This window comes from Anastrepha ludens, chromosome 2 (genome assembly GCF_028408465.1).
Source record: "Anastrepha ludens isolate Willacy chromosome 2, idAnaLude1.1, whole genome shotgun sequence".
NCBI classification, from domain to species: Eukaryota; Metazoa; Arthropoda; class Insecta; order Diptera; family Tephritidae; genus Anastrepha; species Anastrepha ludens.
This window is the reverse complement of record NC_071498.1, coordinates 113,106,378-113,394,735: the sequence shown is the minus strand read 5'-3', so window position 1 is coordinate 113,394,735 and position 288,358 is coordinate 113,106,378. Positions and strand designations below refer to the sequence as shown.

Genomic DNA, 288,358 nt, shown 5'->3' with positions numbered 1-288,358 from the left:
TTCAGTTAGCATCGCTCTATACCGATGATCATTCACGTTAACGGGGCCTCCTTCCACATTTCCACATTTATTTGAATCATACCCAGCTAATTAATTTCAAATTATTGAAACTCCAAACTAAAACTAGACTCGGAAAAAGTAACGCAACAGAGTAAACTTATTTCAATACTAGTTAAAACAAAGTGCGCCAAGTTCAACTACAGGGAAGATTTTGCTCACTGTATTCATCGATTACAATGTCTTGGGCTATCGTGAGTTCTGATCAGAATGGCGAACGATGGAACAACCAATTATAGATATTGCTCACGATAATGCGCTAGTGCACATGTCGTAGTTTTTAGTCAAAAAAAGAAAAAATCAACACCGTTATCATGTCTTAGCCACGGTATTCACCGGACTTGATCGGGCTAGACCTGACTCTGTAACTACTTTTGTTTCGAAGCCGTAAATGCCCATGAAATTATGAAAATTTTTCAACAATTGAGGAGATAAATACCGTATCACTGGAATAGTTCAAGGCCATACCAAAAAGTGCAAATCGCACTTCCGAGGATAAGAAAAAGTGCGGAAATAAGTATAGTAATGTTTATCTGAGAGGGTTTACTCTCAAGGGCATGAAATACATATTGATGAATATAATATATTATTTACGTAAAATAAAAGTCGCCTTGGTTTGCACAAAGAGTATTTTCAAGTGTAAGTATCAAATGAAGGCAGAGATTTTCCATTAGATCTCAAACTACTCAGTTTGTCCACGTCAAATGGAAATCAGTGAATTCCATCTTACACTATTTGGTGATTGAGATCAAAAGAGGCATCGAGTCGACGGATATTGCGTTGTGCGCTTTCTAAAGCAATGCATGAAGGCGTATTTGGAATTCGTATCTAGCCATATAGGCCGTGCTGACTTGCAGAAGAATAGTCGCACGTGCTTGAGAAATTAAAGACAGATGGACAAGACTTTCTAAGGAAAAGATTTGTAATTTGGGTACATTGAATGGGGGAAAAGTTGTACATAAAAATCTCTCTAAAACTTGCTTGTCCTTTGAAATATTCACATTTCTAAACAACTGGGAAATACTGGGTATGGGAATAAGTTTCCGCCATCGTAAAAGTGGTGTCGCTGCTGATACTATTTTTGTGTTCGCTCTAGTAATATACTGGTGATTTGAAGGCGTACATGTGAGGTCTCGATCGTAGTAGTTATGATTCATTTGAATCGTAAATATCCTTTTTTATCTGACGTCAAAAATATCTACGTTCTTCCCGAAAAAACCGCATTTGCGGGCAGTCACGCGTCATTATTGCCTTTTAAAGTCTTAAAGAAGAGTGCTGCTGAAACTTGTCGTAACCACTTGTAAGGAGTGGTTTCGATGCTTCCAAAGTGGCAACTTCGCCGTGAGTGATAAAGATCGTGAAGGGGCATCGAAAAAATTCGAAGATACTCAACTGCAACAATTATTGGATGAAGACGCATGTCGTCGATGATATGTCTAAAGCGTTGGATGTTGACAGATCAACCGTCGGTAAACGTTTACACGCGATGGGAATAGTCCATAAAGCAGGTAACTGGTTGCAACATCAATTGAACGATAGGGATATCGAGAGACATTTGGTGACATGTGAGATGCTTCTTGAACGGCAGAAAAGAAAAGGTTTTCTGCATCGTATCATAACGGGCGATGAAAAATTGATATTGTAGCCTTTTTGTCTGAATAAAAAACGTGTGTTTATGCTTACAGATGAGAAAAGAGAATGAACGAATTTATTATACGCATGTACATATGAGTATTAGAATAAGATGATGCAATGAACACAGCAATGAACACAGCACACAATCAGCTATTTGTGTGCCTAACAGATATATTATGATAACTTTGAGCGTCGAAAATGTTTGAGCCTTCCAGGTGAACCAGGTCCATCGACTGCGAAAAGAAAATTCATGCTTCAAAGGTTATGTTGTGCATCTGGTGGGATCAGAATGGTGTCATCTGTTATGACCTTCCTAAACCATTTGAAACCATCACTGGCGTTACCGGCTGGAGGTAATGCGTATGAATTGAGCTCTCAAAGAAAAGCGGCCGGAATGGGACAGTTGACATGACAAACTGATTTTGGTGTATGACAATGTCAGGCTACACGTTGCTAAATCGGTCAGGAATAATTCGAGGGATTGAATTGACCATCCGCCGTATTCCCCAGATATTGCACCTTCGGATTACTATCTGTTTCGATCAATGCAGTCAGCCCCTGTTGGAGAGCGGTTCACTTCTACCGAGTGCATCGCAAACTGGCTCAATGAATGGATCAAGTCAAAAGTACTCGAACTTTTCGTCAGAGGAATCCGTATGCTGCCTAAAAGATGGAGTAAAGTTGTAGCTTCCATTGGTACATACTTCATATAATATCACGTATTATTTAATTGTTTCAATAGTTCGGAGCTTTGGCTAAGACAGGACGGAAACTTATTCCCATACCCAGTATTTATTTGGTTGGTGGTTTGCCTACCAAAGAGCGACCGCTATTAGAAACACCTTATTCTATCGTTTTGCTGTTTCAGACACGGAGATTTGACCCTGTGTACTTCCGAATGCTAGTTAAGCACTCATCCATTCAGCTACAACGGCCGCCAGTTTTCAAATGAAAGGATTATATTGCATGCGTAACAAATGAAATATGGAAGGCTAAATTGAAAAAGAGTGGAATTTCATAATTTTTCCGTATTTCATTCGCTGTGAGCCTCCTCAAACTCTTTTTTGACTGACCTATAACTTTTTACTCATATTTGTGTTTTTAGTCTACTCACATATTTACAGAGGGTGAGACATAGAATTTGAACACTTTTCAAAGTACGGGTCACCCTAGAGCGCATGTGGATGTATGTGCGTGTATCGATTCCACTCTTCGTTAAAACTTGTTTGATCAGTTCGAGTTGTTGTTTTCCTTGCAGTAAGTAGCACTTCCTGCAACCAAAGAAATTCTGTATGTGTAATCAAGTATTTTTCTGAATCAATTTCCGTCAACAACAATAAAACAAAAACAACTTATAACATGTAATCAGAACTTTCCGACTTACGTACCCTCGGCATCGGCATCGTCGCCAGTGCGTGAGTGATTTTGCACGAAATTGCAATACTTGTCTATACAAATACTATTGCTTGTTGGTCGTCGCAAGAAAACAAAAGCAACAACAAGTACTGAGTTATTTATTTACTTTAGTTTATTGCTTGTTACCCACTGATGTTGACATTTTGGATTAATGAAACGCAAGCTCGAAGCTGAAGTCTTTGCTGGAAGGAGTTGGTTCATTGCTTTTGATCATAATCAATGAGGATACGTTGCAAGAGGGAGAAGTATTTCTATTAAATTGAACGTCTTACGTGGCGACATCATATATTTTTAAAGCGGAAACAGCTTGGAATAAAACTTCGTTCCCTTTATTGACTGCTCGGCCAAAAAGCAGAGCTTTTGGTGGATAATGAGCTGTTGCTCATATATAAAGCTATATTGAAACCAATATGGACATATACAGTGAAAATCTGGGGCTCAGCTTCAAAATCAAATCCTGACATCATCCAGAAGTTTCAGTCAAAAATGCTGCGCATGTGTGTCAACGCGTTATGGTTTGTCTGCAACGCTGCAATTCATTGTACTCCGGGAGTGCTTTCGGTACATAAAGAAATTGGCAACATCAGCATGAGTATAATAACCGGCTTGCTAACCAGTCATATCTTTGGGCATCAAACCTGTCACACCAAACGTAGGGCCCTACGCAGATTTAAAATTTGTAGACTTACTGATCTGCCACAAAGATTTAAGTAATGGGTTATGTCGAGAGTTCTAACACATGTTATTTTTTCAAAATATTAATTAAATTTATAAGTAATACTGAATGTTATGTATGAAAGATAGTATTCCATAAATAGAGTTTAAAAAAGTGCGTGTAGCGTAGTACACATAACAGAAGTGAAAGTTTCAAGGCAGACAAAGAAAAAGGGAGACACCCGAGAGAGAATGAGATAGAGAGAGAGAGATAGAGAGAGAAAGAGTGAGAAAGAATATATATCTAAATAAATTCACAACATTTGCAGAGAATACAAATAGACAAAAATTTACAAAAAACGGAGAAGGGTCGACCGGTGTAGGTATACGCCAGATACAAGCCGTGGCAACGTAGCTGTGTCTCGGTCATTGGATGATCGGAACACGCGCGGAAGAGTTAGGTTTGCCATTTAACCCCCACTACAGAAGCTATGTGACAGAAGGACTACAGAGAAGGAGACAGTTTTGCACTTTCTCTGTAAATGTCAGAGTTTGGCAGCTAGACGCTGTACCGCATTTTACAGTAGTTTCTCTCTCCGCAAACTAATATCTTTTGCGAAGCTGATGGCAACTCGAAATCTCTTCTCCAACGAGTGGCACAAAGGCCAGATTCCAAGAGTGTATCCGACGTAAAGATCAATATTTAGAGGAAATAATTTTTAAGAAATTAAATTCGGTCTTGTATTCTTTGTTAAAGTTATTGAAATGAACTTTTATCACTGGAAGTTTTTAATTCATAATTCTGCTACCGGACACCCTGCAGCATAAGGTTTTGCTTAGATCATTAAGCAAAGATCATTTTTCTTTCTCTAGCACAATATTGCAGACATATCACTATTAACTTTAAAACATCGTCGACAAAGCCATTGGGATGAGAAAAGGGCCGCCCGCTGTTGTTGCTTTAAAGGGCGGAGAAACATTTTATGCTTTGACTTCATCAATTTCCACCCATGTATTTGTATTAAAAAAAAAATTGTTTGGTGTTGTGTAGTATTATAGCATTGTAGTATTGATATTAAGTTTTACCCATCTATGACACATTTTCGCTAATTTAGCTAAATATAATTCTAACATTTAATCTACTTTTTGGTTAAATTTAAAATACCAGGTTAGCTCAAGTGTTAAAAATTATTATAATTTTTGCTTTTTGCTTCGTAGCTTTCTATATGTAGAATTTTATTTCATTATTTTTCAACTTGGCAATTTTAATTATCCAACTTTTATTTCTAACGGTGCTTAGAAAATTAATTGCGATCTTTACGATCAGCAGCAAAACACCGCCGTTGCTGCGTAACCACGTGCACTGACCTTCAACGGTTGCTGCATACGCACACACATACACCCATGTATGGCTATGTGTTTGGACTTCTGAATACCGCTGCTGTTCGGTCACTTACTAGCAAGCAACTGCCCATTTCTAGCGTTACGGTGGGAAAGTTGGGAGCACTTTATAAGCAAAATAAAAAAATGGAAACTAAAAAGCACAAGCAGAAATGGCAATCCGAAAAAAAAACTTGTCTGCAAAATAAACAGAATCGTACATTTGATAAGCGTTTGATCTCGTACGCAGCTCGTTTTGTTTTTGTTAAGTTTCCTTCCACTGGTACCTGCGCTCTTCTATTTCCGTTATAGCGGTGATTCACACCGAACTTAGCTAATTAATGCTTTCCTCTCGACTTGCAAATGCCCATTTTTCACAAATAAAGCAAAGAAGATTTCAACACAAAAAAGCAAAACACAGCAACCCAATTCAGCATAGTATCTATCATACATTCTAAAGAAAAAGTGCACTGAAACCGTTGGAAACCAAAGTTCAGGGAATTCAATAACACAAGTGCTCATACATACATACATAGGTGTATATGTATTTATAACAATACAGTTAAATTCTCGTAAATACTTTCAATTTGCACCGATGCTATCGCTAAACAAATTATTAACCAAAAAACCAAAGTGATGCGAGGCGATGAGGAATTGGAAAGCTTGAAACAGTTCGCCGCATACAAAATGTGGATAGATTAATGGGCATTTACTCGTATGTATGCACATTAAGGCAGGTTGGTTTGTATGGATAAAAAAGATTATGTGGAAGTAACCGTAAAGATTATAACAATTAAACATATCGTTTTGAGTAAAAGTAAAAAAAAACACCTGTAGGTAAGAAAGTGATCTCAACCCGCTGAACTTCTGAGCGGAATGTTCAAATTTTTTTCGAAAATTTTTTTAGTGATTAAAGTTTTATCTGGATTCGATGCCCAATGTGGACATGAAGCAACGAACGTTAGAAAAATTATTACTTCTAACAGCGACTCGAGTATCTTTCCGCCTGGAAAAGGCGCTTTATATAAACCATCTGCGATTCATAGGCTGTGTAAAACTATAGTTCTCACAGGATAAGATTAATCGTTCAGCAAAAGCTCTACAATAAATATATATAAAGTGCGATTTTTTGAAGATAAAAAAAAGACAAAAAGGTAAAGATAAAGATAAAGATAAAGATAAAGATAAAGGTAAAGATAAAGATAAAGATAAAGATAAAGATAAAGATAAAGATAAAGATAAAGATAAAGATAAAGATAAAGAAAAAGATAAAGATACAGATAAAAATAAAGATAAAGATAAAGACAAAGACACGATCTATACGCTTTCTAGCGGCTTAAAAAATTTTTAAATCGGGGCAGTTGTTTTCAAACGATGCTGCTTCGAACACATTTTTTGCGTTTATATACAGGGTTACCGAAAACATCATTCTAAAACAATACTTTTTATGCCGTTTGTCCAAGACTTAACCGTTTTCGAGGTATTTGATTTTAAAAATTATTTATAAAAATAATTTTTTTGCTTGCGCGTCCACTTTTTTTAATTTTAGTTCAAGCGTCCGATTTATTTCGTTTTTTTTTCTGTTTTTGTTTAAAGTGTTGCACATCAACTGCGCAACAACATCGCATATGCAGCCTAACGAAAAAAGGGCGATTAAGACGTATTCTTACAACGGACCCATTTCGTGGTCTAAGTGGCATCCCTGTCTCTATGTGCGATTCGGCTGGCAAGCCTAACCTAAACTAAGGCGTACTCTAAATATTCCACTACAAAAGTACAATCGGTTAGCACTCGAGTTGCCAGATACATACATACACACTTTTAAATTGATTTCAAAATCGAACCTATTACTAAGTTTCTTTTTTGTTTTCAAGGAATGGTGTTTAGAATGCGAAAACCCGTTTAGCTTTGCTAGACCAAGTATTTTTTAGCGTAAACAAAGATGTTTAGCTTTCAAAGATTGATACATTTAGAAAGTTGTACTGAAGCCAAAAAAAAAACCTTTAAAACAATATTTTCTCTTTACCCAGTTCATTATTTATACATACATTTTTATATTATTTATTATATTATTATTTATATATCCATTTTTATTGTATTATATATTATTTATTATATAAATTTTGTAACGATCCTTCTAGCTTCGGATATTTTGTCTTATTAAAAGCTCCTTAGTTTTAATTTATAAGCTTTGGAAGTAAAACGGTCGACCCAACTTAATGTATAAAAGAACATTTTCTTCTAGAACTACTTGCTAAATTTTTGCACAGATTCTTTGTGCCGCCGCAGTGAAAAAATCGATAATCATGAAATCGGCAAGCAAATTGCATTAAATTGAATTAGGTAACTCAAGCATAAAGAAACAAAGGCAGGTATACGAGGGTGCTGGAACTTTTGAGGAAATGGTTTCGGATATTCATTCCAAAATAAAAAAATAGAAGTCCTTATGTTCTGCTTTGAAAAAACTTTCAAATATTTTGTTTGATTTCTACGGAAGTTTAAATACGTGAAAGATGGGACTTTTTTAGGGAAAATTTTTCAAAGCAGTTTATAAAAAAAGGAAGGAGTTTATAAAAAAAGACTTAATGCTTCGAATAACTTCATCTGCATGGAATGCAAATGTAAAATATTATTGTGAATATAGACTTAAAATTTAAGTTAATCGTTGTGCGTCCGGCTGACTTGAAGTGGTGTCTAAATTTCTAAATAGATGTAGTCAGACGTTTCTCCCTTATAAATTGTATAAGCATGCCCTTTTGAAGGTTTGTGGCATATTTAAGTAATTAGAAATTGATAGTTTGTATTTTCTATAAGTGCTCAACCTATGCAGAAGTCTTTGCGATCCTGCAGGGTTGCAAACCGCTTAGGGAACTTGGGGGCGAACGAGATATTAACATTTTCTCTGATATTTAAGTCCCGATCACGGCTCTGACGTCGCCATGGTGCAGATCCACACTGGTGAGCTCGTGCTATGAGGAGATCAAATCTCCTTATATTTCTCTAATCTCAGTTTCAGCACAAAGGAACATGAGCTTGCCAGAAAGAGGCCAACTGAATTGGTCTCAGAGACCTTCAACCTGGTCATTGGCACCCCCTCACTGTCGTTAAGGAAGAATTGCACAACTTATTCCTCAGGAAAGCGCAGAAATATGGAGCTCCATTTCTCCACGTGTTGTTTCAGAAACTCTTTGACCCCAGTACAATAGACGGAGGACTCAAATGTTCTGGGGACTCCACGCCATTTAATTTCCTAACTTGTAGCTGTATGACGATCGACACATATGGGGAAAAGCCAAGTTTACCATTTAACCTCCATTCTCTCCTTTTGTAAATGTTCTGGTTTGACTAGACGATTAAGGTCTCTGGGTGCTCATTTCTTCCACAGTCTGTGACAGTACGCCAATCTAAATCTCATAAATATTCGCCATTACATCAACAGCTCTGACTGGCTGTAGATATATACCCATTAGAGGTCTCAAAATGGTACCAAAATAACGCCTTAATGCTGCTTGGGGAGTGACAGAGATCTGCAATTAATTCGCCTACCTACCTAAAAACCTAGCGTGACCATTTTCTTGTTGGCCAAAAGGAGGAGAATTTTTTATTGAAATCGCTTGCCCCAAAATAAATAATGAAACAAATTTAATTTCGTAACCAATATTTCACTTAAAATAAATTCTTAATATCAAATTTTATGAAACCTGAATCGAGTTTTCTTTGTCAGAAGTAATCGATGTCGAAGGGTCAGTGCGATGCAGTTTGGTTCAATAAATCTGGATTTTCTTAAAAATAGTCTTGGAACTTTAAGCAGGTTTGCTCCAAAGTAGATTAAGGATTAGAGGTAGTAGAATTAACAAAAACGTGGATTTTTTCTGCATTTTCTTAAAGTATAATATCTTAAAAAATTGTGTGAAAATTTGAAGTGAGTCCGACAAATTCTTTTCGAGTTAACAACAATTAACAAAGGGCGCTCGGGCGCACGGGCGCACGGGCGCTCCGGAGCAGATAGCAAAATTTTAATGCATTTTTTTCAAAACTATGTTTTTTGAACTGGTGATCACTGTAACTTAAAAACCGCTTGGTAGATTTCGATACTACTTTGAAAAACATAAAAGGATTTTTTTTATTTTTAAAATTTCGATTTTTTTTTAAATAATTAATTGTCAGTTTTTTCTCGAAAATCTAAAAAATGTTTCCTGCCTCCGCCATATTGTTAGTTCTGAAAAAAAAGCTTCGTTCAGGCACAAGATTATCTATTAATAAAACTAATTTCTCTTGTCCGATTGATTTTAGATGGATCTCCAAGGACTTGTGATGATCACCGCAAAAGGGCTTCTGGAGAAACGGGCTCCACACAAACAGCGATAATTTTTACAATTTTTAATTTTTTTGTTTTTTTGAAATTTTGCTAAAGTCAAAGTCTTAATTTCTACTTTTGTACATTTTTTATAGAAAACCAGAATTTTTCGGGCCTCTGCCTACCTCCAACACCTTAAATGCCGAAAAGAGTCCTTCGTCTGACGGGGATGTCCCTGGTATAGCAAAAGCACATTCAATGAGAACCGCGAATTCTGTGAAATGTATGCCATTTTTCAAACGATATTTGCAGCACTGAACCTAGCGTTCGTCAGATGACTTCTCTTCTCTGCTCCAATATTCTTTCTATTTCGGATGTTCAAAGGGGGTTAGAATGGACACATTGGGGGAAATTTCTCCTACGATGGGGCAAATGTCGCGGTAATCTAACTCCTTAAGAAAAATAAAAACTCTGAAATTTTTGAAGTTCCGAAAAATATGTCCAAATATTGTAGTCGGGTAAGTGAGATTACCAGGAATATTCCTAATTATGCGAAAATCAAGAAGGCAACCTTATGATTTGTTGAAATGGCTCAGAGTGGGCCATTAGCGATGAAAAATATATATGAAATAAATTGTAACAAGATTTCAGATTCACTTATCTTTGTAGTCACTACAAATAATAACCAAATGTAATTGATCATTCAGAGTCTTAGATTTTCAGATTTTTTCTCTACTCTTACATCTACCTTCTGTTCATGATTTAAATTTTTTGGAAAATAGTTGCTTCCGTGATATACATATGCCCACATAGTTAGCTCTTATTCGAAATGATTGCTCAGAGTATCAACCCCCTTATTACGGATTTCTGATTCCGCCAGTGTACTCGCCTCCATTTACACACATGCACAGACAATTACAGAAAAGGAGTATTGCCAGTTGCCGGCAATTTTGTTCACATCGTATTGCTGCCAATTGCCTATAAATGCCTGCATGCCGGCATAGCCAATGAGCCATTGAATAGGAACCATTGCTGATAATCGCTAATTATTATGTTTTTCTTTTACATGAATAGAAACATGCTTTGCAACTAACAGGGCATACACTCAGCGGTAGGATCAAAGAAGTTTGGGGTGCTTATTATATTTACTACTTTTTCTTCCTTTGAAGATATTCATTTTGAGTGATCCTAGTAATACATTTCAATTAAAGAGCTCGTTTAATTAAATTTTACATTTAGAACAAAGGCAGGAGCTAATAGCTTTTATCGCGTTAAATTTAATAATAAAAATATTGGAATATTCCCACTTAATATGTTGCCATTAATGGTCGGAGCACTTTTGAAGTATTCGTTATGAAAAATGCTCACTTCTACATGAAATCAATAAACATTTGGACCCAAAGTTAATTGAAATTTAATGTTGTTCATATTTTATCCGATAAGTTAGCTTTTGATCAGAATCGATGCATGAGGATAGTCTAGGGGTTTTAAGTTAATATTGTCACTTGTGAACCGAATGAACGTAAATATATGCGAATTCAGCAGTCTCGAATTGTGAGATGCGAATCGTCAGTGAATTTGCCATGACAAAAGAGTGTCGAAAATGATTTTTTTTGTATTGCCACTGGCGAAAAAACTACACTTGCTTAGCATTACTGACAAAATTTGGCGACTGCTTATTCTGTTCCCAATAAAAAAATAGAAAGGACATCAGTACACTGAATCTTACGTACATAAAAATGTATTTATATTTAAAATGTATTTAATAATTCCTAAAGCAATAGCAAAAGAAATTCGAAAAATTGCTAGATATATATTAATAGAAAAATGTACGAGCTAAAAATGCAGAAACTGAAATTGTTCTAAATAAAAGAAGAAAGGAAAAAGGAAGAAAATTTAGAAAAAAAGATGACCCAAAGAAAAAATGGAGATGAGGCAAAAGAAGCTGAACCTCAAATACAAAATATAGATTTAGAATTAAGAACCACAGCTAATGAAAATGAACTCAAAAGTAGCTGAAAATGTGAAGTAATTTTAAGTTGAATATTTAATGAAGTGAATGAATTTAATTTGTGATTTTTATTTACTTTTTATGAACCTAGACAAATTTTTAATTTCACCTGTCTATAATGTAGAATTCAAATGTTATCAATGAAATAAACAAACACAAGGAAATAAGGAAAATGATTTTGAAATTATTCAATAATTCATCCTACAACAAAGCAGCAGCTGTTTGTCTTCTAGGGGCGGTAGCAGCATAAATCGTAATACGAGTTCCATCAACGCTGCCAATAATGTTTTGTATTCCTGATCTAGAGAAATATTTATTCCTTGCTTGTTGCTTCTCTTGTTTGGTCACTTTCCAAAATGGGTAGTATCTTCTTTAAAATAAGCGGAACTGTGCATTCGAATTCATCCCCCACAGCTCGTTGGTAACTACCATGAGCAAATAATCTTAGCACACAACACAATTTTAGCATTGACGTTTTGGATGATGACTGGTGGCAATGAAATTTATTCTTAATTTTCTCCAGCACAAATATAGAAGCGTTCTGACTTAGCCGAACGTACGTTATGAATCTACAAAACACTCCCGGCTTCATATTAAAATTATCCCCGAAATAAAGATGCGCGCTATTAAACACTTATGCAAGGTGAAGTCCAAAATAAATAAGACTGAGCTAAAACAGAAACGACAGGAGCTTTGTTCTGATAACTTCGGGTTTATTTATTCAAAGGGAGCTACCCGTTGCCCTCGATACACTGTTTTGCGCGATCGAAAAAAAGCTTTTCGAAAGAGTGTTTCAGGGGATTGATCGGAATCCGGATGCCGGTACAAGCCTTTTGGATGGCCTCTACGGACGCAAACTGTTTTCCTTTCATGGCCAAATGCAATTTTCCGAATAGGTAGAAGTCACAGGGAGCCATATCAGGCGAAAACGGTGAGTGATTGATGGTTAAAATGCGATTTCTAGACAAAAAATCAGTCACAGGAGTGAATCGATGAGATGGTGCATTATCATGCAATAAGCGCCAGTTTCCTCCTTCGCGGTATTCAGGGCGAATTCGACGAATGCGTGCAGCAAACGCTTCAAAACGCCAAGATGGAAAATTGCATTGACGGTTTGACCCGTTGGCATGAACTCTTTGTGGTCAAATTCTCTCGGCTTTTCTTGCCTCTTTAATGAGGTCTTTCGAATGTTGAAATCTGAAAAATTGTTGGTCCTCAGATAACTTTTGTGGAATGAAACGAGCACAGACTTTTCGTATGCCCAAATGATCAGTTAGAATGCGATAAATCGATGTTTTGGAAATATTTAACTTCGATTCCATGAATTTCAACGATGATTTCGGTTCATTTTTGATAAATTTACGAAAATATCCAGTTGAGTTTTCGGTGATTACTGATTTCGCGCCACTCATTGTCATATGACATAAACACAACCATCTTTGAAACGTGTAAACCACTCATGAACTCTGGCACGAGATAGACAATCATCGCCATAAACTTTTTCATAAATTCAAACGTTTCGGTAAACGTTTTACCGATTTTGATATTAGCTCTTTGTTCGAAACTTATTTTTGTACACAAACATACTGACTCTTTAGACGCAATAACTTCGCGTCCACTGAATCGAATCTCGCCAAGCTTTCACTGGAAGTCTAGGAAGCTAAGGATGTAACGCATTAACTCATTAAAAAGATGACGGCATCAAAAACATTTTTTGTGTTTCAAGTATACAAATTTTTAAGCATAAATAACACGCCAAAAAAGTATGAACTAATTTATTTGCTTCAAATGGCAACGACATAAACCCGGCGAATTTGAGGTGTATTTGCCAAACCGTTCATACAGACACTACTTATGCTCGATCGCACGAGTGAATAAGGAACTTTGTGTGTATGTGTGAACTTTCTTTATATAACGGTTATTTCTAATAGTCAAGCGGAATCGAAATATGCCTATATCAATAGGTACCAAGATGTTCAGTCTATTTGTACGTCACTGAAATATGTAGTGCACTAACTTTTAACGATTCGACATTTGTTATTTTTGTCTACAGTATTTGTCATTTGCACTAAACAGCTATCTAAACGGATATTTATTCAAACCGATAGAGAGTTGCACCTCTGTCTAGTTAAATATCCAAATAGGCGAGTAGCGCAAATAAGAAGAACAAAAAGACATACTAGCCCAGTTGTTAAACGCAATTTTGACTGTTTTTCCAAATATATTTACACAAAGTAAGTAAAATAAAATAACTGTTTATTTGAAATTAATGTTCGCTTAATACTTTTTGTGTATTGTTTTAGGATGACATCCACAGCTGTTAAACGAAACCGCGCCAAACATTTCTTTTGCTTCTTGCCACTCCACTTGGGTCATAGGAAATATAACCTTTACGCAAACATGGAACTATTGATTGCATTTGAATGCTACGGCTAACAGCTTACTTGCTCATGGATATTCACATTGCTCCACTACAGGTCGTTGATAACAAAATCGCAAAATTTAGAAATAAATAAGTTACAAGATATTAACCTGGTTTTCAGTCCTAATCGCTGTTATTCTGGAAGCTCTAAGCTAACTGACGAGTTGAGAAGTTAGGTTCTTAGCCGAGTCAGGAGTAACCTGGAATAGTTTTTGGAGTTCCCCTGTAGTCTAATTGAAAGGATTGTCCACATCTCAGGGCAAACGTTGATTTACTGTTCGTGGACTAACTGCCTCCTCTCCACGCGATATATCATAATCCAAATAATTAGAAACCTCTTGTTAATGTAATTTCAACGTTTTAATTAAAATCACTAATTCTTATTTTATCGTTTAATTTAACCACACCAAAATTGTTGGAGTTAAATTTGCGATAATGGACTTATTAACCAGAACAAATGATTTTGTCTTATTGATTTTTGTTATGAAACGGGTTACCGAATAGCAAAATCGTTAAAATTGTGGATATGGAAACATAGCAATGCGAATATCGTTAAAATATGTTAGTGAATTCCACTACTGAGATGACTGAACGAAGATTGGAGCATATTTCCTTTTATTCTTTTTATATGGACACTCTTTTGGGGAGTTCGGTAAGAACTTTCTACTCCGACGGCGCCTAAACTGAAAATGGTACTAGAGCGGAATGGTACTTGGAAATTAGCTTCAAAATGCTTTACTCTTTGATGTTAAAGTAGCAGATTGGCCAAGTAGCGAAAGGTGGCGAGTACTTAAAATCCGGCTCTATAGTGACAGCCAAGATGCTTTAAATGTTTTAGAAAATTCTGGCACCTTTTTGAAAATAATCCGTGAATGTAAGTTGAGGCTAAACTCTGTTGTAAGTTGAAATGAGCTTGGACTTATGTGGGTGTTAGTACACTATGATGTTCTAGGCAACGAAATGGCTAATAAATTGGCGGTCCGCAGTTTTTTCGAGCGTTCAATGTAACCGAACTCGCTTTTAGAGCCAAGCACCCGCCTACATCAAGGCTTTCGTTAATACACCTCATGAGAACAACTGGTGCAGTACTGACATCTACAAAACAATTAAATGTATTTTAAAAATGTCAGGGTGGCCGAAAAATTCCTTCTCAAAACTGAGATGGAGTGATTTATGATATTCGATAGGGCTAGTTATGGGACACAATCCATGGCGACGACCCGTGGTCATCATAGAAATCGTCTGTGATCCACCGTGCGTCTCCTGTTTAGAGAATGAAAATTGTCCAGAGTATTTTTTCTGCCGCTGACTGGCTCTCGACGGACATATGGTATATAACATATAGGTTCCTTTAACTTCTATTCGGAGTATTGGGCGGACTTAAATGGTTAATTTTTGAGTCGAATGTATTGAGAATGGACTGGATTGTCTTTACCTCGGCAAACTGCTACGATTCATAAAGAAATTCGGGAAGTCTGCAGGAAAATAATGGAATTCCGACACCTCTTGCCTCTCCCTGTCCTTTAAATCCGCTCTCTAGGCCTTGGGCACAATGAGCAATATTGCCTGAGTGCTTGGAAAATTTCGGGTCATCCAAAATTCTATTCCCAGCTGATGAAGGCCGATGTTGCAAGTGAACAAAATAGACACTAACCACGACACCTTCTGCCTACTGGTATTTTATAAAAATGCAAAATGTACGATATTTCATTAGTACCACGAATTACGAGTAGAAAGATGGCATGGCACCATCAAATTTGAGTAAATAGGTATGTACGACAATCATATTTCACACCTGTGAACTTGACAGCTGCAGTTTACAACCAGCAAGAAAATGGAGCGTTTAAAGGTCAAAATAAAGATTTCCATCACCCAAAATAATTCTTGTTTTTTATTTATGTACAATAGTAAAAAAAAGTGGTTCAAAAACCAAATTGGATGATTAATTTTGCGCTACCTTGTAGGTATATCTATGAAAATTTGTATACAAACATATTGAGATATGACAGAAATCATTACTAGAGGAATGATTGAGTGCTTGAGTGTGACTTATGTGTCACTAACCTAAAGCTTATGAGTTCAAATCACCTTTCTCAGGCGTAAAATATCAAAAATTATAGAAAGAAGTCTTTTTCCAAATCTATGCGAGTATTCCTGCCTATAAAGAGAAAAAAATTAATAAATTAAGTATTAAAAAAAAAATTAAATAAAGAAAATATTTATGAAAACAGTAATTTTATTTGTTATTTTATTGTACATCCGGCCTGAGCTCGAAAAATAAAAATAAGGGTTTGAAAATTTGTTTGCGCAACTTAGTGGAAAAAAGTAAAAACCAAAAAAAAGTCGAATTAGAATTAGCCTAGCCATTTTTTATTCTGTATTTTTTATTTGTCCTCTTACAATTAGTTCCCTAAATCCATTCATGTTGACTGATCTTCTGTTGATTAAGAGCAAATTTAATGTGCGAATTTTGCGGTCAAGCGGCAAAATAAATTCATCAGCTCCTCGGCTCTTATCAGCGTCGCTGTTGAATTTCGGAAGCCGCGACTTTATTATGCGCGGCTACACCGCAAATTAGGTAATCGGCCAGCAGCAAAGAAAGGTTCAAATCTGTAAGTGAATAACTTCACATGCCCAAACACACACATTTAATTCAAGCGCCTGCGCGTAACCATTAGAATGCCGAGAGGAGTTCCTGCGGGCATTCAGCACGCAAACATACACACACACGCTAGTGAATAACACATCAAATGGTTATCACATCATCATAATATGCTGTACGTGCCACAGCGGTCAACTGACGGATTGTTATTAACAACTAAGTACCTAAGTGATGAAGTATGTGCTTGTGTATGTGCACACATACATATGTATGTGAGCACGACGCTTTGTCCTCATTTTCGTGTCATATAATTTTCGTGTAACGTGATTAGGGGTACTCGCTAGACACAAAAAATAAAAAAAGCAAACAAACAAACCATAGAATCCAAAAACAAAAAGTGCAAATTTGCGAAATTGGAAAAGCGAGAATTCTAAATAAATATGTATAAAAATAGAAAGATAAAAGTGTCAAAAATCAACCGGGAGGTGTAAATTTTGAGCATCACTGTGCCTTGGCACAGCAGCGTAAATTACTTGGTGTCGCCAACAAATAAGCGGCCTGCTCATGCATATATTTTCAATTTTTTGTGTTTTTTTTTTTTATTGGTCTTACTTGCCGGGTGTAAACAATAAAGCTTCACTGCGCGACGAGGCGTATAAATTGCGTGGGAATTTTACGCAAAATCAAAGCAACATATTTTTTTATTAATGTTAATATGAAAAGTAAAAAAAAAACAACAACCAAAAATCGCTTAACAGCCGTAAAACACCTAGCTATTGTTTAATGTATATTTGGTTGTTGTTGTTGCCAATTTTATGGTTTGTTGCCTCTCCGAATCTAATTATGTATTGCATACTTTGAAACAGTCTGCATGTATGCTGTATGTACAGTTGTTATAAAAAAATAGCACCAACAATTTTTGTGTGAAATTCATTGTAGCTTGGCCAGCTAACGGCTATCTACGGCCGGAATTTGCATAAAAATATGAAATATGAAAAATGAAGTATTTATAAATAATTTGAGCGAGCCTTTCTAGAGCCAAGAACTTTACGTGAGAAAAGTTTATGAAAAACCAATTTCTTTCTTTAAAGCGAACGTTGAATCAATTTTTCAGTGACGCTCTAGTATTCCCATTATAAGTAAATACTGCAGTTTGCTATAAGTATACTACTGTCCTCAACTAATGAAGGGCTGGCTTTCCATTGCTACCACGAAAAATTTGCTTATAAAGTCTAAGTGCGTGGACTGAACTTAAAAATTATAACACACAAATGTAGTCACTATATCAGCCTTTTGATTTATAGTACCTTTTATTATTTACCTTTAAAAATTAATAGCAATATTTAACATTAAAAATGCTTCGTTTTGTATAAGATTGAAAAAATGCCCTATTACAGACGCTTATTTACCTAAATACAACTTTCTGTGTGAAAAGTAACAATATTCACTTATAAATACTCTTTATTAATTCAAGATTTGATTTAAATCTACTTTTAATCAATAACTACGGATTTTATTAAAATTCGATTATTATTATTATCCTTGGTCCGCTTTTATTCAGTCTTTTTGTCAAAGATGTTTTTAACGTTTGTCAGTATCTGAATGTCCATGCGTATGCTGATGATATACAATTGTACTTGTCCAGTCGTATTAGTCTCGTTGAAGATTTATGTTTTAAAATAAACAGTGATTTGTCTGCTATTTCTGTATGGGCTAATGAAAACTCTTTATGTCTGAACGCGTCAAAGTCATATGTCTTACCTATATGTAATAGTGTTGTGCATGTTGACAATATCCCTAAATTGTGGATAGGTACAAGTTCCCTTACTTTTATGGATAAGGTAAACAATTTGGGGTTTATTCTCAACACAAAACTTACTTGTGCTGACCATATAAATTGGGTTGTGGGGAACATTTATGCTACATTGCATAAGCTGAGAGTCTCTTCAACATTCATGCCAGAGAAAACGAGGCGCAAATTAGTTCTTCAGCTAATTATGCCTCTCATTACGTACTCTGAGGTGGTATACAGCAAACTCGACTCCACATCTTGCCATAAACTTAATGTGGCATTTAATAACGCCCCGCGGTATGTATATGGGATTGGCAGATATGACCATATCTCTGCATGGCGATCAAGGTTATTGGGCTGTTGCCTTAAAAGTTATTTGTCTGCTAGAAACTGCATATTTTTGTGCAAACTTACATTATTCAAGTCTCCTCCCTATCTGACAGAAAAGTTGATGCCAGTAAGGTCTCGCAGACACAACAAATTACACAGGCCGACAAAATTTAACCAACATTCAGACCCAGAAACCAGACTATATATTTCCGAAGGTTTATGATGCGCTAAATCCAAATCTGGCCTCAGAATTGCTCTATCAGCTCTGGTTTTCGAGATATCCTAACCTAAAAGTGCAAAAAACACCATTTTTGCCCATATTTGAGGTTATGGAGCCTTGCAGATGTTTTCTTTCACCAAAATTAAAGGATGGCATCTTTAAATACAATCCTTCTTTTTTCAAATGGCGTTTTGTTTGCTCAAATATCATTTTTTTCGCAGAGATATCGCATTTTGAAATTTTCATGTTTCGAAATTTTCCTACACCTGAAAATCGATTAAGATAACATAGACATGATATATTCGATTACTAATTTTCTTGAATTGAGTCTTATTTTTCTTAAAATTTTGTCTCACACCATAAGTGTGCTGACTCACCACATCCCTACACTATCTAACCTTTGGGTACCGAGTCACACACAGCCCTAACCCCTAGAAACCACCCCTATCATACCGCGAGCAGGCTAACCCACATAACCGCAAGCAGGCTTTCCCACAAACTCCAAATTTACATACTATTAATCCATATATTTCAGGCCCTCAAACCCAAGAAAATTAGTAAGCGACTATATCATGTCTATGTTATCTTAATCGATTTTCAGGTGTAGGAAAATTTCGAAACATGAAAATTTCAAAATGCGATATCTCTGCGAAAAAAAAAATGATATTTGAGCAAACAAAACGCCATTTGAAAAAAGAAGGATTGTATTTAAAGATGCCATCCTTTAATTTTGGTGAAAGAAAACATCTGCAAGGCTACATAACCTCAAATATGGGCAAAAATGGTGTTTTTTGCACTTTTAGGTTAGGATATCTCGAAAACCAGAGCTGATAGAGCAATTCTGAGGCCAGATTTGGATTCAGCGCATCATAAACCTTCGGAAATATATAGTCTGGTTTCTGGGTCTGAATGTTGGTTAAATTTTGTCGGCCTAGTTCCATTAAACACGAAAGATACGATTATCGTAAAAACTCAAACTAATAAATTAATTTTAGTTATCAATCCGAATTTTGCATGGACAGAGAAGCAGATATTAGTTTAAATTATTTCGGATACTTTTCCTTGTAGACTAGTGTTATTCGTTCCAAAATGTGGAACTCATTACACGACACTGTGAAGGCTGTACTTAATATATTTAACTTCAGGGCACACGTCTATAATTACTTTAAAAGTGTTTGATTGCATTAAATTAGGGCATTAAATTACTCTGTACATTCTCTAAAATCCTTCTTTTCTTTTCCTATTGCTTCTTTTCTTCTTATTATTGTAGTTAAGTTAAATATATTGGATTGACTCGTAAATGAACTGGTGTAAAATTTAGATAAAGAAACTTGTACATATATACATACAAACAAAAAAAGTTTTTTTATAAAATAAAACGTTTATAAAAATAATAAATTTTTCGCCAGAGGCACTTATAAATTTTACGATCAAACAACATTTTCATAAATAGTATGAATTATAAAACCTAAGTTAAATAACAATAGCTTTATATATTTCTCTTCAATGATATTTCAGTACAAGCTGCAAATACGGTCGTAAAAAACCTAATTTTGAAGCTTTTCCTGGGGGTTCTATAGAGACTATAATGGTGTGACCTTGTTCTTTCTATTGCGCGTGGTATGCGGTACCACGACCCCTCTCCCTCCTCCCATCATCCAAATATGTCGTGGTAGTAATGGAAAGTTTGGCCTTATGAAAACAATGAGATTTGCATGCATGGACTCGCCCCCTAAACTTATCCTCAGTGCTTCTACTGACAGACAAAGAGGACATAAATTATATAAACAAAATGCTGCGTTATAATGCTGTGAAAGAAGAACTATTTCTAAGTAAAAAACGTTCTCTCTATCCTCTCCGACTTGCCTTCGTATTTTTCATTAATTGTGAATTAAGTGACAAAAACGTGCTATTTTCCACCTCTTTACTTTATTTACGCATTTTAAAAATCTTATAAAAAAAAAACAATTACAAAATGAACACAAGAAAGTTTCAGAGAAAAATATTTGGGTCAACTAGTATTTAATAAAGCTCGCTGGGTCAAATATAAAGAACCAAAGCCGTATACTATGACAGCTAAATACACTTTGTTTGTATTTAGATAAAGGGTAATTTTTTAAGTGCTATAGGAAAGATTTTCAAAAAAACACTCGTAAAATTCAGAAAAAGGCATGCAATTTTTATAACAGTCCATATAATTTAATGTTTGAAGATTATTTCATGCAAATGTTGACCGCGACTGCGCTTCAAATGGTCCATCCGAATTTTGGCAAATTCTTTCCAATGCTTCGGCTGGTATCCCACATATAAATGCTTTAATGTTGTCTTCCAATGCGTTAATTGAAGCAGGCTTGTCTGAATAGACATGAGCTTTAACATAACCCCACAAAAAATAATCTAAAGGCGTTATATCGCACGATCTGGGTGGCCAATTGACAAGTCCCGAACGTGAAATAAAATGTTCACCGAACTCGCCTCTCAACAAGTCCATTGCGTGCTGTGTGGCATGTGGCACCGTCTTGCTGAAATCACATATCATGTAAGTCAAGCTCTTGCATTTTGAGCAAAAAAGAAGTTGGATATCATTTCACGATAGCGCTCACGATTCACAGTTACGTTACGTACGATTCGCAGCATCTTTGAAGAAGTACGATACCTCCAGCCTTTACGCACCAAACTGTGACCGTTTCGGGATACATTGGTAACTCTTGCAATTCTTCTGGCTGATCTTCACTCCAAAATTCCATTCACCAAAAGTTCTGCGTTACGATAGGTCGTTCGGCTATAATTCTTGCACCAGCTGTATTTTGAAAGGCTTCACACCTAAATCCTTTCACAAAATTTTCCATGTTGCTCAGTAACAGAGGCCCAATTGCTGCGAACGGCGACGAATCGATAATTGATGGTCATCATTAACAGCGATAAAGCTGCGATATTTTCTTCAGTTCGCACTCTACGTAAGCGAGTTGGTGGTTTGATGTCCAACAATGTAAATTTGGTTCTAAATTTAGTCACAATAGCTCGAATAGCCGCTTCAGTGGGTCGATTAAACTAACTAAGAAGCGCGCGATAAGCTTTCTTAACAGAACACGCATTTTTATAATAAAATTCAATGATTTGCAAACGTTGTTCGTTTGTTAAACGATTCATGGTTAAGTTATGGACCAAACTAAAGATTTTTGATAGTGAAACAAAACACGAAACGTGCGTCAGCTGTTTAAACCAACTGTTTAAAAAGATAATAGCTAAAAAATCACCCGTTATAAGCAATTTTGATATAACTAACGACAATTTAAAAACTCCCAAGACAATAATTGCTCCCTAAATGCGTTTGTTGCTTTGCCTCTTTTCCCGGTACACTTCTATTATTTTGACTACTACTGTACATGTGTATATGTATTGCCTAAATGCTGTGTGTGCGTTAATAATTTTTGCGTAATTATCACTTTTTGGCGTGCTTTAACACCTTTGCTGGTGTTAATAAATCAAAATTTTTAAAATGACAATAGTTGCTCGTGGCTGCTACAGATGGCGGGGTTGGTGACAAAAATCGCATGATTAAATATTTACTCTCGTTTTACATTTATATTACATGTACATACACAAAATGTGATATGTAAATATTTATCACTAACTTTAAATGCACTTTATTATTTATTTATATTTGTTTTAAGTTGCGTTATGCAGGCCACAAACGAAAAACAAATCCAAACAATCGGTTGAAACTCATTTCGCCACATACGGGTGGATTCGTTGGCAATCTAAGTTTCAGTTTTCTGCTCGTTGCTGAGTGAACCTGGAAGCGGAGAGGTGTTTTTCAGGTATGGTATTTATTTGTGCATGAAAAGAAGGCGGAAAAGAGGTGGAAAAAGGCGATTAATTGGCGTGCAGGACTGGTTTAAAGGCGAGATGCGTTTTCGCATGTAAATTTATTGAGAGAATTCGAATTAACAGCTACTGTAGACTATATAAATTTTCTAAGGATGGACGCAGAAAGGTATATGGAATTACTTATCCTTGTAAGTCCATTGTACAACGAAGAGATACTGGAATGAGAAAAGCAATAACACCGAATGAGAGGCTATCTGCAACTTTAAGATTTTTGGCTTTAAAGTTTTGAGAGTCTTAAGTTTCTGACACATTTAGCACCTCAAGGTCTAGAATATATTATTATAAAAACATGCGAAGTAATAATTTCAACATTACAAGATTTTATTAAGGTAAGTAAGTAAGAATGCCGCTACCGGCCGTTGTAGCCGAAACTCGGAGTATGTTGATTCGAATCTTCGTGAAACACCAAAACTAAGAAAACGTTTTTTCTAATAGCGTTCGCCCTCGGCAAAGCTCCGAGCTACAATTTTGTAGGTCCCTTCATTTGTGGAACAACATCAAGACGCACACTACGAATAGGAGGGCGAGCCCGGCCAAACATCCAAAAAGGGTGTACGCGCCAATTATATATAAATATATATACATTATATATAGGGTATGAAATGAAAGAAAGAAATATCCATGGGAAGACAATTAAGATGCTGATGCTTGCAAATATTTAAATATTTTCTTTTTCTTCTTGTTTTCGCTCCAGAAAAGTTCTTACTCTGTATATGTGCAGAAGAATTGTAGATCTTTTTTATTGGTTGAATATGTAATTGACTGATTTTTTCAGTAATGACTATAGTTATGATTCAAGGTAACAGAAAAATATATAGAACCAGATGATGTGAACAATAGTGAACACTAAAGTCTAAAATCGCAACGAGAACCTCAAATCGTTTGCCGGCAGCACTTGGGACGAACACAAAAAAATTGGCACAATTACGTTCTGGAAAGTGTAGTAGTTTAAACTCTGCCTATCCAGAATTGCCCCGACATACTAAACATAGTCCGGCATGCGACTCACCCTGAACGACAGCTTTTCACATGCCCCATCAAATCCACTCATTTAAGACACCTCTCCCTCTGGCCCCAACCTGTCGAAACAGCAAGTTTCCTGGGCCTACCGTTAGATGAGCTAGACGAAGACGGCCTGTGCTTTGCACTACACTGATAGGACACAGTTAACTGCTACAACAACAACAACACCAAATATAGTGAACAATAATCAATTGGCGCGGTGCAAAAGAGTCTACTAATGGTTAGTAATGATGGTTTTATTAGTTCAGACGAATGTGGAAATACGACTGACTAGGACAAATATTTCTCATATGTTTCTTTAGAAAAGAAAATAATAAATTTAAAAAGGCCTTTCAACAACACTTTCACGAAGACTACTTTGTATTTATAATCAAATGCATATTCCTATGGTGGAAAAGTACAATAATTTATAACACATATTATTATTTTAGAGTTTTTTTTATTTAACTTCTATTCTGCTTGTGAAGTAATTAAATTATCAACTTACAAAGCATTTACATACATATACACATTTTCAGCTCACACACCTTCTGCAGTCACTTGATGGGAGCATTGAATAGAACAATGGAGATAAATTTGGAAGCGGCATCATTAAACTACAAATTGTATACATTTAATTTTAGTGTCACTATAGAAGCAGAAATCTTCAAAGTACTTGTACGCAGCGCCAAAATATTAACCATCTAGAAACAATTCACGAATTGCACTTCAACTTCAAATTTTATGGAAATTACAAACAGTTCATGGAACGACTGTCCCATAGCAAATTAACTGAAGACATGAAAATAGCCAAACAGCAAAAAAACGTAAGAATGTAAAAAACGATTAACACTTTTTTTATTTTTAATGCAAATTGGATATTTTCATTTCATATTTTTTCATTTATGTTCACTAACTATATTACAAAAGTAGAAAATTGGCGCTAAAAAAGCAGAATCGTCGGCGAGAGAAGAACTTAATTTGTACAAATCGTCAAGTTTATTGTAAACAAAGACATTAAACGATCGAAACCAAATATGAATAAAAATAATCTAAATGCTTAAAAATATTTAAAAGCTGAAGACGCGTGTTGCAAAAAACATCCATTAAAAGTTTAATCAATCAATGAGTTTTGAAAAACTTAAGTGATTTGTCATAGTGCCGCGGTATTTAATTGCTTTTCCGCTCTTTGTTTATTTTATATTTAAATACTTGAAGTTTAGTACTTACTTTGCTCTTACACGTTTAAATATGTTCATTCGCGTATGTTTTGGTTGCTGTTGTTGTACTCTTGACGGATTGCTTTCAAGTCCAGAAGAACGTTTATTTGATACTAAAAGCGCAACATCGCGTGCAGGAAAAAGCTGCATTTACCATTAGCATACCATATTATTGCCGCACGATGCACCAGAGTCACATGAAGATACCCAGTAGGAAAAATATGAACTAGCGAAACTACTATCCGCCTTAGTACGGAAGTACCGTTACTTGGAAGTACAAGTAAAAGTAGAAATAGAAGCAGCAGCAGAATTAGAAGTAGAGTAGAAATAGAATTAAAAGTTGAATTACTTTAAGAAGTTAAGGTAAAAAGAGAAGTAGAAGTAAAAAAAAGGTATAAATAGAAGTTGAAAGAAAGGTAAATGTAAAAGTATCGACAAAATTTACTGTAAATGTAGTAATAGTAGTAATGGTTTTTTGTAATAGTGGTGGCGGCCACAGTAGCCGAATGTGTATACGAGTGAATACCAGTAGGCATGGCGTAGATCGGGTGCTAGTGAACTGGATTTGATTGCCACTTGGTGCTGTACGAATTGACCATCGGCAAACCCTACCAAAACTTATATTGTCCTCTTTACCGGAAGGAGGGATTTTGATGAACTCGTTCTGCCTAATACCTGCCAAATATTTTGGAATGATCCTCAATAGTAAACTCCTTTGGAAGTCGCACGTTGACACCAGTGAACCAAACAAAGACAACTAAATTACTGACAGACTTCAGACAACGCAAAGGTGTCTTTGGGAAAATGTGGGGTCTCTAGGAGAAAGATCCTATGAATCTACACAACTATGATAAGACAGATTATCACCTATGTATCAATGGTCGGGATGAGTAGACTCTCTCTCGTGTGAGTCTCCTTATCGAGACTACAACGCACTGTGACCCCCACTGATGTTTTCATCGAAGGAGAGACCGTGAAGGCCATCTGCTGGCTGACACACAATGGGAATTGGTACGGCCTCTGTCCGGCATTGGATAAGAGAAAAGTCATGGACTTTGATTCAATATAATCTACATGCCCCTTGACTCAATGCCATCAGGAGTCGTATTTGAAAAGAGATACAGTGTGATGCTGTGACTCTGAATATGTGCCCGGCAAACACTGGTTTCGTACTTTCGCGGATGGCTGCAGGATATAGCGTGTCTACGTGGACAAAACTACACTTTGCTCTTGGAATCTGTATTTCAAGCGGGGGTGTACGAGTATGCTCTTCAAGAAGCGATGAACTTTCTTGTGGAAAACAGACGGAGAGGTAGACCTCCTACCTTCATGAGCTTAAAACGCCCTCCAACCACTTCAAGGGTGTTTGAGTCCAATATATCCTAGCTGAACTATATAGCCAGACATAATATCCTGATGCTAATGTGGACCCCGGAACAAGTTGGCATTACGAGTAACGAGACCTCTGACTATTTATCCAGAACGGGGACTGGGGCCAACTTCTGCCAGGCCTTCGCTCGAATCAGGCTTGAGGTCTTTGACACTGATTTGTTAAGAAGCCACATAGAAACGTTGGCTCTTTGGAACCACAAGATCTACTCAGATTCGGAGGTCGGGTAGATTTAAAAGATACTGCACCTCTGTGGAGTTAATGTTCTTTAAGTGCTGTACTTCCCAGACTGACCAAAACACAAAACAAAAAACAAAAAAAGAATAACATTCCGAGTGGCTGGTGTTTAGTGCCCGCTATAGATATGAAACATCAAGAATACGCAAGTTTTTTTTCTAATAGCGGCAGCCTCCCGACAGGCAACGGCAAATCTCCAAGTGTATTTCTGCCTTGAAAAAGCATCTCATAAAATCCATCTACGATTCGGAGGTAGAAGATAACTCAATAATTTTATTCATTTATCCATCTATTGTAGCATAAGAAAATCACCAGTATAGCCACCGCTAATGTCGCTTCTTTGGTATCAGAACAACGACTGATTTTAAGAGCCTAAGAATACGTATGTTGCGCATGGTGAAAATATTTTATAGGTGTACTACGTAGCAGACCGTTATTCGGCTCTGAGCGAATTGGAGATGTGTTGATGTCACTTCATTTTTGAAACACGTCCCAAGTTACGTGGAATCCAAAGTTCTCTTAAAAAATTGTTTTTACCATATCTAACGAGCAAACCTGGCAATCTAACATTCTTGTGTGTTGAGTGTACTGCTCGCAGGAGTAAGCTTTGCAGATCTCAGATGATAGGTTATAGGGACTACTTTTTGTCATGAGTATCAAATGAAAATTGTGTTAGGAGTTCAATGAAACTGAGCAGAAAAATATATGGAAACTTTTGACATGAGGCTGTATATGTAAGCATATTTGGAAGATTGGGCATCTTTAAGTTCTCTTGTACCTTAAGATAAGTTTTTATCTACATAGCTGCAATGTGCCTTGGAGAATTGTGTGCAAGAGGCACCAGAGAAATAGGTTTTTTAATAAGTTGTATACTTAAACTTTTTCATATAACTGTTCATGAACAAGTAAGCTGTCAGTATAAACAGTTTTACAAGTACAAATCTGCAAATACCTGCCTTAATATTGGCATTCAACATATACTTACTAAACGTACATCCGTACATACAAATGTACTCGGAGATGGTCGCCTTTAGAACTACTAAAATAGACAAAAACTATGCTGCGTAAATTCCTTTTGTTTATAATATTTCTATTCCATTCCATTGACCATCAATTTCCATGCGCGAATTCTTTGCCTGGTGAACACGCGTTTGCGACGAAACCAAACACGGGCGTCCCCTTTATGGTAAGTCATTTTTCAAACACCGTGAAATGTTGTAAAATTTGCATATTTTTTGTAAATTCATATCTACAATAGGCATCTGTGTTTATTTAAATGCAGACTTTTATCTGCGAATATTTAAGAGCATCACAACTGAGTTGGAAATAAAAATTCATATTCGCAGAGTGGGCAAAACCAACACGCAGGTACAAGAATTAATATTGTACAACAATGGGGAATTGTGAATTTGGATAAAAATTGCAGTAACAAATATTGATTCGCTATTCTCTGCGAATTTTTTCTAACAACATCAGTTTGGGAGTCTTTGATGTTGTTAAAGAAATGAAATCTAAGCATGAAAAAAAGAGATACAAATCAAAACTTTCTCATAAACAACAACTGCTTTTGCAGCTGCGAAAGTGATCCACAAAATTTGGCTCACAATATAAATATCAATATAGAGAAAAATATAGTAAATATCGGGGAAAATAGTAAACAATTACTATAATTATTTTTTAATTAAATTCATACCTCTGCTTTAAACTCAAATACTACACAATTTTCAAATGTGTTTCTTAGAAGCTTCTACAAATTAGATTGCATTCAGCCGCATGTAAACTGGCAGAAAAGTGTAAAGTAAATAATCGTAAGTTTATTGGCTGAACTAGACGGTGCCGCAAACACAGCCTTTAATCTTAACTCAGCTGAATCAATGAAAATTGAGCCTCTCGAATCGACGTCATCATGTGAAGCCGCTGCGGACATTTGAAGCTTTTTAAATAAAAAGATAATTTCGGCAATAGCTCACACAGTGATCACAAGGATCAGGCACTACTGGAAACCCTTTTACCACTCTTACTATAGGCTGTTCTTTAAGAACTTGAGAGTTTAAAATGCTAAAACAAATCAGAAATATTCATGGAATCATTTTTTTACTATAATTTGCTAGATAATTGCATGGTATTTTTTTTTTTCATATTATATCCGCTGCGCCCATGAGTTATATTAATCATTCGATCAGTCCAATTTTTCATTACTATTTGTAATATGGCCAGATGGCGGCTTGAGAATTGTAATAAATCTAATTGTTAAGCCCGCTATATGGCAACTTGCGCCTTCTTGTTAGAGCCAACTGTCGTCGATGTTTAGCTGATCGATGGCGCTTGCCATTCACCGTAACGAATGGCTAGAAATAAGGACCGACTGCTCCATGAACTTGAAGATTTATTTTTTTCAATGTAAATTTCCATGATTTGGAAACATTGTTCTGGAGTTAAGCCATACTGAACAAAAATGTCAGCACAGTTTGCCATTCTCAGCTGTAAAACCATAGCTATCGATATCGATAGTTCTCATGCTGCCTCAAAATAAGCCGATACTACTACTAATGCTGCACAAGGAAAAATATTTATTTCAAATCGCTATAGAAGCGCGGAGAATTTTAAAATGTTAAAAAAAACTAAATTGAAAAACAAAAACTATCAAAATTTTTCAAAAAAAAAATATGTAGTAATATATAGAAAAATTAATTCTCCCAAATTATAATTGTGGCTTAGCTTGCTTCCAGGTTGGTTTTCACTCTCTGTAAGAGTGCAAATAGTCCCACTTAGGTCTGTAGGCCCATTGTAATTACACTCGTTTGGCCTCACCTCTAATTCCTAAAGTAGAGAAACCTCTTCATCTCTTTAATAAATGATAAAATGCTGTGGATGGCTGCAGTATCCAAGTCTACTAAGCATCCAAAGAAGTAGGAGGTATTACAGCGATGTCACGTCCTGCAAGAACTGAACAGTGACAGGTGACAGAGAAAGTACCCAACACTCTCCATCTTCCCCTTGTTTCTGCAGTCGCACCAGAAGATAATGGAAAGAAATCCTCTGTACGCTTCCCACATGTTTCCATTATACAGTACCCGGTAATGATACCAACCACTGTATTTTTGGAAGGGCAATCTAGATTTTTCCGACTCAAAGTTCTGTGTTAATTTCTTCTAGACCAGGCCTGCCTAGTTACCTCATAAGAGAGTTCTGTGATCCCTCACTTGAAAAAATGTAGTCTCGACTTAGTCTCGGGCTTAAATTATCTGACGCGGTATGCATCGGATAGAGAAGGACTACGTCGAAATTCGAAATAAAAGTATTTAAACATTATTTCCACCTTTATGTGGATATTTACGTTTTGGATATAGCATTTTTCATTCTAGTATCAAAAAATGTATGTTCTTCTGTTTGATTTCTTTAATGATTGTAAAAATATATTTATTTAATGTAACATCGGCTTAGGTTAAATACAGAAGGTGCACTGTGTCAAAACCTCCTCGTAGCATAGTAACCTTACAGTCACTCACTGAGATTGGCGGATATCAGTGAGGTGCAACGCTATCATACAGACGCCCGCCCTCGACTGCAAAAAATGCTGTTGGATATGTTATATCCCGAATTGACAGACCGAGATGTTTAGTGCCCATTCCACCCAGTCCTGTACCCATATTAGTCTGACATCTCCAGGCTAACGTCGCCAATATGGGTAATCCTGATAATATGCCTAAGTAAACCGATGGTACAAAAATGTCAGCACAGCCTTTCATTAGATATACGCAAGCCCAACCACAAATAGTCGGGTTTTAGATGTTAGCATTTTGTGAAAGCAGTGCCAATGCGGGCTTAGTTTGCACAGTGAGCTGTTTTCTAATGGATTTACAACAGGTTGTCCACTTTGCACTAATATTGCTTCCAGATGGACTAGTATGGTGCTCGTGTGGATATACTCAAATTCATTGCGTGGTATATGAACTATGTATGTATGTAAACACTATGTATGTATGTACATACGATTGCACCCATGTGTGCATGTACGCAACTACGGCGAGCCAATTTCATTCGATTGCTCTCTTTATCCAGCCCCAATTAGCGACCCGCTCCAAATCACGCACTGCGTGTGAACTGCAGAATAATGAAATAAGCATGAAAGTAGAGAGGGAAAAACCAGGTATTGAAAAAATAAAAAACAAAAAAAAAACAATAACAAGAAAAAGAAAAAGACTAAAGACAGAAGACAGGAGAACAAATACAAAAGTGGCTACAAGAAGGCCAATTTTCATTTCAATTTTGTTTTGTAAATTGCAAATTTCTTACTTGGTAAATTTCCATTAATTGGAGTTTTGATGTTTAAATTATTCTAGTTTTAATTTATTTTCTTATTTCATGTAAATATTGCTTGTTAAGTCCCGAAATTTCAGGAAGCGGGGCAGTACCAGATATCAGTTTTAGTTTTATATGTAGTGACTGTGCATGACCTTAGTGATTTTAGGAGCGAAATAAATAAAAATACAAAAATTTGCATTTTGTATGTATATAAAAGACATACATTTTTTGATTACAAATAATGTGAAAAAAAACTGCTTCACTTCTCTTGCTTGTGAATTTAGAGTTATTATCAGTATAAATTTTCTATTTCTCAAAATTTTATGGATCGGTCGAATAGAACCTTCGATTCGATAGTTTGGAAGGAATGAAGAGAACTTACAAAAAATCAAACTCAATGTTTCCAACTTAATTCCGTTTGCTCCCTCTTTCGTTAATAAGTAATTTTATTTATTTGTATGAAATGTAAGAAAAGTTGTTTTCTAATAGCGGTCGCGCCTCGGCAGGCAATGGTAAGCCTCCGAGTGTATTTCTGCCATGAAAAAGCTTCTCATAAAAAATATCTGCTATTCAGAGTCGGCTTGAAACGGTAGGTCCCTCCATGCTGTGGAACAACATCAAGATGCACACCACAAAGAAGAGGAGGAGCTCGGCCAAACACCCAAAATGGGGGTCGCGCCAATTATTTATATAGCTATGTGGTATGTCATTACTTTATATTTAGGGGGCTATCGGCCTGACTTGAAATTAAAATTTTAAAAGTCGTGCCAAGAACTACTGAGAGATTTAGTAATGGTCCGCAATAGCTGCCGAGGAGGATATTTTGGTGGTTTGGCGAGAATCGGCTTACAGCAGATGTTTGTTTCTTTTGTGCATCATCATCATCTCCTTTTGGCACATGGAACGTGGGACCCACACAGCTGCATGTGGGATCTCGATCGCGTGTGTGTTTTTCCACTTCCTTATCCCAAGTTTACTGATGCCCTCTAATAGCTCGTGGGCACATCTTCTTCTCTGCCTTTGTCTTGCTCTAGTGTTCAACGCTCTGGCTTCTACAATTTTCTTCTGCTCCCTCCATTTTCTTATATGACCCAGCCATCTTAACCGAGTGCTCAGCTGGTCTAGCTCTCTCATTCTATACGCCACTCGCCGTGATCTTGGATTGCTCAAAAAAAATTTTTGAGTACTATTCGTTCAAAGCTTTGCAGTTTTGTTTCATCTTCTTCAATCAATGTTCGCGATTCAGCTCCATAGCATAATACTGGTCAAATGATGGTTTTGTACAGAACCAATTTACATTATCTGTTTAGTAGTTTCCATTTCAAGAGAAGATCGTTAATGACGCTTACGATCTGTCAGCTGCTTGAATTCTTTCATGGACGGTGAAGACTATAGGTCTTCATGCGGCGACATGAGGTTGCATCGTTCGGCAATAGACGATAGAGTAGACATCCGGTAACATATTTTTAATCGGTGTTGTGCAAAATCCCCGAAGGCTTCTCCGAATCGCGGTATGATAGGTTGCATTCAAAATAGCCAGTGTACTTTTGGCTCACTGTGAATTACTGACAAAGTTAAAGGTTTTGTTATATTTATGATAACTTTAGGATATATTTTATATATTCTGGTTGAACTTTTAATAACATAAAATACTGTTATTTGTATTTAAGTTTATTCTTCGCATTATTATTTTTGTAACACCTAACTCGGAACACCTGTTTGGCTGGCATAAGTCTTTTTATACCAGGTCTGCATAGTTTCCAGCATTGGCGAAGCTACAGAAAAAAATCATAATAAATTACAATTTTGACACAGCGGGAAAAATGTATTATTTATTCAATACAAAGCTGGAGGCTTTGGGCCCAAATAGGGCTTATTGAATGGATTTGAAGGTCTCTAAGGATAGTCACAATTGGTTAAGTGATCGCTCTACACTGTTAGTGTTTGTATCGAAAGAATATCTTCCAGATCGCTTATCCATTTGATCCATAATTTTTTTGGCTTATCGCTCAAATGTATTTCTTCGTAAACCTTGAGAGTTTAAATATTTTTCGAAAAAATGCGGTCTAAGCTTTGACTACCGTCGTTGCATATGTTTTAGTCGCTAAATCACGCTCTTAAGACCATTGATAGTCAGTTTGTCATTTATTGCATACTGCCCCTTTTTTAGCAAAAGAACTTTGCAAAGTCTAATATAAAATATCTCTACCAAATATATACATATGTATGTGCGCTAATAACTATCCATAGAATGCGCCGATTCACTCAATTTTTTTGCATTTTAAGGCTAGTCTAGGCCTAGAAGGTTTTGTAACATAAATTGGATAAATTTACAAAAGTGGTGTGTTTTATAAGCAAAAGTGTGTTAAAAAATTTTGAAAACTATTTTAAATTTTATTCAACAAATCTCTTTTGTTAAATGTTTACAAAACTAGAACTAAACGCCGGGTCAAAAATTTTAATTAAAATAATATTGTGAAAAAACGGTACAAAATATTTTATTTGAAGTATTGGCCATCGCTAGCTACAACTTTCGCCCATCTTTCGGGCAATTTCCGGATGCCGTTTCTCCAAAATTCTGGCCGCTGCTTGGCTATCCATGACTCAACCCATATTTTGGTAGCCTCGTACGAGGAGAACCGCTGGTCCGCCAAATCGAGACTCATATGCCGGAACAAATGATAATCGGAGGGAGCTATGTCTGGACTATACGGCGGGTGGAGTAACACTTCCCAGCCAAGCGTTCCAAGGTATTTTTTGACAGGTTGAGCAACATGCGGCCGAGCGTTGTCATGTTGCAAAATAACCTTGTCGTGCCTTTTTACCGTTTCCGGCCGTTTTTCTTTCAACGCCCGGCTTAAACGCATCAATTGCAGTCGGTAACGATCCCCCGTGATTGTTTCGCCCGGTTGGAGCAGCTCAAAATATACGACGCCGACCTGATCCCACCAAATGCAAAGCATGATTTTCTTGCCGTGAATATTCTGCTTGACCGTCGACGTTGATACGTGGCCGGGCAAATCCCATGATTTTTTGCGTTTTGGCTTATCGTAGTGGATCCATTTTTCGTCGCCAGTCACCACCCGATGCAAAAAACCCTTCCGATTTTGTCGCTCGATCAGCAATTCGCACGTAAAAAATCGCCGTTCGACGTCGCGCAGCTTCAACTCGTACGGGACCCAATGTCCTTGCTTTTGGATCATTCCCATCGCTTTCAGACGCTTGCAAACGGTTGATTTATCAACGCCCAATGATTCAGCAAGCTCTTCTTGGGTTAGGCACGAATCCTCGTTTACCAATTCCCCCAATTCCGCGTCCTCGAACTTTTTGGGCTGGCCAAGACGCTCCTTGTCTTCGGTGTGAAAATCACCACTTTTGAATCGTCGATACCAGTACTCACATGTTGAAATCGACGGAGTATGGTCTGGGTAGGCCTCCTGCATCAATTCACGGGCTTGGGCTGTATTTTTTTCAAATTGAAGCAGAAAAGCAAAGCTTCCCGCAAATTGCGTTTCGACGGGACGAAAGTTGACATACTCGGAGCACGAAAGCACTGCGTTGTTTATACTTCAGCGAAATGACAGATACTGATAAACAAAGCCTAGGGATGAGGCTTTGTCATGAATATATATTCAGTATTGCCAACGCGATAAAGTGATAAATAGCGCCATCTGTGTGTCACCTTTAAAACTAATTCAACCTCCCAATATAAAATCGTCTAAGCGTTACAATGGCAATTAATAGGCGTTTTCTGATTGTAGGCGATACTAATTTTGCGCAGAACTCGTTTTCGCAAATCGATTTGCTATACAATTTTGTAATACTTACTATCAATCTGCGTTAAGCACAATTTATTAACTTTTTCTATTGCTTTAAAAATTCTGAAAATAAAAAAAGGATTTGTCAAAAAAATTGCTGTTTGTTTACACTAAGCGGAATTGGCGGGAATAAGCAGCAAATACAAATATGATAATGTATGCTTTCTCGCGTCTACAACTGTTCCTTATCACTATTTTACATAAACAGGGTGATTCAGTAAGATTTTAGATTATCGGTTATATATAAAACACATCCAAATTTATCGAAATGATTTTTGTTTTATTTCTTTATCATGATTTTTAGTCTATGGAATTTATGTATGAAAAACAGTATTCGTAAAATTACCTCCACGACCTTTCTGGGAGTTCTGGGTATAGTTCGAACTGTATATTATTTATAGCCCGATTGATATCGTTTTCAAAAGATGTTTAATTATCGCGGTGTAGGTTTTAGCCTAACACTCAAATTCCTGTTTAGAGAAGGAACGGAACCTGTTCTGCTTCTCTGGTCTTGACTCATGCAGCCATTGACATTATTTACCCGATCACCACACAAGTTACTTAGGTTTCCAGGGTGTACCACGTGGAGGTAGGAAAGTCTATGCAATACTAAGAGCAGGCGACATCGTAGCTTGCGCGTTCACTACTCCGTTAACCCCCTAGAGAGGCTAAGGTAAGGCAATGATGTTGACCGTTATATATATATAATTGGCGCGTACACCATTTTTGCGTGTTTGGCCGAGCTCCTTCTCCTATTAGTGGCGGCGTGCATATTGATGTTGTTCCCCAAATGGAGGGACCTACAGTTTCAAGCTGATTCTGAACGGTAGATATTTTTTATGAGGAGCTTTTTCATGGCAGAAATACTCTCGGAGGTTTGCCATTGCCTGCCGAGGGGCGATCGCTATTAGAAAAAACTTTTCCTGCATTTTGGTCTTTCACCGAGATTCGAACCAAAGTGCTCTCTCTGAAATCTGAATGGTAGTCACGCACCAACCCATTCGGCTACGGCGGCCGCCGATGTTGACCGTTACGGACGGTAAAATCATAATGATGATTATGATAGCGTAGCTCAGCTCTGAAAACATCTCTGGCGTACTTTTCACCTAGCCTCAGAAGAAGAAAAGCAATGGTGTCAAATCGCTACATATCCGACGACCATTTGGCCTCGTTCTTTCTTGAAATCATGCGCAATAGAGCATTGCTTCATGCGATGTGTGGCAAGTGCCACCACCCTATTGAAACCACATGCTATCCAAGTCCATCTCATTTAATTAAGACCATAAAAAGTTTGTTATCCTATCACGATCTCTTTCACCGTTCACTGTAACGAGCAGTACTTCTGTCGAAAGAGTAAGTTTCACGCAGCCGTCAGTTTTGCTACTTATAAGTCCCACCTTGTATCAGCTATTGTTGCATGCCTTCACTTACATAGGAGTATATTGAAAGCGATTCCTATGAATCGTCTGCATAATTTACATTCCAGCCACGTTTTGAACGACACACCATTGCACAAATGGGCATAGCCAACTTATGCACAACGCTGTCTTTATTGTTATTTTTTTACGATATAAGTATTTATTTATTACTTTTTTACATTAACAAAAACTAGAAAAAAAAAACATGAAAATTGTGGTATGAGAAATTGGCTTACCGATCAATTTTGCTAACTCGTTGCATGCAACGCTGCAAAGTAAGAGACGCTGCTCCAATAATCGGCTAAGTGGAGTAGGTAATAAAAAGGATCTACAATTACCAAAACACACATGCGCGCATCTCATACACACACACACATATGTATATCAATAGATCGACGAGCGATTTGTGCACCAAGCATTACCATCCGTCATACACTTGCCCGCCTACGTCCCTTGACCATCACACTGTGCCAACTACGCCACCGCTGCTGCTGTTGATTCGTGGGTGGTCCATGAGAAATAGCCGCTTCAACTATTCGGAGCCCCATTGCGTTTTATGAGGCAATACAATCATTATCGACACTGAGTTATTCGAATTTTATATAGTAATTTTCGTTTTATGGAGTATTTAATGAAATTTTTGCATTTTATTTATAGCACAAGTAAATAGGTAGGCAAGTATTGTTATTGCACTGCATACGCGTGCGCAGCACCCCAACCAACAGCAGCAACCATAGCAATTGCCCGCCAACACCAACTTTACTCACCGACATCACACTTACAGCGGCCGCATTACTTCAATGGACTTCGAGTTAAAAGGCATGCCACTAATGAATAACATTACTTAGGGATAAACCACATATCCACACAATGTTTTTGTGCGCCTTCTTGTGACACCATCTCATTCAAGTGCGAAACGGTCGGTTGTCACCAGCGTAAAGGCAGTGACAGACAGTTCGTGGAATGCCGCCGTATGTCGCCTTCCCAGGGGCCGGGGCTGTGGCTATTGTCTATTGGCGATTGGTTGTCGTTTGTTGTGTGTTTTTTTGTGCTTGTGGTGGCGGCGGTAACTGGTGACTTGATTCTGCAGAAACTTCCTATTTGCAATGTGCCGCAATGGACTCTTCGATTGGCAGGCGGCCAAAAGTCCATTGGGCATGCGGTTTGCAGTTAGACTAGCAGTGCCCATTCTATACTAGTAGCCCCTGGCCACTGGGCCGTGTGAGCAAAATGCGAAAACTTTATTGATGAGAAGTGTGGATGCACAGTGGTGCCTTAAGCAGAGGGAGCCACACAAATTGCTGTGAGATTAGTGAGGTGTCACAACATTGTTCTGTTTTTTTGTAGTTTTTGTGCAAATTACATTACACACTTAGAAATATAAATTTTGTCAGCGTATTTCTTTTAAATCAATGTCAACATCCCCAGCAACCGCAATACTAGTTTATCTTCTCTTATTTGGACCAAGAAGCTCAGCAAAAGCGTCTGGAGATTAATAGGAAACCATCTTGGCGTCTGCGTAAGTTTTGTAAGTCCAGTAGTTGTGATTACTTGATTTATGGTAATAGCAACTACATTTAAATGATTAAAAACTTAAAAAGCAGAGTTTTTTTTCGACACTCAAAACACAAACTTCATATGAGGGCTGTGTTTATGTATATATAATTGGCTTTTACATCCTTTATTGGGTGTCTGGCTCCTCCTCCAATTTGTGGCGTGCATTTTGATGTTGTTCCACAAATGGAGGAGCCTACAATTTTAAGTCGGCTCCGAATGACAGATATTTTTTATAAGAAGGTTTTTCATGACAGAAATACCCTCGGAGATTCACCATTGCCTGCCAAGGGGCGACCACCATTAAAAAGATTTTTTTCTATTATCTTAGTGTTTCATGTACGGAGACTCAAGCCTACGCACTTCCGAATGGTAGGCATTTAGTTACTATTCTATATTCTCTGGTTTGGACCAAGAAGCGACGCAAACGTGTCTGGAAAGGAATATGAAAACTGACACCACTCCAGTTTTGTAAATTAAATTTCCGTTTACTTGGTTTATGACAATAAGAGCTACATTTTAATTCAAATTTGCATACAAATTTTAAAAGCAGAGTTTTTTTCCTATTCATGCTTTGTACGAGGGTTGCTATTTATATTTCTTTTCTTGGTAATTAATACGGTGTTGTTAGGTGATATCTAACTTTATTTCTCCACTGGAAATTTTGACATATTTTACCGTAAACGCAGTCAGAGCGTTTTTATGTGTTAGCCATATCAGTGGCTTTAAAAATTCATCTCGGCAAAAAAATGTAATTAGGTAAATCGTTAAAATTTTCGTGCGATTATTTGTAAAAAATTTCGGCGCGCGCTAACAAGACAAGAATGCAGCGATGAACTAAAATCTTTACACGGCGAGCAAGCAGCATCCTCGAGCATTGCTAAAAACTGGGACAATACATTTTCTAGTGGTCGTTGTTCGCTCACCGACGAGTTTCCTGAAGATCGTACAAAATCGGTTTTTGGACCAGAAAATTATTTATATAAAAATTAATAAGCAAGATCGTGAAATTATGCCATCCTTGGGCATTAGTGTGACTATCATCAATACGATTTTGCGTGATCCTGTTATGGAAAATAGCTGTTTTCGCGTTGGATTCCACACAATTTAGAAAGCGCGTACGAAAAGCGACTACACAAAGACCTTTGAAAATTAATTCAAACGAATGCAAAAATTCATTACTGCGGATCTTTGCGGAGACTATTTTGAAAAACAATTAAATAATTTTTAGCCACCAAAGCTCATTTTTGCATTGTTAGCCCACAAATATAAATAGAAGCCCTCGACTGTCTGAAGATGCAGTTAACTTCAGTTTTCAGTATATAATATTCGAACGAGTAACAAACTAAAAATAAGAAATAAGGCTATTAAATATTTTTGATCAGATCTGTAATTTGTCATAAATAAAGCTCTTATATGAAATGAAAGAAGATTGCCTTCGTCGTTATAAACGCATGCACGAGCGTAGTTGTAGACCGTCGACATCGAAAACTGATGATAAAATCAGTAAAGCGAAAGAAAACTTGATCAATAATCGCAAATTAACCGTCAGAGATTTGACAGAGACTTTAGAATTGGTTATAGATCCGTGCAGGATATTGTAGTCAATGATGTGGGCTTGCGCTGGGTTCCTGCAAAGTTGGTCGTTGGTCCTAAATGACCTGAATTTCAGGCAAAAAAGTGACTGCGTTCATATCGCCAAAGAAATGATTTCCTAGGCTGAATATGATCCATCATTCATCAAATGCGTGAGACGAAACATGGATTTATGAATACGGCAAGCAATCCAGACATCAGACGTGTAAGTGGCTTCTTGTGATTTTCTTCTGTTTGATCGAGTCAAAAAACCACTACGAGAAATCACTTCGGCGTTTTAACAGCCCAAAGCAATAATAGGGAAATCGAAGACTGCTTCGATTGCTTTACCGAAAATGGAGCTCCAAAAATATTTCGAGAGCATAAGTGGGTTGCAGTTGATGGGGAGTTATTTGAAGGCGAGGCATTTTAGAGGAATAAACTTGTATTTTGAATTTGCTGCAAATATTCCGCGAACCTTTTGAGCAAGTTGGTATAATGCTCGGAAATCAGTTGATTTCAAAATATTAACAAAAACGTAGTCTATCATTTAACGTTTCATGCCCATAGCGAACATAAAAGCCGGGAGTCCCAACGCCAACCAGAAATTACTGGGAAATATTTGTTAGTAACAAAAAAATGAGAGGCAAACCTTACTTGCTCGCATGGCTTAGTAAATGTATATGTATTAGTATAAATATAAGCTCTACAATTTCGGGGAAAAAAACATTGACCAATTTTTAATTTTTTTTATAAGGGAGAATGGGGAGTTGTGAGACGGGTTTTGTTTTTGGACCCGTATTACTCAAAATCTTAATATTCTGCATATGTCAACGATGGAATCTTTAGTCAATGAATACTGGAAGCTATTTGTATGGCCTATTTAACAAAACTACAATTTTCCTTAAAATTAAAATTGTATATAATCATATAAAATATAATACAAAATACAAAAATGTGGGGAGTTGTGAGACGCCATGGTTTAAATCAATAAAAATGACTTATTTTAGTTGTTAGTTCTTTATTAAGATGAAAAATAAAAAAGAAAAGATAATTGTTATAAAAAAGTGTATAAAAAAGGCAATGCCATCAATCTGATGATTCGCAGTGAGAACATGTATAATAACCAGTTCGTAAATTGGCACACTTTAGGTGCACAGCTCGATCGCATACATTGCAATGAATGGAGTTTTTTCTCCTTAACTTTAAAAGCGGAAAAACAATAAAAACTCAAATTTAACCAAAAATTTCATGATATATGTACAAACAATGCATGAATATTGCGAGGTACTTATGAAATATGCGTTAAAACGTCGAAAAAAACGGTGTCTCACAACTCCCCACATTTGTTGTCTTACAACTCCCCAAATCGTTTTTTTTATAAATGGCCGCGTAGTCATAAACACATTGAACGTTCATGCCCAAGTGAATGTGTAAATTCAAAGCTAATAGAACAATTAATAATTTGTATATATTAACATTTGCAATTTGCTTCAACAACTGATCGAATGTATCGCGAAACAAATGATGAAAAAAACTTACCGAGAAATTCCAAAACACAGTAACTGGAGAGACGCGTCGAATGCGTGTAAATATGACCAATGCTAGTTGAAAAGTGAGATCGCATCGAGAACACTTGTTGACACTTAAAATCGAATGTAAACAAATGAATAATGCCGAATGGTAACAATGTCTCACAACTCCCTATGTCTCACAACTCCCCATTCTCCCCTATTATATTATTTCGAAGCTTTAAAAATTATATTTTAATTTTTGAATAATATTAAAACCCTTTCCACATAAATGCCCCTATGGCTTTACTACCAAAATCATTTAATGAAAAGTGTAACAAATAAATATTAAAAAGTAACCACAGTGCTAAGTCAAGAACAGGGGAGTGCTGGAAAACACTGGAAAATTCATTAATATGCACAAAGTGTGAAAATGTCTGGGCATATTAAAGGGTGTAATAAAATCAGTTGTGAGTTCGATTTATACAAAAATTATGGCACGTGACCACGCATAATAATTACGCCAGTGATTATTTTATCAAAAACAAAAGTTGGACTTTGATGGAAAATAAAAAGTATAATAAAAATTAGGAGGCTTAAGTGGGAATAATTTAGTTGAACTTGAGGCAATGCATGAACTTTAGGCAAGTTGCTGTAAAATTAAAATTAAACAAAATGAAATGAAGCTATATGCGGAAATTACATGAAATAAAAAGTAATGAGTTGAAGTAAAACGAAACAGCGCACATGTGCTTACATATGTAGTTGTGCACTAAAAAAATTATGATATCTTAGATGCCTATTTGCACAGATTTTCAGTATTTTTTTGCGTTTACTCGGCAGACACAAATGCAGTTTCGGCAACAATTAGAAAGGAAGGTATCGGCAGTGACAGGGAGATGTGCCGAAGCGCGAATAAACTACGTTTCTGTAAGAGGCCCTTTCCCTTAGTCATTAGTCGGGAAAAATCATAAACCGTATTAAACGATCAGAATGCCAAGGAGTTGCTCAGCAGTAATCACATCATCCCGTAGATGTGTTAAACGTTTGTATCAATCATTTATTGAAAAAGATAACTTCACAACACCTAAAAAATCAGACCGTCATTCGCTAAGTCAATATTGCCAAAATGAGAAGACAAGAAACTGACTGATGAGTTGGCAAACAGCAGTTCTTTGGAATGTCCAATTGGACCCTAGCCAATTTTAGGACTAAGTATAGCGAGAAACATTTTTCTAATGGCGGTTGCCCCTCGGCAGGCAACCTTCGATTGTATTTCTGCCATGAAAAAGCTCCTCATAAAAATATCTGTCGTTCGGAGTCGGCTCAAAATTTTAGGTCCCTCCATTTGTGGAACAACATCAACACGCGCAGCACAAATAGGAGGAGGAGCTCGGCCAAACATTCAAAAAGGGTGTACGCGCCAATTATATATATGTATATAGATATAGCGAGAATAGGCGAGTACATCAAACGACTCAGTAATAAGTCTCATGAGAACCCTTCGTGCAGTACTGACACCCGCAAAACAAAAAGTGTTTAAGTGATAAAATTTCTTCTCAGTCAGAGGAAAAGTGAGCTACGAAATTATGGGATACATTTCATAGGCATCATAGACGCTCCACTGCGTACATCTTGTTCGGAGAATGATGAAAGTGCAGAACATTTTCTCTGCCGCTGACCGGCTTTCATAAGATTTAGATGGCACATTTTTTGGTCGGATATATTGAGTAGGGGCGAGCTAGATTTTTTTTCCGTCGATAAACCGCTAAGATTTATAAGCAATCTGGGGAGTAATGAATCCCCACCACATCTTCGCCTCACTATCCCTTTAAATCCCATTTCTAAGCCAAAAGTGCAATGGACAATACGGCCTGAGTGCTTGGAAAAATTTCCGGGCATCCATAACTCCATTGCATTCCATTATTATCTATTATCTATTTTCTATGTATCACCTGTTATCTTCTATCTATTATCTATTAACAGTTATCACTGCGCTTTTTTTGCACTTCTATTTATAAATAGAAGAATCTATCTTTCCAAACATTGAATTTGAAAAATAAAATATTAATATCCAAAGATCGGTCAGTAAATTGCTTTTGCTTTATTAAAGAGTAAATATAAATTTAGCTATAAAAAGACTTTCGTTTTCATTTTGATCTTTCGCCCTTGCATTTTAGTCTAAAACAACTACTTTTCGTATTGCTCTAGTTGGTGGGTAGACGCCGTCGGCATCTTACTTTTTTTGCTAAAAATCCTCGCTTTTAATATATTTCATTATATTTAGTAAACATTTTATACATCTTTCGAATATCCTATTTTCTCAAGAGTCATTTTATTTTTGTTTACAATTGCTGCCTCCCGTCTCTGTCCCGCTACGGGTTAACGACATTACTACAACAATAAATAAGGATAAGAATAAATAAAAATGTACAAAAATAACGAAACAAGACAAGGAAGGAAGGTAGTCCTTTCATATGTGCACCGATACCCACACCTACACTCAGCAGCCTTCAAATACGTACCTTTTCGAAGTGGACGAAACGAGGAAAGAAGGCTAAGATTTTGGTAATTAAATTTCCCCGCACACAAGCCAACTGACTGCAATACAATTAAACAATAGTAAATCGCCAGACTAATTCGCACAAAGCCCCAAAAACTAAGCCACTACCACTAACTCATTGGCAACAACCACAACAACCTTAGAACAGCAGTAACAGTAACTAAACCAGCGTCCGGTCGCAACACAAATACTGTGATACGCAACAATAACAATAACAAAAAATTAAGTAATAAAATATATGAACATATCTACAAATTTAGTTGCCCTAAGTATAATAATAACAACAATAAAGTAACTATGTTGCAACATAAGTCGAATTGTAGCAAGTCGCCGCTCAACAGTGTGGCATAATTGTTCGTGTGCATATTAGAGTGGGCCGAAAAAAAAATTTTTTTAGGATCGAATTCTAATAGTGCGGAAAAGTTGTACTGTTAGACTAATAAAGTGTGTGCCTAATTTCAGCCCAATCGAACAATATCTTCTGTCGCCAGCAAGGCCTCAAATATTGAAATTTCAGTTGATATTCTGAAATTTTTTTTTTTTCAGGATATTTTTTTTTCTTTATGCATACATTCTGGAACACATTTCATACCAAAAATAATGACTATAAACTAATTAGACATAATTTTATCCAAGATTAAGCACCTGTACACTATAAAATAATAATAAAGCGTTATTGATTTGCAGCTTTTTGTCTACTTTTTATTGCGAAAATACGAGTACATAAATATTTTTGTAGCCCAGAACCCACCACGTGGAGGTTGCTGCACCTTGGGTTCGTATTTTTTTTTCTTTCGTTTTTTATTTCTAAATTTTATTTATTTTTTTTTTTTGTAATTTGTATTTATTTTGTAATTTTTAATATTTTTTATTTTATTTATTTTTTTTTTTAACTGGTTTTGTTCTTTTTTTCATATTTTTGTAATATTGTAAAAAAATTATAAAATAAAAGGTATTTCAAGAAAACACTGCGGTTTTTAAACTTAAAGCAATAATTCATTTCATGCTTTCCCAAGTTGTTTCCTTTTGTCCTCATTTTGTAATATTGATAAAAAATTATAAAATAAAAAGTATGTCAAGAAACTCTGCATTTTTTAAACGTGAAGCAATAGTTCATTTCATATTTATCAAATCAGAGGGAGTATTGTACTTTGTTATCAAACTGAGGCATAGTTAAAGTACACCGAATGAATCCATCCCGAGCGTCACTTCCGCATACTTGAAGCCATGATTCAGTAACGAGTTTCACCATTCGCTCCACCACAAGTATGTGGCATGGATATTTAGAGAACGCCCAATTCTCATACGGTAAAATTTGTTTCCCCTTTTGACCTGAATATACGTGTCGTCTTTTCGACCATCACAGTCGGGCAGCATTCGCCTTACAGTCTTCAGCACGTTTTTTCAAAGCAGGACTTCTATGTACAGAATACAAACCCTTTATAATTTCTCTGTACGTTTTATGATACTCATTTATCATGCATTTATACATATTATGTGAAAGTGAAACTGTGGGAATAGAAGCCTTGTTATAAATACAAATGATATTCTTGGCAACTTGTCCGGCTATGATCGAAAAGGCCGGCTCTCTGTTTCCTCCTGACTCTACTCCCAGTTCCTGGCTTTACAAAAAAAAACATCTGATTACATCTTCATAACTTGGTAGTCGATGATCTGGCAAATCTTTAGGACTTCCAAACAATGGGCAATTAAACGTTTGTCTTAGGGAAAATTTGGTTAATGCCATTGTCGTCATATAAACTTTTAATAAAAGATTATAATTAAATGTTTTTATATGAAACAATATTTTTCGAATAAAGTGAAAGAAACAATAGACAAAGTAATTGCTGTAACTTCCATTTAACTCGCAGTTCAAGGACGAGCTACTGAGAGCTCCATAAACGTATTGCTTGATTGATCAAACAAACAGAGTGGAGTGTAGTGAATTAAATTGTTTCGGTGGCCCTTCTCATATTAAATTTGTATTTCACATATACCGGTATGATAACAAATAGTAATTTTTAAAAATTTAAAATTGTTCAGAATTGTGGGCTGAAATTGGCACACACTTTATTAGTCTAACAGTGCAACTTTTCCGCCATATTGGAATTCGATCCTAAAAACAACAATTTTTTTCGGCACACTCTAATGCATATACGTCTATGTATGAGTGTATATATTGGCATATGTATCCGTGTTTGTACTTACGTATTTAAGTGTGAAGCAAATGTGAACAAAGATTGCTGTTGCGGGTCGCTCAGGAGCAATGACTTGATGTTGGTGGCCGAAAACTGTTGTTATGTTGGGGTGTAGTAGCCAGTTGCTGATTTGTGAATTTTCGCTGATTCTTATGCTTTGTTAGCGAGGGATGCTGTAAATTGAAGATTTTTTTTCGTATTGCGATACAAACCTTTATGTACTCGAATGTTGTGGAATCTTATAAGGAATATTTAAAAGCAATAAATTTGTTCATTGGTATTAAAGTGTGCGCTCCGAATCTTATGTTTGCTCATTTATTGTAAAATTTAGTAACAAAGAATACTTAAAGACCATAAGGTGTTTCGTTTATTTATTAATTCACGTTTATGGGAACTGGACGTATATTATCGGGAATTTTTTTAAGAGCTTGAGAACTCAAAATGTTAATACAAAACCGAAATATTGTTGGAACGTATTTTATTAAAATCTGGTAGATAATTCCATAGAATTTTTTTTCGAATATGATATCCGCGGCCACGAGTCAAATGGTCCATTCGATCAGTCCAATTGTTGACTAATTTGTCCAAAAAATCTCACCGCATGGCAACAATGCTAGCGTGGAAACCGCACGTAAAATAAATGAAGTGCTCTATAAACTTCGCGAACAGATTTATTTATTCATTTCGTGTTTTTTTTTTTTTTAAGTAAATTCCCACAATTGAAAGTGTTGTTCTGGCATTAACCGTTTCAGCATGACTTCCCAAAGCTTGCTAAATAAATAGAAATAAAATATCAACACAATTTGTCGTTTTCAGCTGTCAAACTACAGTTATCGTTATCGATATTTCTCATGTAGCTAAAAAAGCACACGATTTTTTGTTAAAAAAAGTATCTAGTCATCAGTACCAGAATTCCAGAATCATAATTTCTTCTAATACATATAAAACCAGCGCTAAAGTACTATGGTAAGAACCGAAGAAGCTCAAGGCCCCAAGACATAGATTGTAAACTTCTACTTTCCTGTCTAAAAGGAAATTCAGCTATCGCCACGCATAGAATAATCCATTCCGACAACACTGGGTATGTGAAACAGCGCAACGTAGAAAAAGTGCATTATACAAGGTGGCACAATATTAATCAACCTATCGGAAAATTCATAATTTTTGAAAATCACTTCGTACGTCAATTATATTGGATACTTGTGAACTTGACAGCTGCAGTATATAAACATACAAGCAAAGGAGCGCCTAACGGAGCGCTTCAAAAGATCAAAATGAAGATTTCCATCACTCAAAATCATTTTTTTTTTTCATTTTGTAAAAAAGTTATTCAAAAACAAAATTGGATGATTAGTTTCTCGGCACCTTGTATTAAATATAAAAATAAAAATGTCAAAATTGCATTAAAAGTATTCTGTTAATTTTTAAATCTTCATTTTAACTAATATTCTTAATCTAATATCTTATTGTTGAGTCTTAAAGGCTGTAATAATTATATAAAAATAAAAAAATTAAAAATCGTATGCCCAAGGTCGTCAAAGAATTTTGTATATGCACCTTGCTATTAAATTGCACACTTGAATTTTTTTAAAGGGCCAACATTTTAAGTAAAAAGCTAAAAATAACTAACCATACATTTTTGGGAAAAGCTACCAAATTGATAATATTCGGCTGGATGTACACCCAGTTGGCATCGATGTACACCCATGGTAGCTTAAGGATTATGCTATGCTAAAGCGCGGTGCACAATACCTAAATTGTAACGGTCACAAAGTTTGACATATCGATTACAGTACCTGGCCATTGAATTATGACCGATGGCATTTTTTCTGAAAACTTCAAATATCAGGTAAAATTTTCATTCTAATTTGGGGGTTTCCAAATAAAAAAAGGTATTAAGGGGTTTTTAACCTGTTCTTAGATGTTTTTAAGAATTTCCGGTCAACTGGCCTGCGACGATTAGAAAAGGATCAGTTTTTTTGCTTATAAGTGAAAAGTTAAGTGTGCAAGTGCCAGTGCGAATTAATTCGATCTTGTGTGAGGAGCATAAAAAAACTAATTGAGATCGTCTGAAAAGTGAAAGAATTCACTATTCAAGAATATTCATATATCTAAAATATAACAACAGTAAGTACAAAATATACATATCTTTTGAATTTGTCACGTGGATTACCCTTTTTTCAATTTAACCATTTTTTGTTAGAAAAGAGCCTGAGCTATGCAGGCAGGTTGGAATATCCAAGGCGACTGTGGTAAATGTTGCCAAAAAGTTGAAAAATACCAACAACGTTTTAGCGGTAACTTCAAACAATCGCCAAAATTTTGGCCGAGAACGCATCACCGACGACGCTTATTCGAAAATGGACTTATTTGCAGACGACCTGCAAAAAAGCCAAAACTGACACCCTGTATGCGAAATCGGCGGAAACTTTGGGCCCAACTTCACAGGGGCTTAGACGCGGAGTATTGGAAAAAAGTAAGTTTAAAAAAGCATGTTTTTCCTTTCTCAAATAGCAGTAGTAAGAAGATGTGAATATTCGCACTTTTTTGTGATTGTGTTTTTCTTCTTCGGCGATGAATGCCGATTGGAAGCGGTCACAAAAACAGCAAATTTTGTTCGCAGAAGAGCCGGATAACGATATTTTGAAGATTGTGTGCTTCCAAGGGTCAATTATAAATCAAACAAATATTTTTAAGGCAAAAATGTCAAGAAGCTTTTCATAAAAACAAATATGTAAATTTTTTTTAAATGCTTTAAGCCCGTTTTTTTATTCGCTGTCAAAGCCATAAATATGTAATTTTTATCATCGGTCATAATTCAATAGGTACCAGGTACTCTATATGAGTGACCGAAAGATATGTGCATTGAAAGATTTATGAATCGTTTCATGATCTGTCCATCCTACTCACTGTTTAGGTTATGTCGTCCAATTATATCGTACCAATTCGTCGACAGATGGTTATGCATTGCAGATATAAGATACATTTATTTTTAATTGAATTGATTTTTTGTTGAAGAGGAAATATGAAATACACTGAAGAGCAAAACTGTAACAAAATGTAATACTTTCTATTTCAACACATTTTTTTTAGACATGTTTTAACAAATCAAATATTTTTTTTGCATAACTTTATTGGCATGTATGTACTCTCTCTCTCAAACCGGTTTGGTGTCAATGCAACAACAACAACACTAATAGCAAGCAATAATGCAAATAAAGACAAATGTTACAGTTTTGCACTCAACCCATTTTTTATTTTTTACAATAAATAAAATAAATATTGATAAGATGTCCAATATCCTTTGAATTTTTTCAGCTCGTGGATACGATTGGGCATACTTCGTGTATACCTCAAGACAAAGTCAGTCGGAATAGCATCCCATACATCGCGTGTTCGCTCCCACAGCTCATTAACTCCACTGGGCGGACTTGAATATTCGGCAAGCTTCGATTTTACATGACTCCATAAATTTTCGATTGGGTTCATGTCCGGTGATTGTGGAGGCCACTTCAAGTTACGAAATTTTTGGCGTTGCATCCAATTTCGTACAACATGTGCGGTGTGCTTAGGGTCATTGCCTTGCTGAAAAATTACTTTTTCAGCAGCAAGACCCATACTTTCCACTACACCCGGCAGATTTTGTTGCAATATGGCCAGGTATTCCTCTTTCCGCATTATACCGTCTATTCGTACTAAAGGACCCACACCATTTTTGGAAATGCAGCCCCACACCATAATGGAGCCACCACCATGTTTTACTGTCTGCTTGATGTGATGTGGCTGGACTGCATTTGGGTCTTTAACCCAATACCAGGCCCGACCATCTGACTGAAATCGATTGATTTTGGTTTCATCAGACCAAATAACCTGCAATCGTTTTGAAATTTTATGAAAAAAGGTCTTTTATAATCCATTTATAAAGACGTACCTGATCCCAATCTTCAACTGTCCAGCTTTGGTGAGCCGCAACAAAATCCCGCCTCAACCGCACATGTCTTTTTGTCAGCATTGGCTTGGTTTTCTTCTCCGCTGCCTTTAGCCCCAGTTTTGACAGGCTGCGCCTGGCTGTCCACTAACTGGCATCAATATCCAGCATCTTTAGTGCTTCTTTGGGAGTGACCGCCTTGCTGCTTGTTACCAAATTTGCCAGATGGCGGGCATCGCGGTCGCTTATCTTCCTTGGCCGGCCTCCTTTGTTACTGGGAACAGCGTCTGGTACATTTTTCCGCAGCCTTTGCACAACCATGTGGCTCACTTCGAATTTTTTAGCTATTTTTCTTATAGACTCGCCCTTCTTCAGCAAATCAATTATTTGGCGTTGTACTTCCCGATTTAACATTTTGTCTTATTCACGGTCACGTTTATAATAATTAAAAATCCACCAAATATATAATTACGAGAAAAATAACGGAAAATTTGAAAATTAAGAGTGAGTGCAAAACTGTAACATTTGTCTTTATTTGCATTATTGCTTGCTATTAGTGTTGTTGTTGTTGCATTGACACCAAACCGGTTTGAGAGAGAGAGTACATACATGCCAATAAAGTTATGCAAAAAAAATATTTGATTTGTTAAAACATGTCTACAAAAAATGTGTTGAAATAGAAAGTATTACATTTTGTTACAGTTTTGCTCTTCAGTGTATATACCATATTAGTTTCAGGTCCCGAGTTATGACGTATGACAACCTACTAACACTATCAATTTCAGAACCTGTTAATGTCGAGATTAAACGCCGGTAATGGCGTAGGATTGGACACACTTTGCAAAAGAGAAATAATGACATTACTAAAATTGCAATCGAGTGGAGTCCCTAAGGTTCACGAAGGAGAGGACGACCCAGAAATACATGGTTGAGAACGGTAGATGCTGAATGTTAACAAATTGACAGCTGGCCTTATATTCGAAAAATTGCACAAAATGGTGATGGATGGAATGCGTTAGTCTGCAAAATATGTTCGGACTAGGAGCGACACTAAATTGTAACGTTACATTAATTTTTCTTGATTTATTGTCACCTAGATCTGCAGCAGATAAAATTATGAGAAACTTTCGTACACAGCCCCAAAGTTGAATCCTATAGTGATATCTGATAGTTGCTGGCTCTTCTGCTTTGTCTATGGAGAGGATGCCGCCCAGAACAACTTGAAACTTAGGTTCAAAAGAAAGATCCACTGATGACTTCATACTATAATTTCGATTCTTTTGCATCCCTCTTAAAACTATCCATTGAGTCTCATTAGTCCCATTGCCCTGTCCCTGTTGCTCTTTTTCACATTTTGCTTTGCATTTGACTGTCATATTTTACTCATTTTTTCTTTCTTGTTAATTTTCATTGCTTTTAAAAGTAGTGCGGCAAACTTTTATGCTACATTTTTCACAAAACAAAAAAATTAACATAAAACAGACTTCACCGGAACAACCAATATTAGATTTAAGATATGTAAAATAACCTTGTTCATTAAGGCTTAAGTCGTCATACGCCACCTGGTATAGATTGAGCAGAAGAGGAAATACCTAATACCGCAGTCTGAGTTTCACAGTACATTTGCATAGGAAATGAAAAATCGTTTTTTTTCATAGTTAGTTCTTATAGTTTCTGCAGTGTGTTCGGAAGGTATGCTTGACCTTTTGGCAGGTCTTCCCCATAGAGGTACAATGACAGTTGGCAAATCATATTCAATCGTATCAGTCACAATCAAGCATATTCAGAAAGTAATAGGGTTTCTTTGACAGATCACGCGTGACTACTGTCAAACTTACCACATAATTTTTTTCAGTATTCATTGACATTTCATCATGGAAGGACTTTCGCCTCCCCAACGCTTACAAATCTTGCAATTGTACTACGAAAATCGACGCTCTATGAAAAGTGTTCATCGCGCGCTAAGACCAACTTAAGGTGTACATAACTGTTGAGCGATGAGGCCCATTTTTCGACTTAGCGGCTACGTTAATAAGTAAAATTCTCGTATTTGGGCTGAAGAGCAAACTAAGGCCATTTAAGAATATTCCTTACATTCATTGATAACAACCGTTTGGTGCGGCCAATGGGCTGGAGGAGTCATCGGCCTATATTCCTTCAAAGACGAAGCGCCAGTGATCGCGCTATCATAAACGACTTTTTGATGATCTCCACAACATTTGGTTCCAACAAGACGGCTTTACTTTCCATGCAGCCCGTGAAAGAATGGACTTACTGCGTCGTCGTTTCGTTGAGCAATTTAGCTCTCGTCTCGGGCTAGTGGATTTACTAAAGTTAATCATGAGAACCAAAGTCCTCCAGGGATCATTCAAAATGGATGTATACGAATGACCGAATTACAGCGCAGTTGCGGACAACATTTCAAAGGGATTTTCTTAAAAATATAAATGCCATGAATGGTTCTACACAAAAATAATAAAGGATGGCCAATTAATTTGAATTTTCGTTATTTTATTTCAATTTAGAATCCGATACCTCTAAATTGATCGTCGTTTATAAGAAGATCAGTTTACAGGTGGTATAAGAAATGCCGGCTCGTTCCTTTCGGAAGAAAATGTTCCTGATCATAGCTAGCTAGTAAGTTCATCTCCCATGCAATTTCCGCCTGTGTTCTATAACCTGTAACCGAAGAAGGGCGAAGTCTGTTCACTTCAGTATCCACATGCAGAGAACGGCTACTGTGCAGAGAAAGTTTTTATTGAAAGTGCAAGAGTCTAGAGCTAGCAAGTTATCTATCGTGAAAGCTGTACATATCTCCTACTAGTAGTTATTTTTCCAGCAATTAGAGATTTTATAATCGCTGAAATTTCCATTTAGAAGGCACTGCAGCGATCTGATGATGGAATGAGAGACTTAAACGTAGGTTTCGCGAAAATACGCCGCCTCCTTTTATGTCATCTAGGCAGTTTTGCGTCTTCCATAATTTGCTACACTATCATACGGAGTGTGGTAATGCACTCTTTTTTCGATCATAATTTGATATCAGTAGGGCCACGATATAATTCTTTTAAATAATTTTCGGCTATTAGGCGTGAGACATTCCACTTCCAACAACTTGAACACTTACGAAGGTGGGGTTGTTAACGGTATATTTTTTCTCCAGCATCTTCAATTGCCATCCAAGTAGTCGCGACTACAGCAGTCATATTTGCCGCAATAACGAACCAGACGTTTCCGTACCCCAACAACTGATATCAAATTCGAAGAAGAGTCAAAAGGCGGAGGCGAAATCCAACCGTAGCACAACAACCAGCGAAGCGAGCAAACTTTTTTGGGGGTTGGAAACTTGAGTGCTTGCCATTGAGGCTGTCGCCCGGTGCATGACAGCCTGAACAGAATGTTCGACATTATTGAATGCGACAAGAATCAAGCAAAAATATCGCAACAACAATACGAATAATAATGCAATAAAAATGAGAGTAAGAAAACACCAGCAAATAACTGAATTTCTTTCCGGTTTCAATGACACGGTTGCTAGTTAATATTAATGTGTGTGTATACATATACATACATACATATATACAAGTATATATATATATATATGTATGTGTGTGAAGGTGAGCGAGGGTGGGCTAGAATTGTACAAGCAACTATAGCAAGTACAATGAAGAAGTCTAGTGCCGCCATGGCCATTGAACGATAGCAAATTTTGGACTAAATTGAGTATGCAAGAAGTTGTGTGTGGGTGTGTGCGTGTGTTTGAAGAGACTTGTGTGTGCGTGACAGCAAGAGAAATACCAACTTATTTGTATCCAAAGAACTATGCTCCAAATTGAATTACTATTATTTCTTTGATTGTTAAGAAATTGTGTGTCTTTAGCAAAGAACAAGTTGATAACTACAAAAACAATAACAGCTTATTGTTTTATTGAATTTCATCAATTGTTCGCAGACATATTTCCCCAAAAGTTAGCAAACTCAGAAGCGCACTAAACTTATTATTAATCTGCTCTTTTCCCTATGAATGCACTCACATAGTGCAATACTGGTGTTTTAAGCTGGTAGTGCGGTCCTTTGCAGCATTACATACAAATGCGCTTAACAACGCTAATTGCACAGCGGTCATGGTCGCCAGAGCAACTGGTGTGCAACATGCGAATGTATGTATGTGTATATGTAAGTGTATCGTTGAATTTGTATGGGGATATGGTATGTGTAGCAAAATTATTAGCGAGCAACCGAACATTGATTTTTAAAGCCAAACCGAACCGAAACGAACTTTGGCCAATTTCAGTTGAAGCGAAATCGAAACAGTACTGAAACCGAACCGAACATTATAAAGTGCCCGAGTAATTAAAAAGTAATGAGTTTTTAAGAATCCACTATTTTTTTGATAAAACAGCAAAAAGTTACTTAAGCCTCAACAAAATTAGTTTCGGCTTAAAACACTTAAGGAGACCCGGTGGTCAAGAAGTAAAAAAAAAAAGGATATTTTGTTTTTTCGATATTTCGAAAGTATAGTATATAGTATCCTATATATTATATATTGTGAAATGTTCATGCGGGGATTCCGAATATTATAGCTTCTACAGCCCATTGACTAAGAAGAGAGCGGTTCGCGTGCTCCTGTGTCTCAAACTTTAAACTCATTTATCTAGAAACGACTTTTTTCGGTCTGGTGTTGCCCATAAAAACAAAAATCGAGTCATCTGAAAGTTTAATATGTTGTTCACAATATCAATGGCTGTCGCCGGTACTAGAATCATATCATTATTTAATTCTTATTTTTCTTTTTTCATTTTAAAAAAACTGAAAAAACCCAATTTTTAAAGTGTCAAATTCATAACCCATTTGGTTAATCATTCTAGTAGCGGAACATAGCTGCAGTCATACTGATTAATATTTTTTTTAAATTTTTGTATTTCAGATAAATACAAGAGCCAAAATGTACAACACCGTTCAGTTCCAATTTTTCAACGTTATTTTTTATTATTATTTATTTATTAAATTTAAATTATTAAAAAAAAAAAAAAAATCATATTTGTATGTGCAGGAAGTTAAATAAAAAGCCTAAAAAATTTAAATATTGTTTATCATTTTTTTTATTGTAAAAAAACTCCAGAAAATACCCTTAATTTTCGAGCTCAATACCACCTTAATCATGTTTGTAAAAATTACAAAAAAAAAAAAATTTGTATATGTGTAAATGTAGCAAATAATTAACAAGAGGCCGCAAAAAACTAACCAGCCAATCTTTTTTCGGACTAACTTTTCTACTAAATGATACAAAATTACTTTTAATGACAGAAATCTTTATTTTGACCTCCGCGCGCTCCATCAAGTGTCAAATATGATTGACGTGCAACCTCATTTGCAAAAATTTTAAATCATAGCTTTGGGCCACCTATATGGTAATGTAAAAACAATAGCTTATTCATATTTTTTGCTTACTAGGAGCATCATCCACCAGTATAGAGCCTACTTGCAGCACTGAACAATTGCTCACTAGCTACACCCGATGGAGGGGCACATGCTATTATATTTCGAAATTAAAAGTTAAAGGAAAAATGTAAAAATTTGTAATCACTACCTCTTTTATCGATTTTATATCACTTTCTGCCATGAAAAAGCTCTTCATGAAAATCCATCCGCCATTCGGAGGCGACTTAAAAACGGAAGGTCACTCCATTTGTGGAAAAACATCAAAAAACGTACCACAAATAAGAGGAAGAGATCGGTCAAATATCCAAAAATTTACCCAAAGAGCGTGAGCGCCAAATATATATTAAAAAATGCTTCAAAAATTCAAAGTTGATAAAATTTTTGAACAAACAATTTTTTTTAGAAATATTCGGCCAAACTCGCCTCTTTTTTTAGACGAAGTCGAACTGAAATTTTGTGACCGAACATAGCCAAAACGGAAGCCGAAATTCGGTTGTTCTCTAAAAATTATAACGCTTATATACATATGTGTACATGTGTAAGTACCCTGCAGGGAAAGCATTAGTTGTGCACTAAAACATAGCTAGTTCACTTTTCAGGTCAACAAATTCATGTTCTGTCTTTTTTCTATGTTAGCAAGTTGGTAATTTTTGTACGGCGATATCCTAGGAAATGTCATTTGTCGAGCCATGCATCATCAAAATACCAGTTAATACCCAATACCAGGTAAAAAATTAATTCTATTAATTTAAAATATAACAAAAAAAAAAACATCCACCCCATTTCAATGTTTTGAAATAATTCATTTCATATTAAAAGCAAACACAAAATATGTTTTCTATTGTATTAAAATAATATAAAACTTCTTTCCGTACAGCAATTGGTTAAGAGTTAATAATTAGTTCAAACTTACATTTTAAATAAAACTAAAACAAATTAAATAAATACTTAAAAAAAAAACTATTAAAAAATAAAATTAAAGATACTAATTTTATTTTTTACATATTTAAGATTTTTTTTAAGACATTCATAAATACAAATGAGCTGTCAGCATCTGCTAGTTTGCGCAACATCGACCTTCTTCAAGTGTTTTTGGTCGACCGCAACCTCTGCTCCCTTGCGGGTTCCAGACCAGTGCCATTCTCGTGATGCTATCTGCTGGTTTTCTCAACGTATGCCCTATCCATCGCCACTTTCTGCGTTTGATTTGCCTAAGAATGGGTTCCGGATGGATATCCGGTTGTGTATTTTTCTTCCATGGCCCTTTTTTTGAATTTTTTGTATTTTTTTATTTTTTATGAAATTAAAATGTTTTTCTTATTAATTGCATTTCCGGTTCATCGACGCTGGTGAAGTTTATTATAAATTCTGAAGTAAAGTACATTACTAAAGTACATATTTACATTTATTTTGGTATTATATAAAAGTTTATTATCCAAGAAAATTGCGGAGAAATTTTGATTTTCTTTGGGGCTGTTATTTCCGTGGGCTTTGTATATGTTGTATTCCACATAAGTGCTAAACAAACTTTTATGATTTCTGCTTATAGAATGCTGACGCAGACTTCTTCTTGAAAAATTTTTTAAAGATAAACTAAATATCATACTTTCCCTCATCTGTATTTTTTCTTTTTGTGATCGAAGGTAATACACACCAGCATAGTACAGTTTCTGGCACTACGCTTTTATTCATGTTAATGAAATTTCTGTAGAGTCCATAGAAAAATTAGATTTAATCGACCTTACACAAGATCTTGTCGAACCAAGTTTTTGTGATTATTTTTAAGTTTTCCCGTGGCGACATATTTAATAATAATTATTTCTTTTGATGTTTTAAAGCTTAAACTGAGCTCATGTAACCTTATTATAAATCAGTATCTCTAATCTTACTGGCTTGTGATGCGAGACTACATTTAAAGTGAATAAATTTTATGGAAATATGAATTAATTGCTGCCTTTATTTAATAGAGTTGAGTATAGAGGTTCCCAATTAAATTTAATCATCAGTATCAATTTAAATATACTCCTCAAGTCATTGCGATGCATCGGTGTCTCCATAGGCGAGTCTTAAATTTTCAAATCAATAGCAAAAAAAACAACTAATTTGCACACAAATTAATCATTTTTTCTACTGGCACTATTCCAGTCAATGATGTATAGTATGATTTCTTTTATTGTATTAAATACCGATATCTGAACTAGAATATTTCCTAATTACATATAGTTTGTATTTTCCTATAGGGTATGTTCAACACCAGTTTTCGGCCCCTACATCTGTGTGGCATAAGAATCGTGCCATCTGACCAGCGTGTCTGCGCCGCTGATTTGACTTTCCATTCCGTACCTGAAACAGGTGTGCGCTCCGATGGTGACCTGAAATAAAAATAAAACGAACGCACGTATTTGTCAGATATGGATTGCTGCGGCGATACGTCATTTCTCAGCTGGCATGGAGTCAACATTGACATTTCGTATCCTTTTGCTGTGATTTCGCACGACAGGATATGCCAAAATGATGTATGCATAAAATTGTATATCAGCAGAAAATAATCCAACCCACTACCTTGCATGGATTCCAACTGGATGACTGACATTTGTACCATAGATTAATGAAATGAAGTTTCTTCAAAGTAAATTAACTACACAGCCACACGTAAATTGGAATATACTGTTAAGAAGAGGTGTTTCTGAAGAGGCATTTGCTGAAATTTAAGTTGTAATCGCTTAAAATGGTTATATCAAGTCTTCCAATTAAATTTAATTAGAGTACACAATTTTAGCCCAGCTCAGTTTTATAGCAGTACAGCTAATATACTATCTGCATAAACAAGATCACGCAATATTAGCCTTATTCCATACAAAGTTTTGCCAAGGTTGGCCCTATATAGGCTTCTTCGATGATAGCTATAACTTAAGGTTTCCGAATCTGGCATTACAATTGGCTTCTGAGGCCCTGAACTGAAGTAGAATTAAGAACAGCCCATTTAACTTAACTTAACCAAATCTAGAACTTCTTAAAATTGTTCCTTGATTTACCATACGAACGAATGCAGCACGTAAACATGCCTAGTAATTGTACTCTCTAGGTTAAGCAGAGCTACTCCTTTGTAGATGCTTAGTTGTTGCTGTAAGTAGCTTTCGTTTCATCAACCATCTATCGAGTAAAACAAAAGCTATCCCTTGAACTCATCGTCGTATATGACTGGGCAGCACTGCAATATTTTCTTTTTGAAAAATGTACAATGATTCCATTGGTTTTCCAAGCATAGCGCTTGCAGGTTTGCAAAATGGATTGATATCATCATAGGGTGTCCCAAATACAAGTGCTCTGCTTCACACCACATGTCGTATATACAAACTTTAATGTATTTCCATTGCTTACCACTTGAGAGTATACGAAACGCAATAAAAAAAATATTCCACTCATACTAGGAAGAATTGCCTTAAGCATGTCGCTTGTGAGCTAGCCGACTAAAAACAAAGCCACTTGAACATAGCTGGGCTTTTCAATGTGAGAAAATTTCGTACTCGTTTTTAGAAGATACACCTTTTTTCATATTATGGAACAAAAAGTAATCAGTAGCAGGAATCTGGTCTGCTATAGGGGGAGTGAAGTCCCAATCTCGTATAGCGGCCTTCGAAACACGCGTAAACCGGAAGATTGTCGCAATGAAACAAGACACCGGTAGTTAGTTTTTCTCGTCTTTTTATTTACTTTACATATGAGGTGCTTTTTTCATGGCATATTTCTTTCATGGCAGAAACACACTAGAAGGTTTGCCAATACCTGCCGATGGTCGACCGCATTTGAAATAATTTTTTCTATCAATTGGTGTTGCGAGCAAACCTGCGCCCTTCTGTATGATAGTCATGCATTACTACGGGGGCTACTTTTCTTAAATTATGAAAAGTGGTAGTGCAGGATTCTCTATTTACGGTTTCATACCTTTTTGTGTACTCAATCAATAAACATATTTTCAAACTACAAAATACTTTAGCCATGATTTTTCCGGCGCAATTTTTACCTACTTCATACACTCTTGCTTATTTTCAGGGCCATAGTGATGCGCATACCTTCTGCTCAAATATGAACGAGACTGATTTAATAAAATACAAACGGTTAATTATTGTTCAATTTTTATTTTATCTCCTTCAAAGGAATCACCATTGGAGGCGATACACATATGCCAACGTTTTTTCCAATCATCATAGCATTTCTGGAAGACCGATTTCGGTATGGATTTCAGTTCCTTCTTCGAATTCTCTTTTATGACTTCAATTGTCTCAAAATGTTTTCCATGGAGCGGCAACTTGAGCTTGGGAAACAGGAAGAAGTCACATGGAGCCATATCAGGCGAATACGGTGCTTGCGGAACGATATTAACATTATTTTTGTTCAAATAATCGCGAACAAGACGTGATGTGTGAGCTGGTGCATTATCGTGATGCAAGAACCATGACTTGTTGTCCCACAATTCCTTCCTTTTAAGACGAATGTTCTCGCGCAAACGCTTTAAAACGTCTAAATAATATTCAGCGTTACCCGATTTTGCGATTTGTGCAATTTTCAAGCACAATTTCCTTTACTTTTCCGATGTTTTCGTCGTTTACTGATGTTGCTGGACGACGTTCATGAGGCAAGTTTTCAACCGATGTACGGCCCTCTTTGAACGATTTGTACCACTGGAAAACACGTGCACGCGATAGAGCAGAGTCCCCATAGGTTGTCTGCAACATTTTTCATCTTAAGCGAAAATAATCATTGAGTTTCCCACAGAGCGCAAAAAACTCTACACCACTCCACTCGCACAGTAGAAAGTGGCGGTGTGAAATTGAACTTTGAAATTGTAAAAAAGCGAGCCAAGAAGCAAAGAGAGATTGGAAACTTTTAAAAAACTTGTAAGGTATACTCACAGAGAAAATGATCAAGACTTTCCGATTCCTCTAAGCAAGACAGGCAAATCAGGTCCTCAATGATTCCAGTGGTGGTCAAATGCAGACCCCATGGGTTGTGTCCTGTTATAATACCGACCATCAACCGAACGTCTTTTCTATCAAGTTTTAGAAGAAAGTTCGACAGTTTTCTCTTCGGAATAGTCACAAAATACTTTGCTGTTCTACACCGTTCCAGACTGGAACATCGCTCTTTATATAAATTGCATATATAATCGCTGATCCAATGCATTATTGGCTCTGGTCCCTGTGGGGTAACCGCTGATCCGCATTTGGCCAATTCATCGGCAATTTTATTTCCTTTAGTGTCGGTTTGTTTCGTTTATTTAGCGAGATTATAAGTATTTTCATTGTAAGTATCTCATCGATTTTTGCTTAACTCAATTGGGGGAGGTTTTAAAGTCTAACCATATTCGTAAGTATTCACAATGTAAGTGTCAATAAGTTCAACGAGTACAAATACAAAAGTTCCAACATAACTTGCCTGTCCTAAGCGATAAACTATCGCGATTTATATTTAATATACCTAGCAGTCGTTTTTATTGCAATCCAAGTGATCCCAACTTTTTGGTAGACTCGTTAAAAGCATCTATAAATATTCAATTAAAATTTTGTTAGCGGACAAGAAGACATGTGAATGCAGATACCTAACTTGTAATATAATGACGACCTTTTCGAATAAATGTTATATCCAGTTTACACTTGAATGCACACACAGCTCCACAAATGAGAAACTGTAATAAATTCCAGGCTAACCTACACCACTAACGCAGCAGGTCAGAGAAACGTCTGCCCGGAACACAAAAGTACGTTCAACAAGACAAGTAACTGCCACAAAAATCGACACTACAGCAAAACACTGTTGCCACTACTAAGCGAGCGCACTCACAAAAATTGTGCGCGCCAAGAGAGGAGAAGGGCGGTTATGGCGTTAATGTAACAAGCGCTCTGAATGTCAAACCGAATTTTCGCGAAATTTTTTGTTGATATTCCGCATTTTTGTTTTTTTTTTATTTCTTTTTTGCTCGCTGCTTTACTTATTTACTTTACTGATATGTTATTTTGTTGTTGCTGTTAGCTGAGTTGTCAATTCGTCTATTTGAAGCTGTTGCTCCTGCCAAAAATTGCGAAAACGGCCAAGAGCAGGGTCAGAGCAGCCGGCCTACCGAGCGACCGAGCGACGGACCGACCAACCAACCAGTCTCCGCCATTCGAATTGGCAGACAGCTGGGACAACCGAAACCAACAAGAAAAGCACCGTAAAAGCCGGCAAATATGTAACATAAAAATGCTTAATGGGAATACAAGGTGGCATTACAACAACAAAAGCAAAATGAACACACAGTATGCATTTAGTGACAACAAAGACCACAGAAAGTGGTGCAACCGCCACACTCTACAAGTACTCAAATGTTCGAGGCGGGCATGCGCATTGCCGTGAACGAACGATGTCGGTGCTACCACTGGATGCTGCAGCATGCAGACAGGCCGGCCGGCCGGTCGACCGGCATAATGCAGCCAAGGATGCCAAAAAGGATGTAGCAGTTCATTAGTGAAACGTGCGCCGAAAGCGACGGACAGCAACGACGACCACGACGACAAGGTAACAAGGCCAGCGTGGAAACACCGTGCGGGCGAAACGTAGGCAAATGGGCGAGTGTTGTTAGATGTGCGACATTGGCAGTAGTGGCGACCTTTGCGCAGTTAGACATGTGTGCGTGTGTGTGATTGTGATTACGATATGCTGTCAACAGAGGCGTTGGGTGAATAAACAAACGGCGTTGCTTTTTGTTTTAACTACATACCTACATACAATAGTGTTACTAGCGAGTACTTCAAAAAACAAAAACAAAAAAAAGGAAATTAAAAACAAAATATGTGCATATGTAAATAAAGCCAGAGTAAGGATTGTATTTTTAGAGATTTTATTTCCTTTCATTTTTTTTTTATATTTTTTACTGCCTTTGATTAGCAAATGTTTCGCATACGACGCGGCGCGGAAATTGCTAATAAAAATGGATGTGTATGCGAGTGTGTTTGTGTGTGCGCGCGAAAACGGTAGCGCGAATTCTGTTAAATGTAATTAATTATATTAATTAAATTGAATAAAACTACAAAAACAACAAACGCTTCGCAAGTTGGTAGCATTTCGCAATCGAAATAGATATGACCAATATACAGTCACAGGAGCAACGAAGCAGCAGCCAAAAAGCGTCGGTGGTTGTAGAGTTCTTTACAAGAAGCTTAAAGAGTTCTTTGCAAGAAGCTGTCCTACCTTTGAATACATACATACATATGTGTGTGCCTAGGGCCCAGTGACGGCTGCTATGTTCTTATGGATAGAAGAAAATTGCAAACAATTAGCAGAGTGTTGTTTGCCTTAATTATGCGGAGAGGTCAAAATCCAGCAACCAACAAAACGACCAAAAGACCAAACGACCAACCAACCATTCATCCAGAAAATATCAGAGTAAATCTGCACAACAACAAGAACATCTGAGAGCATTAAATACAAAATACAAGCAACACAAAAACAAAAACAAAAAAGTTGACTAACTCTTAAGACCAACGCTTTGTTAGGCCAATTGAAACCGGTTTCGTGCATATCGAATTAAAGATTCATATGGGCTTTTATGTACATACATGCATACGTATGCACACATGTTTGGCTTCTTGGTATTTATTGTACTCGCACTCGCACTCGCATTCGCACTCGTACCGGCCAATTGTAAGTTATCGTGGCAGCGCTTTTGGCGAAAAAGTGCGTACGACTGGCAAGTTGATTTTGGAAGAGAATGATTTTTGTCTTATTTCTTGCTGTGCATGTACGAGTATATGTTTTCGCATGTACATACATATAGAAGTGCGTTTGTTTGTCGGCTTCAGCCAACAAGTGCGTGCGTTCACTTGCTTTACTCTCAATTTTCTCAATTATTGACCAAAAAGTGCGTACTTATGGATTGAATATCTGCAAATAATTCAAGCATGTGGGGATCAAAGTTAGTTACTTACACCAGATATTTTTTCTATAGCCTATTTTTAATGTGCTAATATTTAGCGTGCACTTATTTCATGTAATTTGAAATCATATTTTATTACCTGCTTTTTATTCTTGGAAAATACTCATTTTATGAAAATATGTAGGTATGTTTGCATGTTCCTAAATAAGCAAACGTCGATTAGGCTTTTAATTCCCAGTTTTAAATATCAGGTTCGATTATACTGAAATTCAGACGAAACCCGATGTTCTCTGAGATTACAAAGGATATAAGATGTGGTGATATTTGTAATTGTGCAGACTTGAAAATTGTTGACGATTTTTTTTATTATTTATTACATGTAATTTGAAATCATTTTTAATTATTTTCTATTGTTGGAAAATACTCATTATACACAAATAAGTCGTTAAATTAACAAACGTTCATTAGGTTTTAATTGACTATGGCTTGGATTGTAGTGAAATGTAATCATTATTTCGGATTATAAAGGAGTTAAGAAAGAAAACAAAAATTAAAAAAATAGAAGTCCAATAAAAGGAGTGGAGTGGCTAATTGATGAAAAAATTTTTACATTTTTGTTTAGAGATAATTATAAGTAGCAGATGTGGATGAGCCTGAAAAAGAAGAAGAGTATCTAATAATGAATATCTGCGGACTTTTGATAAAACAACTTATCAGATTTTACGGGGTTTTGCTTTGAGGTCAATAAATTCTGATTAGTTATAGACAAATTTGGTATTTTATTAACCTTTTACTAAGGGGCCGCCGTAGTCGAATGGGTTGGTGCGTGACTACCATTCGGAATTCAAAGAGAGAACGTTGGTTCGAATCTCGGTGAAACACCAAAATTAAGAAAAACATTTTCCTAATAGCGGTCGCCCCTCGGCAGGCAATGGCAAGCCTCCGAGTGTATTTCTGCCATGAAAAAGCTCCTCATAAAAAATATTTGCCGTTGGGAGTCGGCTTGAAACTGTAGGTCCCTCCATTTGAGGAACAACATCAAGACGCACTCCACAAATAGGAGGAGGAGCTCGGCCAAACACCCAAACAGGGTGTACGCGCCAATTCTATATATATATATATATATATATATATATATAAGGGGTTAGGAGTAGTCAGAGGCCTGAAAACATGATGATTTTCTATATTTTTTTTTTTGCTAGTCAATTGTTTTATTTTACAAAAATAAAAACATAGCATTAATACATCATGTTTCGACTTGACTTTAGCGAAATTTCAAAAAAAACATTGGTAATGTTAAAAGTTATCGCTGTGTGAGTGGGGAGCCCGGTTCGCCATAAGTCCCTTGCGGTGATCATCACAAGTCCTTGGAGATTCATCTAAAATCAATCGGACATGAAAAATTAGTTTTATTAATAGATAATCTTTTGCTTGATCGAAGCTCTTTTTTTTGTTTTCAAATTTAAGAATAGGACGGCCTTAGGAAATATTTTTCAGATTTTCGAGAAAAAAAATCAAGTAATTGTTTAAAAAAATCGAAATTTTTGCAAAAAAAAAAAAATTCTTCGATCAGGCACGAATTTTTTATGTTTTTCAAAAGTTATACTACTTTTTTAATTTTTTATTTTATTGAAATCTACCAAGCGGTTTTTAAGTTACAGTGATCACCAGTTCAAAAAACATATTTTTGAGAAAAACGCATTTAAAGTTTTGTTAACGATTTTTGTAGAGTTATACGAATTATTTAATTGCCTACACTGCGTCGTCTATTCCTGGGCCATATAATAGTTCTTCAGCCGTCATAGCAGCTTCCAAAATATCGATTTGCTGTTGCCTACGTAGCATTCTATATTACTTTCTCGAGTGTTATCGTTAACGCGCTTATCTGTCCCTTTCATACGCGCAGCATCCATTTTTTTAGCGTACAAACGCTCCGGGGCGCCCGAGCAGCCTTTGTTAATTGTTGAATAACTCAAAAGTATTTGTCGGATTCACTTCAAATTTTTACACAATATTTATAAATTAAAGGGTGGTTAAGTTTCAAGGGCTGGTGTTGATTTTGAATAAAGTAAAATTGTTTAAAGAAATTATTGTAATTTCTCCTTACTATGATAATATTGGTATGGCTCAATTACGTATGGAACAAAATATCGGCCAAATAGCCGCCGCGGCCTCGACGGGACACCTCCATCCGATGGTCCAAATTTTCGATGACGCTGAGGCATAATTGAGGTTCTATGCCGTTAATGTGCCGAATTATCTCATCCTTTAGCTCTGTAATTGTTGCTGGCTTATCGACGTACACCATTTCTTTCAAATATCCCCAAAGAAAGAAGTCCAACGGTGTCAAATCACTTGCTCTTGACGAGGCCGCAACGTGAGATTATTCGGCCATCAAATTTTTCGCGCAAAAGAGCCATTGTTTCGTTAGCTGTGTGACAAGTGGCACCGTCCTATTGAAACCACATATCGTCCACATCCATATCTTCCAATTCGGGTCATAAAAAGTTGGTTATCATCTCACAATAGCGAACACTATTCACAGTAACGGCATGACCCGCCTCATTTTGAAAAAAATACGGGCCAATGATACCGCCGGCCCATAAACCGCACCAAACAGTCACTCTTTGTGGGTGCATTGGTTTTTCGGCAATCACTTTTGGATTATCATTCGCCCAAATGCGACAATTCTGCTTATTGACGAAACCACTGAGGTGAAAATGTGCCTCATCACTGAAATCACGAAGACTCGCGATATGCATTTTGATTTGAACGCCCGTTTTCATAATAAGCCTGAGTAACTTTAACGCGTTGCTCGATTACGTGTCTTTCCATGGTTCAAATTGAGTTAATCTGAAATTGAAAAATGTAAAATAAAATGCAGAAAAAAACTTGATGTTTAGGTGTGGTTCACATTCAATATCGGCCCTTGAAATTTAACCATGAAATTTGACCACCCTTTATTATACTTTCAGAAAATGCACAAAAAAAATCCAATTTTTCGAACATTCAGACTAATCCCCTTCAGATGGTTACTTAAACGGTTACTTAAACTCCTATTAATGGTTACTTCTCAAAAAAATACATCTTTTCGCCGCTTTTGTTTTTAACAGTTCTTGATGGCGTCTCAAAACTCACAAATGCAGAAGTTCCAGAAGGACTGCAATGGAGACTGAGCCAAAAACTTAGTGACGTAGTCGCTGACGACATCTGCTTTATGACTCATGCATTAAGTGACGCCCGTGTAAAACTTCGCCAACTATTGTAGAAAGGAATGTACGTCTTAAAATAAGCTTCATAGAAACTAAGCTTATAAGAATACAAACAACGAACACAACTTCTCTTGAAGTTACTAACAACGAAAACGCCATCGCTATCGAAGATGTGGATGAATTCTGTTACCTCGGCAGCCAAATCATACAGCTTCTATTTCTAAAGCACGAACTGCATTCCATAAGCTTAGCAGACTGTGGCGATCTCGCACCCTGTCACAAGAATAAAATTTAAAATCTTCAATACCAGTGTAAAACCAGTTCTTCTTTATATGTTCTGAGGCCCGGTTTGTGTCTGACCACATAAATTGACGCCTTCAAACGTTTATCAACAAATGCCTCAGAATTATATTCCAGATCTTTTGGCAGAGAATAATCACCAATTAATAATATTAATAATTAATAATTAATTTCGAAATAAAAAGAAAATCGAATTGTATTGCGCATACCCCCCGTAGAGAGACAATAGTTTTGCCAAAGTAGCTTTTCAATGGAATTGAATTGGTTAAATATTTTGAGAATAGCAAGCAATTTAATACCTGACAGATAAAAGTGCTAAGCCAACTTACGTTGTTTTATCAAAAGTACCTAGGTATAATTGCATGTATGAGTTTTTAAGCAATTAATACTTCTCAAGTTCATATTGTATTTACATAATTCTTAAAATGATGAATGAAACCATTGAACAATTTATAATTTTCAAGTTGTTCTCAAGCCCTTGTGAAATTTATAACCCTCAAATGCCGATTTGTTATTTACGTCACTCTTAAAAGGATTTCAAACTTCTCAGAAATTTATAATTTTTTAATTATTCTCTAAATTGATCTCAAACAGATAAAAAACTCATAATTTTCAAGTTTATACCTTGCAAAATTCTGAAACTGATCGCAAACCCTTCAAAAATTTTTAATTTTCAAGTTGATCTCAAGCCTTTTAAACATTTACAATTCTCAAGTTGATATTTCAAATTGACTTCAAGCCATTGAGAAATTTATATTCCGCAAAGGTCGAGTTGTTATTTGCGCCATTCTTAGATAGATTTCAAACTTTTCAGAAATTTTTCATTTTCAAGTTCATATTTTACATTAATCTACATTTAATCTTAAACAGCTGAGAAATGTTTGCAAAATACTTAAATTGATTTCAAACGTTTGACAAAATTTATAATTTCCGAGTTGATCTCAAGCCTTTAAAAGCTTAGAATTCTCAAGTTGATATTTCAAGTAGACCTCAAGCCATTGAGGAATTTACAATTTTCAATTGATTTTTACGCTCATTCTCAAATGTATTGAAACAATTTATTCTTAAATTGATCTCAAAACTTTGAGAATATTTTTTTATTCTGAGTTGGTATTTAGTTTCATTCTTAAAAGAAATTTGCACAATTGTTCGCAAGTCATTGAAAAATTTAAAATTCCCAAGTTCATATTCTGTATAATGTTTTAATTGATTTCAAACCGTTGCGAAATTTATAATTCTCCAGTTCATATTTTTTTAAGTTGATCTCAAGCCTTTGAGAAATTTATAATTATCAAGTTGATTTTTAGCCCTGCTCTCAAATGTATTGAACCAATTTATTCTCAGCTTGATACCAGCCTTTGAGAATTTCTTTTATTTTCAAGCTGATATTTAGCATTATTCTCAAAAAGATTCGAACAATTTACCTCACTTCATTAAGAAATTTATGTATCTTAAGTTCATATTTCGTACAATTCTCAAACTGATCTCGAACTCTTGAAAAATTTATAATTCTCAAGTTAACATTACAAGTTCACCTCAAATCATTGGGAAATTTACAATTCACAAGTGGTTTTTTAGCCTCATTCCAATGAATTGAACCAATTGAGAAAATTTTTATTTATCACCTTTGAGAAATTTATAATTCTGAATCTGGTATTTGGCATTATTCTCAAATTGCAGGCAATTTATTCGAAATTTGACCCCACGCCTTTGAGAAATTTGTATTGAATTCTGAAGTTAACATTTGGTGTAATTCTCAAATTGCACACAATTTATTCTAAGTTTACCGTAAAACTGTTGAGAAATTTATAATTTTCAAGTTCATAATAAGCTTAATTTTCTAATCGATTTCAAAAAAATCTATTCTTAAATTGATTTCGAGCTCATATTTTACATATGTAGTTCTTATATTGATAGCTCTCAAAATGTACTCGGACCCTGTATAATTCTTATTTGTATTATTCTTAAATTTCTCATGTTGATATTTCCAGTTTATTTCAAGTCTTTGAGAAATTTTTTTCTATCCAATATCGATTTCCAATTCATACACTACGGTTCAAGTTGGGGTCAAGTTGATAAAAATCATCTAAAAATTTAACTTTTGCGTGCTAAGTGCAGTAGCTTCATCCACTACGTCCCACTAGCTCTCGCCGCACAAATAGGAGCTACATAATTTGGTACCGGCATTTCAAACGATTTCCTATTGTATTTACGCAAAAGATTTCAGAATAAATTCCTTTTCTAATTATAATTTTATTAATTTATTAATTTAATTAAAATTGAATAGTTCGGTTGCAGCGCTAGCTACGAGGGCTATTGGCTGTCTTTTTCTGTAAAATTCGCAAAATATGACAATTTTTCCTGCGGTTTTTCCTTAGCACGCAATGTTAGTCTCAGAAGACTCTTCATCACAGTTGTAAGCGTAAGAATTACACAATTCCATTTAATTTAAATGAATAATGAGTAATACTCCAGATATCAATGAATAGGAATGCGTACATGCAATATATGCGCGCCTTCACGTGCATTCTAATGGGGAAGAAAACTATTTGCCCAAACCGCACTTTGTTTAAAGGGCCACACAAGTGCCAATAGCAGAATGCAAGCGGCTACATCGACGACACCTGTTCAACGGCGTCGCACAGTAGGTAATGTAAATAGCACACAGCCAGAGTCACACATACATATGCAAGTAAGTGTTTGTAGAAACGTAATTGCAAAAATTTAGCTGAAGCTGTGGTTAAGAATGACTGAAAATGCTAACCATGACTGCGATACGACTTAGTGCATGTAAGTCGACTAAATCAGAAAAATATGTTAAAAATCGCAAAGCTACAAAACCACAAAGAACCAATAACTTTAGGAGTGAGTTGGTTTTGTTCACGTTCTTGTTGTTATCTTAGTAGTGTTGGGTAGCGAGTATCAGCACACATGCATACATTCATACTCAACATGGGTACATACTACATACTTACTTACATGTATAGATGATGTTGGATGGACGCTGATGGTATTGGCTTACACGAGATCTGTGCAAAAATCGCGCGATGGTGTGCACAAGTAGACATACGGACAGACATTACTACATAAGCTCTCTTCTTACTGGGCTCTTCACACATACAGACACACTCGTGCATATGTATGTATGTACATATGTATGCTCATATGTGCGTTTACTTTTAATATCTTTTTATTTTTGCAGACTTACGTGTGTGTGTGCGTGTGTTTGTTTGTGTTCGCATGTAACTGGCAGCAGGCAAAGTAGTGGAAGAAGCAGCTTAGATTTAAGCCATGTCTTCTTCAAGTGTCTACTTTTCCTCGTCGTCTGGCTCGTTAAGTCTTCTTCGGTTGGTGGTTCTGCGTTCTTCGATGTTCTTTCGGTCCTTTGCTGCCTTGGTTGGCTTAGTGTTTTTGTCGCAGCTGCCTCGTGCGGCTTGTGATCAGTTTGGCTTGAAGGCTGCTGCGTCTTCGTCTGCGGTAGTTTCTTCTACTTTTACATGCTACTTCGCCTTCGTGTACTACACCTTTTTTAGATTTTCTTTTCCTTTTTTTTTGCATTTAGTATTAAGCAGCTTCTCGTCTACCACTCTTAGCAAAAAAAGGATATTTTAGTTCTTTTTCTCTATTCTTAGCATCTGCGGCTTTTGTGTTGTCTGCACGACCGCCACCAACATGACCAACAACACCACCATCGCCGCCGCCAGCTAACGAAACAACAATTACATTGCTTACCATCAACATATTCAACGCCAACGTCAGAGTCAGAGCCACAGCCAGAGACATCGTCTTTGTCGTGTCGTCCGTGACCACGAACTTGAAAATGAGCCACAGCCAAAGTGAGACCACAGACAAGTCGAGCCAAGCCAAGCTCCGAATAGCACCACCGACCAGCACTACACACACATACATGTGCATACACACAAGCTTCGAGCGCGCATCAACCAAAGCGCGAGTTGTGTAGAAGAAATGTTGCAACAGCAATGTTGCTTGCTGCTGCTGCTTAGTGTTGCTCTTCGACTGTTACCCATTCGTACTCGCCAAAGTCGTCGACCGTCGTCCGTCGCCTAGCCGGCTCATTTCGTTTTGGGTTGCTCATGACCATCAAACACTTTTTAAGACTGTGGCGGTGGCGAAAGCGAAGCGGGCTTCTAAATCAAGCACTGGACAAGCACAGCAGCCCGCTCGTACGAAGCTATTGGTATGAGTTGAGCCGAAGTATGCCGGCTGGCGTTTGTAGGTTTTTACGCTCACACGCTTTTTTGCTCTCTCGCGCGGTGACTGCGACTGCAGCAGCGATGTCGACGCGCGGGCGCCGTCGCTGCCGCTGGTAGCGTCGACTTTGGTTCTTGGACATGGTCAAAGCCAAGAGCAGCTGCAAAGCTTTTATGGTGTGATGTTGCTGCTAGTTGCTTGTTGTTGCAATGCTGTTTGATTTTTATTTATAGTAACGAATATATTGCTTTCGCGGAGAAGTATGCAATTTTTTTCTTTAATATTTACTTGTTTTTTTCTTGGGTATTATCATTATTTCCAATTTACTACATCGCGTTTTTATTTGCTTTAGCGACGACGCGCTCAACTTTGCAGCCAAACAAAGAAATTAACAACATAGCGCCGCGTGGATGCACGCACTCATCTCAAATTTATGCATACGCACACACATCAACACACTCACACTCACCACCACCTAACACCCAATTGCATTTGTGCTTCCTCGATTCTCTGCCCAAACTTGCTGCGCGTACATCAACAGCAAAAGTAGCAGCAGTAGCAACGTTCTGACTGCGCAGCTCAAACGTTCAAACTCGCGTCTCTCTATTTGTTGCGGCTTGATTTGTAACTCATTTGGTTTGACGCGCATTTGAGGCGGTTCGAACACGCGCGTGATTCGCACATTTGTTGTTGGTGCGTTTGTTGGCTGCTAGCTAGCAGCTGCTGTCGCTGATTTCTTCCTAGCAAAATTTATCATCGTCATCGCCATCATCCGCGTTCAATGTCTGAAAACAGTGTTTTATAGCGCGTGTGCCCATCTTCGCTGCTGCTGACTGCGCCGTTCGTAACGTTAGCCATCTCTGACGCGTTGTCTCAACCAACAACGTTAACGCTGGCGTGTTCGACGTTTGGTTTTTGTGGAATTGGTATATGGTTGTCGCTTTTCTACAAGCCGCCGCGCTACGGAGGCTATATAAATAAGCGTAGAGACGCAGAGACTTCGAGTCTCTTTGAATTAAATGAAGCGGTGGTGTCAACAACATCCAACAGCCCACAGCGCTGGTCGTCGCAACTAGTAACTAGCAATTTTTTTCAGTTTTTGCCAATTTAAAATTTTATGATTTCTACCAATCGAAGAAGAAATTGAACAAAAACGCAGCCAATTAAGAAACTAACCCACGAAAAAAGCCAATAGACGAGAATTTGGCAGAAATTTTTCTTAATTGAAAAATATATTTTACAAAAAATCAAAAGAAACAAGTGACTGCGAAAGTGTAAATGTTTTTTGGGCAATTCAGTTTTTTGAAATTTCAATAAAAAATATGCTCATAAAAATTACTTGCATATATCGTTAAAAGTTAAAACGGTATAAAAGTAACGGCCTAGGCGTGGAGAAATAACTGCAGCCGCTTTCCATATACGATGAACATTTCTGAAAAGAAATCCGCAAGTGTCGTGTGAAAAAGTGCTACCCAGTGTTTTCGCAAAACTGTCAAAGGACTACCCCAGCAGCCGCCACTGGAAATGGATTAACTGTTAAACTGAGCGCGAAGTTCAATATCGAACAGAGAATAACTAACTACCACCACCACCACAGAAAGCTGTGGTGCAATAACTCAAGTGAAAAATTAACAGTGTTTTTAATTTTACGCATAACGCGCTTTTGGCCTGAAAAGTGAATTTCAAAAATTTGCATTTACAAAAGGAAAAAATAAAGTAAACTAACAAACTTTGGAAAAAATTAAGTTGTGTGCAATTTTTTATGAAAAAGCACACAAGCAAATCGACTACGAGAAAATCCGCATACGCAAGTGAAAAAGGTGAGTTTTATCCAGTTTCGTTTTCGAAAGAACCCAAGTACTTATAGCCAGAAATAGCACTGCGGGAGTTGTACAGAAACATAAAATATGAAGTGAAGCGCCAGATTTTTATTTGTAATTTAAGTGAATATTCGTACCAAATTTTTTTTCAGAAATAAGGAATTTTTCAGAAAAATATTAAAACATCCAATTTCGGCTGCGTTTTTTTTTAATTAATAGCTAAAACTTTGTATTCAAAGAAAAAATTAAAAAAACCAAAAAAAAAAAATTCCTTAATTTTTAATTATTAGCGTAAAACTTTGAATTCACTTAAATTTATTTCTTAGAAAAAATTATACAAAAATTAAAACTAAAATTTATAATAAAACAAAACTAAAATAATTAAAATAAAAATGCTTTTCAATTAACTATTATGTACTATTATCACTCATATTTATCAAAAAAAAAAGCAAAAATCGAAACTAAAGTTTTTAGTACAAAAAAAATTAAATAATTTAAATAAAAGCTTTCAATTAAAAATTATTATATTATTTAGAAGTCATATTTTAAAAGTCTAAAATGTTTCAAAATGAATCTACATCATATCTAGATCTTTCCGCGTTCTAAAAAAAAAATTATATTCTATAATTAAAAAAAAATTATAATAAGACATTCGTGTTGTTCAAATTTCAATAAATTTGATTAGAATTTCTGTTGTTTAAATAAAAGGTTTAAAAAAACAGCCACAGTGAATCAATTCCAACTTAATTTAAAGAAGTCCAAATTATCTTATTTTTTCAAATTTCGGTCGCATATAATTTATTTTTTTAAATTTGGTATTGCTGAATTTTTTTTTTTTAATTAGACTTCAAATGTGTATAAAAAAATTCTCTGAACTTAAAATCTGCATTGGTATGAACCGTTAGTGATTGTTTCAGGAAACATTTAATTTAAGAGAAATATTAAAAAATTTAAGGGCACAATTAAAAAAAAAGTTCAATTATTTTCACACTTTTTTCTTATTTCGTTTGAATACATAAATTATAAAATGTCAAACGGTTCTTAAAGGATTTGAAAAATTCATTTCCGAATTTCGTCCAAATATCTGCGTCATTATTCGTAGGCATTAATTTAAATTTATTTCTAAATAAAATTTACTTTTACTACAAAAAATGTATTTTTAAATAGATTTAAATGCTTTGCTTGCCAATTGTAATGAATCAAAAAGAAGGTAAAAATTAATTGAGACACTTAAAAGCTTTTGATACTTTTTTCCAAAACTTTAAATTACTATATATTTTTTTTAATTTTCAGTTCAATTTATTTATAGAAAAAAATTTAAGAAAAAAAAATGATTTTTGTGAATCATCATCAACGTAAAACTTTTTATGCATTTAATTTTTTTTCGTACAAAAATTAAAAATAAATTTTCTAGTAAAGAAACATAGTTAAAATAATTTGCAATTAAATAATATTAAAATATGCTTTCCTAATTAAAATTTTTTAAATATTCTGATTTAAAAATAGTACAAAAAAATCGGATTTAAGGTTAATAAACCCTATTTTTAGTGCTACTAAACAGTGAGAAAAATCAATGCTCTTTTGAGGTTTGACATTATTATTTATTTTCCAACTTTTATTTTAAAAATATTTAATAATAAAAGTATGAAAACTTTTTTTTACAACAAAATATCACAATTAAAGAAATGGATTTGCTATTGTGAGCATCAATTAAAACATTAATTTTAAAATTAATTCGATTTACTTAAAACGATATATTTTTCTGTTTATTTTATTTTATTTTTTAAATTAATTTTTTCAATTTATTAATAATTGATTGATTTTTCTTAAAATAGTTATTAATAGGACTATGAATAAGTTCGTGCGGTTTTTTTTCGAAATTTGAAACTTTATTGACGTAAAATGGTTACAAATTTAATATTCAAAATATTGTCCATCGCTTACTACTACTTTTTCCCATCTTTCTGGCAATTCACGGATTCCCTTTGTGAAAAATTCGGTCGGTTTTGCCGCAATCCACGAATCGATCCATTTTTTGACTTCATCGTAATTACGGAAGTGCTGGTCAGCCAGGCCATGTTGCATCGATCGGAAGAGATAGTAATCGGATGGCGCAAGGTCTGGACTATACGGCGGGTGGGGTAGGACATCCCATTTGAGCGTTTCTAAGTATGTTTTGACCACTTGTGCAACATGTGGCCGAGCATTGTCATGTTGCAAAATAACTTTGTCGTGTCTATCGGCGTATTGCGGCCGTTTTTCTCGCAGTGCTCGGCTCAAACGCATCAATTGTCGTCGGTAGACATCCCCCGTAATCGTTTCATTCGGTTTCAGTAACTCATAATACACAACACCCAGCTGGTCCCACCAGATACACAGCATAACCTTCAGGCCATGAATATTCTGCGCCGACGTCGATGTTGAAGCATGGCCAGGGTATCCATACGTTGCCCGACGTTTTGGATTGTCGTAATGGACCCACTTTTCATCGCCAGTCACAATTCGATGCAAAAAACCCTTTCTTTTGTGCCGTTGAAGCAGTTGTTCGCATGCCATAAAACGGCGTTCAACGTCTCTTGGCTTCAATTCATACGGCACCCAATGGCCTACCTTTCGGATCATTCCCATGGCTTTTAAACGTTTGGAAATGGTTGAATGATCAACTCCCAAAGTTTTTGCAACCTCTTCTTGCGTTTGAGCCGGATCTTGATCGAGCAATTCCTCCAATTCGGTATCCATGAACTTTGGCGGCGCACCCTCGCGTTCTTCGTCTTCCAAGCCAAAATCACCACTTTTAAAGCGTGCAAACCACTTCTGGCACGTTCGCTCAGATAGAGCATGCTCACCATAAACTTCCACCAAGATACGATGACTTTCGGCTGCTTTTTTCTTCATATTAAAATAATGAAGAAGAATTCCCCGCAAAAACACATTATTTGGCACGAAATTCGACATTTTCAAGTGTGGTAAAAATATTGTTGTTTACGCTTCAAATAAAAAACTTATACTGACGTTTGTGCCTTACGACAGTAGCTCTCCAATGAATGTTTGGAAATGTGGATCGATGGAATAATAATCAAGTTACGCCATCTGTTGTAAAACCGCACGAACTTATAAATAGACCTATTACTATACATAGGAAAAAATATTATTTATTTTCTAGTATATATTTTAATGTTTTTAAGTATATATTTTTTCTTATCTATTTTTTGTTTACATTTTTAATGTTATTTTTCTTTTCTTCTTATTTATTTTTTGGTTTATGGTTTGAATTTTTTTATTTTGCTTCTACTTCTTGCAAAGAAATATTATTTGTAGAATTTTGCTTTACAAGTTTTAGGAGACATGGAAATTATTTTTACTTTGAAAAATATTACAATTTAAACAAAAAATCATTCAATATTACAGGGATTGTTTTTAATATTTCTAAATTAACGCGTGAGATTTCTTGAAGCAGTTATTCAACCTAGAAATCAATTTTTGCATTATTTTTGAACTACTTATTTGTTGGTTTTTCATACTTATTTTGTTAAAAATTAATTTGTGGAAAATATCAAGCCCCCAGCACAAACAGGAGGTAGCTCGGATAAACTCCCAAAAGGGTATAAATGCAAAAAGAAATTGGTTTGTTATTTGTTTTTTTTTTAATTACGATTTGCGCGGTCTCAGTTTGGCTATTTTAATGTTGTTTACTTAGTGTATATTAGTGATGTATACAAGTTTAGCTTATTATACAACAAATATTATATAAATAGTTTTTTTTATTATATAAAATTTTGTAAAATTTCACTAAAATGTCAAGCTTTTTAATCACATTTTTTAGAATGATTTATGGCATGCAGTTTAATAGCAATAAATAAAATGTTATTAATTTGCTAGTTGCAGTTAGCTCCAAAATACTGTTAATTTTTTGTTTTTAGTTGCTAAGCTATTTCTTCCACAGAAAAAAAGTCTATGATTTAAGAAAATTTATTTTTTTAATTTTTTGCAATGAAAGAGGCCCATCGGCATAATAGGAAACTGTTATAAAGTATATTGCTTCCATCCTTTTTATTTAAAGCACAAAATATTTTCTTTTTAGAAACATTTTTAAACAGTTTTAACACATTCTCAGGCCTACCTGTTCATATTTTTATTTATTTATTTTTCTTAATTAATTTCGATTTTTTTAATTCATTTCTAGTTATTCATATTTTATATTTATTTTGTTTCTATTTAGTATTTCCATTATATTGTTTTATTAAATTAATTTCTATTTTTGATATTTGTATTTATATTTTTTTTAATATTTATACTGAATTGTTCTAATGAATGTCTACCTTTTTATTCTCCTTATTAAAAATTGTATATTGATTAATTTTGTTTTTTTTAAATATTTGTAATTATTTTAAAGTTTTTATATTTTTGTTTAATTTTTCTAAATAATTTCTTTTCTTTTAAGATTTTTATATAATTTTTTTAATTCATATCTATGTTTTGAATATTTTTATTTAATTTTTTGTTTAATTTCAATATTTATTATTTTTGCTTAATTTTTTGAATTAATTTAATTCTTCTAAATATTTTTTTAATAAATTTCTATATTTAATTAATTTCTGTTTTTAAATATAATATTTAAATGTATTTTTTTTATTAATTTCTAATTTTTCATATTTGAATTGGTTTTTTTAATTAATTTCTATTTTTAAAGTTTTTACTTAATTTTTTAACAAAATTTCTATTTTTTAATATTGATTTTTATTTTTGTTTTTTAATTTATTTATTTTTTAATATATTTATTTTATTTTTGTAATTAATTTCTATTTTTTTTATGTTTATTTAAGTCTTTTATATTAATTAATTGTATTTTTTAAATACAAAATATTTGATTAATTTTTTTAACAAACTTCTTTTTTTAATATTTTTATTTAATTTTTTTAGTTAATTTATGTTTTCAGTATATTTACTTAATTTTTTCAATTTTTTATTTTTTTTATACAATATTTTTAATTGTCTTGTTTGCTTCTTTTGGTTTTACTTGAAGAACTTTAGAAAATCTGAAAAGAAAAATAAAGGTCAAGTTTAAGCAATCTGTATACATTTTTTTTTTAATCAAGTTAGGTTAAAGGTCACTTCTTGTAAGCAATCCCCTTGTGAGTACTCACTTCTATTACCTAGAATTAAATTACAAGCAGCAAGTACTTAGTTCCAGCAAAATGTGTATACCAATAATTTAATGTTTTCCTCGCGATCTTCGCACAGATCACAGAAAGCAATGATTAAAAAATTTCACAGAATAGCCTTACTTTGGTTGGTGCATCACTTTGTGCGTCAGTGGTAGTGGCAAAACCACAAAAAGCAAAAGAAACCACATACACACACAACATTTTTCATAATAAAACGAAATCAACAGAAGCAATAAATTTGTAATGGTAAAACAAAAAACAAGAAACAAGGTACTTTTGTACCTTCTCGTGCAAAATAAATAAATATTTCGTAATTTCCCAGCGACACCACAAAATTATTTCATTCATTCATAAAAATACTGCGGCAGTCAGTCGCAACCAGCGTGCACACAATACACCCCCATCTATAACTTCCACTTGCATACTCAATCACATACACAAACACACTTTTGTATTGTGACTAAGTAAAGCAGTCGTTACATTTGTATAAAGTACAACTTAGCAGCAATTCATTCAGCCGGACGAACAAGGCGCTGCGCAGCCAGAACCGCAGACGCAGCCAGAGCGGCAGCAGCACTTTACGATTTACTCGAACGTAAATAAAATATGCACACGAGTGTACTCTGAAATTGGCGTTTAAGTAAAATGTTGAACAAAATGCCTATAAAAATATTTTGAAAAAAAAAATAAAAAATAAAAATAAAAAGAATATGAAAATGTTAAGCATTGAAACCGTTAGCGGCTGTGATGGATCCGGCTAAATGTGATGCCTGTAGGGAAATTAGCTTGTTAAGTTTATGGTATTTCCGTGGGCTACATTAGTGCAGTAAATTTTTGGAGGGCCATTTTTACAAGACCAAGTTACAAATTTGTTTACTTAAAATTTGCTGTTCATTCGTAAGTAAAATTTTTGATTCACATAATGACTGGAATTTTTGTGTTACTTTTTAGGCTTGACTACTTTTATAATGTTCAAGAATTTGTTGGGTTTTGACTAATTTCACACTTGGCTATAAAGTAAAGTAGTTCGGGTTACTTTGGCAAATGCAAAAAGAAAAAAAGTAAATTTTTTAAACGAACCATCACATTCAAAAAAATATTTCTTATTTTATTTCATTTATTGCCTTCATGTTTTAATAATTTGCCAGTGAGTAGTTAAAAAGTAATTAATAAACTTTGTACAAGTTTTATAAAAATTCGAAAAAATTTAAAATTTATTTTAATCAGAATAAAAAAAAAAAATCGGATATGCAGTTTTATAGCCCATTAAACTTTATGATAGCGAAGGGCGAGTTTTAATTGGCTCAAAATTCTTGTTGATTTTTGATAATTTTTCTCTCCGATGGTATTTTTTCAAACAAAATAAAGGAAAAAAATGTTTTTTATAAAAAAAAACTATAAAAAAAAGTTTATAAAAAACATTAAATATTTTTATAAAATTAAAATTTATATATTTATTTTATAAAATTTAATGTTTTTTATAAATTTTTTTTTTCAATTTTTTATAAATTTTTTTTCAGGCTTTAAAACAGATAGAGCTTCAAAATAGTTGACTTCACTTCCTCAGCATCAGTCAACTTTTTTTTCTGGAAACCCTTCTTCAATTTTAAAAATAAATAATAAACTGCACTTTAAGGGATTTCAAAATTACGCTGGTGTAGACATTCCATGACAATACGACAGTTGTAAACTGGCACCATTTCACGCAAAGTACGCTCAGCAGGAGTTCATTTCAAGACATCTCTAAGTCTTTCTAAATGTATAACCTGGCATTCTATCGTATTATTGACGTATTTCCCCTTATAACTAAATACATATTTTGAAGTACTCCTTTCAATCCGATTGCAATACTTGAAGTTTGCAGGCAGGCAGGCAACTTTACAGTGCGACTATTGATTACTGTGTCAGTTCAATATCATAATGTGGAACCCAAGTTTTGTCTCTAACAAAAATCCAGTTCGTAAGCTCATTGTCGCTTTGAATTTATGGATTAAAACAACCACCTTGAAGGGGTGCAAGTATTCTCGGCGTCAATCTTGTATTGATTTTAGACATTCCAAAATCATTATGGAGAATATTCAAAATTGGCGATGCTTCAAACATTGTTGTGATTTATTTATTTTTCCAAGGAGACGTTTTTCGACTTTATCCACAATAGCTGAGTTCGTCGGCTCAAAAAGCCGCCCAGAGTGCTCAGCTTCTTCAATGGGCTCTTTATTATCACTTTTATTTTATTTCTTATGCCACTTATAAATCGTTAATTTTCTAGATGACCTCTCCTTGGTGATGCTGTCTGTCAGTATTATATTTATATTTATTATCTCAAAGGCAATTCTCAAAGTGAAAGGGTATACCTATAAAAGGAATTTTTCTTGTTACAGAGTAACTGGAGCTATACTTTATTGAGTTTATTGCAAATACCCGATTATTAATCCAATTTACTGTGCGACCTCTAGCCATTCTGCCACGAACTGCAGAAAACAATTTCAAAATACAAATTTGATGGTGCGCGCTGGGGCGGGAATTATGGCTAACAAAACCTTGTTAATGTGCACCAAATTTACACCGAACAAATTTTGTTGGGACTCTCGAAAAACTAGCAGAATTGTGGCGGTACGTAGGTAGGCAACTGATTTGGGAAGCAGCATTAATTATAGCTCACTGTTGGTGTTACTATTGACTGGGTGAATTGACTAGGGTAGTGGGTGAGTGAGCCATTGAGCTGGGTAATAAATACTTGGCGCAAAGGCTGGTGGTGGCGATGGAAGAGTAAATATTTGTTTCCTTTTTCGCGCGCAAGCTGAACGGATTGCGTGAATAGCGATGAGCGAGCGCGCATTCCTTCACCAACAGCTCATTCCTTCAATTCTTCCGCTCCTTCCAAGGAGCGCATTGTTGCCATTGTCCTGTTTAAAGGATACCGCATACGCGGCTGTTAGGGTTGGTTGGCTTTTGCTTGTGGCCGTTGCCACTGTCACGGCCATGGCCACGACCAGCTTGAATGAGTACAGCTGTGACCTGACTGCCCTTACACTACTGGAAGCAAAATATTGCTTCTGCTTCTGCTTCACCTTCTTCATGATTTTCTTTTTATTTTTATTCCACAGCTTACCTTCCCTTTTTTCCTTTTTGCACTTGCCCACTAGTACTAGCACCAGCACTCGCATAGCTTCTCATAGCTTTTTCGTGGCTGTTGCGGCACTTGTGTGCACTTGCCGCGCCGCGCTTCGAGTTCATGGCCGCATTCGCATTCGCATTCACATTCGCCATATAACCACCATGTGGCACGATGAATGTTGCAATAGCGCACCAACATTTGTATGCTACACGTGTTGTTATTATTGTTATTGCAGCCGGCTGCCTCCCTGTTTTGGTACTTAATTTATGAATAGCATTTCTCTTTGGCGCTGCTCTTTGAAACTCAATTGTGTGTGTGTGAGTGCCAAGTATTTGTAAGTGTGTTTCTGTTAATTAGAATTTATGGGTGAAGGTTGCTTCTGGCTATGCGCTTATGGTGCATGTTGTAGAAGCTGCCGCGTGAAAATTTACCTTCCAGCTTTCTTGCAATGGCAAAAATTTAATTTTGCATATTTATTGCAGAAATTTTCGAAAGTTGCCAACTGCAAATTACAACACACCTCATTGCAGCCTATAAATTTGTGTAAAATGTTTGCGCTGCACACACACAAGCTCAAGTGCTTATCGTAAATATACATGTGCATTGTGCACAGGCTCAGCATCCGTCATATGTGGCAAGCACTTAGGCAAACTGCTAAAATCGCTTTCAACATTTTGCATTAGAAATTGAAAATAAACCAAAAAAGGCCATCAAAAATCAACTAAATATTCCCAACGGTAACTTGTGCATGCTATTCTTTGCACTTTTTTCATCTTCTCATATTTTTGCCACTGCCAACATTTCGCCATCTCGTGTCGGCGATGCCGTTCATTTACACAAAAGTCAACTCTTTCATATTTTATGACATTTTCATTTTACTGCCACATGCGCCACATATCAAACATACACGAACTCCCATACACACGCACGATTCATAGCCGGTAAAGTCGATGCTCGATGCTGCCAAGTCGAGCCATCCGCTCAGACAGCTTACTGTTGCCCTTTCACTTGTCCATTTGCCATGCAGCCTCACACAAACGGCTGTTTGTCTATTCTACGGCAAAGTTTACAGAACCTCGTCGAGTCTGGGAAAATAAGCTTTGTAAAAAGTGAGAAAAAAATTGCAAAGGAAAGAAGCAGAGAAAAAACAACAGCACACAACAACTAACTTTAGCATGTGATCATACGAGCCTAAGATTTATTTATAGTTTCAAAAATGTCATATTTTTTGGCGCAATCCAAAAAATAGTAAAAATAAGGAGTAGCTTATTCGGCACGGCTTGTGCAAATATTTATATGCATACGAATTCATGTATGTAAAAGAGCTTATGTAAATGGCCAGTAAGTCAACAAAAGCCACTGTCTCAGTTGAAGGCATAAAACGTGTGAGGCCAGTGGGAATCTGCCGCAGCAGATACAGTTAATGAAAAGACAAACCAAACAAAATAGTGCTAATGCTCTGGAAAATACAGACCACGAAAAAGTTATAGCATCTAAATATTTCGTTTTTTTTTTTCTTTTTTGAAGTTCTCATAGTGCAGCTGCGATCAAGGCTCTGATGACGCTAAGATCAAGATCCAGAATAGTCAAATTTTGTAAGGAGGAGATTAAATCGCTTGGGTGTGCAAGTAACATTTATTTGATCTGGGTTCGAGGGCATAGGAACATTTTCCCTCCCGCGGAAATGCTAGGGTTACCATTTACTGCTCATTGCAGAAGCTGTGGGGATCTTTCAGAGAAAGAGATGTTGATCACTTTCCCTGTAAATTTCCGGTATCGGAAGCTAGACGATTACGAGCATTGTTTGTTCTCTTAAATCCTAAACTATTCATACATATATAAGAAGTTTTCAAAGTGCCCACTTTGTAAAACTAAAATTTATTTCACACTGTGAAAATTTCTTAACGTCCATCTAAATGCAGCCCACTTACATACAACCACATCAATAACTTTACACAAATCCACACAAACTAGCAGAATGTGTAGTTTCAGTTATACTCGTACATCAGTCTGATGCTATTCGCCTGTAAGTATAAAGTCACAAAGGACCTATAACGCGCACACATACACACACCTGAGGTTATAGAAAAAAGTTCGAATGCAAACGGCTGAGAATAAAAATCGAATAACGATGTGGTGGGTGTGCTAGCAGGACCGCCAATCAAATTCAAACAAGCACTCAATGAAAGAAGGGGAGTTAGTGGCTTAGACAAATGCGAGAGGACAGCAGAGGAGAAATGGCGCGGATAGGAAATACTACGGGCAGCAGCAGCAGCAGGTGTTTGAGTTTATTCAGCGCACATTCTGCAGAAATTATTTGCGCTCAAAGGCATTTGTGTGTTGTTGGCAAGCAAAAACAAAATCAAAATCGAAATGCTGCCAACTCGCATATTCATCATAGCCATGACTAGCCATTGGCATATAAGTTTGTATGCATGTATTGGTATTTGCTATTCTCGTGTGAGCCGGTGAAGTTGGCGGCAAATATGTGATTTATGTATGTGCGGCAATCACAAATACAATCAAAGACGTAAACTCACACACCCGTACAATTGGATTCACATACGTGCATGGTTTTGCTTGTAGTAATATTTTTTATTGTTATAAGTTTGTTGCTTTGTTGTCTGTGCATTTTTGCGAGATTTATTGATGGACAAACCGAAAGTGCCAGGATACTCGCACAACAACAACAACAATAAAAAATACAATAATGTCGAATGCTGCAGGCTAAATTAAAACAAAAAACTATTTTACCGCAACTTGGCAAAATTGAATGGCACAGCTGTTCCACAAGCGGTAAACTATGCAGAAATTCAAATAGTCTAGCAAAAACCGAAAACTGAGTGATAAAAAATTCCAAAAACGCTTGTATCCCAAAAAAGGTAGCCAACTTTGCTGAACACATACAGCCATTCCTAGTAGTTACAGGTGCGTGTGTATGTATATATGCAGTAGAGCGTAAAACAATTTTTATATATAGTTAGTGAAGTAGATTACAGAAGTTACTAGCATCTTTTTTGGTGTTTTTTTTTCTGTTTTGTGAAGAAGCCCTGCTGCCACAACTTGTCATGATAATGCACATTTTAAGCGAATGCGCTGTCACGCTGACACTCTCTAGCAATGTCAATGTCTGCCTAGAAAATCAAGTTTGACGGATGTTGATTGAGTGGTAGTGCAGAGAGTAAGGATTCGTTTGCTGGAGTGGGTGCTGTGTGGTATGAGAGGTGGAGTACAGCATAAATTTGGTACAGCATAAAGTAATAAAAAATTTAATTAAATACAATAAATAAAATGAAATATAATAAAATTAAATTAAAAAAGAATAAAATAAAAAAAATAAAATAAAATAAAATAAAATAAAATGAAATAAAATAAATTAAAACAAAATAAAATAAAATATATATAATTGGCGCGTACACCCTTTTTGGGTGTTTGGCAGAGCTCCTCCACAAATAGGAGGGACCTACAGTTTCAAGCCGACTCCGAACGGCAGATATTTTTGTGAGGAGCTTTTTCATGGCAGAAATACACTCGGAGGTTTGCCATTGCCTGCCGAGGGGCGACCGCTAATGGTTTTCCTAATTTTGGTGTTTCACCGAGATTCGAACCTACGAATGGTAGTCACGCACCAACCCATTCGGCAACGGCGGCCGCCGTAAAGGAAAATAAAATAAATTAAAGTAGTAAAAATGTAATTAACAAAATGAAATTAAATACTGTAGGAAAGTAATATTAAAATATCAGAATATAAAAGAATATTGTTTCAAATAGCAAAATTTAAATAAAATATAAAAATAATTTAAAAAATAAATAACTAATGAAACTTAAAAAGTACAAAAATAATGGAAAATAAAAACAAAACAGCATTTAAATAAAATAAAGTAAGGTACTACATATAAAATGATAAATAAAGTTATATAATATAATTTTTTATAATAATATTAAAATAAAAGTGAAAAAAAATTTTGATTTAAAAAGTAACAATACAAAAGAAAATAATGTGAAATAAAAAAAAACTATGTGAAATGAAATAAAATAAATAATAAAAAAAGCAGATTGCCTAGCCGCTAATGCTTTTTAATTCATTGTGATTGTAATTCATTACTTTTCCAATTTTTAAATAAAAAAACAAAAAAAACAAAAATTTTAAATAAATAAAAATAAAAATAAAATGAAACTACAATAAAATAAAATGAAATAAATTATTATAAAATAAAATAAAAAAATTTATAAATGTAAAATATAAAAACATTTAAGAAAATAACTTAAAATAAAATAAATTAAAATAAAATTCAATCAAAAATAAGAATGTAATAGAAAAAAAAAAAATATTAAAAAAAATATCATTTAAATATATTAAAATAAAATAAGGTACTGAAAATGCAATAAAACAAATTAAAATAAAGTAGTATAAGAAAATAAGAAAATAATATCAAAAAAAACTTAAAAAAATTCCAAAATCAGTATATAATAATAAAAAAAAAATAATGTGAATTAAAATCAAGTTATATAAAATTAAAAACATAAAACGGAATAAAATAAAATAATAATATTTTAGTTTGGGGGAAAAGAAATGCATTATTTTTCCGTAAAACGTTAGCGCAAATTGTTTAAAAGTGGTTTGTGGTCGATCTTTAGCTCCTGCGCGATGCTACGACTACTAACATGCAAGTCAACTTCGATTATTTCTGTGATTTTATCGACATTTTCTTTAGCATCAAAAGGCCTGAACGGAATCGACGAAACGAAAATTACACATAATTAACTGTGACGGTATCGGCACCATTAAGACCATTCACAATTTCTGCGACTTGGCTTGCATTTTCGTCTTTATCAAAACCAGCAAATGTAAAATGTACCGAATTGTCTCTTTGTTGACTTCCATTCTTAATACACTTGAACTCATAACTGAGTGGAGCAAACAAAAAACAGCAAAATAATTTGTTTAGTGTGAAATATCACTTTAGCAACGAGCACAAACTTTGTTAATTTAAATTGTTTGATCAATACTTTACGAGGTATAGATCACTACAGCCATCTACTGAGAGAAAACTGGATTTCTTTTTCCCCAAACTAATGTAAAATTAAAAAAATTAAATATTTAAAATTTTTTTTTTCTTAAAGTAAAATGAATGACATTTAAATGGTAGAAAATATTGTAGAATAAATTACTCTAAAATGTAATAAATAAAATACAATAAACTAAAGATAAAATATAACGAAATAAAACCAAATAAAATATCTGTGACCTTTCAATCCTATCATTCCTTCTTAGTTGATGAATAAGTCACAAAAAAAAAAAATGCTAATAAGATGGCCAAGAGTCAACACTCTACAGCTCTGAGCTGACCCGAAAATGTATGCTTTTCGATTAAATTCTTTAACAATCACTGAATTGAAAAAGTTGTATCTATAACTAATTCCGAAATAAATATTTGGATTAAAAAGAAATTTATTTTTATGATAAAAAAACTCGAAACGAGTACAAACCAACTGAAAGTGCGGCTACTGTTTCTCGTTATCTCTGCATCTTTAAATTAGTGCAGTTAAAATAAAAGATAAAAAATTTTAGCATTGCGTATATAAAGCGGCTCGTTTTAGTGGTGTAAAGTTGGCGCGTAGCCACAGATGTGCATGTATGTGTGCACGTGGGTAGAACTTTTACAAGCACTGCATTGCCTATAACTGTTTTACAACTTTTTTCTCAATTGTCAAATTTCTGTATCTATTTCCGACTGCCACTCTATTACTTTCACTTCTATACCTACACACATACATGCATACACTTATATATTATAGTTAACTATGGTACATTACCACGTTCATACGTCTACATACAAATGTGCGTTGGTGAGATCTTGTTTGTGTGTATTTGGGAAGTACATCATAACAAAGTATGAAAGAAAAACATTAAGTAAACCTAAAAAAAAGTGTAATACAGACCACAAACGAGGCGCGGCAGGAAAACTCTTTCCCCCAAACTTATGAGCTATAGTCCTTTCTCGAAGTTGTGTGCCGCAGATTTGGGCAGCACAATGCAATATACTATACATTTCTGTCTAGTCGCTGTCTGCTCCAGAGAATATATTGGCGGATGAGCATAAAGCCACAACCATATACAAAAGCATACATACGCACATAAAGATAGCGTACTAAAGAAAAAAGGCAAATGCACACACAAACATCTGATCTTCCGCCCAAAGTTTCCCAAAAAATTTTTTTGGCAAGCAAAGCGCACTACTGGCGTTCAACACAAATGTACACTGTAAGTGTGTGTATATAATATTTATATATGATTGTGTGTGTGTGCATAAGTCACTTCCTTTAGTCTTGAATCAGACAGGACATGCACAGCCATTTGAATGCCGTAGGCGAAATGCGTACAGCTCGCCCTCGCCGCCATTGCCATCGCATTGCAGTACAACTAAGTAAATAGAAAAAAAAAACAAAACAAATTCCAACCTTAGCTGGCCCATTCTGGTCTATCAGTTTATGTACTCATTTTCAACATATGCATGTATATGTTTAGTCTGTATGTGTAAATAGACGCACAAATTATTTTAGTCTTTAGTCTGTGCGGGGTATTTTTGGCAAAGTTTCCGGTTTTCCTTTATTTGTGCTGGTTTTTTCACTTTTGCTAAAAACTCAGTGAGGTCTGCGCGTAAAAGTGAAAAGTCAATGACGGCAAGTTGTATGAACTTGTCTTCCAGAATGAATTGTTCGAACGTCGAAAGCTGAATGTTGGTGTGTAGAAATTGAGAGGAGAAAATTTTCGGTGCTTGTTGATTGAGGAGAATGAGGTAACTTTGATGTATAGGAATAAATATTATTTGCTAGTATGTGATGATGCCGCATACATACTTATGTATATGAGTGGGTAAATATAACTCCGGACTTTGCAATTAAATTGTAAAACGGATGAATTGTCTTAATAAGGAAAAGTGGGTGGAGAATTTAATATTTTGCTAGATTGTTTTTATTTCTGTATTTTTTTTTGGAGATTTTAGAAGATTTTAATAAACTTCAATTAGAAAATTAATGAAAATTTTAATTGTGTAATTGAAATTTTAATATGGCATTTTTGAAAAATAACAATTGACCGGTGATTAAGCACCGAATGCAATCTAAAATTGCTTCCAAAACAAAAGCAAATAAGCATCTATATTAGTTTTTGGAATTAGTTTTTCGTTTTGTTTTAAGCAACATTTTCATATTTCCTGGAAACTACAACTTTTGTTTATCTTCCAAGAGCTTAACTAGTTGCCCAAAATTTTAATTTAGTTTTCTAATTTTTAATAAAATATTTATTTGTTCAAACATTTTAGGAATCACATTAGGGTAGTTCACAATTAAGTGCATATAGTCTGGGCGCATATAACATACGCAAATTAACACATCAACACAACAACAAAATTTACATAAGTATTTGCACTGAATGCAATAAATACAAATTTCAGGAAATGTGTTTTTGTTTTTTTTTCAGCCAAATAAATTTTATGCAAAATTTAAAAAAGATTCTTGCATATAATAATGTTGAAATACTAGTAAAATAATTAAGTCTTACTTAGTACTACTGATATAAATAAATACATTAATTGAAATAAATAAAATAAAAAGTTAAAAGAAAAATTTTTTTCTTCGACTTTTTTGTTTGGCTTCCCAACTATTTAAAACTTACAATGTATAATTTGAGCTCACCCGGCTTAGGTTAAGTGTGCGCGTGGTGAAAAATTCAGTTCACAGCGAGCTTCGAGCAAACTGCAATAAATTGAAAACTCGAGTTATACTCGTACCCGAATGGTAATAATTTGGCGCAAATTCATTCAGGAATGAATATTAGTTAGTAACAAAATGTTTTAGTATTTTCACACACTTAGAAAAAAAAACACTTCAAATTTTAGAAAAACTTTCAAATATTTTATAAATTTCAAAACTTTCAAAAATTTTCAAAAACTTCAAAATTTTCACTAATTTTCAAAAACTTTCAAAAACTTACAAAACTATAAAAGATTTAAATTCAAAAACTTTCAAAAATTTCAGATGTTGCCTAAAATTTCAAAAATTACCAAAATTACCAAAAAAAATTGTATATTAGTTTAATTTTTTTTCAACGCATGAAATAAATGATTTAGTTTTGAAGGGAAGGAACTTTGTATACTCTCAAGTAATTCTCCAAATCTTAGCCATATTTCAAAATTTTCAAACTGCTCACTAATTTTCGAACATATTCAAAAATTTTTAAAAATTTTCAAAAAAATTTTAAAATTTTAATTTCAAAAATTTTTAAAGTTATCAAAATTTTCAAAAAGTTTCCAAAATTACCAAAAAAAATTGCATATTTTAGATTTTTTTAACTCATTTCATTTCATTTCATTTATTGCCCAATATCATTTTAACATAGGAGCTTACAAAGTTATGATAAAATTAGATTGTTAGCATTATCCCAACATACATTTGTATTTATCTAGGAGTTTAAAACTTATTTTTCTTTTGATATAAACAATAGGTTATGATTATTATTTTGTATGTCTTTGGCAAGATTTTTTTAACTCATGAAACAAATGATTTAGTTTTCGGGAAGGAACTTTGTATACTTTCAAGTAATTCTCAAAACCTTAGCCACATTTCAGTTTTTTTAATTTTTGTATTATTATTTCATGAGCACAAGACGAGATTAACATTAAAAGAACAAATTAAGTTATTGCCTTTATTTATTTGCCGATATTTTCACCTCAATTAGAAGTCATCTTTAATTTTTATCATTTTTTTATTTTCGAAGCCTCTCCTGAACTTATTTAAAAGCAACTGCAAAACTCTATTAAAATTAGAGCTAACCACAATCAGTTTATTAAACTTAAAACTGCAGCATCTATTTTTTCCAATCTCTATTCGTTTCCTTTGAAGCATCAAGCATTTATTTACATTCAGTAATTTCAATGAAATAAAAAACAAAAATTGCACAATCACTACAGCAAAGCAAAACAGCTGCACATGAAATGTTACTCATACGCCGGAGTCTTCGAGTCTTCATGCAATTACTCAGCTCATTTGAACCAACATGCACAACTGCTGTTTTGCACACACTTTTCTATGAAAAACATGTGACAAAGTAAGCTTTCTTAAAAGTGTGTACGCGTGACATTGTAAATATGCGATATTGTAGATAAATATGATTCTCAAAAATAAGCGCATAGAAAAACACTTCAAAAGCGCATAGCAAAATGTTTCAGTTACTTTGCTGAATCAATCTGCAGCCGTGTAAAAAGAATTGTCCACCTTTTCTTCCCACTGAAAAGGTAATTCTCCATTTTCGTATTGCAATTCATTTAATCTGTTGACTAGTTTGGAAAAATAATCAAAAATATTATTTGCAAGGTAAGCGAGGCTGCGCCCACAGTTTGCTTTGAGGACATTGAAATTTCAAGTACGTGCATGCGCACACGAAAAGATTCATCGTTGACTTTTTTATTGGCAAATATTTTGTGTGAGTGTCATAGGTATGAACTTATTTCTTTTATCAACTTGGCCATCGCTGTTATTATTCGGGCGCTGATTGTACGCTTTGCTAAGCAGCTTATTGTGCAATGGGCGTGCAATTTCTGACTTTATTATTTGTCTGGTTTTGTTGTCTATTGACAAGGTTGCATTTTTAACATTTCATTGCTGGTCAGGTGAGTTGCTGCCTACTTGACGCGCACTGGCTGCACAGTCATTTCCTTGACATTATTCTTTTTTGTTTGATCGTTTAACTGTTACTGCGCTCCGCTTTCCCAGTTGGGCTTTTTGTGCGATTGTTTTTTAGTGAAAATTATTTACATCGGCATATTCCTTCGGAAAATTAATTATTAAAATTTTACTAACTGCTTTTAGAGTAATTTCTTTAAAGAAACTGAGTTTCGGATGTTTCGCCTTTTTAAACGCCTGTCAGTTTTAGATGATTTTCTCTACATTTTGTTCTGCTGTGGTGAGGTGAGGTATTCTAGGCTAACATCCTATTGCTCCTGAATAAAATTTGTTACTATGCGCCGTGAAATCAGCCGGCGCCCAAACAACTAAAAAAAAAATAAGTAAATAATTGGCGCGTACACTTCTGTTAGGTGTTTGGCCGAGTTCCTTCCCCGCTTGTAAATGATTTTCATTGTATGTGGCTACTTGTAATTGCAACCAAAAGCGCAAGCAGTCATTTCCAAATGTTCTTATCATTACTTGTAACTATGATACATGAAAAATTATATGTAAACGCTTTGGAATTTATTAATTACTTGTAATTACTTTTGAAATCTATCGGTAATCATTACTCGATTTTATGATTTCGTCTTTGTAGTCAGAATCCTTAAATATTTTATATATCATTTCAACATTTTAGTATGCAAAGTGTTAACATTACTAGCCTACGTTAGTCAAGCTTTCAAACGCAGAATATTCTTTTAGTACAGCAACTGACACCTGCTTGAATAAGGTCGTTGGCACGCTTTGTTATTGGAAACTAATTATTATTATATTTTTTTACTTATTTAAAGTAATTATTACCTTTTTTATTCTCGTTAAAATCAGCATTCTAGTTAACGCATGTAAACGTGTGTATGTGTGCATGCTTTCAAGCGCATTTGAAAAGCGCTTAAGCATAATTATGCTAATTCATTATAATTTTCGTGCAGCTGCATATTTTCTTATTTTTATTTTTTTAAGTGTAAGTATTGTATAAGTAAATACAGCTACTCCTTACAATTTCGACCATTTCTTTGCTGTCTTTTCTTCAACAGCCACTTCAAATGGTTAACAAGCTGCTTTGTTCCAAAAACTTTAAGTAAAAAGGGAGGGCTGTGGATGCTAACTTCTCTGATGATGAAAGAGGAGAAAAAAATGTGTTTAGCATTCCTAGCTTTTTGTTTTTGTGTAGACTGAAAATGAAGGAGAAAAAATTTGTTTAGCATTCCTAGCTTTTTGTTTTTATGTAGACTGAAGATGAAGGAGAAAAAATGGGTTTAGCATTCCTAGCTTTTTGTTTTTGTACACTCTGAAGCAACGCAAAGAACTCTGCTGAAAGTTTCCAACTTTTAAATACTGTTGTTGTTTTTGGCGTTCAAAACATCTTTCCCTCTTCTCCCATTTGTGCCATTTAATTTCGCCGCACCTTTCCGTTTCATTTCTTCTGCCAACAACGTGTAATTATGCCATATTTTAATATATACAGATACTCAATAATTTACTCCAACTTCAACCTAATTAGTAGCTATTGGGTTATTTTTAAAAGCTGACGCTACTTTAACCTCGAAATGTTTTACTTACTTTATTACACAGTTATTTTTCAAAATTTATTGAGACCTTTCAAACATTCTTTTTCTATTCTTTATCTCTGGCTATTCATTGACAGCTAGCTGCTTAAGTTTATTGCATAATTATTACTTGTAGGTTATGTTAATTTGTTGTTTTTTTTATTTTTATTTTTTTGCTATCTTGAAATCTGCCATTGTTGGTGTATCAAAATTATTTCAAGACGATTCATTGGCATAAAAATTGCTCAACACCTGTGTCCGACACAATGGGGTGGTTTGCGTTTTTTTGCTCCTCTTCATTTTATATGTAAAACAACAACAAAATCTCCCGCTGTTGTTGTTAGAACAAACTTGTACAATATGGCTAATGATCGCTTAATTTTGTGATAAATTAAAAATTTAAATCCAAGTGTTTTTTTCCTTATTTACACTGTTGTTTTATTACTTTACTTAAATGTTCATACATATGTATTTTTACTAAAAATAGCTAGGACGTTATATTCAAAAATTACGTAGCTATTTCTTCCGACTGTTGTTGTTACTTCATCGGCATTTAAGAGGATATGGGAGAAACTGGAAATGTAAATTGTAAGAAAGGAATTTAAATTAAAATTTAATTCAAATTAATATATTTAAGGAAATACAGAAATAACTTAAAAAAAATGTATATATATAAGAAAATGTTTTGTTGTGATCAAGTGATCAATACGTATGTACATATGTATGTGTGCAAGCATTTGTGTCGAACACATTTTCGGAGTATTTTTAAATATTACCTGGAAGCTATTGTCGCAAATATTTTCAAAATAAATACTGTTCACAAGAACACTGAAGAAAAAATAATATTTACTTCACCTTCAAAGTTTGCCTAATGCCTCAATGGGAAAATGACTACGTCGGACACGGAACATAATATATATGTACATATATTATATAGTTTCCTAGGGTTCTGCAAGGGCAATGGAACATAACCTGCGTTAAAAAACGATGCCACTAGAAATAACTGATAAGTTTTTACCCATTATTTGCTTCTTTTTAAATTTTAATAATTTTTTATACAAATATGATTCATTATACTACAAAAACCATATAAAGCTAAGTTGCAAACTTTATGAAATTTCGAAGTTTTCATACAAATTTCACACACGAACTCCTCCGATTTGTGGTGTGCGTCGTGGTTTTGTTCCATAGATAGAGATCTACAGTTTTATGCTGCATAACAAACAAACTAAGTATTTATATGTTTCGTTCCCCTACATGTTTTCTATGGACTTTGCTTTTGCAATTACTCTCATTGTTGCGTTGGTATACACGTTACGTGAGCGAATGAACGGTCTACCAATGACGGTGAAGGAGCGAAACAACAATTGTTTTGTTTACACTCTTTTGCTTTGTAAAGATAGTGATTTTGTTTTTGGTCTAGCACAATATGAGTCCATTTGACCGTGGGGTTTATGTTTTTGGACCAATCGGGAAATCAAAACCAAAAACAAATATTTCTTTGTTTTTGTACTAAGCCAAATGGCGTTAAATATATATGTATGACCTTAGAATTGGTGATAAATTTTGACATTTTCTTTGCTTCTTATTTAATTTCACTAATTTTTTTATAAATTCAACAAACGATCATAAAAATTTGGATTTTTTTAATTAGAATTTTCAGAAAAATTATTGTAGTTAAATAAATGCAGTAAAATATAATAAATGTAGTTTCATAGTCAATTGAAAATTGGTATAACGAAGTGCAAGTTTTAAGTGCATATCCTCTATATAGCGAATGCTCGACATATTTTTATAAAAAAGAAAGCACCCAACATTGTCAGCAAAAGGAATTTCTTAAAAATCAAACCGATTCTCTTGCCACTTGAAACTTGCACTTTATTGTACCAAAATTTAAAGAGCAACTAAATTGCATCCTCGGAAATTTTTTTTAGAAATTCGGATTAAAAATTGTTAAATGTTGGTGGAAATATATCGCATCGTCAATAAATTGGCGCAAAGTTTGAAACTTGGATGGAACAGCAAATCAAATCTTGCGAATAAGCCTCTGCGCTTTAGTTGTTAACAACAAACGTACAAAACACATATTTCCAACTTTCCAGCCAAATACAAAGAATTTCTGGCATTTCTTTGCTTAAAAAAAACTTTTTTGCATATCACTACGAATTTCGTTCCGCTAGCAAACTCTACACCAAATTTCCAGCCTCTCATTTATTGCCTTTTCTTATCTTCGCTTCGAAACATTTCACATTTCTCAACGCTATACTGGAAAAATTCGCTGTCAATTGACTTCAAGTGATTTTTCGAGGGATTGCCAATTTTTTTTATACAATTTTGCAAAACTATTTTTCCCCGAGAGACCGAGAGATTTTGAAATATGCAGCAACGAATTTTGTAGCAATTTATAAAAAAATGCATATTTTCAAGTGGCTTAATTGAAATATTTTCACACAAAATAAAAAGAAACAGAAGTTGAAAAAACAAACAACGAAGCTGGTATACATTTTTCTATCAATAACTAATCTCAGCAAATGCACGCAAAAACAAAAAACATAAACACAAAACAAAACACTTGAAATAGTGAATATTTGGCCTGCCTAATTTGTTGCTGAGCTCATTTAGCGCCGGAATTTGTATGCGTATTTCAAAAATTGTGAATTGGCTTTTGAAATATTTTTGCGATAACTAGCGTTCAAATGCGCAAAGCAAAAACAACTAACCACGCTAACGAGTTTTATTTGTAAAGCGCAAAACGTAGCTGTATTTGAATCAATAAATAGAAAATGAGAAGGCAAATATGCATATAAATAAATATAAACAAAAAATTATACAAGCAAATTTACATTTGAAAATTCATATTTTAAGAAAACTCACATTTGAAACGTGAGATTTCATGCGGAAGCATCAAAGAACGCACTTAAGCAACTATTGATGATCGGCCTCATGACCTTAAAGTAATGAACTCAGGAGCCAGCGTAATCAATAAAAATGCATACATACATACATACATGCGATTATGTGCATATGCGAGCGTACTAGCGATTTCTTAACTTTATTAGTGATAAAACAGATAATAATTTTTTTTATCGAATTATGGACAGCCGTACACGCTTGTACACGAGCAATTAGAAACTTTGTCAGAAATTTTAAACATGAAAAATTAAAAATCTGTACTCACAAGTTTTCAACGCGGTGAGCTTATTAATTCAATCAACAGCAGCTTGGTTGCTAATTTTATGGCATAACTATTGACAGCCAATTGTTTGTTGAATTCCGAAGTGTTTAAGTGCAGATTATACCCGCGGCGCCTGACGATTGATCGCGCCAGATGAATCCTCAATATTCAAATAGCCCCCTCAGCGATGTTTATGGTCGTGCGTGCTTTTATCGCCATGGTACAGCTAGTTTGTTTTGCGCTTTATATGGCAATGGTAATAGCCGTTTGTCGAGGGCCTAACACAAGTCAGATCGTTGATCAGCATCACATTAAGCTATAAAGTGCTGTCGTGATGGAGATCTAAAGGTTTTTACATAAATATTACTTTTATATTTGTATAGTAAATGCCTACTCATAATTTGTACAGAATAAAAAACCAGAAAACATTATACGTACTTGTCTGTTGAGTCATGTTCGTGTGTTTCGGTGTTGATTGCTGATCTGTCAGTGCTGCTTATGGATATTTAAAGAAATCGAAATACTGAAATGCTTAGTGTCAAAAATTCTTTGTTCCAATTCTTACTTGACGCTTCTACTTCTGCAATTGCTGCACACGATGTATATATATATACATACATACATACGTACATACGTAAATTTACATACACACATACATATCGCGCGTTTGCTAGAACATCAAAATAGTGTAAAAAAATGACAACATCGAGGAAACCGGCATAAATAACTTAATTTTACTATTATAAAAATATAAAATACTGATGCATTTTCTAGTAATGAAATGCTTTTACAGATTTTACACAGAATTTCATGTTTGATTGGTTGGTAGTGATGCTTTTTGAGTGACACATCCAAGACTCAATTAGCACAAAAGGTGCCAGTTTGCTACACCACTAGAAGCACCAAAGCCGTTATTTAGTCAAACCATCTTGATTTGACAATAAATCTGCCTTTGCCATCTATTTTTTTTTTCTACAATTTCTACCAAATCGTTCATTGAGAATTTCCTCAGCATTCTATGTCATATAGCGCCCAGACTTGGGCACTCACACACATAAAGAAATACTGTCTCCCTAGAATCTTTTTGATTGCAGCTTCTATATCTGTGGTTATACGGCCACCCCATCTTCCTAGCATGGTCTCCGATAGGCCAATGGTCGTTTATTCTTAACGTAATTCTGGAGTTGTCTGTTCTTGACTTTCTTAACAACTCGTCAGTTATGGAGTTGTTGTAATATGGCCACGTTTCCTGCGCTATTTTGTAGGTATCGTTGTTGGTCCATCTGTCAATAGACTACTTCTGGAATTGCAAAACGATCTTCGCTTTTGTAGACGCTTCGAGGGCAGCCCACTACTACCATTTCGGATACTCTAGAGGAAGCTCCCTGTCTTGCCAGCTCATTAGCTTTCTCATGTCCTTCCATGTTCCTATGGTCAGGTACCCAGATGAGAGTGATGTCTGTCGTGCATGCAGACATTTCATACTTCTTTGCATTTGTCTGACAATTTTTGAATTGCTTGTTGACGACTTTTTGGCTAAGATGACTGCTTGGCTATACGAAAAAAACGTGCTGCTGATAGTTGTTGTGGATGATTTCTGATTTTCTGCAAGCTTCCTTGATCCCGGGAATCTCTGCTTGAAAGATACTCATTTCTGTGTACTTAATTAAAAAAGAAAATCTCTCTGATGATGACACTCTTCAAGCAAAATAAATATATTTGTTTGTTTAAAACTTCTAATATTGCCTTTATTGTCTATTATTATACTAACCAGTGGCCTCGGCTTCACATGTATATAAAGTGGGGGACCGAATCTATTTTTCATTTATAAAGCACTTAACAATAATAAATTTTCGAAAGAGGACAAAGGGGAACACAAACAACTTCTATTTTGGTTGAAACGTCCCTTGTTTTTCTAAATATTTAAAAATTCGGTCCTACTAATGGTTTCTTCATCTACCGAAGTATATGTAACTTCAACTCCGTTTATTTATTTATTTATTTTCTTCAAAATTATGTGGTATCTTATAGCTGAATGCTCTTTATGGTCTTAGACTTATATTAGATCACAGTCATAATCACTCCTCTTTTCGATAGTGGTATTCGTCTTTCGTCTAATGGAACTTGAGAAAGTCGACTGGATTAACAGCGGACTCATTTTTCGAAGTGTAAGTAACTTCACCTGCTTTTACTGTTTGTCAGAATTATGTGGTTTATTATAGCTTAAAGCTCATTTATAGATAAATATATGTGGGTCGATCGTTTAATATCGTATATTGCCATGAGTCACGAATTCCTCTTTTCATTAATGGTGCTTGTCTAATAAAACTTCAAAATGAAAATGCACCTACGGTGTAAAGAAATTCCAATACTTTTAGAATTAAGAGATAAGTGGAAAGCCAGATTTCTCAGTCATAATTTGCATAATACTCACATTCTAATACTTGATATTAAAAATAAAAATTAAAAAAAAAAATAAAAAAAAAATAAAAAAAAAAAAAAATAAAAAAAAAAATACTATGCCTGTGATGCGCGCAAGGTTTTTTTGCGCAATTATGTATGCATGCACAAACAAATGTAAGTGCTAACAGCAATGTTAGTTGTTGTATGTAAATATTCACATTGCAAAATAATTGCCTGTATTGTTTCTCCATAATCTGCACTCATTAGTAGTTTAACATAAAAATCAGCATTAACATTAATGCTAATCCATTTATTATGTGCACATACACAACTCCTATTGGGTGCTGTATTCCGTATGCATGAACAGCAGTAGAGAGTTCTCATGTGTGATTTGCGGATGAGTAGCGCTGTTGTGAGAGTGTGTATGTTAGATTACAAATGATTTTCAAAGTCATAGAATAACGTTTTAAAAAATGTTAAAAAAAGGTATGCCAAAATTTCGAAAAAAATAAAAAAATTATTTGCAAAATATATATTTCTATGGATCACACAATAATGAGAATTAAATATGCACATAAATATTGAATATAAAATATAAAATAACGTAAGAAAATATAAAATATGAATTAAGTAAATAACAAATATTTTTGCCCATAATTAATTAAAATTTCATACTCTTCTCTTTTCAGGTAAACGTCATTATTTTCTCTTTATTAAAAATATCTGTACTGCAGCCAGTGCTTCCCAGATAAAAGGCGGTGAGAAATTTTAACCCGCGATCGAAGGTACAAAATATTAAAATTGAATACAAAATGGTTTAATTGTATGCTCTAAATTAAGGACTCTTTATAAATTTATTGCAGATGCGGTTTTCAAAGTCAATTAAAAGAAAATACTTTACATAGCGTAGGCATACTTCTGCTACAACAACTTCAGTCTCGTATAAATTAAATATTTGACTTTTTTAGAAAGAAGCTGTTAGTGATATACGTAGTCCATTTTTGTATGATTATATAGTAGCTCGGTTCGTTTCAGGTTTTACATGAAACGTCTAAAGGTAGAAAAGATATTGCTAAGAACGGTTACAGTTCGGGAGGTAATGGCAATCACCCTCGCGAACTTCTGCCTTTAAAAGCTTCTTATAAAACCCTATAATTGATTTGAAAATAGTAGCTAAAAACAAAAACTAATTTCGAAAGAGAAAATGATAAAATAATAAAAAAAGATAAAAGAACGAAAAACTTTGATAACATAAAAATTGTGGGTAAAATCCAAGCCTGCATATAGATTTTTATTTAATTTGAAATGTATTCCTGATTAATTTGAAAAATCGACTCTCTTTATATTTTCTCAAAACAAACATAAACAAATTTCGATATTCCAGTAATTTCGCTAATATAAGAAAACATTAAAGATTTTTTTTATTTGTACAAAAGTGCGATATTTGAAAATATAAAAAATGTCTTTTCTCTGTTATTATTGGTGGTAAGATTTTCTGATGTAAAAAACAAACCGAAAGCAAACGCGATAAAGGGGAAGCAATTCTTGGAAAACAATTATTGTAGAAATTAATAAAAAATAGCTCACTCAGTTTCATATATTAGAAACATTAAAAAAAAATATATATATATGATACTTTTTTCTTATATTAGAAAGTATGTAATACTTCTATTCATAATAGTAAAGATTTTTTGTTTTGTTGATAAATTTCAATAAACGTGTTTTGTAAAAAAACAGAAAACCAAAATAAATATTTCGTACCTCTCATTTAACTCAAAATGTTCAAAAAATTTAAATAAATATGCATGCCTTTTTAACTAGAAAGGGAACTCTAACAATCCGCATTCAAATATTCTATACGTATTTGTTTTTTTATTCTTTACTCGGCTTTTTACTTTGTCCAAAAATTTGTCTGTGAACGGACAAAAAATGCTTGAAACCGAAATTCGACCCGTGCAGCCATAGTCAGCTACAGTGGCCGCCAAAAGTTACATAGAGATAAACAAGCCTTTGAAGCACAATTGCCAACATTAGAGGCAGCACAGCCCTCTAATGTAGCCCCATGTACTAAAAACCAAGCTAGGCTTAACCTTGCAACGCAAATGTCACAATTTTGTGGACAACTTTTTTTTCCTCTCCCTGCGCTAATAAAGTAAAACTTCAAAATCTTACCCTCAATTTAGTACTGATATTTTAAAACTCAAACGCTGCAAGTTTTAAATGCCACATATTCTTGGCGTAGCCAATTTAATTTCACTACATTTTCATGAATATATTGTGATTTATTTGACAAGCTGACATATTTCATTGCGGGTACCCGCACTACGAAATAAATTTAACGCGGTATAGTCTAAAAAATGAGAACCGCCCTAAGCCTTAAGGGGTATAATAAAAAAACCATTTAACACCATATAACAATCGTAAATTAGTTTAATATGCTTGAATTGCAAATAAAATTTAAAGCATATTTCAAAGAACGCCCACAGAAGTCGCTGACTTTTATAGCCCTATAAGTGGCGTCAATTTTATGACGCCGCTTGACGGCGGCTTTGCAAATATCTATGTAGTAATGGTAAGAAGACAATAAAATAAAAAAATACTATATTCACTGTCTCAAGACGTAAGTATAGCGCAAGAAGCGTACGCTTTTAAACTGCAACGCTCCATTCAGACATTCGCGTTGAGCGCGCACGCCGCAACGCTAGCAATCCAAAAATCCGGTGCAGTGTGTCAATACAAAATTCTACATAAAATTCATGCATATACATATATATATATACATATAGTCTATTCAAATGTGGTGACACACAATCGCAGTGCAGTTACCTGTCTGGCGCCGCAGCGCGCAGCTTAGATGCAACAAAAAACAAAAAGCAACAGAAATGCTTTGTAGTACGCAGCAAATAGCCAGCGCACTGAACTCTTGTCTGCCGCAAATCTCAATTTCTAAAGCAATGCAAATGTGCATGTGTGTATTACACTCGAGTTTTGCCACATGGATTCAGCAATAATATCACGGAAGCTTTACGGCCCAGCGCCGCATAGAATAGTTCTTGGCCTCATTGGCCATCTATGGCTCGATTAGAGCGCGCTGCTTAGCACATAAAATCAGATAGTGGCTTTGTATACTTTCATTACACCGATTGTCACATAAATCACAACTAGAAAAAGCGCATATTTTTATTCTTTTTTTCTACCAACTTCAGCGTTTAGCTTTGACTCTGCAATCGAGCAAGCGAACGAACGCGCTTTGACACTTTCTTCCGCTGCGCCACTGAGCGACTTTTTTTTTTGCTGTACAGTAAATTCTTCCCCGTTGTTGTTATATTTGCATTGTGTTTTGTAAAGAATAACCGCCAATGGATCTGCACGATGGTACTTTATCAATATGTTGTTACTTTTGTGGTAAGCTCAGATGGGCAAATAGGGAAAATGGGAAGCGCGCATAGCACGTCTGTCGCGTGACCAATGCGCTGAACGCGTTTCAAAGTGGTCTCTCAGCAGCTTCTTTACTGTGTTTTTTGTTGTTGTTTTTGCTTCTTTCATTCAGCGCAGTAGCTAATCACAAGTCGTCAGACAATTGAGTTCTACCTATGTTTGTGCATTAAATATAAGAACAAAGACAAAAAAGCAGAGCAGTGTTTATATTTTTAAAGCGTATCAAGCAAGTTGAAAGACTTTAGTCGGCTGCCGCGTTGCGCTGTACCGCACCGCGTACACAACATACAACATCCACATTTGGGTTGGAGAAATTGCTTTTCTGCAAACAAGTGAAAATTGTGCTATTGTGCTGATTCTAGTCCGCTACTCCGATCGCGGCACCTCCTCTGCCGCCTCCGCCACCTGTAAATGGCAAGTTGACATTTCTATTGGCGCAATTGTGTATGTACTTATATATTTTATATGATCTACACTCTTAACGAATGTGCCAATTTAACGATTTTATTGTGCCAACACATCGATTTTAGCGCTCACAACCTAGCAGACATTGCGGCGGCATTGCGACGCTCTAAGTGCGCTGCGCTTTCATTATCTTCCTTTCCGTTGCGCCGTTTGACATCATTTAGCGTTGGCGTTATTTTTGCAGCTGTTGTTGGTGTTATTGTAGGCCGCATTTATTTAGCGCACATAAATGAAAAGTAAAACGATATTTATCCGATTTAGCGAGAGTGAATGGATTTTGTAAAAAGCGGTAATAAATTTTGATTTCAAATCAGTAAGAAGTACAAAAAAAATTGTTTGCTGAACAAGCGAAAGTTTTGCTAATCGAATTCTATAAGGCGTTGTTTACTTCCTACAGAGAATTACAGCATACTTGAGGAGACAGCGAATTCGTCACCAACACCCAGATATCGAGAGTTGTGTTCGGGGAATTTCTTTCTTAATTAGGTCACTAGTCTTTAGTATCAAGTTGATTAACAATAGAGACCAATTATTGTAGATTTCACGGCTGTTTACAGCTGTTACATAGAGCCGCCGAAACAAAATATAGGACCACAATATTTTGACAAGTCTTGACTATTTATTTGTTTTTTTGAATTAAATTATTTTTTATGAAATATATATTAGTTCATTTTATCGGGTGTTTTTTTAGCTGCATGCGAACTAACGACATCAATAACTATGTTTTGACAGCTGAGAATGGTTTGGCAAGACATTATGAATCGTTTAACGCCAGAATAACGCATCTGAATTGTGGAAAATTACTTCGGACGAAAAAAAAAATAGATCTGTTCGCAAAGTTCATAGAGCACTGGCGGCATCATCGGTTCTTATTTGTTTCGAAATAAGGAAGGAGCTGCAGTTACCGTGAATGGCGAACACTATCAAGCCATTTTGACTGGATTTTTGTTTCCAAAAATTAATCAGCTAAACATCGGCGACATTTGGTTTTAACGCAACTTGCTATACGGTGCGCTTAACAATCGATTTATTGTAATGTTCAAGCCACCATTGACTCTATTCGGCCAGATTTATAAGAAAAAGTAGTCAAAAATTGGGCCATGTGAGAACTTATCTACCAGTTTAGAATTAAAAAAAATTAATTCTAAAAATATTTCTGTTCTTTATTGTCATTTTATGTTCCCAAGCTCTAGATAAATACTTGTAGATGGATTACTGCGAGGCTTGCAGTTCGGCCTCATCGCCTTTTGTGGTCTCTGCTCATCACAGTACTTCAACCAGAACCAGCTCCCTTGTTAAACTCAGCATAGAGCTGGGTTCGATTGAGCGTATGTACCTTTCTTCTGGCTGCAGTTGGTCGAGATGTCTCAGCCTTCTCCGCGCTACAGATATCACCCGTTTATCATTTTAATAGGGCTGGCAAGCGATTCTGGCCAATGCTGGCTACCTCAACAGTGACCTTGTTTCTGCGGGTCAGGTACTCAAATTATGTATTCCGAGAGATGTCTCCCGATGCTATTCGCACATAGAGAGCTATGAGAGATTTTTATATTAATTCAATTGGTTTGAATATTCGCATATTTCAGAAAGCGATTTTATTGTATTTTATCCAAAAGCTGGTGATTACTCTGTAGCCGAGTGGTTTGAGTTGACGCCCGAGTAAAATCTGTTTCTCACCAATGCAACCTTAAAGTTGCAGAACAGCCCGAACTCATACTATTCACAGATATCGGTCTGTCGGCTATCAACAGGTCGGGTAGATCCATCTCAGAAAACAGTAGTAACTGGCAGTCAAGCTGCAATGCTAAATAACTATAATTCAAAACCATAACTGGATTTGTGGCACCGTGTGCAAGTAAAGAAGATATACAAAGCCAAAAACAACGACTTGAAGTCGAATCTAGTAATCAAGTATTCAATATTACATATTCATATGTATATACATAGTACATATTAATACAAAATTTGAGTTAATTTCAGAAATGCGTGGTGTTGAATATAAAAAACAAAAACAAACCAAAACTCTCACAAAAGCATAAAGTCCCACTTGAAGGGTAAAAAAACCGCAGAAAAAAACACGAAATTTGGGTCATTTAAAAGCAACTTTTTTCCAAAACAAAAGTAAAACGTTATACATAACAACAATAAGAACAGCAAAAGATGAATAAAAGCACAACAAACATCAATATTAACAATCGCAACAGCAACAAAAATAGTGCATGAACTATCAAGTGTGTTGCTGGAAGTTGCTCCCAAGCACTGCCCTCTGTGCGCCAGCTCTTCAACACACACGCACGCACACAGCAAGGAGGCCCCGGTCGGTCGACTGCGTGAGCGTAAACACCTCCAAATCAATAACAACTGGCTGCCTGCCTCCGCGCGTGCGCACGAGTTAATTGAACTGATTTTTGCACTGCTTTGTTGTACATACACAGATGGTTGTTGTTCTCATTGTAGCAGCGGTAGTTGTTAGTTTGTTTGTTGCTGTTGTCGTCGTCATTGTTATATGAATTTATGTGCTAGAAGTATATTTTGCGTAAAGAAAAATCAAGGGCAAGTAATTGTTATTTATTTCTTAAAAGAAATTTACGCAAAATTTATGATAACAGCGAGTGTTCAAACAAAACAAAAGAAAAAAATAAAACGAATTTCTTTCATTGCGATGAGTTTATTGTGTTGCATGAAGAAAAAGTAGAGCGCGAATGAATAATCAAAACAATTGAAAAGTTGGCTCGCGCGATAAGCATCTCTTCATTAGGTCAATCGAAGGGTATCTGATTGCATGCGAAAGCTCAAAATGAAACAAAGCCGATAAGTTGGCGAGAATTTTATTTTATTTTTGTGCTCTAAGAAGGAAAATAAAGAAGTAGGAGGAGGAGTAGATACGTTAGTAGGAATGGGAGCATGAAAAGGAAGAGGAATAAGAATCGTCAGAATAGTTTGCATAGTTTGCATAGTAGTAGAAATAGTGATTGAAGAAGGGATAGGAATAGGAATGGGAATAGGAATAGGAATAGGAATAGGAATAGGAATAGGAATAGGAATAGGAATAGGAATAGGAATAGGAATAGGAATAGGAATAGGAATAGGAATAGGAATAGGAATAGGAATAGGAATAGGAATAGGAATAGGAATAGGAATAGGAATGAGAATAGGAATAGGTATAGGAATAGAAATAGAAATAGGAATAGGAATCGGAGTAGAAATAGGAATGGGAATCGGAATCGGAGTAGAAATAGGAATAGGAATAGAAATCGGAGTAGAAATAGAAATACGATGTCAAAAAACGGTATAAAAATATACAAATTTTGAAATCTGAATATATACTTGTAGAAAACAGAATGCAGGTATAGAAAAAGGAAATGTGGATTAGAAATTTCCAAATAAATCTTATTTGATTTCGATATAAACATAAATAAAAGTTTCAAGCACAAAACCTGCACATCTTGCCATTCATTCTTCACCCTATTCGCTTCGGTTCCATATCTATATATCTGAATAGGGTTCATAGAAAATGTTTTTTCTAACAGCGGCCACCACTCGACAGGTAATAGCAAACATACGAGTGCATGTTAGTTTCAAAACATCACAGCTTATCGGTCGACCAAGTAGTCTTTATTTGTAGTCATCAGTGTTGCCAACGCCAATAAATCTGATTCGCTAGGGCCAATATCAAAAGTCGCTAGAAAGTCACTAACTCCCTCAGGAGCGGATCCTAAATTTCATTCTGAGAGGTGCACAAGAGGCCAGCTGCGGACTTAAAATTTTTAGATGAATAATAATTAAACCAGTAATACCAACTCTACTGAAATTTGAGATCAATCAATTAGTTTCAATCTCCTAAAATACTGCTTTTTTTTCAGAGGCAAATCCATTATTTAAGCAACCTCGAGATAGATTTAAATATTTTATATTTACTTAAAATTAATTAAAAAGTAAGTAAGCTAGATGATAGTAAACAATCAATTGAGCCGATATCAATTCAATTGTTTCACGTACAGAACATAATAAAATCCGGGGATTCCCCGACCGAATTGCTCTTATGTGATCAGTGGTAAAAATAATTAGGTTACTCATAACAATTGTGGGTTTAAATGAATTGGAATATATTTTATTACTTCTTAATGCAACATATGATTTTTGTTAATTTCATAAAAAATTTTAAGGTAAAAATAAATTTCAAATTTTAATTATCTATAGATCGATAATTTATCAACGATACCAATAGGTAGTGCTTATTTTATCTATAGTCAGTAATTTGTTACTCTAGAGTATGGAAGGTAAAGGGCATTCACGGGTAACCAAGTTGACAGAAAAGTATCTATTGCCTAAAACGATTTCGGATTTGCTCTCCAAAAGTAGCCAGATAAATCATTTTTGTCGTCAAAACTTTTTTTTTGTCGCCAAGACTCAAGCAAACGTCGTCAATATAGCATATAGCATTATGGCAACACTGGTAGTCATATCAAAATTTCTGTACACTATTTAAACTGAAGTAAAGTTCGTTTTGGCCTAATTTGGCAAATGTGTTGCATAGTTTAGCTCTTTTTTGCTTGATTACTTTATTTCAATGACAAGTTTTAACTGAAATTGTTATTGAAGATATATAATTATAAATCAAATAATAATAAAAAAATAAAATAATTAAAAACTGGTACTGCATTTAAAATTTGCAACAATTTTTTTGTGCTAAATATCTGGCAAATACCAAAAAATCTTTTCCCAAAATAAAGTTTACATACGATTTTGCCTTTGATATTTTTGCCTCCCATGAAATAAAGACAATGCAGCCTAGATTGGCAGCTTTACGCAGCTTTTTTACTTTGTCAATTGTAAATTCAAATTGCAAATTTAATCGAAATTGCAAAAGTCCTTTCAACTGAAAACAGCGGGGCCACTTGGCTCAGAAGAAAGCAAGGAAAAAAACAAAGTAGAAGAGGAATAAATCAACTGCAAACAAACTCGATAAATCGTATTTTGTAATCAGAAAACTTATTTTTATCGCACAACCTCCACTCACAGGCAGCCTTCCTTCGTCATTGCTAGAAACCTGTCAATTATTGCCAACTTCAACTGAAGACATTTATTTTTATAACTTAATAAAAGCACCTATAATAAATATTAAGATGGTCTCCTGCCGAGCGAATGTCATAAAAAGTTGACACACACGTAAACTAAATCAAAGCGAACGAACGCATCGAAATGCAAATGAAAATGCAAATCCGCCACACCGATTGCCAAGCGTGCTGCAATTTTTGCAATGAGGTGTCCAACAAACTTTACAAAAACAAACACCAATCGCATTGCGCTGCTATGTAAGTGGCTGATTGCGCTTTTCATTTCACTCACACACACACACACACACACAGGCAGCCAAGCAAAGATTTGACACTGCGCTGCTGGCAAACAATTCCTTCGCATGGCTAAGTGTTTGTCTGTCTGCGCCGTCGATTGCAAATTTTATTGCCTCAATTTACATAAATAAATTATTGAGAAGGCTTATCCAAGCAAAAATATACAAATGTTAAAAAGAAATCAAATAAAATTAAAAAATGAAATAAAGAAAACTAGGAAAAATGGCAGCTCTGCCAAAAGCTGTGGGCCGAGACGTCTGTTGGCAGGTTGGCAAGCAGCCTGGCAATCAGGTGGGCAGACAGCAATTGTTCTGGCTCGCGACAACGCGAAGGACGCACTCAAGTGCTTTAATTGAGACAGTCGTCTCGCTGCGGACATGGAAGGGAATTGGCTGCAAATAATAGCTACGCTAAGCAGCATGCAACGCTACAGCGCCGCCATCCCGCGCACACCTTCTATTCCACACCGCATTTGTATTTGTGCTTGTTTGCACAAACAAAACATAACAAAGGCGGGCAATAAAGCAAAGCAAAAGCTAACGAAGAGCAAGGAAACAAACAACAACAGAAGCGGCAGCAATGCCACCTAAAATCTCGTGCAACGTCAAAGCGCCTTAATGTATGCGCAAACAGGCCACCAGGGAGTTGAATAGTGCAGCCAAGGCAAAAGGCTAAAGAGCCTCCAGTCGCATCAAAGAAGCTGCAACAACCTACAATTTCGTTGTTGCTGCTGCTGCTTCCTGCTCGCTGCTTACTATTTACAGCCTTACAGGTGCACTCGTCGACAGCTTGCTTTGCTTTTGCTTGAACTTTTTGCTGTTGTCGGCGCTTTTAGAGGCGACTAGGCGGCAATTTTTATTGGCTTTTTTATTGTTGTCATCCCTTTGCTGTCTTGCCTGGCTTTTGATTTGTTGCACATTCGCAAACAAGTGCAACCAACTGTGCTGAGACGCGTTAGTGTAGAAGAAATTGGCGCAAGTAATGCAAAGCGTATTTTGCGAGGTGCAGTTAGGTGAGCACTTAGTAAGTTGGCAATAGTTGGCGAAGGTTATTGTGGGTGTCTATGTGTGTGTGTGCAAATTCCAAAGACTGATGGGAGTTGTTTGTTTAGATAGAATTTGCATAGAGCATACCTTGGAGGGCAAAGTGTGCTGAGGGAAGCAGAGATGCGAGGTGTTGATATATGTGCGGAGTTACAGTTAAATGTAGGAGGCAAGGGAGAAAAGAAATTTATAGAAAAATTTAGTGGGAAATAGCAAATGAAGTTGTGAAAAGCGCACGAGGCTGTTCAACTTTCTTTAATTTTATTTTTGCATTTTTTTATATGCGCAGCTATGTATTTTAATGAGACACAAGCCATAATAGTAATGGTAGATGGACACATACATCTTTGAAAGGCGTTGACGCCAGGTTTCCCCCACAATTTCTGATGTGTTTCTAGATTTCGTGCACACAATTGGCGAGAACTACAGTTTTATAGCCTCTTTGATGTTTTTATGACAAACTTTTCAAGATGAAATTACTCATTGCTTGAGGAAGTTTAAAAAATATATTTTATGGTAATGTCCGCAGTGTTTATTGCTCTATCTGTGCTCAGTATTTCTCATAGCGCAGGCTTAGTGAGCAAAATTCACTAACCAAATTCTGGCTAGAGAAAATAGGTAATTGAATAGGCGCAATTGGCATAATAAAATTAACTTACCTTCGACTGTGGGTAATAATAATGATTTTATTGTTCTGAAGGATATTTTAATTCAGTTCTCGCCACATCTTCCACCATATGTCATAAAAGTAGGGTTTTTTTTTTTGAATTTCTCTTGAGAGTCATATAACAAAGAAGAGAATATAGCAATACAATAAATATATTTTTCATTAAAATGCTTAAAAAGATTTCAAAACAGGGTGGCCCATCTTAATGAAATTGTGAATGGTGATGATGGTAACTGTAATTACGTGCAATTTTGGGTTTGTCAATTCCGTTCAGACTTTTTTGATGTAAAAGATGCACCTGACTGTGTGAGGCCCGTCGTCGAAATTGTCGATAAAATCGCAGAAGTAATCGAAGTTCACGTGCATGATAGTTGTCGTAGCATCGCCCAGCAAAGCTGGGTTCAAAGATACGCCCGATGTTTGGGTGCTACACCAATAAACACCAAAGACATGATGGATCAAATTTCCATCTCCGAAGCCTATGCCAAACGGAATAAAATCAGCACATTTCTTAAACAAATGGAGACTGGTGATCAGAAATTGGTCGCATACGTCAATATTGTGCGAAAACGATCGGGATCAAAGCGTGATGAAGCAACTCAAACGGGTGCCAAATCAGGACTAACAGCCAGGATGGTTTCACAGTGTATTTGATGCGACTTAAGAATAACCATTTATTATGAGTTCAAATCTCAGATTCAGATCTTTACTGTCAACATCTGGAGAAAAACTGAGGTAGCTTGGTTGCGAAGTTTTAATGCATCCACTCTCATTACAAACTTCCTAAGTTACATGAAATTGGTATCAAGAGAAGATTGTGCAAACCGATTATTAGAGTTTTTCTCCAATATGGGCCAATACTTCTATGAGACAGGCATTATGAAGCTACCTTTAACAAATTATGCAACAAAACGGTGCCCATTTGACCCAATTCGAAAAACCGAAACATCTTAAACAAAGTTTGAAATTTTACAGAAAAATGATAGATTTCTTTTTATTAAAATTGCCGAAATATTTCCAACTTTCACTACAGGAAAAATGTATATATATACTGCATTGAAGAACAAGTTTTCAGAAATTTTTTATTTAAATTAAATAATTCCCTAAAAATCCAAATCTTTAACCATTTGTAAATCTAAATAAGTTCAACAACTTTTCATCGAAATTTCATACTATTTAATCGAATTTTTAGCAAAATTTCAGGTATGTAGTATAATGAAGTGCAATTTTGATTTGCTCCGAAATTGCGTTGATTTTACATTTTTGTTTTTTGCTGGCGCCTGTGCATTTTGTCCACATAACGAAGGTTTGAGACTTTTTAAATGGAAGAAAATATCCAACACCGTCAGTGAACAAAAAAATTTAAAAACCAACGCGATATTTCAGACACTTGAAACTTCAACTTTGTTGTACAGAAATTCAATGGCCTATAAATATTTTTAGATATTCTAATTAGAAAGTGTGAAATCTCGATGAACACTTTTTAAAGTTCAACTCCACTGCAGCACAAACTAGACAAAGCTAGTACCTGGTTGAGCAAGTGGCGTATAAAAGTCTATAAAACCAAATCCGTACAGATTACTTACACACTCCGCAAAGAATCATTTCATCAGGCGAAATACCTGGGTATTCAACTCGATAGAAGGCTAACATCACTTCCACATACCTATATTCTTGAAACCTAAGCAAATCGGTTTAAAACTTCGCTCACCTTACTGGCTACTCAATCAAAAATCTGCATTATCACTGGATAACAAAATTTTGATCTACAAATCTATACTTAAGCGAATATGGACATATGGGGTTCCCAAATCAGTACAGATTAACAACAGGAGGCTAACGAACAGATTGAGAAACTAATGGATGACATATAACCTGTTTAGCCAGCAGCAATACAAATTATTCCTTTTAAATTTACGATAAACAACTTTCACTGAATTAGTAGAAAATGCTTAGATATTTATTTGCCCTCATCAGTTTTGAAAATTTTCATACGCCTAATTTTTATCTAACGTTTTAATGATGTTCAGCAACGTGCAGATGCACTTTTTGCTTTTTACTGCTGTATGGAAATGAATTTCCTCGAAAAGCTCCAATTCACTTGAAATTGGTGATTAGTTGAAGTGCTCAATTTATAGTGATTAACTGGGCTTAGTGACAGTTAGTGATAAGAATGCATCTAACGAATTAAGCACTTAAAAGCAAAGGGTGATCAATTTAGAGGCATCAGATTTTTAATTGAAATGAAATAACGAAAATTCAAATTGATTTGGCAATCTCTTTTATTTTTGTTTAGAACCGTTCATGCCATTTATGTATTTTTAAAGATAATTCCTTTAAAATGGTAGCATGAACTGCACCGTAATTCGGACATCAGTAAACAACAATTTCAAATGGCTCGCTGGAGAACTTTGGTCGGTATCTCGTGAATAACTCCAATGCCTCAATCAAAGTTGGTTTATCCACAAAGCATTTAGACTTTACATATCCCCACAAATAAAAGTACAAAGGTGTGATGTCACGCGATCTTCCTGGCAAATCCATTGGTCTGAGACGAGAGATAAATTGCTCACCGAAAAGACGACACAGTAAATCCATTGTTTCACGGGTTGTGTGGCAAGTAGCGCCGTCTTGTTGGCACCAAATATTGTGGAGCTCACGAGCTTCAATTTCCGGTAACAAAAAGTCCTTTATCACGGAGCGATAGCGTTCGCCATTCACTGTTACATTGGCGCCAACCTCGTCTTTGAAGAAATATGAGCCGATGATTCTTCCTGCCGCACCAAACGCTTGTTTGCAATGGACCTAATGACTATTCTTGAATGGCTTCAGATTGTTCTTCAACGCAAATGCGGCAACTTTGCTTATTGACGTAGCCATTAAGCCAAAACTAAGTCTCATCGCTCGCGTCGATTTTCCTAATACAATTTTACGATTTGTAAACATTGTTGAGACATGCATATGTCTTTCCATGATTAAAAACAATGATTACTGGAAAAAAAACTATGCATTTAGCTTGACAGTAGTCACGCGTGATCTGCCAAGAAACCCCTATTGGACGAAGTACCTGCAATCTGATCACCCTTTACTTTCCGACGCAGTAGCGCAATTCAGTTAACTATTTCCCACTTTGTTGTTGCTTATGGCGTTCTGTCCCATCCTGTTTGAATCCTTTGAATTGTTATTTGTTAAGTGGCTTTGAATGTTGCCCGTTGAATTCGCGCTGCTCGTGGCATAACGCAAATTGATTTTTGTTTAAAACGTGCAACAAACACTTCAATTAACAAAGGAGCAAACATATACACAGCCATAAAAGGTTATAAAACTGTATTTAAAATATTATACATTTCGCAAGTATGTTTGTGTGTTTGGAAGTGTGCGAACAAAAGTTGTCATTAAATTTTCAAGCACTAACAAAAGTCACAGCAGACAGCAAGCAGACGCTGACAACAAAAGCAGGCAACCTAACAATAGTAAATGCATTCGCTGGCGTTGTTGTTGATATGTTTTTTATTTCTTTTTTTTTTTTGTGCACATTATTGACCGTGACACGTTGACAATTTCGTCTGACAAAGAAAAAATATATAAATAAAAAATGAAAAACAACTTGCCAAACCTAAGTGGCCGTCTTGCAAGTGCAACGCAGCTTTGGTGTTGCTTTTGCTATGGTCGCTGCTTTCTTCCTGCTCCTGCACTCTAACAAATAGTGAAAAACACTTTTTCATTTCCGCCCAGTGAGAGTCGAGAATAAAAGTTGAGAGAATCGTTTATGTTGCTGTGTGGCTTGTTGTTATTGTTGTACATATTTTACATACATATTTACATATATATGCTAAAGGTTGGCTGCCTATCTAGTAAGTTGAGAGTGTAGTGGTGGTGACGGCAAAAATCGACGGTAATGCAAATGTCAAAATGTCAAGTCAAGCGCAAACAAACACAGGCAAAGATATTGGAAGTAAAAAAATATAAAAATTGTAATACATACATCCCTATATCACTCGTGTACTGGAAGAATGTCATAACCAAAACAAAATAAGTGGAAGGAAATGACCAACAGCTCTTTTTTCATGGCAATATCTATTAGCTGTATCTCGTTAGATGAGAATGTATCCTTACCATTACCTAAGAAGACACATGACATTCTAAACTTTGTAGCGGTTTTTCTCGAAATTTTTATTTTTCAATTTTTAATTTTTATTTTTTGCTTTTTTTTTGTTAAGACGTACTTTCAACAAGCGATCGATATGGTACTACGGGTAGATGTAGATATGTACATGCAGCATCCACTTCCTTTGCATGCAACTATATTTCAGCCTCTTCATGCGCATACGTATGCACATGCATACTACATACATTCATTTACATACATACATTACACACCTTCATTAATTTATCCTTCCGTCCATTTTTTGGTCCTTCTCATATACCAACTCGGTTAGCTCAGGTTATTCGTGCATTATGGATGAGCTGTGGAAGTACAAATTGTGAATTGCCAATAAGGAACAAACTCGCATAAGTGAACATGTAAAGCTGTATGTATATACTTATACATGCTACCTTTAATAAAATAAAATACGAAATATACCTACATGCGACTGACTGTATAAAGCCTCACGGACAATTTTCGAGTACTCATGTAAGCCCACTTAGTCAAAAAGTTCGAAGGTAGCCTCTCTCGTGAATTTGTAGTCTTGTTTTGAGTTTAAAAAATTAAATTGAATTTTCGCTTCATGTCAATTGGATGTCAATTTAAACAATTTGTTATTGTCGCACTTCGTTTGTCATGGCTCTGGTGCCGAAGCAAGGATACATGCATAAAAACAGATACGTATACATACATACGTACAGACTTATACATACAGTTAGATCTGCAGAGAAATCCACTGCTTCTGAATTGTTAGTATTCACGTGAATCTGCAACGACAGAACATTTTTTTTTTTTAACAAAAATCTTTGAACTCATAGATGCCATGCGCTATACCAACTTTGCCTTCTCCGCCTTGTGAAGGGACACGACGTCTAACTGAAATGCCTCTCATTAAAGATAGCTCGATAGATTCCGAATTGCATGGGCTCAGCTATAGCCTCTACTAGACTAGTGTCAACTTGGGAGTTCTCCATCTCGCTTCACTGACAATACTCTTGCGTATGATGCTCGTTTGGAGACCGATTTGTGGCAATTCTGCGTTTACTAATAATAATAATAAGGAGCCTACAGAAAGTCTTGTAGAACATCATGCAGTTGCCGGCTACTTTTTTTAAGAGTTTCTCTATTTAAATTTATTTTTTAAATTAGTATAAAGCAAATTCTAAATTTTGAATTCTCTTTAATTAGTTTGTTCACCTCATTACGAAGCATATTAGCTACCTGCCGTATTTATGCAAGTAAATTAAACTTTAATACTTTGCCATTTTAACTGACACAAAATCAGAGTTACCATGGCTACAACAACTCCTGCTAATTAACCTTTCTTACCTGGCAAAAATTATGGAGCAACATTATTTTGCTTTTAATAAACAATCTGCTTTTAAATGAAGCTGCAACAGGGACCCCCTAACTGTAGTTTATAGCTTGGGCTACACGTTTGACAACAATGTTGTTGTTTTTATTATTGGTTGTTGCTAGCAGCATTTCTTCAAAAAAGCACGTACAGCGGCTGGCAAAGCACAGAGCTACACTTACACCAACACTCGTGCAAGGATGGGTGTAACAGTGTAGGGCGATGCTTGTGGGAAGAGCACACATACATACATATATATGCATACATACATATTCATATATAACCATATTTACGTGTGCGAGCTTTAAAAGGAAATCTTCTTGAGTGTCATGTAGCTGGCGGCAAGTCGAGGCGGCAACCGAAGCTTAAGTTTGCAATAAAGCACTAGGGCTTCTATTAACTCACTTTCTTGGTGAATAATTTAAATTATAATTACGAATAGCTAGCACACATACACATGCAATATTAGATTGAATGTATTTCACGTTATTGACTTTACGCCAAATTAGCTTAAATTTTGTTACGAAAATTGCGGCATAAAGCAATTATGAAATGATTTTTTTTTTTTCCTTTTTTTTTTGTATTGGTAAGGGTAAATGTAAAGTTCAAAGAGCTTGGTAATAAGGAAAGCAAACATGCATGAAATTCGCATGCCGGAAGCGTTGGAAGCAGGGCAAGGAGCTGTTGAAGATTAAACAAATCGAAATTCGAAGGAAATTTTCAATATTTTAAAGCTGCACTGCATTTGCGCACCAATTTTGACTTGACTTAATAAATAAATAAATTGTGCAAAGTTTATTAAACAAAATTTTAAGATTTTAAGCTTAAGGCCAGGGCAGCTTAGCACGCAAGTCACAAATGAAATTGCGTTGAGAACTAGCTAGTTTTGAAAACAATTTAGTATTGATTACTTTTGCGAAAATAAGTTTAAAACCAATTTCTCAAGTGGCACAAAGAATGCGAAATTTTGATTTGCAAATCTGCTTTGGTTTTTATTTGCTATTTTTATTGTTGAAACGTGCCTAATGCGCCAAAGCGGCTAACAAATAAATGAAGAAAAGGCTTAAGTGTTGTAAGTGTGTGGGTGTGTGTTTTTGTTTAAGTTGGCAATTGGAAGAAATATTCCTGCAGAGAAAACCTGTACTAGTAAAATATTTATATTCCTGGCTCGGTACCAATTTCGAGCCATTTCGCTACTCATGTCACGAGTAGTCCAACCATCTGCTTTTTGGGACTTAATCAAAGCTGAAAATTAAGTCAAATGGGTAATTTCTTCTGCTTTTTTATACAAAATTAATCACCCTATCACAATTTTTATAATTTTTGGGCGTCGTATCTCGGTCATATTTGACACTTGTGAACTAGGCAACGGTGGTATACAAACAGACAGGCAATGGAGCTCGTTATGATCAAAGATTTACATTTTTTTTATTGATAAAAATGGCATTCAAGAAGAAAACTGGATGATGAATTTTGCGCCACCTTATACTACAGCCGTGGTTTTTACTTTATTAAGTTGCTAATTCGAAGACTTTTTTTGTTTTCTTTTTAATAATAGAAATTATTTAAATAAAATACCTGTTAATCGAACTTAGAAACGATCGAATGAGTCGCAAAGTATCGTAAACTAAGTTAAAATTTTTTCAAACTGTATTCAATTTCAGTGCCAAACTATTCGAAAAGTTTAAAACGAGTGACTCAAACAATTTTTTTATTTATTTAGTAACAAAATTATTCAGAAAAAAATTGAAAGATTAATTTTGCGCCACCTTGTTTTCGATTCATTAAGTTAATTCGATGATTTTGTCTTTTTGAATAATAGAAATTTTATAAATAAAAGTGTTGTTGGTATTTTTGCAAACCCATTTATCAAACACTTCGCTACTGAATGGGCCACAGGAGTCTCGTAAGCTTAGTTAAACATTTTTTCAAATTTAATATATGTAGATTCCAAACTACCCGAAAAGGACCCTATAGACTACATTCGCGAATTTTAGAACAACTTTCGAACTATTAAAAATCGTGGTAGTGAGAACTCTTTACTCTCAATAGGGCATTGCCGTGGAAAATTCACCAGTTGGTTATATGAAAAAAAAGCAGGAACGCGTACAAGTCATGGTTAACCGCTTCAATTTCAATGGATTTCCTTCCCTGCGGGGGTTTGATGAGCAATAAATCAATTTTAGCACCGCACTCAAAGTGGCCCACAAAATGAAACAAAAAAACAAAAAAAATCACAAAAAAAGCCAGTATTACCAAATATTTAAGTCTATGAAGTGCACACCATTGCGCAAGAAAATTTAATAGAAAAAAAACTACACCTTGCCCGCTCAATAACGAAACAAATATATGAAAATTTTTAGAGCAATTTTATTACACATAAAAAGGCTAAAATATGTGAGGCAATTAGCTGCCTACGTAACTTTTGACGTAAACTGCCAACCCACAATCCAGCACGAGTTCGATTGCCTGTGACTATTTTGATCAATTAATTAATAAAAAGTGAGATGAAATTCTATTAAATTAGAATCAAATTATTGCCGACAGATTTTTAGTAACTTTGAACGCGATTTGACGAATTTTAATCCAATTAAGCTGTTTGCCCCTAACTGCCAATAGGCGAAAGGTATGAGAAAAATTTGTTCCTATCATTTGACATTTCAGTCGCCAACTTAATGGTAGCGACACAGAAATTACAAAAAATTTAGTTCTTCTGTACTTGCTAGTTTGTTTATATAATGAAATATATATATATGTGACATTTTTATAATTAACTATTATATAATTGGCGCTTACACCCTTTTTGGGAGTTTGACCGAGCTCCTCCGCCTATTTGTGGGGTGCGTCTTGATGTTGTTCTACAGTTCCATGCCGACTCCGAACGGCAGATATTTTTTATGAGGAGCTTTTTCATGGCAGAAATACACTCAGAGGTTTGACATTGCCTGCCGCGGGGCGACCGCTATTAGAAAAATGTTTTTCTTAATTTTGGTGTTACACCGCTTTTTGAAGTGTGAGGCTCAGCGTAATCCCTTTTGAGGTCATATGCGTCTTAAATGGAATATTACAAATATTTTATCAAATTATTTTTATTAAATTATTTCGTTTTATATATTTTTTTCAAACTATTTTTAAAACTGCTCAAATTTTTTTGAGCCTTTGTTGTTATTATTTTTACTTTTTTCTTTTTATTACCTTTTTATTTCTATTTTTACTATTGCCAGTTGCCAGCGGTCAACGAATGTCCGATCAATGTCGACTGCTGTATAAAAATATGCGCAAAAATTTGTTGTAAACGAGTTTGTGATTTTTAATTTTTTGCCTTTTGTATTTTCTCTATCTTCTACACTCAACTTTTGTTTTGCTCTATTGCCGCTGGGTGGGTGTGATGAGTCAATTGTTGTGTAAAAATTCAAAATTGTTTATTCAACTGCGTCTTTTTTATTTAGAAATCCTAACGGTATTGGCTTATTTATATGTGAACAAACCGCTTGAGAAGTCGTGTGACAGCTGTATTTTGAACAGTTTTTTAGTTAGGGTTTTTTCGCTTTTGTAAATTCGCTATTTGTCTTTTATATACGCATACATGCAAACATATCTTTTTTTCTAACTAAATGATTTGAATTCATTTTGTTTTTCTCATTTAAACACTTTTTTATGGCCTCTTGTCATTTGACATTTTTATAATTAACTCTATTATCTGCTTTATTTTAACTTTTTTTGTTTTTAATTTTTTATTAATGATGAAGCGAGCGGATTATAAAATTCTTATTTTTACGCGCTGCCGATAAGTTTAAATGGTTGGCGTTTAACATCACGCTTCGAAAAACAATTAATGATTTTATAAAACAGCCAATTGTGTTGTCAATAAAAGTCATTATTAAATTTAACAAACGTTTAACTAGAAATAAATTAGTTAAAAAAAGCTACAAAAGCGAAACAATGACAAGAAAAATATTTGTTTTAAGCATAAATACGATAGTGGGCGTCTTTAATCATGCCGATATGCAGGCCGCGAAAAAAATATAGCACTTCAAACAATGTTGACTATTTTTCCGTTTTTTTTTTTTAAATAAATGTTTTCTTAATATTTATTATTATTTTTTTAAATATAACTCATTGTCTAAAAAAAACCATATACAGGCCAAGTAACAAAATTTATGCAAAATTTTTAAAAAATTAAGAGGATTTGTAAAAAATCAGAAAAATTTTTATCAAAATATCAAACTTTTTAATAAAAGACTCTGGAAATTTTTCTAGTACGCAGCTTCGTAGCCCATCCAATTATGGAATAATAAAATAAATGTTTGAAGGGAATCAAATTTCTTATTGGTTTAATGTCTAGCAGTGTTGAGTTCCTTTTTTTTTAATATTTATTTTATACTTTTTTGATATTAATTATTTTTTCTTTTTTTAATATAACTCATTGTCGAAAAAAAACCATATGAAGCCAAATGACAAAATTTGAGAAAAATTTGTAAGAAAAAACATAACACTTATACAAGTCCTATACAAATTCTAAAAATTGGTATCAGATGTTCAAACTTTTCAATAAGAATCTTCAGGAAAAAAATCCAGTATCCAGTTGTATAGTCCATTAAATTTTGATTTAATAACAATTAAATTTGAAGTGGTTCAAAGTTTTGGTATAGTTTTGATATAATAAAAATCAAATTTGAAGCGGCTAAAATTGTTCGTTGATTTTTGATAATTTTTTCCTCTGACGGTGTTGCGCATTTTCTTCCACGAATACACGAAATTTCTTTTTATATAGAGAATGTACGCGATAAGAATTTTCTAAGAAGTTCACATTTGTACTTTGTTGTACTTTATTGATCTATAAAACTGCGTATCCATTTTTTTTTGTAATTCCGATTAAAAATTTTTAAAAAGTGTTTATGGAATATTTATAAAACTTGTGCAGCGCTTGAAACTTGCATTAAAATTGACTTTATTATGGAATATTAATGAGTTTCATTTTTATAAAAACAAAAAAAATGTTTATAAAAAAATTATTTAATTTCGAGTCTGAGCCTGTATGCTTAGACTTGATTGTTGTTGCTGTAGCAGCATAAACATTCCCTATACATGTACGGGGAATGCTGCTGGAGTGACAGCCCTTGCCGGATATCAATTCAGGTCGTTCCGGTAACGTAGAACCGACTGTCGTGTGAACACTTAGACTCAATTCCTCAAGTCCTATTTCAATCCATTTGCTTGTACCTTCATTTCGCGGCTGTTTATTGCTATAATATATTCCATATTATATTTTCGATATTTTTATGCACATTCCGACAATCTTAAACAAAAAGCAGAAATTGGAAAAGATTAATCTGTGGACCTAAAAAATGAGTAGCAATTTTTTTATAAAAAATAAATTTGACATAGAACATCAGAATTGTATATAGCATGCATGTGCTGGAAATTAAAAAAATTTTCGAAGATATTTAATAATAAAAAATTAGAGTTTTTTCTAACTCTTATTTATTTGAAATTACAAATGCTTATTTTTAAATATTTGGGTGTTTCATTTGATATAATCAAAAATATTTAGAAAATCGTACGATTTTCAGGCATTCAATTAAAATGCATTTGCGAAGCTACTTGCAAAATTTCATATAAATATTCAAGAAGAAAATTGAAGAAAATTGCTTTGCGAAAACCTGGTTTAAAGTTGTAGAGCACTTTCGCGCAACTCCAAGGGCCTATGATAAAATTGAGAATAGCACCACTTAAAATATTTGTTCACTATACGATCAACTGGTAATGGTTTCCAAGCACCTTAACAATTGTTTAAGGGGTTAGGGGTAGTCAGAGGCCCGAAAACATAATGATTTTTAATAATTTTTTGTTTTGCTAGTCAATTGGTCTATTTTACAAAAATAAAAACACAGCATTAATACATCATGTTTCGACTTGACTTAAGCAAAATTAAAAAAAAAAAAATAATTGTAAAAGCTATCACTGTTTGTGTGGAGTCCGTTTCTCCAGAAGTCCCTTGCGGTGATCATCACAAGTCCTTGGAGATACATCTAAAATTAAACGGAGAAGAGAAATTAGTTTTATTAATAAATAATCTTGTGCCTGATTGAAGCTTCTTTTTCAAATTGAGATTTTCGAGAAAAAAACCGAAAATTAATTGTTGAAAAAAAGCGAAATTTTGAAAAGAAGTCCTTCGATGAGGCACGAGTTTTTTATGTTTTTCAAAAGTAGTATACATTTTATTGAAATCTACCAAGCGATTTTTAAGTTACAGTGTCACCAGTTCAAAAAACATAGTTTTGAGAAAAACGCATTTAAAGTTTTGCTATCGATCTCCGGAGCGTCCGAGCGCCCTTTGTTAATTGTTGAATTACTCGAAAAGTATTTGTCGGATTCACTTCAAATTTTCACACAATATTTTTAAGATATTATACTTTAAGAAATTGGGAAAACAATTTTTTTGAATTGCGACCACCCATACCCCCTTAAGCTAAAAACTTATTATTTTTCAGATACCCAATTCGCCACTTGCCTCTTACACTCAACGATCGACATGTTTTGTAAAACTTAAAAGTTTCATCACTAAAGTCATGAACAGCTCTTGCATTGGCAATAAATCGATCAACAAAGGTTGCCTGCTGATATCAATTTCTGGCTACACGTCGAAATGTATCAAGAGGCCGTTAACAGCTCCTTAAACACAATAGAAGAATGTACGCTTTCAAGTGCGCCGCAATGGCAAGCACTAATGTTTTTGTTTAATATTTCGAATAGCAATTTTTAAACCTTTTCATCTCTTAAAAGCTGGTCTTGAAATTCTTGAATTTTTTTTTTTTTCTTTCAGCCGCTAGAACTCGTTTAGTTCGTTTCGCGTGTTAGCCACATGCTGTCCAAGCCAGCCACTGTGACCTTTCATTAACTTTTACCCACAAACAAAGCTGCAGTAGTACCATGAAGTCAGAAATGAAGTGATAAGCGCAACACTTTCCTTTTTTTGTGAACCTGAAAAAAATGTTAATTATAAACTGTAAAGCGCTCATAACTTTTCAGGTTTCATTCATTAAGTTGCCTTTTTTGATTTTTGTTTTTGTTTTTTTTTTTACGTTTTATTATACTGCAGTGAAATGCAGAATACTTTCATTCAAACAAGTAAAAGAAAAAACGCGGTAGAAACGTTTAAACAATTATAGCAATAAAAGTGAAGATAAAATATATTTAAAATAACGTAACCCGTTTTACTGCATTTATGTCTTTTACGTTTGCTGCCTTGAGTGAACAATCCAGCATGAAATTATAACACGTTTACGAGCATGAATTATCTTCCTTCCTGCTACTGTGACAATTTTTTATGAGCTCAATTTTTATTATTATTACACTCTTTTTTTCGTTTTTGTTCCCCCACATTTTTATGACGCCGGGATGCTTTTAGGTATATTTTTCTGCTAGATAATCTTTGCCGCGTCAATTTTTAAAAGTGAAATTTTTCGCTGTTTTACTGCACATTAATTTATTGTTGTGTTTTTTTTATATTTTTTTAATTTATTGCTTGAACTTCGGTCGAGTTTGGCGTTTTGTTTTTCATCACCTGCAATTATGCATATTTGCACACTTCAAAAATATAATAAATAGAAAGAGATTTTTGATTTTTTTAATTGCTTGTCATTAGCAGGTTTGGCCTGCGTCGAGAGCACTGCTCGATTTTTAACACACATTTTTGTTTTTATTTTCATTTTGTTTTTATTTCATTACAACATGTGCAAGGTGGCGCAAAACTAATCATCCATTTTGTTTTTTTTTTTTGCTTTTTTTTAATAACTTTTTTACTAATTAAAATATAATATTTTTTTCATATACAACATGTACAATACAACATGTACAAGGTGGCGCAAAACTAATCATCCCTTTTGTTTTTTTTTTTTGTTTTTTTCTTAATAACTTTTTTACTAATTAAAATATAATAATTTTGAGTGATAGAAATTTTTATTTTGATATTTATGCGCTTCATTGCTTGTCTAGTTCGCAAGGGTCAAATATGATTGAGATACGCCACCATTTGCAGAAATTATAAATCTTCCGATAGGGTGATGAATTTTGCGCCACCTTTCACCAAAAACACTTTTATTCATGTGAAAAAAATATTTAAATTTTTTTTAATATACATACCAAAAATATATAAATCTTACATTGCAACATTCGTTAAATGGTTTTCTTGAGTTGTTGACCCTTTAAAGAAATAAATAAATCATTTAATGTGGGATTTATGTGAAAATACTCAAACGAATTCTTCAATAATCATTATCGTATCTCAACCTTCTATTCGAGACTGGTTATTGAGCCATTAGTAAATACCTTTCATTCGACTAAGCCTCATTGACCTAGCGTAACAAGTTGTACACAATAATGCAGTTTATGCCTACAGGCACCAAATAACAGAACTTACTGAGACCCCCATTAAAACAAATTTTTTTTTGTATTTCGCTTTATATTTCACCTTACTAATAATCATTCTTTATTCTTTTTTTCTTTACAGGTAAAATAAAAATTATAACAACACACCAGCAATAAAAACAACCCGAAATTCTCCCTTTCAAATTGGACTAAAATCAATGCAAATTTCGCACATTAAATTACGTAAGATTGAGCATTTAAAAATATAATACGGGACACATACTTTGTAAAACGAAAAATTCAAAAAAGTAATTTCTCAAAACAATTCAGTGAATATACAAACACACATATATGATATTTATACCTTAAGCTGCTCCTACCAAATCCAGCTCGCTAATATTGAAAATTCATTACGATTTGCGCAGTTTTTGGCTAAGCAAACAATCATCAAATCGCACAAATATTGATTCTAACAGCAGCAAATAACGCACACTGCCTTTTACGGAGTTCAAAAGAGAATTTTATTTCGATTTCTGTTTTTTTTTTGCTCCAGCAAACATCAAGCGAAATGCAACCAGAGTGTTGCTAGATACGTTTTTTCTTCTTTGGTTTTTTTGTTTTTGCTTGTGTGTAGAAATAGATTGGAGGAAAAGTAGAGCTAAATTGGAATTGGCGTTCGAAGGCATACAAAGATCCACAGTAATATGGCTACTTTTGCATATGTATAAGTACGTTCGGGTATTTTCTGATGCATTTTTTGCTCATGTTTGAGGTCAAAAGGATGTGCTTTATATGGCAGAAAATTTACAACATCGTAAGCAAAAACAAAAAATTGTCAAAAGTTAACGCGATTTTTAAGCGGCTCGACTGACTTATACTTTATTCTACTAGAATTAAATGGTCCATAGAACTGCGTATTCAGAAGGTTCTGATTATTCTAGCGATTCTGATTAGAAAGTTGAAAATTTTAATACAATTTTGTTGAGTTTTGTATAAAGTTTGGAACTTTGATTTGTAAAGATTTTAGGGGATCAAAAATTTATAAAAAAATTGATATTATTATGTTATTACAAATATTGTAAAAAAGATTAAGTGAACACAAGTGTAGTAAATGCCACCTAGCGGTGGGAATTTCGCACTACTACTAATTTTTTAGTGGTAGTTAAAATAAAGGTTTTAAATCATCAGTTTTTCGGTGATTTAACTATTCGCTGATTGCATTAACTATTTAATGCACTATGTGTAACCCTGATGCCACCTTGAACAATAAGTTTCCGGAATGTATTAAAAAAAAACAAATTACAAGTTTATTCCTCAAAAGTGATATTATCGACTTCAAAGTACTCCCCATCAGCAGAATCGCACTTATGCCAACGTCTGATTCAACTCTAGAAATATTTCTGGAACTCTATTTTCTGTATAGCCATCAGAGCCGTGATTTTCCCATTACTTCCTTTCGGATTACTTTCCTTAAAACGCCCTTCCTTTTCCCATTACTTTCCGTAAAACGCCGTGGTTTCCTGTAGTGATTTTTTGATTCGATCAAAGAGAAACAAATTCTGAAAGCAGTATCAGGTCAATTCGAGGGAAATTGGATAGTATTCGTTTCGTTCTTGGTCAAAAACTCACGTAGATGCAAAATCCACGGAGAGAAATAACTCCTCGAAAAAATTGCCCTTTACGTGGTGCTGAATAATTTAAACAGGCATTGGAATGCATCGGTTCTGGTAAAAGATCCACTACAGTTACTACTTTTCAAGCAGACCGGCAAGCCAGTGTCATTGTCACGTGTTGTTGTTGTTACATATTTTTTGCGGATATGTTGTTTTCGGTTCGCAACTTTTCACAAATAATTGGAAAAATGATGAATCAGAAATGTTGAGGGCAACGTCAAAATGTCTGATTAAAAATCTACATATGTGGTCCTAGAAGCATTTTTTCAGTTTGTTTTAAAAATGTGTTTCTATTTACTTGTAAATATACAATTATTTTATTATTCGTCTAGACGGTGTGTCCCAGGAACTCGATCTGGTGATCATTTGTAGCTTTCGAAGTCTTTTCCGTAAGAGTTATTATGGAATATGGAAGCATACTTCTAAGTTAGGTTTAGGTTAGGTTATTTCGGAACGGTTTTCCACTGTAAGACACATCCGTCTCATAACTCACGGTAAAACTTGTCCTTATCTGAGTGAACCATTTGGAAACTTTAGAAGGTCCTGATTTCTATCGAGCTGAGATCTTCTAACTCATGAAAACTTGTTTTCCTAAAGTGCTAAATCTGTCATTGTATAGCGCATGAGAGCGACATTACTTTCTTACTTACTGCTGGCCTGATCTGCTCGTGAACCACAGAGCCTGTACAGTAGAATAGAAGGTACAAACTCGTCTTTTCCTCTTCCCCATTTCCAAAGCTTCTGCAGATGTCATGTGTCTGCACGCTTAGCCTATGGGCGAGTCTGCCTATTAGGGAGAGCCCTGTCATAACGCAAATGCGTGTGCTAAAACTATGCTTACATATTTTGGTTTAGTAAAGCTTCTGCGCATTTCACATTAAGATTCTTCTAGAATTCTAGGGCGATTCTGCAAGCCATCTTTTATTCGCTGTCTTTACCACTTCATCAAAAATAAGAAGCTTGCATGTCTCAGAAGCCCACGTCATTGTCTGTGTACTCATCAGTCAGCTTGGTGCCAAGTCTCGCTAATTAATCGGCCCTGCAGTTGCTCTCAATGTCGCAATAGCCAGGAAAGCATGTTACCTTTCGTTGTAATGGTTCATCCAACTCGTTAAGAGATTTGTTTTTATTTACTTGCTAATATGTTTTGGATTATACAACTTAATCATGCCTATTTTTCAATTTCCTCATTGAAAAATAGCATAAATGCAAGTATAAAAAACTCGTCAATTACCAAGCAATAAAAACATAGCACTGAGTAAGCAACTTTCCGTTAGCGAGAGAATTTAGTACCTCAAATATTCTCAAAGTTAATCATTTTTTTCGGCTTTTGTTGCAACATACAATTGTGAAACTCTTATGTACATATATACCCAAAGAAGCTGAATACGTATATATAAAGTGTATGTATGTATAGCTACTACTGTTAGTATGTGTGCATGTAGTATGTGCCTCACGTTAACAACATGTTAAATAACACTTACTAAGTGGCAAGGTGAATGCACTAACATTTCACACCAGCCTCACAATCAGCAACAGAAGCCACATCATCATCGCCATCAACGCAATCATCATATGCAACAAAAACAAAAACAACAAATATTTATGATCATCATCATCGGCATCATCGTCATTATCATCACTCTGATTCTCTTCATGATTTACAACAACAAATCAACAGCCATCAGTACCAAGAGTCAAGTCGTAATCTACAATCAACGCAACAATATTCCCCAACGATCCTTCGCTGCAATGAATGACCAACAAATGGAAAAGCGTATGACAACAATAATACGAGCCAGCGCTCTTTGTGTCATCTTCTTCTTAAAACACAGAAAAACAAACACCGAACTGCATCGTACCAAGCACTTTCCCACCCCTCCATTGATTGCTTGCGCAAACATTAGCAATATTTACAAAATGTGTTAACACAACGACAAGTAACAAAACGCAAAAAGCAAATAAGTAGAAAATTGAAAAAAGAAACTTTAAAGCAAAAAAAAAACAGTTTGTGTGTGAAACGAAAACTTTGCGCGACAGTGTGAAAAATCAACTTCGACCAGCAAAAGCGCGGCAGGCAGCAAATATCATTTGCTGCAGTACGAAAATTGTATCTGCGCAAACGCAACGACAAAGTCAAGTTCAATAACACAGAACAGTTGGTAAAATAATTGAATAGTTAGTTGCTACTTCACAGCCCGGTAGAAATTTCAATGGCAGATGCCAGCTGTAGGAAATGAAGCAATGCTGGAAATATGTTTTGCAAGTTTTCTGTTTTGGCTTTTCGAATCTTCATTATTTTTGTATTAAAGTATAGCTTATTTTCTAACAAAAACCGTATAAGTCGAATTTTTAAACTTTATGGAAAAATTAGAAAAAATCCAAAAAGTCTTCATACCAATTCCCACAGTTTTTAATTAGAATTTCTAGAAAGATTTTTCGTATTCGGTTTTATAGTTCAGTCAATTTCAGTACAGTAAAGTGCAAGTTTGAAGTTGCTGAAAATTCTCTTTGATTTCATATAACTTATTTCTTATATTTTTTTCCATATTAGAAAAATTTCGGGACTTTTGTTAAACAACGAGTTATACTTTTGTTGAAAAAAAATAATGAGAAATAAGGAAAGCAAAATAGTCAAAATGTTGATGTGCTGCCATTTTTTGGCAAGGTGTGTGAGTCTATGGAATATAAGTGCTCAGCTGTAAATAGAATTTTTTGTTTTTAACATGGTTAGGGTATCAACTTTTTTTTAAGTGACGTTCTATCGTTGGTTGTCTCGTATTTTATTGCCATTAGACTGATATTCACGAAGAAGCTAAAGATCTCAAAGGTTTCCCAATTCCGTTGTCTATAAAATCTCCGCTGGCAGGTCGTTTTACAGCAATACAATTGAAAGCTTTTGAAATTTTTAAATGGCAACTCCGTCTTTAGAGCGAGTGAACGAAGAAGAAGAAGAAAAATAGCGTCAGCTCGAGATCATCTGCCAGAGAGGGAAAGCGGTTATTGTATTTGCTTTTATTTTTGAATCTTGTCTACTATGTCCATCCCGCAAAATGCAATATTAGGTGCCTTCGATTCGCCACTTCTCTGCTCGCTATCTCTGGACTCTCGTTATCTCTTCACGGAAATTTGCATGTGACAGAAACTACAAAGTTATCGAGCTACATTCGCTGCTAGCAATTACGGTTGTACCTCATACAACTAGTGATAAAGCTCACTATTTTCAATGCTACTAACTCTCCTTGAAGTGCATTTCATTAGATTGGAGAGATTTTTGTTGCCTTACACGTTGCAGTTAGTTAGTTAGGTTTTTGTCTACATTCAATAACATTGAGAAGAAATATAACACAGAGGGGGCTAACAGAGCAGGACTTGAAGCAACAAATGTATCCCTCTGGCAACGCGATCCTACTAAAACTCAGCAGCTCTTTTCCAGTGCTACCAAAATATGTTTATTTATGCCATTTGCTTCCTCATGCGCCACTTGCTCATACTTGGCTAATTAGAGAGGCCCATTATTTTTTGAGCGGTTTATTATTATATGGCGTCAGCTGTGGCTAAATGGGTTGGCGCGTTACTACCATACGAATTCGAAACGCAGTGTAAGAAACACCAAAAAAAAATTGTCTTAAAGCAGTTGCCTTCGGCAGGTAACGGCTTCTCATATAAACTATTTGACATATTTAGGATCTTCCATTTGTGTATTTTTACCATGAAAAAGCTTTTCATAAAACACCATCTATCATTTGGAGACGGCATGAACCTATAGGAGCCACCATTTGTGGAAAAACATTAAGGGGCACACCGCAAGTAGGAGGAAGAGCTCGGCCAAGCAACCAACCAAGGATGCAAGCGGCAATTATATATATATATATATTAGGGCAGGTCGATTTAAAAATCGCTCATTTCTCTGTGAAAATCGTATTCTAAGGATCAAAATAAGAAACTTTACCGAAGGAACCATACCTCTAAAACGAATTCTGATGTCCCCCAATTTGGGTCGAACTTTTAGTGTATTTTGTGGGGTGGCAAAAAAATCGCCCATTGCTCTGTGAAAATCATATTCTATGGATCAAAATAAGAAACTTTGTTGAAGGAACCATACCTCTAAAACGAATTCTAATGTCCCCCAGTTCGGCAAAGTTTCTTATTTTGATCCCTAGAATACGAATTTCACAGAGCAATGAGCGATTTTTAAATCGACCCGCCCTAATATACATATATATATATAGGCGCTTAGCCTTTTGAGACAGATAAGTTCATCTAACTGGGATTTATACTTTTCGTCAAAGTTATACTCTACTGAAATAAGATTTTTATTTTGAAAACGAATAGCTGCCCGAACCTTCAAAGGAGCGATTTTAGAAGTCTGCTGAAAAAAGTCTGTGATATCTAAGACAATAAACAGGTATAGTGGTACGACCTGTCCAAGAAATCTAAGTGCAGTGTTCATTTTCAGGGTTTGGATACTGCTTTTCCGAGTCCTGACGAATACTGCTTATTCTGGATTGGATTAGCGTTGTTATGTTGGTTATGCCTTAAATAATAATAATAATGCAAGCTCGCCTAGCAAGAGAAGAGCAGGTCCGTATTTCGGAAATGAATTTTAAGAACCATAATCAATCTCATCACAATTTCCGGATCATATCTCATTTCTGTGTGGAATACACTCATATAGTATACTCAAATCCGTACGTACTCACAAACAAAACTTACATTGTAACTAAATTCGCGTTGCTTGCCTCTAGTGGCACGTTTGTGCCAATCAATTGCGCGGCAAACAGTCAAGAAATATATGCATGTTTCTCGTTATGCGATTTGTAGTATTTGCACGCGTGCATGTTTCACATGCACTGTACCCTTACAGAAATATATGTACATACATACATTCGTTCACACATGCGTTTGAGTGCTTTGGCCAAGTCCCTGCATATTCGTTAGTGATTTGATGTCTAACTAACGGTTTATATAAATCATGACTTTAGCCAAGCAGCAGCTTGAGAGGAGTTGAGAGCGCAGCTCTGCAAAATTCACACAGAAGTAGCGCCAATACTTACACACACAATCATTAGTTCGGAATACTGTCAGCTTAATTCTTAAGCCGCTTTGTCAGCCAAGTATTACCTACATTTGTATGTCTGTGTGCTGGCACATCCACTCGTATATGCACGTGTGTACGTATAGATCCTTCGGCAGTTCTCATACCACACACACACTCGCATATACACGTGTCTACTGCGCTATTGACTGCTGCTAGACGTTCTCACTGTTTTTGCTGCACATATTGGCATGCACTGGTGCTGTTGTTGCTGTTACTGTTGTTGTCGTCTGTGCCGGTGTCAACTCTTACTTTTGCGTTTTTCGCTTTTCTAGCATATTTTTTTTGCTCTTTTTTGTTTTTTTTCTGCTTTTTTTTTTTGTGTTTGTTAGAGCCTTCTCATTGCCAGCTGACTGACTGCCCGTCAATTTTACGCTGCCGTTTATACTTTTCACCCACCGCTATTTGGTTTCCTTGCTGACAATTCACGCCGCTGGCCATTTTCCTAGGTCTTCTTACTCTGCGTTTTACCTTTTTAATTTTTTCCATATGTTTTGCAGCCACCTAGTTGTCTCCTTGTTGCTGCAAATTGCTTGGCTGGCATGAGAGCTGCGTTGTTGCTGCTTGTCGGTCGCTGTGCAGCGCAGAGACACTTCAAGTTGACAGTCATGTTGCTTGTGTGATTGCCGCTATTTATGTGATTTGTTATTGTTTTATTATTGCAAAACTGTTTTTATTGCTGTTACACATATGTGTGCATTGCGTGTTTAGCACCCTCACCCAACCTCGCCGACTCACTAACTCACTCACTAGCAAGTTCGTCTTCCCATTGCTGCTGCTTCAGCATTTGGGCTCTTCACTCGGCCAAAGCTTGAGTGATGTGCTCCTCGAACAAAATATCAGCACCTTCTACTTGAGCGAGCGGCAACTTGAAGCCGCCACATAGCTGTGGTTGCCACACATCCGCTGTAATAACACTCCTAGAAAAAAAAACAAATAGTAAAAATGGCGTAGCAAAAATTGAAAAAAGAAGCTAAGAACTAAGCATGGCGCGCATTTTTATGCAATATTTAATTTACACGTAGCTAGGTAGGTGTATGTACAAACATACGAACACACACACATACATTCATCTGTATATGCACCTTGGCATATCCTATGCGTTGCCTTTGGTTTTTGCTTTTTATGCAAGGACTGAATCAGCGCTGCAGTTGGGTACTTTGCTGCTTTCCTCTTTTCGTGTATTTTTTCCAGTTTTATTATTTTTTATTGCCCTGCGGTGTTGGCGTTGGCTTGGCACTTACTCTTCATCTGCTTGTACTTTTTTTTTAGTTTTATTCTCGCATATTGATTGGCATTTCCTGGTTGCATTGCCGATTGCGAATCGACGTGCCTCTTCAGGCGTTGCTGCCTTTGCCGCAGTACCTATACATATGTTAGTTGCTGTTTTCGTTTTTGTTTATGTTGTTGTTATTGTTGTTGGTGGTCATGTCATACGCGCACACATGCATATTGTATGCACATTCTTTTGTCATGGGCGCCAATTCTGCGAAATTTATGTGCCTAAGCATGGACACAGGATACTACTATTGGGCAGCTTAGATTCCTTATAAACTTGTTTGACACTTCTTAGAAAACACATTTCATGAGATGGGTTTGAATGTGTGAAAGCACTACAGAATACGGAAATTAAACGAGTTGAATAAAAGTGTCTGCTTCTCTTAAGTGCCGATGACTAATGGTTGTCTCATCGATGATGGAATTGACAATGAATAATAGTCCGAAAATGTGAATTTTTCATGAACTCTCGTAGGTTCATTAATTTCACTGATTGAGAGGATCGAGTCTAGGTATCTGTGCACATTTTGTTCGAAAACAAGCAGATTTAATTATTTCTTAAGAAAGTTGCACTCATAGTTAAAACTTAATTACAACAAATATCTAAGCCATGGCTGCGGTGGCCTCTAAGTTGTTACTTACAATGGGAAACCCTCAAATCAGTGTATGATTATGGAGGTCGATTATTGACGAGCTCTGAATCAGTTATAAGAGTCGAATTATTTTCATTAAAGTTCATTTTTTATACTCGAGCACTTAACAATGTGGAAACTTTGCAGGATATCATTTTCTTCGTTTTCTCAGCTCCCAAAGGGATTTGAAAACTTTTATTGAAATTAAATTGCATCTGACTATTCGCTTTTACGTAGTCTTACCCAAGTTACTTCATTTTTCTTAATTACGTCTTTCTTCACATTTCCTTCGCATCTCCAAGCGGCATCGCTTAATACTCGTATAGTCAAAGGCATTTCGTGTTGTGCCCTTTATCAATTACAACGTACGGAGCAACTTTAGCGTATGACCACGTTTGCTGCCAAGACGATTTATAGTCCACTCAAATCTACTTGAGAATCGAAATCATTCCAGTTTACCAGCCACTAGCAGGAAGCAAAAACTCAAGCCAAGTGATTCAAAACCAGTGCTGGAAGGGAAAAAAGAGGATGAAGAGTCCTCACTCATTAACTGGTGGGGATGTAACAATGAGCTGTAGGAGTTTTATGACGGCATAATGCAGCGAGCAAAGATCCAGCGGTTTCGATGTCCGAATGGATACAAACGCTCCAGCTCTGAAAGTATTCGTGGCGGTACCCGCTGACGGTAAAAGAGGAATGCCTCCTGGGCTTCGCTTAGTGTTTCCAACCGGTGCCGTTTGTCATGAGAAAGAAATGACTGGCTCGCTTTGCTAAGCTCGGCCGAAATCGCGTAAGCGGTTATCGCGCCATTTAAGAAGAAGAAGAAACTGCCAGGGCAAAATAATCTGTATTATACCAAATATGCAATTCAAGTTAAACATTTATGATTGTGATACAAAAAAGTTCACACTTCAGCAAAAATTTATTTTAAAATTTTTCAAAATTTGATTAAAACTTTAAAATTTTCAAATAGAATTTTTAGAATTGTTTTGGATATACTCATTCAAAGCGCTCTTAATTTTAGTAAATTGTGCAAACTTCAAGTGCTTAAAAAATAGCCTCGATTTTTGACGATTATGTGTTTTTTGTGGTGCTGGCTTTTTCTGCCGTATAAAAAATCGGAGCATCTACTTCGCATAGAAGAAAAGGTGTGACACCTCAGCGAAAAAAATTCTCAAAAATGAACGATATTTTGTATTGATTTAAAACTTGCACTTTGTTATACTACAATTCAATGGGCTATAAAACTGCACACCCTAAAAATTCTGTTTGAAAAGTTGATTGTTAGGTTAAGTTAGCCAGGATGCTTGTCTAAGAAAGGACACTAGGTTGCTCTAAGGCCCATTGTTATACCTGTGTTTGACTTCTAACCCCTAACTAAGTTGCCTTAACCATTTAGATCTTTTCCAGAAGGTAACTAGTCCCTCCAGTCAGTAAATTAGCAAATTTCCCAGGTGTTCAAAGTAATAATCGCCAAGGTATTTGGCACGGTATTTGAAATTTTGGGTTCTATTTGAAATTTTGCGTCTATCAAAAAAATGCATAAAAATTATTTTCATAATTTTTCAACGAAGTGTAGTATATGAGCAGAAATCGTAGTGACACTACTTGATAGTTATTAGGGCAAGTATTTCACGCTTAAAGAAAAATCCTTTATTATTTAACATATATATATATAATTGGCGCGTACACCCTTTTTTGAGTGTTTGGCCGAGCTCCTCCTCTTATTTGTGGCGGCGTGCATTTTGATGTTGTTCCACAAATGGAGGGACCTACAGTTTCAAGCTGACTCCGAACGGCAGATATTTTTTACGAAGAGCTTTTTCAAGGCAGAAATACCATCGGAGGTTTGCCATTGCCTGCCGAGGGGCGACCGCTATTAAAAATTAAAAAAATATTAAAATCCTTTATCACGTGCAATAAATTTTATTAGTCGATTTGTGATAGAAATACATACATATATAAGTACATACAAATATCATTTTTGTGCAGATTCCATCCACCTTTCGTCCAATTTGACGCATTTCTTAAGAAAAATCCCAAAATCATTCGAAAAAGAGAACTAAAATTATCGGCGAAAATATTTTTCATACAATTTTAGTTAAGGGAATCAGAAAATCATTTTTGTTTGTGATAAAAATACATTTTATACTATAACAAAAATTATATAACACAACTTGGGAAAAAAGTTTTAAAAGTTTTCAAAACTTTTTTAAAACTATCCAAAAATGTTCAAAATTTTATTAAAACTTTCAATTTTAAAACCAGCACTTTTGGAATTTTTTGGGTACACAGTTTTGAAACTCATTGAATTTCGCCTGAGTTTATGTACAAAACCGGACAATGAAGGCCATTTTTGCTAAATATCATGACTTTTGGGGCAATTCGTGAATTTGTTCTTATTTTGTACTACAATCTCTTCCGTGAAAACTGATATGTATTTACGTATCTTCGAATTCCATCTTTCTCGGAAGCTTAAACTCTATTGCAAAATATATACCGAAAGGGTAAGACTGAAAAATATCTAATAGAGATAAAAAAATATTACAAAATGCAACTTAGCAAGCCAAAACAAATTTTTAGCGGTGTTTTAAATTCCTAAATTCATATGCAGCAAGATAAGCAGATAAGATGCGGAAAGATAAGGTAATAGGAAATCATAGTTTTCGAATGCGCACAACGGGCAACAGTAGATGTGTGAAAAAAGTCAAAACCAACTACTTAGCACTTTGTAGAATTTTTCCCATTTCAGTTATTTGTTTTTGCAAGTATCAGTTTTTTATTCTTGACACTTTTTTCTATATTTATTTTTGTTTATTTCTTGTTTGCGTCCGCATGTTTGCTGGCAAACGCGACTAAAACGTGCATGGCATGCGAAAAATAAATAAATAAGCGAATAATGCGACAGAAGCTGACCGGTAACTAACTGAACTAGCACGTACATATATCAAACATTCTACTAGCGGACGCACAGTTTCACATACATACATACATACATGCTTGGACAATACAAATGTAGCTATGCATTTGTGTGTTCTCATAACTGTAAGTTGCTCAGTAAAGTTAGATATGTTTGCACGTATTTTAATAAAATATGCCCGTATACAACCCGCGACAAGACGATAGCTTGTCAAGATATTGACCAGTGTTGACCGTTTTTCTTTTCTTTTTTGAATTTTAATTAATTTGTATAAAAAGTATAGCTTATTATGTAATAAAGCGCATATAAATTCTAGGCCCAAACTTTGTGCAAAAATTAATAAAATTCGACAAATTTTCGTTTATTTTCGGCGGTGTTTAATTAGAATTTCTAGAAAAAATTTTGATACGCAGTTTTACGCCTCGTTAAATTTTAGTTCAAAAAGTGCCAGTCTAGAGTTGCTAAAATATTTCGCGGATTTTTGATAATTTTTTTTTCTAGACGGAGTTTCGTATATTCTCCATGTAGGGAATGCAAAACACTTTTTATTGGACACAAATGCGCAACATCGTAAAGGAAGAAAATTTGTAAAAAATCAACGGAACTTTTAGCAAATTTAAGCTTCATTTTATTATATAGCACATATATTGGGAGGTTGAATTAGTTTTAAAGGTTTTTTTCGAAGATTTGGGGCTTTATTGTGAAAAAACGGTACAAAATATTTTATTCGAAGTATTGGCCATCGCTGATATTGATATCATCGGCCTTAACAACCGCGCTGTTAGTTCTGCCTTCTCCAAACTGGATAAAGAGGCAAAGCGAATGGGTTTGGTGGTGAACGAGGACAAAACGAAGTACCTCCTGTCTTCAAACAAACAGTCGGCGCACTCGCGTATCGGCACTCACGTCACTGTAGACAGTTATAATTTCGAGGTTGTAAAAGACTTCGTTTATTTAGGAACCAGCATTAACACCGATAACAATGTCAGCCTTGAAATCCAACGTAGAATCTCTCTTGCCAACAAGTGCTACTTTGGACTAAGTAGGCAACTGAGCAGTAAAGTCCTCTCTCGACGAACAAAACTAACACTCTACAAGACTCTCATCATGCCCGTCCTAACGTATGGCGCAGAAGCGTGGACGAGGACAACATCCGATGAAGAGACGCTTGGAGTGTTCGAGAGAAAGATTCTGCGTAAGATTTTTGGACCTTTGCACGTTGGCAACGGCGAATATCGCAGGCGATGGAACGATGAGCTGTATGAGCTTTACGGCGACATAGACATAGCGCAGCGAATAAAGATCCAGCGGCTTCGTTGGCTGGGTCATGTCGTCCGAATGGATACAAACGCTCCGGCTTTGAAAGTATTCGATGCGGTACCAGCTGGTGGTAGCAGAGGAAGAGGAAGGCCTCCTCTGCGTTGGAAAGATCAGGTGGAGAAGGACTTGGCTTCACTTGGTGTGTCCAACTGGCGCCGGTTAGCACGAGAAAGAAACGACTGGCGCGCTTTGTTAAGCTCGGCCAAAATCGCGTAAGCGGTTATCGCGCCAATTAAGAAGAAGATTGGCCATCGCTAGCTACAACTTTCGCCCATCTTTCGGGCAATTTCCGGATGCCGTTTCTCCAAAATTCTGGCCGCTGCTTGGCTATCCATGACTCAACCCATATTTTGGTAGCCTCGTACGAGGAGAACCGCTGGTCCGCCAAATCGAGACTCATATGCCGGAACAAATGATAATCGGAGGGAGCTATGTCTGGACTATACGGCGGGTGGGGTAACACTTCCCAGCCAAGCGTTCCAAGGTATTTTTTGACAGGTTGAGCAACATGCGGCCGAGCGTTGTCATGTTGCAAAATAACCTTGTCGTGCCTTTTTACCGTTTCCGGCCGTTTTTCTTTCAATGCCCGACTTAAACGCATCAATTGCAGTCGGTAACGATCCCCCGTGATTGTTTTTCGTATATTCTCCATGTAGGGAATGCAAAACACTTTTTATTGGACACAAATGCGCAACATCGTAAAGGAAGAAAATTTGTAAAAAATCAACGGAACTTTTAGCAAATTTAAGCTTCATTTTATTATATAGCACATATATATAATTCGCGCCTACGCCCTTTGTAGGGTGTTTGGACGAGCTTTAGCTTAACGTATTGTATTTTCACACATGAAGGACCCAGAATTTATGCTGCCTCCGAATGGTATATGAATTTCTTATTAAGAGACAAGGGCGGCCATTATTGAAAAAACAAACCTTTTTCCATCATTTACATAGGTATTTCGAGCATTCGTCTACGGCGGCCACTTTGTGCTTGCATTTTATTCTACTAAAATTTAAAAAGCTATAAAATTGTATAAAAAAATTATATTGCAAGCTTTGTAAAATCTTTCCAGTTTTTGTATAAAATTTTAAACTCAGATTTATAAGGTTTTTTTTTGTTAGATAATCAACTGTCACTTTATTCACAAATAGTGCAGATTCTAAAAAAGGCAGAAGAGAAATATTAAAATTTAGTAAAACTATTGATGCGATATCGCGCACTGTAGCTTTCGGTCACTTATTGACTTTTTATGGTAGAGGATATTGGCAACTTACAATCATTGCATTTTGCTTTCGTGTGCGAAAATATTCTGGCAAAGGGAGAGCTAACCGATGTGTTAAATTTTATGCAGCAGAGTTAAGTGAAAGAAAGAGCCTGGAGGGTTTTTTAAGGTTTTCAAAAGTAGGTGGTCAACAAAGTTTACCAATAGTTGTTTTAGACGCAAGCGCAGTGATGCGCAAATCAACGACTGCTTAGACTTAATAAGAAACTCAAACCACCCACAAGATTAGCAACGCGAAGTAACCACAAAATAAATATTTCCAACGCATACAAACACACAACAGCTCGTACACCCACTAATTGCTAATTGAAAGCAAAAACAAAAAACCAAAAACAGCAAGAAATAAATTTGCATAAATTTTTCATTTCCAGCAAACTGGTTGAATTCAAGCAGATAGCAACTGGAGTAATCAGATGTCAGTGTGTACTAAAAAGCGCATTCCAGGTGTATGGTAATTTTGTGGCAATTTCTAATAGCAACACCAGCAGCATACCAGCCAGCAACAGTAGCCAATCGTAGTGGCAACAAGAAGTGGCCAATTTGTTTTATGCAAATTTCTGCTTCACAAACGTGATTTGGATATATTATTACTTATAGGAGGAGAGAACTTTCTTGTTTTCTTGGGGTTCAACAACATTAGCATAATTGAAATCAGTGCAGGGCAGCGTGGCACTTACGTAGGTACTCGTATGGTATACAAAGGTATACCTACTTGTTGTACATAGTGGTTTTTGCATAACTAGAACTAGCGCAGCCCATTTGAACGGCATTCGTGTGTGCGCGCATGCGCACAATCGGCCAAAGCCAATGTGCCTAGGCTTCCCGTCGAAGTAAAATATTTCAATAAAAATTCATTAATATGATTACTCATACGCAGCGCATGGTTGTATGCTCGCACATATACATACATACGTAGGTGTGAGAGTGTTTAACTACTCATAAGAAGAAAAAAAAAACAACAACTTGGTATTGGCGTCACTTGCCAGTCTGATATGTAATTTAATGCGATTTATTTATATTTAAAGCAGCAACGACGAGTCACTGCAGGCGCGTTTTTTCTTCTCGTTTTATTTTACACTTTTTTTAACCACCTTTTTGTGGTTTTTTAAGCACATTCCAGAGCAGCGCACAACTACATATTTGTACATACTTCTAATTATTTTTATTGTTTTTGGGAATTTTTTAACATTTTTTCTTCCACTGTGTAAATTACACGGAAATTCCATGCAAATTTAGTTTAATTTTTTTCTGTTTGTTGCTGATGGTTCCTGCTTATTGTACTGTCTTATTTTTTTATCAACGTATGTATGTGTGTGTGTGTGCGATTGTTGCTGCTGCTGCTGCGGACGCTTCTTCAGCTGTACATTTATTCACCTGCTCGAAATCTGTTTCATTTATAAAGTGTGATGTCATTATTTAATGACTTTCATATATCTTTGGTTATTTGGTGCCATTTGTTTGGGTGAGAGATTCTTATATTTGGATGTTGGCTTGCATGTATTGTATATGTATGTGCGTATTTTAAGATGTTCTTCCATTATGGGTGATTACTTATGAGAATATTTCATTACTAACATAAACAAAGAAATATCTGAAGTAGTTATTCTTCTTCTACGCATTTGCGCTATGCTTCTTTCCTCATTTTTTTTTTTGTTTTTTGTTTTGCTTTTTCACATAAATGACTGTTTGACTAATTGCTTGATTGACTGCCGAATTTGACTCGTGTCTAGGTGATTCATGCCCCGTGCACATAATAATTCCAAAAAAAACGGTGCTGTTCATGAGGTATTTGGTCAGATATGATCAAAAAAGTTATCAGAGATCACTATCAGTTTGTTGCTTTTTTAGCGCTCGACTGAGGTCATCATCAGCTTTGCATGTGGATTTCAGTAGTGTTTTTAGTGTTGTTGATGTATACTAGTTAGAGTTCTTTTGATTCCTGCTTCCTTTTTTCATACTTTTTTTTGTTTACATAAAATATTGTAGATATTTTGGCTTAGCAACTTAGCTGGCTTTTTGTAAGAAGCTTATAATTACCACAAATTCAGCATGACTTTTTGCCAAGTATTTAAGTAATTTGCGGCAGTCAGTCATATGTCCACCTTGAGCTGAACTAAGTTACTATTAATTGCTCTACAAATATTTCAGATAGATGAAAACAGTGCTTCCTTGTTGATTATTTTGGTTCGTTACCTTGAAAATCTAACCTAAAACACGCAAAGCGCTTTTTGATACGCCTTTCCTGGAACCTCTAAGTCTGCGGACTTTTAAATAGGCGTAGTTTGTTCTACATGCTTCAGGGCGTTGTTAATATGACCCCAACATTTGTTCTCTCCCAATAGCTTTATTCCAGCTACAGTTTTTGCTATTGATCTACTGTCAAAGCCTATTCTCCAAACAAAAATGGTATGCTTAATAACGATCAACTGAGCGTATTTCTGTCATATACAGGCCTCCGATAAAAATGATTTACCATCCGAAGGCACTGTTGTTGCAGCATAAACATTCTCCACACACATTTGTGAAATGCTGCTAGAGTGACAACATTTGACCGGATATTGTGGATGCCGCGCCAAAAAAATTGGCCGTCTTTGGCCGCAAACCAATCATCGAGCGATTTTTTGGCTTCTTCGTGAGAATTGAAGCGCTGGTCGGAAAGTGCGTGGCCCATCGATGCAAACAAATCATAATCGGAAGGCGCCAAGTCTGGCGAGTAAGCCGCATGCACCAGCGATTCCCAATCGTACGTCTCCACCAATTCCCGGGTCGCTCTTGTTCGATGTGGCGGTGCATTGTCATCAAGAAAGATTACTTTGTGACGCTGATCGGCATATTCTGGGCGTTTTCGGTGTATAGAGCTGTTCAAATCGGTTTTAATAGCTCATACCAAATCATACCACCAAATCGTAGTTTAAAGGCACGAAATTCGACATTTTTAAGAGCGACAAAAATGCATTGTTGTATGAAACGTAACAAACAATGAACTGAATATTGTTTACAGATGACAGACGAAAACAACAAGTCATTTGGGAAGGTTTCAAAATACTCAAAGCGACATATATGGACTAACAGCTGAACGTCTCACTTCATAGGTATATACCTGAAATACGTAAATATGGCAACGAAGCGCATAGAAACATTCGAAAAGTAGATACCAAAAAGATTCCGAAAATTCCTTGCAAATTCCGACCGTATCTCTAATTCTGAAGAACTTCGAAAAGTTAATGCCGAAAAAGAGCTTCTAGGATGCATTAAACAAACAAACCCCTAAGCCATTTATGCCGCCTTTATAATTGGAAACTCCTTCAACTTATACTACATGAACAGATTGAAGGAAGACGTGGAATTGAAAGAAAAAGGTTATTATAGCTGCGGAATATACGTCAATGGTTTGACGTTTAATATATTGGCCATCGTTTGGAGTTGGTCAGAAACAGAGAGGCAAAAAAAAAAAAAATTAACAATTGGCACGCACACTTCTGCTAGGTGTTTGGCCGACCTTCTTCTTCTATTTCTGGCGTACAACTTGATCTTGGAGGGACTTACAGCCGGCTCTGAAGGGCAAATCATTTTGTATGAGGAGCTTTTTCATGGCAGAAATACACTCGGAGGTTTACCATTACCTGCCGAGGGGCGACCGCAGGCGAAGTTCGTTATCCCAATAAGTCCGTTATGCGATTCCTCTTTCGAAGGAAATGCCGCTATAAACGATTTATTTAAGTCAATGTCCTTGGTCTTACAGAAATTCATTGTACCAAGGATACAGAAGAACATTTCTAAAATTCACTAGTGTCCTCTACGAGTTGTATCGAGGTTCTTAGCCAAAAAAAAAAAAAAAAAACTACTTCAAATCGTTTGAACAGCCTTTGAACACGTTCCCTTGTGGTTTAGCATTTCATTTTTTATTTTACTGTAACAGATTAAATAAAAATTATATTTCTTCTCTATTATTTTTTCCTTCTCGAGCATTTAGCGCTAATGATATTTAATTGTGGAACTAAATAATATTAATTACTCGCTCTTTCTTTTGTTTGTTGCAAAAATAAACATACATACCCACACATGTTCTAAACAAGCGCATCTATATGGCGGCCAGTACGGAAGTCAGTGGCGCAAAATTTCACAAAACATTATTTAATTTGTTGAGGTTTTGCTAATGAATTTTATAGGAAACAAAGCGAAACTTAATTTGTGGATCCTTGAAAAGCATATTTGCAAAAGCACTTAAACTCTTACCCAGGTGATCATGCATATTTACGCAGGTGAGCTTGTAAGCATATTCAGTCGGCTAAATTTTATTAGATCGATGGTTGGCTGAGTGAAAGATGAAGCATTCACAACTATTCAAGTAGGAAGCAGGTGAATATGTGAAACTTGGTGAATATTAATATTTAGAACCAGTTCCTCGAAAACGGACATGCCCACACACACATACACACACATATTTGGCTAGCATCACATGAAGCACATTAAAAAGTGCCTTTGGCAAAAATTGGGTAGTAACCGCGAAGAGTCGACCAGCAAAGGCACACAATGGCTTAGGAGGCAAATATCTGCTGAAAGTCTTATAGTTTGCCACAAGTACATACATATTAGACGCTTGATACCTTGGCAAGCCTAGCTGGGGATTGCCACATAGTTGCTAGGCTGGCTGGCTGGCTGCTTGCCCGCCTGAATGATTACATGTCATCCCAAGCTCGCCTTGTTGAGTTAGTTAGGGCGCATAGGCGTCAGCAGTTTCACCGTCAGTAAGCCAGCTCTTGATTGTCGCATCAAAAAGATGCAGCTGCAATACATGCAACATACTCGCACAGCAACAACACAGCACAACCACAATATCAGCACCAGCGCCATAGTTAGCTTCTTTGCGATTGTGTTTGCACACTCGAGTGCCAGAAGTGGCACCTCAGCAACAAATTCTAACGCGTTTGAGTACCCGCCTGCCAGGCCGCCCTCATGACACCCGCCATCTTGCTTAGAGGCTGCGCGCGCCATGCCACAACACTTGTGCCAATTGCATTGTGCTTCCGCATTTTTCATGCCATACATGATCGACACGTTCGCGCTGTGGCGGTGGCGGTGGCGTGGCAGTGGCAGTGGTAGTGGCAGCAACAGAGCAAACAAGAACAAGTACAAGAACAGTGGCACAGCGGCAGGCGAAACAATTGCAATAACAACAACAATAAAACCAAATAATACATCAACTTGTAAGTAGTGGCAAGCAAGCAGCAGGCTGCAAGCAGGTTGTTTTTGCTTTGTTGTGGTTGTTTTGCCTTTGTTTTTTTGTTCTGCTTGGTTTCGCGTCCAGGGGCGGCGACGAAGTGACAAAACGTAGTCAGAACTCCTTTGGTCGATGAAGATCTCGCACAAATATGTTGTTGCCGCAGCAGCAGCGGCAGCAATAGCAGCAAAAATACGATGAGCGAATAGATGCTTACACGTATGCACTTACACACACACACACATGCAAGCATATGTTAGTCTGTTCTGTATGCAAGATGAACAGCAGGCATTGCTGCTGCCACAAATGGTGTGCATGTGACTCGAGTTGCAAGCAACCACAAGAGCAGCCGTGCCAACAAAAAGAACAATAGCGGTAGCGCTTCGTGTTGCTGACAATTTGCTTAGCCAAACGTGGCCCAACTTAATAAATGGTTAACTTGTGTACCGTTACGTTTGCAAACAACGTACACATGAACTTGCCACATGCAGCCAAACGCTAACGAAGAAAGTAAAAAAACAACAAATCAGTAAAAATATAATAGAAAATCCAAAGAATACCAATTTTTATACATCAACACCTTTAAGGCAACAGCAACTCGTTTTGGGCTACAGAAAAGCGCGCACGCACACATTCTTAGTTATCCACAAATGTGTTGTGTGTGTGAGTGTAAGGTTTCCCCCCCCCACTTGCTGTGCGCATGTTATTTCGTCGTGCAGCATCTTGCAAATATGGCCAAACGCTAAACAAATTGTGAATTGACAACATTGTCAGCTGCTGCCAACTGACAACTGACGAGACCACAAATTAGTCAATAAATTTCTTTGCAGATCAGCATACACACACCTATGCATGTATGCGTGCTTAAGTATTTAAATAGTTATTAGCCACATATGTGCCTACACACAGGCGCAAATACATAAGCCATTGTTCAAACACATCATTACTTGACAACGACCCATCCAAACAGCCATTTTAGTTCCTCTATTTACATAAAAAAAAATCGTTTTTTTTATTACTCGCGTTTACTGCGAGTTATTTGGGTTTACGATGGTGTCAGAGATTCCACTTTACATAGAAGTTGTGGAGTATCTTTAATTGAATTTATAATTTAACCTTCTTGAGTATTCATTGCCCATGCGCTGGAAGAAAGATGACACTTTTATATGTACTTACTTCCACTTAAAAAAAAAGTGTTGCCGATGAGTGCATTTTTTCTTACCAAATAAATTGAATTTCGGTATTCTTTATATTTTTGTTGTTGTTGTTTTTATTGTAATTGCAAGACATTTTTTGTGAGTGCTGCTGTGGGAACGTATGAAGTCTCATCTTTAACATTAGCTGAGTTTTTTTAATACGTCGCGGGATGCTTCTAGCTATGCGTAAAACGAGGGCACTCGAGGGAAGGCTAACAAAGCCGTAGCTCTCGAATTTGGTAGGTATCCTTACCGGACATTGTTCGCTAGGCGTCCATGAGTTGGCACCTGGAATTGCTTCGGGTTTCTTCTGCAGCTGTCTGGAAGACGAGATGGAATTATCTCGGCACCTTCTTCTCAGCTGCCTTACTCTCATGAGACGAAGATTTAGACATCTGGGCTCTCAATTTTTCGCTAAATCTGCGGATATTGCGGATTTAAATATCGCACATCTGGTGGAATTCATCAGTGTCTTGAAGCGGCTAATACGAACGTAAGAAGCCACTATTGTTGGTCATCCTCTAATCCAAAGCCCGTTCTTCCTTTTTTCATCTGTCTGGTTCCTTTTTTCTTCTTAGCTCCCCAGTCAGTCCAAAAACACCAAATAATTCGCTAAATTCCTGAATTTTAAATACGTACACGTAGAAAAGTTGAGTTTGAAGTATTTCCAAGTTAGCTGCTTTAATAGAATTGTAGAGTACGAGTACATACTCGCCCTCATAGTTGAGTTGAAATACTTATTTTCCAAAATATGTTTATAAATTTATTATTATTTTTTCGTATTAGTGCAGTTTATATTTCTCCTTCACAATTTTTTTTTTCTTTGTCCCACCGCTCTACTGCGGGCGCCTTAAATGTACTTGTATTTAATTGTCGAGAGACTTCTGCTTCACTAAAGAGGTGAGCTTGCATCTTAAAGAAAAAATCACGTGCAGCGCAAAACAAATCAAATGCACAACTCAGCTGCTTAGACGAAACCAACAAAGCTATAGGGGATTGTGGTGGCCAAACACGGCAAACGTGGTTCAATGAGTAGGAGAGCAAATGTACAAAAAACAATTTACTGCTAGTAGAGCAATCGACAACAAACAACAAATTGACGCTGTGTGAATTGTCCAATAAAGGAGTACAAGACAACAAATTGCGTTCAATCACATGGAAAAGTTAAATGAAATATAAAAATAAATTAATTTAAAATGGAGTAAATTAATAATAAAAAATCCAAAAAATTTAAGTGAACTAAATAAATAAAAAAAATTTAAATTATATAAAAAATTAATTAGAATAAATTAAACTCCATTAAATAAAATAAAAAACACAGTAAAGTAAAAAAAACTTAACCAAATTTCTTTAAATTATAACAAGTTCAATAAACAAAATAAAATAGTAATAAAATATCCAAAATAAAATAAACTAAAAAACAGTAAAATAGAAAACACATTTTTTTTATAAATTTATAAATTTTATAAATTAAATATATTATAGTTGAATTAATGCTACGAAATAATTATAAACAATATGAGCTAAAATTACAAAAACGACATGAAACAAAGAGTACAAAATAAAATGAGTTCAGATAAAGTAAGAAAAAAATTATATTATAAAGTAAAAAAAATTATAAATAAATAAAATTACATTAAATGCAATTAAATTCAATATTTTAGATAAAATTAAAAAATATAAAATTTAAAGAAATAATACAAAATAAAATAAAACATTTAAAAGAAATATTGTAAAATAAAATCAACTAAAATAACTTGTATCAAAATTATTAACAATAAAAACAATAATAAAAATAAAAAATAAAAACATAAATTAATTAAAATTAAATTACCTTGAATTAACAAAATTAAAAAATTATGCGAAATATAAAGTAAAATAAAACTAACATAAAAAAGAGTACAAAAAATGAAATAAATTAAATTAATCTAAAAATTTACTTAACTATACTACATTAAATTAAATTTACAAATAAGATATAAGATTATTGTAATATATAAAAAAATGAAATAAATCCAAAAATCTTAATAAATTTGATATCTTATATAACTACCTAGAATAAAATAAATTAAAATAAAAAAATTTAATACAAATATAATTAACAAAATAAAATAATAGTAATAAAAAATAACATAAAATATATAATATAAATTAAATGGATATAAGATATTTTACAATGTAATAAAATAAAAACTTAATAAATAAAATTCAGTTGAGCCAAATTAAATTACATAAAATTAAATTATCCAAACAAAATTATAAATAAACAAAAATAAATAAAAAAACAAAACCAACATTAAATCAAACAAAAAAATAAAAATTATGTAAAATCATTAATAAGCTAAATTTACTTACATTAAATTAAATATTGTAAAATATATTACTAAAAAAAATTATAAACTTTAAAAGTAGACCAAAATATTCAACTAAACTAAAATAAATTAACTTTAATTAAATTAAATTGACCAAAAAAATAATCCAATTAAAATCAAATAAAATAGAATAAATTAAAATTAAATTATAATACATTAGCAAAATAAAATGATAATTCAATTAAAATCAAATAGAATAAGTTAAAATTAAATTGTAATAAATTTATAATAATAAAAAATGAAGAAAACAAATGAAATAAAACAAACAACTCAAATAAAATAAAATGACTTAAAATAGAACAAAATTAAATAAATTAAAAACAATTGAATTTCATTAAATTAAATGAAATTAAATTTAAAATCTAAATAATAATAAAAAATTAAACTAAAGAATTGCATAAAACAAATAACAAAAAATTAAATTAAATAAATTCAAATAAAAAGAATTAACTAAATAAATTGAATTCCATTAAATTAACTTAAGCTAAATTAAATCAAATTAAATTAACAAAATAAAATAAAGTTAATATAAATATGCATAATAAAAAAATTAAAACCAAAAAAATATTAAATATTAATTTAAATAAATAAAAGATGTGAACAAAAATAAATTAAATAAATTTAAAATAAAAAACTAGTGGCGCATTTTTCGCGGTCATTGATCATTGGCCAACCATCAGCTGCAACACCAATTGCATATACGCGTACATATAAGAGCGCGCCAATTTGTAGTCCACCTGGCTTTGACTAAATATGCAACGGAAGCCGCTAAATATGTGCCTGCAACAAGGAGTGTGTTTGGCGGTAGTTGTTGCTGCAGCAAATTCATATGCTAGCAGTTTGAGGAGTGGAGGCAGTTGTGTCATTGACCGCTTGACTGCTGGTGGGCGAGTTTCTACGCTCGCCAAATACTGGTCAAACTTTCGCAACGATTACTGTTGCTGCTGTATGGTCTATCAACTATACAAGGTGGCGTAAAATTAGTCATTCTATAGGGAGATTTATACTTTTTGCAAGTGGTGGCGTATGTCAACCATATTTTACACTCGTGAACCAGACAGCTTCCGTTATACAAACAGACAAGCAATGATGCGCCTAAAGCTCAAAATATAGATTTCCATCACACAAAATCATTTTTTTATTTAGTAAATAAAAAAGTAATTCAAATACAAAATTGTGTGATTAATTTGCGCTACCTTGTATTAACTTGGGGCAAGCATGCAATTTCTTGTGAGTGCATGCATGTATGTATGCGTGTGTGTGCGTAATTTCAATTCATCATTGACGTCAGTCATCAACTGCTGCTTCAGCCTGTCGCTGCGTTTATTTGGTTCTAAACTACTGAGAAGCTCCATAAAAGGGGTAATTATTATAACTAAATTGTTGTTGTTTTTGTTGTTGACGTCCATAGTTATTAAACGAACACTGTAACAGAGTTGTTGGTTTCTTATTTTCTTAACATTTCCCGATCTACGTAGTGTGCAAGTGCAGCCCCTCTCTTCTCTCTCTGTCACTCACTCTCTCGCACACACAAGCTTTTTCGCCCGCCGTTTTTGCCCTCTCGCCTACTTCCTTTCTATCCTTTAATCTACGTAAATATGTGGGTTAAAGCCAAATTTAGCGTTGTGTCATTTTAGCGAAAAGCATGCGAGTGGACACGGTCACGGTTGTTTTAAACTCAAACGGGGCAACAACACTGGCAGTAACTCGTTTTGCACAGTCAGTGCGTGAATTGAGCGGCAAACTTGTTTGGTTCTTTTTTTTTAATATTTCCATAAAACAATGTATGGTTGTTCCGTAATTTTTTTATGCGCCTGAGAAGTTAGCTACGCAAAAGGAGTTGGAAAAGCGGAAAATGAAATTCGCTCGCTGTACTAAAACGGTAATGGAATTACAAGCGTTTCAGGACATTTGAGTAAACCAAAAATAGGTGGACGCCACAAATTTCGGCGTGCAGTCGTAGAAAAAAGAATAAAATGAAGAGGCCTATAATTTGTGTTGCAATTTTTTTTTTGATAATTTTTTCTATTTTCCTCTTCGCTGGATTTCCGCAAGTATTAAATATAGCTCTCCACTTCCTTGACCGTGTGTGTGTGTGTGTTCGCCCATAAAAAGGTAGCACCAGGCCGTTTACATGCCACTTCAGTGAATTCACAGCTCGTCCCCCCATAAAACAAAACTGCACACAGCCTTGGCTATGGAAGAGGAAACCTTGGGCTAGTGGTTCGTCGTGACAGTGGCAATGGCAGCAATGGAAGTAAAATTACCACAAACGTACATAAATATTTAAGTGAAGGCGCAAAAGCTCATAAACATATGTATGTATGCGCAGATTTGTTGTTTTTATGCCGTAGGGACGTGCTTTGATCAGTTAGTTGAGGCATTGTTTATGCAACATAGCACAAACAAAATAAAGGCCAGTGTCCAGCAAACGCGAATTCGTGCAGCATGCAGCAAACGTGCCACCAACGATTGACATATGGCATATATATGTGTGTACATAAAAGTGTATGCTCACAGTATTCCATTTCCCTGTGGCTTTGGTTCTTGCCACACGCAGGCTGTAAACTTTAACTGCTCTTTGCTGTTCTTTTTGTTGTTGCGCATTACATATGCGTGATCCCTTTGCCATTTGCCGTCGTTTGCCTGCTTGTTGGCAATTCGATGCTGCATAAGTACAAGTGAATATATATGTGTGTGTGTGTGTGTGTGTGTGTGTATGTATGTATGTAAATATGTGCAAACAAACTTCGAAGCCCGAAGTTAGCAGTAGCAGGCCACCCTGAGACGCGCTGTGGGCAGAGGCTCTGGCATTTAAGGGGTTCACCTGCAACCGCACAAATCTTTATCGGCACGCTCTCCTTTCCTAACTTCGACTGTGTTTTCTGCATCTGCTGTGCTTATTCAATCAATGCCGTTGTTGTTGATTACAAATTGCTGCACTGTCGCCCACTGCTGCAACTTGTTGCAATTCAACGCTTACGCATGCTTGTAAGCGCAAAGCCACTTAGCTTGAATATAGGTTTATGTATGCGTGATATATGTATGTGTGTATATATGTATGCATGGCATATTGGTGCAACATAGTGCTAACCACATGTCCACACAAGTAAATACAATAGCAAAACAAAGAACGAGTATTGCAAGGCCTGTTGCAAGCGCAACTTGAACTTATTGCATATATTAAGGTTTTTGTTTTTATATTAAAATGTATGTAAATGTTTATGTGCGCATTTTTTTCAGTTTTTCTCTATTTTCCTTTGGGCACTTCAAAACTGTGAGAAATATTTATTTCCAATAACAATTACGGCCGCTCTCCTTTTTCTTCTTTTAACAGTTTTACATACATATAAGTATGTGTACGCTCACATGCATACAAGCGCATCTACACTACTCCCTGATTCTCATTTCTCCTCGTTCAACTACGCACCCTTCAAAGCATTCCACCCATATCCTGCTATTGCCCACCCCAGCAACGCCTCTTTGCACCTCCAGCCAGTGAATGCTGAAACAAAGTACGAGTTTTATTGATGAAACAATGCACTGCGCAAACATTTCAACAAACACGCACGCTTCCGCTTTCGCAAGTGTTTGTGTGCATGCGTATTGCTTGAGCATAGCTGTGCCACTCTGCGAAATTCTAATCGCTTTTCAGCGTTCTCGATCTTGATCTGCGAACAATTGACAGCTGTGAAAAGCGCCGCGCACAAACACTACGAAATTCATTCATGCATACGCGCACACACATACACGCCTATAGCATTTGGTGTGTCATTTGTTTTCGTAAGCGCATTAAATTGCAATTTTTTGGTTGGATTAGATTGATGCACTCGTTAGATAAGTGCATATTGCCACGCATTGAGAAATTGCGAAGTTTTCGATATCTTTTTTTTTTTCTGGTTTTTGTATATCGAAGCAGTAGCATGCTTTCATGCACAAAGTCCGTATTGAAGATTCCGCAGACATTCAAGTGTGACTAAAAGTAAGCTTGGAATTAAGAAAATAATAGATATAGGTGGATAGCTCTACTTCTATTATTGAAGAAATAGTTTGTGGAATTGTTGATAGAGGAGACTGTCTGTACAAGTACATGAGTGCGATGGACATGCATCACAACAGCAGTTGCTCCAGCTCCCTAGATTCCCAGCTTTCTTAAAACTCCCTTGCCTTCCATGAAGCGCTATCTAGCGTGCTCTGGGCATAGCTACGCAATATTTTGAAAATTTGTACTAGGAGACGTGCACTTTGGCTCTCACTAGCATCTTAGAAACTAGAAAGGTCTAAAAGAAAACATTTTTTTATGGAAATTCACAAAAGTAGCGGAAAAGACTTTGCTTCGCTCCTTCCGCTTGACAGCTTCTGCAGATAGGATTGAAGGGTAGGTTGAGTCTTGCTGCATGATCCCCTACTTTCCAGTGGCCTGTAAGGGTTGCAGTGTTGCGTGAGATGTTTGGCCGAGAGCATCCTAACAGATCATTTGTCCTTAGTGATTTGCATGCTTCTCTGATCGCTAAAAGTTCAGCCTGTAACACGCTGGCATGGACAGGAAGACGAATTCACTGAGATAGGTTGAGCGGATCCGAATGGAAGTAAGCACCCACACCACAGTTCATCTTAGAACCATCGGTACAGATTTCGATATCGTAGCTTCCAATCACATTTCCTTTGCTCCATTCGGCTCTCGGTGGAAAACGCACCGTAAAGCCTTTCTTAAAGTTAAGGTCGGGGACTGTGTAGTCTGATCTGTTTTTGAGGGTCCTTGTAGGAGAATCTTGCTGTGACCGTACGACCTTGTAGTCCAGGCTCCTATGTCTCTCAGTCTCGCAGCCCTGCAAGTAGCGATTGTTTTAATGTGTAAATCTAATGGTAGCAGGTGAGTTAGTACATAGAGCGCTTCAGTAGGACTGGTGCTAAGTGCTCCTGTAGTTAAGATACACACTGTTCTTTGTATAATGTTCATCTTAGTATTGTTGTATTTCTTTTCTGTTGCAGGCCACCAGACTAGTGCCGCATATGTTAGTATTGGCCTTATAATGGTTGTGTAGGACCAATTGGTTAGTTTTGGTTGGAGACCCCATTTTTTACCTAACAAAAAAAAAAATCTAAGAAAAAAAGTTATATAAACCTTATAAAAGTGTTTTTTTTTTAATATAAATGGTTACTAAATGCAACCCTGCGTTATTTAAACATTTTTTGAAGTGCCTATTCCTTTAACTTCGCTTAATGAATTAGGCTTTGAATAACAAAATTCCTCACTAAAACTTCAAATATTTATAAAAATGTTAAAAATAAAAAAAAACAGAAGTATTTATTTTTTTTTTTTTTGTTTTTGGTAATTTCCAATTCCTGCGGTAGCACTAAACGCAACCCTGCATTATTTCAAAACTCTTCTTAGGGCACTTTTGTGCTTGGCTTATCACTTTTTGTCGCTGGGTAGATAAGCAAAGCCGATGTTTTAATTAAATTCCATATTAAAAACCATAAATCACTTTCAGTCACATATGTACAGGGTTATCGGGAAAGTGGACTTAAATAATTTGATTATGCGGCATGAAATCCAAATCTGCTGAACATTACTAGAGTGACAGTTCTTGACCGGATATCAATGCGGGTCATTCCGGTAACGTACCTGTAGAACGAACTGTCGTGGGAACGAGGAATTGGGAATTTCTTCATCCACTAGTAGCGAATTTCGCCTAAATATCTCAGCGCATACCCCCTTAAGATCTAATATAGTCAAGAAGTTAAACCTTTGGATCATTTGAAACACCAAAATTTCTCTTTCTCATTTTTCCAAAAGTTATACCATATCAAAATAACTACTCATATAGTGCCAAATACACCTGCAGCACACCTGTTCGAAACCCATTGATTTCACTGCTCAGTGTACGTTCCCGTAGTGGCATACAAAGTACTCGGCATGCATATCCAGTTTCAGATTTGCTGGTATTTATCGCAGCACGACACAGTGACCGACAATAGCGTGAACGCAATTAAGAATTTAATTATCTGCGGCTGGTTGTAATGCCACAACATCAAAATTCCAGCGATAATCGATTTGAACATCAATGCACCACGGCGGATACCAAAGAAAAACAAACAGACAAAAAACCAGCAAAAACCAAAGTGTAAAAAAAAATCTATTTAATGACACGCGCGAGTAATAGTTTGATGGTACTCAAAGGTAAATACATAAGTGCAGTGCGAGCGCCTGCAAGGCACAACTGCTACAAATAAAAAACTTGGAATTATAGTTTTCCCCTTTTTTTTTGTATTTTATTTCACTTAACTTGGGTTTCTTTTTGGCGGCCTAGTGAGGCGACGTGATAATCCAATGAGTTTAAAAATTGAATAAGAAAATAAATGCGGCTGCATGAAGGAGAAAAACACTAAGAAAAAAACCAAGAAAAAATAATAAGATGTGTATGGGAGCGCTTGCAGTTAGGCTTTCTTCTGTGCTGCAGTTGGGTAGAAAGTTTGTGATTAGCCGCATAGGTGCAAAATCATCACCACATTCATCAGCAAGTAGCATTGAAAGATTCTTGCGAGCTGCTGCTTTTCCTTCTTTCTAATCAATTCGAGATTTTTTCAGCCACCACTTGGATTCGTTTGCTGTTATTGCGTGTGCTTTGGCGCATGCGTGCCTGACCTAACCTCTTGCCTTGGCAATTTACAGCTTTTGCTTACGTTTGTAGTTAATGTTGTTGTTCTTATGGTGGCTATTATTGTTGCACTTGTTGATGGCAGCGCAGTTTCGATTGGTTTATTGTCTGCTTAGCAATATTTTTTCTTTACCATTCAAAAAGCGGCTTATGCATTTCTCTGGTTCTTCGTCTGCATCGTCTGCCTACTTTACATAGCTCGAATGAGTGAAGCATTTTGAGCCGCCGCCTATACAAACCGCCTTCTTCCTCGCCCGCATCCTCGCCTGTATTGCATGATTTTTATTATTGTCTATAATTTGGTCACTTAACGGTGCAATTTGCAATTACATAGCGCAGCGCGCCGAGGTCACTACGGCAACAACAACAGCAGTAGCAAAAGCAACAGCAGTAGCAGCAGTAGCATCTTCGCGTATGCCCGTGGGACTCTAACGCTCTCGCACACATAAATATCCACACACATACACACACACACACACACACTTTGCACTTCAATGCTGGTCAACTCGCTAATGGCTGCAAATAGCCACCTCAGTGGCATTTCTTTACTCGAATTTGGCACAAATCAAATTATCGACCTCAGCAGCCGCTAATCGGTGCCTTGGCGTCTAAGAGCGCGTGCTGCCATATGCACATACATACATACATACATATATACTTTGGTGTTGTATGCAACGCAACTGGCATTTCGCGACTTGCATTCGCTTGGTAAGCGATGCCAATTGTTTTTAATTTGTTGCCACTGTTATTAGCATGATTGTTATTGTTGCTATTGCTATTCTCTTGTTTTGTGATATTCGAGTTGTTGGTGTTTGATAAAAGATGTAAATGGGTTTTTGAATTGGTGTTTGTGCGCGTGCGCGTCTGTGATTGACACGCTCTGAGGGTAAACAAACAAATAATGACAATGACACGCAAACATACACACACACACATAATTGTACTCTATTTCACTGCCACACGAACGTCGTGAAATATTAACACACATTATTGATTTGATTTTCCATTTGGTTCACTGTGTTGTTGTAACTGTTGCAGCCGCAATTGGTGTTTTATTGTCTCTTAACACCTCATTTGCGTTTTATTGATCCGGCAAGTTTGGACAAATGTTGTCAGCAAGTGAACTCAACTGTATCTACCCAGCAGATATTTACGATTAATTTCAAACTAGTCTTAAGAAAGTGCTGATTAACTAGGTCTCTTTGGACTAATTGCAGACTAGTTTATTGGAAATTAGTTGTTAAACTCTTGCACTTCATTGATTTTTATGCCCAATTATATAACGATGTGTTCATGATTTTAGCTGTTTATGTCTAAAAAATTCACAAAAACAGTTTTTGAAATACAGCATTTATGGTGGTAACAAAAGTTTAATTAAAATTAATTTAATTAAGTTTAATTTTCTTAAATTCTTTTTCTTCTTCTCGCAAACCTTAAAAAGGTAAGCCCCTTAGCAGTTAAAAAAAAAAATAAATAAATAATTGGCGCGTACACTTCTGTTAAGTGTTTGGCCGAGCTCCTCCTCCTATTTGTGGTGTACATCTTGATGTTGTTCCACAAATGGAGGGACCTACAGTTTCAAGCCGACTCCGAACGGCAGATATTTTTATGAGGAGCTTTTTCATGGCAGAAATATACTCGGAGGTTTGGCATTGCCTGCCGAGGGGCGACCGCTATTAGAAAAATGTTTTTATTAATTTTGCTTTCACCGAGATTCGAGTTCCGAATGGTAATCACGCACCAACCCATTCGGCTACGGCGGCCGCCCCTTAGCAGTTACACTATAAATAAATAACGACCGAACCTCGGCTCGGCTTCGGCCATGTTTGCTCACAATAGATCAGTGCGGTTTCGGTTCAATTTTGGCAAAGAAGCCAAAATTTGGCCAAACATTCCTTTTTCTTTTTTCTTCGTTAAAAATTTAAGAAGCTTTTATTTTTTGTAAAATATTTTGTAGAAGTATACTGATATCAATGCCTTAAAATTTCGGTTGAAAAATATTTCGTTAATATATATAAGTTTGGGAGAAAAGTAATCCAAATGATTCCAAACTGCTTTATGGTCGATATTTAGCTCCTGAGCTATGCTACGACTACTAGAACGTCAGTCAACTTCGATTAATTCCATGATTTTATCGATATTTTCGACATTACCTTTAACATCAAAAATGTCTGAATCGACTGTTACAGTATCGGCACCATAAACACAATTCACAATTTCAGCGCATTTATCAAAGAAAACTGTAAAATGTACCGAATTTTCTCTTTGTTGACTTCCATTCTTAACACCCTGTAACTCACAACTGAGTTGAGCAAACAGCAAAAGATTTTTTAATATGAAATATCACCTTAGCAACGTGCATGAACTGTGTTAATTTAAATTGTTTGATCGAACTTTACGAGATATCGAGGACTGTAGCCATGCACCGAGAAAATAATGAATTTGTGTATAATAAAATAAAAACCCCTTTAAAACCTTTTTTATTTTTCGACACAGTCCCCGCCTAGGCTTATACACTTCGACCAACGCTTTTCTAGTTCGTTGATCCTTCCGAATACTAGGATTAGTCCAGTTCTGAAAAATATCTATTTGTTTCTGCAATCATCTTTTTTTTTAAGCTTAGTGTGCAAAGTCTGGGTGGAACAATGAGCTTTACAACGACATAGACAAAGTGCAGCGAATAAAGGGCCAGCGGCTCCACTGGCTAGTTCATGTTGTCCGAATGGATACAAACGCTTCGGCGTTCGATACGGTACTAACTGGTGAAGGTCAGAGAAAAAGGTAAGCCTTCTTTGTATTGAAAAGATCAGATCGTTGAAGACTTGGGTTCACTAGTTATGCCCAACTAGCGCCGGTGATAATGAAAAAGAAACTACTGGCACGCCTTGTTAAACTTGGCCGAAATCAATTAAGCGGTTATCGTGCCATTGAAGAAGAGCAGAAGCTCAAGCAAACGTTAAGATGTAATATGAAGGATTCGGTTTTAAAATTAATAAAATTTTATTAAAATTAAAAGGTGTTTTATGGCAAAAATATGCACATATATAACGAAAGAGTTTTAAATAAGGTCTAATGTCCCTCAATTTACGGTAGTAGCCAAATATTGGCATTTACTTTTGCAGATGTTACTGTCTTACTAGGCCATATCAAACACCGGAAAAACGATTCAAACATGCAAAAGAAACTTATTTCTCATAGAAGAATGGCTTGCCAACACATCCTGTCACTGCCCACCATAAATACTTTCGCATCAAAGTTACCGCACAAATGCTGTCGAAGAACTCCAGCTATTCGTGCTGACTACATTTATTATTTGGCATTCTTGCTCAGCTTTTAAAGCTAGCGGTACTTTTAGCATAAGATTTTTTCTTGTCGCTTGCACCACAGACATATTTCAAATACCATTTTCGAGATTTTTTGGTATCAGTTTATTATTGCCATTAAAGATTCTCGCCCAACCACTCCAATGTCAGACGGCAGACCAGGTTGGATAGCTGCATTATTTACGACCATCTCAAGCTCATAAAATTTTAATGGTTAAAGAAATAACTTCTGATGGTGTAAGTACGATAGTACATAAAAAAACAAACCAACCAACCGAAGCCAATTAGAAGGTATTGCAATTTTATCTTTACTATGCCAAAGGAGGTGGTAGGCCGTACGTGTCTCTACTCACAATCACCCCCCTTCATTTTCAGCATACAAAGCAAAACAAATGGCACTTATTCACCACACATGCAGATGATTGTAATTTGATATTGTTCACGTGTTGCATCTCTGGGGAATTTATTAAAGCAAAATATTGCAGTCTCGTCTACGTTCGCGCTCCTCCCACACACGACTTCGGATCATAAAGGAAATTGTTGCTTTTAATGGTAGACGAAAAGGCATGGGAAGATTATTGATGTTTTTTTACGATAAAATTTCATAAAAATTAACCATTTTTGACGAAGTTGCAGCTTATTAGTTGTGTGTAGGAGGAAATATGTGTGAAATGTTACAAAGTAGTACTCTAAAAAAATGTTAGATTTTTATGACGAGTCCTTAGGGAATTCAAAAAAGCTCAGACATTTTCCAGTTGGGCAATTAGAAGATGAGAATTAGACACCGTTTTTATGCTTCTGAGGCAAATGAATTCTGCCAAAGAATGTAGCGACTGAGAATTTAATAAAATATTAAAAAACTACATCAATTATCATTTCTACAATAAATTTAAACAGCTCGTTGTTTTCTACCACATAAAAAAATGACGAACATTCGTTATATGGAGAAAATCATTGAGACCGTCAGAAAAAGAAATTGTCGAAAATCAACGCATTTTTTGCGCCGCTTGAAACTGATATTTTTTATACCAGAATTTGATGGGCTAAAAAATGGGGTACTTGACATTTTTCTAGATAATCAGATTATTGGAAAACCTACATCAATCATCATTTCTGTAACAAATTTAAAAAGTTGAGTTATATGGAAAAAATCCTTGAGGCCGCCAGGAAAATAAATTCTCAAAAATCAACGCAGTTTTTAGACCGCTTAAAACTTGCAATTTATTGCATCAGAATTTAATGGGCTACAAAATGAGGTACTTGATATTTTTCTAGACAATCGGATTAAAAAGTGTGAGTGCTGAAAATTTATTGAATTTTTTTGTATATGCGCAAAGTTTGAAACTTCGATTTACGTTGTTTTTGCAACAAACGTGACTTTGATAAGAAAAAAAAAGACAATTAGTCTCTTAAATTAGTTATTTAATGCAGTGTAGAACACTCAAAACAGTCCGCCTTCACCAAAGCAACCTGAAGGTCAGAATGGGAAATTAATATTTCTCATAAAAAAGTAATATATTTCCGAGAAAAGCAAAATTTAAAAATGTAAAGCAATAAAAAGCTCAGCTTCACTCCACCAGCGTCTCGGACAGCATACAGCGCTCAAATCACAGTTAGGGGTTGCCTTATCGCTGTCACTTTTCTACGCAAGCCCATAAGCAGAGTTCAAATATTAAACAATTGCCATTGTTTGTTTGTAGAAAATTGTTTTAATCCGCCAATTCAAAAGCAATGTCAAAGTTTTTGATATAAATTGGAATAACAAATGCCTTTAAATCACATCGATTAAAAAATATGTAAGCGAAAGCAAACACAAAAGTATACAAAGCCATTGAGGCAAGGGTTGGGAATATGAAAACATATTTTAGGGCGCTTAAGCGTCATCCAACTTTGCGAATACGCGCTTCAGGCGCGTGTGTTGAAAAAATATGCAATAAGCAAACAAAAGTCGAACACAATGGTAATGCCTTACAAAAGAGCTGAAAACCACAATCAACACTTTTTCGCCTCGGTTCTTTCTTATTTGCTTTTGTTTTTCCATTTTGTATGTAAACAATTTCGAGATTAAATAGCCAATAGCTATACGTAGGGTTGGAATTGCTGCCACGCTCATATGTTAATACAAATTTGAAATTTCATAGAGTTCTAAAGGGGTGATACCAATTTTTTTTAATAACATATGGTATGGCAAAGCTTCAATAAGAAAAGTTTCAAGGACGAAGCAAAAAACATCGCATATTATTGAAAATTGTATATATGTAAATATACCTGCTTTCAGACTAATTCTAATCAAAGGTTTGTACCGCTGCAACCTTGTTATATATTATAACGGTGTAGACTAGAAAATCTTTCTTCTGTATTTTAAGAAGTTCCCTACTGTGACTGCGAAATATATTATACCATTTTATATACCTAACTAAAAGCTAAGAGATGAAAGAGTTGCCTATATTCAACCTGATTGGCTCTATCTGGTCACGGGAGAATATAACAGAATCTAAGACAAAAATACAATAACAATAAAAAAATTAATTAATTTAAAAACTTATCAAATCAGAGCCCCAATTCGAAGTCTCCCAACAAGATTTAATGGATCTATCATAAAAAGATGGTTTCAGTAGCAAACATAAAAGTAAAACAATATACCGTTTGAATTGCCCTTCTTCGAATAATTCGAATTAAACAAATTTCATAAAGATTAGGTTTTATTCCAGCCCCATTTCTTTTTATAGAGCTTTCCACTCCAAAGCTTCTACCACTATTACTTTACTAATCTACTAATGAATACCGGCAAGACAGAGTGTAGCAGTATGACAAGCCGCCTTTTAGTCACTAGAACTTCAACAACTTCATCTTTTCGATGACAATTGGGCACACAAAGTGAAGCCAAGTCCTTATCTACCTGATACTTCCAACGCAAAGTGAGCCTTCCTCCACCTCTGCTACAAGCAGCTGGTAGTTTTTTTCTTTGTTCACCCCACTCGTGAGTATAGGGCCTCGACAAGACTCAGTCTTGCGTTGGCTTCGTTAATCTATTTTGCTTTTTGGCAGGGTAAGTGATTAGCCTGCCGCTACCAGTATCGAATATCGCATCGAATACTTTCCGAGGGTTTCGAGGGTTTTTATCAATTCGGGCGACATGACCCAGCCAACGGAGCCACTGGATCTTTATTCGATATACAATGTCTTTGTCCAAGCTTCTGCGCCATACGATAGGATGGGCATAATGAGAGGCTTATAAAGTGTTAGTTTCGTTTGTCCATAGGGAACTTTTCTACTCAATTGCCTACTTAGTTCAAAGTAGCATTTGTTGGCAAGAGAGATTCTCCGTCTAACTGAACTAAATGTAAGATTGAAATTATTATTTCAGAATTCAGAAAATTCTTTCTTTGAAACTGAGAAATTTAGGAAGTCAGAATTGAAATCCCCAAAAAATCATGAAGAGCACTTTCAATAGAAGCAGCGCGAGCATAACTTTTATTGAAATTATTTAGACAGATGGAAAGAAGAGCGTTACGAAGAATTCTGGTGGCTGTAAAAAAATTAATACTTTGAAGCAGAAATGGGCAATCAATGTGACCCTTAATAACATTGAAAATGTTTAGTAAAATATTGTATTGAAATGAATTACGTTTTTTTAAATTAAAAAGCCTGCCTATAAATTTTAGTGTATTAGGTGCATAACAGGGTAGGGAATGCTTAGCACAGATTTTAAAAGCTTCTTTATGGCGACATGTTTTATCCAATACTAGAAAATGTCTCTCTACTTGGGAATATGAAATACCGACCAGAATAATGACTACCCACACATACATATGCTACATTTTTATGACACATCTTTTCATTTTCTCCTTTTCTCTCTTTGCAGAATATTGCAAGATGACCAGGAAAGGTTCGAGTCCACTTGGGCTCGACATGTTGGCGGTATCAGTAGCAGTGGCATTTGTATTTTTACCATTGTTATCACAAGCCGGTAAGTGAAAACAGCTGATATTGTTGTACTTAAAATAAAAATAAGCAAATAAATAAATAATAATAAAATTTTATACATCAAACATAACGAAATATACTGCCAGTACCAACATTGTAGAGAAGGTGGGCAATAAATCAAATATTGAATCAGAAGAAAAATCTATAAATGAAGCCTATAAAGAAAAGGAAAATCTACACTGGCTGTTGTAAGATGAACTGCGGCATGGAGGCTGGCCTTCTGTGCTGTCTGTGCCAGCGTGTTCCAGGCGAAACTATTAGCAATCAGAGAAGCACGGAAATCACTAAGAATGGTGCCAGAGCAGCTATCTTTTCAAACAGCCAAGCAGCTTTCAAGGTCTTAAATTCCAAATCCATTTCATCCAAACTAGTTTTAAAGTATAAATAGAAACTTTAATTCCTTGGTCATTGGCTTCAAATTACGCTAGTTTGGGTTGTCGGTCATGCGCATATAGAAGGTAATGAGATAGCAGATGAGCTAGCAAGAAAAGGTTCAGCACTAGACTTAACAGAGACGGTGGCAGTTGGTACCACATTCAACACAATGGAGTCATTGCTTAACACTACTATGCTTTAGACGAAAGAAGGTGGAAGCACAAAAGGTGGAAACACAAACATATGACCAGAGATCGCATTACTTGTTAGGGTGCTCTCGCCCAAGAATCTCAAATATCACTGTAATACTTACAAACCACTGGAAGGTAGTGGATCTTGCAGCCAGACTTAACCTTCCTTTCAAATCCCACTGTAGAAGCAAAGGAGGTGAAAGAAAGTCTTTTCCACTATTTATGCGAATGTGCCCAGGTCTAGCTAGAGCAAGACTTCGCTCTTTCAGTTAGACTTTCCCATAGCAAATGAAGGAAATCGCAGACATAGAGACAAAAAGTTTGCTATTATATTATACTTGGATCTAACTTGAACACAAAATCGAAAAAAAATCAAGACTTCACGCAAGAAGAGTGGAAATAAAACGGCGCTAGTCACCAATTAGGATTACCACTCAACCATTTCAACAATAACAACAACAACAAAATATTTAAAGGGTATATTTTTGTCATTTCATATGCCAGTAAACAAAGTTGCCGCATGTAGAAAACTCGCATAAATTGATTGAGGTAAACAAGTCTTACGTTTACCCTGTTCAAAGTATTGGCGAACAGAAAAACTGGGCATATGTAGCGTTATAACAGCAATTAAAGTGTTTGCATTGTACTTGAAATGAATTTGCGGGGCTATGCAATTTCCATAATAGAATTCCACGAATTTTATTATTTTCGCCAAACATTTTCAAGAAGGGTGCGGCTGAGGGTGAGGCTGAGCGGGCGTGCCATAGCATTGCACCTGTTAACACTCTTTTCCACGCATTGGTGATCACCACGCATTCACTTGTGTTGTGCTACACACATACATATACGGGCATAAATTACACTCACCTATACATGCATTTGAGTATCTAAAAGGACCCGTCACGCCATTTATTGTTCTGCAGCTGCCAAATTAAAAAGAATTATCCATTAATGTCCCGCACATTAGAGACGAAAATCCAACAGACGTACACTAACACTTGTAAATAAGTATTTACTGCCGCGTGTAGATGTACTTTTCGCTTGCTCACCCCCTTATATATGTGTGTGTGCACGCTTACATGTGTGTATGTGTCTGAAAGCAATCGATGACTTGACGTGACCCTTGACACGCTTTTGGCGTTACAGGCAATAAAAACAAATTGTTTTTCTTCCGGCATTTTTACGGTGGTCTAATGAAGCTGGACAACAGCGAATGTATGTATGTATGCATGTATTATTGTGTGCGTGGACACCATTTATATGCATCTGCATTAATGCCAAAGGGGAGACAGCTAATCCAGTGAGATATGTTAACAGTAACAGTAAATAGTAAATAGTAAACAACAATACACACCCTCGCCGCTTAGTTTCCTCTCTTTTCCCACTGCTACAATAGCTAATCCACTTAAGTCACCAATTTTACTACAGCCAAATTTCACAAAATAGGTGGGCATTTGTTGCTTGGGTCTAAGTTGCTTGCCATTTTCGCCCTGACAGTTCAAACGTTACTTATTTGGTATTTTAGCAAAAATTGACAAATTACCATCGGCTGTCATTAGTTACATTAAATAGTAGAATAGCCACGCTCTCCACCACACAACAACTCAGCCGTGTGGGTGTATATTATTGTATTTCAGTGTCTGTGGGGTCAATGTATTCCGTTACTTAATTAAGTGCGTTCGTCTCATTTCAAGTTTCGAAAATTGGGTGTTGAACAAAGTGCCAAAAAATCTGTTGCATTTTGTGCCTTCGCCGACTTATTTATTTTATGCTGGTAAGGCATTTTTCACAGTAAACTAAATTGGGGTGCTGCCCAACCCCAGAGAGGGCGAATGAATACGAACAGCCAATTTATGAGTGTTTGCTGTAATGTTTTTTTTTGGTTTTTTTCTTTTTTGGTATTTTACTTTGCTGCTAGTCAGTCATTGGCATTGAATACGAATTTCATTGTGCGAAAATTCCATTAAACCATTTATGCTAAATTTACGTATCAATTTACTTGTGCACATTCGCCAAAATTTATTTGATTCATACGAATTCATTTAGGAGTCATAAATAAATAAAAGCATTGCCGCACACTCACCCAGCTGGAATTGGTTTCGCAAGTTAGTTGGCAGTGTCGCAAATAATTGATTAATCTTGGCATTCTCGCACTTATGCCAATATAATTTTTTATTACTATTATTAAAAATAATTTTTAAACAAAATTTAGCATATCACAATTAAGTTAAGTTACACACAACTTGAAATAGATACATTTTCCGCAGTAAGTTGGGAATATCAAACGCAGAAGTTGAAATAAAATAAAGTGAGAAGGTATGAAATGAAACAAAGCGAAATGAAATGAAATGAAGCGAAATGAAATGAAATGAAGCGAAATGAAACAAGATTGATAAATAAAATGGATTGGAATAAAAAATTGAAAGGTATGAAATGAAGTGCAACAAAATTAAATGAAATAAAATGAAATACGGTAAAATAGCTTGAAATAAAAGGAAAAATTTGAAAATTTGAATTGAGCTGACATGAGATTGAAAAGTAATTGAATTAAAATAAAACAAGTTGGAATGGATTGAGATATTGCGAATTGAAATGATATTGGAAAATGAAATGAGTTGGAATAAAATAATATGGAAAGATATGAAATAGAAAGATATCAACTGAAGTGAGACAAAATTAATTGAAATAAGATAAAATGGCATGAAATAAAAGCAATATATTTGAAAAACGATTCAACTATTTACAGAGAATTTTTTACTAGCATATACCTCGGGACGAGTATGTAAGTAGCTACTAGCGATGTTAATTTTCGAGATTTTGCGGAATCTGGGATTTGCGGTATCTTATTTAGTAATTCCGCGATCCCGGGTTCGTCCTGAAATCAAAAGAAGTATTTGAGTACGAAGGATGTCAATTTTTATGAATTTTTTGAGCCCGAAATTTGCGGGATCTTACTTTTGATGATTTCACGATCCCGAAATGAAATCAAGTATGTATTTGGGTATAAGAGATACAAAATTTCGAGATTTTACAGAGCCCGAAATTTTCGGAATCCCGAAATGTAAAGAAGTATAGAGTTTTTTGGATTTAAATATATTAAGGATTTAATTTATGGGATAAAATTACTGTTTGTATTGCTAAGAAAGTGATCATAAAAAATGAAAACTTTGGGCCAAAATTTAGTGCACGGTTCAGCTTCAACGCTTGTTGGCTGGACTTTTGCTGTAAAATGAAATGATTTTTCAAAAAACTAGTTTTTTTTTTAACTTCTATCTTCAGCATTAGTAAAAATATGAATTCTCTGGTTCAGAACTATTGGCATATCATACGACTTTCTACTAACACTGAAGTTTTCGAACTGCTAGTTATACTTCAGGCTAATTGATGTATGCATTGGTCATTTGTGGTTCTTGTTCATTTACACTGTAAAAACACAATTCACCGTCCAATACAAACTCAAATGTTTTATTAAAAAAAAGGCTTTCAAATGCTTAATGGTCAAGCAAATAATGTATTCCTTTTCTCAAAAAGGGGGCTTTCTGCATCTGATGAAAAAAGTTATAAGCCGGTATTCCGGGGTCTCGGGACTTCCAAATAGAAATGAATATCTAGTCCATAATTCTCTTAAATAGCTCCCTGTTAAGTGTTCGTCCGATCTTCTACCTCTACTTGGTGGCGGTTTCGGTTTGTCATTGAGTGCTGAGCGGCGGTAGCTACTAAAAAAAACGGATCAGTCATTTTATTTAATATTTCATCTCCAGTATGAGCATCGAGCGCCGTAACAACCACTCAGCTCTAAAAATTCCCACTTTACATACAATTTCAGCCATATTCTTACTCAAGTTGATCACAACCCAATGCGAGTCAAATATTTTTGCAAAGCGAGCGAGGTGAAAAGTGTCTGCGCAATAAAATGTTACCCATTTACCAAAGATGAGCCACCCAAATGCACATACACATACACACTCGTACAACAGTCACTATTTCTTCACATGTAAACATTCAAATATATTTGTTTACCTAAATAAACCGTCCGCCTGCACTTGCAGTTACTTGTAGTTGTGAAAAAAATTGCCACAAAAATAAATCAAATCAAATTGACAGCCATTATTTGTTTGCTCCACTGCGGCAAGCCACAAAGCACGATGCCCAGCTGCAACCTGCAGACTGCGGCGGTGCTAGCGGCGTAGTTGGAGTTGGTGGTTGCACGCCTCGCAGGGTCAGCGCACCTTCTGAAAGGCTATTACGCCTATTCACCTGCACACCACATACTGCAGACAAACACAGTCGCATTCACACACACGCACTTTTCGTACTACTTATAAGCACACATTTCAGGATAGTTAGTTTTTATAATACTTGTACTATGCGGTTTCTGCATTTCTAAGCCTATCCTCAGTATTGTCGTCGTACTAGTCTTCGTAACTAATTTTTGGTTTTTTTTTATGTTTTTTACCCACAAACAAAAGCTTCTAATTTTCATTCATTTCCGCCAGGCGATTGCTTAGTCGCCTAACTGACTATTAAAAATTGCCGCCGGCGTCGTCGCCCTTTGGCTGCGTGACCGTTAGGCGTTTGGTAATGGAAGACATTTATAATATTTAACTGTTTTTGGGCGAAAGCATCATTCAGTCAGTTGGTCGCTCGGCTGCTCAACCGGCTGGTTCTATGCAAATTATATGGTGCCTAGACATTTGCAGTTACTATTTAGTCATTCATCTGTAGGTACATTTCATTTCGTTTATTTATTTGTGGTTGTAAATTGATGTATTGCTGGCAAGCAGCGAACAGCAGACAGCAAACAGCAAACTTTCACATAACCTTTACGTCTCGAAAACGTCTGAGAATTCGGTGCAGAAATTAGAGTTTGTTAAAATGAAAATGGAGAAACTATAGAAAACAACAAAAATAACTTCGGTATAGAAGAGTATAAGTAGATTCTTGTGTAGAAATGTTAAAATATACTGGAAATAAAATACTTGGAAAAAATTGTTTGTGAAATGAGAAAAAATAAAAATACTGATAAAAGCGCACCACTCACTGCTTTCAAATACTCGTCTGCTGGTGCAATTAAATCTTTCTTTATAGGCCAAATCTAAGGCGGTTGCGCTTTATGACTTACAGCCTCATTTTGTTGTATTGCTGTTCGATTCAACTAAGTACTAGTGCATACACGGAAGTATCGGTCAGGAAGTGGTGTACAAAAAAAGAGCAAAAATATAAAAAAAAATCAAATGTTTCAACAAATCAAAACTTAGAAATTTTCATGCGAATACACACAACATATTGTCAATACTCATATCATCAACAATTGCTCATAGCAAAATAGTAACAACAACTTTAGTGAGATCACCGCAATCTGCAATGTATTGACGGTCAACGCATTTCCTGCTGCAGATTTGGAAACAAAATATCCAGTGAAAAATGCAGAGAAATTCAAATGCCTCTTAATATACTGTCGTGAATTTTCCACTGATATTTTTAGGCAATTTGGTTTATTTACGTATCCGTTTTAGTGGAAATGAAGTTGGTTTTTCCAACAAAATCGAGAACCAAATTTTTCTGAGACTAAATTTAAGAATTGTGACTTTGTCGTGGATTATATGGCTTTATCTCACCTTCTTTATAAAGTTCATTATGAGGCATTAAGAGCTAAATTGTAATTTACGCAGATCAACCATTTTCGTAGGGAATTTTAATTATTTCCAGATGTTTCTCAAGCCAAACCGCACTTGTTTTCGTTAATTGTATGTTTTCACTTAACGTTTCTGAAAATACGGCATCAAACTGTGAAAACTATCAAAATAAAATACTGCTAGAAACTAATTTAGAACTTGAAAGACCCTTTATGTAGTCCCTGGTGCAACTCATAAGTTTCATGTCACTTTAGCCCGAGTGATATAAATCATGACAACGCATCAAATAGAAAAGTTATCGATAAAATTTCAAAAAATTGGCACAACTTTCCGCTAAAACCAATTTATTCGCTTCTATTCATAAGGACTGTAGTTGTCATTTTTCTAATGAAATTATTTTTACGAGGTTGTTAGAAAATATCGATGACTAGCGGCAGACCAAGCAAATAGCCATTGAGTTTATTTTGTCAATGAGGATCGCAAATATCGATATTTTGACAAAAACAATTTCAAAGCAATAACAGCACATCTCACTTCACTGCGCATGCGAAAGCCTCGCATGATCGGTTTCTTTAAGCATTTTGGCACTTTGCTGTACTCTCTTTCTTGGTGTATTCTGCTGCTGCTGCTTCGAATGTTTAACATCTTCTTAATGTACCTAGACTCTGCATACTTTACGACGTAGTTATTGACCCATTTTACCCACAGGCACGGAGATAACCTGAAAAGCAGAAGACTTGCATAACTACATATCTACTTGCATAGTTTCAGGAAGTGTTTTATTTTCATTTGGAACTCTTTTTATGGCAGAAGATTTTACTCCATCAATTTTTCTTTGTATGTCAAGTGCTTGTCCCAAAACTTCTTGGAATTCTCATTAGCACTGCACATAAAATCAAGTGCATACCGCAAACATATATATATAAATTCAAGAAAACAACAACATTAAAAAATGACGAAAACAACAGCAAAGCGAAGAGCTACACTATATAAACCATATGCAGGTGAGGCTTAAGTGTCAGTCGCAATAATCTCAAGAGAGTAATAAAAAACAAAAGTAAAAACTGAAAAATAAAACAGCTTAGGTATACCAAAAAAATGACTTTGCCAAGCTCTTAAGTCGTTCATTCAAAAAATGAGTTATGTACCACCTGTGTGTCTGATATTTGACACCGAACAACTTTCTTTGGGAATTTTTTTTTGTCTTTGGTACTTTTTCATAGGCATTCAATAATCTTTATGTGGGCTGCAGACAACACAGAAACCTACATTTAAATGTAACACTCCTAACGAAATAAATATTAAAAAAAATTAGAAAAAAATGCAAAACTTTTGGGAAAGTAAATTTAGGTTCGTAAAAATAACTCATCATCACTCTTCTAGGAAGCAGATTAATATTGCAACGAAAATTCGCAGTAAAAAAGTCGCTCATATATTAAAACTGTATCTAAGTGTTTGTATGATCGGTGGTTCTTCTTTAGAAAAAATTATTTGAACTTTGAAGAAAGTTTAGCACATTTTTGCACGACCTAAGTTTAATTAAATTGTTTAAGAAAACTTGAGCATCCATTCGGTTACTATACCTTTTCCAAGCATACTTTAGAATAATAGATTTTACTTCAGAAATCGTTAAATATATTTCATAGTGAATTTAATACGATTCTAAATATGTTCACTCTGTCAATTTATTATCCAAACTGCCCGTAAATAAAAGTAGTTTGTTCCCATCTATCGAAGAATTAATTAATTAAAACAGATTTAAAATATCATATGTACCAACTAGAACATCTGGTAAAGATAGTTCATCCGATTTCAAACTGGTAGAATATTAAATGGCTCTGCCACAATCACCACTATCAACTATCGCTTTTGCTTTGTAAATAAGTCGCTCCAAGTACTAGGACCCCTTCCTCGGCAGAGCCGGAATCAAATGTATCTGGAGTGTCAATATTTATCTAAAGCTTCAGTTGACTACTCTAAAGTACATTTTGCAGTTTCTGAAATACATTTGACTATTCTGAAGCATATTTTACAGTTTCTGAAGTACATTTTACGTTTTCTCAAGTACATTTGACTATTCTGAACTATATTTTATAATTTCTGAAACTTAGTTGGATATTCTGAAGAAAATTTTACAGTTTCTGAAAAACAATGGATTATTAGACAGCACGTTTTATCATTTATGAAGTAGAATTAACTACTCTGAAGTATATTGTACAGTTTCTGAAGTAAATGTACTTCAATACAAAGTTTTAGAAGTACAATTGACTATTCTAGAGTATATTTTACGGTTTCTGAAGTCGATTTAACAATTCAGAGATACATTTTATGGTTTCTCAAGTAAAATTGACTATTCTGAACTACATTTTGCATTGTTTCTTCTGAAGTGCATTTGACGCTTTGTGAAATATTGTTGCAAAAGGTGTGGAACCAATTAGATAGCTGGATATTGGTAATTTCAGAGGCAGCTGCTTCTCAGATCAGTTGAGCTCACTAAATATAACATTTTAATCCTCTCAAAACATTATTAGTCCCAAAACTCGAGAAATATTCCCATAATTCCAGTGAAACAAATATCATACGATCTTAAAATATAGGAGTTCTCAGCAAACGATTTATGAAGATCGTAGACAATATTTTCTAAAATCCGATTGTGTTCAATATTAAATGCATTGTCAAAAGTTATGATATGTTCTTCTTATTGTAATATCATAAACATTCACCATAAATATTTGCGGAATGCTGTTGAAGTGGCAGTCTTTGCAATATAGAACTGGCTGCCGTGCAAACGTGCCATGATCTTCTCTCTGACAGAGGAAATTCTATTCAGTTAATTGGATATTTAATGGTTTTAGTCTCATTACTTAAATAAAAATTTACTGTTGAATCACCATACATTACTTGCTCTTGATTTCACCTCTACTTGAATATTTCAATGATTCAATTTGCCTCTAAAACTCAAGAAAATTTATTTCAGCTCCTCCACCAAACTTTATGATTCAACAATTTCAACTGTGACTCATCAGACTCGCAGATTCCCTGCTAATACATTCTCACTATATACTTATATTATATATCTCATTAATTGCTATACTGCTTCTAAAAATGCTCAGATGTCTTTTGTTTCCACCTTTGAATGGTTATATATTCTTTGTCTTTATTACAGAACTGAGGGCCTTTTATGGAGTTCGACTTATTTTACAGATGCATACCTCATATTTTATTTGATTTTTTCCGTTTTTCACCTTTTTTGACAGACGTCAAGATTTTTGCGCTGTGATTTGCCAAGGGAAATCAAAAAGACAGGTTGCATTGTTTGTCTCTTGAATAAAAACAATATGAAAATTGTAATTATTTTAAATATGCCTGAACGCTCTGTTATTTTATGCCAAAAACCGAAGTAGATTTAAAACCTATTTTCAAGTTTTCACCAAAAAGCATCAACTACGAGTACAAACTTTTCTCATGGCAATATTTCATTTCGAGCACCACTTCAACCGTATGCCAAGTGCCACTTCAGTGACCAAGTAATACTCACTTACTGGCGCTTAAAAACAATTTAATAATGCATTTGCAATAATTTGAACTTGTGATAATAGCACAAGTATTATCAAGCAGCTAAGCTTCTAAAAGCGCTTGGAAGCACATACCGCTGCTGCTGCGGTCCACCGTTTTGTCTTTTAATACAAAAGTTGGCATACAAATGCGCACAAGCAGCACTCAACATTCGCACAAGCTTTTGTTAACGCAATTTCATGCACAAAACAACATTTCTTTGTCGCTTGACTGTGTCTATGGCACTTCACCTTAAACTCAGCAGCGAAAACTCAAGATCGAAGCAAAATTGGTGGTAGGAAGTCCGCGTTCGATCACTGACGATCGATGTCGGCAGTCAGCAATGACTTACCAAAGGAAAAAAAAAATACTAAATAATAAATAAATATAAAATGAAAAAGGAAAAAATGCAGCCATTTTACAGTGCTACTCAAGGTCGTAAGTTTCGAGACTTTTATAATGCGACGGCAGTAAAAGAAGTCAAGTGCTGAGTCAAAGAAAGTCGACTCTAAGAGCAGACACAGCAAATACAGACTTAGAAAAGATTATGATATTCAACAAAAAGTATAAAAAATTATACTAAAATTGTTTAAATGTAATAATCAACCAAAATGTGAGCGCCTACACCTACATATGTAGGTAACAAAAAAAGTACCAGCAAAGGCTCTTAGCTTTCTTGCTACAACCAACTTAATCACATTGTTTGTCAATAGCTTAGAGCGATCTCCGACGCTGGGGAGTCTGTTCGTACAAGTGGCGCGCCGTGATTATGGTGCTGTTGATGACGTAGGCGTTTCAGTTGGTCGACCGAAATAGGGTAAATTTTTATTGCGAATTAAGTAGATATTATATATTTAAATAAAATAAAATTAAACAAAGTAAAAAAATTAAAAGAAATGAATTTAAAAAACTAAAAATTAAAAAATAAAATAAAATATACTAAAATAAAATGAATTAAGATTAGAAATACAAAAATTATATACAATAAAATGCAATTACTGAACTAAAATTACATAAAATAAAAAAAATTTAAAAACCCAAAACTTAAGCAAAATTAAGTTTAATTAAAGTAAAATATACTAAAATAAATAAAAATAAAATAGATAAAAATAAACTGAATTAAATGAATGGCACAAAAATAACAAAAATAATAATAAATCAAAATAAATAAGATAAAACGAAATAAAATATAAAATAATTAAGCAAAATTAAAAACAGCCCAACAAAATTAAACAAAATCCAGTTTAATTAAAATAAATTAAAATATATTAAAAACAAAAAATAAATAAAAATATAATTAAATCAAATGAGTTAAGATGAAAAACCAAAACTATATAAAAAAATTAAATAAATTAAAATAAGCAAAATAAAATAGAGTAAGTTAAATGAAATAGAATTAACTAAAAAAAACATAAATTTATAAAACAAAAAATTTAACAAATTAAATTAAAAAAACAAACTAAATACATTAAAATACTAAATTAAATCAAATAAAATGAACTAATGTGGAAATAATAACAAAAAATTAATAAATCAAAATAAAATAAAGTAAAATAAAATACTGTAAAATAAAATAACATGAAATGAAATAAAATGAATTGAAAAAATTTAGTCATAAAAAATTGAATGAAATACAATAAAATGACAGAAAATTTCGGGTACATTCTTTGTTGGTTCTTTGGGCGAGCTGCTCTGCCAAATTGTGGTGTGCGGCTTGATGTTGTTCTAGAAATACACTCGGAATTTTACCATTGCCTGGCGAGGTGCGACTGGTATTAAAAAAACTTCTCTAGGATTTGATGTTTAATGGACTTCAAACTCGGCCAGGCTCTAATCCGTTCGGTTACGTTTGTTTGTTTGAGATTTTCTGTGTTTGAGACTCGGGTAAACCTACGAAAATTAATTCCTTGATCAACTCTAGTTCATAATTTAAATATATATTAGGTACATTCAGCCACGGCTGTTACAGTCTATAACAAACAACCATATCTTAGAAGCCGTTTCTTTTACAAGCTTATCAGACCGCCACACTTACCTTGGTATGTGGTTGTTCAGCAACAAGACACTAAAAACAACTTACTCTCATGAACTTAGAAACCCCTTCTCCATCGTATGGTCTACGCTGGGATAAACTTTCACGACATCGCAACCAACATCTCAGTCTGGACAAACAGGTGCTTCGTTCGGCTCAGATTAGGCCATATTCTTTCAACACATGAATACATTTTGAAAAACTCTCCTCAACCCATCTGCCGCTGTCGTAACACTACGAATCTCGCAGTCCACCACACATTGCTTCATTGTACAGTCTTACGCAATCAACGGAGTCACATCTTTTTATCAAATATCCAATATTTATTAGGAATTTGTGAAATATCATAATTTAAAAATTTATTGCAAGTGACCCAGCTGATAGCCTTGTTAGCTTGTGTTTAAATATTGTTCCGTAGTTTTAATAAAATAATATGCAATAAAATAATAATTTGGCACAATCTGCAATACCCTAACTCATTTTCTGCATTATGGAAAAAAATCATAAATAAAAACCTTCTGTGTTACTCTTTGCTAAGACTGCCAGTCAGTGAGTCAGCAGTGAATTCTGCGTCTCGGCCAACTCGCGATCATTCACCACCCTATTAGTAGCATAAAGATGTTATCATTTTTCGGGACATAAAGATTTTACAAAGTAAAAATATTGATTAAACACTCGGCTACTAACTGTTGTTATTGCCAGGCACTCAATAGCAGACTGGCCTTTGCGCTGCGTCGCGTGTCTTTGGTCACACGAAAGGGGGCGTTTTGGTCAATCAATAGCCTTTGCGCACTTGCGCTGTTCCAACTGCGTTACTATAAACTTCAACACGGTTCATTGGCGTCATTTTATAATGTTGTTGTTCTTTTGAAACCTCATGATTTTATTGTGCGTTGCCTCTTCAATTTATTGAAGGTTTTTAACAACGGTCGATTATCGGCGTTAATTTACGGTCGTGCGAATTAGCCTGTCAATTTGATTATTTATTTGTGGGATTTTCATTAATGATTCACTTTTGTTGTTTTTATAGTAACAATTATATTTTTATAGCAGAAATAGTCATGTATATGTAGGCATTAATTTATTTGTCAGCTTCACGACAATGATTCCATCAGGTTGCTTCTCTTCAACGGCTTAAATGTTATGACGAGCGTCTGTTTTCCTTATTGGCGGCTGCTTTGTTTTATTTTTATTACATTTTTTATATTTTCTTTATCGCTTTTGTTTTCGTATACATACATTTTCAATTAACTATTTTCTATTCTTCCCGCCAAATTTTCTGCAATTATTTCTAACTAAAAAGGCGAAATGTAGTAAAATGTTGGAAGTCAGAGACTAATGAACTTATGCGCAGCCGCAACTCTTCACTGCTTACTGCTTACTTGAGCAAGAAGCTTACCCGCAGAAGCTATACTCAAGCAATTTTCGTTCCCATGTTAACTGTTCTGCTGTTTAATTGAGATTTTCTATAGTCTTCTTTTTGCACTTCTTCTACTTTTCTTGCTAGCCATATTTTTTATTGTTTATTTCAATGAGTTCTCGCCGAATTATTCCCAGCCAGCCAAGTGAATTTTATGCTTGGTTGCTTGGTCATTTAAAATTGAATATCATGTCATTTAAACGGATTTGTGATGGATACAAAACAAGCTTGATGATGATTCTAGGGTCGTTAGGAAAGCTAATTAATGGAATAGTTCGCACATCTAAAATAAATCAATATAAATTAATTATTTTTTATATTTTCATGTATATAAAAATTTTGAGAAATTGTTGTGACAACTGGCTAACAAGTGCCATTTTTAATAACATATACATATAGAGTATGTAATATAATATAATACATGCTTGCATATATGTTCATAGTTGTAAAGCTGGCGCCAGACGACGAGTCCAATTAGGAAAGGGAAAGCTTAAAATAATTTAAAACAGAATTTCTGTTATATTAGAATAAGAGGATTACTGACAAAGACTACATTGTTCTTTTTTATTTATTAATTTTTTTTTGTAGACCCTTTATAACGTATGGTAATATCGTTTTACAAATTTCATTATATTTTCATGTGACAAACGGGGTTAGGCGTAGGTTGGGAGAACCAGTGTAAGAAGAACACAAAGAACCCCCAGAGCAAAACCCAGCCCATCGTGATATCTTTGTATTACAGATCGGATAAAGGAAGTTAAAAAAGTTAAACAGAGACAATTAGTGGAAAATCCCAGCAGGCCAAAACTTTATCAGGAGGCTGATAGATCCTCAGTAGTAATTAAATAGATCGATTAAATGAGATCGAAGATTTTGTAATATTAGCCTCATGAATGCAGAGTAGTTAAAAGGCATGTGATAAAATGATCCTCCAAACATTTACCACAAAAGGCCCTTATTTACATTGAGTCTCATAACATGGGGTAGTGTCGCACAGTACCCAACAAATTCCTGTTAACGTCGAGAGTTGAGATGTGTTAGCCTCAATTATCTCACACTAAGCCAACAGGACTTCATGACCCTACAGTCTTGGGTATTCTGAGCTGACAAGAGGCCCACCTATCCAAGAACAGCCAAAGTTTATTAAAAACACCATTAGATAATTTTTCAGCTATGAGGTTCTCAGCAATATCACTGCGACTTCGTACTTACATTTATCAGTCTGATAAAAACGTTTTCAGATGCGCCCGAAAGAGACTAATCTAGACGGCACTGTCCTTATGACCTAACTGACGATTGGCTACCAAACACAAGCTATTTTTCAGCTATTTTACAAAACTCCCTTTTTGCACTGACGAGTGGTCAACCGTCAACAGAGCATGTAACTCTTTCGAAATACATCCATTTCATTTCATTTTTCGTGAAATAATGGAATCTTTACGAGTCGATTTTTTTTTTTTAATTTCTATGGCTTGTCTAAACTTCTTATTAAATATACCCCCACTCATTTAATTAGAATCTAATTTGAAAATTATCATAGAAAGCATTTTTTGTTTAATATATTTCTCCATCAATTGACAACTAAAATCTTATCTAGAATACGTGCCTTTAGCATAGATTTTTGATAAATAAATCACAAAAGAAGAGACAATAAAAAATTTGGGGAATCAAGTAAATGTTCCTCACTCACATTTTCGCTCGCTAAATTAACGCTTTCGAATAGCAATTCGATACCTTTAAACTAATTCATAGCGATATGTGTCAACTAGAATTCGCTGGCTTCAATAAACTTTCATTTGCTATGAAGAGAGGAAATTTCACACAAACATGAATTTAGCAGAGGGAAAAGTATGTATTTTTTCGATTGCAAGTTGAATGAAGCAAAAGCAAATGACATCATAAATCATTAATCATTGTTTTTATCAGACATTGCATAGCAATGTTCTGGTTGCTGGTGAACAATTTAAAATTTCACAAGCATTTAAGCAAATCAGAAACAATTGGCGAATAAATTTAAAAGCTGCACAATAGGGAAATCAAAATGCGGATATGCAAAATGTATTTTAATTAAATAAATTGCTCATTTTTGGCTGTTAAATTGAGTGAATCAATACTTGAGCATTTCAATAAAATAAAAAAAAATAAACGTGTGGATAAAAGTAGCAAAACTACAGGGTGTTTTTTTAGAGGTTAGGTTTTCAAGATGAAATAAAACGTATATAATTTAATGTTATGGTCAAGAATTTAGCTTTATTATAAAGATAAGGGTTTGCCATTAAGTTTTAAAAATTATTTCGGGCAAGTGGCCGCCGCGGCTGGCTCGAATAAATTCCAGCCGAGAGGCCCAATTTTCGACCACTTTTTGCAGCAATTGGGGCCGTATGTCAGCAATAACGCGCCGAATATTCTCTTCCAAGACGTCAATCGTCTCGGGCTTATCTGCGTAGACAAGCGACTTCACATAGCTCCACAAGAAATAGTCCAGCGGTGTTATATCGCACGAGATAATGCGCTCACCAAAAGATTCCTTCAATAAATCGATTGTTGCGTTGGCTGTATGGCATGTAGCGCCGTCTTGTTGGAACCAAAGGTCGTCCACATCAACATCGTCCAATTCAGGCACGAAAAAGTCATTAATCGTGGCTCTATAGCGCTCTCCATTAACTGTAACATTATGGCCGGCATCATTTTTAAAGAAATATGGACCAATGATTCCCTCTGCCCATAGAGCACACCAAACAGTGACTTTTTGAGGATGTAACGGCGTCTCAGCAATGGCTTGTGGATTATGTTCACTCCAAATGCCACAATTTTGCTTATTGACATACCCATTCAACTAAAAGTGAGCTTCATCGCTGAACAAAATTTTCGTGTGAAAATCGGGATCGGTGGCCATCTCGTTTTGGGCCCAAATTTGCACGATTTGCAAACGTTGTTCAGGTGTAAGTCTATTCATTATGAAATGGCAAACCAAACTGAGCATAAATCAAGTGACAGCTGTCAAAAAGACCATCTACGAAAAAAGTAGTGCCAACTTGAAAACCTAACCTCTAAAAAAAACACCCTTTATAAAAAGTTAATAGATTGCTTAAATGGAATTTGATTAAAAACTGATGAACATTTAAGCCAATATTTAAATAAAATAAAAAATAAATTTAAATAAAATAAAAAATAAAATAAAATAATAAGGAAAGAAAATAGCAATAAAATAAATAAAATAAAAAGGTAAAAAAAAATGTAAATTAAAAAAAATGTATATATGAAAAAAAATTTAAATAGAATAAAATAAAAAATAAATTAAATAAAAAGAAAATTAAATAAGAATAAATAAAATAACATAGTAATAATAAATAAAATAATTTGAATTAAAATAAAATAAAAAATAAATAAGAAGAAAATACAATAAAAAGAAAATTGAATATATTAAAATATAATAATAAAATATAATAATAAAATATAGCGGCAGGCTAACCACCTACCCTGTCAGAAATCAAAATAGATTAACGAAACCAACGCAAGACTGGTTAGGTTAAGTTAGGTTATGGTGGTAGTCGGTCTACACGACCAACTAACTTAGACCTTACAGGTCTGTTGTGATACCACTGTGCGGCAGTGGCATGGGGTTTCCCCATGTATTTACCTTCTTTCGTGGAACCATTTTGTGGATCTTATGAAGGGTAGAACTGATCCCAACCCCACGGCAGACAGTTCTGTAAGATAATTAAAAAAGTATTTACCTAGACAACCAGCTCTGATTTTAGCTAGGGCTGGACAATTGCAAAGGAAGTGCTCAACGGTTTCTTCCTCTTCCTCATCTCTGCAATTTCTGCAATATTCATGGGAGAAAACTGCAATATTCATGGGAGAAGTCTTGAGGAATGCCTGCCAAATAGACAATGACCGGTTAAACAAGCAACGACCTTCGAGATCTTGTCTCTTGACAGGCTAGGCAATTCCCTTGTTCTTTTCTTTTTTATTTGCGGCCATAGTAGCCTAGCTGTTACACATGTATCGTTATCTCTCCATGACCTATTGGCCTCTTGGATAATGTTGTTTTTTATTATTAGTTTACTTCTGGCCATGGGTATTCCAATGGTATTTTTATCGCTGAGCAGTTGAAGAGCAGTACCTTTTCTGGCTAGCTCTCTGTGCCTCGGAACCCAAATAAGGTTGACCTTGAATACGACACTAATATCATTTAGCCCAGCATTCCTGTGCAACCTTTGATCTTAGTATAGCCGCAGTCATTGATTTGATAACCGCCTGGCTATCTGAGAATATATTTATAGTCGTTTTTGTTACGGCATGCGTGTTTAGATATGTAGCCACTTCTTTTATAGCTAGAACCACTGTCGGATAAACACTGCAGTAGTCTGGTAGTCGAACGGATAGTTCCAGTTCTAATTCCTTCGAGAAAACTCCATAACCAATCTTATCGTCTAGCTTGGAACTGTCTGTATAAAAATTTAATTCTCCCCTTCTCCAGGGCCTTGGTGTCTTCCACTCCTTTCTTGACGGTATACTCGTCTTGAAGAACCTTTCGAAGGTGAGTCTAGGAGTAGAGTAGTCTATTTCTTGTTTGTGACTATTCAGAGAGTGCAAAATAGAAGCGTGGCCAAACCACCGGTCTTTCCATAGCGCCATACTTCTGAGTCTGAGCGCCGAGGCGACGCCCACGTGTGTCCCTACCAGATTTAGGACAGGTAAATTGATTTGCACTTCCAGCGCTTTGTTTGGGGTAGTCCTTAAAGCGTCAGAGATGCATTAAAAAGCTGTTCTTTGGACCTTACTCATGATTTTGGCGTTACTGGCCTTTTGAGCAAATGGCCACCATACAAGTATTCCATATATTAAAATTGGCCTAACTGCAGAAGTATAGATCCAATGTGTAACACGAGGTGTTGGTCCCCATTTAATACCGACTGCTTTTTTGCAAGTATATAATAATAAATAATAATAATAACGCAAGACTGAGTCTTGTAGAGGCCCTATACTCCCGAGAGGTATGAACAAGAATAAAAAAGCAAAAAATAAAATACAATTAAATAAAAATAAATAAGAAGAAGAAAAGTGAAAAAAATTAATATAAAATTAGGTACCAATAAAATAGATAAAATAATTTAATAACAATAAAATAAATTTAAAAAAAGCAAAATAACAATAAATTAAAATGTAATAAAATAAAAAATAGATTACATTACATTAAGTTAAACCAAATAAATTAAAACAAAACAACAACAAAATAAAATGAATTAAAATTAAATAAATCGAAATCGAGTTAAACCAACCAGGCATCGCCACGAGTTTCTAAGGATGACTTTTCATTGAGATCGAAACATCAACAAATAAATAAAACCGGTAGTTTTATTTGTTGTTTTATTATTAATTTAGCCTTTAGCTCACAAATTAAACATACGAAAGTTAAAACAAAAGAAAAATTAAGAAAAAAAACGTATCACGAAAATTAATAAAAAATAAAAGGAAAATTAAAAAGTAATTGAATTTAATTTAATAATTAATCAAATAAATTAAATTAAAATAATTGAAAAGGAATTTTATGGAATCAAATTAAATGCAAATAAAATGAAACAAAAAACAAATTTCTGTATTCCGAACGAACAAGCTATTTCAAAAAGGCCCAAATTCACAAAGAGTTAATTTTTTTGATAACACAACTAAAAATCTTTTGAAAACTTTTTAAATGATAATGATTGGATGCCTCCATTTGTGGACTCACGCCACAATTCTTTATTAACTTTTTTTCTTAAATTTTTTTTAAGATAAATAGTTTATTTTCAAAGCTAACTTGATTGCCTTACTTATACTAAAAACCACCTACCTTAACGAACTTTGCAACGAAAGTGCAAGTTCACACGTCTATGGCTCCTAAAACAGGAAACACAACAAGAAACAGTTAAAAGTTTGGAGCTGTTTTTAAGAGTAGATAATAAACTTTCGATAAATGTCAAGGCAGCTGCAGATTAACGCTTAGTTTTATAAGTAAGCAGCGCAAACGGAATTTTTTTTATATAATATTTTTTAAGTAATTGAAAATAAGGAAAACAATTTGCAACGTTATCTAATAAATTATTTATTGGTTAAGGCAAATTTAAGTAAAAACCAATTGCAGAACAAAATGCAAAAAATATTTATCTCATTGATTTCGATATATTTTGAATGTTAGTTGCCATAAAAGCAATAGCTTTCATGCAGATAATTTAAAAATTGAGAGATTCGACTGCACTTTTGAGCAGATAAAACGGGTTGGTTTGATCCAACTTCTTTTTATTATATTGGCCGCTCAACACATTTGGCTTCTCAGGATTAATATTTTTTAGAGGTACGACGAGTTGGCAGCCAACAAAGATGAATATTTGCTAGATAAGACCTGCTGTGTTGCGTGAAGTGATACAAAATTTGACTGACCGGGTGTTTTCATAAGACGCTGGTGAAGTAGTCGTGTGTCCGAAATTTTTCATATACTCTTATAAATACTAAAATCCATCTCTCTTATAAATACTAAAATCCCAGACAATCATTCCATTAACAAATAAATTTAAGATAAGGGGCATTTACTTCGCATTTTTGTATTTAATTTAATAAAAAAATGTATACTTTTAAAAAAGTGCCTTGCTTACTTCTGGTTGGTAAAATGTTAATACCGTTTCTTAGTACATTAATTCGCATCTTCATACATAAAAAGAACAGCTATTTTAAAGGGAATGAAAAAGAACAACAAAATAATTCTATTGAATAAATGATGAAGAAGATATCGTAAATTCATTCATTCGTTTATAAAAACAATCTTTCTGACTTAATTCGAAAATAATTCATTTGTTGAAAAGCTTGGTAGAAATACCTAACAGTAAAAGATGCTAAGCCGCTACTGCTTTTCATACATATACAATCAGTAAAAAATATTATAATTGCATTAAAATAAGTTTTTGACTGTAGCCATTTGAATTCTTGAAAACACAAAGCACACACAATTCGCTGAGCAAAAACTGCTGCTTAAATGAATGTCCCAAAAATAACTCAAAATCAAGTTAGCGCTTAAGCAAATTAGCGCAACTGCCGGCCGGTAAAAAATAGCAAATGAGTTGTGAGGGTTAAATGTTTAGATTGGCCCATTAAAAACACCGGTAGCCGAATGAACGGCCGGTTTTATACAAATCTTTTGTTCCTTTTATTTTTTGCTTGGCAATTTTTTTATTGCTTCAACGCGCATGGATTTATTACTTATAAATATTATAATTATGATTACGACATGGCATTTGCCCGACTTTTGCGAGAGAGACGACGTTACGTTAAAAGATCAATGACCAGCACCTGAAAAAAAATACTTACAAAAAAAAACAAAAACAATTCATTCAAAAAGCAACTTCACAGAAACTCGACAGAGGCCTATCCCAGCTGGACGGTTGACTGCTGGCGCAGTTAAAGTAGTTTACCTTGCGGTCCCCGCACTGCTGACAGCGCACAAGCTACCTGGACAAAAAAAAGTTATAAGCAAATGTGGCAAAGCAAGTGGATAGACAAGCTAGCGAATGTGGGGTACCGAACTTACCAGTACATATATATATATATAAATTACAACAATTACGAACAAGATCAGTAGGGCTTCCCGATGGCAGAGCCACTGCAGTTCATTGTTAAAGCGAAAAGGTAGCAGCAGTAACAACAAAGTTGTAGATAGTAAAAAAAAAATGGAAAATTTTAATTTAGTTTTCATTGTCAAGGTAAAAAGTTATGCACGTAAAATTGTGCTGGCAAAAAGCAGTCGGTCATTGGCACAGAGTTACAGCACCAACGAAGCTATTACATATAATTTTACATCTTATAGCGTTTTTGTTGTTTTTTGTTTATCACATATTTCTTCCCACTCAATTTTTTTCTTTTTCCCGTTTTTTTTGTTGCTGTTGCTTCATTGCAACCAAGCGTGTCTTTTATACCGTTATGCGACGTAGATATCAGCTTGCGGGCTACCCGGAAAATCCACCGAACGCGTGCACTGCTATTTTCTCACAAGTTGTTGCTAATTAATTTTATAGAAGCGCAAGCAGCTTTTGGGCGTGCGTATAGTAATATACAAAACACCGGAAATGTAGACAAAGTATTCTTTCGAAAAAAAAAACGCTAAACTTTTTAAAATTATTTCTGACGATTACGAGTATAGTTCACTGAAGTTTTCGGCTGGCTAACTCTGTCTTGCATTCGTTCAGCATCTATTTCTTTCACATTTGCATATTAATTGCTTAAAAACCGTTTAAATCTATGAATGATGCAAATGCTTTGAGGTGAGGAGTCTTAATTGGTTTCTGAGAAAGCAAAACAAATACGGCTTTGGCCAGCAGCACTCAATTAGAACCCAGTATAAGTGGTATGAAATTTAAGTAAATCATTTAGTCGTACAGCAGCCGCAAAGAACATAATTGAAAAGCGGCAAATAAAAAACGATAAAAAATAAAAATAAAAAATTATGAGTTATGGTGCGCAAATTTCTTTCCTTTCCCGTTTACTAGTCACAGAAGTGAACTTAGCTAAAGTTCATTAAACTTCAACTTACGCTAGACTTTGCTAAGTGTTAAATTATACAACAACAACACCTTTTATATTAATATTTTTATAACATACAATTAGTACTTTGAAGCGCTGCATACGAACACTTTTGTAACAACATGTAGGGACTTCCACTAAACACATCTCTTAAGTTGTCCACAAGTATCTAATATTTTGTGATGAAGTACAAAGCAAAAGATAGAAACAGAGAGGTTACTAGCATCGGTGAATAGCGTGCGACCATTAAAGGGGTAATTGCAAAATTTTTTTTATATGTAAGAGCTTAGAAGGAAGGAAATTTGATGTCAGATGCCAGCAATCCAGAATGCATGCAGGGAGGTTTGACGGATATTTTCTTTACCGATGGGTCCAAGAATGAAATAGGGCGGATGGTACTTAAACGATAGTAATAAGTATCACTATGCTAAGGGGGGAATGGCAACTGTTTTCCAAACGGAAGTTTTTGCAATCCTGAAAGTAGCCGAATGGATAATCGAGAGGAGATGGAGCGGGAAACAGATTGGAGTCTTCAGTGACAGTCAGGCTGCATTGAAGGCCTTGGAGAACGCGAAGCAAATCTTAAAGATTGTTCAAGAATATAAGAAGAAGCTTAATTCTGTCGCAAGACAAAACAGGCTTGTACTTATATGGGTTCCGGGACACTCCGGTGTTCAAGGAAACGAAATTGCAGACGAATTGGCCAACCGTGGATCAGCGGTGCCACCACAGGGGCCAGAGCCAATAATCGGAATCAGTTCCGCAGTAATCAAGAATTGGATCAGCGATTATGTAGGAAATCTACATAAAGAGCGATGGTCCGGTCTGGAACGCTGCAGAACTGCAAAGTGTTTTGCGACAAATCCGAACAGAAAACTGTCAACTGTCTACTAAAACTTAGAAGGAAAGACATTCGGTTGATGGTCGGCAACATTACAGGACACAACCCATGAGGTCAGCATATGACCACCATTGGAATCATCGAGGACTCGGTATGCCTGTCATGCTTGGAGGAGGCGGATAGCACTGAGCACTTTCTCTGTGAGTGTCCTGCCTTTGCTAGAGCACGGCTATGAGTATTGGGCTCCGATGTCATGAGAATGAGTAATATTCGTTCTCTAAAACTGGAGGATTTGCCAAAGAATCTGAAAAATTCTCACAGGACTAACTATCTCTATCTCTGTCTCTATTCTTTCCTATCTCTTTCTCTGATACTTTTCTCCTTCCCTCCTTGACTATCTACCCCCTTTCCAGAGCTTTAAATACAATGGGCTCTTTAGCCTCAGTGTTTTAGGAGCCACCAAATCTCCTGGTCCTCCTTGGCTTGACCTTTTCAAATTTCAAATTCAAGAGCTTAGAAAAATATGTTACAATTGTATTGAGTCGATATATATACTTATATATATAAATATATATAATTAGTTTGAGGAATTTTTTTGTGATTATTTTAATGATTTTATCGCCATTTTCAAAATTTTCTTTAACATAAAAAATGCCCGAACGGAATCGACGAAATCACTGTTGGCTGTTACAATATCGGCACCATAAACACCATTCACAATTCACTCTTTCAGCGGCCGGGCTCTTGCAATTTCGCCTTTATCAAAAAAAAAAACTGTAAAATGTACTAAATTTTCTCTTTGTTGACTTCCACTTGGCTTAACTCACAAACCGAACGGAACAAACAAAAAACGACAACTTAATTTTTTTGGTGTAAAATGTGATCTTGGCAATGAGCATAGACTTTGTTAATTTAAATTGTTTGATTGATACTTAGCAAGATATCGATCTCTACAGCCATCTACCGAAAAAATAATGGATTTCTTTTTAAAGTCAACAAAAGTCCATTCAAACGCCAATTAACGCTTAATTTCATAAGTAAATTTAGTTTGAAATAACCAAATTCATTTGAGTCCATGGAATTTGTTTGAAAATTAAAACAACTGAAACTATCTCAACATTCATTCTAAGCCATCTAATTAGATCAAACTGCTTGGATATTATAGTTTGCATGCCTACACCCTTTCGAAAGCTGGTTGGGCTCAATTCGAAGAATTTCTCTGCTGGCTATGATTAGCGCCAAATGGTTTATCCAAGCACATGGAATGCATATTTGCAAATTATTTTCCGTCTACTTGGATTCTGAAAATGAAAACATGCTTTCCTCAAATTTTTCCAGCTAATGTTTTTTTAAGTCAAATGAAGATGCCGTACACTATTACGCATTGGTTTTGCGTTTATTGTCTTACAACTCGTGGGAATTCTTAAAACCGTTAACGTTTTTTTATTTGCTTTTGGCTCTTTCTAAATGTATTAGGCTCTAAATTATGCTATTACGATCCTTAAGCTGATATTTGGTTATTTTTTTCATCAAAATCACATGCGAACGCCTGTTCCCATTTTATCTTAGTGTATTAGAAATCCGTCAGTTGTCGGTGCGGTTCGACGATAAATTCGTTTCTCGACCCAAATATTCGCAATTAATTTTAATATTTAAATGAGAAAATCATTAGGAGTACAAAAATATATTGTGAGTGTGCATGAAGACGCATCAAAATGAAGCATATTTTTCCCCAAATAACTCTTTTTCAATTAACCCAAGCAAGAGCTACATAGCATGAAATAAGACAGGCACACACACAGAAATAAGCTCAGATAACAATCGCAATAGGAATCCCACACACACGAGCATTGCCAATTATTTAACGAGTTAAGGCACACACGTACACATATGCAAAATATATTGTAGTCACTTAGAATTTGATTTTGAGGCTTATATTCATGTTTACTGGAATTTCGCAATTAAATCGCAGTTATTCTTCGATGTACGTAGTAAGTAGTAAAATGGAATTTTCACTCTTCCAACAATCAGCCAAGCGACAAATGACCGATTAACAAAGGTTAACTCGTAAAATCGCATTTTATCGTATATTTTTTTTGTTTTTGAGTAGTAAGTGCAGGTAACATCTTACGTGTTGTTTTTGTATTTCTGTTTTTTTATGTGAATAATACTGTTACCTAGGTGCGCTTTAAAAAACCGTTGATGAATTGATTTATTGCTGCATAAATTTCTTGAATTAAGTACGAGTAGCGGCTGCTGTAGCCGAATAGGTTGGTGCGTGATTACCATTCAGTTGGGACTGGGCTCCAAACCCACTGTAGGTATGAAACACCAAAATGATAGATGATGATAGGTTTTTTCATACAGTAGTCGCTCACCTTGGCAGGCAGTAGCAAATCAATTTTTGTAATTCTGCTTTGAAAAAGCTTCTAAACATTTATTTATTTTATAAAATTTATATAACTCGAATGTAATTATGCCCCAATACGATACGATAGTTGAGCTTACAAAAAGCAATTGGATTTTTTTAGTTATTAAAGAGATGAAATAAAAAATTATAAAACGCCGCACTGACTACGAGGCCTTCAGCAAATAGTTCAGTATTAGTTCAAGCAATTAATACCAGCTTCTCATAAAGAATCATTTGTCATTCAGAGACGGTATAAAACGATGGGTTCCTCTATTTGTGGAGCAACATCAACACACACATCACAAATATAATGAAAAATTAAGAAAATAAAATTTATAAAAAATTTAATAAAAATACAGTTCGTGCAATGACAAAACCTATAGAGCGCAAAGTTTTACGCTTTCTCTACGCTGTTAATAATTTTTTTTTTAATTTCATTAAAACTTTCAACTTTTGGACCAGAATTTTTAGATTTTTTCTGGATAAGCAGTATTATAGCCCACTTAATTTTTGTTTCATTTTTGACATTTTTTTTTCACTGAGGGGTCACGCACTTTCTTCCACTTAAAGTACATGGCGATTTTTTTTATATGGAAAAAATTGCTAAAAAATGAACGACATTTGGTGGTTGCGTGAAAATTGCTTGAGAAATTAATTTCCGAGAACACGATCCTCTGTTTAGAAATAGTAAGAAAATGTATTGAAAAATAGTCAATATTTTAAAGTAGACTTTACAAAATAGTCTTTTCCAAGCAAATTAGAATGATAAGCTATAAGCTATAAGCTGATAAATATATATCAAAGGGAACTACTTCGCATTAAAGATAATTTATTTTAGAATTATGTGCCGCCAAAATAATTTTTTGGTCAATAACTGTCCCCAATGCTGACCTTCTTGCGCTCACTGATAGCTGCCCAATCAACCTTGAAAATAAAAGACGAATATGGAACTAGGTTTAACGTACTTTCCGTAGAGAAGACAACAATGTTACCAATGGCTTTTCAGGGGAAACCACAAAGAAGCCGGTGCAGAGAACGCCCAAGAGAAACTTGGATATGCACCATCCTAAATGAGAGGCTCACACAACTTACAGAAATAGATGAAGAGAATTTGTTTTAGGGAGATGTTTTTTTACATAGAATTTCTTTATATTTTTTTAAAGAAAAGCTAAATATGAAAAATCTAAACAATTGAGTTTGATATCAAAAAATGCTAATTAAAAGATTAGCGGCGTTTTTACTAGATTTGATATGCCAGTAAGATTTAGCAGGGTTACTTTATATTTTTTTAATGTACCTACATGTATTTTTTTAATATAAAAATTGTTAATAGATATTTCTCAGGCATAAATAAAACTTATTGAATTCTCGAGTCAAATATTTAAAGGTCTGTTTATGTTTCGTTGAAAAAATCAGATTCTAGCCTTGATTTAAATGCAAAACTATCACATTGTCCACGAAAACAGTTAAGTGGCATTTTAAAGTAAGAAATAATTTATTGGCTCACTTCATTGCTTCAATGGAAAAATAACTCTTCAATGATAAAATTACTCTTCTAAATGAAGTTACAAATTGTGCTGCTTGGTGGTAAGCAGCATACAGCGTCTTAAAGTTGAATTCATCTAGAGCCGTTGCTGCGTTTTCACTCCTTTTATTTATTGCTTTTAGAGGCTGTAACTCCGTTTATAACCACAATGCCTGTACCCCCAAAGCTACGACACTTTCATGCAGAGAAATGTACAACAAACTCTGCAATTTGTGTCATGTGTGGCACTTCAAAATGGACTCAGTGCGCCTTTTGTGTCCAAAAAACTGAAAAAAAAAAAACATTAATTGTCAAACATTCTTCACCTCAAATTCAAATCTCATTTAAATTGAGGTAAAGAATGTTTGCGCACTTGTTTGTTTGTGCCCCCCGCAAAACCGCGGTAATAGCAATGCCGGCCACTGTATGTTACTGACGGCCACTGCATGAACTCAGCGGCAGTCCGCTTCCCTGTTCAATTGTCAGTTAGTTTGTTTATTTGACGCTCATCAATTAATCACAACGCATCACTGGCATTTTATCTCTTATTTGCTAACACAGCCACATGCATGTAAATGAGCACAAACATACCTTCGTACATACATACATATGTACATATATGCATACACGGACAGATCTCAATATGTGTACGTACGTAGCTTTGTGCGTATGTGCTTAAGCTGAGAAAGTGCTGGCCTAATTCCATGCAGAGTCAATCAACTCAATGTAAATGGGTGAAAAACAAAACAAACAATTGAGGCCCAACAAAACATAAAACTTACCTCAAAATTGTGTCATTAAGTCAAGAGTAGAGGTTCTCCTCAGCTTACATGCATCCGATGTTTGTCGGCTAAGAAAAAGTCAAAGAAAGTCTGCCACATGTCGAATGCCGCATTTGCATGCCACACACGTACTAACCACACACATACACTCATACTCTGAGGTGGTACATTGGTTGGTCGCGTAATGACCAATTGTGCCCATATCTAACAATGTGGAAAATCGCTGATTGTGCGCAAAGGAATTATCCATCTGTCTGAGAGGAAATACTTCCAGCAAAAGACCACAAGACAGTTAGCTGTGTGTGTGTAACCAAAGAAGCTGCGCGTTGTTGTCGCGCTTGACACTTGCCACCGGTTAGTGGCCTCAAACCGCTGAAGCCATTACCAACAGGCATCACTACACAACTACCATGTAGCCAACAAACAAACACACAAACAAAACGCATGCCAGTCAACATCGTCAATACTTATGCGAGTACATTGTCAGCGTAATGCAACATGTTGCATACATTCATCTCTACGGAGCAACATGCCAATAGTTACCAAACAAAAACAACCGCCATGTCAACCACAACGAAAGCCAGTATGCCACGCAACATGCATGTTCTGTCCACCACATTTAACCTCACCAACGAAGATCATGATCCCAAAAGCAGTTGTCCAAGCAATGAACAGTCAGAGACAGATCGACATGAGTGCTCTTTGGTGGTGAAACGTAAAACAAAAACATAAAGAAAATGTTTCGCAAAAAAGCTGTTGGCATATAGAACTGCGGAAAACTTTTAGACAAATACACGCATATTGGCAGGGTTATTAGAAAATGGTGATGTAGGTAGGGTATGGGGGCATGTTACTACAAATATAAATAGACTATTGTAACATCAAGCAAATGAGTCACAGAGAAGGGAAAGATAAAATTAATGCGTATGATTATAATAGGTACAGAGGGTCACTGAGTTTCGAAAACAACTACACTAACTTTGAAAAACTTTCAAAAATATAATAAAATTCAATACAAAAAATTGAACCTAAAAAAATGAAAAAAATAAAAAATTGGCGCCTACACTTCTGTTAGGTGTTTGGCCGAGCTCCTCTTCCTATTTGTGATGTGTGTCTTGATGTTGTTCCACAAATGGAGGGACCTACCGTTTTAAGCCGACTTCGAATGGCAAATTATTTTTTATGAGGAGCTTTTGGTGGCTCGGAGGTCAATGGCAGACCTACCCAAGCGCGACCGCTATGAGAAAAAACTGTTTCTATCATTTTGGTGTTTCATGCACTAAGATTCAAACTTACGTATTCCAGAATAGTCCCAAATAGTCACGCATTATTCCATTCGGCTACGGCGACCGATTGAACTTAATCCCAAAGATTTTCTGTCCTATCGAATTACCTACTCTAACCTCACTTTATACATTACATTTATCAACACAACCGCAATCATTTTCTAGGTTCAATTATATACTCCAGCGTTTCTCAAACTGTGATACGCGTATGATACGTGAGGGTGCCTGAAGGTGACACGCTAGCAGATAAAGATGACAGGCAAAATAAATGAAGGCTGAATTTGATTGAAAAGCCACAAGCCACTATTTTCTCTTCCAAAAGTAACCATTTATCGTTTGTGATTTTGCCTTCCGACTGGCCACGGTCGATAATGGGTACTTGTATTGTAGCTTCGGCGGCGATTTTAAGCTAGAAAATGGCTTCATCGCTTGCTTTTATATGCCTGCTTATCGTCGGATTTTTGGCGCTTTGACGACGTGTCTAATGTTTACCTTGTCGAAGCTGCTGCCGAAGGTCTCAAGTGGAGCGTAATCTTCGTTTTCGAAAACTTTGTTCCGACTGAGACCTTCGCGTTTGAAGGCTGTTACAGATTTTGCAAGAGAGATAGAGTCTCGTTCTTTTTTCCTAACTAGTTTATTTGGGCACTTCACGTTCAACTACCGTCGCATTCATAGCTTGCTGCTTTCACTTACTTCCGGACGTTGCAAATATGCTTCTTCATCAGCGTCTTATCTCATGTGGAGAGAGAATTTGGGTTAAGTTTGCTTAGCTCGTCAAAAAACTTGACTGAGCGCCTCGAAATTGACGAAATCCGAGTCCGTTAGGAACGATGTCGAAAAAAATTCGTTTCATACAAATCCCTCTCTAATGTGTATATGAGCTAAATGCGGTGAAGGACAATAAGAAAACTGTATGATCCTAGACTTAAATTCAAGGTCTGCAGTGGCAGCAAAGCTGATTCAAAGGCCCCATAACTTTCAACATTAGTACAGGAACGTAAGTTGATGCTGACCTCCGCTGTAAGGTGGAAATAGCTTGAACTTGTATGGGTGTGGGAACACTATCGTGTTCGAGGCAATGAACTGGCTGTTGAATTGCCGAACTGCTGGTTCATTCAGGGTTCCATTAATAAAACTCATGAGAGCCAGTGGTGCACCTTCAAGCCAAACAATTGCTTCCTGATACAGCCTGATGCGTTGGTGGCAAAATTCCTTCTGAGACAGAGAGAGAGTGAGCTATAAGCGCTAGTAGAACTGATTACAAATCACAATCCATAGCGACGACTCTGGTTACCATAGTCGTCATCGGTTTCCCACTGTGCGCTTTTTGTTTGGAGGATCAGGATAGTACACAACATTTTCTGTATCGCTGTTTGGCTTTCACTAGACTTGGACGATGCGTTTTTTGGACCAAGGTTTTTTTGAGTCGGCTGTAATGAGAATGGACAAGCTGCATTTCTTTCCCGCAGAAAACTGCTTAGATTCGTGAGAGAGTCTAGGAAGTTTGCAAATGAGCAATGAATCGCCACTCCACCTCGACTACAATCCTTTAAATATTCTCTCTTGACCTTAAGTATAATGGGAAATAATACCTGAGTGCTCGTAAATTCTGGCCATCCACAATCCCATTATATTCAGTGGCACTCTTTATCCGCACCATTCCTTTCAGTAACCATAAGAGGAACTGGCGTAAAAAATATAATTAAAATATATCTTAGTCCCCTTTTTTCTAGGATGACACCCGTGAAGAAGAAACTCTCATCAGTACTGATGTACCGGCATAACAGTATGCACGACTTGTAGCCTCAGAGCTATACCTACGTACTAATCAAGTCTCCAATGTCTATCACTCTTCCCGCGGTACTGCTGAAAAGGTATTACGTCACAGAGCTGGTTAGCTCAAAGGCTCCAAGTTATTATTGACGCCTACAAAACTCCGCGCGCCTTAGATCGTAAAGAATATGCATTACAGTTAGTCCCCTAAAACTCAAAAATGCAAAGTACATTAATGAGTATTTACAGAATCTTTCAAACTCCAGTCAACTTTTGAAACCGAGCATCTAAAAGTTGGTTTTAACCATGCACCCGTTGTAGTACGCATTCAATCCATACTTTTCATAGATGGTCCCCCCATAAAAAAACTCAGCAAGCTGCTGATATATTCAGAGCCTCATTGGCCAAACATTCTACAAGTAACTCAGCAATATTTAATGGTTTGAGCTCCTTAACCAACCATTAAACCAATTATTTTCTATCTCATTAAAACCATCTGCATGCTTAATTTAAGAAGTTACTTAACGTATTCGTATGTAAAATACTTTTTGACAAATATAAAAAATATCATCCCCCACTCCCACATGCTAATGAAATTCTCGCATTTCTAAAAATTCTCCCACCAATTGTATATGTAACTACTTATCAAAATACGAGTAAAATGAGCAACTATCACCAAAAGCTAAACCGGCATTATAATATTCAAAAATACCAACGGTACTATTGCACCAACAACAACTTCTCATTGTCGCCATTATGACGCTCCCAGGTAAGCAGGCCTTTAAGGCCAATGACAAGACGCAGGTGTTGGACGAACACAAAACAAACGAATAATCTACATATAAGCATCGATGCATCAGTGCATCAATATAGGCACTACCCTGCAAGAAAAATCCAAAGCAAATTTCGAATAAGCTAATTTTGTTAGTCATTTCGCCTGTAACGACATCTACCATAAAGTGTAAAGAGTATCAAAGCCGTCGAAAGTAAAAGCGAGTAAGCGAGTAAGAGTAATTTTATAAATAAATAGCGAATAATAACAGAATACTTTGAAAATGTTAAAACGCCGTATCTTAAAAAAAAACATTTTACCCAAATAATCAAATCTCATAGTTATATAGGGTTTTTCAGTAAGAGCGCTTCAACTTTTGACTTTTTTGAATAAAACACAAACGGTTTGACTTTTTTAACTAATTTATTTTTTATTATCGAGTTTGAACATATACATTTAAGTATGAAATTCGATTTCTTTCGCATGACCACCGCGTGCACGTTTTACGAAGTCCAATCGTTGAACCCAATTTTCGACCACTCTTTTGCATAAATCGGCCGAAATTCCAGCAATTTCGCGTTCAATATTGGCTCTGAGCTCACAAATCGTCGCCGGCTTGTTACTGTAGACCAATGACTTCACATAACCCCAAAACGGGACGGCTTGTTAAATGGACCGTAAAATGGCCGTAATGCTCTTAAAGTAGCAGCAACAGAACGATTATTTTCATAAAAAATTTGCACGATTTGCAATCGTTGCTCAAGTGTGTAGCGTTCCATGAGGAAATGTATACTAATGAAGTTTACAAATGACAATCGAAAAATAAAAAATATTGCGTCGTTCGCCCTCCCTATCGGAAAAAAGTTGAAGCATACCTATTGAACAATCCTATATAAGAACTTATGAAATATCGAGTTCAATAGCAGGCTGGAGCAGGTAGGAACTTTTGTAGCCCAAACATTGCGTTTATTGAAAATAAATTCAAATCATATTTTCTGAGAGACGCATTTTCATTCAGAAACCGTCAGCTAACTTAGAAAATTGGGTTGACCGGATGTGCTACTGTGAAGCAAGCCGAGGCAACCATATGAATGAAATCATCATCATCGCTGGTTCTTGTTTCTGCCATCGAAGCATAAGGCCTCAAAAAAACACCTCTGTCTGGTTCTGTTAATTTTGTACCCAATTTGTGTAGCTGTTGTAGCAGAATAAACATTCCCAAAACATATACGTATATAAGTCCGGGTCGTTCCGGCAACGTAGAACCGACTGTCGCGGGAACGTCCAAGTCTTTCCTTTGACTGCTTTCTGGACCGTTCTCCGCGTTTTTTTTTTTTTTTTTGTTTTGAACAACAAACTTTCCCTTGCAAAGCTTGAGGACAGATTTCATTTGCGGTCTTGCGAAGCGTGTGCCCAATCCACCTCCACTTTTGCAGCTTTATCAAATTTGCAATAAGTTTAAGTTTGTTACTCTTATACAGATCGTCGTTACTTATAGTGTTAAGCCACCAGATTTTTAATCTATTGACACAGCTTTGAATTTTAATTTCAATTCTATTGTTGATGAATGAAATCGAGTTCCAGAATTTTGGCAATGTTGGTCTCTTACGAATACAACCAATAATGTGCCAAAAAAATACAATTTGGTCTTAGATCTTATCCCTTGAATTATATGTTATAATATTTATTTACGTATGTCCATAACTTTACTACCAGCGCACCAGTTCGACGTCAATTACAATTTTCTTGCAGGGTATGAACTTCAGCGAAATGTCGCGGTGTAAGTGTTTGCCAATACACATGCAAAAAATATATTCGATTCTCATTGCATTATCACCGCAATATTTACCGTTGCCAATACATGCCGAAATGCCAAACATCAAATACCAAAGTGACCATAACATGCCACAATACCTCGCCTCTCCCACTATGCGCCAATGCGAGATTCCACACATACATATGCACATATTTAAGATCACATCACGCCATGTCGCTGGCTGGTAAAAAATCATGATCTTACTCCTCTTTGGCCTGCGTGTTTTGTGTTGCAACGCTTGATCATGTGGTATGTGGCATGTGCCATGCGCCAGGCGGCATGCGGCATATGCCTATTTTTTTCTCGGGCTGCTTCCCCTTAATCATCCTTTGGTATTTCATCTTGGTCGCTTGTCACGCGTTGTTTTCGTTGTTATTGTGGTTGTTGTTGCTGATTGCAATCATCGCCGGTTGGCTATCAATGTGTTGACTTTTTTATATTTAATATTCCTTCTCCTTTCTTTATTTATATATGTATTTTTTTGCAGTTTGGTTTTTCGCTACATATATCAAATTTCGATGTCTTAGGCGTACTTGTTAAATATGTATCTGATGGTGATCGCGATTCTATTAAGAGGTATATTAATCTTGAGGCATGACGCAGAAAAGTGTCGTTAGTGGAACGTGAGACGCGGAGCTCAGCGTTTGATTTCGATACCGAAAAATTCAGTATAATTTGTCAGAAAAAAGTATAAAATATAAAATTTTTTTTTTATTTATGGAATGTACATGGATCCCTATCTCTTTTTTTTTTAAGTAAAAGCCATTCCTTTCGTTGGCTGGGTCATACCGTCCGAATGGATACAAACGCTCGGGCTCTGAAAGCATTTGATGCAATACCAGCTGATAATAGCAGAGGAAAAGCAAGGCTCCTTTGCGTTAAAAAAATCAGGTAGGTGCAACTAGCGGAGGTTAGCACGAGAAAGAGACGACTAGCGATTTGTTAAGCTCCCCCAAAATCGCTTAAGCGATTATCGCACCAGTCAAGAAGAATAAAAAATGAAGAAAATGTTTTCTTCCAATGCAGAAATTTCAAAAAAGCAAATTTTTTTGTAATATCCTAAATCCTTAAAAATAAATATTCAAAAGATTTTTCTTCTCCAGATTACTGTTTCGAGGAGTATAGGGCATTGTTCCGGCTTCTGTTAATGGCGGATAAGTCAAGCAGTTGTAGTTTTTGCAGCTTTTCTTTGGCCGGCCGCGGCTTTTGCTTCCCTGAGGATCTGCTGTCGCACAAGTTGACTTTTTCAAAAGATTAATGTTCGAGAATATCTAAACATATTTGTACTTGATTTTCGCCCAGCCTCTCTCAAATTATATTTCTCAAGTGAACCGATTCAGTTCAAATTTTAATTGTCTATTTATTATCTTTTTTTTTTTGTATTGCCCACTCTATATGAATGAAAAACTAATTAGGGTAGGTTGGACTTAATTGATCCTGTAGATCACACATAGACCAGAAATTGATGATAGTGAAAAATTGGAAATTTTAATTAATTTCTTTAAGACGATAGACCCCCAACGGGTTATAGGATTGGAATTTGCTTACATTAACGGATACCTCTTGTGGGAGGCAACGAAAGCCCATGCCTCAGTCTATTAATTGTGAGTGTCAACTCAACGCTATTAGACTGAGCGAAACATGTAAAGAAACAGATTAGTGATGATGGGACTGTCGTAATTATGCAAAAATAGAAAATTGCAATACTGGTCAGTTCACGCGCCCTTCAGTAAAAAGCATCGTCATGGAAGACTGCGCAGTTGCCATTTTTTATTACTTTGAAAAAAAATTTAAAACATTTTATGATATGGATAGTAAAGCACCTTTTTCAGAAAGCCATTTTTTTTTTTCATTCTCACGCTGAAAAAAGTTGAGAAGGCCAACCATTTAAATAAATGTACTAAAGCTTTTATTGTCGAAATAGATACAACTTTACCAGCCACTGAAAATTAAAAGGAATTTTCATTGCACAAGAGTATCTTAAATTTCAACTACCCTTAAGGCTACTTGTAACACACTTTTTTCTTGAGAACAAACTTTTACAATACTCGTTCATCTTCTGTTGCCTAATGAATCAGTTGCTTTGTAGTTGAGCTTTTAATAGCCCTAAGCCGCCGTACTTTTGCTTGATTTATTTATATAACTTAATAAAAAATCCTGCAACTTGTCAACAATTTATAGCTCGACTCTCTTTCCTCTCCCCTGGTGAGATCCTTTAATCTTAGCTTCACTTCCTGTATCATAAATATCCACGTATGTGCAGTCAATCGCCAACAACCAAGTTGCAGTAACTAATTATATCGCCAACAACTAAGCCAGTCATTTTATGACTGCTCAAAGCCATAAAGAGACTTACTTTTATTTTGTACACCTATTTTTTCGATAAAGTTCAATCGCTCATTAACGTTTGTTAAAAACAAGTTGTTGAGCCATTTCCGGGCTGAGGTGATGTTGATGGCGATAGCACAGTGGGAAGCAAATATACCCAGCAAGCAAGAGAACTGGTGCGCTGGTAGTAAAACCGAAACCTCAACTAGTCGCAAGTAATTGCGCAAATTGGGCATTTATATAGCTACATTTGAAAGATTTATTCGTAGTAGAATACCATAATTTTAATTGGAATTTAAATTAGTTGTAGAGCTATTTTGCGGCAACCACTTGGTTAGTGGGGAGTTAAGGAAAATGCCACATAGTTGAACGACAATTGGCATTTTCCTACGTATTTAAGAGAGATTCTGCATTATCGAATTGTTTTTCATCTGGACAAATTCAAGTGTCATATCAAACAAAATAATAATAACACACGTTTTATAAGCAATAGTAGTAAAAACAATAAAATAATCATAATGAAATTATATTCATTTTATCGCCTGTTTTATGAAATTCACCATGGTGGGCAGTGAAAAAATGTCAATATTTTTCGTTAAAATAGAAATTTGAAAATATTGTATGAGTTATGCATAATTTTGAAATATATTTTGCGAACGAAAAAATTGAAAATAATTTACTGTTTTCAGAGTGTGCTTCTAGATCCACGTGTTCCTTATCAAGAGTCTTTCAACAGATGCGTCTTAATAGTTTTTTTTTATTTTTTTTATTTTTAAATAAAACTATAAAAATTTAGATTCATTCAGTGTTCACTATTTTTATTCGAAATTCGGCTCTTAAAAATTATATGTGAAAAATTATATAATTCAAATATCCACCAAGAGCAGGTCTACAGGTAAAATCCGCTAAACAGTCGATTCATGGATGTCTAACTGTTGAGAATGTCGAGAAATCGATGTTGAAGGTTGTTTGGCAATACTTTGCGCTACAAAAGCAATATTCTCAATAGAGGGTCCAATTTTTGGTCTGCCAGTCCTATTTCTATCCTCGACAGAATCAATTTCTTGAAATTTTTGCACCAACACTTGAATTGTCCACCCATTCGGTTGAATATTTCCACCATAAAAGTCATGAGTTTTGGAATAATTTTTTCTTCAAGTTTCGGCGTTGTTCTAACGTGTAAAATTGTACATCTCTCTACTTGACAAAATTGTCAAAGATGGCATAAAAGAAGATACCGTCTAGGGATTATTCACTACTGACATCTAGGCGTCGGTTTTTGGTCAATATTACTCAGATACCGAAACAATGCATTGCAACTTGTTATTGTTTTTTTTTGTTTTTTTTTTCTTATAGACTCTAGACGTCTAAGTGTGATCTTTTACAGAACAGCTAGTCCTGCCTAACCAACTTGCTCTTATAGTGAGGTTATAGTTTTATTTTGATAATAACTTAGCCGCGTTTGCTCTGTTTGAAATTTTCTACGATAAGAGATTCCAAACAGTTGTATTGTAAATAACTGTCGTGCTCTTTTCTTTGAAAAAAAGAAGAGCTTGCGTTGCGTTGTTCAGCATAATTCTTACCTAATTCGCAACTCTCAGCAGTAAAATTTTATCTAGGGTATCACTGTCCAACAAAGTGGGCACTGAATAACGGTAAAATTAAGAGTTTCATACAATTTTTTTTTTACATTTGTGCAATAACGAGCCAAAAGAAATACCGGCTTCTTTGCAGAATTCAGATTTTTGGCTTCAACGGGAAACTTTTCATACTAAAAGAGTGAAAAACATCACAGCACTAAGAACAACCAAAGAACACAAGTTTAAAAACATACTATAAAGCAACCAGCTCTGCCAGCATTGGTTTGTATGCGCTAAACACTGGGTGAACAGCAACTACTTGCTTTCTCTACTGGGTTATCTCATATAAGTACCCGCATAGGTGCGGACAAGCCTCCTAGGCACAAAAGCTTTTTTAATACGTTGCGTTATAAATAAATTAGTACAAATTGTACCAAACGTTAGTTGTTGCTTTTGTTTCTTGTTTTTGTTTTTGCTTTTTTATTACTACTGCTATGCAATATCTGGTCGGTTGCATTTTCATTAGACACTCACAGCAGGATAACAGTAGTGATTTGTGGACAAGTCAGGCGATGGGTAATATGCTGAGTACAACGAACAACGAGCAACGTGTCGCTCTCCAATTTAACAAGCTTGTCAGCTTAATGCAAACTTGCAACACGCAACAACGCACTGAGCAGTTACGCGAGTAAATTGGAAGGGGTGTTTTGATGCTTTCTACTTTCTGCATTCTGCAATCGGCTTTCTTTTTCTTATTGAGATATAGCATTTTAATGTTGTACGTTGGAGATTTAATGACGCCATTGCAATTGAGAATTTGATTACAACAATTTCATAGACATGACAGCCGTTGGTGATGTCTCCTTTGTAGTTGTTGTTGTATGTTTGTGCAGTTAGCAACATAACTTCCAGCAAGTTTTCACCATCAACGAAATCATCACCATCAACAGAACAACAAAGTATAATAGTATTCTAAGAAGTTATGCTAAAGAAGGTGAAAGAAGGCATAGAGAGGGAATGGGAGATGAAAGCATATACGAGGGGTGCCTTTTATATGTCGGGATTAGAGAACAAAAACAAATTTTAATCATCGAAAATCACTTTATTGTTTTTCAAAATATTCTCCATGAAGATCTATACACTTTTGCATGCGTTTGAATCAATTGTCGAAGCACTTTTGCCACTCTGAATGAGGTATTCTGAATGCCGCAACCGCTTCTTCAGGTGTCGAAAAACGTTGACCTCTCAGTTTGTTTTTTACGTACGGGAATAAAAAGAAGTCATTCGGTGCCAAGTCAGGACTATACGGTGGATGACCCATTAATTCGATGTTTTGGGTGCTCAAAAATGCAGTTGAATTTCGGCGAAACTTTAATTTCAAATTTATATTTCCTCTGGCTCTGGTGAATTTAATCAGAACTTTGCTCGAAGCCTCATTTGGGTTAGAAAAAGATATACTTAAAAAGCAAGCCCGCTATTTTCGGGCGGCTGACGATTAGGAAGGAAATGCGAAATTATTTCTTCCTCCGTATTGTTGTTGCGGCTTTCGCAACATCTCCATTTTTATATGATATTTCTCTTTACGGAGTGCATATCTTTCGATCATATTCGGCCTCTAATTGGCCACTTTGTAAGTTCTCAGAGTATTTTCTAGGAAAACTCTACTTTGATATGCCTCGCTTTGAAAGCTTGTCCTCCACACAGTTTCCCTCTATAGTGCTAAGGTCTGCTCTATGGTTCAAAAAGTGAACACAAATGATGCCGGAGTTCTAAAAATCTCCCTTTGCTCTGTTTGAAATTTCGTACGATACGGTGATCCAAGCGGTTGGATTAGTAATGCAATATATTTCTAAGCGTAAATAACTGTTTTGCTGTTTTCCACAAACAGTCAAGATTTTTTTTAAAGGCAAATACTACTTTTAGCAAAGGTGCGTCTCCGCGCTTTTCCTTTTATTAAGTTTTTAACCAAACCTGAAATTAAATTTATCCGAATATCCTCTCTAAAGTATTGACTTTTATTCAGTGATGGAGTTGTGGTAAAATATCGATTTCTTAAAGAGTCCGGGAAAGCTATTTAAAATATTGACCAAGAACGAAAACAGAGCCGACATAACTTTTCTAAATATACGTCGGAAAAGCAATATTGAGCTTACAGAATTACTAATGAGAATAGCAACAAAATGTTTCTCTAGGCCGCGTTCAGACAGGGCAATTCGGAAGCTGTTGGGGAGAGAGCGGCGAGAAAAAGGGAAGCGCACCGAATTGTATAAACATTTTGAGTTCTCATACTGCTCAATGTTGTTGTTGTTGACTGTTGGTGAAGGGCAAAAACAATTATATATAAACAACAGCGTTGCCGTATGTGAACACGACGGGCAGCAGCAAAAAGAGAATTGGTAATGTTGCGCCGCATAAAGCTTCCCAATCTAACCGCGGTCATACATGCGGTGTTCCTGAGCCATCTTGGATATTTTTGCATGGCTTTATGCTTTATTTAAAGTTTAAATTTTAAAGCAATAGCAAAGTAAAAGCTATTGGTTTTTCGGAATTGATAATTTACTAGTGGAGGATGAATATGCGTGGGCTTCATCCTCTGATAGCCATTCACTTCGGAGTGGCCAAGACGATTCCAAGCTTCGCACAAATATCCTCTATATAACTTCCGAACAACAAGAAGGTGGAACTGCCCAGATTATCTGGTTTTGCGCGGGGTTTGAGACCAGCCACGTAAAAAACACGTTAAATTAACCGCTTGCCTTACGAATCGAGCGACCATTTTGTGAGCCACTTTCTATGAAATCTTTTCTGATAGATACGTAAAAACTAACTCGTATTCGATAGATGACACCATGGACACCATGACACACGGAAGTAGGATCACGTCTCCCACCCGTTGTTTTAAGGCAAAGAGTTAACAGAATAATGGCACGGATGAGAACTCCCTATTTTGCTGACGACTATACGTGCTGTGCCACAAAATAGAGAACTCTAAGTTATGCATATTTGGTAGTGTGGCATTTGGAGATTTGGCATTGCCTGCCGAGAGCCAATAATTTCTACAACTACTTTTTATAATTTTTTTCCTATGTCTTATTGCCAAAAGCGGGTTCCGAATTTGATCGCAACGAATGGTCAAACATAAGCTCAATCAGCTACGGCGAGCACAATCGGAATAAAGAAAGTTATTAAGCATACAAATACTGTTAAATAGACAAATTTTTTTAAACGGGCATGGTAGACGGGATCTAAGTAATAAATAGTAATGCAAAAATTACTTGCGCATCATACACGCACTGCTTTTTTTTATATATGTATTATTTTTTAAATTATAAAAATGGTATTTCTAAGGCATTGGTCCGTTATATTCTCGCAAGGCTTGGTACCGCTAGAACTTAGTCAACTTACTCAACTTGTTAAAATTATTTTTTATCAACTTAGCTAACATACGCAGAATACTAAGTATTTATATCTTAAATTTTCATCCTTTCCCCATAAGCCGTCAATTGCAGTCAAGCGTTCTACAAAAAGCTCAATTACACCGTCTGTCTGGGCTTATCGCCATTTATCTCCAATTGGTATGCTGGATAGCAGTAGGCAAAAGAGTTGCAAATATCCCATTAGCTTCGCCGTAATCTCAAGCAGGAAATCACGGATGCGATAATCCATTCTAGCCATTCCGCTTTATTTTAACATAGCTAACACGCCATTGAAATAATTGTAAGCATATCAACGCACAAGTGCGCATACCTATAGCCATTACACAAACACACACATGCATACATATACAGGTACTTGCATTATGCAGTTATTAGTAAATGTGTTAAGTAAGTGTGCGTGGCTGCTGGTTTAACAAATTTATACAATCAAGCTGATTCCTTAATGATCAAATGCCGCTGCATCAAAACTGGCCAATGAACCAGCCAACCAACCAACCAATACAACAACTTGTCGACTCGTATGCCAGCAAGCAGTTGGGTGGCAATGGACGAGACCAGGGCACAGGTTTGAGCTTTTGTTTGTAGGTAAATTAATATTGTTGAGCAATTGCTATTGCTGCTGCATTGTCGTTGTTGTGGGCATTGCGTGCGAATGCTGATTTTTACTCTTCCGCAAAAGCACACGCAAACGCACAAAAATACACTTAAATACAAACTAAATCGTAAAAGCCATACAGGCCACGAAACGCCACCGCGCAGCCAGCTGTACGAAAGGCATAAAAAGTTAAGATGCCTCGAAAGCTGAGTACGAGTACTACACTAAAGATTATACACTTGGCTTGGTCCAATGACCATTCTTTTATGCGTCGAGAGTATGTTGCGCTGGTGTTGCGCTGACTAGATCAGCAATGTGATAATTATAAATTGTTGGTTGAAGCTCACTAAAAGCCACCACATCAGTAAACAACTACAGCCAGCAACATAACTTTGCCTGTAGCAACTTGACCTGCACAGCCAGTTGGAATTGTACGCCAAATAGAGGCGATGCGTGATGGTGTTAGACCAGAACGGCACAGTATATTTATATATATATGTATGTATGCATACAAGTCCAAGACGCACGACTGCACACACGCACTTGCGCAGGCGTGCAATTTCAAGATTCTGGAGTGCATCGTCGATCGTGCCGACCACTTCGCCGACTTCTATTTTTTCATTGTTTTTATAACCGAGTTGATTGCACTCAGAGGGAGTTGAGCAATTCAAAAATAGCTAATACATATATGCATATGTATGTATGTACACAAGTAAGATCAAATTGTAAATGAAAACAGCAACAGCGAGGAATGACAAAGCCAAAGAAAAGCTAAGAAAATGCAAAAATAAAATTCTTATTTCTTAGAAAGGGGAAAAACTGAACAAATGTGAGAAAATTAATTAAAAGTGCGTATGTGTATGTTTATATGTCGCGATGTCTTGTGCTAAGAGTCATTGTACTTCAAACGTTACGGCAAACAGGGTGATTTCTTCAGATTGTCAATGAAATGATTGGTGTGTGGAACCGGATTTAAGCTATTCCTGAAAATGATGTTTACAGATCGATCTAGCGCTCATAAAGTATTTATAAAAATTCTTCTTCGTTACAAAAATTCACCTCGATTATGAAACTAGACTCGAAGCGAAAAAAACTTAAAACGTTGCTCCACACAAGCGAGACGGAAATTCTTAATAGAAAATCGGAGAAATAAGGTGATTTTTTTCCGAAAATACCCATGTTCTCTTCGACTAATTATGGCTTGAATTCATATTTATCGTTCTCCGTTCATCTAGCTTCCTCATTGACAATTTAACATGTTTCGTTAGGGCAAAAGTTTTGAGAAAACCCTAACGCCTAGCCATTTATCTCCATTCTAGTGGCGGAACTTCGTCTCCTTATGGACTCTAGACAAGCTTAATTTACCTGTAACTTTTTTCTGGGGGCTTGGAACGCCACCATTAACCCACATATATCTCTTCTGCAGCCATTTTCATGTGACCAAAGACCCTCGTGTAGGCCTTAACACTTATCCTAACCTCGACTTCAAATATATTTAATAAACTCAGGAATAAATAGGAATAAAGAAGGATGATCCTCATCCGCCTCCTGAGCTAACGCTTTGTAGTAATTTTAAAATCTAAGTGTTATTATTTTCAAAGCTTTAGTCATTTGGAGATAAGCGATGGTCCGGTCTAGAACGCTGCAGAACTGCAAAGTGTTTTGTGACAAGTCCGAACAGAAAACTGTCAAACTTTCTACTAAACCTTAGAAGGAAAGACATTCGGTTGATGGTCGGTTTCATTACAGGACACAACCCATGGGGTCAGCATATGACCACCATTGGAATCATCGAGGACACGGTATGCCTGTCATGCTTGGGGGAGGCGGATAGCACTGAGCACTTTCTCTGTGAGTGTCCTGCCTTTGCTAGAGCACGGCTATGAGTATTGGGTTCCGATGTCATGAGAATGAGTAATATTCGTTCTCTAAAACTGGAGGATATTTACAGATTTGCCAAAGAATCTGGAAAATTCTGACAGGATTAACTATCTCTATCTCTGTCTCTATTCTGTCATGTCTCTTTCTCTGATACTTTTCTCCTTCCCTCCTTGACTATCCACCCCCATTCCAGAGCTTCAAATACAATGGGCTTTTGTGTGAGCCTGAGTGTTTTAGGAGCCACCAAATCTCCTGGTGTTCCTTGGCTCGACCTTTTCAAATTTCAATTTCAGTCATTTGGGATTACTTTTTGTAGCTACACATTTTATAATCATATTCTTTTATCGTTTTGACAACGTTTTTCAAATTTTTTCTGAATGGGGTGTGTAGTTTTGGGCAAGTAGACTTACTTGTAAGATTGCGAAATCTACTTCGCTCGAGCGATCTTCTGAGGCAAACGAAGTCTTAGCTCTCGAATTTCGTGGCTGGTGTTATTGGGCGCTGTTCGTGAGGTATGTATGCCATGAGGCTCGACATTACTTCGAGTATTTTTGACGTCCTTTCAGCTGTATGGAGGATGAGGTCGAATCATGCCTGGCTCTCTCGGGACTAAGATTTAGGCATGTTTGCTTTTATTTATTTGCTAAATGGGCTGATATTAACCACTTGAAAAACTTCATCATCAGAATGACGTTTCGTCTTTTCGTTCCTTCCGTCCTACTAGTTTTCTCCCCCTCATTTTCTCTATAATGATATCACAAAGGACGAATTTTATTTCTTCGTCCAAGTGTGCCCTCTCGCTGAGCAACCAATTCAACTTAACCTAACGTAGTTTTTGTTGTAGTAATTTTATGTTAGTTTCAAAAGCATATATTTTGGCCATTTTATGACACTATTTGCTGTATGATACAGTTAAATCGCCAGCGTAGCAGAAGAGCTCATTTTCTTTATTTAAAAGGCACCCGGTACTCCATTTCCTACAAGGAGTTGAGGAAGAGACAACAGCTCTTACTCTTATGGAGTTACTTTGGTAGTTCTTTACGCACTACTCCTGTGTCTAAGGTATCCGTCTTTGTTGTACCTTCACTCTTCAACATCTGCCAGAGTACTCCACTGTATTCTAAATATTTCTCAGTAGAACCAGCGACACTCATGCGAGATGCACATACTCTTTCCGAAGGATAAGATAAAAGATAAGATACACGATTAGTCATTTATTGAGTTTTGCTATAATAATTTGCTGTTCTCTGATCTCTGATCGCCTTCTCTAAGCTCGAGTTACCTATTATACTATAAGACACCTTGAGAAAATGCTTCTAAAATATAGTAAAACATCTTCGCATTCATACTGCAACATTGTCCGATAACCTGTACAACTAAAGCCTAACAAAAATTGCAGATGTTCAATCGGACCGGCTTTGATCGCTTTTCAGTGCTGATGATCGCGATTTTCACACAGCCTTCATGTGACTACGCTCTAATCTCTACGCGTTTATGATTAAATTTAATAGATTTTAAAAAGCTAACAGCGTCCGCTACTTCGCAATTTTAGCCAATTAAATATTGTTGCTAGCCACTAGCTCATCATTAATCATCTAATGACCGTTGAGTGTTTCTCCGTACCCTCAATACCCTTTGCAGTTATGAATTTCTATTTTTAAAAATGCACTCATTATATCAACTACCATCGAGCTAATTCTCGTTATCATTTATTTTATCTGCCGAGCAGCTATGCATTTATGCAAAACACAAAAATGTAACAAGCCAGTTGCCAGTTGCCAGTTGCCAGGCCAATCGAACGCGGAACACCGAATGTTTGACGATCAGTGTGTGATCGTGTGCGTTGGCTCGCCGCGTGCGTGAATGTGTTGTGTTGATCGCGCGTAAATGATCGCATTGCGCCCGTTAACTGTTATTGATAACAATGTATGCATTACAGCGGCGTTAATAATAGTAACAGGCAACGAAAAATGTGAAAACTGGTTGGCGACTACCGCAACCGAACGAACAGCAGTCATGCCGAAAAGCCGGCTGCCAATGTCAAGTTGTGGTGGTGTCAACAGCTTTGCGTCTAGTGCAACCGTATCAATTGCAGGCGAGTCGGAAAGCAACAGCAACAGCAACAACAACAACAACACAACTATAATAACCGCCGCAAATCCCATTCACAACCAGTTTAAGTGATTGCGCTCAAGCACGAAATCTCAATTTACTTTCGCGCAACAAATTGTTGCTTTGATTGTTATTGTAGTTTTTATACACACACATATAGTCAATAAATTGTTGCATAATACATTTGTGTTGATTTTTTGTTGATCGCTTTTAAAATGAGGTAACTTTGCAAGTTGCTGGTACCCAATTGCATGTTGCTTATTGCAAGTTAATTAACAGCCGTTGCATGTGACGCCAAATTGCGTCAATTTGTGGTGCCCATGTTGCTGGTGATCACAGCAAACGCACAACAACACCGCATGCGGCATGTGTGAGCGCAGTAAAATGTCAACAGCTTTTCCGGCCAGCAACAATTGGAGCGCAGCAGCAGCAGCTGCCACTGTCTGAAATTTATTGCTGCACGCAGGCACGCGCATACATCGTAATGAATGATATGACTGCGTGTGCGCACGTTGCTTTGCCACAAGTGACCGCGAGTTGTACTCAAGCAACAGCGAGCCTTGCCAGCTGTAGGTAAACGCTAATTGTTGCAACAAAGTAACAAAAACCAATAACCAGAAAATAAATAGAAAAAGAAACAGTGGCGCAAAATGCAGCCAACTCAACGCTCGCTTTGATTAACTGCCACACATACCAACAACAAACTAGTCACCACATAATAAAAAGCCAATAAGCAACAATGAAATCGACTACAGAGACGGCATTGTTGCTGCTGCTCGTTTGACGATTCGCTTGGCACCCAAGCGTTGACAAATGACCAGTTTGGCGGACGGCAGCAACTAAAACCAAACAGCTACAAAAATCAACAAAAACACTTTATCGTCGCATTGCAGCATTCAGTGGTTTTCTGCGTTTGTGAGTGTATGTGTGTGCGCCGCTCTTTGTTGGCAATGACATTGGCATTGACGGTTGACGGCGGCAGTGCGCAATTCTAACGGTAATTTGTTGGCGCATAGTACGCTCCATTTGTTACCGCCGTCGCACAGTCGTGGTAAGTCAATGTTGCATGACTTGCAACAGTAGCGGCAGCAATCAAAACACCAAAGCCAATCGTTTTTGATATTGTTGTTGTTGTTGGCGCTAACTTCTTGTTTGGCAATTAATCAGCGTACTTTGGTGGCTATTGTTTTTATTGTTCTGAGTTTTACACAGGTTTTTGTGTAATTTATGAATTTTTTACGGGCTGAAACTGTTGCTGCTGCTGCGCTAATTAGTAGCAAATAGCAAGAAATTAATTAACTATTATTTCAATGAAATAACAGCAAATTTATTAACTTTTTTTTATTATTGAAGATACTATGACGTAGAACAAATTGAAATAGAATTAAAGACAAAGGTCAAGGTAATATTTTTGTATGCATAGTTATATTATAACCCAGCATTCAAATGATAATACAAAAGATTTATAATACTTAAACGACATCACTATAAATTTCACTTCACTTTCTTTCTCCAAATCACTCAACCAAGTTCCCCAAGGCGCATTCATTAAAGATGGTGGCACTAGACCAACAACAATATTCTGTACGTTTGATTCACAAAGCAAAGTATTGGGAAGCTAGAAAACAAATAATGAATTCGCCTTGCTTCATTCTGAGCTGACAGTTAAAACAGCTGAACAAATCAGCTGATTTACCAACACCACCTTTAATAGATTCGCATTCACAACAAAGAGCACCACTGATAGAAATTGAAGCGAGAGTTTCAAAAATTTCTCAAAGAAACTTTAGAAGGAAGAGCTGTTCTCTGAATTTCTCTGCTCCCATTTCACGTGAAAAAGCTGTCATATAAAGTTCTTGGCCATGAAATTTGTCCGAAATTCCACAATAATTGCATAATAAAGCGGTACTCTGTTCAGCTTTCTGAAAATTCGCGCAACATGTTGCCAACATTACGCTAGCAACATTTTTCACCGCTTTTTAAATTTTATTTTATTTGCTATTTAAAATTTCGTGAAGATATTCAAACTGAAATTGAATTCAAAAATTGAAGTTTAAGTGCGGCAAAAATTGTAGAAATCTGCTTAAAAAGTACAAAACATTGAATAACTTTGAAAAACAAAAACCACTGATTTATATAAGTGAGTTATTTTTATTTGGTTTGGTTATTTACAATTTATTAAAACTGTTTTTTGAATACAATGTCAATCAAGTGGACACCTTTATTATCAATCACAAACTGCGATCTTTTTTCTGCATTTGTCATCACCTTGTCAAGCATTTCGGGTTTGATAGCGTCGATTTTGGTTGTTTCGGTGTAAAGCGATCCATGGTTGAAATTGTACTGAATTGACATATCGAAAACACGTAGGTATGGTTGGTAAGTGACAAAGTTATTCAGCGTTCACATACCGACATAAAAATGGCGCACCCTTTAAACTTGCTTAAAATATAATAAGCCCTTTATTTTATAACCATAATTATTTTTTTTAAAAGATGAATGCGTAAACAATAGAAATACCCAATACACAAATAAGAGAAAGAAGGTGAATAAAAAAACCATATTTTAGGATTTTTTTAGAATTAGAAAAAAAATTTGGTGTTTTTTTTTTAATTTTTTATTTGTATTTATATTTATTTGTTTATTTTTGGCAATCGCTGCTGTCAAATACGAGAAATAAAATAATATTGCCAACGAAATTTATCGGCCTTGAACAGCATCTTTAAAGATAGACGAATGAAAGATGAATCTTTAAAATAGATATGAAGAAGAATATTACTCTTACGAACTTTATTTTACTCTGGCATTTTTTCATGACTAATTACGGTTCCCGCCGTAACGGAATGGGTTGATGCACAACTACAATTCGGTTTTCCTGGGTGCGAAACCCCAAATGACGAAATTTTTTTTAAAGGCTAGTACTAACTTCACAGCCTTGAAATTTTACCAGTAACATACATTTGACTTACTCGGAAATGTAGCGAGCAACATTAATTGTCAAATGAGGAGAAACAAGAAATTTATGAGCATCGCCCAGAAGCAAATGGCAAATTTTGCTAAAAGCGGTGTTTTTAAACAAAGGAATACATATGTACATATAGGCTATAATATAATATATAGGAATCGGCTATAAAAAAAAACTAATCAATATTTTTTCAAACTTTTTATTTTTTTATTTTAAAGACTGAACATTGTCATTTATGAATGAAAAATAATATCGTTCAAATGACTGCCACGCCTGGCTTTACAGTAGGCCATTCGATCAACCCAATTTTTAAGCACATTTTCGATTGTTTGGGCTCCAATTTCATGAATGGCAACTTCGATTTCGTGTTTTAAAGCATCAATCGTCTCTGGATGGTTCGCATAGCATTTGTCCTTAACGGCTCCTTACAAAAAATAATCCTACGGGCTTAAATCACAGCTCCGAGGCTGGTAATTGATATTGGAATCTCGGCTGATTATTCGGTTTTGAAAAACGGTAGCCAAATGTTCGAGTGTAACTTTGGCAGTGTGACAAGTTGCACCGTCCTGTGGAAACCAAATGTCGTCCATGTCATCCTCTTCAATTTTTGGAAACAACTCGTTGAGCATGTCACGGTAACGCTCGCCATTTACTGTAACCGCGGCTCCTCGCTCATTTTCGAAAAAAAAAATGGCCCGATGATGCCGCCAAACCAAAAACCGCATCAAACAGTGACTCGTTGCATTTGCTTCTCTACGTTAACGTGTGGATTTTCTGAGCCCCAAATCCGACAATTTCGCTTATTGGCGTAGCCACCGATGTGAAAATCAGAAAAGAAGAAGAAGACTCACCACTTTGGAAATAGGTTTTCAATATTTCCCAATTTTGTTCAAACGTATAGCGTCCCATTTCGTAAATGTCAAACCTTTAAGTAAATTATGAACATATTTGACATGCCATTTGTGTTCCCATTCTCAAAAAAATTGGTGGTTCAAAAAGTAAACGCTATATGGCCCACCCTGTATATGAATATTGACACACAAAAAAAAGAAGATTTACTTACACTCTTTGCCAAGACATTTCACTTTAAAATTCCAAACCTTCGGAGTAATCGAACCCAGATACTCCACTTGCAAACGAACTGTCAGTTTACGCTCAATTTTAACTGACTTGTGCATTCAAAATTGTTGCGAATAAATGTTGTTGTCATCATGTTGCGCCGTGTTTCCATGACTTAAAGTGAGTGCTACTTTGCCGTAAGTACATATGAAATACCACGCATGTTTCACGGCAATGCAATTTATATGAATTTGGACAGCCATTTCACGTGAAACGCGTACTTATTGTAGTACTATGCTAAAATTACTGTCAGCCCTCGCCAGGCAATCGCAAACATCTGAGTGTATTTCTGTCATGAAAAAGCTCATCACAAGAAAAACCATCTGACGTTCGGAGTCGGCTTAAAACTGTAGGTACATCTATTTATGACGGAGAAGATCGTCAAAACATCCAATAAATGGTGTAAGTGCCAATTATTATATATACAGGGTGTCCGGTGCTAGATTAGGAATTAATATGTAAATAATATTCGACAGTTAATTTAATTTTAAAGGTCACAATATTGGCACCTGCGGACAACACTGCGACGACGGCACTCAACGCATTAGCAGCACAGTTGTTGAAAATGTGTGGTGCATATTTATTTGTAGCCTGTGCAGTTTTCTAGTAATGTAACCATTCGGTAAACATGCTTTTTTGAGAAACTGATTTCGCTACTTTCGAATTTGGAAAGTTTGATTTATTCATAAATATTCTATATTCGAAGAAAGCGCATTCTTAGACGCATTTAAACATTATCTTTTAATATATACATAAATATATTCCCTAATATTGCACATCCACACATCCACTTGCACATCGATCTGATAAAGACGACTTGCATACACAAATGCCTGTATTTATATATTTACAATCATCCATCCATACAAGAAATCAGTCTGGGAATGAGGCAACATCGTGTACCAAGTCAAAAACAATCATGCATGCACACACACATATGTACATACATCTTGTTTTTATTCTATACTAGTTACATATTAATGGGCGTATAAGTTTACAAAAGCCACGATACCAGATAGCTATGATACCACCACGTTTGCCTGATGATGCAGCTGATGGCATGATGATGGGGTTTATTGCATGCTACTGCAATTCCTCGTACATCCTCCTACTGTTCTTGCTACGCTTCTTTACTTTTGGTTATTATAATTGCTATTATCTGCAGCGATGAAGCGAATTGCTTTTGCTGTTGCTGTTGCCTCGTAGCTATTGCGGTTGCTATTGCTTTCGCATTGGTTGCGTGCTGTAGCCAGTCTGCCTAAGCGATTGTTTCTAAAACAACTGAGCGGCTACATTGAAGCCTCAAGAAGGCTGCGGAAGACGACTTTAAAAGACAACTGACTAGCAAATTACAAGTATGCCCGAAAGTCATAGACATACAAGGCGATGCAAAAATAAGTATAAATAAGTGTTATATAGAAGATTACCTGCTACACAAGCACACTCACATACCTATACACATACACAAACGTACTTGCAAATGCCCTGCAATAAGTTAAAGCGCTGCGCTCCAACACAAATCATAGTGGGGTGACTCGCAAGAAAAGGCAGGCACTCGCAACCACTTGCCCCATGCCAATCGCATACCACACATATGTAGTTACACATACATATGTACATATACAAATTTTAATATTTTATTTTCCTTCTGGTTGTGCTGAGATTTTCCTGCTACTCATTTATGCGAATTATTTATTTACTTAGAATTAATTTTGAGTGCACGCCACAGTGGTGGCACTGGCATTTCCGTTGCATGACAAGCCATGGCTGTTGGTTGCTGTCGCTTGAACTTTCGCCAAGAATCTGTGTAAATACATATTATAAATTTTTATGGCATCAAATTAAGATATGCTGCAATCATATTCTCATTCGTGCAGTCGATCTATTATACTTACTTGTATGTATGTATGTATGTGTACCTATGTGTGTACGACAGGTAATACAACGAACTAACGAGCTTATGACAACGTTCAACAACAACAACAACAGCAACAAAATCTGAATCTTGAATCTCTCAACTGTTGAGTGGCTGAAATTTCGCTGAGTTTCGATTGTTTGCAACCAAAGTGGCGCAAGTTGTTGTTCGTTGTTGTTGCGAAGTAATGTATACTACCATACGTGTATGCAGATATATGCACTTGAGCGTCTTAAGCCCATTGCATATGAATACCATGTACGCGTGTAAGTATGTAAGCAAATATATGCACTACCTAATATTCTCAGGTTGATTGTTTTTTCGTTGTGGAGGCGTACATTTAACATGAACTGTACGTATATCTTGCGGCGCCTTCCGCCATCCGTTAAAAGTAGAGTGCCGCGAAAGGATGACGGCCTCAAAGTTTTGTATCAAAGGTTGTTTTGAGCAAACACAAATATACTTGTACGTATATACAGACATATGCATAAGAGTAACACATCCCCAAAGAAGCCCAAGAAATTAGAAAGTAATGAAGCTTTGCTTTTGTAATGAGCTCCTGGTAATCTGGTGTGTCTTTTTTTAATTATTTAATTTACATGAATTTTTTTGCTTGATTGCCTCAAATTTATTTTGTAAAGGGTGAATTTGATTTAAAATGGATATGAGAAATGTTGAAAAAAGATGTTGATCCTCGAGCTCGAAGTCATATGAAGAACTTCTGCTCCAATTTTGAGTCATAGGAAATGTAAATTGTCGATAAACTCAAAGTTGACTCAAAATTGTGACACTTTAATGTGCTGAAAGCCGGTTGGGTATTGAAGCAATGCTTTGTATTCTCTTTTTTCTCCGTATTATATCTATATGACATCTAATATAGTCATAAGTTTCCTTATTTGGTGTGCACCTTCTGAGTTGAAGTGGAAATTTTGATAAGCCAGTATAACCTAACCTAACCAAGGCCTTAACGTTCCATCTGAGTTTTATTTATACATCCCAAGAGTTATAAATTTTACACTCTGTGCACCACGCATTTTTAAGTTAGTTTCTTCACACTTCTGAAAACGGAACTAAATGAGGAACATACTCTGAGAACGGAACATACTCATATCAACTAATGAGAACACTCAACCTCGTACAAAACTATATTACCAAAAGTATGCTAAGGACTTTGAATCCGAAAACTGCGAATTTTATTTTATCATTGTCTAGGAAAGACTATAAAGTATTGGTTGGAGTGGGATTTAGAGTTGGGGCACTATCTCACCCCCCATCATGTAGCCAAAATACGATTAGTCCAGAGCGATTCGTGCAACACATGTAACGAAGCGAATACTAAGAGTACTTTGGAATATCTACTTTACAACTGCCCAGCTCTTCATAGAACTTGACAAATGTGCTTAGGATCAACATATTTTTCATCCTTGAGGCACATAGCACTGGCAACACAATGGACCGTAGAGCTCTAAGTGAGACCTTTTTACAGATACATATCTTGCTTGGAGGTGTAGGGCTAGCAACCTACTTATTTGAATTTATATTGCTAACGAGTCGTCAGTGACGCCCTAAGCTCCACAAGGAGCTAAAGAAAAAAGAAAAACCTATGAACTGTGTGTTTGTCGCCCAACAGCACAGAGTGCCGAGGTGCCGACTCCCACGTAAATTTACACCTATCCCATTTCATTACCTCTTATTCTTTTAGTTTAGTCTTTTCTTACAGTTTAGTACAAACTTTGAGGTTCGTATTCTTTTCAAGCCCTTTTAAGACCTTTAGTGTGGCTTAAATATCACTCAATTCCCTAATTAAATATTAGTAACGATTTTCCTAATTTATTCACCTAACTAACACAAATTCCCCTTAGGTCGTTGTTTGGATACGTCATGAAACATCTAAGTGCTAAAGGCGCTAAATTTTTCCTCAGAGAAAACTTTTGTCAGAGAACTTTTGATTAACTTGTTGGCCATAGAACTCTCCACGCCTTACTCGGAAGAAGGAGCGGCCTTCATTCTCGATAACAGATAGCTAAATGGTCATAACAATTTTTCAATAAGCTGTAAATTGTTTTAATCTTTAAAAATACTTATCAGGACAAGATTTTAGCTGAAAAAACCCGTATAAAAATTTTCCCAGAATTTCTTTGTGGAACGTTTTAGCGCTGCATCGGCCCCACAAATTTAAAATTTTTTTATATTTTGAAACATAAAAGTCAAAATTACCCACACGGGTAAGAAGTTTGCGTTAAAATGGACCACAAGGCGCTATTAAATTCTATTGTAAACTCCTAAAAATAATACTAACGGAAAGTACAGATTTGTACAAGCTTTTCAAATAATTTAGATGCACTTAATACCAAGTAGGAAAACATCAATGCACCGGAAGAAAAAATGTGAGAAAACGGCAGGTGGCTCAATGTTCACAGGTATTCTTCTTCCATATTTGCTATGCCACATTCTTGGCTTTTATTGACACTCGTACAGTGCTATTAATTTCAATACTAAAATTTAAAAATGCGACTGCTGTATTTGTATTTGAATACCACACTTTAACAGACAAGAAACTTCAGCTGGTAGAAGAAAGAGTGTCAACGCCTGGCAAGCCATGAGAAACCTCTGAATTTGCTGCTGCCTTAGAGTTGAAATGGATATCAAAACATTGATTAATAAAAAGTATTCACAATAAACTAATTTTGGAAAATTATTTGCGCTATGGTTGCCACAAACTACAGCACTAGCCTAACAGTGAATGTGGCTTTAGCTGTTGCTGATCGTGGCTTGATTATTTTTAAACAGAGGTAACGTCAGTATGTACTAAAAAAATTTTTTCCAAATTAATTTAAATTATTTTTTTTATAAAAATATATTCGATAACAAAAAACATATAAATCCAAGTTTCAAACTTTAGGAGAACTTTGAAGCATTCAACCAATTTCCATAGAAACCTTTCAGGTATGCAGGTTTGTAGCCCATTAAATTATAGTGTAATAAAGTGCAAGCTTGAAGCGGCTCAAAATTCTCATTGTCTTAAGATATTTTTCCTCCTTGACGGTGGTGTGCATATTTTCCAAATAACGAAGGCACGACATTTCCTGTTTTACATGAGCCATAGTGCACCGCGACCTTTGCTGTGATCCATTGTGCTTAACCGCAAGCCTATAATTGGAGGCTTCTAATGAGCACAATTTGAGTACTTCTTCCGGCTTTTTGTTCTATATTACCAATGGATTTAGAATCAATCCACCACCTAGCCTGATGGTTACTCGCAACTCCTTTGCTGTAGTTCTTGTTCTTCCTGCCATTTCAATGCATTACTACCAATATTCGGACTATATGTATCATACATATATACATACATATACAGCATATAACTACAAATACATATCTTTTTACTGCTAAGATTTATTCTACAATAATCTTTTTCTTTTTACTCAGAGCCAATTTTTATTGTTAGTTACCCTATTTCATGCAATTATTGCCGCAGTTTTATGTCTTTCTATGAAGCTCTTACGATCTCTTGCTACTCATATATGTATGTATGTATGTGTGTATGAACACATGTATGCATATTTCTTGACAGGCTGTCTGTTGCAGTTGTTACCCATCCGATAGAATCTTCGTACTTCAGCTACAGGCAGCCACTTGGTCGCTTCTGAGAATTAGCAACGCTCCCAGTTTTCGTTTCGTAATAGAAACATATTTGTGTATGTGTGCGTATACATTTACATGTGCTTATATGCGCGCGTACATTCATTCACTCACATATTCCTCATCTACTCATCCTGTCATCATCCATCCAACATAGAGTGATGGTGTTACGAGCATAGTATGTACGTGTGTGTGTTTAGGACTCTGGCAAATAACTTCTATTAAACCTGTTGTTAGTTAGGTTAATATTACCGTGTTGTGGTTATTTTTTTTCTCGATTTTTCTTGGTTTTCTTCTTTATTATTATTATTCTAGCATCTTCTTGCTGCTGAATTGCAGAGTCTAATGTGATTTTCCATGGCATAATACTCGCATGTAATTCCACAGGACGGATAAATCATCGCATGCATAATGCAATTTTCGTTACACTGCTTGCAAATTGTTTGATCTGTATAAAGTGACTTAATGTGCGTTGCCAGCCACTGAGTTGCTTCCTGTGCATACACAATTATGTGCTTAATAGATCATACAAAAATACTTGACGACATACAAACACACACGCGTGCAGTGAATTTATTTGCGGTGCCTTTAACGCATCCCAGTCAGGTGGTGTGGCCCTATGTTCCATACCGGAACTCAAGGAATTTATGATGATGATTGAGTCTCTTGGTTATTACTCGTAGGACTTCTACGCAGCCTTTTTTTAATATTTTTATTAATTCTCATTGATGTTTGTAGAGTTGAAGTTGATCAGTTGTAATGCCACTGCCTTGATAGCATTTATTTTGCATTATGCAAATTTCAAATTTTACGCGGATGTCTATGGCCTTAAATAAATGCAAAAATATGTTTGTGGATAGATGTGGCTAATATTGCAGGGTAAAACAGTTCAGTTCAGTTGAAAAGTTCAGTTTTTATAGACAAAGCCTGACAGCAACTCTGTAGCTCTGAAGAACATAAAGTTTAGGTTTGGTCACAACGGACCCATTTCGTGGTCCAAGTGGCATCGCTGTCTCTATGTGCGATGCGGCTGCCAAACCTAACCTAGGTTGAACTTGACTTGTCCTGTAGATAGCACATATACCAGAAAATGATCCACAGTGATATCAAGTGATTATATGAAGAGTTTAATAACTTTATATTTAGTACACAGTTTAAATAATTTAAGAAAGCTGCTAATTGTTTGACCTGCCACATTTTTTAAGGTCGAAAATGAGGCAAAATCTGAGCAGTTTATTCTTGTTTTGCTAAGTGTAGGGCTGAGACAGAGTAGGGTTTTCCAGAGTTCCTCTCGCGTCGACTTCCTTACTTATTGTGCATGTATCGTTCTGCACTAGCTTCAGTTTGACCGCATACGGTGGGATGAGACCGTATCCCCCCTACAAGTTTACACTCTTTCCTGTAGGAGATAAAATGCAGACCTTGTAGACCTGGCATTGTGCCTGCGTAGCATGATTTTCGCGTTCCTGCATGAGCTGGTTCTTTCCCGTCTTGTGTTCGCTTCTTGAATCATTGCTGCATCTAAATCCAGTCGTTGTTTGCAGAGTGGTGGTCGTTCTAGCTGCCCGAAGATTTGCGCCTGCTTTGTCTAGTATATCCACTTTCTCGTTTGCTTAAATTCCCTTGTGTCCTGGAGCTCAGTAGATTGTGGTTAGTTTATCAGTTCGTAGTTCATTCATCCTATTCCGGCATCTTCGTTCGCAGTGTGAGTTTATCATTGCAGCTGCTATTGCTTTGATGACTGCTGGGCGGTCAATGCGAAAGTTTATTTGAGAGTTCGCAGAAGTGTTTTCTATATCTAAGTCGTAGATCTCAACTTGGAACACACTGCAATAGTGATCATGATTTACTTTTAGTACCGCTCCAACTACTCACTTGCTGAATACCCCTTCAAGAACTTGACTAATAGGGTTTAGACATCTTCCTAAGGTGATGATGGCTAGGTCATCTGCATAAGCAGTTAGCTTTGTTTCTCCGTTTTTCATTTTAAGTAAGATCCTGTTTACTCCCAGAGTTCACAGTAGAAGAGAATTACGCACATAATAAGAACTTACACAACATTTTGAAATCGATATTAAAATCATATATTTTTACTCTTGAGTTATACAGTTATAAAGAAACTTGCTTGTACTCGCTTATTTTGTTCTTTCTTTCCCATTAATATTTCCCTTACGCTTGCATAACCGATCTTAAGCGAGCGTATCGAAAGCAACTACTACTCCATAAGCCAGTTAAAATTTTTTTTTTTTTTTTTTTTTTTTTTATAACTTACTTTATTTGCAATCTATCTACTATAAGACATTCAGCAAATTAGATCTTATAAGATAATGGCAGCGGTAGTTTTGCTTTTGTGCAAATCTACATAGAAATTACAACAGCTTATTAACTTGTACAGTTCGTTCTTAAATTATTAAAATTCATTAGTACTTCAAGATTGCTTAAATTCATTGTTTGTTAATATTATCACTTAAGATTAACTTACTTAATTTTACCTTAAAGTTTATAGGTTGAGTAGATTCATACTAGAGGAATGGCAAGTCTAAGATATGATTGCGTTTTAACCGTATAGTTTCCAGTTAAAATGTGCACAGAAAAAATAGCAAACGAACACGCAACCCGCTCCTAAGAATTGCATACTTCCAGGCGAGAGCTCTAATACTCGTAAGCACAATTATTTGCTTATTTAAACACGAAGTATTTGCTCGCCAATAGTTACTTCGGAATTTTTTGTTGCTAATCCAGATTTTAAGTCGTTGATAACTTTAGTTGTCCATCTGTCGCGTGTTTCTTGCCTGTGGATGAGCCACGGTCACACTCGTGAACTCAGGCAAAGGTACTGCCCTGTAAAGGCAAGCATCAGCTGTGGTTTCTGCGAGTTGGAAAACAAGCAAGTGAGACGTTGTCGCTACCACTTGACACACAACATATACTCATGCATACATACAAAATACGTACACCTCTCAAATTGAGGGTGTGCCTATCTGGCGAAGCACGTTACCGAGGTGGGACCATGCCAGTCTATGCATGCCACTGGCCAAGACCAAGCAACAAGAATAGCAACAATGTCTGGAAATAACTGTGCTGTCTGCACATACTTAAAGTTAATGTGTTTTTTTTTTTGTTTGATTTGTTGTATGTTTTCTTTGTTTGAAGCACAAAACAAATGCGTTGCGGCTACTTACGAAAACTATTCAAAATGCTTAACAAACGCTTTGTTAGCGTAATTGTCATTGATACTGCTGCTGCTAACAATACGCGCAAACGCAATTCTATAAAAAAAGTAACAATGTACAACTTTAGTGTTGCAACTTGTGGCATGCTGCAAGTGGATTTCTTGCTTCAATTTCCGCAAACTTGGAAGTCAAGTTAGGTACTCGCCATTTTCTTGTGCAGTTTTTCTCTTTTCTCTGGTGCAATTTTTGTCTTACTTTGTATGCAGCCTACAACGAAATTATTTAAAAAATTATGAGTTGACAAGCAAAGAATTAAGATGCACTAAAATAAAAAATATATGTATGTATTTTCGCTCTAAGTAAAGCATTAGAACAGCTGGACTTTGAAATGTACAAAATAATTAATCAGAGGTGTTTAGATCGGTGCTCTACTAAGGCATTGACAGCACGCGGCAGGCCCAGGAAACCTGCCACTTCAACGAGGGGTTAGGCCGCAGCCAAGACTGTGGCGCAAAATTAATCATCCAGTTTTTTCAACAACTTTTTTACTAAATACAAAAACGGTTTTGAGTGATGGAAACTTTAATTTGGCTTTTACGCGCTCCATTGCTTGTCTGTTTCTATATATAAATTTGTAATTATAAATCTTTCGACAAGGTGATTAATTTTGAGCCACCTTGTATGTATGTATTTTATGTTAGTAAGGCGACACAAAGTTCATACAACTTATGACTTATATTCTTGCATCAAAAGCTCAGATGATAACGTAAATGCGAACGAGCGGAGCAAAAAGAGGAATGCAATGCAAGAAGTGTGAGAAAGGGCGTCGAATGTGATTAAAAAAATATTGATGTACGCACAGAAAATTTTAGTATTGAGTGTAGAAAATATGGCGATACACAACAACACACCAGACAACAACCACTCGAATACAGCTATAAACTTGTCCGAACAGAGTATTTTGCAATTAATTTGTAGTATTCGTCTGTTTTTGCATTGGTTTGAGAAATGTATCACAAACACGTTCAAAATAAATAAAGAACGAAAAGTATAATGCACATAAAAAAATAAGAAAAAACCAAGTTAGAGACATAATTTTCCTTTAATGCAATATTTCAATGTTATTGCATAGCATTCAGCGTTCGCAGATGCGGTCAAATAAACAACATACTACTTACACAGCCATGTGTTGTATATTGAATAAGTAAGTCAAACAGTTCATCAAGAGGCCAGTAAATTGAGCCAGAGCTATTGCCACCTTCGCCTGCGTGTCACTAACACTACACCAGACGAGAAAGCAGCAGCAAAGAGAAAAAATCCATATTGCACTTGGTTGAGATTCGAACGAAATGCCGGTGTATTTGTGGTGTGTACGCTAGCCAAACGAAAGACTAAAGACACGAACTTTTTCAGCATTAGCTGCTGCAGAAGCTGGTGTTACTGCTACTTCCACTGCCGCCTCTATTACTGCTGGCTATTGTTGCAAGCGCTCTTATTGCTGTTAATATACGAATTTTATGCGCAAACATGTTTTGTGGCGTCTGTCTGTGTCTGCTTAAGAGCTTGTTTGGCTTTGCGTATGCAGATTTTGTGGTCATAGTACAAGTGCAAGGCTCTCTAGGCATATGCTGCAAGCTACACACGCATACACACATACACCCATTTATATACACATATATCACTATGAGTATGCTCTATGGCCTGGGTATGCTTATAGTGGCTTCCAAGGTACATACGTTCACTTGCCGCTAAGCACTTTGCATTGTGTTGATGCAGCCCGTCGCATTTATTGTGATTGCAGGTATATATTTTGTTGTTGGCGTATTGGAAAATAAAAATTGGCATCCGTTAGCTGACAGGATTTACACACATGCATATCTGTGCATACTTTCGGCACACAACACAGTAACTAAGTTACCTTCGCCTGTTTACCCAATCTTAACAAACGGGAAATATATTTAATGGGCCTTTCGGAACAGGATTCTTTTATCGTTTTAAATTTGAGTGGCGGCAAAATGAAATCTTTGTGAAGTGGTAAAGGTATGTGAAATAAGTACTAAATTAAATTAAATACAATAAAATAATATTAAATCTGAAAAAAATAAAATAAAGTAAAATAAAGCAACATAAAATTACCTGGAATAAAACAAAAAAATTTAAATTTACAATAGTTAAATTAAATAAAACAAAATATAATAAATTAAAAGTGATTGGAATAAAATTAAATGAAAAAATTTAATTTAAGTAAATAAATAATAAAATAGCACCAAATAAACTTAAACACAATAAATCAAAATAAACTAAAACAAAGTAAAAGAAAATAAAACAAATTAACATCAAATAAAATATCAAAAAATAAAATTAATTAGAATAAAATTAAATTAAATAAATTCACATAAACTTAAATACAATAAGTCAAAATAATATGAAATAAAATAAAATAAATTATATTAGAAAACATCAACCAAAATATATTATAATAAAATATATTGGAATAAAATTAAATTAAATTGCAATAAAACTGCATCAAATATATAAAATAAAACAGAGAAAAATAAATAACATCAGAAATAATATAAATTGGTAGAAAGTTTTCCTCTTTTCTTTAATTTTTATGTCAACACAAAGTAAAAGAATTGCATTGAATTAAATTGAATTAAATAAAAATATGAATTTAAACTAATAAAACAAGTTAAAAGAAATTACCTTGAAATATTCTCAAATTACCTAAAAATATCCTAAACTACCTAATTGAAATAAAATTAAATAAATTACATTAAAATAGCATCAAATTAAATTGAGGTAAAATAAAGAAAAAAAATTATATATTAGTAAAATAAAAAAAATAAATAAAAACATATATTATATTAAACTAACCAACTAAATAAAATAGCATCAAATAAAAATAAATTAAAAATTAAATAAATCAAAATAGAGTGAAATAAAATATAATAAATTTTATTAAAATATCATCAAATAAAATATCATAAAGTAAAAAAAGCAAAAAAATGATAATTACAATTATGAAATTTTAACTAATTGCAATTAAATAACCTCAAATAAAATACAATGAAATCAAAAGAAAAGAATGTCAAAATCAGCTCACGCCATTTATAAAACTTAGAACTCTGCCACAGGGTTAAGCGCACAGTAGTAATTTTCGAGTTACATTTTCACTCTATGTTCCAAATTGCACAATGTCCGGAACTGGTGCTATTTAAACCATTTGTCACTAAATATTAGCAAATGCGTTCACGTAAAATATGCTAAACAAACAATACTTTGCATACTTCGTATAATATTGCTGGCTTACCTTTGCAATCCGTTGAGGAAATTAAAGACTTATGCGTTATTTTCGACTCTAAGCTGAATTTCACCAGCCATGTTAACCACGTCATAAGACGATCATATGCGATGCTAGCATTCGTTCGCCGAAATTGTATTGTGCTTCTGTTAGATCAAGATTAGAGTATGCCGCTATTATTTGGAGACCGTACCAAATAGGTCTGTCTAATCGGATTGAGAGAGTTCAGAAAGTCTTTCTTCGTTTTGCGCTCCGATCTTTAATTTATCTGAACCTGTACCATCGTACCGCTCTCGATGTTTATTAATTGACTTAAGGGGGGGGTAGGGTTAATTCCACTAAAAATATGCACTTATTTATGAATTTTTTTGGAAAGATGATTCATGTAAATTTATTTATCCAATTAGTATACTGTAAACTCATATTTCAAAAATATTTTCAAAAATTTTCACAAGAAAATATACAAAATTGAGCCGTTGACAGCAGATCTACGCAGACGTCTCGAAAAAAAGGCAATTTGCCGTGGACAGTTTTTCTCAACATTGGATCATCTGAAATCAAAAAATCAAGGAGTTTTCATTAGGTAATCAATTGTCCGAGGTAACCCTGTCGAGTCTTTATTAAAATTTTTTTCAATTTTTTTTAACATTTGAAGTAGAAGTGCGATTTTTAGACGATAAATCGCATAATATTGTTTATTGTAAAATAAATAAAAATTGAAAAAAAAACCTCCGAGGGTTGCCTCGGTAATTATGAAGAGAAAGTGTGTACAAAATTTCAGGAAGACCGGTAGAGTAGAATCAGAGAAAAAGTGTCCACCGACTTGAAAAACGTCGTTTTCCAGAAAATCGATTTAAAGTTCGACCATAGCAGGTAGCCGAGTCGTTGCGGCCAACGGTTATAATGCTCTGACTTTGTGAGTTTTGCACCGATTGACCAAAAAAAATTTTGTTTTACCCTAAAAACCATGCCCCCCCACCTTAAAACCACTTGATAGCAGATGATCTCAATATGAGGCTCCGACAGTATGAAACCTTTAAAATTGGCTTCTCGAGAACCAACTATGGGGTGAATGCTCCGATTCCTAGGGCATGTGCAGATTTAAATATATTTTTCAATTCTTCTGGTGCTGATTTTACATGGCCGTATGGCATCTTAGTCAATCATCTTAAATCGTTCTTTTCTTAGTATACTACTAAACTATTGTACATTAGCTTAATATAGTCTGTAAGAATGTATCCATGCAAAGACAATAAATAAATAAATAAAATTCGGATATACAGCACAAAAGAATATTTCTTGGTGGAGCAATTCATATTCTCTCAAATACCTCTGACTCTTTTTGGTGAGCTTAATTCGCGATCTTGGGCAAGAATTCACTTCCAAGGTTTGGACAAACAGAGGAAGCAAAACTCAGCAGATGCAGAAATTTTAGCAAAAGTATTGGTCTCTACTTTAAGGCAACGAAATATATTAGAAGTCATCTGGTAGTTATAAAACTTTCACGAGAGACCGTGAAGTGCTACAAAATTTTCCCAACCCAAGAACCCATAAGATTCAGAACTTTTGCACGGGAGAAGCCAGTATAGAATTTTCTGTACGCCAAACTGCGACAAAACTCTACGGAAGGGGATAATTCTTATACTTATACAATGCGCATCATATACTGATTTTTTCACGAAATGAGCTTTAATAGATAATTTCAGCATAACTGATCTATAGACAACAATTATTTTTACTTCATTTTTGCATTCATACAAGCAACCGAACGTAATACAAAAATTCATTCGACTGCAGCGACATGATCATAACTTGTCACAAACTGTTCACACCATCACAACAACTACACATGTCTGACTTTGCCACTTGCCATACGAGCACACAGTTGCCACCATTTCAATTCGTAAATGAGTTGTTTCAAGCAAAGACGTGGATAACTTGGCACAATCTGTCAGCTTTTAACAATTTGTTTAGTGGCTATCTTACATATGTACATACCTACATACATACATACATATGTCTTATGTTGCATGCACAAGAGCAAGCCAAGCACATAGACACATAAAAAACACACACACACGTCCACACGCATGCATTCAAATGGCCAGACAACAGTTGCAAGTTCACATTCTACTGGTTTATTATGGTCACACTGCAACGTTAGCTGCAGCCACCGCTGCATGCAACTATTACGAATGCAGCAGCACAATGCAGCCATGCAACGCAAACGTCACTTACTCGTGTAATTTGACTACTAAAGTGTACTAACAATTTCTGCTGCACGTATTTTTTTCTTATTTTTTTTTTTTTTTTGCTTTTTGCATTCAATTCTACGTTTTCGCTCCACTCGAAACGATTTTGTTTTCTGCTCTTCAATCTTCCTTTGCCTGGCTTGACTTCACCTTGTTGTTATTTGCTGTTGCTTTGTAATTGTTATTGTTGCAGCATGTTGCAGTTATTATGTGATAATGACATGTTGCCAAAGTTAACTGGATTGCGGCTCGACTAGTGGCTTTCGTAGTGTTGTTTTTGTTGTATGTATGTTGGTATTCGCTGTTTGCACTTCGATATTTATGTTAAGGTGCATACCTTTTTTTATTGTACGTACAAGTGCTTGAAAGTGTGTGGGTACTTTCGTATCTTTGTTGGCATTTTTGTTATTAGTAGCGGCAATTTTCCGCAATTTCACGGCTATCGGTAACAATGTTGTTAAGTTTGTCAGCGCAGGTTGTTTATGTGTTATTTTTATTATTGGTACTTTTAACTTTTCACGTTTGTACTTTTATTGCATACTTGGCCGCACAAAAACGAATTTAAGTGCACTAGCGTTTGTATGTATTTGTGTATAAGTATTCGATCGTCAAATTATGCTGATGCTTGAAGCTCTTACGTAACTTAGTGAATAAATTGCATAGAAGGAAATGAAACATATCAAACATATACTTCTTTCAAAATATATTTATGTACTAATAACTATGCACTCAGATTTGCACAAGTTTTCTTGTGTTTTGAAGCGAATCCCTCCTCGAAGGATTTTTCCAGCATAAATTTGCAAAATAAATATTTCAATAGGACAAAATATGTTAAAAAAAGCATAAAATTGTTTTTCGCACCGCAACAAATCAAAAATTACTCAATTAATTGAAATACCGGCCGCCGTAGCCGAATGGGTTGGCGCGGAATTCGGAATTCAGAGAGCGTTGGTTTAAATCTCCGTGAAACACCAAAATTAAGAAAACGTTTTTTCTAATATCTCCTAATAAAAAACATCTGCTATTCGAGGTCGGCTTAAAACTGTAGGTCCCGCCATTTGTGTAACAACATCAAGACGCATAAATTGGAGGAGGAGCTCGACCCAACACCAGAAAATGGTGTAGGTGCCAATTATATATATGTATACACAGTATGTTCAATAATATATATGTTCAAATAAACAGTATGTTCAGTAATATAACTTTTCAGATGTAGAATAAAACACGTATCGTACTGTGTTTGAAAGTTATTTTTTATTCAAAATAGTCTCCATTTAACTCGATATAACGTTCAGAACGATCAACCAATTTCTGCATGGACTTTTTTATGTCATCTAAGCGAATGTTCTTTAACACCTGTTTCACGGCTGCTTGATTGGCTGGAATATCATCATAAAATTCACCTTTCATGGCAGTTTTCAATTTAGGGAACAGAAAATAGTCGCATGGTGATAGATCAGGAGAATACGGAGAATACGGTCGATGACACAAATATGTTTTTGCATCAAAAATTCAAGAACATTTTTGGTTTTCTGAGGTGGTGCATTATCATGCAATAAAAACAGCTGTTTCCCCTCTGGATATTCAGGTCTTTCACGAACAATTCTTGACCACAAACGATGTAAAACTTGTAAATAGTATTATCCATTATTAGTTTGACCTTCTGCAACAAATTCCTGGTGTACAATACCCTTGGAATCGTAGAACGTGATCAACATTGTTTTGATTCTTTACTTCTGAAAACGCAATTTCTTTGCTTTTGGCTCCCCTTTCGTCTTCCATTCTGCAGATTGACGCTTAGTTTCAGGGCCATATTTGAAGCACCATGTTTCGTCACTAGTTATGATCGAATCAAGAAAATCTATATCGTTTTCAGCTGTTGAAATGATGTCTTTACAATGCTCTACACGAGCGATTTTTTGATCTTCATTTAATTGGTGTGGAACAAAGCGTGCACAAACCTTTCTTTTACCCAAATCGTCAGTTAAAATTTTCCAAATAGTACCAGTGCCAACATTCAGCGAACATTCTTGCAGTGAAATTTCCGTCAACAGCAATGATTTCGCGGACTTTTTCCACCAATTCAGCACGATTACTTGCTTCTGGACGACCAGGTCTTTCATCATCATTCAAATCTTCACGACCATTTTTGAATCGTTTAAAACAATTATATAGGTACATTTGAACGAGCTAAACAATCATCACCATAAACTTTTTGTATCAATTCGTACGTCTCACTAAATGTTTTTCCAAGTTTAACACAGAATTTAATATTTGCTCTTTGCTCCATTCTATTTTTACGACGCAAGCACGAAACATACTGTCAATAAAAAGCGCGTAACTTTTTAACCTGTCAAACGATTAACATGAAGTTGGCTGCGGTTGAAAGCTGACGCTTGTACCTTTTCGTACGTGTTCCATGATTTAAATAAAAAATTCTGTTATTTATTGAACATACTGTGTATATGTGATAAATATGCCGCTTTGTCGCTATGAAACTTTGAAATGTTCGTTATCACAGTGCATTAGTCAAGTTAAACAATTATTATTAATATAAGATGTTGGAAATACGAAAAAAACCGGACTTGGAAAAAATAAATATTTCAGTATATGCTCGTTGTGTACCAAACACCATACAAAAAAACGATGAGCAATGTATGCTATCTGATTTCTATATTTGAGGATTTATATCTACAAGGTGGCGAAAAATTAATCATCCAATGTTATTTTATTAAATAAATAAAATAGACGATTTTGGGTAATGCAAATTTTTACTTTAACACTTTTTGATATGATTGACGTCCACGCTATTTGCAAAAATTATAAATCTTCCGTTAGGGTGATTAATTTTGTGCCACCTTGTACTTTGCCTAAACGACAGAGTAGGGCATACCGGACTATTCCAACTATTTTCAACTTTAACTTATCAATGGCTTATTTTTTGTTCTCATTTTAGCTCCCCTACAAGATGCAACTGAAATTCAACAATTCACAGGTAAGGAAAGTTCGTATTAAAGGCAAGCAAAAATCTTTGAAATTCGTGTAGAAAAACTTATTCAAATTCCGCATTTTTGTTCTTAAATCAATAAATGATCACTATTCGTTGAAAAATAGGGTACTTAAATTAAATTTTTGTCAAAAAGGATACTTAATATGCAGTTTTGTATGAACAGTAATGTAAATATGAGAACAATCATGAGGAAAGGTAATAAGAGCAAAGTTGATTTATGTGGTTTTACTAAAAGTGTAAAATATTTAGTATTGAAAATAATTATTGTGAGCTATTGGTATACCCGATAAAACATATCGGAGAATAGTGTTTGGGGTTTCAAGCGATTGGTGGTATTGTTAGGGAGGTTATTGATTAATCTAAAGGAAATCTTTGTTTGAGGGAAATATTTGTTTAACCCTTAACTTCCCAGTATGACCAGTATGCTTGCATGACGTAAATCTAAAGCACTTTTGAAAGAAAACAAACACATTTTGAACGCAAAAAAATATATTACAATAGTAAAACATACTTCAATATATTCACCTTCATATATTACTAATTTATTTACTGTGCGGGTACAAACACATTTTGAATGCAAAAAATATGTACCGATGTATTATACACTTCAATAGTTGCTTATTTGCATACACAAAACCACTTCCACATTCGCTTGAACCAATTTACAAACCACTTCTGCCACTCAGATGTGAATACCTTCAAAGCGAGCTGTTTGAAGCCTTTAACAGCTTCTTTAGGCGTTGAAAACTTTTTACTTCGTATTTTATATTTGATATTCTGCAACAAAAAGCAATCATTAGATACGAAATCAGGGCTGTAAAGTGGATGACCCATTAATTCCATCTTTTGAGTGCTCAAAAACTATTTTGTGTGAGCCAATACGAGAGAGCTCGCATTGTGGAGTATGATTGGTCTACCTTAATTGATTGGTTTTCATTAATTCTCCGAAAACGTATGGCAAAGTAATGATTGTATACCACTCTGAATTGACTGTTTTAAGTTGCTGTAATGTTACAGTTACGGGATGAGGCGCCCAGTTGCTTTGAGGGGATTCTTCCGCGCACAACTTTTTTTGGAGTAAACTCGTCTTGGAACACCCATCTGACCATTGCTGCTTTGTTTCCGGCTCATGTGCATGGATCCAAGCTCCGTATCATGTTACGTGATTCGAACCACCTCGGTCAAATTTCTGCAAAGCTTATTTACACCAATCGACGCACTCCCATTCTTAGGCAATTGTCAAGTTATGCGATATCCAAGGAGACCATATCTTCTTGGCGACCAAATGCTTGTGAATATTAATTGTATGCTGATCGAATTAATGCCCAAGGATATCTCTATCTCGCGGTGTGTCACATCATCGATTGTTTTTGGACTATATATATAATTGGCGCGTACTCGCTTTTTGGGTGTTTGAGCTTCTCCTCCTATTTGTGGTGTGCGTCTTGATGTTGTTCCACAAATAGTGGGACCTACAGTTTTAAGCTGACTCCAAGCGGCACATAATTATGAGCACATTTTTATGAGGAGCTTTTTCATGGCAGAAATACACTCGGAGGTTTGCCATTGCCTGCCAAGGGGCGACCGCTATTAGAAAAACCTTTTTTCTTCATTTTGGTCTTTCACCAAGATTCTGGACTGGCTTTACGAAATTCATCTTACAAGCATCGACAGCCACGTTGGAGCTCGTTGTACCAGCATTTTACAGCGGCTAAGTATGATGCTTCAACGCCGAAAATCGAAGTAAGTCGAACAATGCACTGGTCTCCTTTCGATAACCAACGTTTAAAATCATAATAAATCATCGCACGAAAGCTTTCACGAGTTAATTCCATCTTTTGGGGGAACTAAATTCACTCAACTCACTAAAAAAAACAAATGAACCAAGCGTTCTGTGCCGATGGATAGTTTTTCAAGCATCTTCCATGCGGAGATGTATGCCATTTGTTTATGTGCAGTGATAAACTTAGATAGAAGTTTCCAGAATAAGGGAATTGGCATTCCGAGCGACAGACAGCCGGCGCTCAAGGCTCTGTCATACTGCGGGATTAAATCCTCGCTGGTTCTTGAGTGTCTCGAGAAACTGAATCTACTAAAAACGCAAAATTGCGTTTGACATAGGGGTATAACTGGGAACGAAGTAACGAACGCATTGGAAAGAGACGCTACGGCGCGCCATTATTAGGACCCGATCCTTTCCTTGCTATGGGACAACACACCATCAAGGAAAAGCTTAGAAGTGAAGAGCTGAGGCTAAGGAAGATTTTTTGGAAACGAACTATGGGGCTACGCCAGACGAAATCCTTCTTGAGAGGGTACAACCGAAAGTGGTTTAAAAACTCATAACCCTACCCAAGGATAAACTGAGAATGCTCAGGTGCACTCCAGCAAGCCACTGCAGACTGCGTAGTCATCTGCACATGATCGGAATATAGTTCACTAATTCTTGTCGCTTTTGCGACCAATCCCAGGAGACTCTAATCCTTGAATATAGTGCGGAGAAGGTTGAGAGATCTCGGCCAACTGGAGCCAGAAGAAAGGCACATACGCTCAATGCAACACAGCTCTATCCTGAATTGAATAAGAGAACTGAGTCGGGATGAGGTACTGTGATGAGCAGAGGGCTCAACAGTTCATGAGTTCAAAGTGCAAACCTCGAAATAATCTATCTATCTAAAGGTAACCCTCATATTAAGTCCAACCAATTAATGGCCTGGCCCATATTTGTGCTTGCTTGACTTGAAAACTGTCTATCATACATTTGGTGAGCGAGAATACATTTTTCGATACAAAGATTACTGCGAAAAGAACGAACATGGTCTGGATGCCTAATTCATAGGCAGAAGTCAGTCACAAAAGACTAATAATTTCGTGCCTAATATAATATATTGAAGGTCATTTGCACCATTTAACAGTTAGATGATTGGTATTGGTGACGTAGACAACTAAACTTCGTCTGAAGTTTTGAAAAAGTGTGGTTCAATCATACAAATCGCATTTAAAAGTAATTTTGGTGGGATATTATGGAGTCTCGCGTACCTCGCGATCAACACAGTCACTCTAAACATGGCATTATTTTTTTATTCATATACTCATTAAACCGTAAATGAGTTTTATCGCTAAAAATGCTCTCTATGTTAAAGGTTGTTCGAAAAAAAATGTAATTCATTCATTAAACAAAGCGATAAGCTAATAAACCAAAATGCCTGACACGCCACTCCATTTAACACTTTCAAAACGTGCATTTATTTACACCTCATTTATCCCATTAAAATTCATATTTACAATAATGAGACATAATTTACAATAATTGACTTGTTAAGGAAAACCAACAGTGGGTTACTGTGGAAAAACAAGAAACAATGAAGTGAGTGAGTGAGCGAATTAATTGAACAAACGCTTTTGATGTACTCGTATATCCACCCGCACCCACAAACATACATAACAATGAAATAAACTCAGTAAAATGTCATTGTAAAACAATAAGCGAAGAAAAAACAACAATGTTTACCTGCTGATCGCTCTATCTGGTGTAGTGAATGTTCGTGCTGAAGTCGTTACCCCGCAACCCTTTTGACACTTGAGCTTCTTATTCAGTTTCAAATTGTTAAAGCTGTGAAAATCAAAAGTCGCTTATCGGCTTGTCTTGTGCGCGCTTAGCGGTCTACCCACTCAAAACTCGTCAATTATAGTGGTTTACTTTTATGACATTTTATTGCTGTGTGAATTTCTTTTTTTTCATGAATTTTTACTTGATACAAATCTGTTTAGTCAGCTCCTTGCGTTCCGCGCTAAAAGTGCTATTTAGTGTTTGTGTTGTTGGTGAGTTATGACAACTCATTACTCATTTATTCATTTGCTCATTGTTTCATGCTCGACAAATGGAAATAAACTGTGAATTAGCGTACCCTCCTCGCGCTGTGAGTGACGCTCACGTGCTTTTATAAATCGTTAATTATTTGTTACCCTCATTCACTTTGCTGTTCACACTTCTTATGTATGTATATACAAGTACAGGGTGATTCAATAAGCCCGCAGATTTTATTTTTTAAATAAAACACAAGAAAATTTATCGAAACGATTTTTTTTATTCCATTATTTCTGTATATAATTTATAACGCACGGCCCTGAAATCGTCTCTAGCTTATTTGCATAGGTCACACCTTTGACCTATTCTGAGAGAAATAAATCCTATTGTAAATGTAAGTTCGCTAGATCTCAGGGGTCATTTGACCACGTTTTTTTGTAAGCTAATGCGTTCTGGGTTGTGTTGATCATCATTATTGTTTCCTGGAATCCCTAGCACGACATAGGGCACCAACAACACCTATGCGCCGTCTGGTCCGCTTAACCCGAGTTGATCCGTCTCGCGATTCACAGTTATTTTCCAGGTTTCCTTTGGCGATCTTTCTCTCGCTGTGAGTGGGTTCCATTCCCTTGCCTTCTTCTCTATGTTACCGCCTTCCTTGCGTAAAATGTGACCAAGCCACTTCCATTTCTGTCTTCTAATACAAACGTCTAGCGACTGCATTGTTGGGTTCTTCTTCTTAATTGACGCGATAACCGCTTACTCGATTTTGATCTGATCTTTCCAACGCAGATACCACCAGCTGGTATCGCATCGAATACTTTCAGAGCCGGAGCGTTTGTACCCATTCGGATAACATGCCTAAGCCAACGAAGCTACTGCATCTTTATTCGTTGCACTATGTCTATGTCGTCGTAAAGCTCATACAGCTGATCGATCCATCGGCTGTGATATTCGCAGAATCTTGATTTCAAGCACTCCAAGTGTCGCTTTATCAGATATTATTATTGCCCACGCTTCTGCGCCATACGTTAGGACGGGCCGGACGAGAGCCTTGTAGATTTACCAGTTGCCTACTTAATCCGAAGTAGCACTTGTTGGCAAGAGAGATTCTTCGTTGGATTTCCAGGCTGACATTGTTATCGCTGTTAATGCTGGTTCCTAGATAATCCATGGTTGGGTTAGCTTAAGTTAAAATGGTTGCACAAATAATGTTCACACTTGGTCGAGGAAATCGAATTCATCCTTTGTGATACCATTTCAAAGGAGGTAAGGTAGATCAAACCGATAGGACAAAAGGAGAGAGAGAACGAGGGCGGGGGGAAGGAGAAGAGTTGAGTATGTGTGGATTACGAATGATGATGAAGCTCATCAGATGTTTTACATCAAGCAAGAGCAGGACAACTAAGGAGAAGGTGCGGAGATGGTTCCACCTTATCCTCCATACAGCTAACGCAAAAGGGACTCGAAATATTTCCAAGTCTCACAGCTTGCATACCGCGTGGAAAGTGTCCCGTGAGGACACCCACGAAATTCGAAAACTGAGATTTTATCAACCTCAGAAGATTCCTCGAAAGCCTTTGAACATCCTGGGAAATTCGTACGCAATAGAGCCCTTTTTTCATGCATTGTGTGGCAAGTGGCAAAGGCCAACAGTGCAAAAGCCACACCAAAGAGTGACCCGTTGTGCGTGCTTATTTCTTCCTTGAATGACATGTGGATTTCTAGTGCGCCGTATGTAGCAGTTTTGCTTGTTACTGTATCCATTTAGATAAAAATGTACTTGAGGGCTCATGCTGATTTTGCCCGAAATACACTTCTTGCAGAACTATCATTTTAATTTAACTTTTATGAGTATCGCTCCGTGACTGAAAAAAATCTAAAAAAATTAAGATATCACAAATAATTGTTGTCAAAGATATGCATCACCCTTGAATCACCCTATACATATAACACTATGCATGGGGATGTGTGTACAACTCTTCTGTATGGCTGGATATTTGCACTAATCATCTGGTCACATTATTTACATTTGGTTTGTAAGCTTTGAAATTAATGTGGTTGCGTGATGTATTTACGAATAGCTTCTTAATTTATTACACTTGTCATATTTGTTGTTGACCCATTACTGTTAATTATAATTACAATATATGCAATGCTATATATAAATACAAATGCGCATGAGTAATTCGATGTTAGATGTTGTAATAAATCTTAGTTATTGAATGGCCAGATTGTTATTAATAGTTAAATGAATTAAGGTAAAGCAAGCTAAGATATTGGGTAAAATGGGAACGGAGAAAAGCTACGTCGCCCTCAACCACAGTAACCCAAGCATTTTCTATTGCCATTCTTAGAACACCTGCGGAGCTTTTCTGCACGACAGAAAGGTGCAGACCAATTTTATATTGACTCAAGCATAATATCCAAAGAATTGTTTACCTTTAGTGGTACCTCCACCTCAATGCTCGAGTCGTTCCTTTTAGCTGCATATTGTGGACAGACAAAAAAATAATACTTCTCTGCCGTAAGGATCCAACCTACGCACCTCGTTAATGTAGCTATCAGACGATGAGTTCAATGATCGATCCCATCCCAGCTACCGTAGCATCCAACACTTCTGGATGTTTGCTAGTTTTTCGCCAGTATATACCTAAATGACACTAAGGCCTTCGAGCTTCTTTCAAGGTTACTAACTGCAAAAGAGCTATCCGAAAAGCTTTGCTTGCCTAAGACCGCTCTCCAATATAGGAATAAATGCGCATTTCGAACATTTCATTACTGTTACCTTTCGCAGTGTTTATGATACTGAGGGTAAGATTACCAGGACTGAAACCTGAAGCACAGAGGGACATTGGTCCACCAAGGTGAAAATTTTATTGCCATTTCCAAATCTATGCATAATTTTTCTTCGCCCAAATTTTAACAATCTGGCATTAAGAGATCGGGCTCCATTTCTTCAGCTTTTTCGATGTGAATTTGAGTGGTAATTTCCTGAAAAGGCAGATTTATTAGGTCAATGAGTCTATGCATGATGACATGACATGACATTTCAGCCAAATACCGGAGAGTTGAGGGCAATTTAGTCTCTAAGAAATCGTTTTCTATCCATCCATGATTTAGTTAACTTCTTACTGTGGTGGATCAAGCTCCGTTTCCCTTGAGCACAAGCAAGCTGTGCAAGTCATCTAGCACAGATTTCGGCAATCAACCTCAAAACAAGTATCGGACCACTAAGAATTTAAATATTTAGATTTTTTTAATTGATTCGAATTCTCACCGTTAGGCAGTGTTAAGAATTGACAACAAGCCAAAATATTAGTTAAAACTTTACAAAAATTATTATTCACCCTTTTTTCTTTCTTTGTTCCATTTTTCAGAAGGCTGTTACTATAATTACAATCACTACAATGAAGGCGATAGAATATTAACGAACGAGCCCTGCTTGAATTGTACCTGCCACAATAAGATGCTCATGTGTTATTTGCGTGTTTGTCCGTTCACGAAGCCAATCGGTCACGATTGCATTGTAGAGAAGCGTGAGGATCAATGCTGCCCGATTATCACATGCCCCGAGGGTCAGTTTCCACGCTACCCATTTACATAAACTGTTGTTATTTATTCTAATTTTCTTGTTTTTACTCTTTCTTCATTTTCCAAATTCTATAGTTCCGGTTGATATTGCACATCACTCACCTGAGCCAGGCACTGAACTCAGTATTCCAGAGAAATTTGGTTGCAGTATTGATAGTAAATTCTACCCCGAGGGTGCACAAGTACCATCGAATCCCAATAAGCCTTGCGAACTGTGCTATTGCATAAAGAATCGCACTTCATGTCTAATGCAGGAATGTACATTACATATTGATGGTTGTACACCGATTTACAACAAAGGATCTTGCTGCCCAGTGCGTTACAATTGCGGTAAGTCGCCCAAGACTATAAGGCAATTTGCATTGGACTAAGTTAATATTTTTTCTTTTACTATTCAACTTTAGATCACGAAAATGATATTTTGGGACTGGAGGATCACTCATCAACAACATCCACCACGACCACTGAGCGCCCAACGCCTGGCTTCATTCTCACTACTACCATGATCCCGTCAGTATCCACCGATTGCATACACAATGGTGAATTGTATGCCGATGGCTCATCCATCACTGGCAGGAGTGCCTGCGAACACTGCTACTGTATGCGTGGAGATATTGTTTGTGCCGTTCAAGAATGCGAAATGCCAATGCTGGCCAGCAATGGCAAAAGCTGCCATGCATTACCACCCGCAGATGGAGCATGTTGTCCAAGCAATTATGTTTGCGAAGACGACTCAGCCACAACAGAACTCATTGAGATCACTACCTTGCCATATTCTAAAGAAGAGGAAGTGGTCACTGCATCCATCGATAGGGATCTGCATGGTGCCATACCAGAGGAGGATCTTCAATTACAAACACACATTGACGACGATGAAGAGAAAGAAGTATCCACAGATAAAACTGAAATTGAACAGGAAGAACAAGCAGAAGCCACCACAGTATCGGCTATTAAAGAAGAGGAACAGAAACCTACAGTTGAGTTTGAAACATTTAAACCAAGCAGAGATGAAGCGGAAGCTACAGTTCAACCGGAAGCGCCTGAAATACCAACCACTGTACCCTCAACAATCAAAGTGGATAAGGATACAAGTGAAGAAATTAGTGCTGAGGTTCCAGAATCGACAGAATCCTCTGAGGAGGCAACTACTCTCCGTCCTGGTGTCGCAAAGGAAAGTGACGAAGTATCGACGGAATCTATGGAACCAATTGAAATTGTATCTGACGAAAGCACAGAGAAACCGACAGATTCCGAAGCCAGCAAAGAAGAGGAGAGTGGCGAAGGATCAACTGAGTTTGGTGAAGCTGAATTATCAACTAAGAAATCTACCGAAGTATCCAGCGCAGAGGAGGAAGTTCCAGATATGCAACTACCAGCTGTTATTCCAGGTGAAGGTGACTGCTTGGTTGGCCATAGAACTTACGAAAACAATACCATTATTCCAACGGCGGATGAATGTGATATCTCTTGCAAGTGTGTTAGCAGCATTATTGTCTGCCAAAAAGTGGAGTGTGATATTCCATCAGATATTAGCAAATGCGTTATCGATCAAGCTAGTTCTAGCAAATGTTGTCCCTCATATATCTGTGAACCTGGTGCAGAAGCTACTGCAGCACCCATTGCTCAGGAAGGTGTGCAGACAACAATTGCTTCGCTCTCAGACATTGACATACCTGTGGCTCCTACTGAACTGCCAATGTCTCATGTCAAGGAGGAAGAGGAAGCAGAAATTGTGGGCAGCACCACAGCACCAAAGACTGACCAATCGACATTGATTGCCGATAGAGATGAAGAAGTCGAGGAACCAGAAAAAGTCAGCGCCATACCTACTACAGAAGGTGAATCGGAGGAACTCTCTACTGCTCCTGCCTTGGGACCAGAAAAAACTGAAGGTTCTACAGCTGCACCCGCCATCGACGAAACTGCAACTATTACTCCTGGCCTTGATGCTGAATTTTCCGAAGAGCAAGCCACTATTTCTCCGATAATCGGAGAAGTTGCAAGGGCTACAATAGCTCCAACCATTGGTGAAGTAGAAAAGGCATCTGAAGTGGAAACAGAAATATTTGAGGAGGTTGTAAAAGCCACCACAGCTCCTGGTCTTGAAGAAGCTGAAAGGGTTACTTCTGTTCCTAAAGAGATTGCGGAAGGCGTTGAGCAAGAGGCCGAAATAGAAAAATCTACTGCTAGTCCCGGCATCGAGGAAGCGGAAAAGACCACTCTTGTACCTGATGTAGAAAAGATTACGACATCTACTGAAGCCGCTGAAGTTGAGAAGGTCACATCTGGTTCTGTCACTGAGGAAAGCGTGAAGGTTACTACACCATCTGATAGTGAGCAGCCTGGAGGTGTCGAAAATGATATTACAACTCCTAGTGCCGACGAAATTGAAAATGTTCCTGGCACCGAAGAAATTGAGAATGTTACTGCTGCCGAGGAAATTGAGAGGACAACTGATGCTCCTAGCTCCGAAGAAAGCGAGGAAAGTACCGTCACTCCTGTTACCGAAGAAGATGAAGAGATCATTATCTCCGAGCCGGGATCTGAGGAAGTTGTCACCAATGGTCCTCTTGTTGATGAAAGTGAGAAGAGCACATCTGCCCCTGATGCTGAAGAAATTGAAAAAGGTACTGCTGCTCCAGCTATTAAACAAGACAAGGAGATCAGTTCTGCTCCTGTCTCGGAAGAAGGAGAAAATATTACTGCTTCTCCAGATATGCAAGATACTGAAAAGACTACTGCGGGTCCTAGTATCGAAGAGAGCGATAAGGCTAGTGTTGAAGACATTGAAAAGCCTACTTCTGCTCCTGTCGACGACGAGTCTGATGTCCCAAAGATTGAGGAAACAACTGGATTTGAACAAACAACTCACAAAGAGGAAGTCGCTTTTGGTGAAGAACACGAGAGCACTGCTCTTCCTGGAACAGAAGAAGAAATTGAAAAGGTCACACCAGGAGTAGAGGGAGAAAATGATATGGTGTCTATTTCTGATATTGAGGAAATTGAAAAGACTACCTCTGCTCCTGTTTCCGAAGACATTGAAAAATCAACTGCTCCTCCAAGTCTTTCAGCTGTTCCTGCAATCGAAGGAGCAACGGAAGAGTCTGCTCTGGATACAGGAATTTCAGAAGAAGTTGAAAAGGAAACCCCCAAAGTCCCAACTGATATTGAAAAAGATGAAAATGTTACTTTCATTCCTCGTATCGATTTGAACACTGATGTCGAAGAAGTTGAGAAAGCAACTGCCGTTCCTGAAATCGAAGAAACTGAAGGAAGCGGTGAGGTTACTGCTGCTCCAATTGGCGAAGAAGGTGAGAAGGTTACGATTGCTTCTGCAGCCAAACCGGGTACTCTCGAAATTGAGGAAGGAGAACATGTGGAAAAGACTACTGTTGCTTCTGAAATTGAAGAAAGCCAAGAAACTGCCACCCCTGCTCCTGCACTCGAAGATATCCAAAAGATCACAGCTGCTCCTGAAGTTGAAATGGACGAAGCTATTGAAAAGACAACTCTTGCTCCTGAAACCGATGCTGTGGAAAAATCCACTGCTATTCCTGGTGTTATCGATACTGAAGAGGCTACTGTTGCTCCTGGAAGCGAAGAAGGCGAGGGTGTCGAAAAGGGTACCATTGTTTCTGGAATCGAAAAAGATGAAAAGGTTACTGCTGGCCCTGATGGCATCGAAACTGAAGTGGTTACAGCTGTTCCCGAAATCGAAGATGTTGAAAGTGTTAAAAAAGCTACTCCAGCTCCTGGAATCGAAGGCGTCGAGGAGATTACTGCTGAGAAGACCACCTCTGCGCCTGTATTCGAAGACTTCGAGGGAACTACGGTTGCCTCTGCAGTTGAGAAAGCCCCGACTCTTCCAGAAATTGAAGAACCTGAAAAAGTTATTACCACTCCTGGTGTAGAAGAAATTCAAAAAGCGACCGCCGCTCCTGAAGTCGAAGGGGAGGACGTTGTTGAGGTTAGCCTTGCTCCTGAAACCGAAAAGACTAGTGCCGCCCCTGGTGTAGAGGAAATTCAAAAGGGTACTGCCGCTCCTGAAGTTGAAGAGGATGAAGGTGTTGAGAAGGTCACCGTGGCTCCTGAAATCGAAGAACTCGAAAAGTCTACTTCCGCACCTACTGAGGAAGAAATTCAAAAGAGTACTGCCGCCCCTGAAGTCGAGGGAGATGAAAGTGTTGAGAAGATCACCTTAGCTCCTGAAATCGAAGAACTCGAAAAGGTTACTGCCGCCCCTGGTGCAGTGAAAGTTCAAAAGGGTACTGCCGCTCCTGAATTCGAAGAGGATGAAGGTATTGAGAAGGCCACCGTGGCTCCTGAAATCGAAGAACTCGAAAAGGCTACTGCCGCACCTGCTGTGGAAGAAATTCAAAACGGTACTGCCGCTCCTGAAGTCGAAGAGGATGAAGAAGTTGAGAAGATCACCTTAGCTCCTGAAATCGAAGAACTCGAAAAGGTTACTGCCGCCCCTGGTGCAGAGGAAGTTCAAAAGGGTACTGCCGCTCCTGAAGTCGAAGAGGATGAAGGTATTGAGAAGGCCACCGTGGCTCCTGAAATCGAAGAACTCGAAAAGGCTACTGCCGCACCTGCTGTGGAAGAAATTCTAAAGAGTACTGCCGCTCCTGAAGTCGAGGGAGATGAAAGTGTTGAGAAGGTCACCGTGGCTCCTGAAATCGAAGAACTCGAAAAGGCTACTGCTGCCCCTGGTACAGAGCAAATTCAAAAGGGTACTGCCGCTCCCGAAGTCGAAGACGATCAAGGTATTGAAAAGGTCACCGTGGCTCCTGAAATCGAAGAACTCGAAAAAGCTACTGCTGCCCCTGGTACAGAGGAAATTCAAAAGGGTACTGCCGCTACTGAAGTCGAAGTGGATGAAGGTGTTGAGAAGGTCGTGACCCTTGCTCCTGAAATCGAAGAACTCGAAAAGGTTACTGCCGCCCCTGGTGCAGAGGAAGTTCAAAAGGGTACTGCCGCTCCTGAAGTCGAAGAGGATGAAGGTATTGAGAAGGCCACCGTAGCTCCTGAAATCGAAGATCTCGAAAAGGCTACTGCCGCACCTGCTGTGGAAGAAATTCTAAAGAGTACTGCCGCTCCTGAAGCCGAGGGAGATGAAAGTGTTGAGAAGGTCACCGTGGCTCCTGAAATCGAAGAACTCGAAAAGGCTACTGCTGCCCCTGGTACAGAGCAAATTCAAAAGGGTACTGCCGCTCCTGAAGTCGAAGAGGATGTAGGTGTTGAAAAGGTCACCGTGGCTCCTGAAATCGAAGAACTCGAAAAGGCAACTGCCAGCCCTGGTGCAGAGGAAATTCAAAAGGGTACTACCGCTCCTGAAGTCGAAGAGGATGAAGGTGTTGAGAAGATCTCCGTGGCTCCTGAAATCGAAGAACTCGAAAAGGCTACTGCCGCACCTGCTGTGGAAGAAATTCAAAAGGGTACTGTTGCCCCTGAAGTCGAAGGGGATGAAGATGTTGAGAAGGTCACCGTTGCTCCTGAAATCGAAGAACTCGAAAAGGCTACTGCCGCCCCTGCTGTGGAAGAAATTCAAAAGGGTACTGTCGCTCCTGAAGTCGAAGGGGATGTAGATGTTGAGAAGGTCACCGTTGCTCCTGAAATCGAAGAACTCGAAAAGCCTACTGCCGCCCCTGCTGTGGAAGAAATTCAAAAGGGTACTGTCGCTCCTGAAGTCGAAGGGGATGTAGATGTTGAGAAGGTCACCGTGGCTCCTGAAATCGAAGAACTCGAAAAGGCTACTGCCGCCCCTGGTGTAGAGGAAATTCAAAAGAGTACTGCCGCTCCTGAAGTCGAAGAGGATGAAGGTGTTGAGAAGATCTCCGTGGCTCCTGAAATCGAAGAACTCGAAAAGGCTACTGCCGCCCCTGGTGCAGAAGAAATTCAAAAGGGTACTGTCGCTCCTGAAGTCGAAGGGGATGAAGATGTTAAGAAGGTCACCGTGGCTCCTGAAATCGAAGAACTCGAAAAGGTAACTGCCAGCCCTGATGCAGAGGAAATTCAAAAGAGTACTGCCGCTCCTGAAGTCCAAGAGGTTGAAGGTGTTGAGAAGGTCACCCTTGCTCCTCAAATCGAAGAACTCGAAAAGTCTACTGCCGCACCTGGTGCAGAAGAAATGCAAAAGGCCACTGTTGCTCCTGAAATTGAAGGACTTAAGAAGGATACTGCCGCTCCTGGAGTCGAAGGAGGTCAAGGTATTGAGAAGGTCACTTTTGCTCCTGAAATCGAAGAATTTGAAAAGGCAACTGCCACTCCTGAAGTTGTAGAAGGTGAAGGTATTGAGAAAGACACCCTTTCTCCTGAAACTGCAGAGTTCGATAAGGCTACTGCCGCTCCTGGTGCCGAAGGAATTAAATATATTACTGCTGCTCCTGAAGTCGAGGGAGATGAAAGTGTTAAGAAGGTCACCCTTGCTCCTGAAATCGAAGAACTCGAAAAGGTTACTGCCGCTCCTGGTATCGAGCAAAACGAAAGGGTTACTATTACCCCACCTGCAGAGGAAACTGCTACTGTTGCTTCATCACCAGAAGAAATGGGAGATGTTGAAAAGGCTACTGGAGTACCTGGTATTGAGACCGATATGGTTACTTCTTCTCCTGTATTCGAAGAATCTCCTGTAACTCAAAGCGCCGATGAAATTGAAATTCAAGAAGCAGATCATCATGCTACGAGTGCTCCTGCTGAAGAAGGAAGTGAAGGAATTACAGGCGCTCCTCGCTTGGACTTGGATGCTGAATCAGCTACCACTGCTCCTATTGTGCCAGCTGTCGGAGGGGCCGAAGAAGATATTGGCACACAACCCCCACAAATTAGTGACACAAAGACTACTCCAGCTCCTTTAGTAACAGCCGATTTAGAATCAGTGGAAGAAGGCGAAGTATCAGTAGAATCAGAAGAAGAGACGTCAACTGAACACAAAGTACAGCACGTAGGCGAATTTGTTACGGAGCATGTCGTTGAAGGTACAACAGAAGGTTCAATTAAACCTATAGAACCATCTAAAATAGACGAGTCGGAAGCATCCGGTGAGGAAGGAGAAGATATAGAGGAAATTACAATTGAGCCTGCCTTGAAACCACATTTCACCGGGGCAGACATGGTTGCAATCACTGACCAACCCGAGTCTGAAGAGGAGAACGTGACGTCGAAGCCTGGAAGCACAGAAGAAGAACAACAACCTCCAGCTAAGCCTGAAGAGGAGAAGCAACCAAGCACCGCGGCTCCTGAAGAATCAGCTGAATCTGAAGAAGAAAAACAATCAGCAACTGACAAACCTGTAGGCGAAAGTGAAAAGGAGAAGCAACCAACAACAGGCAAACCTGAAAGCGAAGGAGAAGAAGAGATGCGACCTGGCACAGCCGCTCCAGAAGGCGAAGCTGAAGAAAAAGAGCCAGCAGTGACAATCAAAACTGAAACCGAAGCTGAAGAAGAGAAACAAACTGAAACCCCTGAAGTTGAATCAGAAGAAGAAAGCCAAGCAGCAACAGCCAAACCTGAGGGCAATGCCGATGAAGAGCCACAACCTGGCCCAACTACTCCTGAAGCAGAACATGGGGAAGAAGAACAATCAGCTACAGTTAAGCCTTTAGAAGAATCTGAAGAGCAGAAGCAACCTGCTTCAGCAGCCCTTGATGCTGAGTCTGAGGAAGGAAAACAGCCAGCAACAGTTAAACCAGAGGTAGAAACCGATGAAGAGAAACAACCAGGAATAGCCGCCTCTGAAGACGAAACTGAAGAAGAGGAACAAACAGGAACAGTTAAACCTTTAGAAGAATCTGACGAGCAGAAGCAGCAACCTGGCCCAACTACTCCTGAAACTGAATCTGAAGAAGAGAAACTATCTGGCACAGCCGTCCCTGAAGTTGACACTGAGAAAGAAACACAACCATCAACCGGCAAACCTGAAGTCGAGGCAGAAGAAGAGAAACTACCTGGTGCAGCCGCCCCTGAAGTTGAATCTGAGGAAGAGAAACCAGCTGGTACATCCACCCCTCAAGTTGAATTTGAGGAAGAGAGACTACCTAGTACAGCCGCCCCTGAGGTGGAATCTGAGGCAGAGAAACTACCTGGAACAGCTGCTCCTGAAACGGAATCTGAAAAAGAGAAACTGTCTGGTACAGGCGTCCCTGAGGTTGAATCTGAGGAAAAGCAACAACCTGGAACAGCTGCTCCTGAAACTGAATCTGAAGAAGAGAAACTACCTGGTACAGCCGCCCCTGAAGTTGAATCTGAGGAAGAGAAACTACCTGGAACAGGCGTCGCTGAGATTGAATCTGAGGAAAAGCAACAACCTGGAACAGCTGCTCCTGAAACGGAATCTGAAGAAGATAAACTACCTGGTACAGCCGCCCCTGAAGTTGAATCTGTGGGAGAGAAACTACCTGGAACAGCTGCCCCTGAAACTGAATCTGAAGAAGAAAAACTACCTGTTACAGCCGTCCCTGAAGTTGAAGCTGAGGAAGATAAAAAACCAGTAACAACCAAACCTGAGGGTGATGCGGATGAAGAGGCACAACCTGGCCGAATTACTCCCGAAGCAGAATCTGGGGAAGAAGAACAACCAGCGACAGTTAAGCCTTTGGAAGAATCTGAAGAGCAGAAGCAACCTGCCTCAGCCGCTGCTGGAGCTGAATCTGGGGAAGGAAAACTACCAGTAACAACCACGGAAGAAGAGAAGCAGTCCACTACAGCCATTCCTGAAATTGAACCCGAAGGCGAAAAACAACCTGGCACAGCCGTCCCTGCGGATGAGTCTGAGGAAGAGGAACAACCAGTAACAGCCAAGCCAGAAGTCGAGATAGAAGAAGAGAAGCAACTCGCAACAGCCATTCCTGAAATTGAATCCGAAGGGGAAAAACAACGCGGCACAATCGCGCCTGAAGTTGAATTTGAAGAAGAGAAACTACCAGCAACAATGAAGCCTGCACTTGAAACCACTCTTGTAGGTGAATCTGAAGAAGAGAAACAGTCTGTGACATCCAAACCTGGGTTGGAAGCCGAAGGAGAGGAAGAACCAATAACAGCAGCACCTGAAAGAGAATTCGAAGAAGTAGGACCTGTTGTCACAGTCAAACCAGAAGTAGAAACCGAAGAAGAGAAACAACCTGGCACAGCGACCCCTGAACTGGAATCTGATGGAGAAAAACAAATACCAACAGTTAAACCCACTGGTGAAGCAGAAGAAGAGAAGCAACCTGGAACAGCTGCCCCGGAAGTTGAATCTGAAGAAGAAAAACAACCAGCAACTGTCAAACCTGAAGGCGAGGCAGAAGGAGAGAAACAACCTGGTACAACCTCTACATTCAAACCAGAAGAAGCAATCGAAATGGAGAAAGAACCTGAAATTGCATTCCCTGAACTTGAGTCTGAAGAAGAAAAACAGTCCACAACAGCTAAACCTGAAAGCGATGCAGGTGAAGAAAAGAAACCTGATATAGCGGCTCCTGAACCAGAATCTGAGGAAGTAAAACGGCCAGCAACTGTCAAGCCTTCGAGCGAAGTTGAAGGAGGCGATGAACCAGCGACGCCAGCAGCTGAGTCTGAAGCAGAAGGAGACGTACAGCCAGCAACTTCGGAGAAAGACTCAATTGGCTCTACGGAGAAGACTGAATCTGCTGAAGAAAGTGAAGTCAGCGGAGAAGAAGAAAAGACAGGCACCGCAACCACAGTTCACCCATTATTCCCTCACATTGTCACAACACTGCCAGCACCAGTGATCGACAGTCGAATCGACAGTGTCAATACAACAGCACAGTCTGAAATTGCTACAGAAACGACAACGCCAACAAATCTCATTAGCAGCGATGTACTCATTACAACACAACCAACAATCACACATTACCCACCTCCAGCACCAGTATACGGACAGTATCCATCCTATAACGATGAATACCCCGATGAAGATGAATCTGAAGTATTCGGTCCAGGCACTTGCCGTTATGGCGGTAAACTTTACGTATCCGCGCAGCAAATACCACGTGATGATCCCTGCGATTTCTGTTTCTGCTTCAGAAGTGATATTATCTGCTTGCAACAATCTTGCCCGCCACCAATTGCCGGTTGTCACGAAGAACCAATTTCGGGCTTCTGTTGTCCACGATACGAATGTCCCGTATCGATGGCAAACGTACTGAATATTACCACCAGTACGACAACAACGAGCACAACACTGCCGCCACATTTCCTGCATCACTCATATGGCGGAGCGGTGCAACGAAATGGCTGCCAGATCAATGGCAGATCGTACAAGGTCGGCGAGAAGATCGAATCGACGAGCGGCCCATGCATCAATTGCACGTGAGTACAAATTTTAGAAAGGCTGAACGTATCTTGTTTGTGCTTTTCATATGTACATATGCCATTTGGTAAAGAGCAAGAGTTGTATACAATTTTTTTTTGTGTTCTTTATTTTTGCTTTTCAGTTGCGGTGGTGATGGAAAAATGAAATGTGATCCTCAGGCGTGCGTGCCCGAACCAACGATGCAACAAGTGATGGCCGTCGTTGCGACTGGCAGGAAAAGATGAAATAATCGCTAAGCATAAACGCTTACGAATAGAACACTGCAGATAAGGAACAAACACATACATACAGACACTCAAACACATTGAAAGAATAAGTGAATAAAGAAAATCTGCAATCCCGGTGCCAAAATCACAATGAAATATTATGGAAATATTGACGAAGAGAAGTTGGAGGCGAATTAGGAGGAAGGTGTGGGAAAAGAGAAATTGTCCAAGTGAAATATGAGATAGACACAACACATACATGCATACATATCGGCGTATGTGTTGTATATGTGACTCCTTTTTCTTTGAGTACACACACACACACACCCTTATTACTTATATTATATATATATATATGTAGGTATAAACTATATTTATATATATAAATAATATTTTGTTTTTCAGCAAACAACCAGTGATATTGTGCTGTATACCTAGTATAGGTGCAATTAACAATTTTTGTAATTAAGGACGCACTTACTTAAGCGAAATTTTTGTTTATAATTTGTAATTGTAAAAACGATAAACAAAAAACAAAAACTAACATTAATTAATTAGTAATTATAAGTTTTAGTAACATTTGTAACGTAGTTCTTTGTGCACGAACGATCGGTGCGGCGCGACAACGCTGAAAAAAAGATTTCTGCGTAAAATTAAGAAAAAAAATCAGGAGACTCTCAAGCGAAAAGAAAATAAAAATTATATAAAAAAGACACTAAGCCGCAAGTGTCGTGTGGCGCAAATTGTGGTTGCCACAAAGAATAACGTTATGAACTTTAAAAGCTTTGCCATTAACTATATTCGTACTGCTAAACTACCTACGCTCTAGCAACTAATTGTAAACTATGATGTTTTTTACCTTTATAAATATATTATATATAACTTTTACTTGTACGAGATGTTTTTTTCTTTTTTGTTTTTTTTTTTTTGAATTCTGTATTTTACATATTTTTATTTTTCAATTATGATATTGTATTTTGTAATGTTGCTACTAGTCTTCTTTCTTTGTATGAGCAACAGCAAAAAATCGAAAAACATTATTTTGTATTTTTTTTTACTTTTCCCGCGTTTTTATAAGTTTTCTTCATATATTTTCAAACGAGAGCTAAGGAAATTCTTCCTCTTATGGAATTACAATGCAAGTCCAAACTTGCTGAGTCAAAAGAATATGCACCACAAATCGATATAAGTGCTTGTATAGCCTCACCCATGCGCCACAAATAAATATACAAACAATTTGAAAAATTGTATATCAGGTAAAAAACAAAAAACAAGCAACATGCCAACAAACACACGATGAAGTATGTAAGAGTAAGCGGAGGCGAAGGCGAAGGCGCGGCAAATCGAGTTGGTCGAGAGCGAAGAACAGAATTCTGACTAGCAGTAAATATGCAGCATCGAATGAAGCGCTTGCATTTTTTATATGAAAACCAAGAAATATATATAAATAATAAAAATCGTAATTAGTTAAACTACCTTATACTGTAAAAAATAAAAACTGAAAAACACGAATATTATATAGTTTAGTAAACAGACATTGAAACACTTATCACTAATGCTCGACTGATTGAAAAAATGTTTAAACTTAACGGTAATCGCATAGTATCTAATAGAAATCGATAAATAATAATAAATATGTAAATTTACAATATATGTATGTAACTTTGTAATTAAAATACGTACACAGTAGCAATGAAGTTTTCTATACATGCAACGAAAAATAAACTAAAGTAAATGCGCCGATTACATACATACATATAGGTATTGTGTAAGTGTAAGTGTAGCACACGTCAACTATAAATATGTAATACCTAATTATGAAAGTGAAAAAGTAGCAAAAGTTGTAGAAAAACAAATAAGTACTAAAACCTTTTAACACGATTTTCAGTCACTTGAGCTTTAGCAGTGAATTTTCTGGTGACATGTTTTCAACGCCCAGAAATTCTCACTTTTTATTCTAGTAGGTTAAAACGTAAGAAAAATGTATTAAAAATATATATAAAAACCAATAAAAAAAAAAAAAATTAAAATAAAAACTATAAATAACGAAATACACATAAACACACAGCGAATAGATTTTAAAAAGAAACCAGCTTAGTTTTATCTAACACTAAAGCGCATGAAACGTATCATATGAACAACAACAAAAACAAGAAGCACACAAACTAAATTTACTACAAAACATATACATACATACATATTATGAAATAAAGAAAACTATAGCAACAATAGCACACAGTAAAATAACTAAATAAATAAATAAATAAATAGAAATGCAACCTAGATTTTATATAAAAAATAATAATGCATCATTTTTAAGTAATGCAATATGCAACGTACACATATATTAAAGTAGTTGTGTGTCAGCAACTCTTAGACTTCTCAAGCTAATATTTTTCTGTTTCGATTTTTTTTTAATAAATATAATATTTTGCCCTATTTTACTGATATGTACATGTAGTTAAATCTGTCCACTTCGCACTTGTCAGACAAGAATTGGACTTAAATCAATATAAAATAAAAACAAAAAAATATTAAAAAATATATTCGCGCGTGTAATCGCAATTGTAGATATTAAACTGAATAATAATTTTTATTTTAGTTTTTATTTTTTATTTTTTTTATACATCGGTTTTAGCTGTAACTTAATACGATATTATAAGTAAATATTATAATAATTTTTTATATTTTGTTCGAAATAAAAGACGATAATAAATTATTGTATGAAATGTAAATTTCGCTTTTTCTTTTAATTAATGCTCGCAATTTCCTCAGGAGCAGACGTTTTTAAAGGAGGTAATAGCCTAGACAGACGGCGGTGTTATTCGGGACTATGGTGCTCACAGTCACCAACGTAAACGCAGGCACGTGTCAGCGGACACGATGATACTAATGAGAGCCCCATCTTAACGAATTTTCACTACCCTTCCGTTCCGTAGTTTCCATAGAATCGTGTCAGCTGATTGCTCTCTCATCACTCAGTATTGCCAAACAGTACGTTTCGAAATCATTTAGGAAATAAACTTAGAAAAATTTTAATTTTTACTAAAATAACTTCAAAACAATGTTGAATAATGGTAATTATAGACAAATGAACTACAGTGCACTCGCGGTAACTCGAATAGCCGCTAAGTCGAACGACGTGCTAACTCGAACACATTTTTCCCCCTATTGACTTCTTTGTAACTCGAACAATAAAAAAGCGCTATAACTCGAACAAAAAAACAAATTTATTTGTACACACATTCTTTTCAAACATGTACATTTTGTACATAGATACATATGTAATAGTATATGTATATAAATTATATGTATACTAGTGTATTGTCCATATGAATATTTCGGCGTTAATATCCCGTTAGTTTTCTGGGAACAACATCTTGCATTGACCAAATTGCTTTAAATTTGTCATTTGTAGTGTATCAGTGCACGTGAGTAATGGATCGTAAAAGGTTGAAGTGTTTAACATTAAAAGAGAGGGCTGAAGTCCTTAACAAAATTAAACGTGGACGTAGTGTTACTTCTCTAGCGAAGGAATATGGGGTAGCCAAGTCCACCATAAGTCTTATAAAAAAGAAAGATAAAGCAATTTATGGCTTGCACTAGCGCTACCGGCAACCATAAGCTTAAACTTCTCGTTATTGACAAAGCAAGAAATCCTCGTGTTTTCAAAAATTTTAACTGTCCGATGGAGTACAAAAATTCCAAATCAGCCTGGATGACTTCGGCGATTTTCAAAGACTGGTTTCATAATTCGTTCGTGCCGCAGGTAAAATCCAGATTCATTAAAACAATTTTTTTAACCAAGTTAAATGACTTTAATATTTAGGTAAGAAAATATTTGAAAGATGGGGGACTACCTGAGAAGGATCTTCTTCTAATTGATAATGCCCCATCACATCCCAACGGAATCGAATTAAAGTCCGAGGATGGTTTAATTTTAACTATGTTTATGCCGGCGAATGTGACACCATTGATCCAGCCAATGGACCAAAATGTAATTCGTATAACGAAACTATACTACAGAAATTTTCTACTGGCTTCCATTTTCAACAATCGATCGAAAAATCGATATCAATGACTGTTTTTTTAACATAGCACACTCAATTGATAAGTCGAACAAATTCGATAAATCGAACAGCGCCTGTTTTAATTAGTTCGAGTTATCGCGAGTGCACTGTATTTGCATTTGGTGGTGGTTAGCTTTGGTTTATGTGTGTGAAATGTGTATGCAAAAATATCAATGGCAACATTGTGTCGATACACCAAACACAAACACACACAAACTCATGTATTGTTGTGGGAACACAGCTGAAAGTGTCTTACGGGAACATCCTTTTGGCCACACTGAATTCATTATTTATTATTCAATTTAATTTAACGTCGTTATTCGTTCTAAGAAAGAGATGATTCGAGAAGCGTTCTTTCAAACGACAAGACATATAAAATTGGAGTTCCTTTATAAGTTATAAGTTTTTATCTTAACAGTCTTGAATTAAACATCACAAATAAATAGTGTTAATATAAAATAAAAAGTACATGTGGGGGATCTACGGGCTTAAGATTTTCTCAATTTTGTGTATCCTACGATCAGCGGAAAGGGACTACGCTATGTTAGTGAGTGTGAGCACCATTACCAGCGCAGTTGATTCTGATTAAAATTGAAGTTAGTATGGTAGAGGGTTGCTACGCGGATTAGTAAACAGCTGTTTTGTTTATTGGACAGTTTTGTTGGTAAACGATAGATCGCAGGCGACAAATATGAGCTGACCTGATACTACATAAAAAATAAAATATATATTTTTTTAGTAAAATTTAAATTTCGCAAACTGCTCCATAATAGCAAAACAATTAATGAAATTTCGAAATTTGTGTTAGTGCAGACATGTTAGAGATGCATCCATAAATAAAATAGAGGTATCGGATTTGAAATTTAAATAAAACAACGAAAGTTCTAATTGATTGGACAATGTTTATTATTATTGTGTAGAACCATTCATGACATTTATTTTTCAAAGATAGTCCCTTTCAAATGTTAGCCGCAACTGCACCGTAATTCGGCCCTCCGTAAACACCAATTTTGATTGACTTGGAGAACTTCGGTCTGTATCTTTATTATTATCCACAAAGCATTTACGCTTTACATACCTCCACAAATAATTGATGGCCAATTCACTGATCCGAGACGAGAGATAAATTGCTCACCGAACCGACGACGCAGTAAATCCATTGTTCCAAGGGATGCATGGGAAGTAGCGGCGTCTTGTTGGAATCAAATGTTGTGGAGATCACGGTCTTCAATTTCCGGCATCAAAAAGTCGATTATAATGGCGCGATAGCGTTCGCCATTCATTGTTACATTGGCGCCTGCCCCGTCTTTGAAGAAATATGGGTCGATGTTCCTCTAGCCTATAAGCCGCACCAAGCGGTTGTTTTCAATCGACGTAATTACTTCGGGTTGCTCTTCAGCCCAAATACGGCAATTTTGCTTATTGATGTAGCCATGAAGGGTTGATTTCCGTATTACAATTGTACGATTTGTAAACTTTGTTGAGGCGGAAGTCTGTACATGATGAAATGTTAACAAATACTGTAAAAAAATAGTTTGAGAGTAGTCAAACGTGATCTGCCAAAACCCCATTGAGAAAAGTACTTCCATTTTCCTTTACCTACTCCTAGGGAGAAAAAGATTCTTCTAATAGCGGTCGTCCCTCGGCAGGCAATGGCAAATCTCCGAGTGTATTTCTGCCCTGAAAAAGCTCCTCTTAAAAATATAGCTGCCGGTCGGAGTCGGCTTGAAACTGCAAGTCCCTACATTTGCGGAACAATAAGAGGAAGATATTACCCAAAAAGGGTCTTTGTGTGTGTGTTTTTTTTGTCGGCACAACTAGCAAGTGCAGCACTCAGACATTAATTAAGTCCATTGTACTACACATGGATTCCCTTTTAATTTTCTTTAAATCTACCCGATCTCCGTAGATATCTAAGTAGATCTTGTGGTGCCAATGAGCCAAGGTGGTCGCTTCTTAAGACATCAGTGCCAAAGACCTCAAACCTGCTTCGAGCGAAGGCGGCTCAGACGCACAGGAAGTGGTCCTCTTCACAAGCTGCGCAGAGTACACTGTCTGCGATGCCAACCCTTTCCATGTGCTTCGTCCACAAAAAGTGGCCCGTCATCAGTCCAACCAGCCGTCTGCACTTCCCTCTGCTAAATGACAGGAGGGTTTGCGACAGTCGATCGGGCATGACAGGTAACATCAGTTTAGTCCATCTGCAGCCTCTCTCAGGCTGCCAAGGTCACTTGTGGGTTGAAGTAACCCATTTGCTAACCGTGGCTTTGCTGGCCACAGAAGGGAGTGACAAAACGAGCTCTGGGCCAAAGAAGTTGGCCTCAGAGCCCATCTTAGCTAAGGAGTCAGAGGTCTCGTTACCCACCTGTCTCGGGACCCATGTTAGCATCAGGCTATTATGTCTACCGACATAGTTCAGCCTGGATTTACAGGACTCGACTACCCCTGATGTGATTGAGGGGGTGTCTAAGGCCATGAGCGCAGCTTGGCTGTCGCTGCAGACACATATACCATAGGTCTGCCTCTCCATCGGTTTTCCACAACAAAGTTCATCGCTTCTTGAACTGCATACACCTCCGCTTGAAACACAGATGCATGTATTCCAAGAGCAAAGTGCAGTTTTGTCCTGCTGGATTCCACGTAGACCCCAGAGCCGGAGCCATGCTCGGTCCTGGAGCCATCCGTGAAAATGCGAAAACAGTGTTTGCCGGGCTCATTTTCAGAGTTTGACCACAACTGAGGTTCTGGCAGTACTACACTGTATCTCTTTTCAAGTACGACACTTGATGGCATGGAGCCAAGGGGCATGGAGAGAATCGTTGAATCGAAGTCCATGCCTTCTCTGTTTTCCAACGCTGGACAGGGCCGTACCAGATCCCATTGTGTAATATGTTTTAGACTAATAATAAACGAAATAAACGAAATCACCAAGCAAACGGCAAACCAATCAGAGCATCTCATTCCGGGCCTGTCGGAAAACCTGAAACTGAATGTAAAAAAGTCAAATAACACTGTGCAACAAATTCAGGTTAGCAAAAATTAGGCCCATTCTGAGAGTGGCGGGTGAAAATAGAGGCGAAATTAGAAGACCCGTATCGCGCCGTTTTTTTATGTTAGTTCGAATTTTTTTTTAATCGGCCTTCGAAGTTTGCAGTCAAATGCCGATTTTCAGTATATTGTTTCATAAGTACCACAAAAATTTTCGAAATCAATTTTTTCAAAAATTGTAATTGTTGCACAGGTCTCTAGCAATAATTTGGCTTTTACAGATTGAAAAAATATCAATTAGTCGACGAGTTATAGCCAAAAAACCATATAAACAATTTTGCTCCGATTTCGAACTTCGAAGGCCGATTAAAAAAAAATTCGAACTAACATAAAAAAACGGCGCGATACGGGTCTTCTAATTTCGCCTCTATTTTCACCCGCCACTCTCAGAATTGACGTAATTTTAGCTAACCTGAATTTGTTCCACAGTGTTATTATAGCTGAGTAATATATTAAAAATATTTGTTATTGTAAATTTTCAGACTTCAAAATATTATGTTATATTTTACTATATTTTATCGATATTCTATTGTTTTTTATGTTACCATAAAATTCTAATTCGGCATAGCAACCCTGTCAATATACTCAAGAAAAAAGACCAGGCACTTACACTACTATACACCTAAGTGCTGGTCAAACTGCCACCTGTCAAAAAAGTTGGAAGGAGAAGAGTATTTTTACTTTTACTCCCTCCGCCGATTTTAGTACGGCTAATTTACTCTCAGCTAATTTGACAGAATCGTAGTGGGTTTGACGTTACATTTGGGCAATTTATTGGTGTATTGTTTGTGTAATTTCATCTTTTTCTTGAATTCCTGTTCACATTTTCAGATTAACTCATGCAACTATAACACTGTCATGTCGCGCCTCTCTGATAGGCATAATTTTGTATTCTATCATTCTTGCTATGGCTTGGACAAAAATGTTTGGAAGAGTATAAGAAATGAAGCAAGTGAAATGATCGGGTTCAATTCTGCTGCCGTATCCCCTATGACGTAGCATTAGAAAATAATTTTACCTTATTATATAGTGTTCTTGATTTATTTATTATCAAGAGATGAACTCTTTGTGAAGTGAGAGCAAATAGTTTTCTAATAATAAATTCACATATAACTAGATTGCCTACATTTTCGAGATTAGGAGATGGGAGAAAAAATGTATATGGGAAATCTCGTTTTTTAATTACGAATTGGGCGTTATGCACGAAAAAGTAGATAATCTACTTATATATGCATGTACTATAAGAGAAAGAAATGTAGAAAGAAATAAAATAATGATAATTCGAATTTTGCATACGTATTGGTGCCAAAATTTCGATTTCGGATTTCCTCCAACTGTCTTTTACTGGCAGCAAATTGCGCAATTAAATTAACTACTTCTTTTACTTGCCTTTTCTTCATATGATGGCAAGAATACCCCAGGTACACTTCAAGTAGTTAATAATAATTAAACAAATTAAAAAAACTAAAATATTCTATTCAGAAAAACCTTTCACGCAATCTTGGCAGCTGATTGTCAATTTTGTGGCTAATCTGCATCTGCATCAATTAGCTACTGTGAAGATTACATTTTTTTACCTCCACCACCGAGTACACAAATCCTTGTTTCTGTAAAGACTTCGCCCCATAATTCTATAAGCGCCTTTTCGTTGGCCGGTTTCCACTTGGTGGCACTTCTTGTTATTGCAGGAAAAAATGAACGAATACATAAATTTATACAAACTTTGCTAAAAAATTAAATAAAAACATTATTTAAGTTCCTTTTTCCTCTATCACTGACATATACAGGAAGTAGTAATAGTGAAAGAAAATAACAAGAACCAGATGGAGATCTGCTAAAGTGAATTATAAATACGGTGTGGTATTTCGTAAATTGCGTGCGTGGGATATAGCATTATGTTTCTGTTATCACTTCAATACTGTCACATTTTTCCTCATCTCCGTAATTTTAGTCGATTGTCACAAATATCGATAACAAGTCCAATCAGCTGAGCGGTGACATTTGCCTTTTTCAATCAACTAATTAACATAGTTTCATTATTTCGCCCTTATTCCAAAGAAGTTGATTTATTAAATTATGAGTAGCAAAACGAATACCAAAGCCGGCGAAATAATCGCTTATAGTGAAGCAGCTATACGTGGAAATATTTCTGCTGTGGAATATTGTCGCACTTCTATGGCTGCTCTATCCGGTTGTGCTGCTGGTAGGCTTCATGTTATTCACTAAGATTACTTAAAACAAATGAATCCATTACAGGCATTTTGGGACTAAACGGCTTGCTTGGATTCCTCTTCTATTTCGTGTCAGTGTTTGTGTTGTGGCTGCTGGTGTTGGCGAAATCTGGTACTCAGTGGCGGAAATTCTTCATCAATCGCCAAAGCCTTCTCACCAACAACTTCATGGGCGGCTTATGTACATATGTTTTGTTCTGGACATTCCTTTATGGCATGGTGCATGTGTATTAAACTAAAATTCTTATTCTATTAGCATTTTAAGCAGTGTAAAATCGTGTAACTTCTTTTTTATTCACTAAAAAATCGTAGTAGGTAATTAAATTAAAGATATAAATAAAAACATTACTTGTTAATTACTAGTCTATAGCACAACTAGTCGATTTAAAGCATATTATGTTGACACCGCAGAAGCCACTACCGCAGTGCCCGAGCAGTCGCACCAAGGTGTCTCTTTCAGATCGCATTCGAGCAATATATTTAAAACGGTTATGGAAATGCCATCGACAGCGAGTTCCTGAACTGTTAGTATTTTATAATTAAGCGTATTGAGACCGGTTACACGATCACGCTTTCTAGTCACTTCCTTTTGGTTAAAACATTTTTGTGTGTCTCGCTTACGGTGATAGCGATTATGTATATGCCTGTAAGAAAGAGAACTGTGCGATTAAATTATTTTATTAAAACTTTTCACTACATACCTAAATGTGTCGTTGACACCAGTATTAATATTCTCTGGTCTTGTCACTTTCAGACCAGCATCTCTGATGCGGACATAAAATTCATCGTCCTCCAATCCCCAGCCCCAGTAATTATTCGACATACCATTGAGCAGTTCAAAATGTTCACAACGCACCAGTAAGATGCCACCAACAAATGTTTCATAGTGATACTTCGGGTGTAATTCAGGTGCAGCAATGTGGTGTGGACCCGCGGCAGAGGGATATTTATAAATTAATGCTTCATTCAAAGGCAATAAGTCTACATCGTGCATGGCAATGTAGTCATAAACACTACTCGTAAATCGAAAACCGACATTAATAAGTGAGGCACGATTAAAGCGATATCGATCGACTTGATTAAGTAGGAATATTTTGTGTTCAATACCCTGGCGTTTAAGGAACTTAGTCAGGTGTGGCACAAATTGAAGTAACTCTTCGAAACGATCTCGAAACGGTACCAGTACAGCTAGCTTATGTTCTGGCTTTGGTGCTGTTTCTTGTAAGCTAACGGGCACTTCACGCAGCTCTGTATTCGGCTTGGCTCGTCCACGGCTCAATGGGCAAATGCAATCTTTGGAGAGAAAAGACAATATATTTATTGTTATTTTTTGTATATTTGTAGCATTACCTGACCCTAGTGGCATAAAACTCAATACCACAATTCCACCAATACAAAATGCTAGACCACACACAAACAACCAGTTGATGGTTCCCATTTGTATCATTGTTGCTAATTTGATCACTGCCTTCGTATTCGCGTATCACATACCTTAACTTTAATAAGTATCATTCTAAACTAAACTAAAATATCCATTAATTAGAACGAGAAAAATGTGCAACGTTTATTTCTAATACCTAGGGTTTAAAAATATATTTCCCTATAGAGGTTAAAATTAAGTTCTACCATCCCGCTGACTGCATGTCAATGTTGCCAGATGACCGAAACTCACAAATTTTAGGAATTTGTGTTATCGTTTTGTGATAAGCCTATTCATACAATTCTAAAATTCAAACAATTCTATAAATAGCACATAAACGCGAACGATAAAAACAGACTTTTTTTTTGTTTGCTGAACACTTTCCTTATAACTTCTGACTAAATCCTACAAATTTTACACCACATGAAGTTAATATTGAAAACCGCCATACTGGATATTTTCTCTAGGTTGGTATAAACATCAGTGAATAACTTAAACATGAAACTCGATATTCTTATTATCAGATTTGAATCCGATGGTACTCAAAGGCGCAAATTCCTTGTTTTGCGCATTTTTTATGATTGGATTAGCTGGTAAAAAGAACGTATATAAAAAAAATGGACACCAGAATGGGCTTCAGGAAAAATATTGCTATGTGAATATTTTGCGAAAACTTGTAGAATCCACGGGTTACTAAAATTATTTTATGATTTCAAATGAAAATCCTGATTCTAAAGGCGAGACACCAAAGTACTTTTGGTTCCTTATATCCAAGAGACAACATTGCATTTTCGGAGCAAACTGTGAATCCCAAAAATCGGTATCCGGTCTATATTCATCGATCACCTGTGCAAATTACGCATATATCACATGCATATCATAGAATACTGTTGAGTATATAAGTTAGTATTATTATTATTTATTAAAATATAATTAAAATTATAGTTTAATCTAATATAAAAGCTCTAGCATATAAGTTAACTTCACACAAATTTAGTACCCGCTCTGCATATTTTAACACGCATGAAAATTAACCAACACTACATCCGCTGGAAACGTAAACAACAACAACGCACACGGGCAAACAAACATCAAAGCGCGAGGGTGATACCTCATACCTCAAATTAAACTTTAGGCAAATTTACTTCGTAAAAATATTATAACAACAGTCCTAAAGTAATACTGATTAAGTAAACTTGAATGAAATCAAACTCTCTTTAATTTCTTTTCGGCAAAGTTACATTCATATAATTGTCTGCAATATTCGTTTCATATTTATAATCAAAAACGCTATTTGACAATATTTTAGTGGTTGACTGTTGACTCTCAAAAATGAGCGGCCACACTTATGAAAGAGAAATTTGCGTAGACTGTCGAACTTGCTCGATAATGTCTTCAGCATATTAAGGGGTTATACGCAGTTATGAAGCAAATAAAAGACGGGTTGTCAAGGATTTATCCTGAAGAAACTTCAGAATATTTTAAATTGAAAATTTTTGTCGGTTATAAAAGCATCCTTCAAGAACGTAACAAAATTTTTTATTTATGAAAATGTTGATTATAAAGCGCGCTGCAGGCGATTTCTGGAACCTCCTTTAAAAAAAGACGATTTACGCTGTACATCGTAACTCAGGATTGGATTATCTGAAATCAAAAAACCAAACAAATTTTGTTAATATATTAGATTATCTATGGAAAATAAGTATCAGATTTACAAAAGGAACGATTAATTACTAGAAAATGTATCTTTACAGATTGAGTTAAAACGGTTGACCGATCAAACAAGCCGTTTTCGAGATATCGTGTACACCGACTTGAAAAATGCCGTTTTGAAAAAAACACATTTAAAGTTTCAATACCTACCTTAAAATGTGCCGAGGCATCTCTACATATTTAGGTATAACTCCGAAAGTAATGCTTAGATCTACTTCAAATTTCGTGCGTATACTTTTGAATATATGTACATTACAAAAATGCAATAAAAAAAATCGATTTTTTTGAAAGTCATAACTGCGTATAACCCTTTAAGTGCCGCTCAATCTGTTCGAATCGATTTTTACGTTCGAATTTTTTTATCGGTATTGGTGTTAGATGTCCCAGAAACCGAGTTTTTGTTATTGGAAACTAAGCGGCCATTCAAACACTAACGTTTTTGCTTATTTGCTGTGTTCTGCATTTGAATGTTTTATGTGAATGTAATTAAATGGGGTTGGATGGAAAGTTTTGCTTATAATGGCCAAGTGCCATTATAAAAATGTAATATGTATTGTATATTACATACTTATTTCACTTAAATACAAACACCGAAAAAGGCTGGGATTCGCAATAATGTATATTGGGCAATTTTTGGCAAATTATAATGTCTTCATTAATGAAACTAGGTGGAGATGTTAGGGAGGTGTTAAGGAACAATCTTTATCATTCCATATTATATTAATTAATTATGTTAATTTCGTAATTATTTGCCTTCAAAGTGCCCTCGGGAACTCTACTATAATTTAGCACATTACACTATATATTTTTAACACTTCACTAAAATTCACCAAATATACACTCACACGCGTGTTTTTACTGATTTTTATGCTTATATTCGAATTATTTCTATTAAAATTACATGCAAATTCATTCGTCCAGGCAATCACTTTCCAATTTTAAACGCGAATAAGAAGAAGATTGGAATAACAACAGTATGGTGTTGCCGGATGCATGCAAATGAAACAAAACTTTGAACAAAAATTAAGTATTTAAATTTAGTGTTAATGATGGGGATGGGGGTTATTGTGCCTCCTTACTACATACACGTTTATGATGTTTTAATTTTGGATTCAATAGTTTTCACACGGAAAGGAGTTCCACGCAAAAATACTGTGGATGGCGTACCCGGAGTTGGACTGATGAGGGTTATTTTTTTTTTGTAGCGCGGCCGGAGGCCGCCCACGCTACAAGGAGTTCTACGCAAAAATACTGTGGATTGTGTAGCCGGAGTTGGACTGATGAGGGTTATTTTTTGAAGCGCGGCCGGAGGCCACCCACGCGAAAAGGAGTTCTACGCAAAAATACTGTGGATTGCGTAGCCGGAGTGGGACTGATGAGGGCTATTTTTTTGAAGCGCGGCCGAAGGCCGCCCACGCGTTAAGAAGTTCTACGCCAAAATACTGTGTTAATTAATTTAATTTAATTTTAATTACTTTATTATTTTTTGTGATACGCTTAATATCATTGTTTTTAAGTTTAAAAGAGTTGTATATTTTTATTTTCAAAAATATTTCTCAATTTTAAATTACAGCAAAAAATACTGCAGTTTTACAATGAACCTTCCCCTGAACATCCCTGCATACGATACACCCCTCCATCCCCCCCCCCCTTTAAACCTTTTTTTTCAAAGCGATATACATTATACTAAAGTTTTCCCCCAATTTTAAACGCGAATAAGAAGAAGATTGGAATCACAACAGTATGGTGTTGCCGGATGCCTGCAAATGAAAACGAAAATATGAACAAATATGAAGTATTTGAGTTTAGTGTTAATGATGGGGAGGGGGTTATTGTGCCTATTTACTACACACACGCATATGACGTTTTAATTTTGGGTTCAATGGTTTTAACACGGAAAGGTGTTCTACGCAAAAGTACTGTGGATTGCGTAGCAGGAGTTGGACTGATGAGGGTTATTTTTTTGAAACGCGGCCGAAAGCGGCCCACGCGAAAAGGAGTTCCACGCAAAAAAACTGTGGATGGCGTAGCCGGAGTTGGACTGCCCACGCGAAAAAAATCTACAAATTAACAAAAATATTTCTCAATTTTAAATTACAGCAAAAAATGTTGCAATTTTACAATCAAGCCTCCTCTGAACATCTCTGCATACGAACTTTGTTTTTATTTCAGGTGTATAGCAACACCAACTTTTCGCTAAATTACAGAACTTTAACATTAAATTACTTAAAAACTATAAGTCTCCGGAGGGTGCGGTTTTCAGTTTTAAGATGGGGATACACCCCCATCCCCCGAAAAAGAACAATATTCTTTATAAATATTCTTTATTCATTGATCATTTGATTTAAAACTTTTTTGTACTAAAAAATATTTAATACTTCATTAAAATTCTATTAATACAAAGGTTCTTCTAAACGTGAGAGAGAATAAGTGAGAAAAGAATAGAACGAAATAAGAAAAGGCTGTTGATAACACTGGCCAACAAAATTGCAACTTTTGTCTGATGATTTGGGCTTAACACTCGATGTCTATTAATGTGACGTCGCTGATTCTAAATATACCCTCAATTAATTTGTGACAGACCTTGTTTACGAGATATAGCTTTCGCTAATAATTCATTGTTTTTTTATTGCTCGTTTGCTGAAAAATTAAAAAAAAAGAGTATTAATCTTATAATTTGTCATGGCATCATCAAGACGAGTTTGTGTAAATGATCCGAATCAATTTTATTTCATTTGCGGAGAGTAAATGTTTATTGTTGGGGTCATAATTGGGGTCTACAAAAATTACTTTGAAAAAAATTACAAATGAAAAATTAGCCTTGGATTCCCCAAAATGCATACAAAATATGCGTTGAGTTTCTACGTTTGTGGACAAATAAGAAAAGGAATAGATTTAGGTACGAAACTGCTATGGTCTGGAACCCGTGAACCACCACGACGACTGTTATTTTTGTTTGGTTAACATAACTGGAATTAAAAATCGAGTCAAATGGGAGTATCCTTGTATCCATACGGTAGGCGTATAGACGTGTTTTAAGCCTTAAGATAGCACCTGAACCTCAAGCTGGCTCGTCACAAGAGGAGCCTATGCATTTAAAGGCGAATACTGACTGTAGGCATAGTGACTTCGAATGTGACCTAGAAGCGCCAAGACCATTCCACCAAGATGATTTAAACGAGCTTATCAGAGATTTGGATCTATCAAATTCTGCTTCGGAATTTTAGGTTTCTAGGCTAAAAGAAAGAAACTTAGTAACAAAGGAAACTAAAATTTCTTATTGCCGCACAAGAGAACAAATCTTCTGAAATATTTTGCTCAAGAAGATGACTTTGTATTTTGTAAAGATATACCTGGTTTAATGCCCAATGCCGGCGGGCATTGTAACATCGGCGTCAGTGACCTGAATACAAAAACCAAAAGTTTTTTGGTTTATTAAATTCATAATTTCTGAATTAAACGAAAATGGGGAAAAAATTCGCGGAATAAAATGCTTAAAAACAAATGAATTTTGGGGCGAATTTTGCTACTATTTTTGCTTCGGAAAAATTATTTTTTCGAAAAATTCTCGTTCAATAACTTTTCAGGTTATCGTTATCAGGTTATGCCAATTCGAAAAATAATTTTGAGAAAAGTGCGTCTAAAGTCGGCAACGTAACTATACCTCTCCCAGCGCTCGAAAGCTAAGAATAGAGTCGTCATGGTTGACGATCTATAATATAAGAAAATCTTAAATTTGCGTTCTAAAATTTTTTTTGACATATTTTTAAAGGATATACATACATATTAACATTTTATGAAAAAAAATTTTTTTTCGAAATTTTACAGGTATCTGTCCTCTTAAGACAACATTTTCATAAACATTAAATGCTTGCTGGGTTAGCATTTGCGTTATACTTAAAGTATTAGGAAAACGCGAGAAGATTCATGATTCTTTGTTCGGTTCCAAATACAAATATTTAAAATCAAAGATAACAAAGCATAAATAGCATAACGCTATTTTTTTTATAAAAGTTGTAGTAGCTCGTTGTCTAACAAAAATTACATATATAAATCCAGGCACCAAACTTTAAATTGTCGAGCATTCGTTACATGGAGAAAATGCGCAATATCATGAGGGGAAAAATTATCAAAAATCAACTGAATTTTTCAACAATTTCAAACTTGCATTTGATTGTGCTAAAATTTAATAAGTTTTTTTCTATTTGTTTTTGAGTAAATATAAAATATAAATTGAAAATCAGGAAAAAAGAAGATTGTTTTTAAATTTCAAATCATCGCATATGAATAAACAATCGTCTTTTTTCCTGATCATCCATGAATTTTTCGTTTCAATTTATATGTTTTATTAAGCATTGGAGCTTTTTTAACCATTATCCATTTATATTTTTCAAAAAAAAAAAACGAAAAAAAATTTTTTTTCCACGAACACATAATTTCATTCGGATTTCACATTAAATTCTCAAATTTCGTAAGAAATTATTCACTGTTCCAAAATCCACTCCAAAAAAATTCACAAACAATTTTTACATGTTGCACTTACGTTTTTTCCTTATGGCATCCAAATCAGAAAGAAATATTGACACATTGTAACTCACACTGTCAATTTGACAGTTCAGTTCCGCCCCAAGCGTTAAAAAAGTAAGCGACATTATGGCTGGTTCAAAAGAACGCTGTACCCGTTGCCACTGCTCCGAATTACAACCAAACTTTACGAAACCCATTTTCAATACTTACTTAACAATGTGCGTAAGTTTGGTGTAATTCGGTGCAAAGACACGGCGGGTCCACGTTTTGGCATATATTTCGAGACCCTAGTCATCAATAGGTATGAAAATTACCCTGTATTAAAGCACTTATCAACAGCTTTCATTTGATATCCATATTGTACAAACACATTCTAGGGTCCACGTTTTGGTCTCTATCTCGAGACGTTTCCTGAACCATATGTGGCTCAGCGGACAGGGAACGTGTTAATTATGTGGGATTTACTAATATAGAACGTGAAAATAGCGTTTTATTTCGCTGTAAAACTAATAATTAAAAAAAACGGATGTAGGGTATTTCTACCTGAAACACATATGGTCCATGAGCGTAGAGGGACATTTTTGCTTCTGCACGTTCATGAAACACATGTGGTTTATATACCCCCTGACGCACATATGGCTCAGGAACGTATCAGTGCTTATCAGGCGCACGTTTCCTGAACCATATGTGGCTCAGCAGACAGGGAACGTGTTAATTATGTGGGAATTACTAATATAGAACGTGAAAATAGCGTTTTATTTCGCTGTAAAATTGTATGTGCATATAATTACATGGAATTCAGTACATACATAGATACATATGTACATACGTCCGAAATGAAATAATGCGAGCGATTCGTAAATACATACATACATACGTCACCATACGATGTAATTCAACATTAATGAGGTGTGGTGAGATTATCGCTTAACGCCTGTTGCTTCATTCGGTTGACAGCGAACAAACACACAAACAGCTTTTTTTGGAAAAAGAGCTGCTTTTGTTTAAACAATTTTGGTTAAATAACAAATATATCTTTTTTTTTTTGATGCAGAACGAAAGTAAATATTTCAAAGTTAAACTCTAAGAAAGTTTCATTTTAATTGGTTGATTCGATTATGATTTATGGCCGTGAAAACAAAAAAATTATGTTTTTTTGCCACATTTTGACCGATTGCCACACCCCCTTTATATATTTCTTCACATTATATAGATATAAACCTTCCTCTTCAATCAATCTATCTTTAAAAAGAAACCGCATCAAAATCCGTTGCGTAGTTTTAAAGATTTAAGCGTATACGGGGACATAGGGACAGAAAAAGCGACTTTGTTTTATAATATGTAGTGATGAACTGTTATTACCAAGCGAAACCAGCACTGGGAATCGGTATCGACTTCAATTGATGCGATTGAGCCGAGCACTATGCGAGAAGCGGCCGCAATATGCAGAAAAGCATGAACAAGTGATTCTACAGCATGACAACGTTCGGCCTCATGTTGTGAAACCCGTTAAAACCTACCTGGAAACACTGAAATGGGAAATCTAACCCCACCCGCCATATTCTCCACATATTGCGCCGTCCGATTATCACCTGTTCAGATCGATGGCACATGGTCTAGCTGACCCGCAGTTCCATTCATATGAAGACATCAAAAAATGGCTTGATCCGTGTATAGCCTCAAAAGATGAACCACGACGGTATACGAGATCTACCAGAAAGATGAGAAAAAGTAGTAGCCAGCGATGGGCAATACTTTCTATGATTCACTTGTAACCATTTTTTCAGAATAAAGTTGAATTTTCATAAAAAACAGCGAGAACTTAGTTGCTTTTTTTTACTACTTTATTTCCAATAAATCTGGCCATATGGCGTAAATGGAGGTTTGAATTTTGCAATGAATGTATGACAAGTTGCGCCGTCTTGTTGGAAACAAATGTTGTCGATGGTTTGGGCGAAAAAATGCAGGCAGCGTAGCTCGATTCACCTCATTGCGAAAGAAATAAGGCCCGATTATGCCGCCAGTTCATTGTGAACTCCGCGAACAAATTTTTTTGTTTGTTTTCAAAGTAAATTTCCATAATTTAAAGCGTTGTTCTGGCGTTAAGGTGTATGTAGGTAAAAAACATTTTTTGTTCTTGCTCCTTTCTATCCACATTCTGTATCTATTGATTAGCTTGCAACTTGAATCTGAAATTCAAGTAAAATGCAATGACTGTGAACTGCAAACTTCCGCCACGATGTACAGAAAAGCTCAGTGTAAGTACCTATTGTACATCGAATTCGTTAAACTAAAGAGTGATTTTTTAGGAGCTATAGGAAAGTTTTTCAAAAAAAACACACGTTAAATTCAGAAAAATTCATGAAATTTTTATTTAAATCGATGGTACACTCCATATGATTTCATGTTTCAAGATTATTGTATATTCCAATATATATTATTATATTATATATTCCAATGCGTTAATTGAAGCAGGCTTGTCTGACTAGACATGAGCCTTAACATAGCCCCACAAAAAATAATCTAAAGGCTTTTTATCGCACGATCTGGGTGGCAATTTACAGGTCCCGTGAAATAAAATGTTCACCGAACTCGGCTCTCAACAAGTCCATTGTTACGCGTGCCGTGTGGCATGTGGCACCGTCTTGCTGAAACCACATGTCATGCAAGTCAAGCTCTTGCATTTTGCGCAAAAAAAAGTTGGATATCTCTTCACGGTAGCGCTCACCATTCACAGTTACGTTACGATTCGCAGCATCTTTGAAGAAGTACGGTCCAATGATACCTCCAGGACATAAGCCTCACCAAACTGTGACCTTTTCTGAATACATTGGTAGCTCTTGCAATTCTTCTGGCTGATCTTCACTCCAAAATCGACAACTCTGCTTATTTACGTATCAAAAACGAGCTTCGTCGCTGAACACAATTTTTCGACTTTAAACTTTCTTAACAGAACACGCATTTTCATAATAAAATTCAATGATTTGCAAGTGTTGTTCGTTTGTAAGACGATTCATGATTAAATTATAGACCAAACTGAAGATGTTTGACAGTGAAACAAAACACGAAACGTGCGTCAGCTGTTTAAACCAACTGTTTAAAAAGATAATAGCTAAAAAATCACCCGTTACATACATGGCTTTCACAAATAAGCGGAGTTTACTGTAGTTGTGGAAAATATACAATAAATATTGATAGAATTATTTTGATATAAATTAGCAGCACACCATGAGTCTGATGTAACTCTTGTAAATGGTTTAATTGGTAATGAATCCAGTCGAGGCTATAATTTATTTTACATACACGTATAAAATAATTATAATAGATATTGCGCGAGAAGATTACTCTCTCAATTACACAAAGTTATTAAAATGTACGATAAAGAGAATTAATACCTTCGAGTTAGATTTCGTAGAAATGCCAGGCAATAATTATTTACTTGTGGCACGATCCAAATCAAATACAAAGTAAACTAGATAGTAGTCGATTGCGTAGCTCGCTGAGCTTGTAGAGACTTCTGGAAATTATGTGTGCCTGAACATAAAGTTGGTTAATCCTGAATTCCGCGTCACACACTGCTATCGAGCGTATTGTTGAAGTGGTTGTAGCCAAGCAGGCTTGGTATGCCTATCATTTGCCATTTTATATGCCAAATATTGTACACCTTCGTGAAAGGAGAATTTTCGTTATCAACATCCGAACTAGAAAGAACTGCTTCAAAAAATTGTGTACCACACATGTTGTGGAAAATAATTTGATTTATGAGTATAACACCACCGCAGTGCAGGAAATGCGATGGACAGGACACGCAATTACTCGTAACACAGTGTTCATGAGACGGCGCACTAATTTGGTGTAAGGGTCCTCTTAGGATGAGTCTTCGGCACTCTTTCTCAAGGCTCATAGCCGCAAAATAATGAAATGCAAACATCAGAGCTACGTGTAAAAATAACTGCGCGCGCTCCGTCGGCTCTATGGGAGTTTAGAGCTATCCACATTATGGCACTAAACCTCTGCTTGGCGACATCAACGATACGGTGGGCAAAGAGTCGCGAAACTTAATGCTCGCCAATACAGTGAGGTAAACCGGCTTCACCGTGGCATGCCATCCAATATGTTTTTGAGTACCAAATACACCCGTTGATTTTAAGCAATTTTTGTTTTTTGTTGTCAGTCTTGTACTGTTTCTCCATAAAACGAATGCTCGATATTTTTTTTAAACATTCTTTCAAAAAAGTAGAGGGAATTGTTCAATAAAACGCAATATAGTTGTTGCTGTGATCATCAAAATTTATTTTGTCGCCTTCAAAATAAGCTCCATTCGAAGCAATACACATAAGCCAACGATTGACCTAAAGCGTCGTCTGCGGAGTGATAATTTAAGTTTTTGGAAAAGGAAAAAGTCACAGGGGGTTAAATCCGGTGAATATGGCGGTTGTTCGATGATTACGATGACTTGTCGAGTTTTTGGTCAAAAAAGTGTCCACAATATAAACCTTGTGAGACGGTGCGTTATCATAGTGCAAGGTCCATGAGTTTTCTTTCCACAAATCTGGGCCGTTTCCTACGTACTTACATTCACTCTCAAACGTTGCATAACTTCCAAATAATATTCTTTATTTACCGTAGAACCATTTGGAATGAATTTCGAGTGCACAACTCCATGATAATTAAAGAAAACGACTAGCATGACTTTCACTTTTGACCGACTTTGACGTGGTTTTTTGGGTTTCGGCTCATGTGGATAGCGCCATTCAACCGCCTGTTGACTGGTTTGCATGTCAAGCTTATATACCCACTTGTTATCATGCGCTAGATAAACGCTGGGCCCGAATTCACTTGCTCAAATGCAGATGTCTTCAGCCACCTTCTTCCGATGAATGTTTTTAAAGAAATTAAACTCTCTTGGAACGAGTGGAGAAGCCACGCATCTCATGGGCAATCGATTATGTAAAATGTTGCAAATTGATTCGGCAAATACTAATAGTTAAAATGTCAATTTTATTATTTAGGGCAAATATAAGTAAGAAAAGAACATTCCAACCCAATATATGTAAGTAAGTAAATTTGGTGCCCATCCACTAGCCTTAACTTCTAAATTTCAAAAATATCACCTTGATTAAAGAACATCGGAAACATCGGAACAACTGCCAGGTCACGCTCTAAGTCAACTGATTTTAGTTCTGTTTGTTTTTTATTAGGTTACCACATCTGTGAATAATATTCCTACCAAATATTTAACCGCCATTGCTTGACATTTGTAAAAGTTACGCCGTCCTAAGTAAATTAGAGGTAGATTTTTGTTTTTTTTTCGACTTTTTTGCTGCGAATTTGATCCCAAATCGCCAAAAACATGATTTCCAATGCTGAATCCGACCCAACATTCATCAAACTGGAGGCATCATTCCTGGAGACGATACGTGAGTTTATGAGTGCCCATTCCAGACATTAGACAAGTGAGAGAAGATTCGAAAGAGTTAACCACTTGTGGATTTTGCATCGTGACAACCCACCGTTGCACAGTCTCATCATTATCCGCGAAATTTTTACCAGGAACAAAAAGAATCCCATTCAATAGCCATCGAGTTCACCTGATATGGCTCTCTGCGTTTTTGAAGTGAAAACTTCTTTAGAATCGTTGGGAGTGATTTGAGACTCGATGAAACGAAAAAGCGACACAAAAAAGAAGAAGAAAAAAGATATACGTATATATATGTATGTATAGAAAATGCTTCATTACAAGGCACACAGAAGGATGGCATAAGCAAATTTAAATTTGTGAATTTATATATGTATGTATATATGCGGATATATGTATATATGTTGTGTGTATGTACATATGTGCCTCGTCACAGCAAACCATACGGTAAAATTTCTCAAGAAATCCAGCGCGCATTCATAGGAACAGCGCACATTCATAGGCACTGCATTGCATGTACAGTAGGGCGGGTCGATTTAAAAATCGCTCATTGCTCTATGGAAATCGTATTCTAGGGATCAAAATAAGAAACTTTGCCGAAGGAACCATACCTCTAAAACGAATTCTGATGTCCCCCAATTTCAAAATATCACCATTTTTGGCCTTTACATGAAAAAATCAGCTAAATGGCTATGTTTTTTCTTTATTTTTATTTATTTATAATATTATCTATTTTTTCTCTTAAGAAATTTATTTAGTCAGAACATATGTAAATGAATGAATATGAGTTATAGAAAAGAAACTAAAAAGTTCGACCCATATTGGGGGACATCAGAAATCGTTTTAGAGGTGTGGTTCCTTCGGCAAAATTTCTTATTCTGATCCCTAGAATATGATTTTCACAGAGCAATGGGGGATTTTTTTTGCTTTCCCACAAATCGACCCGGCCTAATGTATAGTAACCTTGAACAGGCAGCTGCGGTTGTCGAGCATTTAGAAACATATATTTACATACATATATGGGTGCAAACATATTTACGGAGCCGCGGGCACTCGACTTGACAAAAATTGAATATTGGCAAATAATTCTAGGCGAAATATTCCAATATTGACTATTTTCGAATTGTCGAGAAAATTAGCATATGGGCGGCTCGTTTTATGAATGAAAGTACTTGCTCTTAGAACTATGAGCTCGAATTTATAAATAAATTTTTTGATGATGAGTTTTTGTTGCACAGTACAATAGTTGAAACTGTTCGGCGCCGCCGCGACTGTTCAGCGCAATGGCAACTAGGATGATGGCCGCTACGCCTGCGCCTATTAATGCATTTTGTTCTTGTAGTCGCTAGGCATAGAATTTTAGCTTTGGACGACATACGCATTTACTGGAATAAAGTGAGTGGCCTGTGTGTGCGGTTGTATGTAGATGCATATGTGTATATTAATAAGCATTGTTTTGCTGGAAGTTCAGAACACAAATATGTACATATGTACGTACATAGGCTAGGCCATAGTATAGCATACATACATATGTATAAAAAATTCAAACCAAGCGTCCTACGAATGTTTGCGTGTATGTTAGTACGTCTGTGTATTATACGCGTTACGACGCTCATAATAGCAACCGCGTGTGCTGTATTGCGTCCGTATTTTTATATTCGTAAATATTTTCATTTTTAAATATTTACCGCAATTATGCCGAAAAATAATGCAGAAATGTGTCGTGAATATCGACAGAAAAAAACAAGAATTGACGCGGTATTTCAAAGATATGTTGACAACATCAAAACCAAAGCATTTGTATCATATTTAGCTATCATAAACCACTCGTATCATTTGTTGAAATTAAAAACATTGGGGAAGAATAATAATAAAATGAAGAAAATAAAATATGAATTTTATAGCAATATTATAATAAACCTATAATTATCCCGCTCCTAATGCTGCTTTCGTCTCATTCTCTCTCAGTTTGTTTTACGGAAGGTTTCACTTCTATCGAGTCTAACCGTTAGACTGGTATTTTTTTTCTATTTGACTGAGTCAAGACACCTTTACGGAGAATCCGTTTTAACAGCGTAAATAATGGAAGAATCCAAACCCGCTTTGATGGCTATACCGAAAATAGAATTCCAGAAACGTTTCGAGCGCTGGATTAAACGCAGGCATAAGGGCAACTCCGCTGATGGGGAGAACTTTAAAGGCGATAATATCACTTTTGAGGAATAAACTTGTGTTCTGAATTTTCTGAATATATTTCGGGAACTTTTTGGTCAAGGTATTGGTATAGCTTGCTGGTATTGGATCTTTCGAACTCAATCACACACAATCCTATCAATGCAATAGTTAATGTTGTAACACTAGAACTTTTACTTAGTTACAAGGGGGCCCAAAATTAATTTTTGCAAATGGCGTCGTACGTCAATCATATTTGACACTGTCCAAATAAAGATTTCCAAAAAGTTATGCAAAAATAAAATTGGATGATTGGGCCACTATTTTAATGACAATTTATTTGTTTCTTATCTAATTTTTATCCGAGTACAGTTACCAAATTGTGGAGTATTTTTATGAAAATAAACACCTTACACGTTAATAAAACCATCACCGCCGCTATAAATTTTTTTATTATTTTATGGATTTTTTCTTTACTTAGAAATATCGCAGTTATTTAGTGCCACACATACACAAGCGCGCTCACACACACATACTCGCAACTCGTCAAATTCAACCCATTTCAAAGCCCACTTAAAGAGTTTGCTTGATCAGCTCATTGAAAGATTTCTACTCGTAGTAGTGTCAAAGTGTTACATTGTTGTTGCCCAATTCAAGTTGCTGTCATTAGTGCATACGAGCGTTGCTGGCTCATTGATTGCCATTGCAGTTGGTAGAGGTTTTCTTAAAATTTCATTACGAAATTCTTGATAGTGGAAAATTATGTCTTGTCATTGATGTAGTTTTACGTTGCCGTTTTTAATAAAATTTAAGTTTTTTTCAAAACATAGCTTTTTATCCAAATTGTAATTTTGTATGCATCAGGTAGTGTGGTATTGTTATGATAGCACAGGTTTACAAATAATTGATGCTTTTTTATGCAGGAATCAGATCATACAGTTTCTTTGTAAAATTAGTCGCTAAGTAGAAAAATCTACATAATTTTTTTTCTGCCATTTAGTTCTCGAGATGTTGTCAAATAACGGATTTGGTTTAATTAAGAATCAAGAAAGATTAAGAAGAAATAGTGGATCATAAAAATTTCGAGTATCTGGAGAATGAGTTAACCGATCGAAACAAGCGACTTATAAAATAAGATGTAATTAAATATGCTACTTATTTTTTTATTTTATTTCTTTCCATCAAAATTAAACGTTTTCAAGATACTTACAAAATTAAAAAACAAAAAAAAAACATATTTTTTAATGCAAAAATATGAATGTTTTCCGATCGAAATAAGTATGATATAAAATTAAATGCAATTAAATTTGCTACTTATTTTTTATGTTTATTTTTCAAAAGTTAAAAAAAAAAAAAATTTTTTTTAATGCAAAAATATGAATATTTTCCTATCGAAACACATATTTGTAATTGAATTCTCTACCCTTTTTTATTTTTAATTTTTGTCAGAATTAAACACTTTGAAGATATTCAAAAATATTTAAAAAAATATATATTTTTTTTAATGCAAAAATATGAACGCTTTCCGATCAAAACATTATTGAATGAATTAAATTTCCTACCCTTTTTTATTTTTATTTTTCATCAAAATTAAACATTTTCAAGATAATTACAAAATTAAAAAAAAAATATATAGGTATATATATAATGTATTCATGCAAAAATATTAATATTTTCCTATCGAAACAAGTAACACATACAATTAAGTGTAATTAAATTTCCTACCCTTTTTTATTTTTATTTTTATTCTTATTTTTCAACAAAACTAAACATTTTCAAGATATTTAAAAAATTAAAAAAAAAATATTTTTGTAAAATATGACCATTTTCGGCTTATGCTGAAAGAAATTTTGAATATATATGAATATAAATACTCATTTCTATAACCTAAATTAACTACCAAAAATATTTAAGATATTAAGTAAAAAATCCTCCAATACATGAAAAAGTTATTCGCGTGAGTATAAAAATACTTACACATATAAAAAACACGAATAAAAAGTTATAGAATTAGCCAACACAGAACCGATTTTTTCCAAAGGAATTTGAAGGTCTAGATCTTGGGTTTTTTTTCGCTGTAAACTAGTGTAATTAGATGCTCTTTGGTACACAAGTTTGGCATATTTGGTTATTGTCTTAAATTGTCTATTCGCCGAAGTTAGACAACCTAATTTCGTTTAACCTTGAACTTTGCCGGTACCAAGCGAAATACAATATACGCTTGGATGTATGTATGAATGTACGTATGTACATATGTAAAGTTAAGTTTGATCGAATGTTAAATGGAATGAGTAAAACTGCAAAATTGATTCCATTTTAATTTTAGGTAATACTCGTCCATAGACGAGGGTGGTTCAATATGTCTCTTCTGATGGCATTGATTTAAGAAATTTAAAAAATTGCTTGCAAAGAGCGTATTTCAAAGGCGCAGAAAATATTGTCTGACGAACAGTTTTGTTGTGACAGCAACAGTTTTGTTGTGTCAGCAACATTTGAAAAAAGTGCCATCAGGCATTTTCACAAGAGTAGAGGCGAAAGTGCATTTCGGGAGCTCATTAAACACTATTTTTTGCCGAAAAAAATCCTGTCTATTCTCAATGAGTATCCCTTACAATATATGCTGCCATAGCTGTAATCAACCTGAGAAAAAGGAAACTATGATATCTTTCACTTCCTCCGTGAATGCCCTGCCCTATGGAACCCTTGGCAAATCGCTTTAAACGTTAAAGGTTTTTAAACCTCGAAGAGCTGGCCTGTATAGACTTAAACCACCTTATAAGGTTTCGTGAAGGAATAAACGTTTAACTTGCGTGTAGCGAGGATGTGGCAAAAAAAATGGTGCGGAAGCAGTAATTGGATTCTTGGGGAATCACCACTTCAACCAACTAGCGACTATGCGCTGTTTCCGTAGGTGAAGAAAAATAACTCGATGATAAGAGATTCGAGTTGAATGAGCAAACCATCCATAAAACAAATGGCTACCTCGGGATCTGCGAGAAATCATATATTTGAAAAGTTTCAAAAAAGTGTAGATATCTTGGGGAGAGCTACATATGTGGAAAATAAAATTTTTTGTGTACCAAATAAAGTTTTCCTTTTTTTCAGTTTCCGGGCGCTTCGAGTGACGATAGTGTCCGAATAAAATGTTCAGAGAGATCTACAATTTTTCCTGGCTGATCGAAGAATTGACACGTAATAGGAAATCTAGGCGGCCGCCGTAGCCGAATGGGTTGGTGCGTGACTACCATTCGGGAGTGCGTAGGTTCGAATCTCTAGCATGAAACAGCAAATTGAAAAAGTTTTTTCTAATAGCTGTCGCCCCTCGGTATGCAATGGCCATCCTCCGCGTGCATTTCTGCCATGAAAAAACTCCTGACAGAAAACTATTTTGCCGTCCGGAGTTGTCTTAAAACTGAGGTCTCTCCATTTGTGGAATAATATCAAGACGCACGTCACAAATAGGATGATGAGCTCTCGGCGAAACACCTAACAGGAGTGTAAGCGGCAATTATTCATTTATTTTTTAATAGAAGATCTAACGAATAGTAAAGAATGAACTGAAAAAATTAGTGCGTATTTGGTACCACGAATGCTCACACCGCTCGACAAGCACCGTCGATTGGAAAGTTAAAAAGGTTTTGTTAGAATTCCGTTAAACTGATTTGGATGGAATTTGAAACCGGATTCATCCGCATGATTCGAAGGTCAAGCATCTAATTCGAAAGAAACCATCTTGCTGCCTAGGACCAATAATTTTTCTCAATACTTTTTTAATATCAGCAAAACTTTCTGCGTCCAAAGCTCACATCCGTAGGTGAACACGGGGAGGATTAAGGTTTTATAAATCTTTAATTTTTGCTCACTGGGAACGTTGAAGATTATGGCTGCCATTTTCTGGATTGCCAAGAGAATTTTTTAACTGATGAGATGCGTAATGGATTATAATGAATGGTCAGCACTATGATTATTTAACGAGTCTAGCACGCGAGACTAGGCTAGTTCTAGATTATTATACCAAAAGTTAAGGATATACAAAAACTTGATCCGCTCCGTGCTCACCTATGGTTGCAAACTATGGACGCTAAAAACTACTGACATTAATCAACTAATGGCATTTGAAAGAAAAATATTGCAAGAAATATGTGGACGTGTAAGACTGCAATACAGTACCTATCGTATTAGATATAATCATGAGCTGGAACTATTAGCAAGAAACGAAACTGTGATAAGTTCAATAAATCTCAGAGGATAAGAGGGCGCGGACACGTATTTAGAATGCCCAAGGAGAGAACAACTCGAAAGGCAGTTGTATTACACACACCCTGTTGGAAGCCGAAGAAGAGGACGTTGCAGAAAGAGAGTGCTCGAAGACGTAGAAGTTGGCCTTGAAAAGCTAAACGTGCGGCTGCGGAAGGAGGTAGAGGAGAGAGACAGATAGTGCAAGGTTGTGAATGAAGCAATGGTTCACCAAGTACTGTGATGCTAAAAAGAGAAAGAAGAAACAGGTGAGATAGTTGTACAGAACAGACATAGCAAGTTGGCGTGCGGAATGCTGTTGCGTGGCTTAAAAGTTAAATGATTCACAAACATTTTGTAACACTTTACCAAATCTAAGTCTTAGTGATTTTTTACTTTCTTTAATTAAAAAAAAAAAAAACGAATTAAAAAAACGACTCCGAATGGTAATTGGCTTTTATGAGAAGCTTTTTCATGGCAGATATACACTCGGAGATTAGCCATGGCTTGGGATTTCAGTGGAAAAAATAAAATCATACTTAACACCTTAAACTTAACTTATCAGCTACCCCTCGTGTCCAATAAATATCCATATATGCAATCCCGATATATGCTAACTATATGTGTAGCAGGTAAAAATCCGGCACATAAAGTGGTCACCTTCTTAGCCGCATTATTTTACAAATGCAAACTTGGCCCCAAATGTATCGACTCCCACCTGAACACACCACCATCGTGCAAGTATTCGTAGATTTTGTTGCTATTCATTTCGCATTTTTACAAAAACCAAATACATACATACTCGTACATATGTATTCACGGAATAAATGTAAAAAATTGGCATTTTGCAAATTCCTAAATTAGCAGTGGGCATCTTTTGCTGGTATTTCGCATCATCTCTCGTCGCTCTATTCACCTGCTTGACATTCGCAACCGCGGCAATTCGTATTGCTACCCTTTTTTAATTTTTTTTAAATGTGCTCATAAAATTATACTTTTGTTGAATTCGCACATCAAAGTAGTTTTCTCACCTCTGGTTGCCATATTGAGCTCTTAACTAGGTTAAGATTATATGCAAGACATCAAATCGGATTCGCTTTTGAATTTCTCCATATTCGTATAATTAATTATTTGAATTATGGAGATGAATTATTTAAGTCCATATTCAAATATTTAAGAGTTTTTATGATGATTTGTTTGTGAGAATATCCAACGTCATTCGCTGCGGAAACGTTTGATACAAATTTTACAATATTGTATAGCCATTTTTGATGGTTTGGTTATGGAAAATTTTTGAATAATAGAACAAATAAATAATAATAAAATGTTGGATTGAGTTTGTGTTTTTTTTGGAAAGGGAACTTGTGCCATTAACCGTTAGTCATAAGCCATTAATAAATATTCTCAACAACTAAGAGGAATCGATCGCGACTTTTAAGGCGGCTATTTGTTATTGTAGGTTGAGTAAAAATATTTGTTAAGATGTGGATGTTTACTTTTATTGCATTAGATTGCACTATTTTTAAGTAATTTTGGTATAAATGTAATAACTAAAATGAGGTTTACTATAATTCACTATAAAGTCGATAGCACAACAGCCTTTTGCTTTTTGTAAATTTTGTTTAATCTTCATCTTAAAGTTTTACTTAGTCTTGCCATAAGTGGTCTGTGACAAAGTTTGCAATGCATACGGCGAGAACAAATTCGCAGAAAGAAGTTCCCTTATTTTTGCTTTAGTTCCTATGCATTGTCTACTCATGAATTATGGGCAAATTTCGCTTGTTAACAACAGAGTGGGGCGCTAATGAACATCGCCTTGCACTGATTGCATTACAAAAGTGTGGTAAAAGTGCAAGTGAGATTTACGAATTGCTGAAAGATCTTAAAATAACAGGTGGCGCTAAAGTAATCCTCCTATCAGAAAATGCTATACATTTTGCAATGTTACGCTACACTGCTCCAGAACGCGGAATATTTGCTGACTATTTATTTGACCAATAACACTGTGTGACAAAAAAAAAAAAGAATTAAATATAATATACTTTTATGGAGACCTAGCACAACTTGTGGCTATAGAAAAACAAAAAAAAATGGTATAGGAGAAATTTCCAATACACCCCCAAAATCTCATTTTATGGCCATAAAAGCGTTTTTCAGTAGGTTGATGTGAAGAATCACTCCTAACTTCGCCAATTTCAATCCGATTTCGAATTTGTTTTTTTAGTTCGAAAGAACAAAAACAAGCCTTTTTGACAGTGTGTTGACAATTTTTCTGAAATGACAACTGACGAGACTGTAGACGGAAGTATTTGGAATTTTTTTTTTTTTCTCTATTTTTGCAACTTTGACATAATTTTTACGATATTATCCGATATTGAGAATTTTTTTTAGTACACCACTGTTACAGTAAATTTAATTTTGCGTCGAATGAGCTATATTTGACTGTAATTGAATTAAAATTAGTAGAGTTGTGTGGGTTTTAAGATTTTTTTTTTTTTTTTACTAATTTGGTATGTAGGTATAACTTACGCTAAATGGGAATAAGGACGTGTTTTGATGCGTTATTATAGATACGTAATATTTATTGGAGTATATACGTATACATAAGAGTACACTGTACTGCATACAACAGAACTGGTTAGAACTTACGAAAATATCTGACATATTATCACACTTTTTTTTTCAATAGAAATATGAAAAAGCTCCCAAGTGTACCAAAGTTCACACTGTACATTGATTAACAAAAGAAGTTTGTTATTATAATTTAACCTTATTAAAACGTCAACTTTTTATTGTTTTGCTTCAATTTGTCGCACAGTGTAATCGATCGATGACTTTGGCACAACGTGAATTTCGTCGCAGATTTCTTCGCCGTCCAACGCCTACTGGTGAAACACTGCGACGTTTAGACGCTCGCTTCGAAGAGACCAGGTGTGGCAGACCCGGAGTAGCCGTTCTGCAGAGAATATTGCTGCTGTAGCCGAGGATTTCATGGAAGCGCCGTCGACATCGACGAGACGACGTGCCACGCAAATGGGTATCAGTCGACGGTCTTTACAGCGAATTTTGGTACAGGATTTGAAGATGTTTGCGTACAAAGTCCAGACGGTGCATCAGCTGTTAGCTGCTGACTGCCACTCGCGTCTAACATACGCTCAAGCCATCCTTAATCACCACCAAGAGGAAGATGATTTTTCATCAAAAATAATCATGAGTGATGAGGCCCATTTCCATCTTAGCGGGTACGTAAATAAGCAAAATTTACGCTTCTGGGGCTCTGAAAATCCGCGTGTAACCCACAAAGAGCCATTACATCCGCTCAAAGTCACTGTATGGTGTGCTGTTTTCGCTGGAGGAGTCATCGGACCTTTTTTCTTCGAAGACGTCGCGGGCCAATCGGTTACTGTGAATGGTGAGCGCTACGGAGCAATGATCAACGAGTTCTTTTTGCCGCAACTTGATGAATTGGGATTGGAAAGCATGTGGTTCCAACAAGAAGCCTCAGACTCTTGCAGCTCTTAAAGACAATATCCGTCAAGAATGTGAGGAGCTATCGCCGGAAGTTTTGGCCAATGTGATGGAAAATGCCATAAAAAGGGCTCAAATGGTAATCAACTGTGGCGGCGGCCATTTACATGACTATTTCTATTCTCGACTTGATGTAAAAAAAATTAAAAGACCAAATAAAAATAATCTACAAGAAGAATCAAAGTTTTTCAATTTTTTAAAAATCACAGCCAAAAAACATCGCAAGGTTACTTTTGCGCCACCTTGTACAATATAGAGAATGTTTGTTTACGTCTGAAATGAAAGACAGAAAATTAAGTGGTCGGCCTCGCGTGGTTCGAATCAGTGCACCCATAAAACCGTTCGAGAAGGATTTCGCAGAAATTCCCTTAGAAAGCAGAAAATCATGTCCAGGGAAATGAATGCATCGATCCATGTGAATACTAATTAGAGATGCTCCACATGAAAGCCTTCCGTCGCTCACCTGGTCATCTTTTGACAAAGCGCTTGAAGCAAATGAGACTCGACAGATGCAAGCAACTTCTTCGGTGGCACGCAGTCAACGGCCATGAAAATATTCTTTCCACAATTGAGAAAATTTTCACTATTGAAGAAGTTTGTAATGAGCAGAACAACAAAATCTGTGCTAAAACTTCTAAAGACGCAAATAATGTTGTTCCAAGGGTTCATCGTGGCCACAATCCAGCTTCCGTAATGGTTTGGTGGGGAGTGTCTCGTAAAAGCGTTACATCTATTCATTTCTGCAGAAAAGGGGTTAAGACCGCGGCAGTTGAGTAGTACTCTCTTTAATGGAGAGTCCATAAGGCAAAAATCACCCAACAGTATGGCAAAAAAACAATATTTCTGGGTTCATAGCCGCAGTAGGTAGGCCCATATCTGAATGCATTGGACTACAGTTTGTGGTCAGAATTGGACTTTTCGAAGACCTCACAGAAATTTGGAGGGTCTCAAACAATCTTTGGTCCGATAGCGACGTCAATGGAAACCATGTAAAAGCAAATTGTGACCATTTCGAAAGAAAATGTACAGGTTTTTTTTTAATATGATTAAATAAAACTAACTTTATTAAAAAAGTACAATATTATAACTTCAAACTACAAGATGAAGTCTAAAATAAACAAGACTGTTGTCATAAAAATGTTTTTGATGGCGCCATCTTTCTAATGAGGTAGTGCGTTGGAAGTTACATCCATAGCTGACTTCCAGTGAAAGCTTGGAGATATTCGGTTGGAAGTGAAGTTTTTGCGTCTAAAGTTTCTGTATGTTTGTGTTATCGGTACAAAAATCAGTTTCGAAGAAGGAGCTATTATCAAATTTTGTTTTTAAATCGGTAAAACGTTTACGGAGGATGGTTCCATGTGTAGAAGTCCACGCAAGTGGGGAAAGTTACTGATCGCCATTCACTTGGGAATGGCCAGGACGATTCTTCTGCATATGGTTCAAGCAGCTCACAACGGCCGGGATTAGCCCACGTAGCCTCTGGGTAGCTTCCGAACACCCGTTCGGGAGTGAGCTAACCTGAGAAGGCGAAACATTCCAGGATAGCTGGTTGTGCGTTGGGTTTGGGACCCACCACTTAAAAATCCCCCCCAATGAAAAGTTTGAAAAAGCCTCGGATGAGACCTCCCTATACTGATGACGACCCCTGCAAACGAAATAAGGAATATGATTTGAGGGCATGCACCTGGAATATCCGGTCCCTTAATGGGGAAGGTGCCTCTGCCCGGCTGGTTGATGTCCTCGAGAAAGTAAAGGCTGACATCACTGCCATCCAAGAGATGCGATGGACGGGGCAAGGTAAGAAAACCATAGGACCTTGCGACGTCTACTACAGCTGCCATGTAAAGGAGCGCAAATTCGGTGTCGGATTTGTTGTGAGAGAGAGACTTCGTCGCCAAGTACTGTCGTTCACTGTCGTTCAATTGCTGGCGTATGCCGATGATATTGACATCATCGGCCTTAACAGCCGCGCTGTTAGTTCTGCTTCTCCAAACTGGACAAAGAGGCAAAGCGAATGGGTTTGGTGGTGAACGAGGACAAAACGAAGTACCTCCTGTCTTCAAATAAACAGTCGGCGCACTCGCGTATCGGCACTCACGTCAGTGTAGACAGTTATAATTTCGAGGTTGTAAAAGACTTCGTCTATTTAGGAACCAGCATTAACACCAATAACAATGTCAGCCTTGAAATCCAACGTAGAATCTCTCTTGCCAACAAGTGCTACTTTGGACTAAGTAGGCAACTGAGCAGTAAAGTCCTCTCTCGACGAACAAAACTAACACTCTACAAGACTCTCATCATGCCCGTCCTAACGTATGGCGCAGAAGCTTGGACGATGACAACATCCGATGAAGCGACGCTTGGAGTGTTCAAGAGAAAGATTCTGCGTAAGATTTTTGGACCTTTGCACGTTGGCAATGGCGAATATCGCAGACGATGGAACGATGAGCTGTATGAGCTTTACGACGACATAGACATAGCGCAGCGAATAAAGATCCAGCGGCTACGTTGGCTGGGTCATGTCGTCCGATTGGATACAAACGCTTCGGCTTTGAAAGTATTCGATGCGGTACCAGCTGGTGGTAGCAGAGGAAGGGGGCGGCCTCCTCTGCGTTGAAAAGATCAGGTGGAGAAGGACTTGGCTTCACTTGGTGTGTCCAACTGGCGCCGGTTAGCACGAGAAAGAAACGACTGGCGCGCTTTGCTAAACTCGGCCAAAATCGCGTAAGCGGTTATAGCGCCAATTAAGAAGAAGAAGAAAACGTTTACCGAAACATTTGAATTGATGAAAAAAGTTTATGGAGATGTTTGTGCCAGAGTTCATGAGTAGATTACACGTTTCAGAGATGGTTGTGAGGACATAAATGACAATGAACATACGGGCCGCCCAAAATCAGTAATCTCCGAAAACTCCATCGAAATGAACCGAAATCTTCGTTGAAATTCATGGAATAGGAGTTGAATATCTCCAAAACATCGATTTATCGCATTTTAACTGATCATTTGGGCTTACGAAAGGTTTTAAGTTAACGGAGGACCAAAAATTGCTCAGAATTTAACACTCGAAAGATTTCATTAAAGAGTCCAGAAAAGACAAGAACTTCCTTTACAACATTGTAACTGGCGAGGAAACGTGGTGTTTCCAACATGAAACTGAAACTAAGCGTCAAAGTGCCGAATGAAACTCCAGACGAGCCATCATCCAGCACATCGCGTTTGGAGTAGTCAAAAATCAAGTCGTTGCGCATTTGTTTTTACGATTCTAAGAGAATTGCCCACAAGGTGTTCGTGCCAATGAGCCTAACCGTTAATGCAATTTTCTATCTTGACGTTTTGAAGCGTTTGTTAAATCGCATTAGTCGAATTCGCCCAGATTACCGCGAAGGAGGAATCTTGCGCTTATTGCATGATAGTGCACCATCTCATCGATCCTCTCCTGTGACTTATTTTTTGACTAGAAATCGCATTTTAACCATCAATCACTCACCGTATTCACCTGATATGGCTCCCTGTGACATTCTGAAGGGCATTGCGGTCAATGACCTGAAACACTCTTTCGAAAAGCTTTTAGATCGCGCAAAACAAGGCATCATAGCCAGAGGGGACTATTTTGAATAAATAATCTCGAAGGTATCAGAACAAAGCTCCTGTCGTTTCTATATTAGTCCAGTCTTGCTTATTTTGGACTACACCTTGTATAACCGAACTTATGGCAGGACCTTTAACTGGGAAAAAATCACTCTTTCTCTTCGTTCATGATAAAGTGACAAGTTTGTTTTTGTATTACAATTTTACAAAGGGTTTCTTTTTTTATCATAGAAAACTTTACTACTAACACCTCTTTCTTGAAATTTTGAGCAGGCAGTAAGAGCTATATTGTTCCAAACTGTATGTTTATTGAATGAAAGATTTATCGGACATAGATCACTTCCCTTCGCCTTCGAACTAAATAACTTGCCTTTCGAAGTAGTTGCCAGGAAAAATTATATGTATATGTCTATGTTAGATGAAGAAAAAGCTATTGACCATCCTCCCATAGATGTTTTTAGTGCGTCATATCCCACGATGAATACATTGCCATGACCCATGTTGAATGGCGATTCAAAGTTGATACTACCCTTCAAAGAAAGTCTCGGCAATTTTGTTTTTGGTTAAGTATCTTGTAAGTTATGCAGGGCTGCATATGGCAGTTGAGGGCATGAATATATGTATGTGGCCATAACTTATCGAAGCCATTATTTTTATTTTTGCTCTTTTTCAGATAAGACATGGAGGACTACAACTTAACACCAGAAGAGACAAATGGCAATCTTGTATTATAATTTTCTTAAGTGCGTTCATTCATTGGTTCGTAAGGTTCGCAGGGAATTGGAAACATCAGGCGGTGATGCAGAATCCGTTACAAAACACAAAAAACACGAGGAACTCTCTGACATTGTCCGATCTGGTGAATTGATTGAACAAGCGCAAGCGACAATTGACGAGGAACCTTCAAAATCAATGAAGGCTCTTGCGAGGGAGCTTAACGTTTTTTTTTTAGTTCAAATATATATTAAACTATCCCCAAAACTTCATTTGGCTAATTGTTTTTTTTCTCATCCTACAACGCTTCGCGAAAACTACTGAATTTAGGACATCTAATTGGCCCGCCGGCCTTAAGTGTCTTATCAGGCGAGTTGTTCATGAAGATCTCCAGTATACGAGGTGTGTTCAAACAATAAGGTGAAAGTTTCAAATTTCGCGGGCTATGTACACTCGTTTCGAAAATATGATCACGGTTTTAGCAATATACTCGTAGCATGCTTGGTTTGTTTGTGAGAGGCATAAATAAGATAGTGTGAAATGCCACCTTGACAACGAGCATAAACTTTAAACTGTTTGATCAATATTTTACGAGATATTGATCACTACAGCCATCTACGGAGAAAGGAATAGATTGATTTTTGCTCAAACTAATTTATTCATTTTTACATCCTCCTACTTGTAGCGTGCGATTTGATTTTGTTCCACAAATGAAAGGACCTATAGTTTGTAGACTTTTATGAGGAGCTTATTGAAGAGCCACTGCCTGTTGATGGGCGACCACTATTAGAAAAACGTTTTCTATCATTTGGTGTTTCAGGCACGTAGATTCAGATCTGATCACTTTCGAACGTTAGTCACGCACCAAGCTATTCGGATACGGTGGGCTCAGTAAACGCATTTTCCACAAAAAAAAAAGCGGATGAAAGAGAGACAAATTTTATTGTGGCAATTATAATATACCAGATGATGTAAAATGTCATATCGACAGCAAATACATTTATCACCTGAACCTATGCTCTCAGGTTTTGCGAGACACACAAGGATAGACTTATAATGAAGAAGATGAAACACCACTCTGAAGTAATGAGAATACGGTTCCAGGGTGGGCGACAGTTCCAAACGAGGGGAAGTGTTTTAGTCACCGGAAATACCATTGCTGCGACGGCAGCTTTGATGATGCATTAGGCATTTTAAGCCTCTTCATCCCCCAAAAGAACAAAAGAAAAAAAAATCCAAAATATGATTGAAGTAAATTGTATGGTAACAAGTTGAAAATGATGGGAAAAGGATGAATAGACTCTGAAAATAGTTTGTACATTTGAAATGTGTATTTTTTATATTTTTTACCGAATCGTTATAAATTTTGGGTTATTGAATATGTTTATTTTTTACTAATGTTAAATATAACTGTCATGAAAAAAGGTATGCTTTATTTAAAGAAAATTTAGTGCTTTTAGAGTGGTGCAACGCAGTTTTTTCACGTTTTGGTGCCTTTTGAAATTCAAATCGAGGTGTCGAAAAATGCTTTTATCAATTCCTAAATTTTCCGTAATTTCAAAATTCTGGAAATTGGTATTATTTATTTTGACAGGTTTATGTAACAAATTTATACGAATGCTTTAGTTTGTCTAGGGAAGACATAAAATTGTTAATTGTTAAATTGTTTAAAATGAATACAATAAAACAAAAGGAAAATGATTTATTGGTAAATAGTTCATAGTAGTTAAGCAATTTTTTTTTTAAATAAGTCTCGATTATCCACACACCGGGGTCAGTACGAGAGGTTGATAAGTTGAATTAAATTCAATTCAATGAATTAAAGTTAATTTATTCACTTATTCTTAGAAAAAAAAGAAGTTGTGAGATTGGTACAAATCGCAGAGAATTCATTACGAGGAAAGGTGTTGTCATCTCACATTTATTGTTTGGGCCAAGAGAATTTTCCACACATCAAGTATGCACATATTTAAATTTACATTTGCTGAACCGGAAATTCTTAAAAAAACTTTAAAAAACGAATTCGATATTGTAGTATTTTATAACGATGGGCTGCCCTGGTACTTTTTAAAACTACTGGTCATGAAATATTGAAGAAGGATCTTAGATGTCACCCCAGTAAAGTTCAAATCGTGCAAACGCTTAAGCCTAACGATTACAATTTGCATACGCATTTCTGCCAACCGTTTCGTACGGTCAATACTATTTTTTGGAGTGATGAAGCCATTTAAATGGAAGTGTAAATAAGTAAAATTACCGTTATTGGGCACAGAAAGGAAAAAATCCACTACTAAAATATCAACAGCCACTATACAGTCCCAAAGTGACAGTTTGTCCTGCATCATGAAGCAGTGGTCCAATACCATATTCTTTAGAAAAGCGTCGACGACAAGCAATTTCTCTGGACGGTGTCTGCTATCGGTGCACACTTAACGATTATTTTCTGTCAATATTGAGAGAAGATCCTTCATTCAATACACACACATCGTTTCAGTAAGATGGCGTCACGTGGCTCACGGCGACGGGAGAGACACCATGCGCTACTCGCGTACTGTAAAGGAAAATCTACAGAAACAGCACTCAACTCACTTCCTACAGAAATTGAAAAGTCAATCCACAGGGTGAAGGATATGAAGTGTTACCAATTCAAAACACCATAACTTTTTTGAGTGAAATTAGTTTTTATTGATTTCAAAGACAAAATTGTTCAAAAATGATTACAATTTTAACATATATTCACTTTAGCTCGATATGACCACCTTTTGCCTACACTACATCCTTCAAACGGTCACAATATGAGTTGCATGATGCACGAATGTAATCGTGAGGTACTTTGGCCCATTCTCGTATAATCGCATTTTTCAGCGCAACCATACTGGCATATTTTTTAGTCCTCACCTTGCTCTCGAAAATGGACCGGATGGAATAGTCCATCGGATTTGCGTCTAGCGAATTCGAAAGCCATTGTGTGGGCGAAATGAAGTGTGGAACATGATTTTTTAACCATTCTTGGTTCACACGAGCTTTATGAGACGATGCCGAGTCTTGTTGGAACGTCCATGGTCTACAACCGAAATGTTTGCGTGTCCACGGCTCTAAAGCAGCTTCTAAAATATTTTCCCGATAATAAGTCGCATTCACTTTGACACCCGGCTCGATAAAAACGATTGGAGAACGTCCATCAGCGGTCACTGCGGCCCAAACCATTACTTGCGATGGGAAATTGCTTCGATCAATCCATCACAGAAAAAAAAATCAATAAAACTGAGACGCAAATGCTTTTGATGGCTTATAAACAATATATTGAACTGTCATTAGAACAATTTTGACGTTGATGTCATAAGCTGTTTTACAGTTACAAGCAGTGTGAAGTTGGTTACAGTTCATATCGTTCACCCTGTATAATAAAGAATTCACACTGGCAGCTTCGCTTGATATCGAGGGCGCTTTCAATAACATGCTAGCGGACGCCATACTCTGCTCTGACATATACCCGTATAGTGGTCTCTGAGTTTCTGGCTGAGTTTATCAAAAACGTGCTCATGAGCAGATTTGTGATAGCAACTCTAGGATCCTCGAAGATCAGGAAAAAAGTCAGTAAAGGAACACCTTAAGTCAGTATGCGCTCCCCTCTACTCTGGGTGCAGGCAATACACTTCTTGTAAAAGAGCCTAGAGGAGAGCGGACAGCACATCTTAGCCTATGCGGAGGATGTTGCTATTGCAGTAAGAGGAAAGTTTCCCATGCAGTCTGTGAAATCATGCAAGAAATTACATGGTTGAAAACTGGTCGAAAGCAAATGGGCAAAGCATCAACCCTCATAAAATTGAACTCATCTGATTTATTAGGAAAGACAGAATTCTAGAGATAACTCCTCCGATTATAGGTGATATGGCACTTTAGTTTAGAGATTAAGCCGGCTACTTAGAACTAATATTAGACAGAAAACTCAGAGGGAAGTCTAATGTCGAAGACAGAGTAAGAAGAGCGACAACAGCACTCTACTCTTGCAAAAAGTTAATTGGATTAAGTCTTTCCCTTTTTTATCGTACATTGGCTTTACAAAGCGAAAGTAAGACCAATTATAATCAACGGTATACTAGTTTAGGCCATTGGAGCAACGCCTACAGAGGCACTAAATATTATGCTCAACCTATTTTCTATAGAGCAATTCGGCAAGCAAATAGCTGCCAAGTCAGCTCTCAGATTAAGAGAACTCGAGCTACTCAGAGCGAACCAAAGAGGGTACTCGTTAATTTTAGAGAAATTCTCCTGTATTCCTGGTACATCGGGTTTCTGTAAGAACAAGTAAATTAACTTAAATAAATCCGCGCTCCGCTGGATGGTTGGGACCTCCATACCACGATTTTTGTAGAAGCTGTCTTAACACAGAAGAACAGGAAACAATCAGATACCTCCTATGTGAGTGTGAAGACTTTGTCAGTCGCACTCGTGGTAGTGCATTCTTAACAGATGTAGCAGATATAGCGCATTTAAAGCTAACGAAGCATTGTTCGACAGAATGGTTTAAAAAGATGGACAGATGCACTTCCAGCAGAACTGTTTAAGGCCGGCGGCAATGTGCTGATTGGGTGCATGCATCAGCTTATGAGTAAAATATGGCTAGGAGAAAGCATGCCCCATGATTCGAATCTCAGTGTCCTTTGTCCTGTGTTGCAGAAAAGCGTCCCTACTATATGCGCCAACTACTGGGGGATCAGTCTTATTGCCACCTCATATAAGGTTCTGTTGAGCGTGTTGTGTGAAAGCCCATATGCCAGCTCACTGATTGGACTTTATCAGTGTGCTTTTAGATCTGGAAAGTCCATCATCGACTAGATCGTAACACTACGCCAAATTCTGAAAAAAAACCATGAAAAAAACGACGTAACTCACCATCTCTTTGTCGATTATAAGGTTGCTTTCGATAGCCCGATAAGGGATCGCCTATATGCCACAATGTCTGAGGTCAATATTCCCGCAAAACTGATTCGACTTTGCAAAATTACATTGAGCAACACATCCAGCTCTGTCAAAGTAGGAAAATACCTCTCCGAAACTTTCAATACCGAACGAGGTTTCAGACAAGGCGATCCACTATCGTGCGAGCTCTTCAACTTCCTCATGGAAAGGGTACTGCGGAGAGCCAGTGTTCATCGAAATGTCACTATTTTCACCAAAAGTATCCAGCTTATTGCATATGCTGATGACATTAACATCATAATATATAATAACTGCAAGCGAGATGTTACCCCGGCATTTTCCGCCATCGAAAGGGAGTCAAATAGAGTGGCTCTAGCGGTTAACGAGGGCAAGACGAAGTATATGATGTCCACTAGAAAATATACGCATCGTTTTGTATCCAGAATTTCAGCGGACAACTATAGTTTTGAAATCACAACAACACACGATCTCTGCCTGGAGATAAGCCGACGAATCACGGTAGCTAATAGGTGTTACTATGGTCTCAGTAAGGAAGTGTGGAGCAGAGACCTCGCTCGCCCAACAAAGGAACACTCTACTGCTCGTGCTACTCTCTGGCGCTGAAGCATGGGTCGGGTCGCAAACTGATGCAGCAGCTCTTGGGGTATTCGAGGGAAAGACTCTTCGGAGAATCTTCGCTCCTCTTCGTGTTGCCTAGGACGAGGTGGGCATAGTAAAGCGCATCAATATTCAGCGGTTGCGCTGGCTGGGCCACGTCGAGCGTATGGATGCAGAAGCTCCAGCAAAGAAGGTGTTCGGATGGCAAGTGCTCGTCGGTAAGAAATTTCCCTCGAATGAAGAGGTTATCAATGAAACTGAGGCCTATTTTGAGGGAAAAGGTAAATCATTCTAGAAAAGTGGTATTGAAATGTTAGATCGGCACTGGAATGATTGTATTGTTTTTGATAAAAATTACGTTGATGAATAAAGTTAACAGTAATGTAGTGTACATGGCGGATTAATTGCAAACATCGGTGGACCAACACAGAGCAGAAGAAGGCTTATAATGACGGCCACAAACTCAATTCCCCTGTACGGTAGCGAAATATGGGAAAATGCGCTAAACTGTAAAGCCAAGCGCAAAGCACCGGAGGCTGTGCAATGAACAGCGGCACCAGAGTTGCCTCAACCTACCACACTGTCTCTGGCGCTGCAGTCTTTGTAACCAGCGAGGAGATACCCGACGACCTCATGGCCCCGGAACGAATGGATGCCTGGGATACCAAGAAGAAGCACGTCATCGCTAGCGTCGTGGAATGGAGATGCCAAATCATGTTGCGGTGGAAAAGCGGATGGGACACTGAACCGAGCGGCAGATGGACGGCGAAACTACTCCTTCAATAAGCAAATGGGTCGAAAGGATCTTCAGGGAAGTGAACTTCTTCTTAACTCAGCTCGGATACTTCTGGAGATACCTATACCGGATAGGCAAGGGATACGAACCCAAGTGATTATACTGCGAAGCGCCGTGACATGTGGCCCGCGAAAGAGATGCTCTGCGCCGCGCAACAGAATGAGCAAAATGTTCGAACGCGAGGATAACTGGAATGCGGTAAAGGATTACATCGAGAACGTACTACGCGGAAAAAAAGATATAGATTGATACAGTGCAACAAAGCGAAGCCGCACAGATGGACACACAAGAAGGCCAGCCTATTGTATGAAAGCTGGCTACAAATACGGTGGACCCGGACGTTAGTGAATAAAATTGGTCTTTTATAGATGCCGTTCTGGGTCCTACCGAAGTAATGCAGAAAGTAGTCCCAAGAAGGGTGTCTCGCTAGAAGGAGAGGAATGTTTGTTTTTGGCCACACCACTCAACGCAGTAGAGGGCGGTCGCTGTAAGTGCAAAGCCATTTTGAGCCCTACCTCACCCACCAAAAAAAAAACACTACAAACGCGCGAAAAAAATGGGTACATATACATGACGTTCCAGAAAAAGTGGATTAGGTTTTGCACATTACAGTATGCATAAGGTGGAGCAAAATAAATCACCCAAACGGGTAAAGATTTCCATTACTCAAAAGTTTTCCAAAAGCAAAATAGGATGATTAGTTTTGCGCCACCTTGTACAACTGCTTAAACTAGAAATTTACAAAGTTTTGCTCGCTTTTACAAGCTCCTACAAATGTATATGTTTTTAGGCATATGCGCACACACACATACATACATTATATACTTATAAATTTACATGCGCAAAATGTGGTCAAAGTTTGAATTTTTTGTTTCACAATAGACATAAAAAATTTGTTTACGCTAATTGAGTTGACCCAACAGCCCCTTATATTCACAAAATAAAAAGCAGACATATTTATTTAAAATTTTATTTTTAGAACTGAAGTATCAAATATAATTTACAAGTGCTTGTGTTTAATTATTTATTTTTATTTAATTTATTTCAATTCACTCAACCCAACAACAAGAACAGTTGCTTTTTTCTTGCAATAAAATATTTTTTCCTTTGTGAATTAAATATGAACATTAATATAAATACCCAAACATACATAAATATTTCATGAATAGTTTTTGCGCTGGGAAGCCTCAACTGCATGCAAATCGCTGCCTTTGAGAGATGTTTTAGCACAGCTAAAGAAAATATAATAGTTAGTTTGCAAAGTGTTTCAAAATTTTTGGTCAATTAAAGTAAAAACAAAAAAATATAGTTACAATAGTTACAAAGCTCAATATATCCTGTAGGTGAAGGGCATGCAGTTATGGGTAAAAGGGGGCGCATAATCATCAGTAGAAAAGATGCATGTAAATAGAAATTTATACATATATTGCAGCAAACTAATCTTTCAAGACTTTACATATGCGAATCGAAATTCTTACCACTATTATGTCTTTTTCGCTCTTGAGTGAAATATAGTCATTTGAGCTTATTCTTCACCAAAATCAGCCGTAAACTACTTCAATAAAGTAAAAAAAAATAAATAAAATTACTGCGCTCTTACTTCGTACTCTTTTCTTATTTACTGTCGCCATAAACAAGATGAAACACGCAGCGCCAGAGACATGTGTATATATGATAATCTACAATATGATTTTCATCAGCACACATAACTGGCGCGATGCGATCATGATCTGTTAGCGACTGAACGACAGGTTAGCACATTGAGCGTAAAGTGCAGCTTCCACTGGCGGAAGCTGTTGAATGCGATTGTAAGACACAACCGATAAGTTTTATTTTGTTGCTAGCACTCATAAGTGTGTGTGTGTGCGAGATTTGTAGAGTAAAGC

At 36.1% G+C, this 288,358-nt stretch overlaps 3 protein-coding genes across 4 annotated transcripts; 2 read left to right on the top strand and 1 right to left on the bottom strand.

Moving 5' to 3' along the window:
• Positions 1 to 71,529: 71,529 nt before the first annotated feature.
• Positions 71,530 to 244,361, top strand: LOC128855113 (titin homolog). Its single transcript, XM_054089755.1, has 7 exons — positions 71,530 to 72,324; positions 159,142 to 159,246; positions 225,493 to 225,531; positions 232,735 to 232,932; positions 233,024 to 233,278; positions 233,353 to 243,259; positions 243,385 to 244,361. Exons 1-7 carry the CDS (start codon positions 72,267 to 72,269, stop codon positions 243,485 to 243,487), a joined length of 10,665 nt encoding a protein of 3,554 aa, XP_053945730.1. The 5' UTR covers positions 71,530 to 72,266; the 3' UTR covers positions 243,488 to 244,361.
• An 8,187-nt stretch (positions 244,362 to 252,548) lies between these two features.
• Positions 252,549 to 253,180, top strand: LOC128859031 (ER membrane protein complex subunit 6). The gene is made up of 2 exons (XM_054095702.1): positions 252,549 to 252,790; positions 252,844 to 253,180. Exons 1-2 carry the CDS (start codon positions 252,664 to 252,666, stop codon positions 253,050 to 253,052), a joined length of 336 nt encoding a protein of 111 aa, XP_053951677.1. The 5' UTR covers positions 252,549 to 252,663; the 3' UTR covers positions 253,053 to 253,180.
• On the bottom strand, positions 253,077 to 254,490 carry LOC128859018 (beta-1,4-galactosyltransferase 7). Of its 2 annotated transcripts, none has more exons than XM_054095683.1 (3): positions 254,396 to 254,490; positions 253,520 to 254,341; positions 253,077 to 253,462 (listed from the first exon to the last, which is right to left on the bottom strand). In XM_054095683.1, exons 2-3 carry the CDS (start codon positions 254,263 to 254,265, stop codon positions 253,213 to 253,215), a joined length of 996 nt encoding a protein of 331 aa, XP_053951658.1. In that variant the 5' UTR covers positions 254,266 to 254,341; positions 254,396 to 254,490; the 3' UTR covers positions 253,077 to 253,212. The 2 variants fall into 2 exon arrangements, with proteins under 2 accessions (XP_053951658.1, XP_053951666.1); XM_054095691.1 differs by having other exon boundaries at positions 253,520 to 254,111; positions 254,169 to 254,460.
• Between the last annotated feature and the right edge of the window lie 33,868 nt (positions 254,491 to 288,358).

Excerpts from the sequence above, each read along its gene's own strand:
- LOC128859018 (XM_054095683.1), bottom strand. The coding sequence starts at position 254,265 with ATGATACAAATGGGAACCATCAACTGGTTGTTTGTGTGTGGTCTAGCA. Across the intron at positions 253,463-253,519 it reads GGTGTCAACGACACATTTAG|GCATATACATAATCGCTATC; the intron begins GTATGTAGTGAA and ends TCTTTCTTACAG.
- LOC128859031 (XM_054095702.1), top strand. The coding sequence starts at position 252,664 with ATGAGTAGCAAAACGAATACCAAAGCCGGCGAAATAATCGCTTATAGT. Across the intron at positions 252,791-252,843 it reads TCTATCCGGTTGTGCTGCTG|GCATTTTGGGACTAAACGGC; the intron begins GTAGGCTTCATG and ends AATCCATTACAG.
- LOC128855113 (XM_054089755.1), top strand. The coding sequence starts at position 72,267 with ATGAAAAAGCACACAAGCAAATCGACTACGAGAAAATCCGCATACGCA. Across the intron at positions 233,279-233,352 it reads CCCAGTGCGTTACAATTGCG|ATCACGAAAATGATATTTTG; the intron begins GTAAGTCGCCCA and ends ATTCAACTTTAG. Across the intron at positions 243,260-243,384 it reads GGCCCATGCATCAATTGCAC|TTGCGGTGGTGATGGAAAAA; the intron begins GTGAGTACAAAT and ends TTTGCTTTTCAG.